Genomic DNA, 285372 nt, shown 5'->3' on the forward strand with positions numbered 1-285372 from the left:
AAGAATATTTCGTTTAAAAGTGGTTAATGCATAATTTTACACACGTATAATCTCCTTTTAGAGAATGACAGATAAAAAATTTAGATTGAGAACAAACTTACAAAGTAGATGAGGGAGTTAAAAGTTAGAGAGAGATTAAAAAATTTTAGAGAAAAAAATTAGAGATGTCGACGATACGAGAATTTGAAAAAAAAAAATTCTCATAATTTAATGGAAAAATAAGGTGAATAAAAAAAACTTTGAAAATTAGAACCATAACTATTTTAAAAAATAATTTTCAATTAATATTTTGGCCAAAAATTATTTAAAGAATCACTCTCAAAGTGATCCGATCTTGAATTTTTTTCAAAATCAGTTTAAAATTACTTTTGAATCCTTATCAAATATTCCATTTTAAAATAGATGTAATTTTTTTTCGAATAAAAATAATCACCCTTAAACATGTCCTATTTTATTGAAAATACAACAATGAAAAGTTTTTTTTAACTTAAAAAATTTAACAATCAAAATAGAAAAATTAAAAAAAGAAAAGAAAAAAGGGAAAGGGGTCAGAGTGAAGCCGGCGGCACAGTAGCTGAAGCTGAAGCTGAGGGCGGACATAATGCGGTCTGATGCTGACACTCCCAGTTTTCAAAACCCTACTGCTGTTCTTCAACTATTTTTAATTTCAATTTTTTCATCAACTATTTTTAATATATACCCACACAAAAAAAAAGAAAGAAAAAAGTATAATAGAAAATTAAAACATTTTAGATAACAGAGATTGTCGGGGAAAAACCTCAACATGCCACGTGGCATCGACCTACGGAGCTCGGGTCTCACACGGGTCTCACAGTTATATTTGGAGAAGGGGGGAATCATGTTGGTTCATCTCAACCGAACTGAGAGTCAGAGTGTCACCCGCACTTATAAGGAGTGATTCGAGGAGTCAATAACTGTCGGGATCATCTTTGGAATTCCAATTTTGATTATTAATATTCTGCTCACATCCCTGTAAATACATCATCGTTCCATTCAGGTATGCAATTTTGTCTGAAACCGACCTAAAAAATCAGAATTATAAGTAACTTGAGCGACATAGCGTTTTTTCTTTGCTTCCAGGTCTCCTTACTTAGCTCATCTCACTCGCTATACTCAACTCGCTCGGATCTCATTTCGTAGGTTTCTTTCATAAACATAGATTATGCTTGCTTGTGCTTACAAATTTGTTATGGAAAAAATTCGTATTTTTCACTTCATCGTCAATTTCAAATTCTAACTTTTGGTTTTATTTCATCTCACCTTAGATTAGATTTAAATTGTAAGGTGAAAGGCTCTTAACTAGTTAAAGATGCGTTTGGTTGATCTAAAAATAAAAGATTAAATAAAAATGTATTCTATATTCTCAGTATTTTCGAATATGTACTTGGTAGCAACCGAAAAAATTGAATTTCAATTTAAAAAATGTTCAAGTGATTTTAATAATATATTTGTGAACTAGTGGTAATTACCAACTAAATATTAAGTTGAATCTAAAATATAACTTTTGTATAATAATTATTTTAATATTACATAATTTATAATATATAATGTTTCACACGTTTTAATTTTAATAAAAAAATAAATGAATTTATAATATGAAATAGTATATTTATCAAATATTTTATTTTATTTATTGAAATTATGCATTTTAAAATTTTAAATTCAAAATCTGAAAAAACTGACAACACAAAAATGTCTTTTTTAAAATTTTCACTCTTCAAATCACATAATCTAAAAACAGTTCAAAATGAATGTGTCAAAAAAAAATTATTGTGGTGAACTATAGGTAATTCTATGAATTTATTTTTCGTGGGCATTGTTTTTTAGTGAAACATGAGAATTAAAGATTAAACCTCCGACTTCTAAAAAAAATAAGAAATGGATAGTCTTTCAATACTGAATAGTGTTAGATTTTGAGCATTTTTACCCACTTGATTTATCTTCACAATCGAATTTAGGTATGGGTACTTTTCTTTTCCTATGCTTTAATTTTGAGTTGAGATTCTATGAGGGGTTAATTCTAACTTTTACAGCTTGTTAAATTTTGAAAGATTAAATTATAAACGGATTCATTAGGCAAAATATGGGGTTGAAATTGAAAATGAGAATTCTCTTAAAAAAAATATAAAAAAATAAAAAAATACATAATGATTTAACTTCTTTTTAACTTTTAATGATAACAATTCAGTTTTTATGTTTTTATATTGACAACAATTTAGTTATTGAAGTTTAATATGTAACTATTTAGTTGTTTAAAATGTGTAACAATTTAGTCTCTGCTACAAAAATTCTCCTCAAAATTAAACGTCAATTTTTGTAATTTATAAATAAATTTGATTTTTCATTAATTTATCGATCTACATATAACTAACTTTACCAGAGATTTATTATAAATATATTTGATCATAATTTGTCGATTTACGTGTATAAGAAATTATTCTTATTCCAACAGTTTTTTAATCGAAGAGAAAAAGGAAAAAGAAAATGGAAAGAAAGAAAATGACATTCCTTTGAGTTGGCGTGTGATTTCTTATTTGGGTTTTAATGTGTCGTTTCCCTTTCCCTTTCTCTCTTTCTCATTCTATCCAACATTTTATCTGCCTCTTCAGCCTTGCCTTGTACCTTTCTCCGTCTTTTTATTTTATTCACAATAATAATTTAAAGTAGATAATTTTATTTTTCTTTTCTTAATTTGTTTCTGGATTCGAGATCATCACGAGGAAAAAATCGTCATTGTCTTTTGGATAACATACGAAAAATATCAACAAAATATCACTAATATGGATATAATATTAATATTAACCATTTTTAACTTATTTATGAAGGGTGAAATGTTTATTTATTAATTTAAATTTTTAAAAAAATCATTTTTATAACATTTTTAAAAATATCCATCAACATCAATATTTATCCATATTTTCATGTACATTTACAAGAAAGTGAGATTTTGATATTTTTTTATTAATATTTAAAAAGTTGAGACATATAGTAGGGAATTTAAAATAATAACTGTTGTAATAAAAAAAATCCAAAATAATAACTAAAAACAACTGAACTAATAGATGGTGGGTTTTTGTCAATTTGATAGGTTTTTAGTTCCATTTTGTATAATTTAAGCATATACAAATTATTTTTTTCATCAATTTTCAATTGGAATCTCAATTAGTATAAAAGATATGTTAGTAAATTAAAATTAAAAAAAAAAAGCACACCAACACTTAAATTTTCGTACAATACATTTATATAAATATATTTTCTGCTTTTAATTTATCTTAATACCAGAACTCATTAGATTAGAAACAATACGTAGAAGTATCTGGTGAATAATAATTTAAATAATATTGGAAATAAAACAAAATTTAATTACATTGAAAATTACATAAAATCTTATAAAATGCTAAGAGATAATGTATTCGCATATGTTGTAAATAAACATGAAAATGACTTCTTCACCCAAATAAACCACTCGTCATTGTGTGACGCGACATTTTTAAAGCATATTATTAAATCTTATTGAAGGTCATTTGCTTATACGATACAATAATTATGTAATTATATCGATTTATTATTTTAGCGAGTCAAACTAAAATTAAGTTGGATTACATAAAAACTAGAGAATTAGAGAGAAGAGGGAAAATTTTGATAGAAGGGCAAGTGAATAAGAGGTGTGTTGAGGAGGTAAAATAAACCACGTCGAGTAGCTAGCAACTTTATTTAAGTGTACAATGACACTTCTTCAACTACTTTGTCCTTGTTGCTTTTTCCCGTTCTTGGCCATGCCCTAGATAAAGAATCTAATATATGCTTCTTCGGTTGGTCATAGACCATGCCTGCATCAATAACACTCATTTTAACGTCTTCTTGTGAGCTCCTTGATAGCAAAACAAAAAGTACACTGCAAAATACGAGAAGTAGACATGGCCAACTCAACTTCTTAATTAATTCTCCATTTTTATACAAGCCACCGCAAATTTCGCATAATTATAATAATCTACTTATAGATTATATTTATGAACATAGTTGTTACAAGTATATAGACTTTGCAAAAAGAATTGCATACATGCATTTGATTGGAAGACCAATACTCCAATTATATTAAAAAATAGTTATTCATGGTAACGAGTAAAAATAATAATATTTTAGAAAAACTATAATTCTCTTCGCTCTCTTCCTTTCCTAGATTGAAGAGTGTAATATTATAATTATCATTACCTTTAAAGATATAGGTTGAAAAATGCATGTTAATTACCCCGGAGCTACGTTCACTTTTAACTATAAAATTACTTCACTTAAAATCACTATCCTCCAGATTCCCCAAACTCACCATTGATGTAAAAAATAAAATTACTTAGGATAAATAATAAGCTTTTTAAATCTCTAATTAAAGTAGTTACTTTAAGGTTTAAATTTAATTGGTAGGCGTTAAATTTTTGAGTTTGTTCTAATTCTATTTCTAACTTTCAAATTGTCAATACTTTTAGTATATAGACTTTTCGAGAACAATATTTTGGTCTATCAATTTTCAAAATATTTATTTTAGTTATTAAATTTTAAAAAATAATCATTTTGATTGTTACCATTATTCTATTATCTAATATTCACCCACACATTAATAATTTACCCTCTAATACGTATTCATGTTAACATATTAAAACACATACTTGAAACCACGTAGTAATTAAGAAAAAATACTTACATGTTGACTAGTTGACACTTATCTTATTGCTAATCAATATTTTAAATATAGACATTGATGGAAATGTCGAAGTCTAAATTTCATATAAATGTTGATGAAAATATCAATAAAATGTTGATGTCCGATAGATATTTATGGAAAAGTTATAAAAATAAAAAATAAATCGTAAAAACTATTTAAATTAAAAAATAAACATTTCAACATTTCTAAATAAATTGAAAATAATTAATATTAATATTATGTCTGAGATTCTGTTCATATTTTGTCGATTTTTTTGTAATATGATAGAAATGTTCATTTATCCCTATACCTTATGCCGATGTCGAACCTTATGACAACGTCGATAGAAATCCAGGCTAATCACCACGAAAAAGTCGACAGATCAAAAGAAAAATATCTCTCTATTTCGGTCTCCTCCCTAGCAAAATTTTAAGTAATATTGATTGTACCTAATACAAATTGAGAGCTCAAAATGGAATATATTAAAAAAGTATTGAGTTAAACAAAAATATAAATTTAAAACCTTGATTTAACAAATTGAAAAGGGAGGTAAAAAGGAGAAATTTTGCATAAAAAAAGGAAGGTCAAAGAAAAGAAAAAGATTTTGATAGAGGAACTGAATTTTGTCTTATCCTTTTGACTCCTAAAAGAGATGGAGAGAGAGAGAAAAGGATGTTTGTATTTGTTTGGAGTCCCAATGAAGAAAAATTAAACAATAAAAGAAAAAGAAAATTGTGTCCCTCTAAAAGAAGCCAAGCAGAAGCCAGAGCAAGGGAATGAGATTTATTACCGAAACTGCCCTGGGGTGGGAGGGCATTTTCGGCATTTCATCCATGCTACAATTTCTTCTGCTTTCTTTTTTTCGAAAAGGTGCCACAAAAATTACAACCCCTACTGACAACTCCTTCCGCTACTTTGTCTAAATTCCTTTATTAAAAAAAAAAAACAATAAAAAGAGGGGGAACCACAACACGTGACATTAACTAATTAATAAAAAACAAAATCTAATTTTTTTCTTGTTGAGTTTATTCCATTTTTTGTAATGATACTTGGTTGGTTTAACTAGTTAAGCTATTGCACCGGTACGTATATAATTAAATATTTGTATAAGATTCAACAAGTGAAATCAATATTAAATAAGAAGAAAATGTCAATACATGGATTCGAACATATGACATCCTACTCTGATATTATGTTAAACATGATTAATGAACTCCAGAGCTTTTAAACTAATGAATTAAGGTAAATTTAACCATTTATAAAGTTGGAGGAGTCAAACCATACTGCCACGTGGAGGACAGAGAGTGGACTGACCACTAGGTCGATCCCAAATACTTGTTCCCCATAGGAACAACCTGTAACACTTAGCCAAATTCTGAAGAGGAAGATGCTGAAAATCAACCTACCCAAATCGTGCACGCCCGACAAGCTAACCTTCGACACAACACGCCCAACTACAAGTTGGATTCCTTGCCAGATATCCAAACTTATAAATAAGGGACCTCACTCTACAGCATCGCATTCTAGCTCGATCTCAACGTTAAGTTTGAACTCTAAACTTACTTAAACATCGGAGTGTTTGTTACCAAATGGTCATCCAGATCGCCCAACTTCTTTAAAGATACAGAATATCTTTAAAAAATAAATAAATAAATCAAAATCAAAATGTGTGTGTTTTTAAATTAAAAAGTGTAAATATATATATACAGGGAGCAGGCTTTATACGAGAAGGAAAAAGGATGCCTAATTAACAAAGTGGTAAATGCTCTGCTACGTACGCTGTGCAGAGTCCTGCGCTGACCCCTCTTTTTTTTAACTCTTAGCTTTTGACTTTTCCATTAATAGCCTTTCAAAAATAGGATGATCCCACCAATATCAATCCCTCCTTTTTTCATCATTTTTTAGACATAAAATATTAATAAAAACAAAAATTTGTGGATGGAATATATTTTAAACTAAATAAGATAATTGTATTCTATATTTTCAATATTTTTTAATTTTTATTTAACAGTAGATTTAAAAATTGAATTTCAATTACAAAATGTATTCAAAGTGTTTAGGTAGCAAATCTTGCAGTGCTTGAATGATTTGTGCGGTGTCAAAAATATTAAAATAAAATAACATCAACTAAAAACGATTAATATAGCTTTTATTAGAACAATCATCATTAATACAAAATACTATTTTTTAAAAGATATTAATACAAAATGCTATTAAATTTTATTGTTTCAAGGTTTTTTATTAACATCAATTCATTATAACTAAGTAAAATTAAATAATTGATAAATTAAATAGAAAATTTAAATTTTTATAATAAAATCACCCCACCTAAAAAAATTAGTACAGTTTTTTATTATAAAAATTATTAATATAAATATGAATTAATTTTAATTGTATAGGTTACCTAATAACAATATTTTATTTTCACACGTTAAATAATTAAAACAATTAATTAAAATTAAATAGTTAAATAATGAAATAGAAATTCATTATTTTATTAAAAAATCACACGTACTAAAAATATTAGTATCAATAAATATATTTTAAATAAAAAAATATTGGTAGTACAAATAAAAGAAGAAAAAGTAAAATTTAAAAATAATAAATAAATACATTATAGATCCCATTAATAGATGAGAGATAATTGAAAAAATTGTAAAATAATGATTGAAAAAATATGGATATGCGGAATAGAAGAATAGAGAAATGAGATAATTCCTTTTTAAAAGAAGTAATTTTAAAGTTTTTGATGTGTATCCACCCATTGATTTAGTTCCTATATTTAGTAAAGGCGGTCCAAAGTTTGTTAAAAAAAAAAAAAAAATAAAAAAGAGTAAACACCGTCAAAAGGGAATTCTCATGTCAAGTAAATAGAAATATAAGAATAAAATAAATATATTTTTGCAAAATTTTTAAAGTAAACTATAAAAGAAAATTGTACCGAGAGATTAACGAACAATTCTAAAGAGGGGCTTTAGAAATACAATTTAATAACTTCCGAATATTGTTATTTCTACGATATTTATAATAGTAATAACTCAACTCTATGGAAGAATTGTGATGGGTAACAAATAATTTTACCATATTTAATTATAGCACGGGAAATAAAATTTTAGGATATGAAAAATTTGTACAGTAGATTTCTATATTAAAATTTATATCATCAATCGATGTCTATTAGTGATAAACGTCTATCATAGATTAATTAGTGATAGACACTGATAGTCTGTTAGTCATATATATGAAAAAAAAAGTCTTGTATTTATAAATTTTTGTTGTTTCTCGCTCCGTGACTAACAACCATAATTCATTTTTAAATCCACATTCTATCTTTTACATTATTGCTTATTTCAAATTATAGCTTGAAGCTAACATTGAAAAAAGTTAGCACGTTTGGTTGAGTCAACTAAAGCCCTAAACTAATAATTTCATTTATTGAAACCATAAATTTTGCAAGTTGAGTCAATTAAAATCTTAAATTTTGTGTCAATTTATACGGTTTGTTAAATTATGTTAGAAGACTATTGGTCAAACTAGATGTGAACTTGTGTAGGTTATTAATTTTAAGGGAAAAATATAACGAGATATACATAATAATAAATATCCTCTGCATCATATAAAATAACATTATTGGCATGCCCTTATAATTGCCGTAATAACAATGCATGACCTCCTTAGAATATGAAATGTCAAAAAAAAAAAAAAAGATAACGTCACAAATCATACGACGTGCTCATCACCTCGAGTAAATTATCCCAACACATACACTATTAGTTAGAATAGTCCCACCATCAATTCCACCCTCATATACATTTTGAATGCCTTCTCGTTAACAAATCATCATTATCATGCCAATGAAGCACAAATTAGAGCTGACAAATTCATTATTATTATTTAGTTTATAATATATTGTTCCATAGAGGAAACAAAATAATAATTACATTAAAATACTACAAAATACGAATGAATAATGTAACCAAAATAAAGATGTCCTTTTTGTTTAAATTAAAAAGAAAAAATCTAAACTCGCCCGAGGGGAAAAAGAAAGTTACTAAACACAATTATTTGATTTCGTTATATGGAACACTTATTTGTCCAACTACATGAAAAAATAAATACGTACTTTTTTTTTATAACATTTTAAAATTTTTATTAACTTTACTACTTTTTATTATACGGTAGTCATTGATTTACCTAAATAGAAATTTTACTAGATGTGTAGTTGTGGCTTTCTCTCCATTTAATTTATGTATATAGGAGAAAAAACTTATAAAGTTAACAATTAAATGCTTTTCAATAAAAAAAGCAATTAAATGGACATTAAAAATAAAAATCTCATAAATATTTTGTCAAAAATCACTTAAAAATTTGCAGAAATTATTTTAGAAATAAACAATAACAATGGAAAAAAGAAAGAAAGAAAAAAAAACATAGTTCGTGACTTGGTTCACAGATGCAACATTTATAGCATAACAAATTAAACATTACTCACATGACATGCTCACGCCTCACTTCCCCTTCCAATTAAATCCGATACACTCATCAATTATTACTTATATTATATAATGCCTCTTTTTCAATTTCCATTATTCATTCCCCCTATAACTTATAACTCTATTTTTTTTTTCTCTTTTTTATAGATTTTTAACGATTGAACTATAGTCATATTGATCAGGATATTTGTATCTTTCTTATAGTTTAAAAGTTCAAATCATATATTGGATTATAAAAAGAATCATTTTCGATGTGCTTACATAAGCATAGTTCAATCGTAAATGTAAAGGATATACATTATTTCTTTTGAGGTCAGAAGATTAAATATTAGGTTGGGTTATATTGAGTCTAAATAAATTAAAATTATATAGGTTGGTTTAGTGATTCACATAATTAAATTTAGTTTGAACCTAACTAACTCAAACATATTACATAATCAATTAACCTTAACGATTTTTTTAAAAGTTGTGGTGGGTGAGTTATCAAAAATTTAGTCGTTTATAGATATTACTACGGTTGTCACTACAATGAACAAAAGTTAAAGTACATAAATCAAAATAATATTTTAATTTAGTTTAATCTTGATTTGTCTATTTTCCTTTTTAACGAGGCATGAGATTCGAACTTACGACCTATTTGTAAAAAACAAATGCCAATGAGCAATGTGAAATTAGAAGATCTAAAATTACGTGGGTTAAATTGAAAGAATAAATATAGAGTTTGTAATCATGCAAGAGGGAATTTTGTAATTTAAGTGAAAAAGTAAAGTTAAAAGAAAAAAAGAGTAGGCATATATTAGTTTAGTGGAGCGCGTGGAGGAATGAAGACACGCGCCATAGGGGTCGCGCGTGGGAAAAGGATCTCTGAGGCACGTAGCTGTATCGAAATATTTACACAATCACTTCGGGAAACGGTAGTACGAATGACGGCCTCGCTCTCTCTCTCCAGTGTCTCTTCACCGCCGTTTATTTCTCTCTCTTTCCTTTTTTTTTTCCAAAAATGAAAAAAGAAAAACAAATCTGTTTCTCTCTCTATCTCCAGCATGGCCTGTCCTCGCTCTGTGGGTTTCACACAAATAACACTCCCTCCATGTAGCTTTCTGTTCTCTCCCTTCATAAATTTCTCGCCCACCCTTCTCCTTCCTCTTCTTCTTCTTCTTCACAGCACCAAAACCCTCTCTCTCTCAGTTTGGCTTCTGGGTTTTTGAAGAAATGAAGGATCTCGCCTTCCTTCAATGGCGGAACCTCCTCCTTCTTTTGTTACTCCTCGTTCTTTCCTCTCTTCGTTGTTCCCCAGCTTCGCTCCCTCCCGATCAAGGTTTTCTTTTCCTTTCCCTTTCCGCATTCGCCATTTTTTGTTTTCTTTCACTGTTCTGGGGTGTCTTGACGTGGGACTTCAAGCCGTTGCAACTATTCCTTCCTTTTGGCTTTTCGCGCTTTTTTAATTTTACTTATCTCGTTGTTGTGTTTCACTTTTTGAGTATTTTATTCGGGTTTTTGGGTTCTCATTTTTTCGACAGCTCGAGCGCTTATGTTGATCAAGGCCTCGTTTAGTAATGTAGCCAACGTGTTGCTGGACTGGGATGATGTTCATGGGGATGATTTCTGCTCATGGCGTGGGGTTTTCTGCGATAATGTTAGCCTTTCTGTTGCTGCTCTGTGAGTTTTCCACTTTGTTCCTCTGTTTCCTCTGTTTTCAGTTGATGGGTTTTTTCTTATCTTCGTGTTCGTTTCTGGGTTTGAAGGAACTTGTCCAACTTGAATCTGGGTGGGGAGATTTCACCGGCCATTGGAGATTTGAGGAACTTACAGTCAATGTACGGCATTACCAGTTTCATGTATCGCTCTCTTCGCTTATTCGATGGCTTAACACGGTTGTTTGGCTTGTTTTTTTGGTTTGTTTTGGCAGAGACTTTCAAGGGAATAAACTAACGGGCCAAATCCCAGATGAGATTGGTAACTGTGGTCTTCTCGTCCATCTGTAAGAGTTTTCTTTTATTTATTGCTTCCATATTTAAATTAAAGTTAGTTGAAAGTGGCCTATCCACAGCATTACTTGACCTCTCGTAATACAGGGACTTGTCTGATAATTTGCTTTTTGGAGACATCCCCTTCACGGTATCGAAGCTGAAGCAGCTTGAGTTTTTGTAAGTTTTAACTCAATGCAGCTTTTCTACTTAGTTTTGTCTTTTTTCCACTCAGTTTTGTTAATTATAGCGTTTTGGATGTTGAACTATTTCTTCTCCTCGTTGCAGAAATCTGAAGAACAATCAGTTGACCGGTCCGATCCCTTCGACCCTTACCCAGATTCCGAATCTGAAAACGCTGTAAGCACTTCTCTTACTCCTTCACTTCACTTTAAAATCTCTTGCGAGTTTTGTTATAGTGTTAACTAGGTTTTTTTCTTCGTTCATATGGGATTTGTTGTTGGAGTGCAGTGCTGGGAATTATTAGTCTAATGCTTCGATTATTCATTCGGTTTCTCTAGTTTTCTTATTTGGTGATATTATCCACTGCAGTGATCTTGCACGGAATCAACTTACTGGGGAGATACCTCGATTAATCTATTGGAATGAAGTACTGCAATATCTGTAAATACCACTTCACTCAAGTTTCTTCGACATTTAAGCTACGATGGCCATTCTGTTAGCAGTTAAACTTTTATTTTGTTTTATTGTTTGGCAGTGGGTTGCGAGGGAACTTTTTGACGGGTTCGCTGTCCTCTGATATGTGCCAATTGACTGGCTTGTGGTACTTGTAAGTGTGATATGATATTCTAATTAATCTGGGGGTTATTTCTTCATATTTTCATAACTGTTGTGCTCTGGTGTTGCTTTTCTTATGTTCAGTGATGTAAGGGGCAATAATCTGACTGGCCCGATACCGGAGAGCATAGGGAACTGTACGAGTTTTGAAATTCTGTATGTTTTTCGACTGATTTTTCTTTGGTGTATGTTTCATTGTTTCTTCACAAAAATCAGTTGTGATATCTTGATTGGCGTTTCTTGTTCATCTCAGGGATATATCCTACAATCAGATCTCAGGGGAGATTCCGTACAACATTGGATTTCTACAAGTGGCTACGTTGTAAGATTTCTTTAAACTTGTGTGTGATTTTAAATACGTCAGAAGAACTCTCTCCTGCTCTCCTGCCTTCTTAATCAGTTGTATATGCTCCTTGTTGTAGATCACTACAGGGAAATAGGCTTACTGGTAAGATTCCCGACGTCATTGGATTGATGCAGGCCCTCGCTGTCCTGTAAGTGAAGTTTGAAATATAATTTATAGTTTCGTGGTTTGGTTGATAAATGTAAGGAATTCTTGGTGCATTCATGTCATTGTATTATTCTTTTCTTCTACCTTGGACCAGGGATTTGAGTGAGAACGAGCTTGAAGGGCCAATACCACCAATACTTGGCAACTTGTCCTACACTGGAAAATTGTGAGTTTTCCTTCAGAATGCAAAGTTCTGAGATTTACGATTGGTGCCTCATGGTCTATTCTATTGGTTAGGTACCTGCACGGGAACAAGTTGACCGGGCCAATTCCTCCAGAGCTGGGCAATATGTCAAAGCTTAGCTACTTGTATGCTCATGTTGCTGCAAATAGAAGTTTTTTTTTTCCTTATACAAACATCAGTAACTAAATGTAACATTTTACAGGCAATTAAATGACAATCAGCTGATTGGCACAATTCCTTCTGAACTTGGAAAGTTGGATCAATTGTTCGAACTGTGAGTTATATTATTTAGTTTTGGATCGTTCATAACAGTGAAGTCTCAACTGTCTATTAATTCCATTACACATTTTCTAACTTCTGATTTCAAAGCTCTTGGTCCCTTACTGTGTTAATTTGTGATGATGATATTGGTATTCATCTACTCAGGAATCTTGCTAATAATTACCTTGAAGGACCCATCCCTCACAACATCAGCTCTTGCACTGCATTGAACCAATTGTAAGATACCTACTGCTTATCATTCACATTCCATAAGTTTCCATATATTATGTGTGTTATTTTGATTCATATTTCTTCCTGAAAGCAATGTGCATGGCAACCGTCTTAACGGGTCCATTCCTTTGGGTTTCCAAGATCTGGAGAGTTTGACCTATTTGTAAGTGTTTCGAAGCATGAGTTCATCTATTGGTATTACATAATTCAATTGGGGAAGAATTAGTCTAATGAACTTGCTTGGTTACAGGAATCTTTCGGCAAACAACTTCAAAGGCAGGATTCCTGTTGAGCTCGGACGCATAGTTAACCTCGATACCTTGTAAGTTTACTTCAAATAATCATCATTTACTGTTTTGTTCATCATAGATGTTTCTATCATAGTGAACGTCATTTTGTTTGTCTTCAAATTTGTTGTATGTCTTGCAGGGATCTATCTCGCAACTACTTTTCGGGTCCTGTTCCTGCATCTATTGGCAATTTGGAACACCTTCTTAGCCTGTAGGACTGTTTCATCTGAACTATTTATTAAATCGTAGTTTAAGTGATGTTTTTAATATGAAATTACTTGCAGCAATTTGAGTGGCAACCGACTTGTTGGGTCATTGCCAGCAGAATTTGGGAATCTCCGAAGCATTCAGACTATGTAAGGATTATGAGTGTTGAGTTTGTTCCAAGTATTATGCTAGTCTTATGAAATCTGTCTGTTAAACTCTGACTTCCTGGTTTCGATAGTGATATGTCATTCAACAACTTCTCCGGTAGCATACCCATTGAGTTGGGTCAACTGCAGAATATTATCTCCCTGTACGTTTCCCAGTACTCTAAGATGCTATTTCCTTTCCTTTCAAATTCCTTTTATCTAATTTTTTTTTTCTTTCACTGCCATTCCTAGAATTTTGAACAACAACAATTTGCAAGGGAGGATACCTGATCAGCTGACAAATTGTTTCGGTCTTGCCAATTTGTAAGTTCTGTTTTATTCTTCATCAAGAATGTACATTAGTGCTTTCTCAACTTCTGATTCATCTTGCTTGTACTTCTTATTTAGGAACTTGTCATACAACAACTTATCCGGAATCTTGCCTCCCATGAAAAATTTCTCTCGATTCGAACCAGATAGGTAACAAGAAGTGCTTGGTTTGATTGGTCAGTTATGTGTTTCTTGAAGTCACTGCTGTTGATATCTTCTTTATTTGACGATTGATAACTTTGCATCAGCTTTATTGGTAATCCGCTGCTATGTGGCAACTGGCTGGGATCGATCTGTGGGCCTTATATTGAAAAATCTCGAGGTACTTTACAAATACAGATGGCATTGGTCTTTTTTATGACTTGACATCATGAGCGGTTCATGCTGATTGAGTTGATGTATTTTGCAGCAATGTTGTCTCGGACAGCAGTTGTTTGTATGACGTTCGGCTTCATTATTTTGCTGTCGATGGTTATAATTGCCGTGTACAAGTCGAATCCATCGAAGCAATTGTTGAAAAGTTCTAGCAAGACTGGGCAAGGCAAGCTTTTGCTTCTGTGTTTCACTTATTTTTCTGAGCTATTCCTTCTGATTGGCGATGATGATCCAGTCATTCTTGTGTTTCAGGTCCCCCAAATCTTGTGGTACTTCACATGGATATGGCTATTCACACCTTCGACGACATTATGAGAACCACGGAGAATCTAAGCGAGAAGTACATTATCGGTTACGGAGCTTCGAGCACTGTGTACAAATGTGTACTGAAGAATTCCCGACCTATTGCAGTTAAGCGACTTTACAACCATTATGCACACAATTTACGGGAGTTTGAGACCGAACTCGAAACCATTGGTAGTATCAGACATAGAAATCTTGTTAGCCTTCATGGTTATTCATTATCTCCCTGTGGGAATCTCCTCTTCTATGACTACATGGAAAATGGTTCTCTCTGGGATCTGCTTCATGGTAAGCATTCGCTCCCTTGACTTGAACCACTCGGTTTTAGCTAAGCTTTAACAGTTTCTGTAATTTGCTTCGCTTAAAATCATCAGGACCAGGAAAGAAGGTTAAACTGGATTGGGAAGCCCGTCTGAAGATTGCGGTTGGAGCTGCGCAAGGGCTTGCATATCTTCACCATGATTGCAACCCACGAATCATTCACCGGGATGTTAAGTCTTCGAATATTCTGTTGGATGAAAACTTTGAGGCCCATCTTTCTGATTTTGGGATCGCTAAAAGTATCCCAACTGCCAAAACCCATGCGTCGACTTATGTGCTTGGAACGATTGGCTACATTGATCCAGAGTATGCTCGGACGTCCCGACTCAATGAGAAGTCTGATGTTTATAGCTTCGGCATTGTTCTTCTGGAACTACTAACTGGGAAGAAAGCTGTGGATAATGAGTCCAATCTGCACCAACTGGTTTGTTCATATCAAATCATTTCTAAACATCCATTCACTTTCATCTCTGTTTCTGAATTTATTTTCCTCTCCATGAACTGCCAGATATTATCCAAGACTGATAACAACACTGTGATGGAGGCTGTCGATCCCGAAGTTTCGGTAACCTGCATGGATTTAGCCCATGTCCGAAAGACGTTCCAGCTTGCTCTCCTCTGCACAAAACACAATCCCTCCGAACGGCCAACCATGCACGAAGTTGCACGAGTGTTGATATCCCTCCAGCCACTGCCACCTACCACAAAACAGACTTTGTTCCCCACGAAAACGTTGGATTATGCACAATTCGTGATCGACAAGGGTCAGAATCAGAACGCGAAAGGGCAGGAGGAGCAGCAGAAAGCAGAAACGGATGTGAATTCTTCGGATGCTCGGTGGTTTGTTCGGTTCGGGGAAGTTATGTCTGAACAACACAGTTTGAACCAATAACACTGTTGTATTAACCATGCCTTTAGAAATGCATACAGAAGAAAAGGGGTGCAAGAAATTGTGTAGTTTTGGAAATTGTGGTTTGCAGTTTAGATATAGTAGGCCTTTCTGATTGCAGCTGTAAAATGTACTCAGTTTAATCAGCAATATGAAATATTTGTATGAACATCAACCAAATTAACTGTGTCATAATCTTCCTGCTTTACACAACTTTTCTTAAGCAAGAATTTCATTTTTTCTTTTACAAGATCTTAAATATCCTCATAAGTTCTAATTTCAAAAGCTTAGTATTAATAATTGAAGAAGGTTGAGATTCAAAGGATGAACACATCTTTTCTTTTAATTATCTCAAACAAATATACACTTTTTAGTTAGTATTATTATTATTTTTTAAAATTGTTAAGCGTGTCCCAATGCATCTAAACTTTTTAGTCTTTAGATGGCAACTAGGGAATAAAAATAAAACTCTGAACAGTTCACCCTACAATGAAGGACTTTGATTTCTGTATAATTTAGAAATCAAACATGGGATCGGGGTTAAATTAAAAAGAAAAAAGTTAACAGTAACATATCTACCTTTGAAGATTCTTAACATGGACAAGTTTAGAGAGATTCTATTTGGAAAAATCTCAAAATTAATTAAATTAGGCTCTTAGACTAAGGATCAGCGTACTAATTTACGTTGCAGGGATGATCAATCATAGTTGAAAAATCGAGCTGATCAATTGAAGCTGACTGAACCGAAGGCAGTTTTTCGATTTTAAAGTAACATGGTCATTGGTCGGTCGATCGGTCCTCCGAGATCAAATGGAAAACCGACCAAACGAACTAATATTAAAAGAACCAAAACTGACCGATCGAACGTCAAGTCGATTTTTTTCCATTGATTATAGAGCTCACGCTTCTTTACTTGAGAAACCCCAACTAACGAACATAATAAGTATTTGACTTGATTATGTTTCCAAAACAGTAGGTTTATTGGGCAAATACTTTGGTTACCTATAATCATATAAATCAACGAACATACTTGCATAGACAAGAGTTTATAACACATTTAGATAAATATTAAATGAGTATATAATCATTATAGTGATGAGTTTGCAATGTAACGATCTTACAAGAAACTACAAGCACATCGCAGTCTAGTTGTATACAAACTTATGGTATATGATACTCTCCCTCACAAGTTTCCACATGAATGATTAGGAACAAACCACATTGTTACTAGGATAAGGCACCAAACCTTATCCATATACGGTAACATTTTTAAGTTACTATTTGAAAATAGTACTTTTGTATGTCAACTACATACGGTTCAAAATTGCATTAGTAATCTTGGATTCATATACATTGTACCAAGGTTTTAAATGTCAATGTCGAGGTCTCAATTTCATAGAAACATGGTAAAATGTCAATAGATATTTTTGTAAAAGTTAAAGAAATTAAAAAATTGTAAAAATAGTTAAATTAACAAATAAATATTTTTCTATTTCTAATTAAGCTAAAAATGGTTAATATTAATATTATATATATATATATATATATTTATTTGTGACATTTTGTTGATATTTTTCATATCGTGTCGATTTTTTTGTAATATAATGGAAATGTCGGTTTACCCCTCATGTCGATGTCGAACCCATAGATATATAAAAATGTCAACGTATCGAAGAATATTTAATACCATGCAACTATTACCCGTGTCAATTCCTAGGATTCGTTTATTATTTTTTTAATACATCAAATGTGGGATGACTTATATGAAATTATGTAAATTTGTAGGATGGACTTTTATCATTAATGATGTATATATTACTAATATACATCTATGACTTATATGTATCACTAATATTTTTATTATTGATAGATCAAAAAATATTTATAAACTGCAAATTGAAATATGTTGATAGCTATTTTTGACTTTTTTTAACACTTACATGTAATCGTCCCAAAATGAAAATTACTTATCTTTAGTTTTGGAATCACCTCGAGGAGAATCTCCCAAAAATTTAAAAGCTTTTGTTTGCGCACATTTTGACAATACACCAAATGCATTTGAGATTTCAGATGAATGGACCCACCTTGTTTACTCGAAGATTTATGTTATTTTGAGTTGTTATTATGTTTTTGTTATGTATGTTGAAAAAAAATTATTATTGATAGATGGAGAAACATACATAAACTGCAAAGTTGAAATATGTTGACAAAGTCTTTCTGACTTTTTCTTTAGAATTATGTGTAATTGTCCCAAATGGACCAAAGGAAACCAAATAAAAAAAAAAATAAAAAAAGAAAACTAGATCAGATCGAAACCAAGTCTAAATAATATGAATTGAAAAAAATTTAAAACTATGGAGTTGGAGTTGAAAACGATCCTAAAAACAATATGGATTAAATTGTAATTTAATATATGGTTTTTTTTTGTTTTTTTTTTTTTAATTTTGAATAGCAGTTGTGTGATTGTGACTGGCCATGTATTTCCGGTGATGGGGCCCACCAATTTAAAACTAGAAAAACTGAGCTCTCGCGCATTTGGCACCTTATGAAGTGCCCGCCACCATTTCGGTTTCTGGTTCCTTCCTTCCTTCCGTGGCTCGCCCTCGCCGCCGAAACCAGACTCGGCCGCCGGCTACTTCCACTCCACATGATTCCCTTCCGGTTGCTCTTTCTCGCCGCCTCATTTTCCGACGAAAATCACACGTCCTGATTTTCAATCGATTGTTTATTTTTCCTGCACGATCACCGCAGTTTAATGTTTGGGCCCAGTTTTGGAGCGAATGTCCGGAGACTTTTCTCGCGGACGCTCCCGAGGACGGCGAAGAGAATGGAAATGATGGAATGTCGTACAAGTATTTGTTGTTTATTGTATTGTTTGGGTTGCGTGTTTCTGTGAAGAGAAATCCTGGTGGTCCATTCGTCGTTTACAGGGAATTTCACGAAACGGGAGCAGCAGCGTCAATGTCCATGGATTTCTTCTGATTTTGTCGCGTTTAACGTTCATACTAAGGCGCTGATCATATCGAGAAAGAGATGGAGACGGATGGAGAAATGGATGAGGTTGCCGAGCCATTTTTTGGCGGCGAAATTGATTTCGATTACGAGTTTGATGCCGCCATGTATTACGATTTCACTCGACCCGAGACAAAGCAGGAGACCAGGGAGGCCGAGGATTGGTTCAAATTTGCTGGAAGCTATCCACCTTCTCGTAAGCACTTACTTTTGGTGTCGTCTTTCTGGCGACAAAATTTCGTTTTCTTATTCTTCGAGCTTTCGATTTTCTTGGATATCTGTTATAAATGTTCGAGTTATGGAATTATTCTGTTCTGGAGAATTGATTACTGACGACAACACTTTCTCTTGGAATATTTATTAATGCGTTATGGTTATCATGGGTATAGAATCAATTTATTTTGCAGATTAGATCAAAATCTAATTGCTCTTTCATGTTAATTCTTATGGTATGAATTTTTTTTCCGTCTTTTAGCATTCGTCGTGAAATTGAATCGGGAAGAAGAGTTCCAAGCAGAGCTCACCTCTATAAAACTAAAAGATATTCAGGAAATCCAGGAAGACTCTGAAACTTCTGAGATAAATGAGAATAACTCAGGTATAGTGTGCATTTCTTCTTCTATTGGTTCAGTTGGATTCAACCTCGTCAATATGTCGTGCTGGAAGTATGGTTAATGATGAATATGCTGGTGAAAAAATATCAAATTATATACCTTATGGTGTGGCTGAAAAATGCCCTCGCCCCAACGTTGAAAAAATTTAAAATCCATATAACTGATAGTTAGTTATTCGTCCTCGATGGTCATGGCATTTCGAATCTTTTTGATTTCTTTTGTTCAAACAAGTTATATGAATGGTGTGATCTCCCTAAAAGGATTCGATTACTATCATGGTGTATAAGGCCCAAGTATTTGTTTCGGTATGGTTCGCAGGGGTGGGGTTTTGCATATTTTCTCATCTAGGTGGCTATTCCAGACCAAAGGTTTGGTTCTTTTTTGTGGGATAGATGTGTGTTGCAGTTTTTCTCCCATTTGAGATTTGAGATGGTATTAACGAAAAAAGTTAGTTGCAGATTATTCTTGCTGTTCCAATTCATTGATTAGAATTATACTACTGTCTGGAAGTTCCCATCCTGCTTATTTACCTCTTCCTTCTTGGAAAATAATTGCTCCAAATATCTTCATACCTCTAACTCCCGTCCTGATCATATCTGGCTCCGGATAATGTAGGAGTTAATATGAAGTTCAGTGTGAAGGCCGATCTACGACGGAGTTCAACTTTAATGAAACCAACTGCAAGTTATTTGGCCAAGCAAAACCAACCTCGAGGGATACACTCCGTTCCGCCTCTGCGAAGGTGATGACCATATCTAAAAATACTTCTTTGATTGACATTAATGATGTTTTCAGTCTCTATAATGTTTACTGTGGAGATATGATGGGGCCATTTCCCAGTCCACCCATGAAGGTGGGTTAAACCAGCATAGTGTGTAATAGTTGTTGCTCATTCAATCTTCGGGAACGTGTTCTGGAGAAAGAAGGGCTCTGTGAGCTCTTTAAATTATCTTCTACGTGATCGTTATTTATTTCTAGTGTTTATTTTATGTTTTCTTCAATTTTATACTCATTTTATTTATTTTTATTTTTTTTAGATTTCAGTTCAGCTTGGGTGATAGTATGGAGATCAGTTCTACGCGTTCTTCATTGAATGTTAGTCATGCTACCAAAAGGCAAAAGTTGGAGGATGGTTATTTTTGCAATGTGTGTGGAAACTTTTATTTCAACATTTATTTATTTTTTAATTGGCATTCTACTGGTCTCCTAGGGATGTTTGTCTTTATGGGGGAAGGGAATGAAACATTAGTTTTTGTACATGAGAAGACATAGTAAACCTCATCTGTTAAAATCAAATATTCTTTCTAATACTGTGATGATCCTTTCTTTGTAAGTTACAGAGGTTTTGAAACCCATTCTTTGAGATGGGTTAATTACCTCTTTAGTCAGAATTATTATTTTCTGTTTCACGTGAGTTATTACATAGTACTGATAACTTTTCTAATGTTATTTGAAGATGCTGTTAAGGATACTAAATGGGATTCTAGAGTGTTGTCCAATCTCCAAAACTGTTGTATTTTCTGATTGCCTAATGCTTCCATCAAATCTGGTTATTGCTTCTTTGTTTCATCTCCCATTTTGTGACATCATATGAAGCTGGTTTGAGTAGTTTGATTACTTTTATCTTGGAATTTGTTTTTGCTATTTTATTGCAATTCAAACATTTCAGAAAGCAATCAATTCAAAGAGGCCAGTAATGAATAGCACCTATTACCAATTTTCTGAGTCATTGCTTTTGCCTAACATATTAAAAAAAGAAAGATAAGAAAGAGAGACAAAACAGGGAGGGAGTGAGCTGGAATTATTTATATTTAAGCTGCTTTTGCAGAACTTGCAGCCATTTGCAAACGCTTCTGTCTATCTAACGTGTAGAGTGAGTCCATTGGTATCCTAAGGTTTAAAGTAATTTATAACTTCTTTGCAGGTCCCACATTTGAGGCGGCAGACAAGTTTGCTACACAAGGTACCTAAAAAGGTAACCGATGTGTACCTGGAAACTGGAATTGTTACTAATAGTTCATCGGAATTAATTTACTATTCATCTTCGTTCAATATATCATATTTATGCTTATACACAAGCTTATGATTTCGGTGGTATAATTTCTGTTTTTAGTTCGTTCATTTACTAGAATTTAACCCTTATTGCTGCAGGTTGTACATTCAGAAGTTAATCCTGCTGTTACCAGAATTAAATCTACCATACCTAAAGAGCCCAACCTTGAGACAGCGAATAGAGCACAAAGATACAGGTACTCAGCTTTATTTGAAAACAAAAAGTGATCTCTTCTCAAACTCATTCAAAATACTATAATTTGTGCTCCGAGCTGATGCATCATGTTGCAAGTTCTGAAATTCAGGTCTAAAATCAACACAGTAGCAAGTGAACATAACCAATCAAATGTCTCTAACTTTAAAGCACGCCCGCTGAACCGAAAAGTTAGTATTTTTGTGACTGACACAATTTCTTTTACTTCAGATGTTATTCATAATAAATGCATTACATAGTTCGTATGATCTTATAACACTGTTTCGGCTTTGCAGATCCTCGAGGCTCCTACTTTGCTCCCACCAAAGAAGAGCATACCACAAATGCCCGAATTTCAAGTAATTTGTTTTAGCATGTATTATTTTTATTTTTTGTGCTGATTTTTGTACCAGCACCATGATGAATTTTTATTGTATTTTAATCAAGGGTAATGGTTAAGTATTCTGCACCATAATTTTACCTACAGCTTTTGTTTGATTGTTTTAGGTGTTTCACCTGAAGACATCAGAGAGGGCCCTACAGCAAACATATAATGTAAGCCATCAAACTATATTTTACAGTTTACTGTTTTACTGACAGTAACCATTTATATGTGTAAATATTTCATCCTACGAGTAAGTTGGTATGTTTAATGTAATAGAACCATCTTGGTTGAGTCGATGTCATCTATTTTGTAAAAAATATGAAATTTGTATGTTTCTCGTCTAAATGTTACAAAATTTCTTGCAGTGCGAGACTCCAATAGACTTATATCTATTTTGTTTATAAGTTTCTATGGGGCATCCAATACCTCTTCCTCATTTCATGTTTGCCAAATATTTTTTTCTTAACTCGAGACCCTTCCAAATTGCAGGTTGTAAATAATCCTTATGTATCTACTTCACGAAATGAAAACAAGTGCACAAGAAGGTAATTGAGGTAGACTTTTGATTCATCATGTAAAAGGCTTTTACTCTGAAGATTTAATTAATGACTATAATTTAGTAACTATGAAGCATATTTGCATTGCTTTGAGACCATACAGTGTTATTTATTGGTGATCCTATTAGTTGTATGCATATTCTATATGTAACAGTTTGTTTTTCATTGTTAACTTTGATCTAGAGATACCCATATTTGAGTATTAAATAAAATTTCCTATTTAAACTCTTCTTCCACAGTCTAAGGATTTTATGTAAGCATTTGACTGTAATTAATTTTAGTTACCTTGGTTTGAATAATTATCATTTGCATTACTTAAAACTGGCGGTGATTTGTATTGGTAAGGTTAGTTATGTTAGTTATTGCTTAATTTGTAAATAGCTCCCACCTGGTAGCCTATAAAATGGCTGAGATGTATTCATTTGAAACAATCAATTAAAAATCCATAATTCCTCTGTGCATCAAGTTGGTGCAAAGCAATGTATTGAATCAAAATGTGATGGTGTCAAGTAGGAATCTTTTAGAATAAACAAGTTGGGGAGAAAAGGGGGAGTCAGGCAAACTTGTCGAGAGAACGGGTGGTTTAACATTCTCTCCATCTCTCTCTCTAGCTTCTTCTTTTCATGCTAGATTTTGCAGATATTAGTTATTTTCTTCCTCCTGTTGTTATCTTTCGATTGGTTTTTAGCAGCTTCAATGGAATGAAGTTGCTTCGTTCAAAATAAGTCTTCTTTATTTCACCTTCTTAGGATTCTGATTAGCTTCTCATTAATATGATTAATATTGAAGAAAAAAGAAAGCTTAGCCCCTTTTATATCCATTTAGAAAAGGTTTCGATTGGTTGCACAGTCTTTATCTTCATCTACTAACATTGGGCTGCAAAACAGATTCGTATTTGAAACTTGTACCTAGATGTGAGGTTTTTTATAAACATCACAGTCATCTGTAGATGGTGTGTTTCTAGAAGATGCAAAACGTAGTTTCATGTTTGAGTTTTGAGTCAAAATATGGAGCTATGACATAGTCTATATGTGAACTAATATGAACATGTTGACTTCAGTATCACAGTTCATCATCATATTGCCCTTCAAATTGTATCTAATCGAGTATTTTATGAGGTAGAACAAAAATATTGAAGTTGATTGTTTTTTATTTTTGAGAAGATACAACCAAATTTGGTGTGCATAGGATATAAGAGTGACCTGGAGAAATATTGATAGACCTCTTGTCCTTAAGGTCTACTTTCATAAGGCTATTGCTTATATTCAATGTCGCTTACCATTTAATGAGCAAACCTTTAAACTAGGCACTTTGATTCTAGAGGTGGAATTTGCATGCATTTTTTTTCTAATTAGTTGCCACTGAATGCTCCTGGACTTGAAAATCTACAAGTATTTTCACTTGTTTTTTTTTTCTTTTTGTTAATTCACTAGTAGTTGTTACTCATGTAGTCATGTTTTTGTCGCGTATTCTTAATATTGTTGCTATGCTCGTGTTCAACAGACCAAATTCTCTCCACAACACGAAACAAGAAAAATGTATAAAAGCTGAAACATGTAAAAATCGGCCACTCGATAAGGTTTGTAAAATTCATAACACGCGAAACCTTTATTTCCTTAACATTTGGCATTTACTGAGTTCTATTGTGCTTCATACAGATACTCTCACATAATGAAGAATGTGATGTCTTTGTGAATTGGAAAGATGGAACAACTGTCTCGAAGGTGAGCGTCATTCACCCCATATACTTTACATATACAAATATAAATATTCATCGTCACCACTTAAATCGTATCTCGATAACACCTTAACTTCATGTTTATTCTATTTTATTTATGGATTATCTTAGGGATTTAGTTGCCAAAAGATCAAATGAGGTCTTCAAACGAGCTACCAACTGAATTACTTTCATGTTTATTGTATTTTATTTATGGATTATTCTAGGAATTTAGTTGTTGTCCAGATCAAAAGAGATCTTCAGACGAGCTACCAACTGAATTACTTAACCAGGTACCAAAAATTGTGCAAACCTCAAGTTCTCTTTCATCTTATATGATTTATGACCATGTGCTATAAAAGAATATCTTGATACTAACTTGTTCTTTCCATGACTGAGAATGTGTTTCTACATAATTTCAGCTCTCCCTTTCATCGGATTGTCATTGGCGTAACGCAAAATCTCACTGCAAAGTGCATTTGCCGAACAATGTTAGCGTCTTTCATCATCTTCACTTGATTATTACTCATAACATGTTATTGATATACTCATAATAGTTGTTCACATTTCTGGTTATGTTAGTGCTCGAAAGAGAATGTCCCAGGCTTCCTTGATCAAGAGCATGAGGTATACTAGAAATATTTTTAGTAGAGTTCAGTGTCCTTTTATTCTCTTCTCATCATCACATTATATTCAAGTTGTAGGTCACTAATATGCTTTTGGCATAATTTGCGGTGTCTTTTCGCCAAGTGAAGACCAAACGATGAGCCCGAGATGAGCGACTTTACTCTACAGGTAACCACATGTTCCGTTCTTGTGTTTTTCAGCGTCTCATGTTTCTTATCAGGGTGGATCTGCATACCTTCTTCTACTTTAACCACTTTTTTATTTCCACCACCACCACAAATATGCTTTTTTTTTCTCTTTGTTTTTGTTTTTATTTTTTATCAAACACGATAGCTTTTTTATACTGACCATTCAAATTAGATGAGTTTGGTATATCTTTTAATTTAAACATTTTTTACACTTTTTTATGAGTAAATTACAAGAATCTCAATCACTTTAAAATAATCTTTTTTGGATAATTATTCTCAAGTTTAAAGTAATCTGATTGTTTTAGAATGTTTTTTATTTCTCGTTTCAAATTTTCCTAATTCACTCACTAATTTTAGCATAAAGTAATATAAAGATCTTCAAAAGTTGCATTTTCTTGGAATTGATAGAATAAAAAAAACCATTTTACTTTTTTTATTTTTATTTTTAATTTCCAAAGTAACTCTAATCAACTAGCATTATTTTGGTGTGAATTTCAATGAATCACATTCACATAAAATGAAGTTTGATCAAAAGATCGACCTTTGAATAACTTTGTTAAGACTTACATGTTTAAAAGTTAGTTCTAATGTTGTTTTTCTCTAAAATTCTATCAATTTCGTATTAGATATGCTCATGAAAATATATTTTTAGTGATATTTCAAATGAAAATTTATTAAAAGGTAAAAAAAATAGCAATATTTTTCAAGTTTAATATAAAAATTGTAACATTTATATAGGTTTAAGGTGGAATTGATAAAATTGAAAGTGTTAAAATGATAAAATTTTGACACACCTAGCCTAATTCATGGTAGATATTGATTTTCTAATATAAATATTATTTATTTTATTCATGTTATGATTATAAATGTAATTTTTAAAATATGAAATTAGGACAGCTAAATTAATGTTACAAATGCCTTTTCAACGAATAATACGAATACTTTTTAAAAATTTCCTTATCTCATCAAAGACACAAATATATAATAATTTTTATTTTTTGAAGGTTATGTAACAAAATTTAAATAAATATATTTTTAGAAATGTTACACGCAAAATACATTTCAACAAATTTTAAAAAAAATTTCAAAGCTGTTCTATTATAATATTTTGTTACCTTGAGATTTAGATAGATACCTAGAAAAAGGAAAAGAACTCTTGAAATTCTTTTTGGCAACATTCTAGTCATATATGTGCTTTAATGAATGCTTGAACACCCAAATTCATTTCTATTATCTTTTATTATTATTATTATCATCATTACTTTTTAACCCAAAAGTTTTAATTTATGTTTGGAAATAATCTTTAGAAATCCATCCACAATCTATGAATAGTTTTATATATAGAAAACAAACATTTTAGATTGAATAAGATTTTAAGTTTTTCCCCTTACAGAAAAAAAAATATTAAAGTTTGCTGTATATAAAATTATAGTTGAGTTAGTCATGCCAAATCATTTGTTTTCATATCTATCTTTCCCTTCAACAAATTATTACTTTTTAGCATGTTAAATGCAATATTGATTGTTTTTTTCGTAAGTATCTTTTTGTACTAAATTTAAATATGTCTAGGGAAATAGAAACTTAAATATGAAAAAGCTTTTAATATAAATGAACTAAATCAATATAAAAAAAATCCTTATAAATTTGTTACAAGAGGTAAACATAACTGTTTTATACTATTTTTTTTAGTACAATATGTTGGAGATCAGATTCGAACTCTTAACCTCTTGGTTGGAGATATATTGCCAGTATATGCCAATTACCGCTAGTTATACTTGCTTTGGCACTTTATGCTATTTTTATAACATTACCACATAGTCGTGGAAAAATACAATTCGTAAATTTTGTTTGTTTGTTTGTTTTTTTTAAAAGTTGGGAACACATGATATTAAATAAAATTGGTTAAATTACTAATTCGGTCATGGTGTGGACAAAGTTTCAATTTGGTACTTTTTTGGTTTTAAAAATTTCAATTTGGTACCTATGGTTTAATCAAATTTCACAAGTCGTCCTGACATTTTTTTTTACAAAAAAGTTCCATTTGGGTAATTGTGTTAGGATTCAGGACCGAGTAAAAAATATAAGAAAGTAGATTAGTTTTTCAAGTAGTTAAAATAAAATTTAAGGATAATTTATGAAACCAAATTACAGGGACGGAATTGAAAATTTTAAAACTAGTAAATCAAATTGAAAGTAGATCTAAACTATGGCAATTAAATGATTGATATTTTTATTGTTATTATTATTATTTTATTAATGGTTTGCTTACAAAATATTACATTCTCGATGCAGTTTCTTCATTCTTCATTAGCTCACAGATGGCTACTTCTGGCGACACATGACATGAGGGTTAGCCTTTTTTTTGTTGAGGTATTTTATGTATCGAGTTTTCTAAATTTATCAAAAGAAAATTAAAATACATAACTTTTCCTTCTCCTAAATATCTATAAATATGTATTTTTTTTTATAAAAGTAATTATAAATAACATTTTCAAAAAGGTATTATAAATACATTTTTCTTTTAAGTTATCAATATATCACTAGCTTTCATAAGGGCAATTATTATGTTTTTTCTTTATGTTTTAGTTTTCATTTATTTAATCAAGTCTTTTACTTTTTGGTTATATGTTTACAATTATAAAAGCTACTATTGTTATCATATTTTATTTTAATGAATCTTAACTTGCAGTTACATTTTGATCAAAAGTTGGCTTGGGTTTTGAAAATATTTGTATGTGGTAGTTTTTAGAAACACGGTTATATTATATTCTTTAAAAAAAAAGGTTAAATTATATTGAAACTCAAATTTTGTGGTTGGAAAAAAAAATTCGGAAGAGTAGAGCATTTACAGAAATGACAGAATAATATAATTGTGTAATTTCAAATAAAATTTTTATTGAAATACCATAATTTATATTACCACTAATTTGAATGTATCTTTTTTTTTTAGGTACAATAAATATATATATATATATATCTATTTTTTTTTTTAGCATAAGTGTGACTTTCATTTTTAGAATAAATATTTATGTAAGCTAATAAAAAATAAAATTGAAGATTGTATTTATAGCGATGGTTATAATTGAACACACAAACAAAGTGATTGACATCCACCGTTAGTTGCAGCACCATATTTGTGGTGTATGTATTACGTGGGTGAATATTGATTTTTTAATAACCATCCAAATTTAATTTAATAATTAGTATGTAATATATGCTTACATAATTTAAAATTAGTAGAGTTGTAAATAAATATATATATATATATATATATATATATATAATAATTAATTGTAAATATAGCAACTATTTCCATAATTTGTAAATATATTAAAAAATAAAGGTCCAATACGAATGTAAAGTTAGTTATACCCTTAAAATGTCTCTCGTTATCAGTTATATCAATGATATATCTAAAAATGAAGTTGATATTCTTGATATATTATAAGAAATCTACTGTTACTTAAACCAAAATCTACAACTTGATAGATCTAATATCGAGTATATTAGTGGCTCATATACTTTTGTTGAAAGATAGATTTTGGCCAATTACAAATTTTCACATAATTATTTTAAATTAATAACAAACTTATATATTATTATGTTTCGGACCAATTACAAATTACCACGTTCTCAAAATTAAATTAATAGACATAAAATTAACAAATCAAATAATGTCATTTCTTTATCGTACGACCATCTGATGAGTTCAATTAGATTGTTAGCCTAAAGTCAACCAAGCTCAAAACCTAAATAAGGTTAAAAAAAAACACTATAGATTGAGAGATCACCTTCATACAAACGGATCCAGAACCATCTAGAATCATTTAGAGCCATCATCAATAGTCATTCAAAAGGAGTCCGAAGATTCAGAATTTAAGAGACCTCGCAAATGATTGAAGACTTTCTAAAGACCGAAAGCTTGAAGATTAGAAGACTTTGAACATTGAAATCTCTTTAAGAGCTAAAGACCTTCATTTAGAGCCATCATCAATAGTCATTCAGAAGGAGTCCGAAGATTCAGAATTTAGGAGACCTCGCAAATGATTGAAGACTTTCTAAAGACCGAAAGCTTGAAGATTAGAAGACTTTGAACATTGAAATCTCTTTAAGAGCTAAAGACCTTCAACAAGCGAAAACTTTAACAAGCAACAATCCGAAGATTCTTCAACAAGTAACAAGTCGAAAACTTCAACAAACTACAAGCCAAAGACTTTCTCCAAGTGATAACTCTAAAAAGAGTTGTTATTTTAAGTTGTTTCAATCCATACTTTATCCATTTGTTGGCCTAGTTTTTAATCTTTGAGAGAGGTTTCCACATCAATTAATCCCCAGAGGAAAAAAAAGGAAGCAATCCCGAGAGAAAGAGAGAAGAATATTATGAACTTGGAAAAAACCCCAGCAAAGAAGAATACAAGATATAGCTTGAAGGAAGATTTTTACCATGTAATATTTCAACGAATCCTAGTGTTTTTCTTTCATTCTTCATCTTCATTATTTATATATATGGGCTTTTAACTCTTTTCGCTCCCTCTTTTTAGTTGAAATGAGTATAAATAACTAAACCCATTTCTGGGGACTGTGAAACCTTTTGCTATGAACATTGATGGAGGATGGTGCTATTTGGTTAAACCCATATTTTCATGCTTGGCCAACATTTAGAACTATAGTACCTCTTGTTTATGGAAGAATTTGGTGAGATACAAAAGAGTCTTAAGGACGTATAATTAACCTTTAGAATTATAGTACGTCTTGTTTTCTCTCTTACTAAATCATCAGTTATTTAGTGGAGAAATGTTTATTTTAAAGGAGCTAATTCTAAAATTATCTCACACAGTGAAAGTCGAGTTAGATCTTAATGAAATAGTTCAAACAAATTATGTTACACTAACTACAGACATCATGATTGAGAAGTTCGTCTAGCCTAATTTGAGATCTTAGAACCTGTAGCTATATAGATTCAATTCCAAGATGAGACATAGCATGTTGATGATAAAGTATAGATTCAATTCCAAGATGAGACATAGCATGTTGATGATAAAGTAAAATATTGGATTATTGTAACTCATTTGAAGAAACAAAAAGCAAAACTTTGTTCTAAATGAGTCTTTTCTCCATTGGAGATTAAATTGTCATTCGAGGGAGATGTTGAACCAATTGTATGATATGACATTATTTCCTTACGGGTCATGTGATTATATGTGCAAGAACTTGGTTGCTTTTTCTCCTGAAATAAATTTAATGAAGGTTTTCTATGCTTTTCTTCATGTTCAGCGTGTCACTTTATAAAGCACTTCTTCAATTGCTTGAACACCTTTTCTATTATTTTTGTTACTTGAATAACGCTTCGTTTGAGTATTTTTTCTGTTTCTTTAGCATTGTGGTACTAGTCACACACATTCTGATGCTTAAATCAGAGTCGGATGTTTTAAGCATAGCAAAAAGTAGGATTTTGCAGCGTACCTTGATTATGAGTGTTTTCCTAACCTAGAGTCAATAGGATATTTTTTATTTTCAATTCCTTTAGATGAGGGGAATTAAAAAGTGCCATTCAAATAAGGGGAATTTGAATTCTTTAAATCTTGAGATTTTCTACCATCACATGTCCCTTCTATAATAAGACTATCGTGATAAGACGAGTTCGAGCAGACTCTACCCAAGGTAGTTGGTTGAGTCGACCAGCCAACCAAGGCTATTAGCCTTGTGGTTTGGCCCGAGCCAACCAATTGGCCAAGGTTGGTCAACCTTATGGTTGGCTCGAGCTTAACAGCCAACCAAAGGTTGGTCGGCTTTGTGGTGGGCTTGGCCAAGGCACCACAGCTCCTTGTCTTTAGCCTTGCTCTTGTCTTTGATTCTTAGGTCGGATCCGTTTCTTAGGTCTAAGCCTCTAAGCTCTCATCGCTTGACATTCGAACTTGGTAGGATTTGATCATTCATCATAGATACATGAAAATATCAATAAATATTTAATACCATGTTTCCGATTGAACTATTTTAATTAAAACTATAATTATAAAACAGTGTTTAAAATTTTAAGCTATAATAAAGTCTGCCCAAAAATGGGCATTCAAGTTGTACACCAAACTGACTTTATGATTATCTTCTAAAAGCCATTGCCCAAAAAATTAAAGCTAAAGTTATTGCACAAAGGCTTTAATTTTCTTATATTTCAGACATAATTTTCCCGACTATATATTAAAACCAATTTTCTATGATTCCAAATATGGACTTGGACCCCTCAATGCACCACACATTATCCCAAGGACCACCACCACCCAATGATGGCTCCTCTGCCTTTTTTTTTCCCCATTCCATCCCCCGTTTTATCAACTTTTATGTCTCCGTTAAATATAGATATAAATTACACCCCAAAATTTATTCTCCTAAAACCCCCTATTAATTATATTATACAACAACAATCCGACCAAAAGAATTTACGATATATCCCTAAAGAAAAGAATAAAATAAAATAAAATTTGCCCTTATTTCTTCTTATTTGCATGTTGCACCCCTGATCTTTCTTCATTTCCATTTGTACCCCCACCCTTCTTGCTCTTTAAACCTCCTCATAACCCCTTCAATGGCGACGTCGAAGGCATCTCTGAGGCCGCCGCCGTTGCCGTACACGAATTTCGGGATGGAATCGATCACTTTCTCTCTCATCTCCCTCACCTCCGCCGCGCTGAACCTCCCCAGCACCTCTTTGATGGAGGCCGTCCCGTTCTTCACGGCGTTCCGGTCTATGTAAACCGAGTAGCTTGCCGGTTCGCCCGGCAGGAACCACTCGTACTGGTAGTAAGCGGTCCGCTTCCAGAAGAACACCGGAATCGCGCCGGCCACCATGCAGTCGAAGATCGACCGCCGCGTGAAGCTGTCGCCTCTCGGCTGCAGGCAGAACTCCGAGCCGAGAAACGTCTCCAGAATCGCCGACGTGCCGTTGGAGCACCGGCTGCCGGCGCAGTCCACCACGCGGCACTTCTCCGCCGCGCTCCGGCACTGGTCCAGCAGCACTCCCCGGAAGTCGTTCCGGAAGGAGGCGCGCTTGGCGCCGGCGAAGCAGAAGAGGTGCGGACGACGATGCGTGCGGACGAAGTCCTGCCAGGCCGACATGTCGGCCTGGCTTCTAGGGTGGAATCCGGTGGGGTAGGGTACACCGACGTCGAAATAGTCCCATGGATTCCGCTCAATAAGAAGGCGAGTGATGTTTCTCATACCGGGTAAATAAATGCATCCGGAGCCCCAATCGTGGTCCCCACTGCGGCGGAAATCCCATGTGATGCGGCCCATCGTAATGAAGTGATCCCAGCCGTTTGATCTCTTGAAATATTCCTGATCTCCCAGCCATTGCAGCATCATGCGGCAGTGGCGATCGCGATCCTCCGCGCTCGAATTCGTCCACAGAAACTTCCCCACCGCGAGTCCAGCGTAAAACGGCACGTAGAACGCCGTAGCGGATTCCGGCTCCGAGACGCGGCACTTATGCTGCAGAATCCGTTTATGGAAAATAATCTCCGTCACGAATTGGTCCGTCCAGTACCACGACGGAACCAGATTCTCCGGTATTATTCCGCCCAGCGACTCGGCTTTCTGGCCGAAGCCGTCGTTGGCCATCGCGCTGCAGCTCGAACTCCACGGATTCAGATTGTCGCAATTGTCGAGTATGTCCTGGTTAAAAGTGGCCGGAAGGTCGTAGACGAAGATCCGACCGTTCTCGCACGCGCCGTCGGGAGCGGCGGAGGGGTAGCGGTGGAGGCGGTTTGTGGTGGCGGCTGGAGTCGGCGGGAGAGGGAGAAGGCGAATGGTGAAGAGGAGAAGGATCTGGAGGCAGAGGATTGCGAGGAGAAGCCATATGCGAGATTGTTGATGGTGAAATTGCTGCAACAACGAGTTGAAGTTCACCGAGTTCTTCCGATCACACAACTCGGAGGCCTTGAATTTCTTCGGGTGATGCTCCGGCGAGGAGTTACCGGAAACAGGAAGCATCAGAATATGAGTAAATTAGGGCTTTTCGGCCGGAGAAAATAATGGCGACTGTCACCGTCACCGTCACCGCCAGGTGAGAGAGAGGAGACTTAGGGGACTGAGTTGCGTGTGGAGGGTGGAACTGGAGGAGTAAATGAAGGGCCGAAATCTTATTAGGTGGAGGAAGAGGACACGTGTCGGATCTTGTTACCGGCAGTGGGAGCAACCGACAGCCTATTAAGTTCTTCGCCACCGGCAACTGGCGGTTTCATTTTCCTTCCCAGAACGTCTATGGTAAAAAAATAGAAAAATGCCTAAACCGGATGAGGATTCCGTGGATATCTCCGTTGATTTTTCTAAGCGGCGTGGGAGAATATTGGTAAAGTAAATCAATTGTGATTTCATTTTATACCTTTAAGGTAAAATAATAATAAATTTTAAAATGACTTTATAAAGTAGCCTAAAAAACAAAGAAGACGGAATAAAGAAATTTTAAGATCCTTTCTCTTTTCATTTGCTTACTATAATTTCATAATTTATAGCTCGGTAACTATTTTCGCTTTTCTTTTTTTGAAAAGAAGAAAATAGTTTTATAAAATTTATTTGTTGGTTTAAATTTGGTTAAAAGTTCTGTTTTTTTCCTACAAAATAGGAGAGAGAGTCATATTGGCTAGAGGGATAAGTCCATCTACCATCTTCGAAAGTAAACATTTATTTAAAAAACATAATTTTTAAAGACAAAAACAGGAATGAAGTAACTATACTTTTAACTCTAGAGTAATAATATTCTTTTTATAGGTTTTTTTTTTCCTTTTGAAATAGAATTTCAGGTTAAAACACACTTTTTGTCTATGCAACGATTTGGCCCCTGTATTTTTAAATAGGTAACAATTTAGTCCAGAAAATTTAGCACGTAACAATTTTATCCTCGAAGTTTAAAGTTTGTAGAGATTTAGTCCTTATTGTAAATTTTTTTTTTTGTTAAATTTCATATATGTAGATCGATGAACCGATGAATTATAAAATTTATTTATAAATTACAAAAATCAAATCATTATATATGATAAAAATTGACACTTAATTTGGATGAAAATTTTTGTGGTAGGGATTAGACTGTTATAGAGACTAAATTGTTATATATTAAAGTTTGAAGACAAAATTATTTCCAATATAAGAGTATAGAGACTAAATCGAGACTAAATTGTTTCTTCAATAAAAATATAGGACCAAATGTATTTTTTAATCGTGAATCTTTGTTGTAGATTGAAAGTTTAAATTTGCATCTGTCACGCTTATAATACTCTATTTTCAAAATATATATCACAACAATTTTTTTTTTCATCAATATATCACAACAAGTAAGACATTATTTTTCAAAAAAAAAAACAATTTTAGCATTAATCAGTAATGTTCTCTCTCCCTGGCTAACCAACCTATATTACACGACTTTATGTTTTGAGATCGACTCGAAGTTTCATGAACTTAAAAAACTTAAGTTTAAATTGCGTGAGAAAATTAGTTATTCGTTGAGATTACCTAGGTTTGTGTTAGAGTGGGTGATTTTAATTTGTAAAATTAACATAGTAGAATGCGTAATAAAATAGTTTATGAAATTTGTGCTTTGATTAAAAAATAAATAAATTGTAGAAATCTAGATTTGTTACTAATATTTTTTAGTTTGTATATATATTAAAAATCAATAGGAAGTCAAAAGGAAAAAAAAAGAATATTCAACCGACACAATGTATATTTTATTTAAACAGAAATTACGAAATTCAACGCGCAAAATTGTAAATTTCGAAAAAAGCAATAAAAGATAACATCATAAATGCACATCATTGCGGGTAAAAGTAAGTATATAAATAAATAAAATTTACCAAAAACAGTACGGCCTCGAAATAAATCGAAGAAAAATAATTACAGACAATAATGAAGTGTATTAGGAAACATAAATAATTAAAAATAATTTTCAATAAATGCAGAGGGAAATACGCATCGCAAGTAATGGAAGGAAACTGTTGCCGCGCGCAGGCGCAGCTGGATGAAATCTAGGGAAAATGTTGAGTCGGGATGACGTAAGAGTGCCACGTGGATGACAGCAAGACGGAAAGAGAAAATAAAATAAAAATTGAAATATTAGGGACGCGGACGTCAAGTGGAGTACTCAATGGAGTGAGGTGGAGAGTTGGCGTCCGGAGGGATAGCTGTATCGATTGCGAAAGGGAAGGTGGGCGGTGATTCTCCTCTTCTTCCCTACCAAACTCGTGTCGTACGATAATCATCAGCTCGTTTCGTAGTTGAAAGAGAATTCTTTTTAACTCTTTGACTAATCACCGACACATTTTTTTAATATTCTTTTTACTTCCAACTTACGTCATTTGTCGCAAGAAAATGTCAAAAATATAATTTTGTAATTTATTTTTTTGTCTGTTTTTGTAGATCAAGGGGTTGGGATTCAATTCAATCCTCCACTTTTTTGTTCAATCCTACTCCAAATTTCATTGCACAAAATATTTTTAGTTTTAGACTCGTTAAAACGGGTACGAAATATTCTAAGTTCAATCATGGCCGAACAAGATACATGAAGTCTTTTGATTTTGGACTCATTAAAATTTGTACGATTTTCTGGTCGAAGATACCTGTTTTGATTAGTTGAGCTACATGCAAGTTTGATCGTAATATTAAATATCTCGAGTAGAAGAATGTCCTTTTTTTTTTCTTTTTGATACCAAGGTTGGAAAAAGTAATAGTTTGTGTAATTGGAGTTCGAATTCGAATGGCACCTATTTAAAGAATTTGAATTGCTATCCTCTATAAGAAATTCATGTGATTTTTTTTCAATAGATTGAATTTATATCTAATTTAGGAACTTTTTTAGTATAACAAATTTTGGGAGGGAGGATTCAATAACCTCTAGCAATTTAATTTTAATTAGTCATTATTTGTTATTTACTTTATACTATATATAAAAAGAACGATAAAGGAGAACATTATTGCCTTTTCTTTGTAATTTTTTTTCGTAATTATTTTAATTTCAATGAATTAAATAAATTGTTAATTTTTTAAACATTTGAAATCGCATTACATAATAGAAAATTTTATGTATACTATAGATGAACACTTGTACTTCTTGCCATAGGTTTAAATCTACAACGTCTATTTGAAACGTGTAGTATTTTTTTATTAATCTAAAAAAGTAACCTTGGTTGTAACTGTTAATTAAATATGTTACGATTGCAATGGTAAAATAATGAATGAAACTGAGAGTATCCAGTTGTAATGGTAAGCAAAAAAGGCAGCATAATAAAGACGTAAAATAATGACATTTCTTTTAACGTAGTTTAATTTTCCAACCTATTATATGAGGTCCTGTATTAGGCAATACAATTATTGAATCAAATGTCAGTATACAATTTGATGGACAGTTTCTCTTCGATTCACTCGTCTGCATACATATCGTCACTGAAAGGATCCACTTTCGGCGATGACACTTTTGGCGACGACTTCTACATATCGTCACCGAAAATTTCTGACGATTTCATGAAAGCTAATTTCGTCGTCGAAAGTTAGGTACTTTCAACGACGAAATCTACTTTCGTCGTCAAAAGCGCCAACTTTGGGAGACGAAAGTTAATTTCATCTCTGAAAGTAGCCTCTTTCAGCGACGAAATCATGTTTGATCATCGAAACAGGCACTTCGGCTACGAAAGTAGATTTCGTCGCCGAAAGTTGGCACTTTCAGAAATGAAATCTATTTTCATCGTCGAAAGCCTATTTCAACAACGAAATGCATTTCGTCGCCAAACATCTCATATTACAAAACAACACTACACAATGAATAATTCGGACCTACTACACTACACAAAGACACAAATAATTAATATTGTCTTATAATAAATAAAAAGGGAGAAAAAACTCACTTACCAAATCAGATATATCTTTACTTTACTCCAAGATCATCCCCGAAAGATACGAGACTATATAAGAGACTATATAAGAAGAAAGGCAAAATTCAATTAACCCAATAAGGACCACAAGAGCCATCATCATATGTACCCTTTTGTACACTTTCTTTTTGTTATTATTTTTTTTAGTACATGTTGACACATGTGGTGGTAAGGATTCAGATTCACGACATTTTGATCTACTTGATCAGAGATAGATGCTTTTAACTAGTTGAATTATACTTTTTGTTATTAATATTAAAATTGTCTACATTACCAATTAAGTGATTAGGACATTATTATAGTCTGTGATTTAAATCACGAGGTTGTGAGTTTGAATCTCCTCCCAACACGTTGTACTAAAAAAAGTAATTTTTAATTTGATGGATTGTTATAAAAAAATGATAAAATTACAAATTTGATCTTTATAATTTAAGTATAGTTTCAATTTAGTTTCGATACTCTTAAAAATTTCAATTCAATCTTGCGATTTCATAATTTCAATTAAGTATTATAATTTAGTTAAACTTCAACCATCCTTTTTAAACTATCTTTCACCTCAGAAATCCACATCTCCTTATTTTAATTTTGGATTTTTGGTTTTCTACGACTAACTTTACTTGGCAACCAATTATTTTTCTGTTTGAATAATTTATAAAACGCTATGAAAATCATAAAGAAAGAGAAAAATAATAAAAGACGTTTTTCAGTTTTTTCGTTTTCCAAAGACCTGTTTGGCTGTTTACACCTCTTTATGTGGCGGTGGAGAAACTTGCGCTCCAATTCTCGGATCCACGTTACACGTAACTTTTTTTTTCCCATATATATATATATATAAATGAATTAAAATATTATTTTAATTAATTTTAGCCCTAATAGTTGTAAAATAATTCTTTTCATACATATACTTTCAATTTTAGTTCATTTTAATTTATATATTTTTAAACGGTTTTGGTTCATGTACTTTAAGAAGTAACAATTTTTTTTAATTTTCAAATTTTTTATACAAATTCTATATCTAATGTAAACGATTTAATATAAGTTAAAGTTACATTTTAATAAATATATTAAGGGTAGTGTCGTGTTTTTTTTTTGTCTTTAAGAAATAGAAAACTAAAAATTAATTATCAAATATGTTTGGTTTTTGTAAAATAAAAAATAATTATCAAACATGTATCTTTTAGTTTTAACAAACTAAAATAAAAAATTAAAATTAAGTAGCTATCAAATGAGGCCATTTGTTATTACTTTTATATGATATACATTAAATGAGGAATATTACTAAACTGCCTATAAAGTTCCAACTCAAATAAGGGAAAAGAACTGCTCTTTACACAATAATAATAAATAGCCACTTTTAACAAAGAATCATCCATCGTCTTGCTACCACGAATTATCAATTATGCACAATCTTAAATAGAAGTTAATCAAAACCATTCTACTAAAGCAATGGAACAACCTAATCCAATACCAAAAAAAAAAAAGGTCTCTATCCTATCTAAACTCAATATCAAATAATAAGAATCGAAATATATAGCGACACAACTATATGATCTTCTCCATTCAAGTTTTCTCCATGTCATCACAATAATCATCTAACTTATTGATACTTGCAAAATCTATAGGGGAAGGGACGTGAGTATATCTGTTGTGCCTCTACCTTGATAGATAAAAGGATGCATGCAAGCGCTTACGAAGTATAAAGAGAAAATAAGTTTTCCAAGTTTGTATCCACATCGACTTCTATTTAAAATGATTGTGAAAAGCTTTTGTTTGGAATCAGTTTCCTTGGTCACAAAAGGATAGGCTGGTGTGGTGTTTTGGTTTTAAAACGAATAGACTATCAATTAAAAAATGTTGGGTAAATGTATGCTGTATATATAAATTGAATAACACTGGCAAATAGATTACAATGTAACTGGCTACAAAGAATATAGATTCCGACAGCTTGATTAACACCAAAACTTGATAAATACAGTCGAGGCACGCTTCAATAGCGTTGGCCTGAAGACAATTATTCATTTTGCACAAGTTGCTAGCAGATTACAACGATTGTCTTAGCATGATACAACGACTAACCCCAGTAGAACAACAACTTTGAACTACTCGACCGGGTAGAACTTTTAGATACTTGCTCTCAACACAAATAAGAACAATACTCCGAGAAAAAGAGAGAATTATTCTTGTGCGAAGAGGAGGAACTCAAATGAGGAAGCTTGATATCTCAAATGAAGAAAACCACAACTATATATAGTTGTTCAAACATGTAATATCTCACACAAAATTAAACACATATATAACTTTAACACATAAATGTAAAAAACTCCTCACTTAAGAAATAACTTAAGTTTCACATATATGTATTTTTAACACATAAAGTTACAAACGTGTAACTTTGCAACTTTAAGATAAAAAAAAAACAAAAGCGACAAATGAATTAAAGAATTTGTTACGTAATTAAATTCACTACAACCAAAGTTCTCCTCTTATCACAGACCAATGTTGGCTGCGAGCTTAGGCTAACTACCACACATATGTCTATGAGAAGTTAGTACCTAAAGAACGCTAACCAACTCTTTATTTTTCGGGTAAGACATCTTATGTTTAGGCTATTGTTTTATGTGTTTATGTCTAATCTATATTCTCACACCTCGAAAGCTACCTAAAACTTAGCATCAATTTAGTTCGCCACACGTTTCAAAACTGTACAAACCTTGTTATTTACCTTTTTATGGTTACTACAATTTGGATAAAACAAGTTCACCACACATTTCAATTTTTCTCAAATCAAGGGAGAGAATTAAAAATTATTATAAGAAAAAAAGACCTTAAAACAATAAACCGATTCACTATATCGAACAAAACACAAGATAAATAAACTATTGAGAGAAGAAAAAAAATGATAGATCAAGACATTAGGAGAATGTAGAGTTGAAGCTGATGCAATGATAATTGATAAGAGCTAGAAAAAAAAAAAGAATAATTTCTACTGCTTCTTTAAGAGCAAAGGACCAACATTATCTCCAGTTGCCTTGTTGTGCTTAACATGACTTCCATCACACAGAGGAAAAGTGGCTGACCTCCAACATCTACACATCAAAAAATTATTACAAATTCAATCTCTAACATAATCAACAAAATATGGATAGCAAAACAAATTTAGCTAGAAAATATTTTAATAAAAAAGATTAAATTACTTTATAATTTTGCTAAAATGGGGGGGAATAAATGATAGAAATCTCAATATTACTTGAATCTAAAAGTGAAATTAAAGGTAAATGGGGAAATGGAACCTGCAATAGGCAGTGAGGGGCTTGGCAAGGTCAGAAAGAAGAACAGAGTCGACGACTTTGTCCTCGCTCTTCCTGATGGCCGGGTTTATGGGTTCAGCGCCGGCTTCTGCTCGGACGACGGCCAGTCGCCTCCGCCCTCCGCCGCGGCTGCTCCGGCTCGAGTACAAGTTCCGGTGAGCAGCGTGTGTTGATGATATTGATGCCACAGAACCAGCAATGGTCACAATAATCGACGCCATACCTGTGCTTCAGATCTCTCTCTGTGCGTGTGTTTGTGTGTGCGAGTGGGTGAGGAACGTGTGGAGGGCACGGTTTTAAAGCGGCCTAATCCAAATTGGTGGATCCCCTGCCCTAATTAATATTACCTTTTTTTTTATTACTTTTTGGAGAACATATCCATTTTTAACTCTTATCATTTTCGACTCCTATCAAATTTCAACCTCAAGTTTCAATTTTAATTTCGATAATACTTGGCTCCCCGACAATGAGGAAGAATCTTGAATATAGTTCAATTATTGTTGACTTATGTTCGATTTGATAAAATAAAATTTAGGATAAAGATAAAATGGTTAGTTTTAAAAGCTTCTAGATTATATATTCTTGGAGGCATCGAATGACTCTTGAGTTTATAAGGTGATTACAAACAAAGTCTTATATTGATTATGGAAGAAAATGATCATGGGTATATGAGAGATGATAATTATCTCCATTGATATGAAGCTAAAAGCAAAGCCGTGTGGGCCATGCCCAAAGCGGACAATATCAACTATATTTATTATACCTAAAACTGATTGTTCCCTCAATCGATTATGGATCTTTTTAAAAAAAAAACTGATCTATATGGAGACGAACTCGATAAATTTCCTTGAACCCTCTTATTTATTAAGATAGAAGCGCAATAATAACATTGTAAACTGTTTAGACGTATAATGTATTATTTAACATTATAAAACATACGGCAATATATATACCTAAAATATACTCCAAATACATCTTAACATATATATTTTTCATACTAATACCCTCATTATAACAGATCAGAATCCAACCGAGCAAGTTCTTTTCCATTCTAAAATCCAACAGAAAATCAAGAAAACCAACTCTATACACCAAATGGGATAACTAGAACAGTAATATCAACTAGCACAGCAGCAGTGGTTTCTAATTTCAAGATACACCACCATACCAAAATTGTTTCTCAAGAGGCAAAATTATAAAGGATCACAACAACACTAGAGAATGTTGTCATCACTCATCACTCACTAACTTTCACTAACTTCGTCAATGTCTGTCTTTCAATCTCTCAGTATGATCTCACCACATCAAGCTCCATTTTCGTCCCCTTCACCGTCACCGTCATCATCTCCATTTTCGTAATTTTTCTTTTTTTTTTTTTTTTTAATAAAATACATCTAAATGGGGCACATAATGGTAATATAAAGGTCAACTTTACCACTAAAATTGAGTTAAACTCAAGATAAATAATGGAAAATACTTGCCTCCTCACTAGTAACAAGCATATTTGTCTTTACCACCATTAAATATTTGACAATTAAGAGAAAGAAATGCAAAAACATAAAGATTTTTTAAAAAATGATGAGTTGTTAAATATTTAATGGTGGTAAGAATAATGTCGCTCCTTACCCACGAGGAATCAAGTGTTTTCCTTTTATAAAAGTCTGAACACGTTTAAAATTGGGATCTTCAAATAGACCAATCATATACTTTATCCATTTATTTTCCCACCCAAAGGACTAGAGACCAATGAAGCTGCAAGTAAGTTAAAAGCCTTTGAACCACAGCCACCAAAGTAGGTAAAATTTATCCTTCATCCAATGAAAACAAAACTTTTTGAATTTGAAGTTATCATTAATCCTTCATTTTCTCAACTATTTTTTTTCTTTTCACTTTTTTGTTCTAAGAAGTCTCGGAGAAGTCTCTGATCTCTCTCTCTCACATTTCTTGCACATGCACAAAAAACTCTCGCTCACTTTTCTTGCCCATGCACAAAAAAAGAAACCCACTTGGGGTATTAAAAAGGGAGGGTGTGGTGGGGCATTTGGGATCACACTTGAATTTGAACTTCAACTTAAACTTAAGGCTTTGGAGTGATGGGAAGGCAGCCATGCTGTGACAAGATTGGTGTGAAGAAAGGCCCATGGACTGCCGAGGAAGACAACAAGTTAGTCACCTTCATCCTCACCTACGGCCACTGCTGCTGGCGCGCCCTCCCCAAGCTCGCTGGCCTCCGCCGCTGCGGCAAGAGCTGCCGCCTCCGCTGGACCAACTACCTCCGTCCCGACTTGAAGCGTGGCCTCCTCGATGATGCCGAAGAACAACTTGTCATCGATCTCCATGCCCGTCTAGGCAACAGGTAATCAGAAATTGTCTTCGAATAACAAATTTTTACCTTCGAAATATAATCTTTCCATTCTAAAATTGAGAGAGATATATTAGTGGAAAAGAACTAAAATTTTATCTGACTCTATATATATTTTTTGAATTTACGATGAACTAAAGGAGGACAATTTTCTTCCTCATTCCTTTTTGGGCTCGACAAATCGATCTTTGGTGTCAGGTGGTCAAAAATTGCAGCGAGATTACCGGGAAGAACGGACAACGAAATCAAGAACTACTGGAACACCCACATCAAGAAGAAGCTGATCAAGATGGGGATGGATCCAGTAACGCACCAGCCTCTGCAGAAGCAACCGAGTTGCAGCGAAGGCAGCTCCAGTACTACTGATTCCTCAGCCGCCATTTCTTCATTATCAGAAGCTAATTTCGCAGGGAAAGATCAGGCATTGACAAGCCACATGTGGGTGGAGACTCTGAGGGATGATCCGTGGCTGAATTTCCCAACGTGGGGCAGTGAAATCAACAGTGATTTTGGATCATATTCGTCGGAGGATAGCTTGAATCGGTTGTTGGATTACTACAAGGAGCTTGGAGATGAGGATTTTGAGTTTGGTTCTTTGGGGGATTTCGACAAACAGTTGGTGGGCATGTGGCCTTCAGACTGATCTTACTCTAATTTCTAGGCTTCTGTTTCGGTCTTGCAGATGAAATGATTGCATGAAGATCGGAAAACTTACAAGAATATGGTCACACATGTAAATGTAATTATGATGATCCATACCTGCAAAATAAATATATATATAAAACAAAAGAAGAAGTTAATGTATAATGGTTACTTTTGGAATGGGGTATAATTGTTTTAACATTCATTAATTTAATTTGAGGATCTTAGTAAAAAAAAAAAAAAGATATCAAATTGAGGACGGAAAGAGGTGTTTTTTTAGAGGTGGATGAGTTAAATAATGCATTAACACAAATAATTGTAGGAGGAAATTTTGATCTGCCGCACTGAAATTGAGACATTGCTCCACATTTTTTACAATATAATAAATAAATACTTGAAATAACATCTTGTAGAGAGGTTCTAAACTTTCTTTTTGAAATTATTTTTCTAAATTGATAAGTTGATTGTATCTCAATTTTAACAAACAAGAAAAAATGACAACCTGAGTCAACATTTCAAAATGGGACCATTTTACAATTTTTTTAAGACTTACAAATATGGGACATTTATATTTACTTTCTTTTAATTAATTTAATTAATAAGATTTTGATGATAATAGATATTACTTTGTGTGTTAGTGTTATTATTGTAAAGCTTAGAACATCAAGCATAATAATTTTAAATTGTTAAGATCAGAATTAAAATAAAAAAAGTTGTCGGCTCTTTAGTAAGGTGAGAGCTTAAGGTATGTGCTCTAATCTTTTGAGCCACATGATCCACTTCGTCCGCACGTTTGCTATCGGGATAATCATATTTTAAATTTGAGATAGGGCGAAGTACCCTTTTATTCTTTCTACAAAAAGTATTCAAATCTATCTTATGTATATTAATATTGTTACACTTTTCTTATTTAACACTTTTCTTAATTTGTGGAAAGTCCTTCGCAAGAGACGAGACTGCAAATTGGATAGCCGACATACATTTTCTGGCGAAATCCTTCACGTCGATCTCGTTTCATCATGTATTTAGGGAGTCAAATACTACTGCTCATTCCTTAGTGAAGGAAAGTATTAGGATGGGGTCGTTTCTGTGGCTATCTAATTTCCCTTTTTTTCTCATTCAGCATGTTGACGCTGATTTGCAAAATTATGTAGCCTTAATCGCAGGGTTTCTTCAATGAAGTTCATTTTCAAAAAAAAAAAAAAGTTGTAATATGATCAACTACGATCAATGGGTGAGATTTCGACACGTGGTGGGATCTAAAATTTCAAGAAAAAGGGTAAAGAAAATAAAAAGCCTGAACGGTCAGATAGGTTTTTATCCTACTCGCTCACGCCTCTAAGATGATAGTATTGTGGCCGTCCGTTTTCTTAAAATCCGAATCTAGCAGCACACACGGCGATTACAATGAAATCGTACTCTCGGGCGCGTGAAAAGAGGACATATATTGCTGACATTTTCTTTCCATGCATTTTTTGCCTCCCATCCTCTTTCTAAAAATGTGTTTATACTACTCTCTTCCTTTATCTATTTACCCTAATTGTCATTTCACTTGTTAACATTTATCCGTATTAAAATTTAAGTCAATCCGAGTATTAGCTCAAGTGAACAAGACATCTTATATAAATCGAGGTACATTAATCATGCGACAAGGACTTTAAGGAAGATAAAATGTTAAGAAACTCTTGAGAATTGGATCCAAAATCCTGTTAACATAGAACTCAATCCTCAAAAACCTCAAAACGATTAAATGGAATCAACCCAAAGAAAGTAAAAATGGATTACTCTGTTGATCAAATATTCCAAGGCAAGAAAACTTTCCTTGTTTGAAATTCGAACCACTCCACAAGCAATAGATTAAGTCTCACTTGAATGATCCTAAGCATGCAAACTATCACAAGGTTGCAAATACATTAACTCTTAGCTAAATTAAATCACAAATGCTCATTTTTCTTATAAGATAGCGTACTGGCAAGTAAACTGAAATTGGTTTTAAACTCCATATTTCGAAGAGTAATTTATGATAAAATTGTGATCGGCCATGAGTATATTCATGCCATGAAGAAGAAGTGCATACGTTCAAATGGTATGGCGGCCCTTAAAGTTGGATAGGAGCAAGACATATGATAGATTGAAATGGATCTTTTTAGAGAGGATGATGTTGAAGATGGGTCTTGATGCACGGTGGGTGGGGATAGTTATGGGATAGTTATGAAATGCATCACTACTCACTCCTTGTTTCTTATGATAAATGGAGAGACTAAAGGCCATATCGCACTCCAAAAGAGGCCTTCGACAAGGGGACCATTTGTCCCCTTACCTTTTTGTTGCAACCATTCAAAGAGCTCATGAGTCCAACTGGATCTCAAGTATTTCAATAACTTCCTCTTGCCCCTCTATCTTTCATTTTTTTCTTGGCAGATGATAGTCTTATTTTATGCCAGGCAACAATTTCTGAGCTTTATGCTATATAGATGATTCTGCTTGATTACGAAAAGACATCGAGTTAGAAAATAAATTTCGAGAATTCAACACTGTAGTTTTCTCCAAACGTTCACGTTGATTTCAAGAACTATATGCAATCGATTTTGGAAATGCAACTAGTACCCAACTTGGAAGATTAAGGGAAGTCTTTGGAGAGTGGTTCAAGGGTGGAAATCCAATCTCTTTTCTTTTTCCGCCATTTGAAAAGGCTTGAGGCTTGCATTGCAAATGGATTGCAGATATTGAAACCGTTTCTATATCGTTCTTGGTGGTCTGTTTCCATCATGTGTACAGGAACTCAAATGAAGTTGCTCACTCTCTGGCTAGAGAGGCTATCACTTTCAGGCATGCATTTTTGTGGATGTTAAATTTCTTCAATACGATTCGTTAGCTTCAACAAGCTGACCGTCTGAACATTATAGTCTTAATGGCATCTTAATTGTTTTTAATGGAAGATATTTACAGTGAAAATACTTATAGCTTGGAATTTAACCCTAAAGTAACTGTGGTCAATTCAAGGATTTACCATAAACAACCATTAATTAATTCTAACCTAATGGAAAATCTTAAAATTGAAAATACATCAAAAGAGACTATAATTCCAAGAATGGGAGTTTCTAATCACCCAACCAAAAGTTTGTAATCCTCCGAGATGCTTGAACTTTGAATTCCATAATTGATGGTTAATAATTGCACTTGAGTAATTAAATGCAACCTCATATTGTTGAGAACTTGGACAAAATGTAGGATAAAATCCCAACATCTTCCTTGAAGTCCTTGTGGTATGACTAAGGTACCTTGGTTTATATCAACATCTACTACCATGTGAATGGTTTGATCTCCCAATTTAAACTAGAAAATCCATTTACATAACTGTGAAACTGGAATGTTATAATTTTAATGTACATCTTACACAAAAAAGCTACATAAATTATATATGTGGGCTTTTACAGTGTAATTTATATAAGGGAAGGGTTAATAAAAGCCTCAGTAGAGCTGCTGCTGCTGCCTATACAATAAAACAAAACAAATTTAAAAGATTATGCCAAAAGCTCATTCATACCACTAGTTATTGGGTTGGAATAGTGTAGAAAGCTTCAAGGAATGGATGGCTTGGTTACATCTGGTGAGTTTTGACTGCTCTTCACAACCAAATCATAATTGATGGAAGCCAGCTGTGATAAGTTCTGTAAAAAATAATGTTGTTGATGCATCATATTTTGATCTTACCTTCAACCCAACACCACCATCAATATTGAATACTCCACAAATTAGTACGTAATTCATTTCTAACTTGCACACACTTGCTTTACATTGGACAATAATGATAGCATTATCTTGATTTTCTATTGAGAAAGAGAATTTGTAGGCCTAGCAAGCCTTACCTTGAAAGAGAAGTTGCTGAACGAGTACTTCACAGAAAGAGCTGGTGCACCGAAATCAGCCAAACTACCACATTCATCCCCCTGATTCAATGACATCCAAGAACTCAAAATGGAGGATATAACAATCTCAAAGTCCTAAATCCTTTATATAGATTTTTTTTTCTATATTAAGAAAAAGAAAGTATGAGCATCCATTTCCAATTTAACCATCGCAATTCCACAGAGATTTAAAGCTATTTGTCAGTACTTGAATGTAATATCGTAGAGCTTAACCTACATGACTCTCCATGGATTTTGACCACACTATCAGACTGAAATCTCCAGTCAAGTCATAAAACAGAGTTGAAATATATCAAGCTAGATTATACATGATGAATATTTTCCACAATCAACATCGGCTTTTGTTTCAGCTGTGTTCACTCACCCAAAAGGACTAACGAAAAGGGGGAGAGCGGAATATGATCAAGAGCATCATACCAACATGTATGATGTGCATCTTTTAATTCTTGACTGTTGTTCCAGGGCTTTCATATGAGTAAGAATAATTAACCTGATGTGCATCTTTTAATTCTTGACTGTTGTTCCAGGGCTTTCATATGAGTAAGAATAATTAACCAAATTGGAAATCCGTGTGTCCATGCAAATTTAGCACAAATCCTTGGTCGCTACCAAACAATGATGGTGATTTCTTTCTTAGATTTGGAGATCTTCCTGGTGATAGATAGCCTAACCATGCTATTATTGCATTCTTGGTTCTTAAGAAGATTTCTTCCAATTAATGAGTACCAGATTAAGGGTAACAAATAACAGAAAGGATTTCATCTGTTAGAGGCAAATGCTCAAGACAGGCAAACAATTATATGCAAGCTTACATCTTCATCTGGTAGGATGCTGAATGAACTACTGCTGCAAGTATCAGTCAAATCATGTTCATCAAAGTCACTTCCACCATTAAAATCCTCATCTTCTGGATTCCATATATAACGGCTCATGAAATAACTTGTATCATGCGGCTCTGCTGACGGTATAAACATTGCCTGTGATAAAAAATAAAAGCTTCTTTAAGGTTCATAAATATATACAGAATTAGTTAAACCAATTCCTTCATGCAACAATGACGAATACCTTCTGCCTTGCAAGTGTTTCCCAGTTAATATTTGCGAAGAAAGGATGCTGCTTCACCTGACAGAAGATACCAGTTCCGATCTATCATTTCATTTCATAAATCACAAATTACTTTGCAAAAACACTGCTTTTCTACAGGTATTACGCAATTACCTCTCTGGCCCCTGTTGCTCCCAGTCTTTGAACTGAATTTTCAGTCAGCAATCTGAAACATAATGCATTAACGTTCATAGATGACATGATGTATGCGCTTTTTATCATTAATGAAATAGACAAACTCAATGTCCTTCACCAATTGAAGAAAATGGTAGGTAGATTGTAGTACTTGTTCAAATGGAAATCTACACTATATGTTAATCGCCTAAATCTCATTAATCAACCCATTCAATTTATTGCAAATTCTGGTTTGAAACTGCCATTAACTGATGATCCAAAACCTCAGACCAAAAATATGGTTCGAAAACTTAACCAAGGATTGACACAACTTCTACTAATTGTCAAATGCCAACAACCTGGATATAGTAAATATGGTCCAAAAACTCAGCTAAGTCATCCTTTGGTGCCTTTGACGGGAATGAAACAATAGAACTTTCAGCAACAAAAGCGTCTCTTTTGTTAGTTTTGTGGAATAAATTTTATAAAGGCTCTTAATTGGTGTAAATACTTTTACTCACAGTTCTCAAATTATAGCTTAAATATCCTCACGATCGACTGGCATGCTTTTTTGTAACTACTGTTCGTCGTAGTCTCTCCCCTCCTTTGTATATTTCATGAATGAATGAAATCTCGTCTCTCATTAAAACGGGGGGGGGGGGGGGGGGGGGGGGGGGGGGGGGGGGGGGGATGACATGTATCTTTTTAGCTAATAGTACAAAAACAATATGATACAGACATACATATACATAAGAGGACCTAATTGGATTGTGCCTGATTCTAACTTGAACTTTAAGTAGGCGGAACCAGTTGAGTTGTCATAACTTGGCTACTATAACTTAGGGTTAAAATACATTTCTAATCATGGTACTTGGGCTTTTTGTGATTTTGGGCCCCATATTTAACAACTAAGTCTATGACATTGAAGGTCAGAAGTAATTTAAGCATATGCTATCAATGCTAATATGTCGACACAAAAATGAAATATAAAGTATAAAAGATTAAAAAATTAATTGAGAACAAGACATCGATGATCAAAATCTGTGCATAAAAAAGAAAGTACAACAACAAAAACAATAACAAGAACCATAGTTAGGAACTAGAAATGTTTTTTAACCTATAATACAATCACAGACACAATATTTACAATTTTCTTTTTACGCTAATCGTAATCTTATTCATGTAATTAGCTTGCTAATTTTTCATATTATTATTCGGTTTGCACCATAAGTCTACCTCTTGTCAGCATGTAAACATGAAATTTTGTGTTACCCTTCTATTACTACTATTGTCATTATAAATCATAATTACCACTACCATTATCATTTTATCATCATCATCATTCTAAACCAGAGAATTACAATAAGAAAATCAAATTAAATAACAGGAAGATAAATCTATCAATGCAAGGACTAAAGGGGTTCACAAATATTACTCTAATTAGTTTTGATAAGGGAAAAAAACAAATTGCATATTTAATATCATGGTCCAAAGTCACAATATCAACAATGGCCTTGGAGGGTCCTAAGATGGATGTGATCTAGTAAACTCTGCCTTGCCTGAATATGTGTCAAATTCAAAATTATCTTGCACTATTGAAGCAGGAGCTTCCATTGTCCTATTGTCAACTCCCTCCTCACCCAACTGATTCCTCTTATTAGATCGGGTGTCTAACACGTTTGAAAGCTTTCTGTGAAATTTCAGCACTTGCCCTTGTATGTATTCATTTTTGCAGAATGAGCACACTACGAAATGTTTGTTTTTGGTCATCAACTCATGCCAACTATTATCACCAGTTGTACCATTCTAGACTTAGGCTCTCCTCCACGGATTTTGGAATTAATCATAGTTAAACCTTCTGTACATCGATGTTCCAATATCTCTCCTCTTTTAACTCTTTAACTTTCTAGGTTTGACAATAACCTCAATTGGGATTGCAAATTTATTCCCCAAATTTTCAACTTCAACAGCATAAAATTATACAAGTGACCTAGAAAGAAAAATATAGATCCTACAAAAATCCTTATGAAAATTGTTGCATCGGCAAAAAACTTCGTTCAATACATAAACAGAAATCAAGTTCTTGCCAGAAGTCTTGTATAATGGTTGAGTCATGAGTGCTTAACTCATTCCAAGCTTCAAATTTGAATCTTTTGATGTTTGTCGTGCCTCAGGTCTATGGTTCAATTTCCCCTAACATTCCAACGTAATTCATATTTGCAGTCTACATATAAGATAACCTTTAGATACACATTTGGAGAAGCTCCAAAAAAGTTGCGGCAGCAGTTTCATTGGCCAGGGATTGGAAATTTTCGGAAGTTGCAGGCAGCAGCAGAATCTGACAATCTAAAATCTAAAATAACTAGCATAAGCTTTTTTTAACAGGCATTGGCATTTTAATTCTAGTACTTATGGAAAGGATTGTCCATCTGATATGGGCTAAGCGACATATTAATTGTTAACAATCATGAACATTTATTTGATGGAAAGAGAACACTCTACAACAAGTACAACCTAGGGACTTGAAACGTTGGATGAAATAGGAAAATGGCAACAGTCATCACCAGTCAAACCATATTTCACCCTCCTGCTCATACTACTTTTGTACTTTCTATCATCACATAATCATCGCCTGGTCATTTTCTAACTACCTCCTACATTCTCTCCAACTAACCCTTCAACAGTTTTTCATTTTTTTCCAGCCCTGCCACTATAATGACAACCTATCATGCTTCTTCTCACGTCTAGCATAAGTACACAAGGCTGAGGTCCTAAAATTCTTCAAATGAAAACTAGCAACTGCAGAAATTTCCAACAACTAACCATCATAATCATAATTTATTTCTTTATTTTCAGGTTCTAATCAAGAGCCTATAATTGATTATTGATAGTCTAGTTATCATTGGATAAAAAGTTCGTTAATGCCTTGGAATCCTTCTTCTAATTGAAATTAAAGTCCAAAATGAACTCTGAAAGGATTTATGGTTGAGTCAGCACTATTTTACCCGCTAAGTAGAGGTCGTGTATGAACGGACGCACGTCATAAGAATCCATCCAGTCATTGGAAAATACCAACGAGTCTTATTTGTTTTTCTTCTAATAAAAATATAATAATGGGCATCAGCATGGAGGAATGTAACGTAAACTCATCCAAGTATTAGATGATAATTTCCTAAACAAGCAACTCAAATTTGTCCTTCCTACTTCCTAGCTATAATCTGATATGTAAAAGGTAAAGATATTAAAATATATGTCAAATGAGTAGCCGTAATAAGTCTTCAAAGCCAAGTAGGTAATAAGCCCTTGAAAATTTTCCAAACGAGATTTATTCTCCAAGACTTAAAACGGCCAAAGATTATAGGTACTAATTCGATCAACATACACCCTGCCCTACCAGAAACAAATATGTGCAGACACATTAAGCACAATACGGCAAAAAGCTGACAGCAAATGAGCAGGCAGTGGTACAATTCAATATGATGTTATATACGACAAGGTTTCAGTGAATCTTACTTGTCGATCAAATCATAGGCTTCACGACTCATCTCTTCAGGTACCTCGGGCCAATGTATGTCTCTATTAATTATATTATCAAAAATTTGCTGTAATGGAATAAGAAATCCTTTGGTCAATTAAAATGGTACGTAGTTATCGAATGTAATATCAATGAACAATTGTATTAAATCTTTAAAACCCAATCACATCAAATGTATATGCTATTAAATAGTGTGCCGAGTGTTTTTATATTATTTATTATTTTTTTGAGGAGCATTGATTTAGATATAGGAAAGGCAGCATCAATTTCACAAATTATATTGAAGATGACAAAGCAACAATCTCTCTCTCCCTCCCTCCTTGTAAGAACAGTCATGAACCAAATAAACTAGACCTTACCTCTTCCTGAACAAAGCCATAATTGCAGTCCAGAAGGAACTTTTTCAGCACAAACAAGAAACAATAGATTTATACATAAATATTAAGGAGCAAGATGCTTCATTGCTAGAAGGTATAGGCTTTATTTACTTAACGAAAATTAGAATGACAGAATCGGTAAAAAAGTCAATAGGAAATGAAATTCTGTGAAATACAATGTCTTCTTCGAAAGAATATGTATAATGCGTATTGCCTTCTGGGCAAATAAAAAAAATCCCATGCAGTCATTCCTCAATGCAACGTATTCAAACCTGAAATATAACAAAAATAAATTCCTTTGATATGCCTTTTAATCCTACAGCTAGGTCATTTATAACTTCTAAAATTCACAAGCTTGTATTCTCACGTTCGGCAAAAATGCTTTTCACTTCTGCATTACTAAAACTTAAGCAAACTTCACAAGTGATTATAAAAGGGAGAAAAAGATAGGAAAATAAGCTCCCAGTTCTCAGAAAAAAGAAAAAATAAGTCCTATACATGCAATAGCTTTTCTTCATAGCTTCTTCATTTTATAGAGCAAAATGTAGCTCAAGGATTAAGCCACCTATTTGAATGACGGCTCCTTCATGACCTTCAATATTTTAGTACCAATTCTAAATAAAATATCACAGACCACTTGTAACCCTATTTTGAGACTGTCTCCACTCTTAAATTGGGTACAACACCCACAACCGACAGTGAATCAGAGATAAATCCTGAACTATCCCCCACTGAGTCGATCCTTTGCCTTACTTAACACATAGTAATTTAAGTAGAACTCAAGTAGATGACTATATATCTAGTATATCCAGAAATACTAAGAATACAAATTATTCATCCAAAAAGATAACCAGCCTTGTCGCTGCCTGTACCATTAGAGAGTTAAGAATATCAGAGGCAAATTCAACCTGTGGACTTTCTGCATTGAATGGCGGTACTCCTACAAGCATCTCAAAAAGAATAACTCCAACCGACCACCAATCAGCAGTTACACCTGCAGGCAACAAGTTGAAAAATAATAAGAATATAATTAGGATTCATTGAGTATAATTCACAATAGTTCCTGTAAGGAGGTTATTACGCCTCTTGGTTACAAACCATGTCCCATGCCCAGAAGTATCTCTGGGGCCAAATAATCCGGAGTACCAACAACTGAGTGCTTTTGTCTGTGTTCTCTCTTTGACAAAGATTGAGATGTTGCCCCATTGTCTCCAAGTGAAGTAGTTCCACTGATTGATGGACCTGAGAAATCATCTGTACTATTGATAAGACCAATCTTGGAGAGCCCAAAATCTGTCAACTGTAACAAAAAGGACGAGAGGTTTCTAAGAAGTGACAAGCAAAAACGATTGCAACATTTCCCAAGAAGTTTGAAACCAGAAGAGAGAATAAACCAATAAAAGAACATTATAGAAATGTTTATATGTGGGGGGGGGGGGGGGGGGGGGGGGGGGGGCACATACGTTCCACGTATGCCTGTAGATGTCATAGCAGTGATGTCCTACCTGTACAATAATGGAATCATTTTTCTGTTCTACTTAATTTTCATCCATAGGAGATTCATGATTTTTCTCATTCCTTTATAATCTACAAAACTAATATGAATAACCACACCAAAAATTGTTATACCCCATTAAGGATCCTAAACTGCAAACACAATACCAACAAAATAATCCCATGTCCATCCGGGGAGGGTCTTGCTATCCCCATGCACAACACACCCCATTATTCTTGTCCTTCACATGCACAAAACAGCCTATAAAAGGTAATTACACACTCTCCCTAACTAACTAGTCAAGCATTCTTATCGGTTTTACCCCTCCTGGTCCTCACAAACTATTGAAGGCCTATCAGAAACAAGCAAAATGTTTACAATAAATCAGCCACTTCAATCATTTCCAAGTTGGACAGCCTTCTTCAAGGATCCCGGCCATGTTATTTGAATCCTAACAATCTTCCATAAAAAGCTCCCAACAAAGTGCCACGAGGATCAATCGAGGAAAATTTTTATAACTTCTGTAAGACATGATAGCAATCCTATCCAACCTTTTCCGTTACCCTTCCAGCTACAATCCTCAAATAACTTCTCAATAGAATATGTGGGAAAACTATTCCTTCCAATGATAAGGAATACTTCCTAAAATCTTTACAACCTTGTACTTAAGTTATGGAGAAGGTAATTTTAAGTCCATCACATAAACAGCATTACTTTGCCTAAAATTTGGTGGTAGCTAGTATCTATGGTGTGGATGGTGGAGGTTGGAGTACAATCCCCAAAAGAAATTATTTCGTCGCAGCCTGGGGATATCACTAAACATTGGCAACAGGTGGACAGGTTTTTCCTATTAAAAGTGGGGAATGGTCGACGTACTTTTTTTGGCATCATCTTTGGTTAGGCGATTCAGCTCTTAAGGTTCGGTTTCCCTCTATTTTTCGAATTTCTTCCTACCCTGCAACTACTGTTTTTGAAGCTTCGGATTGGAATCTGTCAAGTTGGAGATTGGAAACTCGGTGTGCTTTAAAAGGAGAGATTTCTGATTTGTCGAATTTTTTATCCCTTCTCTCATCGGTTTCTCCAAGTGCAACAGAGGCACGGTGTTGGAGTATGGAAAAATCGGGTATATTCTCAATAAGCTCCCTATGTAAACTTAGTTCAATGGTCCTTACCTACCGATTTTTGCTCTTTACTTTGCAGTTCCGGCAGTCCTAAGAGGGTGAATTTCTTGATTTGGATTCTCCTTAATGGTAGGGTAAATTCTGCAGATGTTTTACAGAAGAAATTGGCCTCCCTGGCTTTGCAACCTTCTGTATGTTTGATGTGTTTTAAATCTGGAGAATCACAGTGCCATTTGTTCCTTATGTCCGTATGCTGCTGCTTGTTGGTCACTGTTCTTCCAAATTTTCAACCTTTCTTGTGTTTGGGATCTTCGAGTTCCTAATAACATACAGCAACTTCTTTGTGGATCAAAGTTTCACACTGAGGCCGATCTTCTGGTTTCAAGGCCATCATTTCAGAATTATGGTTTGAGAGAAACCAAGAACATTTGAAGATGCCCGAAGATCTCCCATAGATTGCTTCAATATAGCTAAGTTCAAGGTTTCATTATGATGTTCTCTTTCCAATGCCTTCTCTAATTATTCTTCTAGCATGATTCGTATGAATTTGGAGGTTTTCACGACTCCCCTTAGTTGTGTTCTTTAGTCTTTCTTCTTTATGTTTTTAAGGTTTATTTCTCATTTTCCTTTTCACTCTTTTTGGAGTTTATTTCTTTAACAATTTTGTCCCTTTTGTATCTTGTCAAAAAAACATAAGAATTTAACTGCTCCTAACCTTCTTGGCAAAAAGTAACAGCAGGGGCATAATGAATGTAATTAATAAATTTACTTCACGATGAATATTTCCATTAAAGAAATATCTACAGAATTGCCTTACATTACAACATATTGAGAAAGAATTTAAAACTGAAGGCTGCACACCTTAATGTGACCATCTTGACCAATCAATAAGTTATCTGGCTTTAAGTCTCTGTGAATCACATTCAAGGAATGCAAATACTCCAAAGCAAGAACCTGAAAAGTATAAAGACATGCATAACTAGTTTGTTTTCCGATGATGATAATAATGATAATACAAAAACCAGTTTCTCAAAAGAATGATACAATAGGTTTTTAATGTATAGGAAAAGGAAAGGAAAAATAGAAAAAGTAGTAGCATTTTCTTACAACTTCAGCGATGTATATACGAGCCATATTTTCGTCTAAGCATCGTAAGTTTCTCAGTAAGGAGTAAATATCACCACCATTTAAGTATTCCATGACCAGATAAAGATTTTCCCTACACGTGAAAGAGTAGAAAAAGCGGACCTGTTCATAATCACATTTACAAAAATGAGAAATTGACATTCAAATACAAGGCTTCCTTAGAAGGAAATAAATTGTTGAACCAACTAACCACAAAAGGGTTGCGAACTGAGATAAGGATATTACGCTCAGCCAAAATACTTTCAACTGCATTCTTGCGAATCATATCAGCTTTCTTTAAAACCTGAAGTATCATTCAAGCAGATTATTTACTTCAAAGTACAACAAAGATTAGTCCCTCCATTCAAAATTAGAACACTCAAACAGCACAAGATTAATCTGATATAATTTTAATTCTAATAATACAAATTATTACGAACTTACTTTTGACTGCACACGGACTTGCTCAATATCTATTTCAACATGTGAAAAGAGATAGTTTCACTCTTTTGGGAGTTTGTATTCTTTGAACATTTTATCGTTCCTTTTCATTCCATGAAAAGTTCATTTGTTAAAAAAAAAAAAAAAAACATGTGAAACGAGATAAAAGAAAACAAAAGAACAAAACAGATACGTTATCAAATCAGCCATATGATCCAACGTCCACTGGAAACTACTCTTAAAAGTATAGCATCCTCAAATAACTCGTTTAACATGATGGTAACTAGAAATAATTAGGAGGTACGGAAAAGTAGATAACATGGACAATGTTATCTATATTTTTAAGTTTACAGTTCTTAAATACTTTTTAAAATATAAATTGATCTGAGTGTATTGTATTTTTAAATTCTTACAAATAAAATGGAAGTGAAACCACAAGAGTAAAACAACTGAAAACAGTTTCTAAATTAAAAACCATAAGAAAAGTCAATTTTTACAATGACTGTGTAATACAATTTTCATAAGCACGGCTCAACAACTTCAATTTTACCCATAATAAGCCTAGTTTTGCATAGTATGAAAACCATTAAATAACTAATCTCAGCATGTGTTTATGACATTAGTTATGTTGATTTGATATTTATTACAGAGCATCTAGAGAAAGTTGTGTAAATTCCTTTCTTCATTTGTCATCCATCTAACAGTTATTAAAACACTGACCTTTATTGCAAACAAGTCACCAGTTGCTCTTTTTCTGGCAAGGAAAACACGGCCATACGCCCCTCTGCTAATTGGTTTAATTATTTCAAAATCTTCAATAGATGTTCGATCTCTTGAACATGTGTTAACAGGACTTGCACGCAAACTACGAACAGTATCATCATCCACTGAACTCTCTTCATCAACCATGCCATTTGAAGAGTCTACTTTATCATCATCTATTTGCCCACACAGATGTACATACTTTTCCCTGTAAATGCAAGAATATCAGGATGTAACTAGAGAGATAGATGTGAGTAATATCAATCAGTAGAGAGGAAAAGAAGATGCAGTGTGGGTCATAGTAATGAATGAACAAAATAAATTTGGTAGCCTACTGCAGATTATTGCTTTTCCACAAAATAATGTATTGTATGGAAATTGGTTTGAGACAAGTCAACTCACTGCAAGAGCTTCTCTATGCGCCTTCCAAAAGTCTCTACAACTAGAGCATCCACCTTCCTATCCTGGATTGCATATTTAAGGTCTCCTAACCGATCAATCATATACTCCAATGCACCATAGTCAGAGTTGTTAACATTTGCAATGGAACGAACGATATCCAATAATTTGTATACCTGTCATTCCACATACATGTTATTTGAGACGGTAAACATGAATGAGTTCTAAAAAAATTCTTCTAAAAACTAAGAAAGCTAAAATTAGTTCTTGACATTTTATGCATAATTCCACATCACTAAAGTGAAGCAGTCACGATAAGAAGCAACATTCATTATGTTTACCAATCTTAAAAGGAAATTCACTGAACATAACTTTTAGCACAATCATTGCATAGAGGTTAGAGTTATACCGTACATTTATGGAGGTTGCGCATCAATTAAAAAAGTGATAGATATCCTCCATAATACTACCTTGAAAGCCCAACAGAATCAGAAGACAAATAGGATATTAGTATGATATATGGAAAACACTACCTGCTGATAATTTTCAAGTTCAGATATTGCTCTTCGCCCATGCAATAAAAATTCAATCTGGCTGGATCTCGGTGTTAAAAGAGGTGATCTTGGTGTTAGAGTTCCAGCTGACATTGATTTTGTGCTGTGATCTGGTGTGAAAACAAAATGTCGATTGTATGATGGATCAGGAAAGATATCCTGATTATCCATGAAGGAGGTGTTGCCAGTAACAGGGAGGGAATCAAGCATATCTTCTGAGTTTTGACATGACAAACTGATTCCTTTAGATGACAACTCAAAAATCTCTTCTTGTATGCTTGAAGTAGAAACTTTAACAGTATCAAAATTTCCACAGGAAGTATCACTACTTCTTGGTGAACTTTTTGGCGTCCAAGAGTCTAGTATCTTTTCAAGAGCTGCAGCAACCCGTTCAAGGCGCTCGTTCACAGTTAAACCTTTAAAATCACACCTATCAGCAATTGTACATATTCGAGAATGCTCCTCAACATGAATAGTCGGAATTTCAACCTCACAAATCCGACAAATCATCAAGTTCTCAAAAGTGGCATTTTGCTGATAACCCCATATTCCCCAAGATACTTTTTGTTCTTTAGGTGGTGCTTCCGAATGCTCAAGATGAACAGGTGGCATACCTAAATGGTTGTTACTCTCACTTTTAGCTTCTTGTACATGCAACTGTTCTAGTTTATCCTTGGAAGGTGTACCAATAGAGTCAGAGTCTTTCCGATTCTTCTCAGCTGCTGATGGTAGCTTTTTCCAGGATGACATCCTATATATGCTTGTAGATGAATCAATACTTACGGCAGTGTCCGGATCAGAATTTCCAGCACTACTACTAAAATTTTGATCTAAATCTTGCTTCACTATGAGACTGGCTTGATCCTTCCCAACTAACTTCAGCTGCTTCTCAATCTCTTCCTTCCCAGGCAATGGACCATCAAATTCAAGTTGTTCAAGCTGCCTAATTTTCTCTGGATAAATTCCTAGATCACTAAGTTGGTGAAGACCCAAAACATGATCATCTTCATAACCACTCTCCTTTCTGAACTGTATAAGCCGAGTACATCGTGTCAAGATGAAAAGAAGGCGGGTGTGGGCTTGCTTAAGAATTCCCAATGACAGCTCCTGGCGCCGGTCGTCTAAATTCTGGACAATACCTTCACCCTTCGTCCAGAACTCACTTGGTGACATTGTGGCGCATTTCCGAGCAACCACCAATAAATCCTCCAAACCCTCTTTAAGTTCAGGTTGAGACTCGTCTGTCTTTTCAAGTATATCTACTAGGTCTCCAGCAAATATGCCCAGTTCGTAATTAACATCATCCTTCAATCTGTCAAATTTTGCTCTGATTGCCACCATGATCTCCTGAAAAGTTAAGCAAGCACAAGGTAGGTTCAAATAGCGAGAGAGAGAGAAAACAGCCATTAGCGCAAAGGCGAACTAGAAGGAAGAGCATACTTCCAAATGTCCAAATGCCCGAGGCTTCCAAACTGGAAAAGGCCGAACTCCTTTTGAATTGAGCTCGTGGGAGAAGCTTTTGATGTCTGGGGTTCTCTTCTTTCTTCCACTAGTAACACGCAGTATTGCACGGAATCGTGGAGACTGGATTTCCTTTGCGAATGCAGCATGATTAACCTACACATGCAAACATACATCGCTGAACAAACTACATTACAAATTAGCTACTCCATCAGTCGTACGCAATTTATAACGGCAAAAATCAGATACAGATGTAAACAAAAACCAAACCAAGCAATAAAACACGAATCATTACCTCAAAATCATGATTCAATGCGGAGGGATATCTTAATGATTTCGATTGACTGCACAAAACTTTTTTCCCTATGAAACAAAATAGGAACGAGCCATCAATCAACTAAATAACGATCGTCACACTTACAGAGCCACGCACGAAAACAAAAACGGAGTCGGGAGAAGGAAAAAACATAGATACATACCGTGTTCAGTGAAGGAAGGTTTTGGGTCGGACTCAACCTCGGCGGTGGCATTATTCCTGGAACTATCTCCCAAATTGGAGGGCGTACCAACTGCAGAGGTTCGAAGGGGCAAAGGAGCGGAGCGCGTGCGAATGTGGTTCAACCCGAGGGAGGAGGCCATAAGAATGGAGGAATCGGCAGACTGATCAACGCGATCGTCGGCGTCGTGGTGAGGGTCCTGGTGATGGTGATCGGCGTCGGAGTCTCCTCCGGCATTGGCAATGTGTTTGGAATCTCGGCGAACGGGGATGGGGGGGATCTTGCGGAGCTTGGCGGCGGCGGAAGCGGAGGGGGAGTGGTGGGGCGTGGTGGAGGGATCATGATTGGAGGGCGGCGGGTCGGACATGGAGGGGAGAGCGCCGGCGAGTACCGTTTTATTTTTTTTGTCTTTTTTTTTTTTGGTTCAGATTGAGGATCGAGGCATTGCGGGAGTGGAGTGAGGAGAGAGAGAGGGATTTTCGCGGGAAAGAGAGGGCGTAGGATTGCGACACGTGGAGGAGCTGAATCAGTTCGGTTAAGATTTTGTGTTGCTTTTGCTTTTCAGTTTAAAACGTGCTTCCCGCTAAGTCACGGAAACCCGCGTGTGATTGGGTTGGTTATTTTATTTCACGGAAAAATAATTATTTATAAAAAATTGTTATTGAATTTTTATCGGTTAATTTTTTTTTTTTTTTCCTGAGTTCAACAATATATCAGATTGGCAGTTAAAACGTCATTTTTGTTCAACGTTTAGGAACTTTTTTTAATTAGGTTAAATTATATAAATCCTCTTAAACATACCCCTAAGTTTTCAAAAGTTTCATTTTTGCCCTTTAAGCTTTAGATTTGTTTTAAAATTGCTCTTTCGTCCATTTTTTTTTTTAAACGGAGACAGAAAAGTGGCATGGCGACGCGACTGGTAGAATAGTGATACACGTGGCATAAGTGGTAAGTTTCAATTGTGCCCCTAAACTTAAGTTTCAATTATTCCTTTATCGTTTCAAAAGTTTCATTTTGACCTTTAACCTTTGAAATTATTAAAAAAAAAACCTCATTAGCTTCCCAATTGAAATGAAGACGAAAATATAATATAGCGATTAGTCGAAAAATAAATGTTACACGTGGACATACTTTAGTGGTGAGAATAAAAGAGTTGAAGGATTTTAATCACATTTAGAATTAGGAAGAAGTATATTTAGGGGATAGAGTTGAAATTGAAATGATGAGAGAACCCACGTATTGTGATAAATTTTATGCATTAGTAAAAATCACAACCTCTTTGATTCAAACAGTCGAGAGAGAAAGTTCTATAATTCATGAGAGGAGGATGTTTATGAGAGAAATTTTTGGAGAAGAGTTCAGGTGATTGAAAGCGTAGGACTATGGAAACTAGGAGAGTAACAAAGACAATTTTCATAACAAATTTTTCAAGAAACTATGGTCTTTAGGTGCGACTGTCTTGGATTTCTTTGATTGTCTCTTTCCTCTTCTTCGTTCATACTCTAACATTAATTTTTGTCAATTGATCATGAGAGAGACTCTAAATTTTGTTTGTCCTCCATTGTTTACTTATCCCTGAAAAATTTTTATTCCTCTCCATATCTTTTGATCGTAAGAGGAGGAAACGGTATTTTACTATAATCCCCAAGTTTTTTCTTTTGCCCCCTAATGAAATAATGTCATTTCTAATGTGACTAAGACTCTTTGACTTTTTTCTACACTACACCACGATGTCATATTTCATCTTTATTTTAAGTGGTGAAACTAATGAAATTGTTGTTTTGAAATAATTTTCATGGTTAACGGTTAAAATAAAAGTTTTTAAATAATAAGGATATAGTTGAAATATATCCTACGTTTGGGGCATAAATGAAACCTATATAATCTTTATCATGTGTATCAATATTTTACAAGTCATAGTCACATCACTTTTTCGTTTTCATTTTAATGAAAAAGTTGTCGAAATGGTAGTTTTGAAACAAGTTTAAAGTTTAAGGTAAAAATGAAACTTTTAAAGATTTAAGAGTATTAGTCTAACAAAACTTACCCCAAAATTTAAGTGCATCGTGTATAATTAACCTTTTAATTATTGTTAAAATATATTGATCTTGAAAGATAATTTTTAAATACTACAATATATTTATTTGTGGTAGCGAAATCGTGTGTACGATCCATCTTGAGTTTTTTTGGCTAAATATACCCCAGGATCATTGATCACTAGTTTTTAAGTTTTTTTCTCAATTTTGTCCTAAATTTTATAAAATTCTCAATTGGATCCTTTGAAGAAAAAAATAATAATAATAATGTTAACATAAAAGTTAATGTGTCAATAAATTATTATTTTATTAACATATATATATGCTATTAGAAAGTATTCTAATACGCACCCAATAATTATAAGACACATATTTGATATGAAATTAATAGGATAAAGAAGGATTCTCATATGTATAATAGGCATCTTTGAGTACTTAGAAGCAAGATGAGGTAGATCCCATTATAATCTTCTTAATTATAATACAACCTGCTTGAAGACGAGACGTCTTAAGATTTGGGATTTGGGCAAACCAGTATAATCTCTTGTGGAGTTAAGTTTTCTATCCATATCTCTTCTTCTTTAATTAGATTTAACACGTGGGAAAATCAAATAGGTTCAATTTGTAGAAATTATCGGAGGATTAATTTGTTTATATTTTTTTTTTCCAAGAACTAATATCATAGCATTTGATTTAAAGGGTCATGAGATCTGTCTAGAAGTAAAGTTTTGAAGGATTCGTGAACTTCTAGGACTAATTTTAGATTTTGGAAGATTGCAGATTTTGAATAAAGTTTCAAACGAACGACCAGGATAAAGATTAGGAAGAGATGGACACAGCTGCTATTGTGTGTTTGTCAATGAAATCCATTTTTAAAATCATACCCCTCCAAACAACTCAATTTTTTTAAACATACACCTTAAAAAAATCTCGATTCTTTAAAGCTTATATTCTCGTAAATTCTTTATTTTACATCCTTTAGCTCTCCTACCCTCTGTTTTGTTCGGAAAAAGAAAAGAATTTGAAACTTGAACCGATTTGAAATCACATTCTAGGTCGAAAAAAATTTCATTTCAAATAGGTCAGATTTGGCAAGATTTAAAATAAAAAACTTAACTATATATTTGTTTGGATCACCATTCAAGAGCCTAATAGTAGCCTAATAGTAAAATGTTATACGTTTTTTCATATCTCATGAACATCCAAATAATAAAATGCGAAATCCGTTTAGTTCCATAATGGAATTAGGCAATTGAGTTCATTTCAATCTTCAAAACATTAGAGCAGACAACTTCTTGTTACTTAGTTATTAGGCTTTTACCGTGGCTGTTGCTGCTGGCCTCTTATAAATATAAGCTGTCATATTCATTTAGTTTGATCTCTCAGTGAAATTAATAAAATCTCTCTGATTGAATACATCATATTTGGATGGTGGAAATTTTTCAGGTGAAGATAGATATTTTAACCAGTTAAACTATGTTCCAACTGGCAAATATATTAGAGGAATTTAGTCGTAAAGAACTATTCAGAATCGGGACAAACATTTGAAGTGATTTCTGGGAGAGTTTTTAGTTTCATGGAAGTCATGGAAGCATCGGCTTTTTCAACCCTGATGTCAACCTTAATTTTCAGAAACTCTTTCTCCATCTTATTTAAAATAAGAATAGAAATAACTGCGGTAATTGACATGTATTTATTTCCTCGAAGTCGAAGGTTCAATCTCCCTGTCACCAAATTGTTGTACCCAAAAAACAACAGAAATGGTTTACAAGAAAAAACAACAGAAATGGTTTACAAAGGGGTGGAGGACCACCAAAACGGCGACGTTCTATTAACCTGAGAAAACTGAATAAATAGGAGTACAAACGACGTCGCATTGTGTGCAGAATCCACTAAGAAGAACGGCGTCGTATTGTTGGTGCTGGTGTTGAAAATTCTTTAATGGAACCACGTCCTCTGCTGTGCACATTCTCTAACAGGGGTAAGATTACAAAATAGTACCAGCCTTCGCTTTACTTTCCACTCTCACCATCCATTCACAGAGGATAGAATTCACTTCTTCTGGCAGCTCATCATGTGGGCAATGCCCTGAAATTTTGACAACATAAAGAAACTAAAGTTAGAACAACAACATTTTAAAGGAAACCGAACAGCTAATTTCTCATCTTACCAGCATCCAATTCCTTGATTATAACTCCACCACAGTGCTCTTTAAGCATGCCCAACATAGACTTGGAGTTGTAGATAGGATCTTTCATTCCCTACATAATTGCATTACAAACCTTTTAACCTGAGATTTCCTTCTCCTTTGGGACTAAATAGTATTTCTTTAATCTTTTGGTTATTTTGCAATTTCGTCCCTCATCTTTTACAAGTTTAATCAAGCTCTTACCATCACAAAATGTTAAAACGTCACTGTCAAAATAATGAACATATTATTCGTTGAGCTGAGGATACTCTAAGTTTTGAATAGATGAAATAGACATGCACACCAATAAGATTCAAAAACTTACATGCTTCATATTAACTAGTACATTCTAACATTTAGTGATGGTAAAGAACTTGATTGAATACAATTCGAAACATGAAGGATGAAATTGAAAAGTTTAAAAAGATTAGGAGGGAAATTGAAAAATTGCACAAATATGAGGGACTAAACCATTCTTTTACCTGGATGATAAGAACCCTTTCCTCGAACCCTTCCAACAAATAATTGAGGGGAACTGAAAGATCAAAGCTGAAAATACTTTCTAGAACCACCAGGCCGCCAGGATCTTTGGACTTTTTTTTTAATCATACGTTAAGGTGGCAAAAGTTACACAATATGTAATGAAAAATGAAGCTGATTTGTAGACATAATAACAAAAGCTTGCACAAGAGGATACAGCTCTTAGCATCTCACTGATAAGCCAGTTATCAGATCGCTCTGTTCTCTGAAAAGCAAAAAAATGTCGTAAACTTTTAAGTTCTATATAAATATAAAATACAAGGCAATAGTAAAAAATTGGGACATTAGTTGACGTACAGTAGGATAGCAATTCCTCACTATGTCCTTTGTTTTCAGTCTTAAGTAAAATAAAAGGAGTCTAGCGCCCAACCGTGCAGCAACAGAAACCTGTCTCTCCTGCATTCAAATTACAATATGGGACAGTTGAGATATTATTGATAGATTATTCAAGAAAATAATATATATGAGAAATTGTAATGTGACAAATAGTTTTGGTATATTTGCAAATATACTGCAAAGAATAAGATTTTACAAATATAGCAATTTTGTAGGGCAGAGTGGCTAGGGGTTGAAATATGTTGGAAGTTTTTGAAAATTGTGTCATATTTAAAATATGTTAGACCTTTTCGAAAATTGTGTCATATTTACAAATCTTTTAACTTGCGCTAGATTTGCTATTATTTTAAGCCAAATCAATAAGGTTAAATTTACATTTTGGTCCTTGAACTTTTAGATTGATTTTATTTCCATCTTTGTTAAAAAGGCTTATTTTAGCTCCAAGTTTTAAGAAATAAACAATTTGGTTATTGTCATGGCGTGCTAATATGCTAATAAAGGCACGTATTAAAAGTTGGAGGATGTTGGTTCTATCCCAGAAAAGAAGGGGGAAAATGAGAGATCAGTAGCTGGGGTGATGGCAAGAAATTGGGCCGAGACTTTCTAAAGCATAATTTGTGATATAGTCAGAAGAAAAATAAGCAATAGGGGTCCAATTTATGTCTTAAAATCTATTCCCGTCCAATACCCACTTCAGCCAGCCTATGTAGCCTCGATATATACTCATGTTAGCACGATATTTGAAGTCACATCATTTGTTAAGATAATCATAGCAAAACTGAAAATTAAACAATATTCACAAAACTTACCTTATTGAAGGGCAAAAAAGAATATCCAGGAATTACACTGCCAGCACTATTGATGAGGACAATGGATTTGACTAAGGAAGGCCAAAGACAGGAGACGATAGCGACAATGTAACCTGAAAAGAAAGCAAGCAAGCTTCCTTGAAAGTGTTATACGAAGGAAGTTTTGAGAGTTTATACAAATAAACTCAGGTTTGTACATACCACCAATTGAATTCCCAACAAGATGTACTGGTCTACCCACAACTTCGATGATAAAATCTCTAAGAAATTCGGCCCACAATAGTTCGGTATACACTATGTTTGGCTTTTCTGAACGCCCAAACCCCAAAAGTGTTATAGCCCAAACTTGATTTCCACCTTCAGCAATGCCATGTACGTTGTGACGGAAATGCTCCAAAAAAGCACCAAAACCATGCACAAGAAGAATGGCAGGGCCTTCACATCCAACAACTGTGTACTGGAAAGGGATCTTTATTAAGGTAAAGTAGCATTACGCATCTATGACCAAAATTTTGTATACTAATTGAACAGCATGAAGTCTCAATAATTGAAGAATAACATAGATTCTCGAGCAATGAAAAATAAAAGGTAAAAAAAGACAGCATCTTCATCAGCTTTTATCATTTTTCCCATTTATTGAACCACATAGTTAATATTTGCTAACCTGAACAAGAAAGCCATTCCATCTCCAATTTCGAATAGAATGACTTCCCGTACACCTTCCTTTGCTCTTCAAACCCATAAGCCAATACCACTGTGTTATGAAAATCAAATGAGAACCTAAAGATGCTTTTAATTAAATTTTTAAAAACTTCATGTAGTTAGACCAACTTAACTTCTAAACCCAACCAAACATATGTACATTTCGAAATTTTAAATTAAATGACATACCTCTGAGGAGAGAACAGCATCAACTACTGCAGCAACAGTGCCTGCAGAGTATCCAAAAGGTGACAGAAACCCAGCATTTCTTTCCTTTTCATATTTGATCGCTTCATAATGCACTCTCCTTCTAGATATTATTCCCAGATCAATAGCAGGACCAAAAAGTTTAATAAATGAAGATCCATCTCGGCTTTCAGAATTGCGTACCATTTCATGTAGTCTGTACAAAACATAGACCTCAATGGGCAATCTAATGGATAGTTGAAATTAATATAAATGCTTCAAGCTATTCATTTTCATCATAAAATGCAAATGATAATAGAACAACAATATGAACGCTTTGTGCTTTTATTCTCAGTGATGAATAAGCTTTGCAAATTTACAGATTAATTTGAAAAGCTAAAAAGGGTATGGAAAAATACATCACAAGATCATTAGAATAAAATAGTTAAACAAAAATTAATACAATAAGATGAGAAACTCCATTTTTGTTATAATGGAATGATGAGGCAACAAACAAATATCGTATGAAAAATGAAACGAGTAAGATGTTGCAAATCCTTTAGCACATAAGTAACAATGTGACCATGAATTCTCTCTATCCTTTTTTTTCAACCTTGTTTCCTAGGACTAGGGAATAGGAGGAAGAGAAGAAAAAACACCTACATTTGCCAGTCATCTCGAGCCGTTCCCTCATTGTATCTTATGTATGCAGATAAAGCATTCAACACACCTTCCGCACCTCCCCTCTGGAAATCCATTCCTCGTTGTATGGAAAAAATTGATTTGTACATTCTCTCTGACCTGGTACTTCTCGAACTCAGACTGTTTCCATTACTTCCTTCTTTAAAAAATTTAGCCCGCAAAATAGCTTCGGCTGCTGTATTCTTCATCAAATTCCAATCTTCTCTTGATTTGTACAATTGATTACTATTTATAAATTCCTTCAAGGCATCAAATGCGGGCATAGTACCTAATGATTTCACCCAACTTATCACACAAGCGAAAAATTATTTATCATGGCTGCCACAATATGGATGCCACTCTCCTTCTCCAAAGGAAAATTTTCATGCAAAGAACGTACCCCAGTTCAATTCCAGTTTCGAGCAGGGTAACGTTGGAGAAGAAAGTGGAGGACTTACAGGAAGTTGAAGCTTCCTAAACTCGTCGTACGATGCAGGTAAGGCCTCTAAGCTCTGGAACACAACAGTATACAAAAATGAATAAGTTAAAACAGCAAACAGAAGGAGAGGATTATAATAGTAAGAGACAGACCTTAACATCGTAAAATGGCGTCCTCGAAATTGTGAGATTTGGACTCTCAGTCAGATTTGCCAAGGCCTGAGATACATTATCCATCAACACACATAACTCATGCTCTACCTCTTCCTCAGCAAAGATATGGGTAGCTTTTACCTGTTCAAAACCTTGGAGTTGATTAAAAAAGAATCACGAATGCTTCTTGAAATTCTCCTTAAGGCCTAATTGTAACTATGAAACCTAGAAAAATCGTCACCTCGATTACAAGCTCCCGGAGTACAGATTCCGCATCCCCAAACCTGATCAGCAAATCCAAACCCCGATCCCTCAGCGACCGCCTGAGGGCTTCCAAAGCAAGAAGAAGAAATTCAAGCATTTCATTGGAAAACCCTGCATGTCCATTCAACCTCATTCATCTAATGGCACAAAACAGAGCAAACCAAGCCTACTTGGATTGCGCTCAAGTAGGCAAAATCGAGAACGATTAACAGTTCTTTACACATTGTGATTAAACCCATAGACAAAATAGAGAGAGAGAGAGAGAGAGAGAGAGAGAGAGAGGTAACGCGAAAGTATGCGGGAATCGAAGATGTAAAGAGGGAGGAGAGCGGGAAAGTGAGAGGCGGCATGGAGAGCAGGGTGATCGTCGATTCGGAGGTCATGCTTAAACCAGAGAACCGCGACTCCTCCGATTTCGGAATGTGCAGTGGATCGGTGTCTGGGGAGTGCAGGTCGAGGAGGCGGAGGCGATGAAGAACACCGGCGTGGAGGAGTAGGGAAGGGGATGGGATTTGTGGTGAAGCGAATGGAAGCAGAATGGGGGAAGTTGAAGATAAACATGGAGATGGAGAATCGGCATTGGAGAATGGGGACGAAGGAAGAACATGGGTTTGGGTTACAGAATTCAGAGTGTTTTGTGGTGGTGGGAAGCTGGCGGGATTTTTCAGTTGAAAGTTGTGGCGCTGCTACCCCCACACATCTTCTACAACTGTTTTTTCTTTTTCCCTTTTTTTTAAAGAAACATTTCAGTTTTTTTTTTCTTTTTTTTTTTGGAATGATTGAGAAGATTCAAACTCACCACCTCTTAGTTTGAGTTATAGGTCAATTATCGTCGTTGCAGTGTTTTTTCAATTTGATCTCTATTTTTTTTGTTAAAATAATATTTCGATGCTTGTAGTTTCAGCTCGATTCATTTTAACAACCGTTTTAATGTGGTGACGATGGCACAAATTTTACAATAACATGGGTCAAAAATATACACAAAGAAGATTAACATCAAAATTTTCAGAGATTTTTTTTTTTTTTTAATATAAAGGATTGAACTCACGACCTTTTGAGATATATGTCAATTATCGCGGAACTATACTCATATTGGTAATGTCGAAGAACTGAAACATCTTTGGATTATTAAAACTGTTTTACATAAGAGACTTATATTGGGCTTAGAGACTAAATTGTAGCACCAAATCCAACAAACCTACCACTGCGTCCTGTTTATTATCCGCATTATTTATGAAAATTTATGTAAACTTGAGAACCAGAATATTTTGAAAGATTCAGCAATATTGTCTTTAATACCGGCATATGAACTCAGTTCGATGACTTGAAAGTAACTTGCTCACGATTCTCGAAGTTGCTCTTGTGCAATATTAATGGCAATGTCTTTGATTTTGACGTTAGATGTGTTCTGTTCATCACTGGCAATACTATGGCTTCCGATGCTGTGCACGATCTGAATTCCCTGATTTCCTCCGAGGGGAGAGACTTTCTCATCCGCAACAATGGCGATCAGGTATATTTCTTTTCTTCTCAATTGAAAAATTGGTGGGGAAGGAACGGCCTTCTTTTCTCCTTTTCTCTATTTCCCCTTCAAATGTTGTTTGTGTGTGGAAATGTTTCTTCTCAGCTGTTGTTTTCTTGTCGGATTGCTGAATAATTGACAAACCCTAGAAAAATTTGGGAATCTGTAAGAGGAAGTGAGTGAAATCCCCTTTTGGGGCTTTAATTTGTGCTTCCTACAGGTGAAGATCAGCTCCTTAATTGGAAAGATTGTGGGATTGTATTTCTCGGCATCATGGTGCTCTCCCTGTCGCAGTTTCACTCCAGTTTTTGCAGGGGTTTATGAGGAATTAGCGTCTAAGTGTGATTTTGAAGTTGTCTTTGTTTCTGATGACAACGATGAAGAATCTTTCAAGGATTACTTCTCTAAAATGCCCTGGTTGTCTATTCCATTTAGTCATTTAGAGACCAAAGAATGCTTGAATGAAATTTTCAGAGTGAGTGGAATTCCTCATCTTGTTGTTCTTGACGCCAATGGGAAGGTTTCAACTGATGAAGGAGTGGAACTAGTCCGCGAGCATGGGGTTCATGCCTATCCTTTTACTGCTCAACACATCAAACTTCTGAAGGACAAAGAGGACGAAGCTAAAAGGAACCAAACCATTAGTTCCATTTTGGTTTCGAACACGCGCAGTTATGTGATCTCAAATGATGGAAATCAGGTATAATTTCTTCAATGGTTTATGGGATTATTCGTTTTATAGTCATGGGAATAATGTGATACTAAAAGGATTGTGTTGTAGATTCCTGTCTCTGAGCTTGAAGGGAAACTGATTGGGCTGTACTTCTCAGTGTATGGCCACAAATGGTGTGATGAACTTACGCCTACTTTGGTTGAGGCTTACAAGAAACTAAACGAGAAGGGAGAGAACTTTGAGATTGTGTTGATCTCTCTAGATGATGAAGATGAAGGCTTCAATGAAACATTCAAAACAATGCCATGGTTGGCATTGCCATTGAAGGACGAGAAATGTAAAAAACTCGTTCGTTATTTTGAGCTTAGTGATATTCCTACACTTGTTATAATTGGGCAGGACGGGAAGACTTTGAATGCGAATGCAGCAGAACTCGTCGAAGAGCATGGTATTGATGCCTACCCTTTCACTCTAGAGAAACTTGAGAAGCTTGCCGAGATTCAGAAGGCGAAGCTCGAATCACAGACTCTGGAGTCTCTTTTAGTTTCTGGGGAAACAGATTTTGTTATAGGAAAAAATGGTGCAAAGGTAAAAGTTTATTGTTGCTGCTTCGTATCATAATCTTTGAGTTAAACCACGTGGTGCTTTGTGTATTCATATATGTTTGATTGCCTTTGGTTTGGGCAGGTCCCGGTATCTGAACTTGTTGGCAAGAACATTCTGCTGTATTTTTCTGCACATTGGTGTCCTTCATGCCGTGCATTCTTACCCAAGCTTACGGAGACGTACAACGAAATTAAGCGAAAGGGCAAAGAATTTGAAGTCATCTTCATTTCAAGTGATAGTGACCAAAATTCATTTGAGGAATTCTTTTCAGGAATGCCTTGGTTAGCCCTGCCATTTGAGGATGAGAGGAAGAAGTTCTTAAGTCGTAGATTCAAAATCCAAAGGATTCCCGCCCTCATAGCCCTTAACCAGAGTGGTCGTACCGTCTCAACAGATGCCCTTAAGCTCATAAGAGTTCATGGAGCAGACGCCTTTCCATTCACAAAGGAGCGTGTGAAGCAGTTAGAGGAGCAACTGGAAGAAAAGGCAAAGGGGTGGCCTGAGAAACTGAAGCACAAACTACATGAAGAACACAAACTTGTTCGGACTCGTCGGGCTTATATTTGTGATGCGTGTGACGAGATGGGATATAGTTGGTCATTTTACTGTCAAGAGTGTGACTTTGATTTGCACCCGAAATGTGCTTTTGAAAACGGAGGAGCCGAGGAGGAAAGGGAATGTCAGGTTTGCGACGGAGACGTGTGCCGTAAAGCCTAAGAAAACACGTTCAAAATAGCAGAGGACGTGAAAGATTATTATGGTATGTTCTTTGTTTGTTGCCTTCTATGATGCTAATTGCTATGGTGTGTGCTGTATACTCTACTGCATCTATGTTGTTCCAAATCATCTGCTTTGTAATAAGATTTGTGGTTCCCTGATCGTCCTTGTTTGCAAGGAAGGGATATTCCGACCTAAATTTGGAGGCATCAATGAGTGTTATTCTAACCTTCGTGACATGATTCTATCGTGGCAAATTATTTTCCATGTCCCTCACTTATTTCTTTTCTATATAGCAATAACAGTAATGGTAGTGATAGCGATAGAGAATAAAGATGACAATAATCATTAGCAAAATCAATAATGATAGCTTATATTAACAACCTACTTCCCAATTTAATTTCATCAATTTCAAAATCATTAGCAGTAGCGATAACGATAATGGTCGCAATAGCGTACAATTGGTAACGGTAGCACTAGCAATAATAATGATAATAGTAGCATAATCGATAGCAATAGCTTATAACTTTCCAGATTTTTTCTTCATTCTTATTTTTCTCTTTCAGTTTTTTTTAATTATTATTATTTATTTCTCTATAAGTTTTATCTCTATCTTTACATTTATCTCTACAGCTATCTATATCTATACTTGTATCTCTACATCTACTTATGCCTATATCTTTTTTTTTTCTTTTAACTTTTTTTCCAGCTCGAGATAGGAGATAGAGATACGGGTCAAGGTAAAGGTAGAGATATAAGAAAATAATAATAATAATTAAGAAAACGAAATGTGAGAGAAAAGCGAAAAGTGGGTAGTTTGAATTGGGAAAAAAATAAATTTTGATTTTAAGATCAAAGGAAAAAAAAATTAAAGTGGAGAAATAAAATGAAATAAAATTGACAGCGCAAAAATTATGTTATTACTGATAGAAATTTGGGAGACTCGAGTTAGAAAAATTTGAATTCAATAAGAAAAAAAAGGAAATAGTTAATAAATAAAAATGGAATAAAATTCACCCAGCAAAAATAGCCATATAATTTGAAGAAACGAAAAGGAAAAAAAAAACAATAAAGAAATAGTTCAGATAAAAATTGGCAAAATGTAATTTCACATATGACTACCGAAGCAAAAGGTTAGAATAAAAAGTTTAAAAAATGGGAATATCTCATCAACGAGATCAATATTAGATCATCTAGTGCAATTTTGTCAAAATATTTTTTTTAGAGTATCAAATATATTAATTATGATAAATTCTTTAAATAATATATTTTCTATCACATATATTAAAATTTTATATTATTTGGATCTTATTCAAATAAATATTTTATTAGTATATGTTATATATTAATAAAATACAATTTTCCTTCAAATGATACTTAATTAGAAAATGATATTTAGCCAAACAAAATTTTTTATTATCTTATATATTATTTGAATCTTATTCAAATTAAATATTTTTAATAGTATATCTTATATATTAATAAAATACAATTTTCGTTCAAATGTATCAAATACCTTAATTAGGACATGATATTTAGGTAAATAAAAAATGTTAATATCTCATATATTAAAATTTTATATTATTTGAATCTTATTCAAATAATTATTTTCTTAATATATATTTATATATTAATAAAATATAATTTTTTTTCCATGAGAAAAATCTCATTTGAAATAGTTGATGTGTTGCTTGCTTGTCATTCGTCTTTAACACTTCATTCACTGTTGGCCCAAAGTTAGACATGACACCCTATCACTAAAGCCTCATATTCTTCATTGTTATTAGAGTCTGTTGATAGAGCTAGGCGGGGGGGCGATACCGATACTAGTTATCATGTCAAAAGACACATGAAGAAACCTAATTCATTGAGTTTTCATTGAATAAATCTAGCCCAAACCAAGTTTTAATCTTTTTGCGTTGAACACCTATAGTGCACACTGCACAGAGAGATTCATGGACCAGAAGTTGCTAGCAGAAATGATACCTTCAATTTCTTTTACGAAAGAAAAAAACACACACGACCCATAAATATTTACAAATCCGTTATTTAAAAAAATACAAATCTAATCTTTTTTAAAATCACACTAATTAATATTATTTTCTTACAAATTAGCAACCATTCACATTTTCGTTAAAAAATTGAACCTCCTACCATTGATTTTGTGAAATTGAGTTCAATACATTTAATGAATTTGAGGCTAGAGAAGTAGAACTTACGATTAAGATATCGAGGTGCCTAAATAGAAAGGACACAATTCGATACACAATAGGTATTGTAGAATCCAAAGACCTAATATATTCTCCATGTACAAATATTGAGAGTTATATTAGCCTACATTCAAGTGATGTTCATATCATGGGACAGCCACGACCCAAGTACGTACAAAGGTCAAGAGTCGACATCCATAGATGTTAACAAGAAGTATTAGACTACTGAAGACTGTCAATTGAGCTAGGTTCATGTCGGCTTTATATTTGGACTACCATTCACCAAAACATAAAAGCAGAATGCATGCAGATCAGGGAAATAATATTTTAACTTCTCATCTAAGTAACAATTCCAAAGTAACCAAAGAGATGACAGTAGACAAAAATTTTTCCTCCCCAAATAAGTTCTAAACTTCAAAATTATGACAAAAATGGACAACACATTAACCTTGACAATTTGAAAGTGATACGGGGCAGGCACACAGAGTACATAGAACTCTAAATAACTAAGAGTAAATTAAAGAACTTAAGAAATATGGAACACATATCAATCTGCAATTGTGACTTCAACCTCAACACCTGGTTCAATGGTGATAGATGTAATCTGCTTAACAACATCAGCTGAGCTAAAGAGGTCGATGACCCGCTTGTGGACACGAAGTTCAAATCTGTCCCATGTGTTGGTACCTGCAACAATAGTAAAAGATTTGCAACCAGTTTTCAGGCTGGATCTAAAAGGTAACTTGGCTTCCTTAGATGAATACCACAACTTGTGTTAGACATCGTCAACAAAAGAGACAAAAAAAAGAGCATACATAAAAAACTGCCCAAATAGAAGAGGCCCATTGATAGAAAGGGACTCTAAACCAAAAGGATAACACCTCGCTGGCAATTATTAAAAAAAAAAAAACTTAGAAACCAATCCAAAGGTAAGTATTAAATCTAATAATCTCCAAAATACTCCATGGATCTCTCTACCTCTAATGATTCTATTATTTCGCTCAATTCAAATCCCCGCACAAAATAGAAACACGTCTGCCACAAAAATCTCCCCTTGACCCGAAAGATGGAATAATAAACTTAAAATGGTGTCATATCCAATGTAAGACAAGATTCTTACTTCACATAAGACATAATAATAAACTCAAAAGTTTGTAAAACTCGTCACAGCATAATCCCAAATAACTTACAGATCTCACATTCATAAAAAATTTTGGCTTATTTTCTATAGTTGCAAGGTCAATTAATGATTCTATTTCAATGCAGTGTCTGAATCACCATAACTTGCGCAACCAAAGTTTGAGTACGAAAAACAATAACAGGTCTAACGGCACTGTACACATGGAGCGAGGAGAGAGAGAAGCAGGACTACCACACTATAACACATGGTGTGAAACTCCAGATATCATGACGAATGAATATTTAACTAACATCACCAGCCAATCCCAGAAAATGATAAATGGCAGATGGAACGAGAGATATGGGGGAGAAGTACAGGTGATCCAGAGGTAACAAAGATCGAGAAGATTCCAAATTAAGGATACAAATTTAACTACATACATACAAATGTTTTATAAGTTAGTTGATCAGTTCACGATTATTCTCAAGTTCAGCATTGAATCAAAATTACCTTCGCCACAGGGAGACTTCCTGGTGGTAATGTGCAGGACTTTTGTTGGCATCCTCACAGGCCCTTTAACCCTCAGTCTCTTGTCCTTGGCTCCCCGAACCAAATCGGTACAAACTGACGATTAAAAAATGGAGTGAACCCACTAAAAGTGAGGATTGCGATAACATTCACAAAACTGAACACATCAAGAAATCAAATCTCAATTATTTGTAGAAACATATCCTAAAACCCGAAGAGGCTCAACCCTATCATTGAAGACTCGCCCAGAGCAGCAACATGAAATCGAAGGCCACGATATGAATAACAATTCAATAATTATAATGTTACAAACAAGTGGAATATAAAAGGTGAAAAGCCAACGAATTACCAACAACTACAAGAACAATAGCGCGAATGTGAAGAACCCATATATTTCAGAAACGCATTACAAAAACGTAAAGCCAACAGATAAACGAGCTTCATCAATAACTTCAAACCATGAGATCCGGAGAAGATATATAATCTACTTGCACACTATGGAATAACCAATGCGACTTGGTTCTAAACAGAGATAAGGAGTTACCCTTCTCAAGGTTCTTGACGTTCTTGGACGAAAGAGTGATCCTAATCTTGTGGATCTGCTCCTGTGACTCTTCCAAACCAGGCTTCGTAGTCTTCATCGCAGCATACGCCATGTTTGCTTACTTCCTGAAAACTACGAGAATCAGATAGGAAAAAGGAACAATAAACGAACACCATGTGAAGGGGGGCGGAGAAGCTTACCGGCGCAAGGGGCGGCTAACGCTGCTGCTAGGTTTCAGTTGGAGGATTTAGGGTCGAAGAAGATGGAAGTTTGGAAGCTAGGGTTTTGTATTAATATCCGTGGACTGGAGGCCCGAATTCTAGTATAGATCGGGCCAAATTTGAAGGTTGAAACCTCGACAATTATCTTTATCCGTAGAAACCTAATTTTAAAAATGTCACAAGATTTATGTATTTAAGTCCATGATATTAAATTCTCGTTGCTATGTGACATTTTTATAAATTTGATATCTATATTGCAATAAATATCGATAAAACATGAAAAATATTAATAAAATATTACTAATATAAATATTGTATTAATATTAATATCAATATCAATATTTTTATTGTTATTTTCATCGACATCGGCATTTAAAACTTTGATTATAGTTGATAAAGTTTATAAGTCTCTTGAAAAGTTTAATTCTAAAAGTAGCAGTTGTCGTATTTGGGATTTGGATGATACATTTACGGTTATTTGTGGAATTTAGCCAGTAAATTGTCCTTCACTTGTAATGGTTCAATTCGTCGGGTTGGTAACCATTGTGATTACATTTCTATAGAGATTGATGTTAATTTATTATCTTCAATAATTAAACATCGAGTAGGAAGGCCTAGAAAATAAATGATACCTACGATTGGTGAGATGATAAAGCACACAAGATGCAACCGTTGTCGATGCGTTAGTTAGAATCATAGAAGTTGTAAATTTGCACCTATTAAAACAATGATGTATATCACTTGTATTATCAGTTACTTGAGTTATTATTAAGTATATCAATCACAATGTATATCAAAGACTTCTAATCGAGGATAGAATTGCTACTTTTATTATTGCTAATTTTTCTGAAATATCAGGTATAATAAATTAGTTTATCATGGATATATATTAATAGTTATAATTGATATACCTAGTATATAAGTACATCAAAGTATATCAGTAATGTTATTTGAATATATCAACAATATATTTCATATTAGATATATTAATTAATTGATATATACCTTATTTGCAATACATGAAAGTGCTAGCTGATATACCTAGTATAGATTACATCAAGCTATATCGGTTATGACTAATTTACTTTCAATTATAACAGATATACCTTAGTTGCAATTCATCAAAGTATATCAATTAATTTATATAGCTAGTATGAACGTACAACAAAATATATCATTTATAACTGATTTACATAATATTAACTACGTCAAGGTATATAAGTTGTAACTGATTTACCTGGTATGGAGTATGTTGGTATGGGGTATGTCAAGGTACATTAGTAACTCAATGATATACTTCATACTTGGTAAATCAGTGTTAGCGTTCAATTTTTGTAATCTTACATGAATTTTGTTGGCATTCTATTCAAAACCAATATATATTTTTTTATTTTATTTTATGTACAACAACTCGGCAGCGGTAAAAAAAGTTGCATATTATGGTGAACGAGGGAGACTTGGAATATTTATATATAAACAACGTTATAAGTCAACGATATACATTAAAAGACTAAAAAGACGTAATATAATTTGAACACAATCTTACATACCTAGTATACTTATTATATCAAGATATATTACTTATAAATGATTTATTTTGGTACAGAGTAAATCAAGGTATATCATTAACTCGATGATATACTTCATACTAGATAAATCACTACTAGCATTCAACTTTTATAGTATGTATTATAAGGTATATATCAGTTACCAAATACGAAGTGTATTGCTATATACTTCGAATAAGTTATATCAATGATGTTATATTTAATATGAGTATATCAAAGTATATTAAGTATGAAATACATCAAGATAAATGAAAAAGTAATGAGGTTTACGAACAAGAAGGAAGTGAAAAGAGGTAAGTAAAAAATAAACTAATGTAAACTATGTGGGTTGAGCATTCGTGTTAGGCTAAATGATCTGAGGGTAAATTAGACTTTTTTTTGCTTAAATGTGCTATTTTTCCAAATTTTTAATTAATTTTTGCTAGTTCTCCTATATTAAATAGTCGCTAATCTCTTAGATAATTTTCAATTTAGAATTTCATCTTTTATAATTCTTAAATTCACCGGTAATATATTAAGAATTCTTGATTAGATCATTTATAAAAAATATATTACTACTTCTTTTAAACTTGTGTGCCATTAAATTATTATTTTATTAACATTAGATGAGCTTGTGTACGTGGAAATGCCATTTGGGCATGTCAGTTTAAAAGAAATGAATTTCTTAGTGGGTGGGTTGAATTTTGCCAATGAGCTAACTAAGTTTTATGTGTGAAATAGCGTTTTTGTGTCATATTCACATATCTAATTATTTTAATAAAACAATGATTTAATTATTTATAACTTCTTGTTAACATTTTTTTAAAATAAAAAAGAACCTAATTAATAATTTTTATTACATTAAAAATTAAATTTGAGAATTTTAAAAAATTAATGATTGGATTAGTGGTGGACCCAAAACTTTATATCTAACGATATATGAGCAGTCGGTTAACGAGGAGATTCAATTCTATTGCCTAATAAATGGCATGCGAGCATGTACACCACTAGGCAACTTCATGACCAAATACACAACATATATATATATGCTCGTCCTGTTTTTTTAGTATAACATGTGGTGGTGAATATTCGAATTTGTGACCTTTTGATGAGAGATAGACGTCTTAACTAATTCAGTTATGCGTAAGTTGACGATACACAAAATATATTACTAATTAATAAAAGTTTCAAAGTTGTGGGAGCCTCGTGCCATATGTTGATTCGTCAGTAAATCAAATTGGGAATTTTCTCAAAGACTAAAGACAATTTTGTATGTTCAGTCAAAAATTAAAAATAAGAAATTCTTGTCGAACATATTTGATTCTTTTTTTTTTTTTGGGGTAAGTTATAAGTTTAGGTCTGTTTACTTCAATGGAATATGAAAATACCATTTTCAGATTCTGATCATTTTATAGAATATTGAGAGTGGACGATGATAAAGCCAGCAATTTGGAAACTAATTTGGCGTTTGATTGAAACATGTTGCTTAGAAATAAAAGTGGATTTAATTGGAATAATCAACTCATGAAATTAAAATGAGAAAAAAGTGTATATGATGAGTGTCAAAGTATGAGAAGTAAATAATTTTATATTGTATATTTAATTCAAATAAGTTATCCGTTAACTTTAAAGTTTGTGTCTAATAAATCTATAAATTTTAAAAAGCGTACGATAGATTAATGAATCATGACTTTTAAAAAATGTTGAATAGGTCTGTGAACTTTTAATTTCATGTCTATTTGATATTGAACTATTATACATTTTTTAAAATTCACAAATCTATTAGATATAAATTTTATTTTCTTTTTGAAATTACAAGAACTTTATTAATGAAAAAGACCACTTTAGGTTACATGAATAGGAGGGAAAAAACAAGCTCTTTTAGCTAAAACATTAGCTTACTTATTTCATTTTTTATTAGACTTAATTTTGAAAGTTAATGATTATATTAAACTAAAAATCAATTTTATATTTAATAAAATCTATCAACATCAAAAGAGGTATGATAAGTCAAGAATTTATTATACACAAAAGTTAAAATTTTAGAGATTTATCGTGCACAAGATTAAGAGACACGTCAATTATAAAACTAAAAGTTTAAAAACTTATTGCATATTTTTTAAAACTGAGAGAACCAATAGACGTAAACTTGACTTTTAATTTATTTATTTTTTGTGTTGGTTTGTTTTTACTTTTAATTTTTAAATTAAAAATAGAAAACAAGAAAGAAGAAAAAGAAAAAGAAAAAAAGGCCTAAAAATTCGTAAATTCGTTTTATTACCGCCCGGAGAAGGTAGAAAGAGCATCTGGTCTTCACAATCGCAAACACCCAATTTCAGCAACACACAGAGATCGCGAAGCGAAAGAGATAGAGAGAGGAATTAGGGTTTCTGACAGAATGGCTATGGGACTAAGGACATACCCGGACAGAAGGCGTGATGGATTACCACATTTCGACGTCAACCAAGGCGAGGTTCTCATGCACATCGTGCCTGCCATCGCCCTCGTATTCGATAATCGCCTTCCCGAGTTCCCTGGTACTCTTTACGTCTCCTCTAGGTACATTCTTTCTCTCCGCTTTTTCGCGTTTTCGCATCATTTTCTTCGACAATGTCTGTTCTAGAGGAGGGAAACTGAAAGAAAATTTTGGGAATTAGGATCCCTTTTGCGTGGGGAACATGTCTTTTTCTTTTAAAATTGATTTTCGATGAGCGAGGGGAGGGGTGGAACGTATTGGTTTCTTGAAAATGAAGAGCGTTTCTGAATCTTGGGATGAAACGATCGCTTTTGGGAATTTGATTGCTGATGCGAGTATGAGAAAGAAAATACCACCCTCTAAAGATATAAAGATAAAAGGAAATCAATAAAAAAGTTGAAATTAAAAATAAATGTTGAAGAAAAAAAGAACAGAAATTATACTCAACTTGAACAGTGATGGTTATTTACCTTGCCTGCATATGATGCTCACCATATATTCAAATTCAATCATTATACATGATTGCCTAATGATCTTGTGTATGAAATTCATCAATTTACCAAAGTTAACATTAGACTTGTTGTGCACGAGATGCAGTTTTTGGTCTAACATTAACTTGTTAAATACTTTTCCTTATGAAAAGAAAACATATTGGTTAAGGTTCAGAAAAGGAATCCTTGGATTTTCTTGATACCTTTTTTGGTGTGTTGTGTGGATGGGTAGTGAGTGAAAGCCAACTGCCTTTTATTCACTGTAAGCAATCAGGTGAAAATCCCTGCTTTTTTGGGTTTTAATCATGTCTGGCCAATCTATAGTTTATCTTTGGTTGTATTTTGTTCGAGCAATTTTATGCGCTATTTGGTTAGAAAGGAATCATAGGGTTTTCCATGACCAAAAGCTTCCTTTTGATCCTTGTATTTGAATCTGTAGTCTTTGTAGTTGCGTCTTGGTGCAAATGTTTCCCTCTCTTTCATCACTTTAGTATATCTTTTTTGGCATCCAATTGGAGAGGTTTTTTGTAACTCATTTGGATTGGGATTATCCCCCTTTTGTACTTCTAATTTCATATCATCAATGAAATTGTTTCTTTAAAAAAAAAAAATAATAATGTCTGGCCAATCATTGTCAAAGTTTTATGTTTTCTCTAATTCAATCTTGCATGGGTTATCCTTCCATGGAGAAGACTAAAGTTTTGTGAATCATTCCATCTTTGCTATTATCTTGGGAGTTTGGTTTGAAAGTAGTAGAAAGAAGACTATTCTAAGACTTGATAAACCTTTGGTGTTTATTTTTCTCGAGGCCTCCAATTGGATCTGTCTCTCTTTTGGCTTTGTAATATATCTCTCCATCGTTTTAGCCAATTATAGTGTTCTATGATCTCTTTTGGTCTTGACTTGGGTGATTTTTTATCCATCCTTGCGTGCTTCCATTCTTGATGAGATGTTTTCATTTGCTGTCTCTCTCATATATGTATGTAGAGGCTTAAAGCGAAGATTTTTTGTGGCTTCCCCTCAATGCAACAGTGTCAGTTTTTTCAATGATTGCTCACTGGTTTTCTTTAAATATAAAGTTAAAAGTTTCCAGGTGGCTGCTGTATAGGCTTGCAATTAGGAGATTAGGCTAGAAAGGGTCTTTCCAAAATGTGGCTAGAGGGGAACAAGACGTTTGGGAGTTTGCCATTACAAAGTGTGTTTTTTATTTCTCTGTAATTTTTTTGGTAGTTGTTATATATGTTTCTTAATCGAAGCCCATTAGATGAAGTTTTTGTAACATCATTGGCTGGTTCCTTACCACCCTCTTTTGGAGTCTTTGTTTTTTGTTTTATTCTATTAAAAAAGGATAATGGGAAGATCATTGTAGTATTAGTTAATACCAAATCAATGGCAAGGCTAAGCCAACCACTATTGAACAAAATTTCTTAATTCTTTTTTATTACTTTGGTTTTTGATAGATAAGCTGATTTTTTCTAACATTTGTTCCTGTCGTTTCTTTTCCTGTTGTCTCCTTTTGTAGTTGGCATGCGAGTACTCTTCTTGTATCAAATGAAAAAAATTCCTTGGTTATTATCATATGTTTTTATGTAGAAAACTTATTTGTTAATTGAATATTTTGTTTTAATTGCATACTCTTCAATTGAACATGTTCTATTAAAAAAAAAAATTAATAGATTAACTTGTTGACATGTTGAGAAAATTTAACCTGTTTGTAGGCAACTGGTTTGGTTGAGTGACGCGATTCAGACAAAAGGCTTTGCAATTGATTTCCTATCAATGTCATTACATGCAGTTTCAAAAGACCCCGATGCCTATCCTCATCCTTGTTTATATGTCCAGGTATTTTCTTGTGCAGTTATACATAATTACTCATTAATTTTAGGGAAAATTACCTTTTTAGTCCCTAATTTTGAGGAATAGATCAGTTTGATCCCCGATTTTTCAAAAGCTACATTTTAGCTATTGAGTTTGAAAAATAGGTTTAAAAAAGGTCTTTGGCTTCTCCTTTTCCATTAGCTACAACAATCTGGACATTTTATTAATAATTTTTTAATGTTGACATGGAATTGTTAGATTTTTTATTATTATTTTGTTGACATGGAATTTAAGATTAAAAGAAAATAAATCTCTTCCCTCGTCGTCCCTTTTTCCCCTCCCGTTGTCCCCCTCCCCCTTTCTACCGCCAACCACTCTCCCTCTAGTTTGGTTGCTGTCAACCCTCCCCCAATGCCAGTCCAGCATCATGAAACTTGAGCTTCATCGCCACTGATGAGGATTTACCAAAGAGGTGTTTTGGTCGTTGCCCACCTTCTTATGCACTTGATCTCGAGGCTTCTGTTGCTATAGCAACAACCTAAGCTTCCATTCTCTTTACTTCACATTTGACGCCACTGAAACCTTTTTTTTACATGAATCGCTTCACAACCATTGCTTCCTTCCACTTCTCTTCCAACAGTTTTGGCCATCTTTGACCTTATCTTTCCTCAACCCCCTTCTTCCTAACCCCACTACCACATATTTTTCATCACCATTTCTGTCACTCTCCTTTCCCTTGTTATCATCTTTCTCATTGTAGTATTCTTCTACTTACAGAGAAGAAACCAAATTCTTTGATATTGATAATGAGAATGGACCCTTAAATCTCTAATACAATATAAGGCTTCAAGGACTGGTAATCTCCCATTGTACCCACTTGACATTAACCCCTTCAATGGTGCCTATAAGCATCCTCAAGCACTCCAGCTCCAATATCTTTACCTCGATACTTCAGCGAAATATCGATAGGTTGCCAACTGATGCTCTAGGCTCAGACTACATTTGCAGTGCCAAAGATGCCTCGCTAGAAATCTTTGTCGGCAAGGGTGTAGCCCAAGTTTGATGACAGTGTACCCTCATTGGGGGAGGGTTGACCCTGATAGAAGGGGAGGAGGAGCGGCTGGTGAATGATAAGAGGGGGAGGGGAAGAGAAAAGAGAGGGGTAGGGTGAGAGTTTTTTCTCTTTAATCTTAAAGGCCATGTCAGGTTTTGCGCATTGTATCGAATTAAACCACATGCTCCACCGCTTGTGCAGGCCCCCAATTTCAGCATTAAAAACTTATTAATAAAATGTCCAGTTAGCCACCCTTACTATAGCCAACGGAGAAAGTGATGCCAAGGACTTTTTAAACACCTCTCTCAAAATTTAGGGGCTAAAGTGCAATTTTTGAAAGTTTAGGGACCAAAGTGACCTTGGTTTTGGTTTATAATTTTAGTTTCCTTTTGCACAGAATCCTGGCATCATGTCATGTAAAACCTACCAAAACTATTAGGTGGATTTGTTAAAATGAGACGTTAGATTTTCTATGTGGTATGATTCTTGCTATTGAGGAAATGTTATTCCCATAAATTTTTATATTATGGGAATAATGAAATAAATAAGAGATTAAAATAACATTTTTGTCCCTGCACCTTTAGATTTATTTTATTTTAGTCCCTAACCTTTTAAATGTCCAAATTTAGTCTCAATAAATAGTTCCCTCCGTCAGTTTGAGGTTGATTTCAATCTGACTTAGCCAATATATGTGTATATATATATGATAGGGCACAATGTGAATATGTTTGCCTAGAGGGAAGACCTACAGGAACTATATTTGTTTTGCGAAAATCGACCCAAAATTAACCATGGAGACTGTTATTAAGATTAGTTGCAATTAAATGGACTTAATATGGACATTTGAAAGTACATGGATGAAATAGAGTAATTCTCACAATGGTATTTTAACCTAAATGAAATTTATGATGAATCGAATTGTTTTATTATATCCTCTCTGAAACTTTTGAATCCTAACCTTGACTGGCTTCTCCCGTGCTTTTTTTCTGTTGATCCGTACAAACATAGATACATAATGGTTGATCTTGTACAGACATAAATACATAGTGCATGCACGATGTTAGAAATACCATTAGGGTATATGTTAGAAATATTATCAGGATATTAAGGGCATATCAGTAATTATAAGGTTGCATGTTCGATTCATGTAGGAGGTGGTTATAAATAGCGTGAGTGAAAGAGGGGAAGACAAGCAATGGTTTGTTTTCCCTTTTATTTCTTATATTTTTAAATAAATGAACAACCATGCTTTCTAGAGCAAATGAAAGGAAGGATATGTATGTACAATGGGTGAAAGGATATACAATGGGCAATACAAAAGACCAGCCCACAACAAACAGAGCCAAAATAGAAACAGATAGGCAAGCAATGGTTTAGTTGTTTAGGCTCGAGTTTACTCAAGAAGGTGGTGTCTAAGTTCCTCTAATTACTTGGGGGTATCTTACATTGTTTTCTTATTCTATAAGTTATCAATGCAATTCTTTGGTTTCTATCAAATTGGTATGAGAACATCAATTCTGATCATGGTTGATTGAGACCTAGAGGCTTGAATGGATGTAGTGGGATAAAGTTATATAGTTTACAGAATATTTTGCATCTAGAGGTTGATCGAACTAGGGAGCATATGGGCCAATAGGCCATGGCCAACTCAAAAAGAAAAGTGCGGGTCATGGGTGGAGCAAGGCTGTAACTGTAGGTAAATATGGGGGTTGGGTTACCAGTTTGACCCAGTTAGAAAATGAAAAATTCCACCATTCTCATGTAATACATCTTCCCCTGAATCAACTGAAGTAATGATCAAAGGCTGGTCGTACAGCAATGACAAGTCAAAACAATACCATTACACCTATGACGGATTCTCTAAGTGCTAATTGTGTAAATCTAAGCACAAATTTGAGACTGTATATTCAAATTTTCCAATTTGGTTGTAGGGGAGAATTTGTCTTTCTCCATTTTGTTGTGTTAATGGAAACCTTGGGACTCTTCTTCGTGGAATGCATTTAGATCTCGGGGTTTTTGTTGCCTTATGTTTCATGGTAAAGCAGTATGTTTGGTGTTCTGTGGGATTGAAGTTGGAATTTGGATGGATTTGGAGTTGTTTTTTTATTTTTCTTTTCAAAAGATAGAGAAGGAATTAAAAGATAAATGAAAAGAAAGTTGTTAAAACGAACAGAAAAGTCATTAAGAAAGAAGTTGTAAGAATAGAGGTGGAAAAAAAAAGAAAAGCAGTTGTTGACTTTTCTTTTTTCTTGGTTTTTGCTTTTTTTATAGTTTTTATTTTTCTTTGGAGAACCTATTGATCCTTCACACTTTGAGGACAAGGGGTGTTGTGTTTTGATTTTTAATTGTTTAGACTTGAGTTTACTAAGGAGAGAGGTGTCCAAGTTCCTGAAATCACTTGGGTGGTATCTTTAGGTAAATTCTTTTCTGGGAAGTTATTAATACAACATTTCCATCACGTGCACATACACATTTCGATAGGGAACAAAACCTTTTTAAATTATATGTAAAGTACACAGAAGTTAAAACCAAAACCTACACACACCTGCGACAGGGATCATGAAAATTTTGAATGTGAATGCAGCCATGGATGTAGGCGACTGTCCTTGGATGTTAGTTTTCCGCCGTTAATTGAACTATGCTCATATTTACCTTCCAACTTTGAGAAATTGAAAAGCAACATTTGATAAGAATTAGTTATTTGCCATCTAGCATTGTATTCAAGCATGATGAAAATTCGTTTATCTTATCTAAAAAAGGATGAAAATTCGTTTAAATATCTGCTCCTCAAGCACTGCTCTTTTTTCTGGTCCTTTTTCTAACAAAATTCTTTATTTCCCATGCCGTTTCCTTTGCTGATTGTGTTTGAAGATTGATACTGGAGCTGATGAAGAGTCTGAGAATTCAGATTCAGAATGTCGTATCACTAGTGATACCTTGGACTTAGCTGCGGTTAGAGAGCTGAGGCTTGTACCTTCAAACCCTGACGAATGTATTTTTCTCTCCTTTTTTTCTGCTGCAGTTTAGTTTAATATAGGTTTAGGGTAATATAATTACCACGAATGATATTGCAAAGTAGAATAATACCTTAATTTCCTTTTCAATAGTAGAAACTCTGTTCGAAATATGCTGTCAGTGTGCTGAGCTTAATCCGGAACCAACTGGAGGTTAGTGCAGTTCCATAATGGTCTTTGGTTTCTATTTTCACTAGTTGGCCTTTTGTATTAACTACATGCTTCCTTCAGATGAAGAAGAAGGGTACAACTGGTTTTTAAAACCCGAGCAGTTGAAGCGGCTTAAACTTGAAATGGCAGGTACGGAGTCAAGTAATTGTTAATTTTTTTAATGCTCTTTAGAAATGATGTAAAAGCATATTTTATAATGCAATATGTAGAACTAGAACATTTTGGAGAAGATCCGGAAGAAATTTTCCCCACATATCCAAAAAACTCAATCGGCCAATCAAATGTGGATGATGATCAACTAGCTCGCACGGTGCTTGAGGTATGTTCACGAACACAATATGTCCCTCGGCAAAGCATTTGGTGCTATCTCGGATGGTGATTTATTTGATATATGCCAATTCTACAGTTGTATTAAAATACATTTCTTTTGTTTTCAACCCTCTATTCTGGTTTTCTTATTGCTTTTTATCTGCAGCTTCAAATCAACGATAAGCGTTTTGAGGATGCAGAAGAGGCAGAACCCGGAAACGACAGTAACCGTCGGTGAGCTTGTACCTCGAGAAGTAAAGTGCCCTTATGTGTTACATTTCGTCAATATATAATACCTAAATCCTTGCTGTATATGCAAATTTTTGTGTTTCACATCAGACGGACAGATTGAGCTTTTGACTACCATGTTAAACTCGGCCTTTATTTACCGCTTAATGACAACTTCTATGGCTACAGTTTCAATGTTGAATGCTCATCCTGCTCATTTGGAATGTGCTGTGTGTTTGAATATTTTTATTTTTGATTTTCGAGTAGAGTAGTTTGAATAACTTGTTAAGTTTTTCCTTCTCAAAAAAAAAAAAAGTTTTCAGTTATAAAATTATTTCTCATTTTAATTTCCCTCTTTCTAACAACAGTTGCATCTCTTATATTTTTCTATCAAACTACGTTATCTTCCTAGTATTTTCATCAATATTAATATAACGAAAAAGTTTAAGAACTATACATATATATATGATGGATTTTTATGGTTAAAAATAAATGTTAAATTATAAATTTAGTCTGATTTTATATTTCGATGTTAAACTTTGTTACTCTAATTAACTCATTTAAATTTTGACATGAGCACATGATAGAAGAATAACCTAACTAATTTTTTTAGGTGGCATGTCCTTACTTTATATAACTAAACCTATATAATTTATTTTTATTGTCTTGAGTTATGTGTTAAATTATCACTCCTTAGTTTAAACAACATATTACATCAATCCGACAATAATTGATAGATGCTTTATTTGTGCTAAAAGAAAACCATTATCTTAAAAAAATTTAGCATTCTTTTCTAGAAAAATAGGAGATGGGGTGTTATCAAAATATGCTTTTTAGAACAAAAAAATCACAAGTATTTTTAAACATGTTTAATTAATTTTTTTTCCCTTCTTTGTGCTTCAGAAGTAGAAAACCAGAAATCAAATAAAAGTCTCCTGCACCAAATGTTATATTTAAATGAAAGGTTAAGTAGATAGGTAGCCTATTTTAGAATCTTGATTTCATAAATAAATATTTATTCATGTAGATTTCCCGTATTAAAATATGATTTTTGACCTGAAAATACCCTCTATTAAATTCTCCCTATTACATTTAATACGTCTTTTTTAATTGATTCTATCCTACTAAAGACATATATTTACCTTTATTAATGAATAATTATATGTGAAATATTGATTTAACACATAAAGAAAGTTTTCCTTTGAATTTTCATTATAGGGTTGGATACCAAATTTATCATTGAAAATTTTCTCTTATTTGTTTCAGTTGTCCAGTTTTTTTTTTTTTTTTTTTGTCCCCCCCCAGCGTATCTTCTTCTTCGGCGTATATTGTATATTAACGTCATCATTTTTTCTTTTTCCGGCAATAATTTAGTTGCCGATAGCTCTACCATTTTATTTTAGGTATATGATACATATGTAATGTTAATCATATTTCAATGATATTGTAAGTTATTAAAGAGTTCATTTTGAATATATGCTGTATATACTTTGTAACAAAAATATATATTAGATTATCTAATAGTTTAGTATATACCAATGAAAGGTATGTATTATATAATCTATTAAACAGGTATAATTTACCATAGATCAGATGAAAATGCAAGTAATTATATAAAGGTCGCTGAAAAAGGAAATTAAACCGTCAGAAAAATTAATAGATAAATAGAAAAAGCGGTTAGAATAGTGAAGTAAAGTAGCTGAGACAATTGAGAACATATATCAAAATGTTTGCGTGAAGATTGGGGCAAGAACGAAGAATGAAATGATAGTAAACAGATAGGTTCTAAAACTTTTCAAACAACTATGAAAAATAGATATAACGTATCAATCAAATATCTACAATTTCTTATAAAAAAAAATTACCAACGAAAGTTTTTTTTCTCTTTGTTAAAAAAAAAACATTAATTTATCGTTGTCTTTTAGAGCAGACTATGACTACAAATTTTCTTTTTCTAATGGAATTCCAATAAGTCTATCTACATTTTATTTCCTTCTCTTTTATTTTAAATTGAAGTTACTTTCAATTTCAATCGTGCATTTACCAAAGTTGTTTGTTGTATATCGACAGTGAACTTGCAAACGAGTCCGTCATTTTTCCGTCTAGAGCAATCACCACCAAATTTGAGTCCTATGATGTCAAGTTCCGACCTCAGTCACACCTTCCTTCACCCCGTAATTACAGAACCGTGTGGCCATCTCGGGAAGGGATATTAAAGGCGGTTAAACACAAGCGTCATTCTTATAGTAACAATCCTAGGAGGAGATTAAGCAAACTTAATGACTTTCTCGAAGCGCCTATCACCTAATTCAAATAGTAAAACCAATTTACACTATACGTTAATTTTGACCTGAACTTTAAGAATAATTGATTAAGATTCCTATCGACTTGAGTGTTGGAATACTCACCTCTCGGTCTCTCTTCTTCTAACTTGGGATTTAGGAAGAAGTTTTTATGCGAAGATTATAGGTATTAAAAAAAGAAAGAAAAATCTTCTTCCTTCATTCTCTTCCTCTCGGGCAAAAATCTAGGGTTAGTCGGTCTAAGAAAATTTGAATAAGACTTAAAAGATTTAAATAGAAAACCCTAACAAAAACCTCTTAAAATATAATTTAAAAAAAAGGGAAAAAATACCTTTATCAAAATTTTCTAATTTAAAAACTAAAAATAAATTATCTTCTAAAATTATCATAATAAAATAATTTCTAAAACAAAAAAATAAAAATAAAAATTTATTTCTAAAACAACATATTTGACTAGCAGGCAATTTCCCTATCTTGTTAATAGACATTCACGACTAGCCGGCAATGGCCAATGACAATCCGTAGCTTTCACTCTTGTAAGGATATAATTCAAATTTAAAGAAATAAATCTAGATTTTTAGGATCTAAATAAAATTTTTAAATTATCCTAAATAAATCTCATTCTATTACATTTATAATTTTATTTCTGTATTATTAAAGTTTTCAGACATTCATGTAGTTAGGTGTCTAAAAATATCTAGTTGTATTGTTATCTCTGCAATTTAAAGAAGAAAGTCTGAAAACCGACCCGACCCGACCCCTAGAAATAGCCTTGTGGCCAAAATTTAACTTGGGCCTTGAATTTTCCGATTCGCTAGATCTGCAGATCGGCTCTTGACTCGTGATAATGGGCCTTGGGCCTTGGGCCTTGGGCCTTGCATTGGTTCGTAATTCTCTGTGTGGGCTCGGCACGTGATCTTAATCTCCATTTCGTTTCTTTTTCTTTTCGACGGATGGAATTCCTTTCTTTTCTCTCAGTTTGAAATTCAAACCTTTTTCTGCTCCATCATAATTAATAAAAATAAGAAATAAAATAAAATCAACATATATATTATTTTCTTTCCTCCAACGGTCCTTTTCTTTTAATATCGCTCCCACGAATTCAAAACGCGGAAGAGGACGAACATTCCTCTTCTCCCAGAAAATAAGAAACAGATCTCGGGAAAAATCGCCGTTCCTAATCGCCACGAAATATTATCTGAGAATCGTCCTCATCAGGTTTGTGTTTGAGCTCTCTGATTTTTCTTCTCACTCCTTTGATTGAAGGAAAGAGCAGCCTATACGGTGAGGAATTTTGTTACGACTTGGAGAAATAAAATGTTTGCGTTGCGTGTATGTATTTGGTCGTAGTTGCAATTTTTGTTTTCAAATTTAGTGTTTCTTGCACCGGGAGGATGGTGTGTATTTTCTCCTATTTGAAATTTTGAAATGATGAATCGGTTTTCTTCTTACGTCCATGTTTTAATCAAAATGACGGAAATTATTTTAAATGTCTTGCTATAAGGAACCGAAGTTTGGAATGAGGTTCATTGATGTATAATAATTTGAGCATTTTGTATTCCCATAATTTGATGCTTTGTTTTCGAGGCGGTTGTTGCGTTTCATATTTTGATTGGAGTAATCGTTTGCTTATGAATGTTTGATCAGAGGCGAATTTTCTTAGCTTCTTGTTTTCCCCCCTTGGAATTTGAATGTTGATCGATCATTTGCTTTTTTTGTGGTGCAAATTTTTTTTATACTTTTTGATACACTGATTCAATTATCTTCGGTAGCTGACAGAATTTCGTCAGCATGACTAACGTTCCAAATGATCCACTCTTACAAATGGAAACAACATGTGGAACACTTCTGCATGAACTTCAGGTTTTTGCTTGACTCTCATTTTTGTGAATTTTTCTTTTGTCCGCCGTGATATTTTGTTGCTTTTTCCTCCACCTTTTTGAACAATGCTGTCATTTTTGGTAAGTTCACATGGCTGGAATATTTATATCTTTTTCATTACTTTTCCATATCAGATTATTTGGGATGAAGTAGGCGAAACTGAGGCCTCAAGGGACAAAATGTTGCTTGAGGTTGAACAGGAGTGCTTAGAAGTTTATAGAAGAAAGGTAGATCAAGCAAATCGTTTTAGAGCTCAGCTAAGGCAGGCAATTGCTGATTCCGAAGCAGAATTGGCTGCCATCTGCTCTGCAATGGGAGAGAGACCAGTACATACGAGGCAGGTTGGAGCATGTTTCAGTTAATACTTTACTCGCATTACACCTCGGATTAATTTTGATTCTATTTAAGTAATTTGACCATCATAAAGATAAATGTGAGAAATATGCATGTTGTTATCACGGTTCTTGGAGTCATAAACAGATGTATGGTTTTAAACGCTTTCTAGGCTCTATACAAATCAATAAATGAGACCAAGTTTTAGTGCATCTTCACATGAAGTCTTATGGCTTAGATAATCAGATAATAGTTGGGTTTTCTCTTGCTTACCATAACTCATTTAATATGCAAAGTTTTGTAAAGGAGTTGCTTTTGCAGATACAACTAATATATTGATATTCTTTTTGAATGTTTGATGGTGTGATTATTGATATTTTCTCTATTCTACCCAGGTTGATCAAAAGGCTGGAACCTTGAAAGAAGAGATGGCCTGTGTTCTTCCACAAGTGGATGAAATGCGGAAAAGAAAAGTAGACAGAAGAAACCAGTTTTTAGAAGTCCTTGAACAAATACAAAAGATTTCCTATGAGATTTATGGATCAAAATTTTCACATTCCAGTATAGCTCTAGATGAAAATGATTTATCATTGAGAAAGCTAGAAGAACTAGAAGGACAGTTACACACACTGCAGAATGAGAAGGTCAATTTTGTTGAGTTTTTTAATAAGTTCATGATATATTTTCTAAATTGGTTTGCCTTTTGTTCATGATATATTTTCTAACTTGATCCCCACTTATGCAGAGTGACCGACAGATGGTTATTCAGGAGCACCTTCATACTCTAAACTTGCTTTGTTTAGTGCTTGGGATGGATTTCAAGCAGACAGTGAATGAATTTCATCCCAATTTGGGTAGCCCAGAAGAAGGACCTTTCGATATAACTAGTGAATCAATTGAAATCCTGGCTGCCGCAATAACTAATTTGCGGGAGGTCAAATTACGAAGAATGCAGCGGGTATTACCTCAAACCAATATATCAATGGAAAATAATTCAAATACCAACTGTCTTGTATTGGAGGCTAACACCTTTTTTGCGCAGCTTCAAGATCTGGCTACTACTTTGTTGGAGCTTTGGAATCTAATGGATACACCAATGGAAGAACAACAGCTATTTCAGAGTGTGACATGTAATATAGCTGCTTCAGAAGATGAAATAACCGAACCCAATAGTCTCTCTGTGGGCTCAATTAATTCTGTGAGTTTTTCCAAGTTTGTATCATCTTGATCTTCTGGAATAACATAGCTTGCAGGTCATAAGAATTTAACAGAAATTGATACAGTTCAATGATTAATATTTTGCAGGTTGAAGCAGAAGTGTCCCGGTTAGAAGAGTTGAAATCAAGCAAGATGAAAGAACTTGTTTTGAAGAAGAGGTCAGAGCTAGATGAGATTTGTAGAAAAACACATTTGGTCCTGGAAGAAGATACAGTAGTGGAATATGCAATTGAAACTATAGACTCTGGTATCATCCACTGTGTAATATAAAATGAAAAACTTCTGCTTCTTACCTCTGTTGTTTTATGAACTTGAATACCATTCCATCTAATGCAGGAGATGTTGACCCTGCCAGTATTCTTGAGCAAATTGAGCTTCAGCTCGCCAGGATTAAAGAGGAAGCATTTGTCAGGAAAGAAATTCTTGAAAAAGTTGAGAAATGGTTGACTGCATGTGATGAGGAGTGTTGGCTCGAGGAATATAATAGGGTAAAGTGTTTTTCATGTTCCTTGACATCAACTAGTTTGTCTTTATTGTATAAACTTAGCAGCTGCATACTTAATACTCACACTATCTGTGTGTTGCACAGGATGAAAATCGATATAATGCCGGTAGAGGGGCTCATCTCATTCTCAAACGTGCAGAGAAAGCCCGATCTTTGGTTAATAAGCTTCCAGGTTTGTGTTCAAATCATTTTAGTAGACTTTTTGAAGAGATTGATTACATAATCTCAAAAACACCCTCAATAGCAACTAATTTTGTTTACGTCAACAGACTAAGGAGCCTAATAATGTCATTGGTTATCTTAGTTAGCTTTCTGTATTCTCTCTTCTCGTCTTTGAGTATCATAATCATATGCAGGAATGGTTGATGCATTAACTTCAAAAACAATGGCATGGGAGAAGGACAGAGGCATTGAGTTTACATATGATGGTGTAAGTACTTGGGGTTAGGATATTTTAGTTTTCTATTGTTTGTTTGACTTTAACATTTTTGGTGAATTTATTCAAAATTCTGATGTAATCTGCTACTGTCCAGGTCCGACTGCTTACAATGCTTGAAGAATATTCTATATTAAGGCAAGAGAAAGAGCAGGAGCGTCGCAGGATGCGGGTGGATACTTGTTTATCTTTTCAGTTTCCTACTTTTATTGCTCAAATAACACCATCTACCTAAATTCGGTCTCAAGTCCTAAGTTAACTTCTCCCTGTTTAATTTTATTAGGACCAGAAGAAACTCCAGGGACAGTTAATAGCAGAACAGGAGGTTCTTTACGGAACAAAGCCGAGCCCCTCAAAACCCCAGAGTGTTAAAAAGGCTCCCAGAGTTTCAGCTGTAGGTGCAAATAGTAGTAAAAGGCTTTCTCTTGGAGGGTCTATGCACCAAACGCCCAAGCCTGATCCAATTCACAAGGCAACGCCTCAGTCACGTCCATCTAGGAAAGGTGATCAACTCCACCTGAATGATCAAAACTTCCAATACGATGAAGGATTTGGAGCTCTTCCAGCTGGTAAGTTTCTCTGATTGATTGTGATTGATTCATCTGGAATATGCTTTTGTTGGGGCCATGAATACATGTCTGATGGGATCGAAATCTTGAATGTTATTAATCCCCGCCATAGAACTTCTGTGCATCCATTGTCTGGTCAATACTCAACTTAGCCGTTTGAAGGATTTTGTTTATAAGTTTTCTGTTTAAGCTTATGAAAATTACTTGTACAGAAGTTTTCTTTGTATGTGTTTTACTCTGCAAACGAATTCAATTTTTAAAATCAAAAGCAAGTTTTTGAAAACTCCTTTTAGGGTCTCATTCGATAATAATTTCATTTTTAGATTTGTGTTTTAAGAATTTATGTTGGTTTTCTCATAATTTTTTTATATCCTTTTCATCTCTCTTAGAGCCCGATTTGAATTCTTAGCCAAATTTCAAAAATATTAACAAATTAAAATAGTACTTTTGTTCAATTTTCAAATCTAAAAGTGGATCAAAATCAGGATAATATGTGGAAATACTGCTTATAAGCTTAATTTTCAAATACGGAAAATAAAAAATAAAGTAGTTATCAAGAGGAGCGTCAGTTTTCAAATTTTGACTAAGATCTCAAACTTTTTAAGGAAAAATAGGATTAGAAAACAAAAATGAAGTTTGGTATGTTATCAAGCATCCTTATTTATTTGTGTTCCCGAACCTTTCCTGATAAAAAAACTAATACTTATTGATGAAAGTATCCTTATTCAGTTATTTGTCTTTGTGAACAGCAGCAAAAATCACCTTAAGAAAACTTGCATTTTTGGTTTAGTGTAGTAGAGGAAGCCCATAATGTTTGGAAAGCAGCTGCAGTTTGTTCTTCATTTATATATTAAACTTCTATAGAACATGTCCACAAATTCAGGACTAAATTCTGTTCAACTCTTGGCAGTAGTATGGTGTTCTGTGCCTCTCCTTCTTGTTCAATGTTCAGTATAAAGCATTTTTCTCTCAACTGTAGGTCGAAGAGAACTCGATTTTTCTGGTCACCCTGTGAGCCACAGCAACCCATTAACCAATGCTCGGGAAGCAGAGTCACCATTGATTCGGAAACCTTTCGCACCAATTCCTACCGCAGTGCAACCAAAGACGAACACTACGAATTCAACCAATGATGCAAACACAGAGCGTACAACCAGCGACGTTCCATTTTCCACACCTTTGAAGAAGACTTCAGTTGCTGCAGCTGATGAAGATCAGAACATGATGACTGCAAAGGCAATGCCAATTCCAGTGCCGTCAACCCCTTCAACTCTATCAGTTGCAATGCAGACCGCTGAAACCCCCGCAGCCCCACCGCCTTCTTCTGCTTACAAAGCTGAGGAAATCCCCGAAGACGATGTTGAATATTCGTTCGAGGAACGAAGAGCCGGGTTTGTGCTTCCTAAAACGCATATAAAATCAATACAGGTTTGATTGTTGTTGGCACAAAAAATGGGGGTTGGGTTTGCCTCAGGGTGGTTTAGCAAGTTTATTGTGTTAGTTTTTTGGTAGTTGGGGGAAATTTTGAAGTCAATTTCAATTGGCTTTTTCGGAATGTGTACATATATTTTACTCACGGAGAGATGGATTGGGGATGTGTCTCAAGCTATGTGGAACTTTTCAAATTTCAAACCATTCTTATTTTATCATCCTTGCTTCAAATGCTAATCATGGAAATTAATTGGTTTTACAAAAACTTTTTTTTTCTAGTTTGAATTTGGTATCTCATCTGTGATTGGGTACCAAAATTGGTTGTTATTATTATTATCTTTATTTATTATTATTATTTGTGATTCTAAACAATTGTATGGATTGGGGATCAAACAATTGAACGTACCGTTTTATTTTTGTTATTATTATTATTTTGAATAAGTAGGATTCAACACATCATTATTATGAGTTAAAAATTAATGTGGAACGATGTAGTATAACCAATATAATTTTCAAATGGTTCTAGTTTTTTAGGTTTTTTTTGGTTCAATGATGGTAAGAGAGACTCCTCTTGCATAAGTTTATAGTAATAGATGTGGATTACTCCTCTCGTTGTCTATTGATTTTGAGATGGAATACAATCAAGATGAGCCAAAAGTGTTAGCTCTTTAAGATATCGTCGTTTTTCATATGTATGTGAGGTGGAGATTTAAACCATCAATTGAGTTGAGTTATGTTCACATTTTTCATAAATAGATATTCATAGTGACAAAGAAAAATAAATCTTTATATAAAGTCTCGTGAATGAATGTTGCATTGTCAACCATGTAATTTGTCATGTGTTCAATAACATGTGTCACCACCAACACATAAAAGACAATCCTAATATTTGCTTCACAGGTATCTATTGTTTCATTTTTATTTATTTATTTTACATTTTATATATGTATATAAAGTCAATTCTAATATTCTTTTTCTACTTTCGGTCAAAATGGCTCGGTTTTTTTTTTTTTTGAAAAAACCTTAAATAAAACTAAAACAAAGAAAAGTCACTTGCAACTATATCCTGAATCCAAGAAACTCTCGCTTCCGTTAATTCCACAGCTTCTTCAACAAGCCAAATATTTTCTGTTAAGTCGACGTCCTCCTTCTTCATTAATCGAGTTACTTCGACTGAATTCGATTCAAGGTAAATTGGACTTCTACTTTGCATGTTGATGGATTGGAGTCACGAGACATCCAACCTCAAAGTTAGATATGTCTGTCATTATTAGTTTCTAGTAATAAAGCAAGAGCTTCAATAAATTTATAGCATTAACTTCATCACTCAAATCAATCTTAAAAACCTTATATGATTAGTCAACATATTAATGTCATTCCAAGACTTAGTCAAATCGTTTTCATATTAAAGATTGCGAGCCAAACTTCATTGTTGCAACTTTGCAACGTTTTTAATACGGTAGAAAAAAATGTGGCTTTTAGCTTCTGTCGCACTGTAAGCTATAATTCTTAGGGTGTTTTTTTACTTTTGTCATTGTTAAAATTACTTTTCTTCAAATTATTCATATTTGTCAAATTAGAAAATTGATTTTAGAAAAATGTTAAAATTACTTTTAATTGATTTTTAAGGTATCACTTGGACAGTGATTTTGGAAAATCAATTATACTTAATTTTTTTTTTTCAAAATCACTCATTTTAGTATCACTTTCAAACACACCCTTAAACATAGTCAAACAAACAACTTCAAGTATTTATCCATCGCGTATTCATCCCTATGCTCATCCTTCATATCTACCTCATTTGCCTTTAATGACTAGTCCGTTTCTAACACAATAACTCATTAAAACAACCAAAATTCAACAAAAACTAGAATTAAAGAAAAACATTTCAAATCAATTTTTTTTGTTACTTAAATTGGGATTTAAATTTTCCACCAACTTCAACGGCAGTGCTCATATATGTTTGATAAAAAAATCTGAGTCTATAATGATATGATGTTGTCTGCTTTGATATAAATCTCATGACTTTATTTTTCATTTTATATAATACGATAGTTTGCAACGGTCATGACTCGACTGAGTTGACTTTTGATTTTTTACCATCGACCTTTTTTGTAGGAGATAAAAAGTTGATAGTGAGAATGGTACAAGCAAAGTCAAAGAAAATTACACCTAATTTGGTTCATATGAAACGGATTTTGCTTTCTGCAGTCAAAACTGAAAAGATAAAAAAAAAGATAAAGTCTGGCTGGGCAGCAGGTAGAAGGAGAAGAAGACCGGACCGAATTCAATTTATTTCTCTTTTTTGATTAATTTAATTCATTAATTTCCAATCTTTTTTTTCTCTTTTCAAACTTGAAAATTTCCATTTTCTCTGTTATTTATTTCATGGATTTTAATAATATTTATTTTAGTATCTCAACCAAATAAATTCAAAATCAATTTCGAAGACGGACGTGAACCATTTTATTAACCAAATTTTATACTTCCAATTTTCCCCAAATAAAATATTAATTATCTATTAAACTTTTCACCTTAATTTTTCTTTCCCCTGATCTAATTTAATTTTAATTTTTTTTCTTTCTTTATTTATTTCGTCTCATTTCCCTGCAAAACCCTAATTTTCCACACCTCGGAAAATTTTCTTGTGATCGTCCAGAAATTTTTGTTTGGAAATTTTATTTTTTGTATTTCTGAAGAAATTATTTTTACTGTTTTTAAAATTATTATTATTTTTTTTACGATTTTTGGGGAGGGTGATTTGTTGGATTTTCCCCTACTGGAAGCTCTGAGTGCTGTCTGTAATGGCGGAGATTCAGGTTGCCGAGAAGAAACTAAGTTAAAGTTGCAGTACTCAAGCTCCGGTTGTTGATCTAGAAGCAGTTCTACCGGAGGTTTTCGTTTTTGGACTCGCATAAGTTGTGATATTCAACTCACTCCATTGGCTCTGTTTTCGGGTTCTCTTTCATTGTCTTCTACATTGAGACCTCCTTCGAGGTGTGTTGGGTGTAAAATATCGTCTGGAGTGTGTAGCGGAGGATGGAGGTTTAGGGTTTAAGCCGTTGGTTTGGTTTTCTGTAGTGTTCTGCTTTTGAATCCTTTGTAGTGAAAATGGAGGAGAAAGAGGGCGTGGATTTCGGGTTTGCAGTAAAGGTGAGGGAAGCTCCAGAAAGCCTCGGGATGATGGATTCGAGACCGGAAAATAGTAGCGCAGATGGTGAGCCGGCAGTAGCTGCGGCGGCGGCGGCGGGTACAGATGGAAAGAAGAAGAGAGGGAGGCCAAGAAAGTACGGCCCCGATGGGAAAATGGCGCCAACGTTGTCACCAATGCCGATTTCGTCGTCGATTCCGCTAACAGGAGAATTTTCAGGCTGGAAACGGGGCAGAGGGCGGTCGGTGGAGTCCATTAAGAAGTCGCGCAAGTACGAGTATGAGATTCCTCCAGGTAAACGTGTCGTTTATTTGGAATTATTTGATAATTTGAAATTCCGTTAAGTGGTGGTTCTGTTTTACTGTTACATATGGCGTAGAAAGCGATGGTTTTAAACGTATATTTGGGTTTTTTCTACAGTATAATTATGAGGGGATGTTTGTTGGGTTTTGATGTGATAGTGGCCTGGCATCGTCGGCTTCATTTCAGATCTGCCTGTAAATAGTAATTATGAATCAAAAGTGTCTTTGGAGTCTTCTGGAGATTGGAGGGAATTTTTCTTCCTAGGATAGAGTAGCCTTTGAGAATCTCGGTAGTCAATACCTACTTGGCTCACAGTTTCCAACTTGGCTGCTTGTAATAAATAGAATATGGAAGGAAAATGCAGGGAGCCACATTATAAGTAATTTTTTTTGGAAATTTCAGAAAAGAATAAAACTGTAATTGGAAGAAAAACAATGCTTCGGAGGTATGTGGATGCTCCTATCTATTGGTGGGATTAGTGCATTTCCTTACTGATAAATACGGTAAATTTCTTATATGATCTGGAATCTGCAACTTCTTGATTAAGACATTTTGAGGTGTTGGTTTAACTTGAAAGTGGATGAAGTGAAGGAATCGTAATTCTTGGGGATGTTAATTTATTGAAAGTAGATAATGATTAAACAGCCCTTGGTATTTATTTCCTTTTTTTCCCCTTTCTGTCTCCTTGGTAGAAAACTGAAGTCTAATATCATGAAACAGAGTGTGGAGCAACAGAGGATAAGATGACCTTCCTTAAAGATGGCAAGCCAATCATAGTCTTTCAAGTCAAAGAGTGAAATGAGAATGTTTACAGACATGACTTCCATGTCCAGGGAAAAGTTTAAACTTTAAGTTTTAACCATCAATATTTCAAAGTAGATGAAAAGACGTACTCAGGATTGAGTAGCCCTTCTTTATTAAACCGTGGGGTGGGTTAAAAGAGTTTCCGAGAAGGAATTTTGTCTTTCTTCAAGGGTCGTATCAATTCTGACATGGGGAGTTTGGGGGATTTGATTTATTGCATTTTTTTATTCACAATTTAAAATGACATTTTCAGGTTTCTGGGGTTTGCTTGAAATTTAGGCTGATTTCCTTTGTGGTAAAAACGATCGTTATTTTCATCTCTCATCATTGAAAAAAAACCAATGTGAATAATGTTTTGTGCTGATTATATATTGTTTAATTGTGTTGGTTGTAATTAATGTCTTAAATAAATATTCTAAAGTTAAAAGTATTTAAGACGTGTGGTCATGCAATTTCATCGTTAAATTGATTTCAATTCTATGTGATTCTTACATAATGCTTCTGTTATCCAGGTAACAAGGTTGCTTTCTTTGCTGGTGCAGATTTCACACCTCACGTGATCACTGTTAATATTGGTGAGGTAAAGCCTTGGAATCCCTTGCCAAGGGGCATCTATTCTGCCTATCAGTGAATAGCCTTGGATAAAATAACATGGGTTAGCAGCATGAGTGTTGGGGATAACAGTAGCTATCATGACATAACTGATGAGTTAGCTTTCATGAGTTACTATACTATACTGCATGGGCATGATGATGTTGATCTTTATCACTTCTGGTGAATTTGTTCAATGTGAAATTTTGTATCTGCCTGAATTTTAGTTCGCAATGAAGTTCTTGAAGTTCAAATGACCACTTTTTTCTGACTCGTGGAAACGAACCCGATACCTGCTATTGATATAGTAATATGATTTTATTAGTTGAATTGTGCCAATAATTACCAAGACCTGCAATTCGAGTTTGCTTGTATTTGAAATATGAATTACTGCCAACTGGATTAATAATCCATATCATTCAGATAAACTTGGAAGATTTAAATACAAAAGTTTTCAGTGGTTTTCCATTGCAATGATATTATAACTTCTGTTCATTCTTGATGCGTAGTTGCCACTTGTTCCTGATACCCTTTTCCTTCTGTTTTAGGATGTTAACTTGAAAGTCATGTCATTTTCCCAACAAGGATGTCGTGCTATTTGTATACTCTCTGCTAATGGTATGGTTTCAAATGTTACACTTCGGCAATCAACATCTTCTGGGGGTACTCTAACATATGAGGTAAACCGCCTTCCTTGATATATACACCATCTGAGATCCTCTGTTTTGATGAATTTTGAAGTCTATGGATCCATTACATGCATCTTCTATGTCATGATTGATGAAAGCATGTTACTCTGTTTTCTTCCCAAGACTATTTTTTGTTATCTAATTCAAATATCTGACTGCAGTAAGATCTGATGCTAATTTGGATTAATCTGTTTTCTTTCCCATGTTTCATTTGATGCATCCGAACACCTTAGCATAATATACTCTACTAATGAATTATTGAGAACAACCTAAGAAGTATAAAATAAGGAGTGATGTCCAAAACTCGATGCTCTCCCATGACAAAACCTCACTTGACAATATTCTCGCTCCCCAAACTCTCTTGTCTACCTCAGCATGACCTATAGGTGCTTCCCTTGAATTTTTTCACTCTCTTTTTCCTTGAATACACGAACCTGGTGAATGGCTGATCAATTTGCTGTGCTCTAACGTTTGTATATTCTAGCGTAATTAGAATATCCACACTTATTTGGACGTCTTTTTCTGAAAAGATTTCCTAAGGAGTTGCCTAGAAGAGTAGGTTTCCAAAACCGCAGTTATGTCCCTTCGGGGAGATCTTATAAAATTAGAACAAAAACTGCTTTCACTAATACAATTAAAAAAAAAAAGTTGTTGCTTTCAAAATTTCATGCGTTTAAAATGTACAGTGAATTCAGAAAAATCAGATTTCATAGGCATCAGAACATCCTATCTTAGAGAACACACTTGGTAACAGCTGACTGTTGCTATCTTTCCTGTTGATAGTCTTTCCTCGTTCTATTCTTTAAAATGCATTTTCAAGAAACAGGCCGTCATAGGTGTTCGGATGTTTCATAATTACTTAAGAAATATACTTATAGCTGCTAAGAATGATTTCATTTTTTTATTTCTTTTTTAAAAAAACTAAGCTTGTTTACTCAAAATTTATTTATGTTTGAATTTCACATTTGGTTTCCCATTCCTATCTAAATTTAAAAAATAAAAAAAGGTTTCTGAAAGCTTTTTTTTCCTTCTAATATTTGACCAGAATTTTAATAATGTTTTTAAAAAGTAGGTAACAGAACAATAAAATTGTATGTAAATAAATAAGCTTATTCTCTAAAAACAGACATTAAAAATAGAATAATTATAAAAATTGCCTGAAATGTGATTTTCTGTTTTACAATTTTTTTTTTTTAGAAGAACAACTATCACATATTATTAGACTTTTTAGGGAGCGAAAGAGAGAAAAACTCAAGTAATATGCCCTTAAATTTCTGGTATATATGGGAGCTGCAATTATCATATTTTCATATAGTGTTTTTCTAGTTCAACAACATGTGGGGTTGAGATTTGGTCGATGATACATAGCCGAACCAATTGAGTTGCACTCAAGTTGGCTAGTGTTTTCAATTTCATTATCTCTAGTCAAGCACATGTTTTCTCGAAACAAAATCTATGGTTGACCAAGTTGAATTTTTTTCTTTTATCTTCTGTAACAAGGCCTAAATTTGAAACGATGTGATGCAAGTGGTATTGCGATCCATGATTACACAAATCAATTGTGAACTCTTTGACAGCTGTGGTTGACGTATTTCTTGCTTGCAATTCCCTCCTTCCCATCTCAATGTCACATAGGAGTAAAATGGAAATTTTCATAGTTAGTTTCACATTTTAAGTTAGAATTTCAAATCAAGTTTCGCTTTCTTGACGTCTTTTTTCAGTTAGATAATTTGATATACAGTACCTGAACGTTTATAAATATTCAATACAAGAGAAAATCACTGGCAAAAGTTAATTTTCCTTTATATGAACTTATCTCTGCATCTTACCTTCAACTGTCATGGTAAGCATTATTTATAAAGATACGTCATGAACTGTTCTGATTCTGATTGTTAGGGTCGTTTTGAGATACTTTCATTGTCTGGTTCATACATGCCTTCTGAAAGTGGTGGAACAAAGAGCCGATCTGGAGGGATGAGTGTCTCTTTGGCTGGCCCAGATGGCCGAGTGATGGGTGGAGGACTCGCCGGCATGCTGATAGCAGCTGGTCCAGTGCAGGTATTATTTTCTCCAAACGAGTCGGATTATAAAGGATCAAGTTCAGTGAAATCTTCTTGATCGTATTTACTGTTCAATAGTTTTATGTTAGACAGACCCAATTTCTTATAAATATAATTTTAAACAATGTGAAATATATACACACACGCACACACACGAGTTGTATCAATTTTCACCAACTTTTAATTTAATAAATTTGGGCCCTAAAATTAGCTATCTGCTGCAATTTCTAATAACTAACCTACTGATTCTAATTAAAAAAATATTGTAAAAGACTAAAAAACTCACTAATTTAATGAAAATGAAGTTTTGCACCAAATTAAATTTTATAAATGCACAAAGTTTGACCATTAAATAAGTTTGCTAAACTTACAAATAAAAAAAAAAATCAGCCCTAATGTAATTTTTGTTTGAATCCTATTAATTTCATACCAAATATATGTTTTATATTTTATTGGACCCACGTGAGAATGCTTTTTTCGATGATTCTTCTCACATAAACTTATTAAAAGGTCAAAATTGCAACATTTTTTAAAGCTTAAGATGGAGGTTGCTACACTTATCCTGTTTCGGGTGCAATTTGTGAAATTGAAAGTTTAGTATAAAAATTGATACAGCTTGCTAAGATTAGGGTAAAAATTGATTTTTTAAAATTTTTTTTTACAAAGTGTGAAAATTGATCTTTTTCGATGTATATATTAGCATCCTATAATAAACCATTATGTTTAGATAGCATAGTAGTTTTCTAAGTAGGAAATACAACTTTATATATATATATATATATATATATATATGTATATTGAGTTCAATATTAAAGTATAACTACAAAAATACGAAATAAAACTGAATCATGGTGAAATGAAGTTGGTTATGCTTCTGTTTTGTTCAATAGCTGTATCATGGTAAAATTAAGTAGTATACCTTCCATTGTCGCCAGGTGGTGGTGGGCAGTTTTCTACTACCAGGTCACCAGCAGGAAAATAAACCAAAGAAGAGCAGGACTGAACCTGCAGCTTTATCACCTCCAGCTAATGTCTTTTCTGGCGAAGCGACAAAGGGAGTCTTTGGAGGAGTGAAGCATTCCACTCTAATCGGAGATAAAGCAGCTTCTTTAGACCCAACTCCAGCTTGTAGAACTCCACCGGCCAATGAAAAATTGCCTTACCCAGAAGAATCGAGGGGTGGCTTCAACCAATCAAACCATGAGGTTTCTTGTTGATTATCATCTTCGATTGTGCATTGAATTTTTTCATGCAGATTTGCTGGTGCATTGGCTTTTCCTCAACCTCGAACATCAGCATTTTGAGCTCATTGATTCTTTAAAGGGCTAACTAAGAGATTACAAACAACTGACGTATTTATCGTCATCAGGTAACTTCTCTAGGTAGAAGTCTAAGCCTAATAGATAAGGGCTTGATGATTATTAGGCTTATTCGTTGTCTGTTCTCAGCATTTAGGATCTCGTGTGTTTTATCCCCCTTAACGTTATAGCAGTTTAGATGCAGGAATTGTGTAAATTATTCATGTTTTAGAACTCTCTGTATCTTATTCTGAAATAATAACATTTAAGTTCAAATATCAATGACTATTTTTCAATGTTCTATTCGTGTGCATTTTCATTGATCTGAGGCCTTCGCCTTACTGATTTGATTTTCCATTTATAAGCTGTAGCTCAACATGCATTCAATATAACTTTCTTCAGTGAAATAGTTGGTCATTATTGTAGATTTTAAGGTCATCTTAGGCACTAAGACCTGCAAAAGGATTAGAATCACTGTCCAGACCATTTTTGCTTGGAGCAATGAATTTTATGTTGTTTGGCACCCCAACTAGAAAGTGTGCCGTTTCTCCCAGCCTATTTGAACGCGGTGAAAGTTTCACAAAACAACCATCTTTGTGTAGCAAACTCGACTGGGTGATGATCGACTGTATTCGGGCGACTGTATTTATGTAGCGTAAATATGAAGTGAAATGATGTTTACATTTCACTTCTTTATAACAGAATGAAAGTAGGAGACTTTAGCTTTGATTTGTCTTGTAATGGAATCATAAAGTGCAAAAATATTTCATTTTTATGCATGAATATTTACGTCATTGAATCAAACACTTGGATTTTTATGTCGCTATGTGTATCTTATTCAAAGTTTTGATATTCATACATTGACTAAAAGGCAGAAGTGAAAGAGATTCTTGTTTGGCTAGGGATGTATATGTTAGCGTTACAATATAAAATCAATCAAGCTGATGGAATTATAGAATTCGATCCATTCGGTTTTCTGAAGTTGACATCATTGGTCCCAACTATTCGGGTGATCTCGTCTCGAGGTGCTCTGCCTTTCTTCTTTCCACCCCCTGTTAACCGTTTCAATAAATTCCTCCACTCTTCTCCTAAAATCATCATCTGATTCTGATTCTGATTCATTTTGGGTCACTGGCAGCTCAGCCACATCAATCATGGGATGTTGTTGAAGCATGAGATTTTGACATACAGATTGTTGCATATCTGTGTTGGAGTGAATGACAATAGAAAGGGGCTTAAGGCTAATATCATCATCAAAACTGGAGAAGAAGAGAATGGTGAGAATGATGAAATTGCAGAAGCAGAAGATGAAGAGAGTGCTGGAAGCTGCATCACAAGTAACTTCAAAGATCCAATCACCCATGTCTTTGATGGGAATTGAAGGGTGAAATTTTTTTCTTTTTTTTTCGTGTATTTAAAGGGTTGGGTCTGGCTGTGGTGGAAGTGTAGTGAGGAAGCTTTTTGGGGGAGAAGCAGACAAAGCAAACATTATCACTCACGTGTTTGAGGGTTTTATTTAAATCAAATTCAAACTTAGACCATTTGGATATTATATCCTCTATATGTCTTACCATTATTTAACATCCCAATTTTGCAGATTTCCCTCTTGACTAGGCACCAAAAATCTTAATTTTCTTTTTATTGGTCTAAAAAAAGGCTCTCTCCCTCTTTACCACTACGAGTCTATAAAAAATTTAAGGGAAAAAATACACTTTTGGTGTTTGGTTTGCAGGACATTTTACATTGGGAATTTGGGATTTTTGGTGCTTGGTTTGCAGGACATTTTACATTGGGAATTTGGGATTCTTTATGTTTCAATGGACAAGAATTTCGTTTAACTTTTTATAAATAATTTAGGGTCCCAGAGGGTGGAAGAAGTGATTTTGAAAAAATAGATTTAAGAATAATTAATTTTCTAAAATTACGGTGATACCTTAAATATCAATTTTAAGTGGTTTTATATTTTCTTAAAATCAATTTTTTAATGATAAATGGAAATAGAAGTTATTTTGGCAAGGGCAAAAGTGATTTTGTCATGCCAAAATCACTTCTAAACACACCCTTAATTAAAAAGAGACAAAAATAATAGTTCGAAAAATTGGGGTCGAAAAGGACGGTGTGAATATAGATGATTTGAATGATTGGGTATTTGTAATATTTGTAAAATCGATCGTATACTGGTATTTTTTTCAAAAGAAGAGAAAAGTTCATCGGATAAAATCTTCAACGCATTCATACATGTAAACTATTCAAGTGTACCCTTTGAACAAGATTTTATTTTTGTTACATTACATAATCTAGTTAATGGAGTAAAATCCTATGCTAAATAATTCTTTAACCTATTCAACTATGTTCGGTTGAAATTCAAGTTTCAATCTCTTAAACTAGATTTTCTTGCCTATCCATTCCATTTCCTACCTAGTTTAAAATTGCATCCTACAAACTTTAAGATCATTTAATAATTTGATGAGTAGGTGTAGAGACAAAATGCATGTACTAAAGGACACTAACCCTACACATAAGAATCATGAACTACAAAGTATTCTTTTCTTTTTTTTTTGGATAACTAGGAGTCAAAGTTTGCTCCTAAGGCCCAGATGCAGGAGACATCAAAAAGATTTTTGGTATTAAGCTCATCAAAAAATTTGAACTTAGACCTCTAAACCGGTATGATCAAGAGATCCCAAACTCTTGTCAATCGATATACCCTTTAGAGTATTCACTTATCCTTTGTCCCCATGTAACATCAACTCTATCCTTATTATATAATTCAAAAACCATAATTGCACAATAAAAAATTAACCACCAAAATAAGTCTCTCTTAAGAAAGAAACACGAATTATAAGACTCAACATCTTCTAGGATTACCACAAATGATCACAGCATTACAGAATGAAATTTTTGAAAAGTTAAATTTATAGATCGACCACCATCCCCCACCTGAAAAAAACTGCAGCACTAGTTTACGATCTCTTCCTCTTTTTGTTACTTGACAAGGTTCCTTTGTTGAAGCTCCTAATATCATTTGTTGTCTCGGCTGTGTTCTGCTTTTTCAAACTTTTCCTCCCGCCAAAGCCAAACTTGGAATCTCTGAAGTCTCTCTTCTTCTTTGGATTTTTTCCTTTTCCACCTCCATGTCTTGCCTTCCCTCCGGAGCGGTCACCCGGAGACACCCCCGGCCTCTTCTTACCGGACCTCTCAAATGCTTTTCCATCTTCAAAGGCCAAGTCCATCTCACCACCTTTGTCGCCTCCAGCAAAGCCACTCTTTTGCCTTTGCTTCCTCCATTTCTTGACAGATTCAATCTCTTCTTTCTTCTGCTTAGCCCTCTCCTTTAGCTTCTGGGCTTGAATCTCCTTGGCTAATCTCTTCGCTTCTCTAGCTTTCCTTCTTTCCTCGGCCTCCTCCATCTTTCTCTGCTCGGCCAGCAGCCGACCTTTCACTTTCTCCATGTGAGTATCTGTCTTCACCATCTCTGCATAATAGTCTGAAGGTCTGAGAAATGGGAGTCCTAAAGATTGAAATTTCTCAAAGGCCATCCTTGCCCCCTGCAAAGCCTGTGTATAGAATGCAAGCTCTCTAGCTAGATCATCATTCACATCCACCTCTTTTTCTTGATCAATATCAAGAGAGAGCTTGTGTATCCATCCCGCGTTTTCCGGCCAGCTAATATCTCCAAGCTTATCAAGGAGACCGTCTGCATTATGTATAGCAGTCTTTGATGGTTCAGACAATTTCACATCTTTGTCTTCTTCGGAATCAGATTCAGATTCAAAATCAGAATCCTCGCTATCAAGATCATCATATTCCATTGTATCTTCATTTAAGAAGGGATCATCTTTATCCGATACACCCATTTAAAACCTATCGGAACGATGGCAATTATTAAGGTTACACCTCTAAACTTGCTACATTCTATTCCAAAAATATATTATGTCACCCAGTGAAGAGCAATTATATTAGCAACATTTGCATCATGAATCAGAAGAAATTATTATCATGAACACGAAAGAACCTGACATCGAACTTAAAGGTTATTTTCAGCGTTACTACCACATATTCATCATCTCGAGACTAAAAATTTAGCCATACAAAATGCTCATACAAGCTAACAATGAACAACTGACAAAGTCCTCACCGTATAGTAATACATAAAGATACAAGAAGAATCAGACATCATCGTATAATTAATTAGTAGAAATAAGAGAGAAGAAAGAGCCCGCTTATGCAGAGATAAAACAGAATCTCCACGAATTTACACTAGAAAAAAAGTGGACCAACGAAATAAAAGAACACGCATTCCAGCACAATCGGAGACAGTAAGTGAACTAAAATCGAGACAATTGAACCACCAAAAGCCGAATACGAAACCCAAATCATGATTCTGAAAAACAAAGAAAACCAAAAGAATAACGATGGATAACGAAGAACTAGAAGCTACCGTTTTCGTTCAAAATACTTTCAGAGTCGCTTCCAGCTGACAAACGAAGTGGGGAGTGAATTAAGGCTCCAAACCTTCTGATAAACCCTAAAAACAGGCTGGGGAAAATGCGGTTGTTCGTCGCTGGAGATGGAAATCGCGCCGTCGTGCACCGCCGCTTGCTGAAGGAATTGGGTGCTGCCGGCGGGAAGAGTAAAGACGAGGGGAGGGAGAAGGAGAGAAGAGAAACGCAGAGGACAGAATATTTTCGGCTGAAACGTACAGCGAGGGAGAGAGGGACTAAAAAGAATTTTCGACTTCGTTTTTTCTATTTATTTTCCAGCACCTTTACAATATTTAATTCGATTTAATATTTTATCTTCTCTGTGTCGTTCGGAAAATTATTCTATCCATGTTAAAATTTTGAAAATTCATTATTTTTTTAAAAAAAATAAAATATTTTTATATTTACCCTTAATCACGCTAGGACAAAGTTGCTTCTTATCCGTGGGAGCCAAATATTTTCCTAAATTATTTCTTTTGTTGGAAGACTATGGAAGTGTGATTTGATATTTAAGGAAAAATTACAGAGAGAAGCATAGTAGTTAGAAAGAGACATGAAGTAAAACGATCATGATAACTACAGTGTCAATTGGCAGAGTATAAGATAAATGGAAAAAATGTATGCATATCGGATTGAAAGAGATAGAGAATAATATTGGCGTGGAGTGTAAGTATATATTATCACAAGTAATGAACTCACCATCTATTGTTTGGGAATATATGTCAATTACCGCTGAACTATACTCACTTTGACATCTCAATATACTTTTTTTTTTTTGGGTGAATAGTAACATTTTAATCTAAGTCTCTGTTTTCCTTTTATTAAAACCCTTTTATCAATATAAATAACATCATTGATACTATCAATACTTAACAATTGCATTACCTATCTTTAGTATTGATACAATAATTTCATTATTATTTGTTATTATTGACTTAAGGAATTATTCATTTTCTAGGTATTTGTTGAAGCCCAAATATTTAAAAACCCAGCTGCCATATAGTAGAAGTTTAGGACTTTTGGTTTTAAAGCCCAAACATTTCATTGGTTACTTGCCCAACTCATTTACCACCCATTTGCCTTTATTTTCTAGGGCTCTCTTTCAAAATTCCTGTGTTTTTAAAATTTCTAGCATTAGATCAAATGTATTATAATTAGTAATATAAAAAAAAAAGAGCATTGTTCAATTTTAGCTGGATTAGAAATTCCAACACAGAAAAAAAAAAGATTGTAATGTAGTTTATAAGTCATTTTTTTTATTTCTTTCTTTTAGTACAATATGTGAGAGTGATGATTCGAATTTACGACATTTTAGTCAAAAGTAAGGCACTTATTGAATTATATTCCAATTGACGCTCGGTGCAACTAAAAGTTAAAAAGTGAAACCTGCACACGAATTTGTTTATCATAATTATGAACTTATCTAACAATCTAGCTATATAAACTTACTCAAGGTCATGAAACTCACATTTTATATTATACGCCTTATTTTTTAAATCATGAATTAAAATTTCTGCAACTTTTATTTTCTTTATAATCTAAACACAGACTACCCAAAGTCAAATTTCCAACTCTAAACTTAAAAACCCTTAATTTATTAAATTGTGAATCAAAAAATATCAGTACGGGCTCATCTTTGTATTAATCCCACTCATAAAAATTTGTACATTTATTTTTATCTTCTTTTTTTTTGGCCATGCTCCACCTCTGTTTCCCTTCATAGCTTGACATTTTATAGGTGGGTGAGAGAAGGCCAGAAGATGTAATTAATATTCAATTAATAAAATCAGTAATTATTTCATAATACTAAAATGGTTTTCTTTATAAATAGAAAGAGATATTTATGTGTGTGGCAATAGAAGTAATAATCAAGTGTAATGACCTACCAAATGGACATTTTGGTACAGAGCATTAAGTTGATGTCTTGATTTGAGTTTTTTTTTTTATATTAAAATTCCAACTCCAATTGGCATTCATTGAAGAAAAAGAAAAAACAAAGAAAAAAAGAAAACAGTTTCATCCACAAAACCATATTTTTCTTACCATATCTACTTTTTAATTATAAATAAAATAAATAAAAAAAGGCAAAATTGCATTTTTATTTTTTAGAGTTTTAAAAGTTTTATTATTGTCCCTTATCTTTTAATTAAAATTTTCTAAACATCTCCACCGCCGGTAAGAATAAACAAAAATTCAACATAATATTCTACTAAAAAAAATACAAGGTAATTAATTATTTATGGCTATACTCTAAAAGGAGTTAAAAAAAAAACAATTAGCATTATCGATTACAATGTGACTTTTTTTAGAACATGTAGGAATATGGATCAAATTCATAACCTTTCAATTAGAGATATATGTCAATTATTGCTGAATTATGTTTCCGACAAAGATATATAGTAATAATTGACTTGTTAAACTCCAAGTAAAATGAAGAGTACGGACCCTTCGGTGAAAAAAAAAATTTGACAATATCAGTAATATTTGAAGTTGTATTTTCTTTTTTAACAAGATACAATCAAATACTTGTAATTATTTGTTTAGGATATATTGCACATTACATTTCTTAAATAGTAAGCACTAAAATGTGATAGCAAATATCTCAACTTTGAATTTAACTTCAATCGTCATAAATTTCTACCCCTATCTCGTAGAATACTAACAATGTAGATCAGGCGATTGTTGAAGAATATTGTCGAGATGTATAGTAACATTCTTGATCTTGCTACATTTGGTTACTGAAGAAACTTGTTGGATATTAAATCCATGTATTTAGCAACCATACTTTCCATCTAAGCCATTCAGTGTCTATACATAAATATTACCATTTTAATCTATTCATCAATATCATTACTCCAATAATTTCAACATGTTTTGTCAAAGAAAGAACCAAAATTTCAAATCTGCCCAAACCAAGATAAAATGATTAGACATACAACGGTAAGTTTAGTCCACTACATTTCACATCTAGAATTAAAATGGTATTAGGTTTGATAATTGTTCTTAAAGAAAAATAAAAATAAAAAGATTAATTGGGGTTTTAATAGGTGGTATTTTGAAATCTCAATCTCAATCTCAATCTCCACCTAGCTTTTTTTGGAGTGAAGCATTACTCTCCTATACTCGAGCACCCACGTCCTCCTTGAGGTCCAAACTCAGGAGACATCAATGATTTTTAGTATATGCTCACCGAAAAATTCGAACTTGAGACTTCTAAGTTAATAGGATCAAAAGACCTCAAACTCTTGCCAACCAAATTGTCTCTTAGCCTCCACCAAACTTTTTAAATACACTTCCTTTTATTTTATTTTATTTTTCCCTCTTGGGATGGGGGCCACAGAACCAATTAAATGAAGGTTTGGTGGGAAGGGGTATGATGGGAAAATGCATAGTGACATTCCTTTGTAGCAAAGTTCATAGGGAAAGGGCCAAAAGAGCATACCAAAAAAGTGGATTAGCATGTGAAATAAACAGTAAAATGTCATTCAAACAAAAAGAAAAAGGGATGACATTAATGTATAATGCAAAGTATTTTCTTTTTTTCTTACCTAAAATCATTGAGATAATCTCAAAACTGTTGCCCTTTTAGGTGAGATTTCATTGCACTAATTGAAGCAAATCCCATTTCTTTCCACCAATCACCAATCACCAATCACCAATCACCACCCATATTTCACTGCAACAGATGGCAAAATAGACATGAAAATCACAGATTCAAATTTATATGTAGAATCAACTTGAGTAATCTGACCATACATCAATGATTTTTGGCAGAAAAAGTATCTAAAAAATTTGTTTATTTGGTGGCTAACTGGAGACAGCAGCCTAAGATTGAAGAAAGTTGAGTAAGCAATGAAGGCCCTTATTCAAGAAAGTTTGCTAGCAATTTTTTATTTTTTCAAAGTAATCAGGACAACTCCCTGACATTTATGACATTTATTACATTCGGTTGATAAGAAAATTCTAAGGTTTTTTAAATTATAAGATGATGGCTACCATAGTCTAAACCCATTCATTCCAAACCATTTACTTTTTACTAGCCTCGATGGCCAATAGCCAAACTCTTTTTCAAGAAAGTTTGCTAGCAAGTATCCAAACTTTAACCCCTAGTTTTACAGGCAGAGCTAGAAACAAAGGAGGGGAGACAACCATCCCCTTAATTTGTCTTAGATATACAAAAAAGAAAAATGTAAAATGTAAAATTTTACCCCGCCCTAAGAAAGTTTCCAACCCTGCCCCTTGTCCCTTGTCCTGTTAAGCCATATAACTTTTTTTTCTTCTCTGTGGGGGTGGGGAGTTGGTAAAGTCACTCAACCTGTAAGGTAATTTCCTACCTATTTCTTCTACTCACAACTTTCAAACAACAATTGGTTCGCAAAGCGACTTAGAAGAATCAATGCTAAATTTCTCCTTGAAAATAAAAAAAAAAAAGTTATTTACAAACTATGCGATAGAAGAATAAAGTAAAGAAAAAGTCAGAAAGCAATGAATTCTATTTCCATCCGTTGGTTTCAACATCATCTTCATAGCACGAAAAAATGGATATGGATATGGGTATCAATTTCAAAAGCAATCAAACTTGAAAAAAGAAATTGGAAACACAAACAGTTGAACAATTCAAATGGTGAAGATTCTGTGTCCTATACAAATAATTATATCTACTTTCCCTTTAACAATAACAATGAGTGGAATGACATATTAATAAGCATACTAAAAAGTGAATAAGAAAAAGTATAATGATAATAATAAAAGCTTTTCTTCTCTAGTTGGTGAGAAGTCACCATTGTCTGACATTGCCGACAAAATCCACATACATTCCACCATTATTGAATCCCAAAGCCAAATCAGAGTAAATTTAAGACCTACAGATTCAAAATAATCGAAAGCAACCTAGCATTAAATATCATTTTTCACACCCAATCTGTTCATTGGTAAGTCAATTGATAGTGGCTGTGCAGTGAGGTAAATCCTGAAACCCACAATTAAGAGAAAAGAGAAAGTGAATGTGGGTCAAACAACTTTATTGATATCCCTAGAAATGAGGGCAGCCACGAGTTTTTTTTTGTTTATTCTTTAATGGAATAAGACCTACTGGGACAGTTTTTCTTTCATAGGTAAATCCTCAGGAAAATTTATTACAGTTAAGAGCATTGGCAATCTAATAATATATCATATCCACAAATATGCAAACAAACATCATCAACTATTTTACCTTGCCTCAACTAATTTTTTCTCTCATTACTGCCCCCCCCACAATAAATCTTGAACCATTAGATGGTCCACAGTGGGAGTACAAAAACCTTTGGAATCTTGAAATTTCAGTTAAATACTGAGAGTTTCGTGGTTAATCCAACATAAGATTCAAATTTTTATACAGTTCAAATTTATTTTTAACCTTTTGTTATTAAATTCATAAGCCTAAAAAGACTTGTCAATTTCATGAAGTTCATTCTACAAAAAGTTAGTAAACAATGACTTTCAAAAGAAGTTTTGGTTATATATGAAAATGCTTTTACTATTTTTTTTTAAATCTTCCAATCTTTTTTAATGTACTCAAGCCCGTTTAGTCCCTATACTCTAAAAAATGTAATAATTTGAATTAATTAAAAGTATGATGAGAAAATAAACGATCCATCCATAAAAGATGGAAAAATAAATGAAACCTACGGACCTCAGGTGACTCAATTATTTACCCATTCATATGCTTCAATTACAACAAATTTTTTAATGCCATTAATTGAATGCACCTATTTCAATAAAGGACTCCACTCCACCTAAATGGTTATTTTCTAGCAATGAAGAGATATTAAGAGGATGCTCATTCCCACACACTATTAAGAGAAAGGTAGGTCCAGATAAACAACTAAAAAGTTTAGCTTTTATTCTTACCATCATAAAAGATACTTGGAACATTTAGCATACTGACTAGTGGTTCCTTTGAGATCTAGAAGTAGAACCTCCTCCATTCTCCTAGATCAATTTCAACCTGAAACATAGAAGAATATTGTCAGATAAGAAATACAATGAAGTACTTTACACAAAAGAAATCCAAGAATAAACGGTAAATTCTCCACTGAAAAGCCAGCAGAAGCCTAGGAAAAGTAGAATGATGTGAGAAAATTTGTAGAAAGATGACAATACGATCCATAAATATATCAATAGTATGGCCTTCATCAATAATAAAAGTTTCGTTCCCTTATATATATCAGTAGTAAAGTTTTATAAAAATGTTGACAGGTAAATGGTAATCTGATGTTAGTATCCTAATTTGACTATTATATTCTCTATTATATTATTAAGCCGTACAATTTTAAAAAATAGACCTTCTATAATAAAAATAAGTATTGGGTATTTAAATGGGTATACACAGATAATTATTTTTTCAACTAACATCCTTGTCAAACAATAAAATGATTGATATAACCAAAAAGATATTTAATGAATATTTACTTTCTTGGTAGGAGCCGATAGGTTGAAAAGAATAGTAGAAGAAATAATAAATAAATCATGTCGCCTCAAAAGCACTACCAACCTGCTTTGTGTTGTCAAAGTTGTTTTCTGAACCATACATGCAACATCAATTCAAGTTCGTTGCTACATCCCTTTCGGCCTTGTTATGTGCATACTCATGCCGACAGCCCTCTTTGCTTGCCCTTTGCTCAAGACTTTTTTAGCAATCATGCCAAGGCTAACCAATAACTCTGCAAAACTTCAAAGTTCAACTTTCAGGAGGAAAATTCACACAAGGGCCCATTTTAAGAAGTAAAAATGTCATAAGAACAGGAATATTTCAATGACAAGCTACTAAGAAATGGTGACAGAAGCCAAGAGAACAAATGAATAAAGAAAATTAAATGCATTCTCAAAGGCTCGTGCACGAAGGCTTGTGTGCACCCCTGCCCCCCTCCCCCCACCACCACACGCACAAACATAGAGAGAGAGAGATAGAGAGAGAGAGAGAGAGGATATGTCACCTTGTAAGTGTCTTTTCTTGAGTATGACATCTACAACAGCATTGAGATAGATATCCACTCCTCACAGTGGGGCTCAGAAAGTAACATAAGTAGGCACAACAGGAGATATATCTGGGATTTCAGCGAAGTGCATCTTCAGCTGCAAAGATATGGTACCTAGTCCGAGGTTGACTTCAAGCAACTCAGGTTTGGTTTTGATCAAACACATTCAGCACTGTACTGCATCAAAAAAAAGTTGCAAAAATTTCAAACCAACGTTACTTCTGAGAGTTGTTCAATTAACCATAAAAGCCACACCTCCTAATTAACCATTTGGGCTCCCTAATCGCATAAAAATACCATGCTATGACAGTCAAGATTTAAAATTTTAATCTTCTTCCACTTTGATGCTTTGATAAATAACATGAAAACAGATCTATGGCACAAAAAGATAATTTATTTTCTTGTTTTCCTTTAAGAAAAATAATTGCCCCAGATATTGTAGGGGGCTTGACTTAAAATAATAACAATTTTTTAAGGCGAAATATCATTTGCGCCTATGTATTTTTCCGTTTATTTTTCTTTTTCTGATCTCCAGTGTTTCAAAGCTCAATTTCAGTCCTTTACTTTAGATAAACAGCACCTTTTGTCCCTTGTTAAACAAAACAAAGGTTGAACACCAACTCTGAACAGTATGGACTAAAAATGCAGTTTATTCACTTGCAGGAAGAGGAACTAAAATTGAAAATTTGAGAATATGGGGAACAAAATGTAACGTGACAAAGTATTGATACTATAATAGTGTTTTAACATAATAAGTACATAAGAATGGCTTTTTATGAAGATTCTAACAAAGTAGCAATCCCTAACTATCAGGGTAAGCAGTAAGAAATTTGAAATTATAAATGTTAAATATATAGGAGGTTCATAACCTTAACATGAGGTCGTGTTATGCAAGATATAATCAATGTGATGGTATGATGAAAATCTAGTGATTGGACTCTAGGACTCTGCAACATCACTTAGTTACTACAGGAGGAAGTTTTGTTTGAATACAAAAATATAATAACCTTCATTGCTCTTTACTTCACTATATTGTAATTGTACAATGTGTCACACTTTGTACAGTGGCAGGTCAGTTGGATATTCATTTTAATGCCTTCATCATTGAGAATACCAATATGTTTAGCTAGCTTAGCTATGTCAAAGAGAACTTCAAAATTAGCTACCTCTAATAGAACATAAGTCCCTCATAAGGAAAACTTGATATTTTATCTCAAGCAATCTCTTTAAAGGTATAGTTTTTTTTCCTTTTTTTTTCCCAATAAATTCAAATAACTAAGATTCAACTTTACGGGAACTTAAGTGGTTCAATTTGAATGGAAAAAACAAGATTTTGGGAACCAGGAAAGATTGCATCATGAAGTTCATTCTGGTATCCAGTCAAGGAATAACGCATTCTTGATTCATACACAGACAAGGAAATGTATATCAGAACATCCTTAAAGAGGCTCCAAATTATAAGTCAGTGTCATTGTCTTTTTGACATATTTATTTTTTTTCAGAATGAAAACTGATTCCTTGTGAAAAAAAAAAGTTCGATAAGTTATCAGCCCTTCCAGTCCAATGTTTATCCCGAAAAACATTACAAGAGTGTTCATACACAATTCCTGACTAGTTTTACCTTTGTTATGCCCTCTGTTCTGCAAGTCTAGGAATTCGTAACCATTTTCGAAGCAGGAAAAAGAGGGGGGAAAAACAAAGAAAAAGAAGAAAAGATTGAGGACTCCGTTAGAATCATTGCAGCTGAATAGATTCTACCAGTACACGGCTCAACCAAATTCTACATAGACGACACAAAATTTGTAGTAAAAAGATGAAAAGAAAAAAGAAAAAAAAAGAATTAAAACAACAAAAGAATTTAATATACCCTATTTTCATAATTCTACAGAAGTTCAAAAGAAAACATTACATTGAGGGTGCATCAGAAAAGACCTCATTGAGCATGTCATTTTCACCATCTGTCATTGCAAATAGTTCTGCATCTCTGTCTTCCTCGTTAGAGAAGTCTCTCCTTTCAAGTTTGGCATGAGCTGCAACAAACACCATCTTCTGAGCTCTCTCCAAGCCGACCCTCGAGTGGCGATGTGAGCAAACCAAATTCATGACAGAACATTTACACTTGTAGCCACAAGATGTTGAATGAAGGAAAATAAGCCGGAGTGCCACCTTACCAAGGGTCTTGAACTCGCTTAGGCAAGTTTCCCAGACAAGTCGCCTACTCTGTGGGTTGACAATTTTCATCTTTCCAGTTAAAGGGTCTCGTTGTTTAACCTGAACTGCCTGAGCATAAAGTGGGTCTAGCCCTTCAGATCTCCATTTCGCAAGCTCCACGAATGCGACATGGGCTTCTTCCCTGGACACCAACCGATTAATGAGTGAATCCACATCCTTTTCCTGCTCCTGCGAAAGGCACTTGAAGGGTGGAAGATATTTCCCATTTATGTCCCTCCTCAAGTAAAGCGGGTCCAGTATAAACGCAGCTGACCAGGCTGGGTGATAATTTTTTCTAAACCGCTTTTCTAGAATTTTCTCCACTGGCCCTTCAGCAATGCTGAACTTACCACACCATTCCTTCACTTTTGTTCTCAGCTCCTCCCAGAGAGGCAAGCATTGCCCAATCAGCGGCCTTTCCACTTCAATCTCTTGAGCCATCCCTCGGATCATCTTTACAAGTGAGTGAGCTGCCTCCATTTCATCCCAAAAGCGTTCATTTTGTATCAGACTAGAAATCTCAGAGGCTAGTGGATCCTCCATGCATCCCAGCTTATAGGACTCGTCTAACACAACCATTTGAAGCACATGAGCACAGTTAAGCATATCATCAAGCATAGAATAAACAGGTGAGAAGTTTTTGGATGTATCACAGTTTGGCGAAGGAACATGAAGCAACCAGTGACCCTCTAGCTCCTGCACCTTGTACTTGTTTAAACAATTCCTAATTTGAGATTTGGTATTTACAAAGTTTGCAACCTTCAAGCAATTTTCAGTGACTATCCTGAAAAGTGGAAGCTCTTTGTTAAAATCCTTTATCAAACTAAGAATACCCTGAAGCTGGCAAGAGAGATTTACCATCCAATGATTCTTTATCTCCAAATTCCTCAACGCCTTGGCCTTGTACCTATCTGCAATTATCCCCACACATCTCTGCAGACCACTCCCACAAATTTCATTGACCGTATCCAATATAACTTCCTCCGCATACTTGGATGACATCAATCCCCCTGTAAATAGTGCTTTTTGGAACACGGTAGTACCATTTGGAAGATTGACCATAAATTTAACTATACTCTCTTCGCCACAATAGTAACCACAGCAGTTCTTATTCTTCCACCCATCTGAAGCAATTTGAAAAAACATTGCATCTCTAATCCTGGCGTCTGAATCTGCTTTCGCCTCCTCAAACTTGGTGTCCAGTCGAGCTCCTAAAATGTCAGTCCGTGGTAATGAAGGCAGACCCAACTGATTAAGCATGGCTTTAAACTTGGGATGCTCAAGGCAGGAAAGCGACACTGACCCACATGACTCGATAAACCAATCGGTTAGTAACTCGATTGCAGAATCTATTTGTTCCTTACTCAGCCTTGGTCCAGGTGAGGCATGTGGACTCTTGAGTTTCTTGACACTATTTTCCAGCATTTCTAGTGCACCCAAATCATCTTTCCCTCCCGATAACACCAACTGGTGCTGATTCAAGCCTGCCTTACCCGCCATCCCAAGCGGATTTTGAGCCACTGGCGAGGAAATCAGCGGAGCATAGGATCGCGTCGGCTCGATCATGGCTAGAGAGTGAACTTGATAGGAAGCAGTGAGAACGGGAGCACTCATTTTCATTTGAGAGCTTCGCTTCTTGTGGTTGTGCAATGTGGGAGAAGGGATCGACGATATAGGCAACGGCGAGGGCGAGGCGTTAGACCTAGAAATGGAGCTCAAATTGGGACAAGTGCCTCGTTTCAGATGCTCAGATGCAGTCCGCGAAGGGTTCGAAGCCGAGAAAACGGCATCGCACAGCGAACACTTGAGCTTCACCGCCTTCGGAAGGCTAGTGCTGGGATTTCGTATCAGAACAGGCTCCAAATGAGCCCAATACCAAGCTCCTTTCCCCTTTATGGCCTTTGTTCGAACAGTCACAAGGCACTCATACCGTTTATTCAAAGCCTTCGCCGCCAAATCTTCCGTCAACGCAGAAGGTTCAATGTTAGGCGGTGAATTCGTGGAAGCCATTCCAGCAACAGAACTCAAATTGCTGTCACAACAACGAGTATCTAGAAAGCCCACTTCTGGAAATCCGTTCAGCTAATCGCGCCATGTTACTCGAGTACCATGAAGATAAATCTCGCCGGCGACGGTGCAAATGGAGAAAAATCTCACCGGCGGCGAGAGTGGGGAGTTGCAGAGAGATGAGAATTGTTCGTGTGGTTTTTATGGAAAAAGAGAGAGCGGTGGTTGAAGAGGGTAATGAAAATGATCAGTAACAGTTGACTGACAGAAGCGGAAATGGAGGGATTGAACAAAAAAGCGAAAAGTGATTTGCAGAGAGAGAGAAAGAATGAAGATGAAGAAGACGATGACGATGACGTATAAAAAGATATTTGGGAGATTTATAGAACGAGTGAGTGAGTATAAATAAATTTAAAAAGAAAAAAAAACTATTTTTGTGAAATTACATTTTTGTCCTTTTAATTTCCACCTAGTACCTGTTTAGTTTTTAAAGTTTTTAAATGTTTTAGTTCTGATTTGTTGAGATAATTTTGTAAGGAATGAAAAAATTTTCGTGCCTTGATAATAGTTCAGATGAGATAATGGTCGTGCGTTATCTTTTACTGATTTTTTCATGTTATTCACCAATATTCTTGTTTCGAATTATGTAAACAGAACTATCAACATTTATTCAATGTTATTGGATCGGTGTATTTTCAGTCTTATATGTCTATTAAATTTTAGGATGTATTCTTAATGCTTTATATTTAATCTATCGAACTCCATCATCCATTTTAGATTGACAAATATATTTTCTCTCGTTTATATAGGGATTGATTATACAATTTTAAACACATTTGAATGCTTATTTTATTAGGATTAGTTACTTAGTTAGTTGAAGCTTGTAACTAAACACTTACTTTGGTATTATTGTATTCCGTATGGCCTATGACCTTCTTATTATTGATGAATGTTTTTAGAACAGTTTTTTTGGTTACAAAATCCTTGTTTTGAAAACCATATTCTTTCACTCTAGAGAAAACATTCCATATTTTCAACGCTATGTGATTAATTATTAATTTGTAAGAATGGATTAGATCAAATATATGGTTTTTTTTCCGATCTCAAAGAAGATAATATGTGCTTTTATCCATTAAACTATGCTTGGATTGAAAATAATAGTTTTGAAGTGATTAGGTATTGGTGTCTTTTCACGAGTGATTTATCTCTTTAATTAAAATAATGTAATATTATTAAATATATATATATATATATATATATATATATATATAAATAAAAGCAAGTCATGAGATTCACTTATTTTTTGTATTTTCTTTTTGTGTATATTTATATAAAAATTCTTAATTTGAATTACCATTTTTATGTTATATTTTAAAGAATGTCAACTTTTTATCAGTATTTGCAAAAAGTACATTTTTCAGAATTATGTGATGCGAATTAGTGATTTATTATTTAAAGTCAATCCACATTGTAAGTTAATTATTTGAAATAGTAAAAATACAATTAAAGAATTATAATAATTGTTGATAATAGTTAAATTTAGTTTGTCAATAATTTATCATTCATTATATTCTATGTCGATATAAATGCTTTATTTTTCCCCCTAGTTTTCATTTTCAAGGAATGTTTTCATGAAACAATTATATTAAAATTTAACTCAATTCTATTGTGATTTATCTTTCAATGTGTTTTATTATCATTTATTCTTTCTAATATTTCAATAGTGAATAAAACTAAGCTAAACTCCAAATTATATTGGTTAAAAAATTCTTATTAACCAGTTGAGGTGCCATATTTTTGTTCTTTTGATCATATGTTCACAATCTATCTAAATTAATTTGAACTGATTTAATAATTTAATAATTTTATAATAGTTTTCTTTTTACTGTATTTTTACAGAAAACGCATTCTTAGAAGAATTAAATTATTTTTTCTTCTAAAATCACAAGATTCTAAATTTTTTTATAGTACAAATAAATATGTGGAGATGAGAATTCGAACTTTGATATTTTCGTTGAGAATACGTGGTTAAATAGTGATTCCAATATACATAATGACATTAACGATGACATATTTTGAGGAAAAAAAACACGTGTCTAAGTTTTGATATTATATATATGAGTAATCTTTTGCCTAATTGATGAGGGACATAATGAATGTAACTAATCCTTTTCAAAGGAATAGCTTTTCTACTTTTACTATTATTAATGGTGATAGCTAAATTATGATTTAAGAATTTGATTATTTTATTTCGTTTTTTAAAAAGTAATGATTAAGAATTTGGTGGAGTAGTTATTATTAATATAATTCATAACTATTTTATGATTAATTACCTTAGTTAATTGAGTAAAAGGAAGAACACTATTTTTTTTCAAATGATTGTGAATCTGAAAATGAAATCACTTTTAAAGCTCTGATAGGACCTAAAGATAATGGAGCCTTGGTGAATAATTATTATGCTCTAAGGCTCTGTTAGGCAACTGATTTTTTTTCCATGAATTTGAAATAATCATGTAATTAGGGTTATAGAAATCATAACAGATTGTGGGTTGGAAGTTTAAATTCTTATACTCTCATATTTATTATATTAAAAAAAATAGTTTATAAAAAAAAAAGAATTTGAACTAACATAAATGTAGTGCGTATGGCTCTTAGAATTTGTCAACAAATTGAGAGAATATTAGTTTTAATAATATTTTTGTACTACTTATTTCTCGAATGGTTAGATCAATCAAAACATCGTCAACATGAGCTCAGTTCAGCGATAATTGAACACCTGTTTTTGACTAGGAGGTTACGAGTTTAATCCTCCACCCCGTTCATTTGTACTACATCTAAATAGGATAACTCTAAAATTCTTACATAAATATTATTAATAACTCCTCAAAAGCTATGGTAACAAAATCCACTTTTTCCAGGGAAAAAGGCAATCAATTTCATTCCTAAATCTACAAAAATCTTTTTTTTTTTTAAATCCAATTGATCAAATGATATAAATTTGAAGAAGTTTGAGAGAATGATGATGGAAAAAAAAAAGAAAAAAAAAGGAGAGAATGAGGAGGAAACTATTATAGAGATCCTCAGGAAAAAAAAAGTTATTATAGAGATCCCAAATGGAAATGGAGGATGTGAGAGGAAGAATGATAAAGAAAAGTGAGATATATGAGTGAAGGATTTGAGGCATGCAAATGATGGGAAGAGGAAAATGGACTTTTTTTTTTTTTTGGAATATTTCCTTTTTTTTTCTTGTTTCTTTTTTTTTAATAAATAGAAACATATCATGGTTGTTAATTATTTATTGTTTCTCATTTTATAATGGAAGAAATATAGATATGTGATAATTTCTAAAATTTTAAATTAAAAATGTAAAATTTTTACATGAAAAATTAATATTTTATCTTATATATTTCTTATGCATTTTATAAGTCAATATTTGATAAAATAATGTCTTTATTTATGTTTAAAAAAAAACTAAAAACGAGAACCATAAATAATAAACATGATTTCATTGTTTTCAAAATTTCAACATAATTTTTAAAATATTTCTTAAAAAAATAAAAGACTAGAGATCGAAGTAGTTACGAGGCTTATATACTTAAAAAAAATAATAATAAGAGAAGAGTTTTTTTTCCCTCTTCCTATAATTTTTAAATTTTTAAATAATAGTAATTATGAAAAACATGTGGGGATGGGATGGGATGCGAGGGAGTGTGACAAAAAAGTCAAAAAAGGTGTGTTTGGTTTTGGGTGAAGGTTTTTCAATTTCACCTAAAGCATATCATCTTGTCTCACCTTTAGACTTTAATACATCTTGTAAGGTATTGGGTCTTTCTCACCTCAATAAACAATTTTATTTCTTTTCGTACCCGTCTATCTCAACAAATTAAATTAGCTGTCTCTGACTATAAAATTGTGAATTCGAATCCTTTCAGAAAAAATAAAAGAAAATCTATTTCTTTTTATTCATTTACCACTTTCCTAACTTAATTTCAAATTTCGTTTTTCTTCCAAGAAAATTATATGGGTTAGAGTTATAAATTTGATCTTAGACTTTAATCCTAGTTTCAATTTGGTTGGTGTGTATTGGGGAGTTTTACTAATCATTTTTGTGTTTTAGATTAATGTTTACCAAATTTTATTATCGTCGGTAGGAAGGAACAAAAATTTAACAGGGTCTGTTACGTATGAAGGTGACAAATGAATCATTCATTATCTATTTGTATGTGACATTTTATTTTAATGAGGTGGGGTTTGATGAGTCAAGTTAATTTAAGAAAATTAAGGGGGAAAATCAAATTTTATTCTAAACTTCCCATTTCATTAAATTACATCTTAAAATTAAACGATAATTATTGCAATACTAATTGCCTTAAAAGTTTTAAACTAAAAAAAAGTTTTGTAATTTTTTCTATTTAATAAATTATTTTCATTTCAGAATCATTTAAAAAACTTATCTCTGTGTGATTCAAATGAATTGTGTTAGGAAAGTGATAGGTTTTCACATAAAATAATATTAAAGATTTTTATTAATTAGTGAGTTTTCTTAAAACTATTCAATGACATTGACCGTGCTTAATTTTGTGTCAAACTTGATTTCGTTGAAATCTGTGAATTTTTTTTTATAAGATTTTACATAGTTTAAAATTGATTTTTGGTTACCTAAAAAATCTATTTCTTGATTCGCCTTTATTTTGATTGAAAAATAGAAAAAGAAAATTAAGTTCCATCTTAAAGACTTAAACTGCAGCTAACATTGTGAACTGAAATTTTATCACCATAACTCATTTTAGAGCTTTTGCAACAAATTTTAGACCAATTTTAATTTATTACAGAATTTGACTATTAGTAGAGCATATAATCAAACATGAACTTAGTTTGACGGTAATTGATACATGTCTCTAACCATAAGATCAGGAATTCGAAAAAGAACGAGATAATATATTTTCCAAATTTTTGTAGGGTTGTAGATAAATGTATATCTTTTCAAAGATTTTTCATAATCTTTGATAAAAAGTGAATAATTTTTAAAAACTTTTGTAAATACCTTCACTAAAAAGAGATATATTTTTCAAGAGACAGTAAATATTTGTTAATAAATATATTATATTTAAAAGGTTTTCAATAACCTTTGTTAATAAAAGTGTATCATTCTTCAAACGTTTTTATTACTTTTTGAAAAAAAGACATAATTTTTAAAATGTTTTTAAACATCAATAAAAATACTATATTATATTTTTCAGGTTTGTTGATAAATGTATTGATTTTAAAAAATTTTTAATAAGAGGAAAATAACTCAATTATTGTAGTGTACATGAGGAGAAAGATCTCGAATCTTTGCTAGTCATATATGCCCTGCCTATATATTGTCATCAAATTCCATGGTTGATTCAACATCAAACTCTTACACCAATGGCAAACAAAGAAGAAGAGAGTATGAACAATTTTGTATCAAGGGGAGGAAAATGGTAAGTCAACAAAACAGACCACTTTTCACTTTTGGAATTCACACTAATTGAACAAGCTTTCTCTAACCCTTTCGTTGTCGTAATTTGTTGGGGGAAAAAACCTCGTCACGTATAATGATAGTAGCCACAGAACGTTCAGTCGTGTAATTAGTCCAACGCGTGTCCAAAGGAATGCTTGGATTAGGAGAGTAAGTTCGGTCACATTCAGTTAGGGTCAACTGCAAGACACTCTAATCGTTCTGACTCCTATCGTGCAACTCCGCCAACTAGATCTTCAAGTGCGACTTCAAACAAAAGCCAACTGTTGAGTATCAATTATAAAGGTCAAATACTTGCACCAATAAGAGATATGTGTGAATCTCGAATTTAAAACCACAAAATTATCAACTCAACTACTTACTAACTTGAGTGCTCATGATATTTCTTACACGTTCTTGTATTCAATGGGTTCATTTCGACTAATTTGGATTCTTTCTGAGTGTAAGGAAGATTTTGGATTCAACACCTTCCAACATCAAGGAGATCCCAATTTTCTAAAGATCCCCACTCTCCACCATAACAAAATGTTTCCACTATATCTTAGGAGTCGTCAAAGGAAGTACAGTGGGTCCAAGTAGGAAAAAATTCACTAAGAAGTAGGGCATACAACAATGGATCAATTCATTCAACAAGATTCGTTCGGATCGGACCAGGATGAATTGGATTGGTTTGACCTCTCGCTCGGATGTCAGACTCCTGCCGCCGACAAATGTCCCATGCCACGTTTCGTGAATTGCTATGCCCGAAAATGAATGAATATGTCTCTCATTTTTTTACCATCTTTTTCCCTACCAATCTAAATTCTTATGCTTCTCTCTTAAAACCTTTATCTCTTCCTATCTTCTTTTCTTTTTTTTTTTTTTTTTTTTTTTTTTGAAATTCTATCTCACTCTAGATTTGAAATATTAAAATATAAAAAGTTTTATTATTATCATTAGTAGTGTTTAATGATAGAATATTAAAACGTTGTGAATTTTACAATCTCTTCATTTCTTAAAACTATAAAAGGGCTCATTTCACTCCTTTTCAACACAACGTGAGGTTTATTCCTTTTATCTTCTTTTTTTTTTCTTTTTTCTCTCCCGTAATCTTTTTTTATTTTAAAGGTTTATTAATCTAGACTACGTTCCAATTTTTAGGAGTAATATTGTTGGCAAGAGGTAAATATTATTTATTTTCTTCTTATTCTTCTTCTTTACTTTTCCCTCTCACAATTTATTTTAATGTTTCTTAATTAGTACGGTGAATCACGTTTCAAAATTTCAAAGCAATGTTGTTGACTGTCTTGAAAGATTTTTGTATGTATGTATTATATATATATATATATATATATATATTAAATATGACTTTTATATATATAAGTCACTAGCGAATATCATTCATCATATTTACATATTTAAGAATTTGAATTATTGAAGAAATTTTTTTGACATATTAATCATGATTTTTTAACCATGTAAATAGGGACGAAAGAAAAAGATGATAACATAAATATTTCTAAATTAAATAGTAATATTTATTAAAGATATGTTTATTTTGAGTGATTGAATAATAATAGTTTTAAACATCTTAACATATAATTAAAATACGAAAAGATTGACATGTGAAAAGTTAAAATATAAAAAGTTTTTGTCCTTTTTTCGTTAATTTTTTCCCTAATGATAATTAGTTACAGAATTTCAAAGGTTTTGAAATTCTAATACTTCTATAATTTTATTAAACTTCTACAATTATATATAAAGACTCTCTCTTTCTTACTTTTTTTTTCTACAAAAATTGTCTCTTCTTCCTCAATTTTTATTTTCTTGTTTTTTAAATTTAATCCTTCATCCAAATATTTCTGGAGTTACTTTATTATTGAAAAATATATATTTTATAACTGATTTTGTCATTTTAAAAGTTTGTGTAGGATTAGAATTCTTTAATTTAATACTACTAAAATTTAAATTATTTAGTAAATTTGATAAATTCAGCATTAATTTTAATGTATTAATTGGAAAGTATCATGTGCATAGCACGCATAAGACTAGTCTTTAAATAGCAAAACTCATGACTCAATGTTTCATTCAACCAGGTAAATGACTACAAAAATAGACAATTATTAATACCAACTCAATTATATTTATCAACATTGGGCATTTGGTCTAGTGGTATGATTCTCGCTTAGGGTGCGAGAGGTCCCGAGTTCAATTCTCGGAATGCCCCTACCTTGTATTAGATTTTAACAAATTTAATAATCATATTAAGATTTAAAATATCGGTATCAAGCAATTTAATAAAAATGTCGATTGGAAATATCAATAAATATTGGATATTTATAGAAAATTATAAAAACAAAAAATTGTGTAATACTTAAAAAAAATAAGGATTTTACACTTTTTAAATAAAGTTAAAGGTAATTAATGTTAGTACTTAAAAAAAAGAAAAAAATCAATAATTTCAATTTTTAAGTTTTAATTGCTGTAACATAAAATTTAAGAAGGGCATTTGGTCTAGTGGTATGATTCTCACTTTGGGTGCGAGAGGTCCCGAGTTCGATTCTCGGAATGCCCCACTTTTGAAGTTTTTTAAATCCTTGCCTTCGTAAGGAAGCTAATTAATAAGCTAAGAACCAGCATTAGCATCCCCATTAAGCTGACATTCTTAGGGTGCAAGAGGTCCTGAATTAATTCTCGGAATGCCCAATTTTATTCAAAAGCTCTTTTAATCATTTTTTCACATCCTATCATCAATAAACTTCTCTTATTAAAAATAGGGGAAAAATAGTATTATTATTATATAAGCAAAGTAGTTCAACACCTTTAAACCTTAGTTCCTTTGAGGTAGAAATTCTAACTTAACAAGCATATCGATTAGTACAAGATGAACATTAGCATTATAAATTTTGTCCATTTTGGCTTTCAATCAGACAGATACAAACGAAAAACTCTACCTAAAAATTAGGCTCCTAGTACATTTGTTTGGTTCATTCTTGTCTTAACTCTGTACCAATTGTGACATATGCATTTTATCAGTAACATAAATAATATGAATAAAATATCCAAGTTTCACCTTGCATTAACTTCATGAGATGGAATGGATTTTTGACTAAACATAAAATTATTATTCAATAGTTTTAGAAATCTAGAATGAAACATTGTAAACATTATCGATACAATATAAGTAATTTTGACACTCGTTTCGAACCTTAGTAGAGTTATGGTAAATAGTTTTGCTGAGAAGAAAGTTTTAGAAATATAGAACTTAATAAAGTGAGTTGCATATCTAAATCTTAAAATTCAATATTTGCTTTACTTGTGCTCATGATGTGTGGTTGAAGCAGCTTGCATTTGCGAACAACTTCACTTCTTTAAATAATTTGAGAATAATCAAACTTTGCAGCTGTTTAGATCTAGAGGTATAAAATAATATCTTTATCTATAAATCTCCAGCAAATACAAATTATGGTAATGATGCATTATATAAAAGTTGGAAATAACTCTTAGAAAATGCATTGATCTTATGATAATGATTCTCACTTTGTTACGATAGGTCTCTTAAGGTCGGTTCTTGAAATGCCACATCTAAGTTTTCAAAGTACTATGTTCCCCTCTTGAAATTCTTTTTGCAATTCAATTAATTTCATTTGACGACCCAACAGAAAAAGTAGACAAGATATTGAACATTAAATAGTAAAAATGAAGCCAACGAGCTTACCTCGATGAGGTTCAAACCCTCGTACCAATTGTATATCCATTGGTTTGAAACCTTGAGGGATAAAAACATATTGATTAGCAATTAAAAATGTTAGATTATTAAATAGGGCATTTGGTCTAGTGGCATGATTCTTGCTTCGGGTGTGAGAGGTCTTGAGTTCAATTCTCAAAATGCCCCATTTTTTTCACATAAAAAGTAGAGGTTCGATCCCGATATTTCCGAATTGCTGTACTAAAAAGGTAAAAATAAAATCTATTTTGGATAAATGTATAAGGGCCTAACATTTCATGTTCAATATCTTGTCTAAAAATTTATGGGACCAAAACTTATAATTTAAGCTAATTAATTAAAAAGAGGAAAATTAAAGAGAAGGAAATCCAACAAGAAAATTAGAAGCCAAAAGTTACTTTATTTTTTTTTCTCTTTCTCACTCCTAACATCTTTTTTTTGCTTAAATTTCTATATCTAAAAGAATTCTCTCTCCCTTTAAAAAATTCATCTTTAAAATATTAATTTATTATTTGTCTGTCTTAAAAAAATTTCATCTCTATATATTACTTTTTATTGTAAAATATTATTCTTATTTTTCTCTCTAAAAATTTAATATTTTTCGGAAGGTTTCTCGCTCTTAAATTTGGTCTTCTACTTTTTTGTTTAAACTTTTTTGTCTCAGTATGATTTTCTTTTATTTTTCTTATTTTTATTTTTCTCTTTTTCTCCTAACTTTACTCTAATTTTATATTTTCGTCTTTAAATTTTCTCTCACTAAATATTTTTTCTAATATTTATTTATCTAAATTTTTTTCTTGATGTCTCTAAAATTTACTCTCTCAAAAATTTATTTTTCAAAAGTTTGGTTTCATATTTTTAAACTTTTATTTTCATGTCTCTACATCAAGGATCACAAAAATTCTCATAGAGTCGGGTTCCTGCTCTAAGAATAAGGAGTGCATTTTCCACCATGTCCTAACCTAATCCCGATTCTATTTTTAAATAATTAATATATATTTTATTAACTAATAATTAATTTGAAAAATAATAAATTTTCAGTAAAATAGATATAAATTATATATATTTATTACTTTTTTATTTTATAAATTCTAAAGATAATTTAAATGAATTATTAAACTTGTAATTTTTTCTTCAAAGGTTCGAGCCTCCAAATGAGGATTCTTCAACCTAGACCTCAATTTTCGAAATCAAATAACGGACCGGGTGAAGAAGAAACTAAAAATTTTCGCGAGAAAGAGTAAGGGAGAGGGCAGTATCTCGGACTCTCGCCCCACATTGATATCATCGCTACTTTATCTAGATTTTTCTCTCTCTAACATATATTTTCAACTTTCTAACTCTTTAAAAATAAAATATCTCGTTTACACTTTTCCGTTGGCCAACTTCCTCAATGATTGCGTTTGGACGGCTTATGCTCTCATCAAGTTTGATATCTATGTCTTAGTATGTATTATGTATTTTTTTTCTTTTCTAATTTTCTATGTTTGACGGGTGTGGTATTTGAATCTCCGATTTTGGGAGTTAAATAATGATAAAAGAAAATAGGAAAATTAAACTTTTTTTGGTTTTCTATTTTTTAAAAAACTAAAAATAAATAACAGGGCTTTTGTTTTCTAAAAATAGAAAACTAAAAATAGAAAACAAGCCCTGAATTTCCCCCTTTTGCTTACCATGTTCAAGAAACGTAGTGGGTTAATTATACAAAACTAAAAGAGATATAATTCTGTTTTTGGTATTTTTTAATGAGATTGCTTTACTTTTAGGCAAAAATTTTCCATTTCTAAAAATAAAAATTTAGTGAAAAATATGTTTGGATAAATGGATTTTGAGGGTTTTTTTTTTTTTTTTGAGTAGTTTCAATATTTCGGAAATAGGAGAGCAATAGTGCAATAGGTTTTGAACAACTTGTCAACAATTAATAATTTTTAAAACATGTACAATTGCTTAACAACTCATCAATATCCATAAATAATTTCGGTAGCATGCTGTAAAAAAAAAAAAAAAAAAACTATTTGAAAAAGAGGAACAACCTAGAAATTTATTCCTAAACAACAATTAAGAATTCAACAACCACCATGCAAAACAATGTTTGATACCACACTTCTTAAAAATAATAATAAAAAAAATTTTACAAACTTTATATTTCCTAGGATATAAGGATGGAAGTAAGCCAAGTTCAAGATGAAATTTTGAGCCATATATAGTATAATTTTCGTGGTTTGATTCTTCCTCAACTATGCAACTTACAGGAGGCTAAACAAGCATAGTGGGGAACACAACTCTATATTTTAAGTGGATTATAGGGTTTCTTATAATCTCCTATGACCAACGGGCCGGTATCTGCTCGATGGGTCACACCAATAATTGAAGTTTAATTTTGAGTCCTATAAATAGTGGTGCATATATAATTTGCCATATAAATTTGTTACCCGTGTAAGAAATTAATATAATTAATCCCTGACCAAAGTAGAACCATTAAGTAACAATAATATAATGATCACGGGTCACACCAATAAGTGAAGTTTTTGAACCATTAGAAACAACAACGAAGAACAAAATGAGAAAAAAGGATGAATTTAAAACTCTCATATTTTTAACAAAGAACGAAGACCAAATCAAATCCAATCGGATAAGATAAGATAAAAATAAATTGTTGGGCAAAAAGAAATGAATATTCTTAATTTTGTTACACTAGACAACGCAAGTGATATCTTTGGTGCCAAAAATATCTGGTACATGTAAAAATAGATGGGGAAAAAAAAGGGAAAGAGGAAGAATGTCAACCCCACACTTCAAAGCTCAAATTCTTAATTTGTCTATTGCAACAACTCATTTCCAACAAATTTCAAAAATGCAACCAAACTATATTGGGAAAAAGACAGGCAATATATAAATATCCACATTTGAGGCCATTTTGTCACAACAAGCCATTGATCCCTGGGCAACTTCATCGTACCCACGTTGTTGGTTACCAATAAAATGGTTGTCTCCAAGGGAAGCATGTTCATTCTTATCGGTATTCTCCTCGTTAGCGTCAACCTAATTGAAATTACAAACGCAGTGAGATTGATCAACCAGGGTCATAATAATGTGAGTGTTGTACGTAGCCCAAGAGCTGTCGGGATTTTCAGAGCACGAGGCGGGAACCGACATAAACGAGGTAACCATTTGATCCATCATTGCAGACCTGGAATGCACATACGAGATTGCATGAATTTTCTAAAAAGTGGGGTCACTCTTCGCATCCACAGAATTAGTCAACGAAAAACTACGTACAGGATCGTGTGCAACCCTTCTATTAATACACAATGCAGAAAGGAGATAAAAGTTATTAGACATGGAAATAGATTTGGTAATAATGTTTGTAGAAGAGGAAGAAATGGCAGGATCTGTCTCCAACAGTAATAATCCTATACTAGGAAATGGTCCGACCGTCGTGAATATTTGACAGAGGCAGTGAATCATTCCCTTTTACAACTTTTACTGTGGCAATTATAATAACACCGAGGACAATTTTGGTGAAACCAAAGGTAAAATCAGCTCGTGAGTTTGCGATAAAAAGTTGATGGATCAATCTCAGCAACGGGTTTAATTTTTTATTATCTACATCCGTGGCTACTGTTGTGGTGGTTTTAATTAATATGGTAACATAGATAATTGAGAAATGTTGTTGTTGATGGCTCAAAAAAGGATATTAAAGAAGACACAAAAAATATTCTTCACCATCGCCATCGCCCATATGTTGTTTAAATTTCATGTGACCAAATTTATTATGTATTTTAAACAATATTATTTCAATAAAGCCTATATGTTGTGTTCCTATTCAGACAAATTATAACAAAATCAAAAAATTTTCATTTTATGACGTTCACAAGACATTTAAAAACAAAATGGAATAGCAATTTAGTTTATGAATTTTAGCTTTTAACCATTTAGTCTTTTTGCTTTCTGTACTCAAAATTTTATTACAATCTTTGTAATTTATATTTTGTAACTATTTAGTGTATTAAGTAAAAAATATTGTTAAGATTAATACGGTTTATTACATATGTAAATTTATACACCGATTAGGTCAAATGTGTGTTATAAACTACAAAGATTATCGTTTTCTTAATATTGGAGAGACTTAAAAGTTTTTCTGGCTACTTGGGATCGTTCTAGAGTAGTACTTAAAAATCTTTTTTTTTTAATTTTATTATTAGTGGTCTTTGAGAACTAAAATTAAAATGTTAATTATTTTTGGGAAAAATATCCATTCTTACCTAAATTCTTAGGAAGGTGTATCAATCTTCACCTTAAAACTTCATTAGAATCTTTTACTTTAGACTTATATAAGCGTTTAATTTTTACTTTCTAAAAGATTGTCATTTGAAATTTTGTTGAAAAATATGTTTTTATGTATGTTTAATTTATTATTGAAAATATTGGTTCAAAAAAATTATTAAAAATATATTTGCTTTATTTAGAGAAAAAGCAACATTTTTCCTGTTAAAATTTGTGAGTTTTGTAGATTTGTTCCATGGTTTGTTTTGGGCACTAATAAAACTTAAATTTCATTAAATTGGTGACCTTTTTTTTTTTTTTTTAAGAATTTTACATATTTTCTTAATTAAAATTGAGGGGTGAATTAGTGTTAATTGGATGGAAGGTAAAAATATAGCACTAAAATTGTACTTTTAACCAAATTTTTTGAAAGTATAGTTTGTAAACGAAAAACAATGAAGATGATTGTTTAGTACTATTTTCTTATTAGGATAAAAATTGAAGATTGTATTTACTATACACAAAATCAATACAATTTATATTAACATTAAATATGTTATAAAAGTATTACACTTTGGACAACATTTGTCACATAAAACATGGGACTGAGGATTCATCTACATCTTTTTCCCTTTCTTGGTCAACATATTGTCGTTGCCTTCTATTTATTAATATTCATGGGTTTCATCTCAAAATTTAATGAGAGGAGTAGTCTTTTATCTATTATAAACCTACGTAAGGTCCATTCTTTTATCAATGTGGGATCCTTAACATGTCCTCTCAAAATTGTGGTTCTTTTGGCTCGTCGATCTTGACTAGATGCTCGTTTGAACTTTGATACCATGTTAATATTCATGGGTTCCATCTCAAAACCAATCGACCATGAGTAATCCATATTTATTATAAACTTATGTAATTCTGTGAAAACACGGCGCAAGTGTAGACCAAAAACCTGTTATAGTAATGAAAACAAGGTATCTACCTAGACTCATATTTGAAGCCAACAAATTAATTTAAAAATACTAAACCCACGCTAAGATAAAATTTTCAAATTAAAGAGCAAATACAGAATTTAAAATACGATACACATAAACAAGTCGAAATAATTTAATATAAACAAGCGTAGCCATAAGGTGAAAAAGAAAAATTATAATAATTAGGCAACTCTTTAGAATATTAAGCTGCATAGCAACAAATTATATATCACGTATACGTAAACAACACAAAATTTGGATAAATATGAAATTTTAAACTTAAACTATAAATTAGAACTCAAGCTTTCGAGATTGTGTCTATCTAATAAACCTTAAATGGTCTCTAAATTTTAAAAGTGTCTAATAAGTCGTCGTATTTTCAATTTTATGTCTAAAAGGTCCCAAGTTATTAGACATTTTTATTTTTAAGTTTTCAAACCTATCAAAAACATAAATGAAAGGTAATATCTAATCCTACAAAATTCAATTACACGTCCAACAAAAAAAAATTGAATGAATGAAGCGAAAAAAATTCTTAAATTTCGAATTTGGGAGATTTTTGGACGGGATTTGGAGATATTTTGGGGGGTTATGATTTCAATTTTGGGAAATTTAGGGTTTTGTTTTTAATGTTTTGATGTTTTAATTTGTTTTGGAAAGTATCATTAACCTAAAATTATGAGATCTAAATTATAACCTTCCAATTAATCAATTTTGCATATTAAAATGAATTTAAAATGAATTTGTAAATACAAGAGGCTAATTTATATGATGGTACCCTCTTAAATAGGTTGATACATGACAAATGTTCTATATATTTATAATTAGAATATTTAAATAGCCCATCAATGTAATCATATTAGAGTTAGGACAAATTTTAATATAAAAAAAAAAAGATTGAGACCATCCCAATCTCTCCCTCCATCTTCCCAAATAGAGACACCTCACAACCGTGCATTTCATAGTTTAAAACTGCGTCGTTTTCACTAAACTCAAACAAAATCATCCTCCATTCTTAAGCTTTAGCGCGTGTGTATCACGCGCCAATAACACCCCACCAAAAAAGTGTCACGCGTATCACGCTCTCCTAGAGGCGCGTGGGTATTCCCAAAATAAGATCATTCGCCATTATAATTCGAAATTCATCAATCATCTTCTTTCCCTTTTTTCGTTCTCTCTCTCTCTCGAGCTTGAGAAAAAGATGGACAAATTGCCTTTCTGATCTTCAGCGAAGCGAAGGAGCGGAAGAAAGGCGAAGCTTTCCCACATTGCTTTCTCCAGCCGATCGAAACCCTAAAGGAAAGTAAAAGGAGATAAAGAAGTTTCTGTCGCTCGACCATTTTGCTTCGCGATGGGGTTGTGGGAAGCTTTTCTCAATTGGCTTCGAAGGTATGGCCTCTTTCTTCTTTCTCTCGCTCCGATTGACGATTGAATTTCTAGGGAAACGGAACGAACTTTGCTGAATCGTCGATTCGTTGTTTCTGTCAATATGTTATGCTCTCTGGAGACCGATACGATTGATTGTATTAGTGAATTTCCCCCGTTTTTCCTGATGGTGATTTTGTACGATTGATATTAGTATGGGTTAACGGGAGGACTCGAGTGTACGTTTTACTTTTAGGCGACGAACTTTATTTGCGAGTTTTCCTTGAGAACTAGTTGAGCGAAGGGAAAACTTTCTCCCCCTTGTTTCTAATGAAACGTCTCTGTTATAGGGAAGTTAAGAATCTTAATGGTGGAGGGAGCAACTTATTCTGGTTTAATAGGATAATAGATGCTAATTATCGCCTATTATATTCCGAAACTGATGGTTACATTAATTATACACGCGATGCCATTTACTTCATCGATTCATTAATCGTTTCATCTTTTAGAGACTTTAAATTTTAATATTCAAAATTTAACTTGTACTGTAGTGTTTATTGTCTCGCTGAGATATGTTTTGATTACCATGCTTCCCCAAGAACTTGGTCATGAGGGAGGTGACGATTAGGTATCCGATTTCGAATCAGAAATTTAGGTTGGGTTGGCGGTGTTCCAATTTAACAAGTTTTTGTATTCAGGATTTAAGTGTTCAATGTAGTGGTAGTGACATTCCATTTGTATTATATTTTGATTGGTAGTTAGTAAAGGGCTTAGGGGCCAAGCAACCTTTTTGGTTCTGATTACGAGCTCAAATATTGTAGTTGTATTGGCGGCTGTAGGAAGAAAAATGAAATAACTGGTCAAATGAAGTTTGTGATGGTCATATTCTCATTTTTGTGGATAAGAAGGCAACTTCAGTTAACGAAAAAAAATTGAATTGTTGTCCTTTCTTTGTTGGCAAGAAGGATATAATAATAATAATGAATGATGATGATGAGGAACAAATTCATTGATAAAGATTAATTCTCTTATGACAATAAACTCTATTACATCGTTAAATAGATCCATTTGCAAATAATTTGATGCTTAGAATCTAAGCGGGTTTTACATCTTTCCTTTCATATTTTTGAAATAATTAACAGATGTTATAATGTTACTATGCCCTAACAAGTTTCATCTATAAATGTTGCAAAATGTTTTTGACTTCTCTTGAAAGTCAAATATTTCTTAATAACCGGATTGATGTTTCCTTAACCCTTCATGTTATACACACCTCTGTACGTTAAATCATTTAATCGCATTTCCTATTGCAGTCTCTTTTTCAAGCAAGAAATGGAATTATCTCTGATTGGGCTTCAGAATGCTGGAAAAACATCACTTGTAAATGTTATTGCAGTAAGTAATTTCTAATCATATGATAAACATTTTTTATTGGTTATGTTCCTCATATTGGCTACTAAATACTAACGGTTCATCTTTTCTTCCTGACTGTAATTTGTAGACGGGTGGATACAGTGAAGACATGATCCCAACGGTGTGTAATCTTTCTTATAGGATTTATACTACTTGATATTTAACTCTATGAGTTCTTCTGGATGGGAATCATTGTTTCTTTACCTTATTTTATACCATAGCTTATTTTTGCCGTTCTCCTCAAAGTATCCTTTCATCTGCAGGTAGGATTTAACATGAAGAAGGTGACAAAAGGAAATGTAACAATAAAGCTTTGGGATCTTGGAGGCCAACCTAGGTTCCGTAGTATGTGGGAAAGATATTGTCGTGCGGTTTCTGCGATTGTGTATGTTACATGTACTTGTGTACTATATACACATCTATTGCTAATGTATTTTGTTGTTTCTATCTTACTTTACTGTACTTTAAGTCTTGCAGTTGCAGCCTTTGTTGTGTGATGCTTGTTTCTTTTGTTTACAGGGAAATTTTCTTTGGTTTGCTAGATTTCTGCTTAAACTTTCTTTGTTAACGTAAACATCTTGTTTAACTCTAGCTTGTTGAGGTTTTCTGCATTAATTACGAGGTCCATGTTATTCACTAAACTTTCTTCTGCCCTTCATGTATGGAGTTTCGTTTCCTCTACTCATATAAAATTTGCATAGTGCTTGAAACTTTCGATGGCCAATGCTAAAAGTGTTGTTGAAGATGCCCTTTAAGAAAAGGAAAAAGAAAAAGAAAATATTTTGTTTAAAAATGGTCACTTTCTTCTTACTTCTCATCTTGCAGATATGTTGTGGATGCTGCTGATTACGAGAACTTGTCTGTCTCAAAAAGTGAACTTCACGATTTGTTGAGTAAGTCAACACTGAATGGAATCCCATTGCTGGTATTGGGTAACAAGATTGACAAACAGGGAGCTTTGTCTAAGCAAGATCTCACCGAACGAATGTAAGTCGAATCTTAAGAAACCTTAAACTAATAATAATGAGTTCATTAGTTTCAACGTTGTTTTGTAACTATCAGTTAAGAGTGATCCTCTTGGATTAGAGGTGGAGACCCTTCTTGAGGCGGGTCTCCGGTTGTTGGGCTAGTCATTTTGTATGCCCTTGTATATGTATTTTTTTTTTAATTTTCATTTTGCTCAATGAGAAGTTCGGTTTCTCAGTAGTTCATTATTAGCCCAGATGCATGAAACATGTGAATAGAAACTGCATATAATACAAGTGTGTATACTCAAGTAGTTTGTTTTGTTTACCTTGCAGGGGGCTGAAGTCTATAACTGATAGAGAAGTTTGTTGCTTCATGATTTCCTGCAAGAACTCCACCAATATCGACACTGTTATCGACTGGCTCGTAAAGCATTCAAAGTTGAAAAACTGAGTTTCAGATTCCAACATCTACTCATCGCAAGAGACATATTTTCCCAGTTGGCAAATATGTGTGAGTTACTGATATCCAACTTCCCTGCCCTGTTCTGTTCTGTGTTTGTTTATACCTTTGCACATACATCTATGTACATTGGTTTAGAATTGTATTTGAAGTTGAAGGGTGATGATGATTCTATTTCTCTTGTTGGGGGAGGGAAAACAGAGGTTGGTTTTGGTTCGTTGATGGATTGTCATCTCAAAATTTTTCCCCTTGTATGATTCTATATATTACTTGGGACATGGACTAGTTTGTTCAAAATCTCTCTTTTTCTCTATGATTTTGATTTATCAATGTTGGCTTCTTTATAAGACATCAATTACATTCTTTAAACTTGAAAGTAATTTATTACCTCACTTTTGCTGTACCAAAAGAAAAAGAAAACAGTCCTTATTGTTGAAAAGGTTTCAATTTAGACTCTCTGTGGTATAACAATTTTCAATTATGCTCTCGTAATTGATAAAATATTTAACTGCCTGATGATAAACTTGTGTACCCTAATATTTAGTGAGTTTTAAATTTTTACCTCACTTAAGAATTTGGAAGATAACTTTAGAAAACTTTATTCTAATTCACCTGAAGTTTTAAAATAGATATTATAGATATTTTTACTCTATGAGATTTGAATACTTATTCCAAATAATTAAGAGAGAATTGAACTCGGGACCTCTCGCACCCTAAGCGAGAATCATACCACTAGATCAAATGCCCGATTTCAATAACTAAAAATGAGTTTTAATAATTGATGAAGCTAAATTATCTGTTGTTGTCGTAGTCTTCTACTTGATAATTTGGAATATCAAACTTTGAATGTCAGTTTAATGGAAACGTTGGTTCATGCTCTGATATTTTGTCTGCTTAGATTAAATCATGACTGCCTATTTTAACATCTGGTTATGAACACACTGATTTTTAGAAAAGTAGAATTTGGAAATCCAAGTGAGAGGTTCCTAAATTGACTCTCATATCCAAAGCAATAATCACTACTTGAAAAAATAGTATTCACCCTTGCTATTTGACATCCTTTGTTTTCCTTTCTTTTTCGAGAAAGGTCTTATTTTTATCAATTTTCTATTTCAAAATTGGCTTATTTTCGGATCATGGTTTGGTTTGTCCATTCCATTTAATTTGTCACACACTGAAATTGTTACTCAAATTATTTATGTTTTGTTGAGATTCAGTAACAAAGGAAATTGACATTCATGAATCGAAACCATGTGCAAATATTAACATACCTTTTAAATCGAATTGGTATTTGCATGCTACTATTTTTATTCTACATAAAAGAAGGACATTTTGATAATCGAACTCGAGACCTCTTGCACCCGAAGCGAGAATCATACCACTAGACCAAATAACATGTCATTTTCTGTTGCTAATCAATATGTTTTCTTCCCTCAAAGTTTGAAATTGATTTATATTCTATTTCAACTTCATAGCTTAGCTTACTATTATGGTTCAGTTTCTTCGACACCTTTTATTTACCACATGATAATTCCTAAGCAGCAGCAAGAATATCCCATGTATGAGACTGTAATAGGTAGCTAATAATCAAACTTTGTGGTTGTATAGAGGTGTGTTTGAGACTGATTTTTACACACTTTTGCCATTGTCAAAAATCATTTCCCTTTCCATTGATGCAAATTAAAAATTGATTTTAAGAAAGCTTAAAATTACTTTAAATTGATTTTTAAGATATCATTTGGATAGTGATTTTAGAAAATCAGTTATATCTCCTTTTTAGAAATCACTCATTTTATCATCACTCCCAAACGCACCATAAATCTAAAAGATATAAAGGTATAAAACAATAATACTTGCTCATGGATTTCATCAGTGTCCACTTTCTTTATCTACCAATCTTTAGTAAATTCAAACTATGTGATTTAACAATTTGCAGTGTTTGATAGATCAAACAAAATGAATATAACAATAATTGTAATGATCCATTTTAAAAACTGAAATACCATTTTACAGAAGGGCATTTGGTCTAGTGGTATGATTCTCGCTTTGGGTGCGAGAGGTCCCGAGTTCGATTCTCGGAATGCCCCATATATGTTTTTGAGTACCATATTACTCTCTTCTGGAATATTTTTTGCATTACAATCAATTTCATTGGCGATCCAATAGAAAACGTAGACAAGATATTGAGAGAATTCAAATTTCATTCTTGAATCTTGATTAGGTTTAAATAGTAAAATGGTTTATTTGAATGTTTTCATTTTGTCATGATCTTACAGTTTACAATGATGATTTTTTGTGTTTGGAGCATGAAATATGGGAACTCTCTGTGCTCGAAGCATTAATCCTAATTCGTCATATAGCTTTTATGGAAAAGAAATATGACATTATGAGAATGGAAGAACCTCTCACACCTGAAGAGGATCATATCACTAGACCAAATGTCCTACCTAGAAACCCTATTATTTTTAGTCGCTAGTCAATATGTTTTTTTCCCTCAAGGTTTGAAATTGATTAGTGTTCTATTTCTGCTTCATAACTTATTATTATGGTCCTATTTTTCGACACCTTTTATTTACCATATGATAATTCTTAAGCAGTAGCAAGAGTATCCAATGTATGAGACGACATTAGGTAGTAGTACTATAGATTCTTAGGTGTCTAAATACTTGATCAGGTTTACTTGTCAAGGATATTTGGTCTAGTGGTACGATTCTTGCTTTGGGTACGAGAATCCCTGAGTTCAATTCTCGAAATGCCCTTACTATATTACCCTCTTCAAGATTTTTTTTTTTTCGCACTTCAATCAATTTCATTTGAGGACCCATAAAAAAAAAGTAGACAAGATATTCAACATTAAATAATAAAAATGAAGCCAATATGAGTTTACCTGGATGGTAAATAACATATGTTATTTCCTTTTAAGATTGAGGTTCAAACACTCAATTGTATATCCTCCATTAAATTCCATTTTTACGAGGTTTAAGAAATTCCATTCCACCAAATATAAAAACGAGAACTTGACAAATCATTCTAATCAAGTATTTAGACGCCCGAGAATCTATAGTACTACTAATTCTCAAATTATTTAAACAGAGGTAGCTATGATGGATGAGGAGATGTAAAAAAAGAGGTGGAAGAAATTTCGACTTAGAACGTAAAGAATTCAACATGCAAGTCGAATATCTTTATTTTTAATAGGAATTATAATTAATATTCAGTTGAACTATGTTTGGATTGATAAATATTTGAAAATTCTATGTGTTGATCGGTTTATATATGTTGTTGATGGTATTAGCAAACCAATTATTTGAAATTACAAATGTAGTCTATGAACTCATAAGGTTATGTCCAATAGACTCCTGAAACTTTGAAAAGTGTTTAATGTGTTCCTAAATTTTTAAAGTTGTGTGTAATAGATTAATGAACTCTAAAGGAACTTTCATTTTTATACCAATATGTCATCGATCTATTATACTTTTTTTTTTAATGAGAGATCTATTTTATTAATTGGTCGTTTAATTTTCAATTTTGATTCAGAAACGCACCAAACACTTTTTGAAGTACAACCTTGAAAGTTTGGAGGAGTATTAATGATAGATTTGAAAGTTTAGAGATTATAATTGAACAAACAAATAAAATAACTTATTAAACATAAATTTGACATTTTAACTCTAGGGCATATCCGACCTGTCTAATCTGTAAACCAAACAACGTTATAAATGACTTCATAGAAAATTACAATTTGCAATTATCTTACTTGATTTTGTAAAAACATAGATGGAAATATAGATAAAATATTGATTTTGATGAATATTTTAGAGAAAAAAATTATTTAAAGGAATTTATAACAAATATTTAAATTAATCGATAAATATTTTACCCATTTTAATTAAGTTAAAATTAATATTACGTTCATATTGGTAATATTTTATTAATATTAAAAAAAAATTTCAATATTATGGAAAAGTTCATTCACCTTTCGTATACCTATCGAATTTAGGGACCAATAAAAACATAGGTAAAAGATAGAAATTTCTGATATGTTGGCAAAAATTTAATATCCCAATGGATTTACTCTCTTTTGTCGTACAATAATTTACTCTTGTACTAGTGGTAGTTGGGGAAATTTATGTTGTATTAATATTTTGGTTTTTGATTTAATTTGGGAGGGATTTAAGTAAATAACATAAGTTAAATAGGTTCATAGTTAATTGAAGATTTTGTATCTAGAAGACAAATATGGAGGAATAAGACAAGCAAACTAGTGAAACCTGTTCCGAAGAAAACCTAAAGTTATTCACTTGGTAACGTCTTAGTTTATTATTTTTCGTTTCAAATTTTATAAAAAATTCTAAATCTTTAACAAACTACTCGTGTTTTTTGTTTCTAATTTTTCAAAAAAATCTCAAAATTCTATAAAAATTTAGGAAACAACAAAAATAAGTTTATTGTTTCATGTTTCCGTTTTTTCAAACATAAATAAAGATTTTGTTTTATAGTTATTGAATCCAGGGACGTGTTGGGACCGCATAATCGTATTTTTATTAAAAAAAAAGAAGAAATGGAAAGAAGAAACAAAGAATGTTAACAAACGGGTCATAAATACTTGAATCAATGTAAAATTAGTCAACTAATATAAATAATAGAATTCACCTAATAGATTAATTTAGGTTATGAATTTACTTAGAAGTATTTTAAAAATATAAAGACCAATAAATAAACCCAACTAAAAATAGTAACTTATAATCTATAATCTAAGTATTCTTAGATTAATCACCACCTTTTAATACCAAGAATTTCATCCTCAAATTTCCTAGGGGTATAATTATTTCTGTTTTTTTTTTTTACCAAAAGATTCATTTCTTTAGAATTGGGGCTGTCCTTGCTCCTTGGTTCGTGAGAGAATATTTTCTAATCATTCATTTGGAAACTTTCTTTGGCTTGCATGAGATAGAACTTTTTTTTTTTTTTAATTATTCATTTGGGATAGTTTGCCACAAGATAAATTAAAACAAATTTCTTATCATTTCTGATTTTTTTTCTCCTTTCATCTCAGATAAATAAATAACCATTCAACCTAAAAATTTAAGTTGATTAATTAGGTAAATTTAATTCATATATTGGATATTTAACCCTTCTTTTTTACCGTAATGCTTTTAGTTTTCTTGATTCATAATAAAAAGAAAGAGCTGAAGAGATAGAGAGAAGTTCTGCCGCAGAGTTTCATCACGTGTCACTGTTGGAGTCGCCGTCGTGTGCCTAGGTGGTGGAGGTTATAGGGTCCCCGAGCCTCCCAGGAGGGAGTCTCAATTCGAGATCGAGAGAGATTTCCTCTAATGATTCCTAAATGTACATATTCACGTTCTGAATCTGAATTACGACTTCGTGGGTAGGCGCCACTTGAAACCGACCCGACCCGACCCGGAATATGATCCAGATTTGTTTCTCGGGTTGGGCCTATTCCTTACGCCCCTAATTAATAATTTCCTAAAAGGTAGAAACCTGGAATATTTGGATCAATCAAAATTTAGTAGTCAAAACAAAAACAAAAAGCAGAACAGAATCAAACTTTTGATTTCTTTTTTCTTTCAAAGGTATTTCTAATTTTCTTCCTGGAGCTTAATCTGCCCCATCATCTCAGCAGCACATGGAATCCCGCCACATTTCTTCAACAATTCCCCTTTCAGTTCGTTCGGATTTGAAAGATTATGGATTGAACCTCCATTTTTCTCAGCTTCTTGCCTGAAAATTTCCCAGAAACTTTCTGGGTCTTTCCGAGCAACCAAACAACGAAGATTTTGGTCTCCCACCATCAAATTTTCTGCTCTCTCAGGCTCCAGCTCGTCGCGATCACAACCCCTACATCCCCTTTCAGAAATTCATCTCTCAATTTCTCTCCAGTTTTCTCGGAACAATTCAAATATGAATACCATATTTATTGTTCTTCAGTTTCCCTTTCTCTTGCATCATCTAGCATAATAAGATCCGGTTTCCCTCTCAGTTGCAGGCGGAGAGCGTAGAGGAGGCGGCGGCGCAGTGCTTGGCCAGACGGAAAACTTTTGGGTTAATTTTTAGAGTTTCCTCTCAGTCGTCGTTTTCTTCGGAGGAAGCCAATAATTTCAGGTCTTACAGTTTTCATCTCTGTGAACTTCACAGCTTTCTGCAGCCATGGCTTCGTCATCTCCGGCTTCGTCATCTCCTACTCTCAATCCCATAACCTCGACCCAAAAACTAACAATCCCTGAAATGGTGGAATTGCTGTCAGATCTGCACAATCAGCTCTCCACCGCGGCCGAATCCGCCGGCAGACCCGCCCAAGCCGGCAGCGGCGGCGATCAGATAAACGAGATGGCCGAGTCCTCCGCCACGGCAGAAGCCCCTGGAGAGCAAAACACAGAAATTAATGTAAACATCGAGATGAACCGAAAGCCCCAATTCGAGAAATTGTTGAGTAACATCGAGTATTTGAGGGAGGCATTGGGAAAAACGAAAGATCTCGAAGAGAAGCTGAATGAGCCGATACAGAGTATTCAAAGCAATCTCGTGGAAGTCATAAAAAATATTCGAGAAACTCAGAACATGGAAGGGGCTTTTGTCGACGCGATAATCAAGGATATCAAGACGTTGAAGTTTCAGATTCCTTCGTACCATAAATTGGCCTTGTCCGAAACCAGCGCCAATTTGATTAACAGGGGAAGTCGTACGCCGAAGCAGAGTGAGTTCAAGTTGCCAAACTTGTATGGCCATCAAGTGTTCGACGGAAGTCCCGCTTTCAAAGAGATTCAACAAGTGTTCGATGGCCTTGATAAAGACACCTATAGGAAGTGCTTTTTATATTTCGCTGTGTTTCCTGAAAATGTAGTGTTGAAGAAGCGCTTTCTCACACATTGGTGGATTGGAGAAGGCCTGCTCGATCCTTCAGGCACCGGAGACGCAACGCCCGAAGATGTCGCCGGAATCATTCTTAAGGAATTTTCAGACAAGGGTTTGATCGTGCCGGTGAAGGAAGAACAGAAGATGATCAAAAAGAGATTCAGAGTGCCCCCTCTTGTGCGTTCGGCTGCTATTACGCTTGCCAGAAAAACACAGTTTTTGGATTATGATTCAGGGGACAACCCAACTGGTAAATCTTCAGACTGTGACAGGATTTTCTTGGTGAAGGGGGACAACTATCACGGGCGGCAAGTGCCAACGAAGACGAATATGAAGTTGGAACAAACCATGAAATCCATCTTCAATGTGAGCCAACCTTTCCCTGATGCTGCATTGGAGTGGTTGGCCAAGAAAGGGGAAGTAGACATGACAACTATAAAAGTTGTGGAGTGGTTTCTAAAGCTGAGAAAACTCGAAGTTCTTTACTTGGGAAGGTGGCAAAGTGTGGTTGATGAGCATCAGATTGAGGTTGAAAGCATGGAGTTCCTAAAAGGTTTGAAGAAAATGAAGCAACTGAGGCTTTTGAGTCTTCAAGGGATCTTCTGGATCAATGAGCTTCCAAATTCCATAAAAAGCCTCAAAAACCTCAGGGTTCTAGACTTGAAATCTTGTCACAATCTGGAGAAACTGCCTGAGGGAATGGGATCTCTCAGGAAGCTCACACATTTGGATGTCTCGGGCTGCTATATGCTCGACCGAATGCCGAAGAGCATATCGGCGCTCACTGAACTGAGAGTTCTGAAGGGGTTTGTAACAGGAATGTCAAATCTTAATGATCTAAAAGGCTTAATGAAGCTGAGGAAGCTGAGCATCAACACAAGTAGACAGGATTTTCCTAACGAAACAGATCTACGCGTTCTACAAGATCTAGGGGAGCACGGCGTGCTTAGAAATCTCACGATCGTGTGGGGGGCAGAAGGATTGAAGCCAAAGCAACCACCGCCGGGTGTAGGAAAAGTAAACATTATGCGACAACTTACAAGGCAATTAAGCAAACTAAGCACACCACCTTCTGATGTGATCTTAAGACTGCCAAAGGAGCTACAGAAGCTGGAGATTGAATGCCTACCTAAAGAAGAGTTACCCGACTGGATAAATCCTCTCAACTTGCCAAGCCTAAAGAAACTCTACATTAGAGGAGGGAAACTAAAAGATCTCGGGACCGAACCGTGGTCGGCCGAGGTTGTACGTCTCAAATACATGACGGAGTTGAAGATAGAATGGAGAAATCTTCAGAAATCTTTTCCAAATTTGAAGTACTTGCAGAGAGTAAAATGTCCAAGAGTTACTTTCTGCCCCTGTGATGTTAATGGAGTGTGGATGAAGCACCAACCACAGTAGAGATAGAAACAATAATGGTGGCATTGAGAAGCAACAACCAGCTGCTCTTCATCTTTTCTCTTTGAAGCTATTTTCATCTTGGCATTGTTTCCTATAAGTTTGATCTTGTTGCCTATGGATATATGATAACTTTTTTGCCAATTTGAGAAAATTTCTGCTCTATTTGAATGTTTTTTTGTTGAATTCTTCCTCATGAGTTGGGTTTTGGGCCTTTTTTTTTTTTGACGGGTTCATTTTGGGTTGGATTTAGATGTTTTTTTTTTTTGCTGTATTTTGTTAATGGATTTTGAGTGAATTTATTAGTTGGTATTTAACAAATTTCTATATCAAGTCTACCAGTTATTTAAATGCAAGATTTAAATAATATAGTACTCTACCAGCAAAGCAACAGTTGACTTGTTTTTTTTTTTATTAAATTGTGGTACTAATTTGTTATACCTTCTGCTTCAATTTTCTCTCCTATTTCTTTATTAACTTTAAAAAAGAAAAAAAAATTTAGAATACATTTATATCCAAACATGTTGTCATTAAATTTTTATTTTTAAAAATGGAAAATTCTTACCTAAAGTAAAACCATCTCTTAAAAAAATCTCAAGAACCACATAATTAACGAAAAATAGTTATATATCTCTCTTGATTTTGTAAATAGGGAAAATTCAACTTTTGGTTCCTAATTATTTTTCTTGTTGAATTTCATTGTATTTAATTTTTCCTCTCTTTCAAGTTTCAAATAAGTTTGTGAACTTCAAAAATTGTATCTATATAATATATTAGAAAATTTCTAATATGTCCTTAAAATGTTAAAGTTGTGCCTAATATATATCATCAGTTCATTGAATTCTAAAAAGATATTTAATATATAACTTTCATTTTTGTATCACCAATATCTTGTTCTATAAGACATTTTTGAAAATCTATTATTAGTTCATCTTTTACTTTACTTTTCTTTTTTTTTTAATAAAATTGAAAATTTAGAAACTTATTACACATTTTTTAGAAACTTATTAAACATAACTTTGAAAGTTAAAAAATGTATTAAAAAATCAAACATATAATTTAACTAATAAATAAAAAAATTCTCAAACATAAATTCTGACTTTTTATTTCTAGATTATATTGGAGCCTAACCTGTCTAATTAACCAAACATCACCATAAATTATTTTATTAAAAATTGCAATTTGCAATTATGTTATTAACCCAGATTTTAAACAAGTTAGTTGGCAGTCCTTTCATTTGACAAAAATTGAGGACTTGAGTGTTATATTTTTCTCTATATTATATTAATTAATAAACTGATCCTCTGCATGCCCTACAATAATTGTGCACTCTAGTAATAGGGGTACTTGGGGAATTTACGTTGTATTAATATTTTGGTTTTTGACTTCGAATAAATGAGATAAAATAAATATATTTTTATATAAGTAGAAAATCTAGCATCTTACAAAACTAGCATAATCTAAATCAAAAGTTAAATGTAATGTAAAATTTATTAAATTAACCAAATTTATAATATATTTGAGAACAAATAAAAAATCTTAAAATTTTTAAAAATACATCATGAATATAAGATATGAATATACTAAAAATGTCATACATGAATACGCCTTCGCTTCCAAGCTCAAGATGAATCTTAACAAAAATATAGCATCGGTGTGATGCTCTATTGAATAAAATTTGATGCATAATTTAGAACTTATATGAATGCAAACGAATAGGTAGCACTAAGATATTTCTTTTATATGGAAGGGAGGGAAGAAATAGGATGACAGTCTAGTCTCGCGTATATGAATGTTGACTTTTTTTTTAATTTGATCTCAAATTAATTATTTTTAATTAATTAATATTTTAATGATAATAAGTTAATTTTATTTAGTGATATTTCTAGTGTTTTAAATTTTCACGCAGCTCAATATAATCATTCCAACACTTTTAAATCACCAGATCTCAATTCAAATGAAATATACCTGTAGAAAATGAGGACCCCACCACATGGCGCAACATAAATTTCAAAAGAAAATATTTGAAAAAGAAAAGAAAAGAAAAGAAAAGAAAAAGAAGGCCGCTAGTGATATTTTGAAAAATCAAAAGCAGAACTTGAGGCTACCATTTCACGCGCTCAGCAACGCATACACCCCACGCGCCTAACGTGTTTTTTTCGTACCGCGGGTAATATCCTTCCGACACTCGCCTGAGTGGGCTTCATATTCTAACGGTCGCAAACGTTTCTTTAGCAAATTTTTTTGCGTCATCAACCAGATACGGTTTCCCTCGGAGGTATCAGGCGGAGAGCGTAGAGGAGGCGGCGGCGTTGCCCAGTGTTTGGCCGGCCGGAAAATTTTTGTCCACTCCGAGAGAAAGCTGGATTCTCTTCACTTCACCACAGCGATTCTGGTATCTGTGTCGTCGTCTTCAGTGGAATTTGTCGAATCCTCGGGAGAAATAATTCTGATTTCACTTCTGCGTTTTGGAGAGAAATCGACTCCGACGATTCTCATTTCCCTTAGAGTAGATTCTCGGAAGAAAAAATGGGAAATCCGATTCCCCCAAGCGTGAGGAGAATCTGGGAAAGATGGAACATCAGAGCTCTAATCCTGTTCAGCCTCTCATTACAGGCCTTCCTCATCCTCTTCGCCCCGGCCCGGAAGCGATCTTCGAGAAACCTCCTCATCTTCTTCATCTGGTCCGCCTATCTCCTCGCCGATTGGACGGCGAGCTTCGTCGTCGGCCTCATCTCCAACAACCAGAGCAAATCCGACAACAACGAAGACCTCCTCGCCTTCTGGGCCCCTTTCCTCCTCCTCCACCTCGGCGGCCCCGACACCATCACCGCCTTCGCTCTTGAAGACAACGCTCTCTGGCTCAGGCACCTCATCGGGCTCGTCTTTCAGGTCGTCGCCACTGCCTACGTCTTCGTCCAGACCATCCCCGAGAACAGGCTCGGGATCCCCGGAATCCTGATGTTTCTCGCCGGAATCATCAAGTACGCGGAGCGGACTCGGGCGCTGTATCTGGCGAGTTTGGGGAGTTTCAGAGCCTCGATGCTTAAGGAGCCAGACCCAGGTCCTAATTATGCGAAATTGATGGAGGAGCTGAGTTCCAAGGAAGCGGCTCACCTCCCCGCTCGCATTTCTCTCACGGCCGAGCCTGATAAAGAATCGAGGGCTTTCATGAACGCAGCAAAAGAGGGCCCTCTGAACGAGCTTGAGGTCGTTAAATACGCCTTTATGTACTTCAACAATTTCAAGGGGCTGATCGTTGATCTGATTTTCAGCTTCAAAGAGCGGAATGAGAGCCGGGATTTCTTCCTCAAAAGAACCCCATTTGATGCCCTCAAGGTAATTGAAGTTGAACTCAACTTTATCTATGAGGTTCTCTTCACAAAAGTTGTTGTTCTTCATAACAGATATGGGGTATTTTTTAGAGTTGTTTCTCTGAGTTCTGTGACTGTGGCTTTTGCTCTGTTTTCCCGATTGGACAAAGGGGGTTTCAGGAAACTTGATGTTAGGATTACTTATGCTTTGCTTATTGGGGCCTTGGCTTTGGATCTTGTATCTATTTTTATGACTGTCTTCTCTGATTGGACTATGGCTTCTATTAAAAAGGAAGATTCATGTGTTGCCACCATTTTTAAAGTCCTTCTCAGGCTCAAAGGACAGAGGGTGTCTGTGCATAGGAACTCTCCATTTAAAGGCTATAATAAGCTATACACTCCATTGATATTTCGTCGGTGGCGCGAATCAGTGCCTCAGTTCAACTTGATAACATATTGCCTAAGTGAACGCATCCAAAGGAAGAAGGATTTGAGATATGGCTCATTGAGTTGTGGCGGTTTGATACATCTTGCTTGGAATGAAATCGTTCGTCTTTTTCGTCGAGTAAAGGACTTCATCATCGAATATTTAGGTGCCAAAGAATTCCTCGACAATTGGATATATGTCACGAGGCAGCCAGTTCTGGAGAAGCTTTGGACGTTGATCTTTCAAGAGCTGCATGACAAGTCCAAAGCAGCAGAAAGTGCAGAAGCTACTGAAGTAATATGTTCATCCAGAGGCTCCTATGTGCTGAAATCAATGGAGCTTCAGTCGAAAATCGACATCAGCGAGTTAACTTCCTTCATTGATGAGGTTGCTTTTGACGAGAGTCTTATGCTATGGCACATAGCAACAGAACTTTGCTATCAAACCGAAGACAATATGATCGAAGACACTTTTTGTTATCGAAAATTCAGCAAGCTGTTGTCCGATTACATGCTCTACCTCATAGTGATGCTCCCTGCTATGATGTCGGCCGTGGCAGGAATCGGGGAAATAAGGTTCAGGGACACCTGCGCGGAGGCAAAGAAGTTCTTCGACCGAAGAGGGTTAGGAACTAACTCGGATTTAGTCGCAAAAGCTTGTTCAGACATACTCGAGGTGAACATGAAGGTGAAACCCGTGATGGTGAAGGGCGATAAAAGCAAATCCGTTCTGTTCGATGCTTCAAGACTCGCTAAGAAGCTAAAAGAGTTTGGGGATGAGAAATGGGAGATAATGAGCAAAGTATGGATTGAAATGTTGGGATATGCAGCCAGCCATTGCAGACCAGACCAACATGCCCAACAGGTTAGTAAAGGAGGAGAGCTCATCACTTTTGTTTGGTTACTAATGGCACATTTTGGGCTTGGAGAACAGTTTCAAATCAATGAAGGCCATGCCAGAGCAAAATTGATAGTGGATAAGTGAAAATATGTGATCTTTTGTAATGGGTTTTTTCTTTTGCTTTGAATTTTGAAGTGTTCTCAATCTCTTTCATTGAGATGTGTTGTGCAAAACCAGTAGTTGGTTTATAAGTTCGGAGCTTGTATGAGACAAAGTTTTGTAGTTAAAAGTTCAATTCAATTTGCCAAATGTGAATTCAAGAATGCTAAAATTGTAATTGAAAACGAGATAAAAAATAAAAATGAAGAGACATATATCACCCAAACAAACGTTTCAAATAATTAAAATGAACCAAAATTAAAAATAAATATACGAAAATATCATTATTAGTTTGACATTTTCTATGCTCGAGTCACTTTGGTACATAGGTTTTCTTTATGACTTCACTTGTATTGTCGTATTTTCTTTATCTCTATAATTCTATTGGACAGTTATTCGGATTATTCTGACAAATAATTTCCCTTTATATTCGGATTATTTGCTAAATATACTAAATAGTTATCTCAAATACTATTTTGACATATGAAAACTAAAGCATATGTTGGAAATCTTTGATACACACGTGAACAAAATTTCTTTCTTTCGAGTGACATATTTGAGTGGCAAGTCTACAAGCGTAAAATATTAATAAAATAATAATTTTAATCTCACGTCATTTTTCTATTAACATTTTTTTAGTTAAATTTTTTTTTTATAAATATCTGAATATTAAAAAAAAAGGTAAATTTTAAGATTATAAAAGATTAATAATTACCACAAAAGGAAAAAAACAGGGACCATTTGATATATCCAAGTCATGTGGATAAAATATAATTACAAGTAAAAATTTTTGAATAGAAAGTTACTTCTTTCATTCACACTTTTCTTCTATAAACTATTCTTTACTATTAATAGATCCCACATTATTTTTAAAACGATGCTGAATTGACAAAGGAAATAAATATTCATATTTTTGTAGTACAAAAAATTTTCTCGCAAGAACAACTTAAGCATATTTCAATTAGTTGAGGTACCTATATTTGACTTAAAAGATCGAGTTAGAATCTTCATTCCTATTTTTTTATAAAAAAAATGAAAAAAGAAAGTCCAGAGTGAAACATGAAAACAAGAGTTAATTTGTCTATTTTTTGAAAGACATGTTTATAACTTAAGCATATCTCAAATAGTTGAGGTATCTATATTCGACCAAAAGATCGTGAGTTGGAATCCTCGTTCCTATTTTTTTTCAAAAAAAAAAAAATCTAAGATATAACAATAATTAATTGGTCTATTTTTTAGAGGACATGTTTATAAGTCTCGGATGTATGTCTTTACTGTCATGTTCCCAACATGTGGCTCCACGCAATGTTGGCATCAAACAAAAGAGGAAAAATCAAAGAATTATTTCAGAATATTAAAAAACTATTATTTTTTACGTCTATTTCCATAATCTATATAGAGAAGAAAAAGAAATTATTATTAGTCCCTTACCCCACTAGCATTTTATAATGGTCAACTTCGCGTTTAAAAATCAATGTGAGTATATCTCATGACATGATCTATTCATTTTCTTAAAGTTAGAGGTTCAAACTTTCGTACTCTTAATTTATTGTATTAAAAAAAGTTTAGGTTACAAAAAATTACAAAAACCACCCGAAATTATAATAATTTGATCACTCTGCTAATTTTATAAAATTCGTGCACTCCTTCAAAACAAACATTCTTCCTATCAAACACTCAAACTAAAACTAAAGGATTGTTAAAATCAAACCTCAAATATTTTTTCTTCCACTTTTTGTTTCTTAAATTGAGATGTAAGCTCAATATTTACCAAAAAAAATAAAATTTTAATGGTTAATATTATAATTTTCAAATTTTACTAAATTAAAAAAAAAATTGAGTTAAGTTGTAACAATCTTGTAATTCTAGAGTTTGATTATAATAATTCTCAATGGTTGGAGATAGTTGATGTATGTTGCAATATTTAAGAATTTAATTGCAATAATTTCATTAATTTAACTGGGGTAATTGATCAAGTTGGAAGTTCAAGGAATATGATTATGACAAGCCATAGGCCATGGTGATTTTTACCATTTTCTCTAATTCGCATAACAAATCATAGATTACACCAACTTAAATTTTTAATTTCTGTTTATGTTAATGCTTTTTGGTAAACTATTGATTTCGTATTTGTAAAATATTAGTGAATTATGTAGTATTAAAGTTGACTTTCATATATTTGAGACTGACATAAATTTCTAGGTATATGTGATGGATAGGATTACCAGATTTATAGCTCAATTAAATAAATCAATTCATATATGTTAACATGAACTTAGCTCAACGTTAAGACACTTTTCTCATTTCTTAGAAGTCAGAGGTTCAATCCCTCGTTCCTGTATATTCGATGTAATTAAAAAATAAAAGTCATCAATTCATTCTTCAATACAAAAATTAATTCACTTATTAACTCTATTTATTCAAATCTAGCTCAAAAAAAGTGTAAATTATTATGTAGAAAAGAAACCATTTGCAATTATGTTATTAACCCACTTGGATGACCGGCAAAAATTTAAGGGCACATGGGATTCAGAGCTTGATTTAGATTTATTACTTATTATTATTATTATTATTTTGGCAAAAGATTGACTTGAATTAAAAAGTCTTATTTCTTTCTCTCTCTTCTTTTTTTTTTCCAATTTTTTTAATGCACTTCATTTATTATATATTATATTCATTAATAAAATATAGTGTTCTGCCCTTCAAATATTATCACTACAGTACGAGCAAAGCAACAGTTTGACTTCTTTACCAAAACGAACATAGATCAACGGTAATTGATATATATCTCCAAAATCAGGAGGTTGTGAGTTCAAATCTCCTAAAAAAACTTCCTTAGACTACATTTATCTAAAAATATTTTTCACTAAATTTTTATTTCTAAAAAAGGAAAATTCTGGCCTAAAACTAAACAGGGCCTTAAGAAAATCTCAAGAAATACCCCATTAACGAAGAATAGAATTATACATTTCTTTTAGTTTTGTATAACTCCCACGTATCTAGAAAAGGGGAAATTCAACTTTTGTCCATCCAAATTATATTTTTTATTTTCATATTTATAGAATCAAATGAGTTAAGTGAATATATGTTTCGCAAACTTGTTATCGAAAACTGTTTTCAAATGTTCTCAATTCAAAATTAGAAACTTTAAAATGCATAATTACATTAAAAAAAAGATAAAAGCTTTGATAAATATATTGTATCGGATTATAAACTCATTTCATTTTTTAAACTAAAAAATGTAAAATATAATATATTACAAAATAATAAATATAAAAAATTTATAACAGGTAGGTTGATAAATCAATTAATATTATTTTAGATTTAACTAAATATTTAATTGATAACTATACTAATTTACAAATATAACAATTTTTTAAACTAACATTCTATTTTCAAATCTACTACGTATGATCTTGTTTTTGTTGAATCAAAATTTTTTTTTTCAAATTCACGTTAACTTTTCACTCTTTCTAATTAGCTTTAAGTTTTGGTCTATAAATATTTAGGGTCGTATTTAAAAGATTTTCAAATAAGTCTGCCAACTTTGAAAATTATATCTATATATAAATTAAAAAAATTAATAGGTCTCGAAACTTTCAAATTTGTATATTAAAGTTACACGTAAACTACTATTAGTTTGATCATTAATGCTACTTGCCTCTTTCATTTCTCTCTTTATCTCTCTCTTTCTATGTTGTCGTCTTATCTCTTCATCCCTCTCTTTGTCATGCATCTAATTGTACAATTTTCGATCTTATCGTCTCAACCAAATGAAATAAATTATCCACTCCCATTTCAGTAAATGTAACACAAATCAATATACCCAAAAAGTATCTAATATTATCTTAAACTTTTAAAGTTATGTCGAATAAGTTAACCAACTTTGAAAAGATGTTTAATAGATCATTGAACTTTCACTTTTGGTATCAATATATCGTTAGTCTATTAGACTTTTTTTTTTTTGAGTGAGAGACCTATTTTGTTAATTGGTCTTCTACCTTTCAATTCCGATTCAAAAATTGCAAGATTAAAAACCTACTAAATATTTTTTTTGAAGTATAGAGACTCTACATTTTAGAGACCTACGAAACATAACTCTAAAAAGTTTTGAGATAAACTTATAATTAACCAATAAATAAAATAACTTTTTGAATATAAATTTGACATTTTAACTCTAGATCATATCCCAGCCTAACCTGTCTAATTCAAAATCAAACCAGTTGGTTGGATGTTCTTTTTCACAATGGCTTTTTTTTTTATATAATAAATGATCCTTAAAGTTTTAAATATAGATGTCAGAACTGTCAATTTAAAAAAAACATTAATAGAAATATAGATACAATATGATGAATGTTTTAGAAGAAAATTGTTTAAAAGAATTTATAACAAATATTTAAGTTAACCAATATATATTTTACCTTTTCTAATTAAGTTAAAAATTATTAGTATTAATATTATGCTCATAGTGATATTCTATCAATATATTATTTTTTAATATTTAGTAGTTTTTTTACGATATTATGGAAATGTCGATTATCACTTGTGTCGATATTGAATTCACGGACACATAAAAATTTAGATAGGGATGAAAATATCGACGTGTTGACAAAAATTTAATACCACAACAGCAACAATTGATTTGCTCTCTTTTGTTCGACAATTATTGTGTACTCTTGTAGTAGGGTGGTAGTTGAAAAATTTACGTTTGTATTAATATTTTGGTTGTTGTGTCGAGAGGGATTTACCAAAATAACATAAAATAGAAATTTTAACATTTTATAAACTTCCCTTGTCTAAATCAAAATCAAACTCAAATGCAACGTAAAACATATTTAAAAAAAAAAGAAGTTAAATTTGTGTTATATTCGAGAACATGTGAAAAACTATAAAGTTTTTAAAAATCTAAGAACACATTAAAGTAGAGCAGTTTCATTATAAGTTATAATTGAACTATTTTTGGATTAATCCTCAAATTTCCTAAAATGCAAGAAACCCAGAATATTTGAAAAATCAAAGACATATACAATTATTGCATATGGCAAAAAGAAATATAAAATCAAACTTCTGGTTTCTTATTTTCCTCTTGGAGCTTAATCTGCCCCATCATCTTAGCAGCCAATGGAAGGCCACCACATTTCTTCAACAGCTCCACTTTCAGTTCCTTGAGATTTGAAGGATTATTAATGGAATTACCTCCATTGTTCTCGACTTGTTGCCTGAAAATTTCCCAGAAACTTTCTGGGTCTTTCTGCGCAACCAAACAGCGAAGATTTTGGTCCCCCACCATCAATTTTGCCGCTCTCTCGCTCCTGCTCGTCACGATCACAGCCCCTCCACCCCCTTTCGGAAACCCATCTCTCAATTTCTCTCCAATTTTCTCGGAAGAATGATTCAAATCCGAATACCATTCTTGTTCTTCTTGAGTTTGCTGTTCTTTTGCGTCGTCCAGCACAATCAGATACGATTTCCCTCTGAGTTGGAGGCGGAGAGCGTAGAGGAGGCGGCCCAGTGTTTGGGCGGCGAGAAAATTTTTTTCCACTCCGAGAGAAATGAGGATTCTCTTAACCAGAGCGATTTTGGGATCTGGGTCGTCTCCGGTGGAATTTGTCGACATTGAAACCCAAATCCTCGGGAGGAATTTTGATTTCACTTCTGGGTTTTGTAGAAAGGCTTGACAAATCGTCGATTTCCCGATTCCTCCGACTCCGACGATTCCGATGGCCCTGAAGCCGTCGCCGTCGCCGCCGCCGCCGTGTCTTTTCCCAAGCATTTTCTGCAGAACCATGAGCTCGTTTTCGACGCCGTGCACGGCGGATCCGTCGACGGTTTCTGAAACCCAAGTGGAGATTATGGTTTTGGGTTCCGCGGCGGCGGGTTGGATCTCAGAATTCTGCAGGTCGCCGTTCATGGCGGATGCGGGTGTGGGAGTGGAAATGGGAGAAGTTTTTAGTTTTCAGAAGCAGTGCAGTTGTCACTTGGAGTTGGAACCACTTTTTAAATTTACATTAATTGACGATCTCTAGACCCAAAAATTAACTTTTGTGAATTTTCGTATTTTTTATTATAAAATATTATCAAAGTTCAAAATTTCTTTTTTCGTTTTTAATATTATACAACTTAAAATTCCTTATTATTTTGAAATTCTATTTGATTGGAAAATATTAATTGAGAGGAAGTTTGATTTTTTAGAATTTTGTTATAAGAAAATATAATTTAACTTCTATCAAAAGAATGTTTATACTATTGATTATAAGTTAAACATTTTTACATTAATCAAAATTATAAAATTTATTTTAGCAAAAGTATTATGTTTAAATCAACTACGAAATTTAAGTCGGTCATGTATCTTTAAAATTAATTATGATGATTTATTTCAACATAGGAAATTAAAAATAAATTTGAAACTTACGTGCGTCCATCGACTAATATCACATGACAACCGCTCAATCCTACTACATTTGATTGTCGAATAAATACGTAGGATATTAAATCCTAGCTTGGTATAGGTGGTTCATATATATGGAGTTTGAACTTATTATCTCTAAATTTATTTTAAATTTACGAAAGTGATTATAGCTCAACAGTATATTGACATATATTTCCAATCAATAAATTGTGAGTTTGATCTTCCATCGCACATGTGGTATTAAAAAAATTCATTTTGAATTTCTTTGGTCCTTTTCGACCAATCCGCCAAACCCCAGATGGTTAACTAATATAAAGTATATCATTGCTATTTCTAATCTAAAAATATATCACTAAATACACCCTCTTTGTATTAGTATATCACACCATTGGTAAGATACATGTTACATTTTTGGACTTTGATTTTGCATAACATTTTTTACCATGTATCATTTATATGTTCTTACATTTTATTTACCACGAGAAGATTACAACTAACTAGACTTATTATTACTAAATGTTACCCATGAAATATTTACTTAACGCGAGTAAATTTCCACAAACCAAAAGCATGAGAAATGAATCAAAACTAAAACATCTCAATATGCTATTTAGATTACACATCTCAAAATTAAACAACTATCCAGCAATTTGGAAATGACACGAAAACAAATATATTTAGGTCCCTTCCACCTTTCACATAGCGTTTGTAGAAAGTTGAGGTGATAATTAAACAAACAAATAATCAAAAAGGAAGAGAAAATATGAGGAATAATAGAAGAAGTCAATGGAAGTTGAAATTGGAATTATAGGACAACCCAACTTGCCAATTGGAAGGAATGACATTCCACAGAGTAATGGTCTCTTTAGTTGTGAATGAAGTGATCTTGAAAGAAAGGCATTGGCCACCCAAAGAGGCAAAAGCTTGATACGAAGCTCCCCAGTTATGGCTCATGTTTATCCATCCCGTTTTGCTTCCTTTCACAGCCATTGAATACACATCGCCCCCTCCTCCCACGTTCATCACGTACACCAATAGCCAGTACCCGTTTCCTTGCAGGCTGAACCGAACTCCTCCTTTTCTCACACACGGCACCCTGCAAGAAACGGGAAATAAGAAACGGAAACGTTACCAAACGGGTCTTTAGAATGTTTTTTTCCATGCTGTGATGGTAATGTTTGTGTACCTGCGGTATTGGACGGGGACAATCCCAGCTTTCCACTCGGCGATCTTCATGAAGGCGGGCTTGGCCATGTCGAAGTGAACCCTTGGTGGGTTGCACCAGCCGCCCGCGTTGGAGTCCTGCGACCAGTTCGGCGGGCAGAGGTTGGTGGCTGTCACAGTGGTGAACGCGAAGTTTGCGTAGCACGCCTTCGACTGCACGCATTTGATCTGAAAGCAAGTCCCGCAAGCGTAGCCATTGTTGAAAAGTGTAGAGCTCAACGCGGCTGTGTCTGTTCCGTAGCCATTCACAAACAAATTTCCATATCCACAAGCCCCACCTGCCAAAAACCAAAAGAAAAAGTTTCATCTTTAGCGTGTTGAAGAAGTTGCTTTGAAAATCAATTTTGACCTATTTTCAATCCAAATTCTAAAAAACATTTACGGTCGGAAGTAGTTTCAAATCGGTAACAATTTAGTTGTACTCTAAAGAATCTCGTTAAAATTAAGTATTGAATTTTATTATGTAACTTTGTGATTTATAAGCTCACTCATCATTTTATTGACCTACATGATGACTTACATATATAACAAATTTCATTCAAAATCTTAGCAACATTTTTCATTATAGGAATTAAATCGTTACTAATTTTAAACTAAAAATACTAATTAAATTGTTATATACTAAAGTTTATAAGAGATTAAATTATTACAAGTTTGAGAATATATGGACTAAATTGTCACAAACTAAAGTTAAGGATTATATCGTTACTTCAATAAAAGTACGTGGATTAAAAATGAGTTTTAACCTCTAAAATATCTATTTTAGTTTTGTATTTAAAAAAAGAGAGACCAAACTTTATCATTTAGATTACAAGTAGACATATTACCAAGTTTTATTGGTATCAAACTACTTTTGTTTGCCGATTCGGTACCTATTACTAGATCCACCACTAAATCTTTTAACTTTACCACTAAAATATTATAAATATATATTTTGAAAGTGCACGAATCAAAATAAATAAAAATGGTAAAAATGTCAAAAATCAAAATAAGAATTTAACCCAATCATTCATTCCATACCCATGGTCTCGGAGGCAGTTTCATCGCCATAGAAGGTGGCGTGAGCGAGCTTCCACGGGCTTGGCTGGAACACGGCCACCGCTGATCCGCTAACGACCGCGAAAATGAATGCAACCAGCAAGAAGTTGAAGAGCCATGAGCCTGAGAAAGAAGCCATTATTTGAAAATCTCAGGCCAATTTAGTTGTGTACTGCCGATTCTTCTTCTTCTTCTTCTTGGCCATTGACTTGGAGATCTTAGGGCTTATAAATACTCCAAATAACAACCCAAGGAAACTGCTCCTTCGTGACCCTCACGAACATCGATCGTGTACTTGATAAATTAGCCAAAAAAAAAAAGTATATTTTTATTATTGGTATGTTTGGTACAGAATTTAGAAGAATTTGTGGGTGTTTCTAACTTTATATACTATTATTTATGGTATAAATATAAATAAATTGGAAGATTGAGAGACGTGGAAGATTGGGAGTGGAGAATGAATTGTGAGACAGAGAAATTGAAGTATTTTATTATATTGGTGAATAATAGACTCAAATTTTGGGTTCAAACGTGCTTGCAGGTTTCACCTGTAAAATGTAACCTAGTTTGCAAAGAAAACTTGAATTGTTTATTGAATTAACAAAAGGTTACATATATAGCAATGGGTTGACTATGACCTATAAGGAAACCCCATTGATATAGTCTGGAGTAAATAGAATGTAATCTGTTACAAAAGGGAATGATTATATCAATAAATACAAATTGATTGCATAAATATACAGCTATACAAATCTCCAACAATCACTCTTTATCATGCCCCCGCAAGCGTAAGGGACCTGGAAGGACGCTTAGCTTGGATCGATGAATTGTAAATGGACATTTGGCTAGTGGTTTGGTGAGTGAGTCGGCAAGTTGATCGCTTGTGTGGACATGAGAAATTCGAAGGGTCTTTCGAGCAACTTGATCACGAACAAAGTGAAAATCAATAGCCACGTGTTTCATACGTGAGTGGAACACAGGATTGGAGCAGACATAAGTGGCACTAATGTTGTCGCAGTAGATGGAAGGTATGAATGAGGAAGTTATATGAAGTTCCTGTAAAAGATGAGTGATCCAATTTACTTCGGCCGTGGCTGTGGCAATAGCACGGTATTCCGCTTCTGTAGATGAACGAGCAATGGTTGATTGTTTCCTTGAGCTCCAGCTAATTGGATTTGAGCCAAGAAACACAACGTAAGCAGAGGTTGAGTGACGAGTGTTGGCGTTCCCAGCCCAATCAGCATCAGCAAATGCATGTAGAAGTAAAGGAGATCTAGCAGAGAGAAAGACACCATAATTTGAGGTACCTTTCAGATAGCGAAGCACTCGTTTAACTGCAGACCAATGGTTGGTGGTGGGCTTATGCATAAACTGTGCCAGTTTATTGATGGCAAAGCAAATGTCTGGACGTGTGAGCGTAAGATATTGAAGAGATCCAAGGACTTGACGATATTCGGTGGCATCATGACTAGAGGATCCATCATTGAGTTTAAGGGTCACAGAGGTAGATAAAGGAGTGCTAACTTCTTTAGCTGCTGCCATATTAGTACGCTGAAGGAGATCAGAGATATATTTCTTTTGAGATAAAAACAAACCTGCAGAGGTTCTATGTGTTTCAATCCCTAAGAAGTATGAGAGATTTCCTAGATCCTTGAGAGAGAACCGAGCGGAGAGCTTTGAAGTGAAAGAGCTCATTGTTGTTGAATCATTGCCTGTGAGAATGATATCATCTACATACACAAGAAGATACATGACAGAGTTCCCAGTAGTATATATAAATAAGGAAGTATCACTCCTTGAGTTGAGAAATCCATAATCAATGAGAAAAGACTGAAGTTCGTTGTACCATGCCCTAGGTGCTTGACGAAGTCCATAAATAGCTTTATTGAGCTTGCATACGTAAGAGGAATTTTTTAAATCAATAAATCCTTGAGATTGTTGCATGAATACACAGTCAGATAACGTACCCTGTAAGAAGGCATTGTTGACATCTAGCTGCTTTAGACTCCAACCACGGGCAACAGCAATTGTCAAAATGATGCGAATGGTCGCTGGTTTGACAACCGGGCTAAAGGTCTCATGAAAATCAATGCCAGGTCGCTGATGAAATCCTTTAGCTACAAGACGGGCTTTGTAACGAGCAATAGATCCATCTGGATTCCGTTTAATCCTGTAAACCCATTTACAACCAATAATATTTTGTGTGGGGGAGGGTGGTACAAGGGACCAAGTATTATTTTGTTGAAGGGCAAGAAATTCGGCTTTCATGGCATCACGCCAATGAGAGGATTTATTGGCTTGAGTAAAGGACGTAGGTTCGGTGTCGGTAAAGTCGGTGGGTATGGTGGTATATAAGGAGAAAGGTTTCTTTGGTTTAAAGATATTATTTTGGGCTCGAGTCAACATACGATGTGGTGGGTCTGAAGGGAAAGGTATGGTAGTTGTGGGTAGTGAAGCAGAGGGAGAAGTATCGCAATTAGTGGATTGAGACACAAGAGGGTTGGTTGCTTGAAGACTGGTGTCTTCTATTTGGTGAGTTGATGGTGTTGTAACAATAGTATTTGGATGGGCGTTAGATGATGAGAGAATTGTATCAGAAATAGGTAAGGGGGGTATATTTGGATCGGGTTCATGGTGGTGAGAGGATGGTGATGCGGTGGCAGTGGTTTGGGATGGTGCCATAATGTTGTTAGGGCGAAAAAGAAAAGGGGGAGAAAATGATCTACATACCTGTGTAGAAGAGACTCGAGATGCCGCCTTAGGTGAGACCGGTGTAGATATTTCCGAATGAGTAGTAGATCTCTTGGAAAAAGATGAGAGAAAATTAGGAAAAGTATCGCTTGAAAGTAAAAAATCAGTATGGTGTAAAGTTTTGTAGGGAAAGATCTCTTCAAAGAAAAGCACATGGCGAGAGACAAAAACTCGATTTGACTTAATTGATGGATCTTTATTTCAAATAATTCAAACATGATTTTTGTTAATTGATGGATCAATCTTAATAAGCTTAAACCAAGGATAAAATCCTAACTCATTAATTATATTAGCGAGCATGGTATTAGAAAAAGAAAAAAATCCATAAAGTAAGCCAAAAACGTTATATTTTTTCTTAATATATCGGGACATACGTAAAAAAGAAGTTAGTCACTTTGTGAACTAGAAAGCATGTGTCTATATTTAGTCGCATAACATCCATTCAACAATGAAAATGAAGAAACTTGATTAGTTAGGAAGTTAATTTGAGTATAGTCGGTAGAAAAGATATCTATGAAAGTTGTTGGATCTTCCACCCCTATATTGATCGACTAAAAAAGAAAAAGGAAAAATTGGAGTTAGTTTGAAAATATTCTAGTTTCTCATTTTTTTTATATTTTATTTTCAATTTTTGAGAAATATGTATGATAATGGTTCATTTTTCTTGTTTCTGACTTAAAAAACAACACAATAAAGTTTTTTTTTTTGTTTCTTGTTCTTATTTCTAATTTTTTCGTAGCATAGAAAAATATTATTTTATTAATTTTTGTCTTATAAAATACATGATAAATATATTATAAAAAATTTTAATATTTAATCTGAAAAGTTAATTTTTATATAAATTTTAATTCTTTTAATTTAAAATTTCAGAGAAAAAAGGATAACCAAAATTTTGAATGTTTATCTTTTTAATAAAAAAAGAAAGATTAAAAAACAAAAATCAGTTAATAAACACCCTTCCACTTTTCTTGATTGAAAAGGAGGAAAAGAAAAATAAAAAACAAAAAACGAGAGGCAAAAAAATAAATTATCAAATGGCCTTCAGAAGCGATAGTTACTTGAAACTTTAAAATTTTAACAATGTATAAAATTAATTGAATGTCAGCGAATTTTTTTTTCTTTTTTTGAAATAAAATGTCAGCGAAATTAGAGTAAAATCCAGGCCGAAATAATGAAAGTAAATAGAATCAGTTAAATGGTTCACAAAAAAAGTAAATTATACTTTTAAATTTTTAATTTGGATGGAGGATATCAATTTCGCAATTTCTTAATTCAATAATTACTAAGATCCAAAAGAACTACCGACCTTGAAAATGATAATAGGTATTTTATATATTTAGTTATGTCCAAATTTACTTCTTAAAATTTAGTTTATATCATTAATTTTTCATTCTCTATAATCTATATTATATTAAAAAGGTAGGAGGTAGGAAAAACATTTTTGGACACGTTTGCCCTTTACTAAATATTATTACAAATATTAAATTAATTATTAATTATTAATTATCCATACTATAAATGCATGGAATATAAAAGGTTAGAATGCAAAAAGTTTTCCAACAACATAAAATTAATTTTTTCTTTAATTAAAATTCATACTAGAATTTCAAGAGTTTTAGAATTTGAAAGGCTTTTGTAACTTTTTATCCTCTACTACTATAAAAATAGGCTTTCTTCTACATGTTTTTCACAAGTTTCAATACTTTTTTATTCTTAGTTACTTCAAAGATCTCTGAAAGATGATTCAATCATGAAAACATCCCAAGATATTTGTGACATATTCATCAAGTTGCAAGGGAGGCATATGTTGAATGTACATATCTCGAATACTAGGTTTGTGACATTACCATTCCACAATTTTACAAAGTTGAATAATAGTATATGTCAAACAATCTTTAAGAATGAACATATTTACTCTAAAAGATGAGTGTATAGTAAGTATTTGGATTTTTTTTTTGTTACTATTGTTATTTTTCTAATTAGTGTGTTTTTTATTTGGAATGTTTCTTTTTTTTTAGCAATTTTATTTAGTTTAGGATTTGGATTTTTCTGTTTGTTACTAATGTCTTTTTATTGTTCAATGTACTTTTTTTATTTGGAATGTTTCTTTTTTGAGCAATTTTATTTAGAATATTTGTTTAAAATATAGATAATTACAAGCTCCTGTTCTTATTGTTGAAAAAAAAAACAATTATAGAAGTCAATACATAAAAAAATGTTTATGTATTGCACGTGCATTGCACGTGGTAATACACTAGTAACATAAAGTGGATTGAAGATTATTTTTTAATTAATTTTATAATATGAAATACATTGCATTTTTTCATTGTTTAAATGGAATTTTAAAAAATAAATTTAAAATAAATAATTAATTAAACACGAGAATGCAAAAGGGTGATCAACCATGGGCTTGTAAGGTCCACTGCAAGCACGGGAGTGGGCCGTGTAATTCTCAACTCACGATGCCACTACGGCCCATCTTTCTCCATTTTGCACAAAAAGGAGATTTGGAAAATAAGGCCTTTTCAGTAATATATATAAAAAAATATATATGTACAAATTAAAAATAATTCTGTTAATTCAAATAGGTAGGGTGACAGCACCAATTAAAAGTGCTGAAGAAAAATTTTATTTTAGAAAATTAGAATTTGAATATATCACATAAATATAGTAAGTAAAAAATTATGTAACAAAGAAGACTCCAATACGGGATGCTCGAGGGGGCTTGAACCCAGACAGTTTGACTTCAACTCCAAATTAATTCATTTTAATTTTGAAAATCTTCTTTCAAATATTGTTAATTATTTTACTAATTCTTTATAAGCATTATATACATTATTATTAAAATTATTTCATAATCTAGAGAGAAAAAGAAAATCGGAAAAAAAAATTTACGTCATCGATGGATAATATAAATGGATGAATGTTGAGAATATATTGAAAAAGATGAGATCCGTCTAAGACGGGGATAGATAAAAATTTATATTTTACTTTTAAGTGGGTAAACAAATAAATTTTTATTATTAATAGAACTTTAAATAGCTCAATAAAATCCATTTTATATTTATTAATAACATTGGGTTTGACAACAAACATTTGGAAGAGGGAGTTTTTCGATCTATAGTTTAAAGTGAAGTTAGTTTGTATAAGATAGTTAGTTAGCTTAATTAATTAGTTGGCTTAATACAGTTGTTAGTTTAATGTAAACTGTTTTGTATAGCGATCTATTTATATTGACTTTATCATTGAATAAAGTGTGCAAGTTATTTACTCTCTATTATTAATATGATAGAATTGTTAGTTTTGTATAAATTAGATCTATTTATATTTAAAAAATAATTGACTCCTTACATGTGAACAATCTTGTCCTTTTCAACCTTTAATGAGAATAAGGATAATATTTTGTCCTCAAACCTTTTTATCATTGAATAAAGTGTGTGGGCAAGTTATTTATTGTATAGTGTTAATAGTTTGTATTCAAATAAACTAAAAAAAAAAAAAGGAATAAGTATAAAAGGAACCGAACACTACAAGAATTTTTCTTTCGGTCGACGAAATTTTTTGCATCGAATTAAATTTTGTCACGATAAGGTATGTTTATCCACGAAATATAAGTTTCATCTAATTTTCACTAAAAAAATTTGGTGGTGAACTGCCTGCTCTTCTTTCGAAACTTTTGGATAACCGTTGTAAAATCACTTTTTATTTAATAATAGTTTTGAATGTGTGTTTATGAGGTTTGATTTAAATTTGAATGTATAGGTAACCAGCAGCGATTGTAATAAAAAAAAAATTGCATAACCCTCATGGCATTGCTTTTAGTTTCACTCAAAAGGTTTCATATCAATAAAGATAATATTTCCTCTCTTATATATACCATGGATCAATCCCTTTCTAACCAATGTGGAACTTTGTTTGTACTCACTTTACAAACCCAACAGACGTGATCTGTTGAAGACCATATCAACGGAAGAAAAACGTCGAAAATACCCTTATGGTGATGAAATATTTAGCGAGGATTTTGTATGTCGCGAAAGCTCAAATTTCTTATAATGGAATTTTGACTAGGCATTTGAAAATTTCATTATAGAGTTGCCGCTAAATTCACTGATTCTCGTTCTCAATTTTCTAAATGCCGAGGAAGTCTATCGATGTGCAGTCCTGTCGAAGCATTGGAGACAATGAAAGAAAGTAGAAGAGAATTTAGAATGATGAGACAAATATGGAATTGAACTCTCTTATATATTGTACTTTGGTACTTTGCTTAATTTTTGCGAGGGAACACCTCTGTTTATAGGTGTTTAGAACATATATATTCTTAGATACCTTCTAAAGCATTTTATTTACATATTCATTTACAAACTTCTAGATAAATTTAAAAATAACTATTTTGTATTCATAACTCTTCTAGCGTGTTTGGAAATTATAAATTACTTTCTTTTTTCACAAGAGTATTCTGCCGAGGAAATTTCTTTCTTCTTGGCCATGAGCAGCTCGTCTCAATGGCTTTATTTCCAGTGCCTGTGTTCTTAGCAGCATGATGAAAAAAGAGCTTGATTGATATCTCTAAAAAAATATAGTTCACCAGTGTCTGAAGGAGATAAAATATAGTCTTTTTTTCTCTCTCTATTCATCCACAGTAAATGGGTATAACAACACTATTCAATCAATTCTTCCTTTCAAATTTGAAAAAAATATTTATCTGTTAAATGAATAAAAATATATCACATAAAAAAATAAATAGGAATTCCCAGCTATGTACGTAAATATTGTTACTCTAATAATTTCTTTGTTTGCTTCTAGTTTGATTTTGAGGCAGATGAACTGAGTTGGATGGTTTGAATGAGTATATGCGTTAAAAAGGTAAATTGTCCTTTTTTATCAAAGATATTGAATAAGATCAAGAACAAAATTTAAAAATATCTTTGTCCTCAATATATTATTATTCTTGAATTTGAAGTCACAATCACCACAGCTATTTTATTGTTATTATTTCTTTTCATGTTGGAAGGCCTGTTAATATTTTCTTTACCTAGGAAATTGTCAAAAATGCTTTATATTTTGCTATCTCATTATCAAAATTGTCCCTTTACAATAAAGGGTTTGATATTCACCCTTCTTGACCTGATAAAGAAAAGAGAGTCACTTGCCTCATGTTGCTGATGACGCTATAACTTGATTTTTATCGGATGTTTTCATCGAAATTTTCATAAAATTGAGATTAGGACATTTTCCAACAACAATATTAAAAATCTCGTTTACAAAAATTCTTAGACCATTCCACCTATTTAAAAGATTGACTACCACATAAATTCTTTCTGGCAAAAAATTGGGACAAGCCCGAAAATTATTCAACTTTTTGTCGTTGGTGAAAAACTTTTCAACTTACCCTATTTGTCTTGTCTATAATACAATATTTCCTTTCCCAAGCTGTAATATAATCTTATAACTAAAGGACATTGTTGTTGCAAAAGCTTGCTTCGATCTCTCTATGATTGATGTGTTTCCATCAGCAAAAGCTTTAAACGAATAGGACGAAATATTTTATGAGACTTTGCTTTGGGTTTCTTCCTCCTCTGTTCTTTCCTTTCTCTTCCACATCTTCTCTATTCAAAGAAAAACCATAAATTTTTAGTTATATCAGTTTGTATTAGTCATTAATCAGGTATGTGATTGGTTTATTAGGGTGGAAATCAATCTCCTCCATTGTGGCACCCTAGATGCGAGCCCCTTTCTTAAGACTCTGATCGTATTGTTGATTCACTTAAAATACGACGAGTCCTTTTTTTTCAATTATGTCCATTAGTATGAACTTATTTTTGAGTGAAATCAAAAGCAATGTCACGTCTAAAATTGGATAATATCATTCTATTGTTGAGATACATAAGGATTCGTTGTATTTAATACCCTTTTCCAACAAACTATTTATCTTTTTTTAATGTCTTTTGATATGATGTTAAGTTCTTATTCACTCTCCGTTTAATTTTATATGTAGAGAATTAATTCAAATTGATACATAAAACGTTTGGATTTACCTGAGCTTTATCAACCTAAAACATACTTTTTGTCAAGGACTCTTCTCAAATTCGTAAGAGAGCACGACCCTTATCCATTTAAATTCATTATAAGTTTGGATTTTTCCAAAATTTTATGGAAGCATTAATCCTCAGTATTTTTTTTTTTTTCACATGAAAGTTTGAAGATTTAATTTTTATCATTAAAATTTAACAAGACACAATTGTAACTACCACTATAACTTAAAAGAATGATTTGTATATTTTATTTTTGCCCTATTTAGAAATACATGTTCTTAACCTACCATTTATGTAATGGTCTCGACACTCTCAAACCTAAATTTGCCCGTATCTTTATCCCTGTTGTCTTACAACCACACCACCACCGCTCATATTTTGAGACTAATAATTTAAAAAATGAATGGAATATTCAAAAAGAAATAATAATAAAAATAAAAGAAATACGAATATAATTGAATCTTACAACTGTATTTATTTATTTATTTTTATTTTGAGTTCAAGAATATATGAGACGGGTCAATTCACTAACAATCTTATTACTATTCATGAAACAAGAAATGAAATGAGGTGGCCCACGACCCAGTCTCCGGAGTTTGGTTTGTCGTTATGCCACGTGACTTTTTTTCCTGACAACAGTCCAAGACTTCTGGTCACGTGATTTAAAGACTTTTGTCTTATTCTCTGATCTCCACTGCTACAATGCACAGGCAGTAGGCCATCCTTTCACCGCCTTTTAGAAAATAATCTCTTTCTTTTTTTGGTTTTAAATCTTGTTTTTGTTCCAATTAGTAAATTAGATTTCGTCATTTAAATAATATTGGCCACATCTTCTCTATTTATGAGGACAAGACATAAAGTATGGGGACAGGCGTACTTCTTCAGACAATTTCTTAAAAAACAATTCTAGAAAATTCATTCAATTATTGAGAAGTACATTCAATTAATATTGCCTTTGGACTTTCCGGAATGAATTATTAAATACTTGGCTCCACTTTGTTGAAGAGATCCGATTTAATTTTTAATTAGCATGCATCTCTAATTTAAAAAGTCATTAGTTGAGTCCTCCACTCCTACTTCAAGGTAAAAATAAAAATAAAATAGAAAAATAAAAAACTTTAGCTACCTTACGTCTATAAAAGAAAACGAATATTTTTTTCTCTTGAGTACAAAATTTTTAATGATTCTAAATTACGTCTCCTTTTAATCTATATCTTAAAATAAAATGTAATAAATTTTTAAAGTTGCAATTTTGTATTTAACAAGATTTCTGCTATTTAACAGTTTAGTTGGTTTTGTATTCAAAATTAGGTTCTCAATATAATCACTAATTGATATATATATATATATATATAATTTGCCCAGTTTAGAGTAAAAGTGGATTTTTTTTCCCACAAAATCCATTGATTTTGAACCATAGCTTAGGCTGCACGTGGTTGTGAAATCAAATTTATTTTCTCCTTTTTGATAGAATAAAAAATAATGAATTATCATAAAAGTAAAAAAGAAAACATTGTTGTTGAAGAAAGGAAAAAAGAAAAGACAGGAGAATAAGAAAAAAGAAAAGAAAAAAGGTCTCTATGTAAAAAAAAAAAATGAAAAAAGAAAGAAAGAAGAATAAGAGAATAACATGGTAGAAATAATTGAGAAATTGTAAGAAGGAAAAACTTCTATTAACCTAAAAGAAAAGATTTTACTAAGTATTCATAAGAAAATTAATAATCGACTACTAATCCACTAATAATTAAATCCATACCTTTGATATTTTCTATAATCAATACCAATAAGCTCAAGTTCTCTTTTAGTGCATCCAACTAATGACTTGTGCATTTCGTTATCATTCTCAGTTGGTTCACTCAAATGACTTGATATGTGCTTATCGGAACATCACCCGTATTAACTAGTAAAATCTAGATGCTAATTAGTGGCCTATTAACTGGATCACTCTAGAAAGTGGAAGAACCAGACTTACTTGAAGAAGCTAAGGGCTTGAAATAGTGGCCATAGCTTTAAGAGATAACGGCGAAGTCTAAACTACCACACTACTACTATACCACGATAATTCTAGCTAGGTTTAATGTGAATCAGATCAATTCTCGCATCCTTTTGTCCAAAAAGATGGTCGAGTTTTGTTTGTGTCTTCATTAATTTGGTGGATCTATATGCTCTGGGAGGGGAGGGGAGAGGGTGAGACGAGGTGTAGCAGCTGTAATTTGGTCAGCCCATCTGTTTTGAGAATAGAGAGCCATATGTCCGAATCTTGTCCCCTTGATCATTTGTAGTGTTTTGAAGGGCCAAAGTGCAAAGCATTGTTGCCTATATGTAGTTAGGAAGGCAGATGAACCACGCACACTACTGAAAAAAACTCTCTTTTTTTTTTGGTCTATCGCCATTTACAATTTGGACATCGAGCGAGGAAGAATCAATTTCAAGCTTATTAACATTTCAGGATCAATTTCCTTTCACTCTCTCCCAAAAGAAGTCGAATCCTGATACCTCCGAGAAAGAAAGATGTCCTACTCCTCTTCGGCTCAATAAATTAACCAAAAAATTAACTAAAGAACCTAAATCATAAAACACCAACAATAAATGCTAACACAGGTTTGCACTAAACAGAATCGGCAAAATGTACATAACTAACAAAACAAAAACCCATTAGCACGAAAGAATTATGGAAAGCAATTATTGAATCATTCCGAGATTACACTAGAAAAATAAGAAATCACCAACACACACCGAATCAAAACCAAAACCAAAACCCCTTTCCTCTACAAAATCTAATTTAATCCAATGGAAAGTTCTCCAAGTTGGTCAATTTATGGTGGAGTTCCGACACGTCGACACTTGGGTTGCTATCATCGGCAGCCTCGGATTCGATGGTGTGGAGGAACCTGTCGTTTATCTTGGTGGAAATGCAGCTGGCGATTTGGAGCCCTTCTGCAATTAAAGCTTCTAGAATGCTGGAAACCGGCCGCCTGCGAGTAGTGGCCGTATCTAGAACAACTTGAACTCCACCATGTTTTTTTCTCACTACGATTGTGTCCTTTCTTGTGGTGCTCGGTGTCTCCGTAGTTTCGTGGTCTGAATTTTGTTTGGCATGTTTCTTCAGCTCGTCCCTCTTTTGCGACAGCTCTTGGATTTTCGTCTGCATGTGCTGTATGTACTTCACTGTTTCATGCATGTGATCGCATATCGACCTCTTTCCCTGTCCCAATGCACCAAATTTACCACTGTCATACGTACTGTTAAATTATTGGTGAGAGGTGAAAAACAATGGGAAAACCACAATATAGTGCCTCCTACACGATATCATATGTCTGGTCCCTCAACTTTTTGGGTCCGTGTACACTTTCAAAAAGTGAAAGTAACTTTACATTGTTCCTTAAAAATATTTGGGTATTTTTTTTCTTTCTCCCTCTAAAATTGATGTCGGGATCACACTAGTGGATCTCTACTAAGATTCATTATTTGGGTCGAGTAAGATTCGAACACGAGACCTCATGGTAGGTGTGATACTGCTGAGATTGTATCATCCTCCATAGGACAAAAATGGTGGTCCTTTATCTTACAAAAATGTTTGGCCTTTTCAAAAGATTCTTAAAGTGAATTCGATCCTATCAATATTCATGGTTCCATATCATATACTAATTTACAATGAGAACTTTAATATAAACCATTATTAGGTTTCCTATATTTTCAATATGAGATCGTTAACAATATGTATGTATTCAAGTCACATAGATGAGAGGCAAGTATTGGAATATGCCGGTATTAAATGACAAAGGAAGAATCTTAATTAATGGTTATTTTCTAAAAAGTTCACGAGAGAAAAAGAATATTTTGTTTGTTCATATACTAAAATAATGATTTTTTTTTTTTTAACTTCTTAAATCAAAATATACATTTTGAGAGTTAAACCGGGAAAATTTAAAGGACAAAAATGAAATCTAAAACATTAATAAATGCGATAAGAATAGACCAACAATGCATCACATTAGAAAAAGCAAAGTTCAAAGTTCAAAGGGCAGTTATGGCTGCCTCCTAACAACCGAAAAGTAATTAAATATATGGATGCTTTCACAATCCTTGAATAGGGATTCAAAATACTGTTTCTAAATCTTCTCTCAATCAAAAAGAAAGTAAAAAGTTTACCCTAAGATAGTCAGGAGGAAGAAGGGCGCGAAGAGCTGCATAAAGAGTGGACATTTCTTGCCTTCTTTGCCGCTCCACATCTCTGTGGATAATCTTCTTCTTCTTGTTGTTTTCGTCGCCGGCAAATACGGGCGGCTCTTTTCGCCGGCGGCCGTATTTGGGGCTTTGAGAGAGAATAATGTCACTCAGATTGTGGGCGGCGGGCAACTGAGGAACGGCGATATCAACGCACGAAAGAGAAGGGAGAGGAAGTAGCTCCTCCACCACCTCGAACGACAATGGAGATTGAATATTGAATTCCATACCAACAACCAAAAGAGAAAAACAGAGGGAAAAAAAAAAGAAAAAGAAATGATTATTATTACTTTTTTTTTTGTTTCCTCCCTTTTTGGGCACCTTGAGCAGTTGAGCTTTATAGAATTCAAAAACTGGGTTTCTTTAAAAGCTAAACGATTCCTCTATAAATAAGACAGAAATTTTGTACGAAACTATTTGCCTTTTTTTTTTCCCTGGTTTAAAGGTGAAGAAGAAGAAGGAGAAAAACGCACGTTTATTGTGTTATGTTACCGGATCTGTTCCTTTTTCCTTATCGTTTTACCCTTGTACGAAGTTTTGTCGTATGACATGACTATGGCCTGTTCGGAATCATGGTAATTTTAGAAGTATGTGTACTGGAAACACAAATTAAAACAAATTAAACTTGAAATTTCGACATTTTCGGTTAGACCTTGGTAAGAAAATTTATAAGGACATTCGAAAATATTTGAACAACTATATTTGTTTTTGTTTTTGTAAGATTTGTACATGAGAAGAATATATTTAAATCATATAGGTTTCCAACGACACATTTACCAATCGTCTTATAATTTAGAGTAAATTGTAAAAATCACGCTTGAAGTATAATAGTTGCTATAATTGCCCCCTCTAAATTATAAATTCTAAAAATTAAACCCTAAAAAAAATATACCCTTGAATATTTAAAATCTAAACCCTCAGAGAAAATTGTCCCTTAAAAATTTTTAGCGCTAAAAATTAAACCTTCAAATTCTAGAAAATTAAATCTATTTGAATTGGTCCAGTTCAAAGTGATGGTGAAGTCAGAGCTCTGGGTTTCGACGGAAGTGCAATTGTAGCCAAAGGCGTGTGGCCTCTAAATTTTCGAGCAGTATCGAAATTTTGCGACGAACTTCAACACTGTTTGTTTGAGAATATTGCAAATTTACCTTCAGAGGTTGAAGAACTCTCCAACGACAATGGAGTCGAACCAAGAAGTTTTTAGTCGATAAGTAGAATTTTAAAAAAGATCCAATTATTTTTCATTTAAGTTTGAGCATATAATTTTTACCATTGAAAAGGTAAGGGTGCAATTCTATAAAAAAAAATAATAATAAGGGACTAGTTTTTACTTTGGGTCTAATTTTTTTTCATGTGTGAGATTTGAGAGTTTAATTTTTAAAATTGAAAATTTAGGGTAAAATATTAACAACTATCTGGGTGGCTTTTGCAATTTGTCCTATAATTTATATGTTAAATTTAATATTATTTGAATTTATATAAAAATTTTATTTTTATTAATTTAATATTATATTTTTATGTCAATTTAATTTATGTTTGGGGACTATTGAAAGATTAAAATAAATAAAATTTTGCCCATTAGATTCGAACAACAAATTAATTAAGAGATTATATGACTAAAGTTTATTTTATATCTTAAAATTGTATTTTAGACATTTAACAATGATTAGCGCAGTACTAAAAAAACAATAAAACAATGAATTAGGGCAGTACTAAAAAAACAATAAAACAATGAATTAGTGCATATATTTATTTTCTAAATAAAATAAAATATATGAAAAATAAAAATTATTGATGAAAAAAATATTATATAACAAACATGGTGAGAGATAAAATTATTAAAAGAATATGTCATCAACACGAGAATGTTAAAAACTCATGGAAGATATCTAAAATTGCTCATATGCCTCCAGTATGGCAATAAAATACCTGGGTATCTAACATTCTTACCAAACAAACACGGAACCTAGAAGTCCATCCCATGAGAATCTCAAATTCCCACAAAACGAAATGTCGTAAAAAGAACCATGGGAGCAAAATAGGGTTTTAACCTTTATTTAAAAAATATATATATATATATATATATTTTCTCTCTTCTACTTTTAGTTGTGTTTTTCTTTCTTTTTTTTTTTAAGGTAAATACATTAAAACCACTTTAAATCCAACCATGAGGTAGGATTGACTTCAAATATATTGTATTACAGCTGAGCTATGCTCGTTTTGACTTCAAATATATTGTATTGTGATGTATGAAATTTAATATTTAATTTACTATGTCAAATTCAAAAATTAACTATGTTAGTCTTTGTTATCATTCGATTGTCAATTACTTTAAGAAAAAAATGACTCGACTCAATCTTATATTAACATATTAATGTAATGTAGGCAAATATGAAGTCACATAGATTGGTCAGAGTAAGTTTGAATGATAGTGACCGCTAAATATATACATTCAATTCCCACATCAACATATATTCTATAACTTATCTTAGTTTAAGTATATATATATATATATATAATATATATATATATATATTTATTTATTTATTTATTTATTTAGTATATCTCCATATCAATACATTAACATGCATATTTGAAACTATCTCATTAATAATCATTGATAAACATAATTAAAGCTTAGGGTGTAAATATATATAGTAACAAAAATAAAGTAAGTTTCAAAACATCATGAACCAAATTATTTATACATTTTTCTTTCTAATATCTTTTCATTCCATGTTTAAGAAAATTAATAACATGGAGTGTTGCGAAGTCCACGTAGTATTATAATATATATTAGTTCAGAACTCATGTATTTTCAATGATTGATGATTTCATTTTTTATATTAAAAAAACATAATATGTATCCATAAAAATATTATTAACTTTTAATTTTTTTTAAATGTCACAAAAATCATTTTTGGTTAGTCTTATGTGATTATTTATACTATTTTTGTAAAATTTAAACCTAATGCCATATATATAAATACGTATTCCGTTTTATTTTTATTTTTGTAATTTCTTATAAAGAACAATTTGATCAAGGACAGAAAAACAACCCATGTGCTGAAGATTTATGTAAAGGTGGTTTTTCTAAAGAGAGGGGGACATGGTTGGCAAAAAAAGTTACAATAATAATCTCCAAAACAAGTTTCAATAACAATCTCCAAAAGGAAGTTTCACACATGACTTTGTGGACAACAATTATGTCTTTGAGCTTTTGGACAATAATTTCGTGTGTTGGAGGTTTCAAAATCTTACATATTTGATTATGAGTTGATTTGAACGAAAAGGATGGGAAACTGAAAACTAGATAATATGGTTAAGTTTTCGACTGTCAATGGCAAACAACTCCAATAAATTATCAATAACATAAGTTTAACTCAATGGTAATTTACTTTTGTCTCCGAACATCTCACTTGTTTTACTAAAAAAATACAAACAATCTCCACCATTATTTTGGCGGTACGCTAAGATATATTATGTATTTGACATTGTTTTTTAAGTACTAGTAGAGGAATAAAAGTGTTTTTCAAAAATTTAGTTGTATTGTTTGGTTAAAATTGTAGAAAGTTAAAAACACTTTTTAAAGATTTTCGATAATTGTAGAAAGTTTGAAAAATTTTATAAAAAAGAAGTATTTAATTATTTTTCTTTCCAAAATGTATTTTCAAAATAAATATTTCTACGTTTTAATTAAATTAAAAAATAAGAAGGAAGTATAAGACTTTAGCTCAAAATAGATAATGTAGGCTAATATATATATATGAACATTGAAATTAGAGATTCTATTATCTTAACAAGTTATGTCAAGTCCATTCTCAAAGGGCTTGATCATTGGTAATACTGACTTAAATGTCTCAAGTTTAAATTTTCAAGTGAGCTTAATAAGGAAAATCTTTGATGTCAATTTCGAGTAAAAAAAAAAAAAACATGAGAGGTTGGCCGAAGTGCATATATGTTAAGGAGTTCTCAAGTTTCCACATGGCTTTCTTGTGCGGTCGAAAAGAACTATTCAAACTGTAGCCCAAATGGCAACTTAATATCATATATATCTCTGCTTATCTGAAACCTTGTAAGTAAAAGTTTCGAGGAAAAAATACCTTCAAATAGCTATGAAAACTATAAAGTTTAAGCTAATTAAAAAAAAACTAAGAAAATGGTGAAATAGGGATGCTAAAGCTCCTTAGTTTGTTTTTCGTGTACATGAGAGAGAAAGTAGCTGCATGCAATTCATACGTAATTATCATTTTTTTTATGAAAAATTTAACTCCAGATTTTGAAGAATACATATTTTAACTATTTGAATTATGTTTAAGTTGGCGGAAACAATTAACATACGAGAGTTAAGAGTTAACCGTTGGCTAGAAAATATTATTTGATTGGAAAAAAAACATGAATTGATGTTGATGAATTTCACACGGAATCCGTAAAAAGATTTCAAATCTATACTCAGATGATTATTAAAGGCCATACAAATTGTCAAATCAACCTCATCATTCAAAAATCTTTCTAGTTTTGACACCTTTTATGTGTTTAAAATATATATTATTTAATTGGATGGAGATATGGAATCGTCACACAATGGCTGAAGACAAATTAAAGGGACCCCCTGCGTTTGACAAAGCCATGCATGCCCCTTGGGTTTTAATGACATTTGTCGTATTTTGCCAATAATTTAGATTAAGACGTTTCCTAAAAATGTTGTTTTTAAGAAAAAAAAATAATTTAATGCTAATCAAAATATAACTATTTATTAAATTTTACCCTCACATTCTTTGAGTAAAGACAAATAGTCTATCAATCTTTCTTACATTAATGATTGGCCACTAAAATAATGATGAATTAGAAAGAAAAAAAAATTAAGTCATCTAAAATATCACATTCTCAAAATCAATCTTATCCTGTCTTTATTTGAAAAAAGAAAAAAGAAAAACTATTATTTATTTATTAGACGAAGATTTTAACATTCTTAGATATATGATGTCCACGGAGGAATGGGTTGGATTGTGGTGAACCAACCCGAATTTTCAAGTTGGCCATATGGAAGAACTATCGACTTAGAAATTGATGGTCAATTCAACTCAACCCAACCCAAAAATTTCGGGTTTGGGTCGGTTGGATTGTCGAGTTGTCCATTTTAAAGAAAAAGATCCAGGGAAAAAAACTGCAAAAGAGGAAATATTATTGAATGATCTGCGACAGGACTTCAGGGATGGCGATTTGCAACGGGACTGTAGGGGCAGCAATTTGTGACGGGATTGCATGGGCAGTGAAAGACGGTGATGGGCAGCAAGCGACGACGGCAACGAAATTGCAGGGGCGGCGCACGACGACGGTTGCAGTGGGGAGCTTGAGTGAAAAGACAACAATGGAGGAGACCAATTTTGATCTTGAATCTCAAAATCAAAATGAGGGAGGAAGATGAGAGGAAAACCCTAAAAATTTGAGGGAGGAAGATGAGAAGAAAACCCTAAAAGTTTAATGAATAGCTGAGATTAAAACATAAGGAATGGCTGAAATAGAAGATTAAAAAATATTATGTATTTATTTTTTAAAAAAATATATAAATAATGTAGTATTCGAGTCGGGTCGGGTCAATCTGAATTTTTGAAGGGTCAACCTGAGACCCGACCCGACCCGATCGGATTGGAAATTTTCCAATCCAACCCAAACCGAGGTTTAATTGAATCCAACCCAATTCATGGTTAGGTTGGATTCGTCGGGTTGTCAGATTTTTTGAACACCCCTACTTAGATATCTTATTAGTTAAATAATATTAATTTAGGCAATCATTTATTTATCTAAATGTTATCTTTTTTCTATGGATCAATTATTAGAGACATAAATAACACAAGAGTAAAATATACTTTTGGTATTTGAGTTCAAATTTATAGTTTATTTCGTTCATGAGTTTCTTACTCTTTCATGTTTTTACTTCTAATTTTATTTTAAAAAATCAATCTTGGACTTTTTATTTGAAATATTTTCAAAATTATATAGAAATTTTTTAAAAGAAAAAAACAAATTTCTTGTTTTCTTGTTTTTTATTTTCAAATGGGAACATTGCTTATTTCATAAGAGACATTTTAATCACTAAAATTTGTAAAATAGTAGTAAATCATCCTTAAAGCTATTTCACCGTTAATTGACTAACGAAAAATCACCGTCTTCAACGCATGCTGGTAGCTGCCCCATTCTCTTTCACTTTCTTGTTCAGGTCTGGAAATATCATCGTCCCACAATAATAACCACTCTCTTTCTCTAGTAGATGCAAAAATATTTTTGTTCCCACTCCACTTTCCAACCCAAAAATGCAATTAAAAAAAAAAGAAAAAGAAAAGGAAAACGGATTTGTCTTGTGTTGTGGGTATTTATTATTAGAAACAAACTGTATTGGCATACTAGTGCTGATCTTTTCAGCGTTGGAACTCTGTATTTTGTACATAACAGCTACTCTCCTCTGTGCCACCGTTCCAGATCTGTGCGTAGAGGAGGGAGAGGCTATTATGGTTACAGATCTAGAACGAGGAACGAAATGAGAATGAGAACGACAACGAGAGAATGAGAACGATAACGAGAAAGAGGATGTTAAGGATCTAAAAGAAAATGAACCTTGCAATAGTTTATAATAGAAATAGGACTACTCTCTCATTGTCAATTGATTTTGAGATGAAATCCCACCATTGTTAATATGGTATCAGAGTCCAAAACATTCAAACGAATATTCGGTCAAAAAATGAGATCTAAACAAGATTGATGAGTTAAAAGAGTCATGATCTTGAGAGAGCATATTAAGGATCCTTGAAAAAAGAGAGGTTGACTACTCATTTCATTACTAATTGGTTTTGAGATGGAATCCAAAAGATACGAAAGATAAGAAGTGGAGAAGAAGAAAGAGACACGGGAAAAGAAGAAAAAGAAATGACACATAAAGATTAAAAATTAATAAATATAGCCACATCATTTATAAATTAGGGTTCGAACAAAGACTTTCCTCTCTGATACTATTTTAAAAATGAACAAACCACCACCCAACTCATAAACTTGAGTTAATAGGATTTAATTCATTTATATGGATTCTAACAGTTTGTTATATACACTCTTTAATAAAATGATTTTTCTTTCGAATGAAAAAGTGTTATGCTTCAAACTTAGTAACTAAATAGACAACAATTTCAAAATTAAAAGACCAAAAATATATTTATAAATGGCATAAATATGTTTATGGCATTACGAGATAAATCACATATTTTGAAACCTCGATGTTGAATGATACTATGATATCTAGAGTTTGATTGAAAGAGAGATTAAAGAGAAGAGAACTGAGAATATACCTTTAGAGAGTATGTTGAGCAAATTGGAGGAAGATTAATTGAACGTGGCTGCCGTATACAATTGGATGCAGGTTTTTTCTCTTTCTAAACTTTTTATATTTTGAATATTTATTATTATTTATCTCTTTTTTTTAATTTTTTTAATTTTTTTTACAGACCAATTTCATTTACCTCTCTAAAAATTTAATATTTTTCTTAATTTTTTTCTAAAATTCCGTCTTTTATAAATTTTTTTTCTCTTTATAGTCTATTTTTTCCTTTGAAAATTACATTTTATTTTCTTGTTTAATTTTCTTTCACTATAACTTTTATTGGTTTATTTATTTTCTCTAAAAATTATATTTTGAATATTGTTTTTATGTCTAAATTTGATTTTACTATAATTTTTTTCTTTACCATATTTTTCTTCTCGACTTTACTTTTTTTTCTCAAAAACTTTTCTCTTTTTGTCTTTTAACTTTTCTTTCATTATTTTCTTTCTAAATCTTTTTATTTATCTCTCTAAAATATATCTTCCAAAAGTTTATTTACATTAACTTGTATTTTCATATCTCTACATTAGAGGATAGATAAAAATTTCCGCAGGGTCGGATCTCAAAAATAGGAAAAATGCATGTCCTCATCCCGTCCCCATCCTAGATTCCATTTTTAAATAATTAATATATATTTATTACACTTTTTTATACTTAACTTCTAAAAATAATTAAAAACAATTATAAAACCGATAATTTAACTTCTAAAATAATTAAAAACAATTATAAAACCGATAATTTTTCTAAAAAACATCTCTCGTACCCAAGAACGAGGTGGTGACAAAAACTAAATATCTTCACGAGCACGAGAATGTAGGAGAGCATCCTCACTCGCACTCATACCATTGTCATATTTACTTTACATAAATTTTTTTCTCTCTAATATGTATTTTCAATTTTCTAACTTTTTAAAAACAAAAAACTAAAAATGGTTACCATAGCTGTTTTGATTTTCTATTTTTTAAAAACAAAAAACAAAAAATATTATCAAACATATATATTTTTGTTTTTTAAAAACGAAAAACGAAAAACTAAAAAGAAGAATTTTTTTTTGCTTTTGTTTTTGTTTTGTTTTTGTGTTTGTTTTTGTATTTGTTTTTTTTTTTTTTTTTGTAGGGATTCATTTACAGAACGTGCTTCCTGAACGAATACAACACGTTTGAGTAACCAACAAAATTTGGAGGGACCAATAGCTTAAGAAACAGGTCAATAATATTGCTTTCAATAAGATTTGTCGTCACTAAGCGCTATTTTCGTCGTCCCCCACCCACCTTGCTAGCCCCTTAACCCGGCCCACCACGGCCCACCACGGCCCACCATTGCGGAACCCTTGTTGCGCTCAGAAGGTTATCATCAAGGAAGTATTAGAGGAAGCTGCCGTTTTGATTTATGCCCTAAAATCTCGTAATTTTTTTATTTTTTTACTTATTAATAAAATAATAAAAATTCGGGGTAACTAAAATGTAATCTTGAACAATATGTACTTGGTATACAGGGAGATTATGCTCGAGAAGTAGCCTTTGAGAGAATATAGTAGATGGATATGGTTGGATACCCTATCATGGTCACAATGTTGATTCGCTTACTTTGTAAAAGTTACAAATTATTTTATGATTCTAATAGTTTATATAGAGAAATGGGGTAGGGGATTTCATATACAATGAGTTTGTGTAATACTAGACTGTATAATGTTAAATATTTTTTTATAAATCTATTAAAATAAAAGATAAATATTTTACAAAATGATCATACACTACTCCATCTTAATCTTGAGTGAGATATAAACTTCTATTTGTTATATGGGATAAGAATGACTCTTGTTGCCGATCCAAAAGAACCTATTATTTGGAGGACATGACTTAATAGGAAACTAGGAACATAATCTCACAAAAAATGAAATTTACTTCTTCCCGTCCTCTCATTGGTTCGAAAATAATTTAGTTTATGGTCAGGTCATAAACAAATTGTTTATCAAAGGGTTGGCGATACTTAATGTATATGATGTAATTACTATATATAACTACCACCAACGAAGAATCAACTTAATTGCATGTCGTGATTATACTCATATGGACTTAACTATACAATGCATAAGAGTGCATAACAACTTTGGATTAACTATGTCAGAAAGAGATAAAATATATATTAGAAATATTAATAAAACATTAACATTTAAGAATCTGAGTACATCTTAAATAATTAATATTTTAATATATAAGATACATTGAAAGATAAGATTAGAAATTAGAATTAGAATTAAAATTGTGCGTCCCTGATAATCTTTGTGAATAAGGCCTTCCGGCTAAGCTAATTTGTTGGATTGAGATTTAAAATAATAATAATAAATAAATAAGGAAAAAGAATTTCAAAAACAAGATTGAATGCAGGTAAAAATACTTGATTTGTAAATAAATTTAGAAATAAAAATGTTGGGTTGTGGGGTGAAGTGTTTGTCCCTATAAGCTGGAATGATGTGACTATTATTTTTGGAGCATTTGATGTATGAGGAAAAAAAGAGGGATCCCCCTTCAAATAGACTAAGGTTTATTAGGAGATAGTTGTCACATTTAACAATTTTTCTTTTCCTTACTCCATTTTCTAGCGCCATCGTGTTGGGCCACCCTTCTATTTCTTTCTATTAACACATACGAGGCGCGATTGGCTAGGAAAAATGATGTGGACATTTGAAAGAGAGGGAAAATGAGAGATTTTTCATTGGAAAGAAAATGAATTTTTATTTTAAGAAAATCAAATTATCACATCTCCTTCAAAATATTATAGAAGTGTTTTATTTTTTGCCACACTAGTGTTAAAACTATTTTTAAAATGCGAAATGATTTCATATTTATTTTCCATCAACGACATGTGGAGTGGTGCAAGGTTAATTATGAGTTTTTTTTAAATAAAATACGTGTGATATTGAAGATATATGATTACAACTACTAACCTATGGTTGTTTTGACAAACTAACAATGAATTTAAATGATGTTTTTTTAGTCTATATATTTTTCTCTGAGTTGAATAATTGTCAAGTCACACGTAGATATATTATGTGGTTCGAATTTTTACGTAGGACCCAATGAGAAACAAGTTGTGGCTAAATCAGGAAAAGATAGAACGATGACGTGACTGGAGAGGGGACCAAAAAGGACTCATAATTTTCTAGAAGGCTAGAAATTAAATTTTTTTTTGCAATGCAAAGGGAAAAAAATATGTGAGCAAAAGTAAGAAAAATATCAGTAAAATTTTTTCCCTTAATAAAAATATTGCATCGGATACCCTCGTTAGGAAATGGAAAACATAATACCGACAAAAAAAAAATCAGAACGTCGGTAAAGGTTTCTCTATGCCAATGCTATTTCAAAACGTAAGCCCTATGAGTGTGTTTGTCCTAGGTTTTTCTTCATCACTCGCCTCGGACTGCTTTTCTGCAAGGGATAGGACTTGCATTAAACTCTTGTCACAGATGACGTCAATTGTTAATTTCGATTTGTGAGTATGTGCTACGTAGGCACCGCGTAGGTACTACATATGTCTTTATCTTCAAACGCAGCTAGACCTACATAGAAACCTAATACCGATGTGGTGCTTTGTCGATTTCACTCAGATGCATAAGTTACAATGAGTATGAGACACTAAGATTTATGGCAAGAGAATTTGCATACTAGCCTCCTTCAAAGGCTTCCCGACCTTCACTTTATGGAGAGATGGAGAGGACGAGAGAGACCTGAGTGGGAGATGCATGATCCCCACATTCTGTCCCTATTGTCCTCCTTAACAGAACTAAAGAGAGGGATGAAGATAGAACAATTTCTATATTGAGATGATTTTGAAGTGAATACAAGGAGACCTTTTATAGAGCCTAAGTATAACTAATTTACAAATAATACTGAATAAGTTAGCTAATTTAGAGGAGAATCATAACTAGAGGAGGTTACAACAATCAACCTAATACACCCCCTCAAACTACTCAAGGTTGAACAGAAAAACATGAGTTTGCTACGTAAAGATAAAAAGGCTTGTGTAGACAGCGCCTTGGTAAATAAATCAGCAATTTGGTCTTTGGATGACACAAAGCGAACAGAAATATCCTTGCGCACGAACTTTTCACGAACAAAATGATAATCAATTTCTATGTGTTTGGTGCGAGCATGGAACACCGGGTTGCTGGCAAGAGATATTGCTGAAACATTATCACACCATAATATGGGGGGTCTTTCAAATAGACAAGAAAGCCACATAAAAGTGGTTGTAGCCATTATAAGTCAGCAGTAGTAGTGGCCAAAGACCGATACTCAACTTCAGTAGAAGAAGGAGACATAGTATGTCGCTTTTTGGTCGACCAAGAAATAGGGCTCAAGCCAAGAAATGCAACAAAGCCAGTGGTAGATCGGCGATCAATAGCATCTCCAGCCCAATCAGCATCATAAAAGGCAGAAAGGGTCAAGGCATTATTCTAAAACAAAATACCAAGATCCTTGGTGCCATTTAGATATCGCAAAATACGTTTAATCGCAGAATAATGAACAACTGTGGGATGTTGCATGAACTGACTAACCCGATTGAAAGAGAAAGTAATGTCAGAACGAGTAAACGTCAAATATTGTAATGAACCCACCAATTGACGATAGGGAGATGCATCAGTAAACATGGGTGCAGAAGCATGGAGATCTATAGAAGTGGACATAGGAGTGGAGCATGATTTGGCCAAGCACATTCCAGAACGGACTAATAAATCTTGTAAGTACTTTGCTTGATTCACAAAAATACCAATAGGTAAGAACTTAATTTCTAAACCCAGAAAGTACCTCAGAGCACCAAAATCAGATATTTGGAATTCAGTAGCTAGAGCTTTCTTGAGAACAGCAATGTAGGAAGAATCGAGACCAGTGATTATAATATCATCCACGTATAAGAGGAGAAAAGTCAGAGATCCATCAACAGACCGTACAAATAAAGAAGTATCAGCAAGAGAAACCTCTAACCCAAGTGTGATCAGATAATTGGTGAAGCGTTCAAACCAAGCCCGAAGAGCCTGTTTTAGGCCATACAAACTTTTGTGTAAGCAGCAAACGTAATCAGGGCAAAACGTATCAATAAAACCAACGGGCTGAGACATAAAAACATCTTCCTAAAGATTACCATGCAAAAGGGCATTCTTGACGTCAAGCTGAGTAAGTGACCAATTAAAATGAGCAGCAAGAGACAGTACAACTCGGATAGTAGGCTTTTTAACAACAGGTCTGAAGGTCTCATCAAAATCCAAGCCCTCCATTTAATGATAACCCTTAGCCACCAATCGAGCCTTATAACGGGCGATAGAGCCATCAGGATTGAACTTAGTGCGAAACAACCATTTACAACCAACAACATTCATATCGGGTGTTCGAGGGACAAGTAACCATGTACCTTGCTCCTAGAGAGCTAAAAATTCATCTGACATGGCAGCTCTCCATTCAGAAAACTTGGCAGCCTCAGTGTATGAAAAAGGTTCTATAGGAATAGTTATGGACTCACTGAGAACGGAATAGGCCCGGGGCTTAAAAATACCCGACTTTGCCCGTGTTTGCATCGGATGAACATTAATGGGGCGAACATCAGTGGCTGAACTGCAAGAAGTGGATGAACAAGTAGGATCGCCTGGTGAAACAATAGGGAAAGAGGATAATGTAGGGTTTTCATGAGGAAAGAAGGCCTCAGGGACAACAGGATCAGGCGTAACAACAGTGGATGCATTAGTCAGAGCAGTCGGCAATGGAGTAGAAGAAAAGGACATGTTATGTGCAGGTGGGACAGGGACAACACAAAAATTTAGAGCAGTGGAGGAAGAAGAAACAATGACAAGGTGGTCACAAGGACTGGGCAGCTCGTAATGAGGTAATGGTTGGGCATGGTTCAAGGTTGAGAGGTGCTTGAGAAGAATTGTAGGATCTATGGAGGAGGAGACATGGGAAGTAGGAGTATTAGGTTGGGAAAAAGGGAAGACAGTTTCATGGAACACAATATGACGAGAAACTATAGACTTACGCGTAGTGGGATTAAAACAAATATAGCCTTTGAAGTCAAGTGTATAGCCGAGAAAAACATGTTGAGATGTTTTGGGCTCAAGTTTATGTTTAGTGTATGGTTTTAATAAGGGATAACAGGCACATCCAAAAACGTTTAAATGAAGCAAATCCGAAGTCTTACCAAAAAGTTTTTCAAAAGGCGAAAACGCAACAAGAGGAGTGGGCATTCTATTTATAAGAAAGACGGCGGTAGAAAATGCATAAGGCCAAAATTCAGCAGGTGTTGAAGAATGAAACATCAATGATAGAGCAGTTTCAACAATGTGCCTGTGTTTACATTCAGCAACACCATTTTGCTCAGGAGTATAAGGACAAGATTTTTTATGTAAAATACCTTTAGATTCAAATAAGGAAGAAATGACGAATTAACAAACTCACCACCACCATCAGAACAACAAGTTTTAAGCTTAGATGAGAGAAGATTTTCAACAAATGACACAAATTTATGAAGAATAGCACTCACATCAGATTTATTTGCAATTGTAAAAAGCCAGGTAAACTTGCTAAAATTGTCCATAAAACTAACATAATAGCGACATCCAGTCAGAGAAATAACAGGAGAAGGTCCCCAAACATCACTGTGAACAAGTTCAAGAGGAGCAAAATAAGATGAGTGAGACATAGGAAATGATAGTTTAGACATTTTTGCCTTAAGACAACTAGTGCATTGACAAGTATTAAAGGAATGAGAAATTGACAAACCAAATGTAGACAAAGCATGACGTAATATTTTTGGTGAAGGATGGCCAAGCCGATGATGCCAAAGATAAGACTCCGTTTTTGCAAGAAGAGCACAGTTTTTTGGATGTAACTCATTGCGGGCTGACGACAAAGTAGACGAACTAGGAATGTGGTAGAGTCCATTAGCACTCTTTCGTTTATAGAGAGTAGTGCCAGTAACCTTATCCTGAATGAGGAACCAGTCATAGTCAAATACAAAAATGCAATGATTATCCAGACAAAATTTATGAACTGAAATAAGATTTGTGGCTAAATCAGGAGCATGAAGCACATTGGAAAGGGTAAATGCATGCGAGGATGTAGAAAGTATACCACTGCTTGTGTGTGAAATGTTTAAAGGTTGTACATTGCTGACTGTGACGGATTTCTCTCCATTGTAAGAATCAACTAGATTCAAATTGGCTAAATCATTGGTCACATGTGCATTGCAGCCACTGTCTAACAACCAAAAATTATTGTGAGTATTAGAGGATGAAGAAGGGGTCATTGCATTTACCGCCATGGCCACAAGTTGAGCAGGAGGGTGACGACCCTGAAATGTAAAGTTCATTCGGTTGTAGCAATCGAGTGCCCCATGCCCTGGTTTTAGACAAATTTGACAGTACATGCGACCACCTCGAGAGATATTGGAGGAATTATTGCTGCAACCAAAATTAGAAAGTTGGCTAGTTGAATAAGATCCACGCCCTTGATAGATACCATTGCAGTTGGTACATGATCAGTTGAAGAAGAATGTGCCGCCAATGTTTTCTCCTCGCCTCAAGCAACACAGAAAGTTCCTTTACAGAAATAGTGTCATTTCGTGTTCTAATAGAAGTGCGGAAGGCATTAAAGTTTGAAGTTTGACCATTAAGAATATGAACAAGAATTTCCTCATCATCTATTTGAATAGATGCAGTAGCAAGACGATCAACAATATCTTTAATCCGACGAATATATTGTTCGACAGACTCAGTAGAGGACTTTTTTACCGTATATAGGGCGGAGCGTAATTCGAGGATACTGGAACGTGATTTAGAAGAATGCTTCTTTTCAAGGGACAACCATAATTCTTTCGCCGATTTGGAACTGACAACATGTGCTAAGGCAGAGGGTGAAAGTGTGGCGTTAATTAGTGTGATAAGACCCTGATCACGAGAACTCCATTGAAGAAATGCGGTATTGACTTCGGTGGTTATAGTACCAGTGGCAGATCGAACAAACTATTCCGGAGAAGGAGAAGAACCGTCAACATGGCCAAAAAAGGAATGTGCTCGCAGAATTGAGGACAGTTCAAAATGCCATAGCACATAATTTGTAGAATCAAGTCGAATAGATATGAGATTGCAAATGTTTGAAAGATTAAACAATGGAGAAGAAATGGTAGATGCATTCATGAAGGAAGAAGAAGCAGAGGAAGTATCAGCCACGGTGGATTTGTGGAGAGAAAAAAAAAAGATGACCCTAGTGACGCGTGTCAATGGACTCTGATACTATAACAGAACTAAAGAGAGGGATGAAGATAAAACAATTTCTATATTGAGATGATTTTGAAGTGAATACAACGAGCCCTTTTATAACTAATTTATAAATAATACTGAATAAGTTAACTAATTTAGAGGAGAATCATAACTAGAAGAGGTTACAACAATCAACCTAATACTCCTAGCTCTACAAAGATTGTAGCATTGTCAAAGACAATCCCCTACCTGGATCGCTGGGTGTTACTATAACTTCGATAAAGTTGGTGCGCTCAACCTGAACCTAGTGCACTTGGTACCTGATCATTGTCCCTCGTGTTTCTGAGATCCGAACTCGTGCTTTGAGTCCATGTGTTCATTCAGAGGTCTTACAAGTGGGCTTCTGAATTCACCCTATAAGGCTTTATGGAAAGATTTGCAAACCTATAAACGATCTTTTTGTACCTACTTGAAATTTAAAAAGGTAATATTTAATGAAATTTATTTTTTAAAAATTGAATATGCATCATGGCCGGTGTTTAAAGATTATAGCTTAATCTTTTTTTTTTGTTTTTGCCTTTTTTTAATGAAGCAGCTGTTTGTTTTGAATTATAAATTTTTTTTAAAAAAATTAAGTATGTTAATCATCAATTAATTAATATAAAAAGAACATTCTATTGATCGACTATTTTATGAGATGACAGTATTTGTTAGCGTCTATTCATGAATTAAGACATAAAAAATAAGTTATTCCATTTTACGTATTCAAAAAAAAATTAAATTAAATTTATGAATTTTTAATATAATTAAATTGTTAAGTTAAATTAGAGTTACTGATTAGTTGAAGTTTTTTTCCTTTTTCTTTCTTTTAAATATAAAAACACGTGGAGATGGAGATTCGAATTTATGATTTATTAGTTGGAGATGGGTGTCTTGAAACAGTTAAACTAAATTTAAATTTAAATTTATTATGGGAAGTTATTAAACTCTATTAGTATAAGAAGTAGTGGTTAAGGGCTAAATCCGCCCCCACCCCCTTCAAACAGGGTAAAAGTCAAATTTTCCGAAAAAGATTCCGTCAGGTTTCTGAACTTTTTAACTTTTTAACTGTAGATTTATAAGGTTTGTGAACTCTCAACTTCCCCAGTGTAGATTTGTAAGATTTGTTTACATATAAATTTTTACTTTTGAATTGGGAGTAAGTATAAATACTGTAGTCACCTATTTTTTTATATATAAATATCATATCAATTTTTTAGTTATATTAAATGTATAAATAATTAAATCCTAATTAATTCAAAATGCTTGCTTTCTAAAAATAAAATAATACATTTTAATATAAATATTTAAAATTTACTTCTATTTATAATTTGGTGCGTAAAGTTTTAAAAATTTTAATTTTGTTCTTCAAATTCTATGCATTGAAAATCTTCTTTAAATGTTTTTTTTTTCCTGCCTAACATGTATTGTCTTTTGAATGTTAAAAAATTTGTAGTAATATTTCATTTAATATTTAATTTCTCTCAGTCTCTTATCTAACCAGGACCGCAAACTTCAACCTCGTCTGTTTTCAATTTTATGTGAGCAACATATTTAATACTGCCATTTTCATTTTATGAATTATTAATTTTCTGTGAATATTAATTGATGATAAAAATAAATTATGTTATTTCCTTAATATCTAATGAAATTTGAAAATTTCAAGTCTAAAATAAATTTGAACGATAAAACAAAATTAATTAGGCCACTTTATCACTCGCTTTGGCATAGAATTTTGCGTAGTTAGTTAGTATACAAGTGGGAGAGAAATTAGTCACGGGTTGATAAATATTTTTATTTTTAGTTTTTTATTTGAAAATTTTAGAGTGTGTTTAGTTCGTCATTTGAAACTATAAATTTGAAAATGACCGGATTCAATAAAAATAAAGTTATTTTTTAGTATTTTCAGATATGTATTTAGCAGTAGATTTAGAAATTGAATCTCAATTAAAAAAAAATTGTTCAAAGTGTTTATTAGTATATTTGTAAATTACCCACTAAATATTTAGTTAAATCTAACCTAATATTAATTGATTTATTAACATCTATATTATAAATTTTATATAATTATTTTACAATATTATATATTTTTTAATATATTATATTTTACATTTTTTAATTTTAACAAAAATGAAAAGAGTTATACCATGATATAATATATTTATCAAAATTTTTATCTTTTCTAATGCATTTTAAAGTTTTAAATTCAGAATCTGGAAACAGCAAAAACATTAAAAAAAAAATATGTGATCAGAAAATAATTTTCGAAAATAAAACTGTCAATATTTGACTGAATCCATCTAAAAAGAAACAAAATCTCAATTGCCAACCAAACAGCCCCATAGTTTACAATCACTATTTCACTGCTTCTTTGCTTTGGGGTCTATTTTTAAAATATGTTCAAAATCTATGCTAAATTTTGATTAAAATAATGATAATAATTTTTACAAACTTAAATTTGCTTTTAAAATTAGACTAAAATTTTAAATATATTTATAAAACTGGTGAAAAATATACCAAAAAGATGGAGCAGAAATAAGCATATTTATTTTAAATAAAATTGAAAAGAAAATATTAAAAAAAAATATATAGATATATATATATATATATATATATATATATATATATTCGGAGGTAACGGCTGCATTTAGTAATTTCTTAGTGAGAGAGATGAGAAGGGTGGGCCATGCTGGTTTTCCGAAAGACTGAACAGGAAATCAAATTCCTGTATTTAATAGAGATGGGAAAACACCTTATTTTATAATCCGTTGGGACTTTTTTCTTTCTTTTTTCTCGCTAAATATTTAATTCTTTATTATAAAAATTCTATTTGTATATTTATTTTTTTTTCTCTAAGTTGTCAAATATTTGATAGTGAGCACAAGCATCTTTAAAAATAAAATATTTTGATCTAATAATACACATCACATCAAATTGATATCGTGTCAAGGTGTAGAAAGAGGGCCACCACCATTTTCTTTCCGAAAAATTCAATTCAATTATTTTCATTAAAGACAAAATTGAAAATTAATTAGAGAAATTATCTTCTATATTTAGATTTTCTTAATAAATAAATTAAAAGGATAGATATAATTTTAAAGAAATAAAAATAGAACTTACCGATAACGTCACACTCAAACTCAGTGATATATTGACTATAATTTTGCAATTAAAACGAAAGAAAAAGAAAGAACTCAAAATTTAGTTGATGTGTATTCCAAAAAAAATATATATATATATTGAATATGTATATATATATTTTTTATTTTTAGGTGGGAAGGAAAGTGAAATTTAAAGAAATTTATTCTGTTGTAAATATGTCTATTATTCTAGTGGTTTTGTTTCTTTATTTATTAAATTTGAACTTATTTATTTAATGAAAAGTTGCTTCTTTATTTTGATTAAAGTTACAAAGTTACCCATTTGTAACTTTATATATGTTAAAGTTGCATGTAACATATGTAAAAATGTGTTAGAGATATTTGTGAGAGGTTACTGGACAACTATATGTAGTTTTAGTTTTCTCATTTGAGATATCAAGTTTTCTTGTTTGAAATCATCTTCGTCTCACAAGAATTCCCTATTCTTTTGGGGTGTTGTTCTTGTTTGTGTTGAGAGCTAGTATCTAAAAGTTCCAAGTAGTTCGAGATTGCTGTTCTACCAGAATTGGTCGTTGTATCCTGCTGATACAATTGTTGCAATATGCTAGCAACTTGTGCAGAGCGAACAATTGTCTTCAAGTTAGCGTTATTGAAGCGTGCCTCAATTATATTTATCAAGTTTTGGCGTTCATCAAAATGTCAGTATCTATATTGTTATAATTAACCAATTACGTTGTAATCTATTTGCTAGTGTTTTCAGTTTACATATACAACGTATATGTCCTCAACATTTCTATGGTTAGAAGAATGAGTTTTTGGTAAGTCTAATTAGTTAATGTCACTTAACTCGTGTTTTATTTTATTGATTTGCTAATCTGAATAACAAAACTGGTAACATGAAGACCGAATTAAAAAGAGTGATTTTGATAGGTAGCCAAAAGTTTGAATTTTGAGCAATATAGTGTTAGTAATTGTGATAAATTCTCAGTAAAATAACTTAGGTCTGTAATGGTATTTATAAATACAATTTTATATGTTGTATCAATTTATAGGCCTATATAATGAGTGAGACTACTCAAAATATGTTCAAGATTATAAGACAAAACTATATGGAAGACTAAATCAATGGGCTATGCTAATTGTTTGTAGGCCATTTGGCCCCATACATTTTGTTGGTCTGCTTCAATATCGCCTCTCAAACTTGAGGGTGGGCTTGATAGCCCATATTTGATTAAATTAATACGAGTTTTGATAGCAAACATGATCTTACTTACTTACATTGATCTTTCCATTAATTTCTTCGAAGCGGTAGTATATCTTCTGGTGAACATGATTTCTATACCTCCAACGACTTTCCATAAGTGTTGACATTGGAGATAGGAATCCATACAAGTGGATCATGTTTGTAATTTTGAGCGTTGGGCTTCTCGATTCCTCCAACAACTTAAAGGTCTCCTTCCATCATCTTACACTGATGAATGTTCAAACGAGCAAGCTGTGTCCTAGATGATAAGTTTTATAGTCTCAAACTGTATACGAGTATTAGAAGCTCCACCCAAACAAATTACGCTAGCTTGGTTTTGATACTCACTTATAGAAAAGAAAAGAAAAAACAAAATGAGATAATACAAAGAGAAAAAATGAAACTTTCATCTAAAAAGTAGATACCTCTTTCTAGGCTCTTTTGGATATTATACATTCTATATATATATATTTTAAATCTTAATCTTATCTTAAAGAACTCTCTGGAATTTGTGGTAGTTGAGGAAATAATAGTAAGGTAAGATATTTGTAGATCTTTCCTTTAAATATTAATTTACAAACTTCAAGATAAATCTCAAATACTATGATTGATTAGGTTCTTTGTAATTAGCCTACCTGAAAATGATAGGAAAATATCATATGATTATTTAGGGACCCCTAATGTATTTCAATGCCTTCCCCACATGCATCCTCCCTATGCATTGTCATAGTCAAAGTTTTAAATGTATATGTCAATAGAAATGTGGACGTTTCAATTTAATGGAATTGTCGATGGAAATATCAATAAAATGTCGACATCGATGGATATTTCTAAAAAGAATTATAAAGATAAAAAATTCGAACAAAATATTTAGTTAACAAATAATCGTTTCACCCTTTCTAAATAAGTTAAAAATGATAATATTAATATTATATATATATTAGTGAAATTTTGTTGATATTTTTCGTATATTGTTAATATTTTTTTTTGTAATATTATGGAAATATCGATTTACCCATTGTTCGATGTCGATCCCATGAATACGATGATGAACATGTCGACATGTCGATAGATATCTAATACCGTAGTCATAGTTAATATTAAGGCCACGTTTCCGATCAATAGCAGCATGTTGTTGGAGCTGTATTTTACTTTTCATTTTAAGAATTGACTTCACACACTACAACATTAATGGGATAATTATGCTGATCTACAAACTTTTTTAATTATCAATAGTTCATTTTCCCCACAATTACCAGAGGAGGTACTATTTACAAAATTCTTCAGTGCATCTAACGACTAACTATTTTTTATTTGGGAGCAAGAGTTTGTAGACCACCCTTTCAATTTCTAACTTACTTTTGAAACCATAATTCTCTTTTAAGGAGAAATTGCACGATAAAAAGAAAATAAGAGGAAACAGAAAACAAGGTACAAATATCAATTAAAAATAAAAATTGAACAAAGAGCAAAAGTGAAAAAAAAAATGAAAAAACGAAAAACATGTGGAAAATTTTTAAATAATGATAAAACAAAATCTAAGAAGCTGAATTTATTTGAAATTTGAAACTAAACATGTGCGGAGTTTTTTTTTTTTTAAATATAAAACTATAATATGTGCGTGGAACTCAAGCTCACAACTTTTTTATAGTAACAGGTACCTTAACCAATTTACTAAATTGAAAAAGTTTGAAAAGGTAAATCACATGTATTTACAAAAATTAGAAGAATCTCGCAAAAAAAATCTACTCCTAACATTTGGTTTAGCACTATTTGAGAAATATGTAATTTTTAGTCATTTTCAAGTGCGTAGATAATAGGGGTGTTCAAAAAAACTACGAACCCGACGAATCCGAACAAAATTGTAAGGCTTGGGTTATGTTAGATGAAGCCTTGAGTTGAGTTGGGTTGGGTTGGGTTGAGATTTTTCCGACCCGACTCGTCCCAACCAAATCGAGTCAGGTCGAGTCTTGAATTTAACCTTTAAAAATTCAATTTATGTGCGGGCGCACATATTATATATATATATATATATTTATATATATATATATATTTATTTATTTATTTATTTATTTATAAATATATAATAATATCTTTATTTTCAATACTAATATGAACCTTTTATTTAAAGGTTTTCGTATTATCTTTTTAGGTTTTGATATTATCTTTTTCTATTTTGTATCTCAATCAAAGTCTCTCATCCATTTATCATTTTCTTCTCTCACTCTCACTCTCAATCGTCGTTGTTAGTTCTCTGTTGCCAGCCCGTTGAAGAATTTCCTTGTCACCACCATTACAGCAGCTTCCTGTCGCCACCATTAGCAGATCCAGAAGCCTCGTCGAGCCACTGTGAAGCCTGTCACTGTCGTGAAGTCTATTGCCGACCTGATGCAACAGATCTCGTGACCCATAGCATCTCTACCATGTAGTAGCTCCCTTTCGCCGGCCGTTGCATCGGATCATGTAACCTATAGCCTTTGTCTCTGTTGCTCTTCATCGCCAGCTCGTTGCAGCAGCTTCAACCCGACAACCCAATACGAAAATATTGGGTCATCCAATTTAAGTCCGACAGGATCTATATGGCCAATCCAAAAATTTGGGTTAGTCCTAAAATCTCACCTAACCCAATCCAATCCAACCTGTGAATACCCTTAGCTCGTAAAGAAGCTCACCCCATTTTCCATTACAAAATCAATCGAATCAAATGTTAGGCCTAGCTCCTGTCAAATGTCTATAAAATTCCTAGGCTGAAAATAATTAATTAATTAGAGAATGAAAACAAAAATTTGTGACCAGAGAGATCGTGTAGGACTAAATTACAAATTTGGGAAATTTAAATTCAAGGCATGAAAAGGTAAAATTGACATCTGTGATTATTCCATTCCCATCATTAAATCAGACAAATTTTCTTTTGCCACATTTTTAAAAAGCTACATATAATTGAAAGATCTATGTGTTATTGTTACTACCTTTCTATCACCTCTCTTGAAAGGATTGACGATCGGGATATGCACACGGTAGAGATTTTGAATTTACGAAATTTTAACAATAATGAAACTTGCAATCATTTGCTGCAAGATTGATTCAAATTTCAACAAGATTATCAATTCACATGTTTAGATTGTGATTGTTTTTGATTGATCGAATCTCTACGAGGAATCAATTGAATTGATTCTTTTTTAACCGTAATGTTTCATCTTGAAATCCATTGGTCCATCGATTGTGGTCGGATTTCATTTTGGATCAGATGTTCATTTGAGTTTTTGAACTCTGATACCATATTAATATTTATGGAGATTCATCCCAAAACCAATTGACAAAGAGTAGTTTATGTCCATTATAAACTTTTGTTAGTCTTTAATCTTTTCAAGGTGAGATCTTTAACACGGTATAAACGTTTTTTTCATGGTCTATATCTATTTTCAAATTTGAGTTAGAGCCCATCCAGACATCAAGTTTGCACGGATGAAGGGGTTTTGTCAAGATATAAGCAAATTGATGAATTGCAAACATAACGAGTAATGGAATGATTTAATGACACTTTTTTCTCACGGAGTAGGTAATGAAGTTCAATGTATTTGATTATGGCATGGAAGACAAGGTAAGTGGACGTATTATCTTTAGCCACGTATTAAAACTATGTATAATTGAAAGATGTGTGTGTTATTTGTCAGCGAATCCCTCTCACTTTTTGACCTTTTTATGACCTTTTCACTTGTTCTTTTCTGAGCTAAAAGCCATAGCCAAAATCATAGATTAGGTTACGCTAATTAAAATGATTAATTAAATTCCTACTATAATAAATAAAATAATTATGTTTCAAAAAATAATAATAATAATAATAATAATAAAATAATTATTCTCAGACAATTTGAAAACAGCCAAAAGAAAGAAAAATAAAGACAATCATAAAAGTGGGTGACGGCTATTGCTTGCAGAACAGTGATGCATGCAATTATTGATATTGTACCCTTACCATTCTTTTTAAGGGAAAAAAGAATCAATCTTTTTACCCATGTGTATGTATCATTTCCATGTCAAATTTTAATCGCAGTAAATTAGAGTCTAGACTTAGACTAGATAGGTAATTATGTTGGATTTGTAAAAAGAGTGTATACAAAGTTTCATATTAACTAGGGAAGGAAGTAATCTACCGTATATAAGAAATGATAATTATTTCTATTGTCATGAAGTCTTTTAGATCAAATCAAAAGCAAAGAGGTGAGGATTATGTCCACATCGGATAATATCGTAACTGTTGGTACGGTTGTCCTTTAACAAATTGTTACAATTGTCATTTAAAAAAAAAAGATTTACTAATTTTTGACGAAAAATATGGTAAAAAATCTCTAAAATTTTACTATTTTCAATGAAATAAAGCTTGGAAAAAAAATTAAATTTCATAAGAATAATTTCTCATGAATCTCACAAATGTCAAACAAAAATTATGAGTTTTTCTTTCAAATCCTACCAATTTTGTACTTGACATATATTTGATAATTCATTCAATACATAAAATGATATATTTTTAACTATAATTAAACTTTTAAGGTAAACATTGCTATACATTTGTTAGGTTAGTTAAATATTATAACACAATTTTTTAATTTGAGATATATGTAAATTATCGCTAAACTATATCTACTTTGACAAATGTGGTTAATATTAATAATATTTATACTGCAAAAATTTCCTCACATCATCTCCAAGAGCCCATAAACTTATATATATTTATAAATAAATGAATGAATAAAGATGAATTATATCATTATTTCATAAAATGCAGCCGTATCCAAAATTTATATAAAATAATATTGATGGGCCAGTAGATATCTCCTCCCTACCACTACTATACTATTTATGATATAAAGAAAGGTAGAGAATAGATATTTTTTCCTTTATAAAAAATATTAAACAATTGTCAAACTTTTGGATTATGATGGAATATATCTACTGTCCGTCAGTATTTAAATATATATTATTATATCATTTTTCCCTTTGGGACCACTCCACTACCATTTGGAAAAAACACAAGTTGTTAGAAACATTGAGTGGAGGTGGCAAGTGATAGGTCACTTGGAAAAAGCACAAGTTGTTTAGAAAATTTGAGAATTTTATTCATGGATTGATTACATGGACGACTAATAAAATATGTGTTGCTTATCTTAATTTGTCAATAGGTAATAACACTTAGATATGAGTTAAAATATAAACCAATGATGTGAAAGGATACACCCAAGAGATTGTATTTGGACTGTTCGTGCTTCACCTCAGTTCTCTTGGTGTTGGCGGGATATTCTTTATATTCGGGATGCATTTCGGCCTCTTGCTATTGGAGATGGTCAGCGTTGTTTTGTGTGACATGATACTTGACTTCCAGGAGTTCTGATTTATCCAAGGTTTGGTGACAAGATTATCGTGGATGCTGCCAGCTAGCCCTAGGCGAAAGTTTGCTTATTTTCTGGTTCCCGATGATTCGTTGCGCTGGCCTTGAGGGTCAGATGATCTTTGGTCGCTAGTCTCTGAGATTTCATCTGTGCCGGTTTTTTATTGGGAGGGATGATGTGTCCATCTGGATTCCGACGCCATTGGGTCTCTTCTCTTTGTCGAGTGTGTGGGGTGTGTTGCGACCGGCCCGTATCCTTTCCTTGGTTTTCTTTGGTTTTGTTTAGTGGAACATTTCGAAGCATTCCTTCATTTCTTGGTTGGCAGTGCGTGATTGGCTTGCTACAAGAGATCGTTTGTGTCGTTGGGACTCTTCTCTTCCTACTTCCTGTGTGTTTTGTGCTAGCATGGTGTCCATGGACCATCTTTTTCTTTGAGTGTCCCTTTAGTTGGGAGGTCTGGTATGATATGATTGCTTTGACTGGTTCTTCTCATCGAGTATCATATTGCTCTATTGAGCTTGCTTGGATTTGTCACATTAGTGCTGAAAAGTATGCTCGTTGTCGTGTGTGGCGTTTGATCTCGAACTTCAGCTGTTCGTTTATTTGGAGGGAGCGTAATGCTAGGGTTCATGCGGGTGGGGTGGGTCGGTCACCTTGTGTCCTTTTGCGCGTCTTGAAAACTGAGGTCTATTATCGTTGTACTACCTGACCTGAGAGTTGTTGTTTGAGCCACGATCCTATGATTATCTCGACATAGGATTTGTTTTCTTGATTTTCTTATTTACCTTTTGGATGTTGTGCCTTGATCTCGCACTATGACATCCTCCTTTTTAATATATTTACCTTTTAAAAAAATTAAAAAAAAAAGGTCACTTATTCACGGGAAAGTTTGGATCCATTAGCATACAAAATAATTCAGGCAGGGTCTTTTTTTTCTTTTTTGTTGACAAGGACATAAAGTATCTGAAAATAAGTAAAATATAGGAGTACATTTTTCAGATTTTTTTTTTTGAAAAATAGTTTCTAGAATATACACTCAAATAATATTGCCGCTTGATTTTCAGTAACCATTTTTTAAATACTTAACTCCACAATCATTTTTTAAATACCTAACTCCACAATAATTAATAAGGAAGAGCACCATCTAATCTCTATTTCTTTATATTATATTTAATCAATAAATAAATCTCATTAATACTTTCTTGAGAGAAAATAGGAGGTAAAGTCGGCTTAAACTACTTACGAGCAAGACGAACATATAAGTTCTTCATTTTACGAGCAAGACGAACATATAAGTTCTCCATTTTAGGAATGTCTCATATTTCTTTTATAATATATAATATTGATATCTATTTAATTCAGTTTTTAATTATAAATTAAATGTAAAATATAAAATAATTTACTTATTATTTTTCATATATCTTTTTAAAATATTGAAAATACACACTATTAAAAAAGTCAACAATTAATAGGCTCATAAATTTCTCTCCATTTTGATTACATTATCTTTCAAATTAGTTAACCTTAATCTATTTGTTCATGTTTCTTACAAATTTCGAAAAAAAATTTCAACTCATTCATATAAGCTCCTCATAATTCTCCCAATCCTCCCAAGTTTACTTTGGGAGTGTGGAGACCTTCCATATTTTGACCTCTCTCTGTCAGAACTATCCCCCTCCCCTACTCTCAATCTGTTTGAAAACTCACATTTTCATCTTGATCTTCTATATGGTCTTACAATATTTCTATTGCTATAATAAAAATCAAAGTTTCTTATTTCCTCAACTCAACCTAACGGCTTCAAAATTCCAGGTTTTTCGTTCAAATTCTTTTACATTTTTTTTATAAATTATTTCATATTGTTGATTGTTCAAAACCTAATATCTGAGATTTGTTTAAATTTGCTTACTTAGAATGGAATATCTAAAAATACATGAATCTTGATATGAAAAGCTTAAAAGAAAATAAGAGTAGAAAAACTTATTGAATATCAAAAAAATGCTATCGATAAATTTGTTATTGAAAGTAAAAATAATAAAATGACGAAATAATAGAAGAAATGATAGATATAGACAAATCAAGAGATCAAAAAAAAGTAGATAATGATATGATTGTTGAAAATGAAGCATCTAATCATGGAAAAAAATTAGAGAGGAAGCATAGAGAAAATGGATTCACATGATTTTGGCTAAGGAAATTGCAAATGTTATGGAAATATATTTCGTGAAAAAAGAGCAATTAAAAAAATTGATAAGAATGCTGATATTAAAGAAACATGATCACCGCAAGATTCTTTTAGAATTGATTATTTTTACTATATTATAGATTAAGCAATTTATTACTTCAAAATAGATTTGAACAATTTCACATATATGAAAATATCTTTTAACTTCTTATTTGATAGGAAATTTTTAAAGTGATTAGATGATGATAATCTGAAAAGATATGGTATTAATCTTGAAAATATATTAAAAGATGATACATTTTGTGATATTAGCGGTTTAGATTTATTTTTTGAATTAAAAATATTAAGAAAAGTCTTGCAAAATGAAATTGTCCATCTTATTAAAAAAATATTAAATTATACAAAAAAATAATAAATACTTTTACGTGTATATTGCTTATAGAATATTATTAACAATACCGACAACAATTGTTGAAGCTTTTCAAAATTAAAATTAATTGTATTTAAGGTCAATTATGTCACAAGGAAGATTAAATGGATTGGTAATGATATATCAATAAACTTAGATGATCAAAATTTAATATATAATTCTACCCCTCAAAAACTAAGAAAAATAAATTTTAAATGATATTTTATATATTAAGACCTCTCCATCATAGTTTTTGTCTAAAGTTCTGTACCATCTTGAGCTGTCCTGATGGAAGGTAACCAAGTGTATAGCCAAAGGTGTTTACCCAAGATCTTTTTTTCAAAATAAAATAACATATGTATCACAGAGCCACTGAATTTCAACCACAATAATAATTAAGGATTTGATCTTTGTTGGGAAAGTTTCTTCTTCTTTTTCTTCTTTTTTTAATAAAAATAATCAAAGTTAATTTCATAAATTATGAAGTCTCATATGTATAGTTTGTGTATCTCAGTATATCATGATACATGAGATTCTATCTCAAAATCAATTAAATAAGAGAAAAATAGTTCATGTATATCATAAACATTTATATCAGCGATTTGGATCGCAACATGGATCCTTACCCAATGACTCCCTTTACCAATTGAAAAAATCATTAGTTAATATATTATTTTTGCTTTTGAAATTTTTGCACCGGAGAGTGAGCAAACTGTAAAAGCATGAGATAAAGTTTGAGTTTTGATTGGATTTGATTACATGACAAGACCTTGGGAAAAAGTAGCAGACATAAAAGAATGAATTAATACTTTGCCAAGCTAATTATTTGGCAACCTGCTCCCACAGAGATAAAAGCTACCACGTCATCCGCCATTAATGCCTGATTTGATCCATCATCTTAATTAACTTCATTGCATTCAATAGTACAAAACATAAACAGAAAAAGGAAAAAAAAAAGAAAAACATTAGTACTCAAATTATTCGACAGCCATTATTCATGATTCAAGAAAATCCAACAACACATCTCCCATTATTAAAAAAAAATAATAAAAAAAAAACCCCTAATTAATCCAATGGAAAATATTCCAAGTTGGTCAATTTATGGTGGAGTTCCGACACGTCGATGTTTCGGAGGCTACCGTCGGGCACGGCTTCGATGGTGTGAAGGAACCTGTCGTTTATTTTGGTGGAAATGCAGCCGACGATTTCGAGGCCTACGGCGAGTAAAGCTTCTAGAATGTTGGAAACGGGCAGCCTGTGTTGGGTGCCCGTATCCAAAACGACTTGGACCCCTTCCCCTCTCGGCCTCACCGCCACGGAGTCCCTTTTTGAGGCACTCAGTGTCTCCGCCGTGCCGGCGTCGGAATCCTCGCCGGAAAGTTTCTTCAGCTCCTCTCTCTTGTCGGACAGCTCTTGAACCTGCCTCTGCATATGCCGTATGTACTTCACCGTTTCGTGCATGTGATCGCATATCGACCGTTTTCCCTGTCCAAAAAGAATTGCGGCCAAATTGATCATTATAACCGTTAAAGATCTCACATGAATAAGATAAGGATCTAACATGAATTTATAATAGACATTGTATCAGAGCACAAAACTTGAGCATGCGGTCTAAAAATGGGATCCGAATAAAATTGATGAGTGAAATGGACATCCATGAATATTAATGAACACGGAAAAAATCTACTTTGATTTTGTTTTTTTATTTCTCGAAATTGATGTCCCAACAATGTAGGTTTAAAACAAAAAATTTTTTTGGTAGGTGATACCACGAAACTCCAAATCCTTACTCCTGTGTCATCTCTCGGATGGACGCACTTCATTATTTTAGTTGTCAATTATTTCATAAAGGTCGGTGTAACACCGAAATTGAGTTAAACTACAAGCTACGAAAGTCTACCTTGAGATATTCAAAGGGAAGGAGGGAGCGAAGAGTGGCGTAAAGAGTGGACATTTCTTGCCTTCTTTGGCGCTCCACGTCTCTGTGGATGATCTTTCTCTTTTTGTGCTCATTGGGGTTGCTGTGGTCGGAGGAGACGGGTGGCGGTTTTCGACGGCGGCAGTTTTTGGGCTTTAGGGCGGCGGCGGGGCGAGAGACGACGGAGGGCAGCTGAGGGAGAGGGATATCCATGCAGGAAAGAGGAGGGAGAGGGAATAGGTCATCTACCACATCAAATGAGAATGGGGAATCAATTCTGCAATTCATTATTGGCAAACCCAAAAAGGCCGCCCTTTTGCCAATGCCAAAAAACGAGAGAGAGAGAGTCAATTTATAATTATTTTTTCTCCTCCCTCGAGCTTTCCTACGAAGCAAAAGTGGGATTTCTCAAAGCCAAATCACACAAACCCCTTTAATTTATAATCACTTATTTTCACTACTCTTTTCTTATTATTTTGGTACCCTACTTTTTTGTTTTGATTTATTTTCATATTTCTATTTCTATTTAATTTTGGTACTTTTAAAACCATAGGGACTAGAAAGGATGGAGATGGAATTTAAACTTTTTCAAATAGTATAAAAAATATTTGAAATTTTAAAGTTTTGTCCATATTGTTGGAGTGAAAAAGTACAACATGACACGTGTACCAACCAAGTCAGCTCGGTATCGTCAGATCCGTCCAACTAACTTAACGCAAAAGATCAACTTAGTACTCTTGGGATCGAGCTGAAGACCATAAAACCAATTGGAGAATCAACTAATTTCTCTTCAACCGACCTGGGGATTCCGACCTCAGGTCTAACAATCGACTTGGGGTTCAACAACTCGTAACCGCCGGTTAGAACGGTTCAAACAGCCTTATCCACCCCCCACTGCCTATAAAAGGGGCAATTGGTCACTCAGTCAGGTACACAATTCTGCTATGAGAATAATCTACTCATCTCTTGTCATACCGATCACTTGAGTGTCGAAGTGTTTGTTCCTTTTGCAGGTCCTACCTTGAAACTTAAGGCCACACCTCATCATCTCATCTAAGTTGCCATGTGGCTATTTCGATAGCTTAGCAGAATCCTGCTTGAACGTTACTATTAATTTACTCTAAAAATTATCTAATAAGTTTTTCTTCCAAAACATATCTAATAAGTTTGTTAGTTGAACATTTATCTCTCTATGCAGACATTGTAATGGAGTAGTTAAAGGTCAAATTGAGTGTAGATCAATTGGTGGTTTTTTTTTTTTTTTTTAAGTCGAATGTTTGAAATCTTGCTTTTACGATTTAGAAAATAAAAATATTTGAGACTCCATAGATATAATCTCAAAAGTTGATGAAAAGAATATATTTTAAAAATCCCTTTTTTCATATCTTTGTACATTAAAGCTGCAAACTGCACATGTCGGATGTGGGATCAGATTTTTTATTTCTTTTTACATTTTCTTGGGGTTGTGTAATTTATATTGCTATGAATATGAGTTTGGTATGGTCACAACTATTATTAAAAGTTTGATAGCTCTGGATTTTTTCAAAAGGAGAGAAAATATTTTTCTTTTCAAAATTTTGGCCATAAAGGTTTCCATATCTCAGTTAGAACAAACATGGTAAATAATATCTTATAAGCCAACAACATGTTATTTGTTTACATTTAGTCAAACTTTTGGTGCGCATCCTCAATCATTGCATTTCACTAAATATTTTGTAAATTCAAAAGTTGAGGTGTCCAACTAAAAAAATGTCTACACGTTTTAGATCCTAATTATAAGAAAATATATAAAAACCAACTAAATTATTGGTTAAAATATATATCATCTAATAAAACTCAAAAATAAAAAATTTAAGGTCCGTGTGATAAACATTTTACTTTTTGATTTTCTTGTTTTTAGTTTTTGGTTTTTGGTTTTCTGTTTTTAAAAAACAAAAACCATAAAACATGTTTGGTAACCATTTTTAGTTTTTAGGTTTGAAAAAGTTAGAAAATTGAAAATACATATTATAGAGAGAAAATTTTATGTAGACTACAGATGACAATGGTGTGGGTGCGAGTGAGGATGTTCTCCCTCATTCTCGGGCTCGTGAAAATTTTTAGTTTCCGTCTCCACCTCGTTCTTGGGTCTGAGAGATGTTCTCGAGAAAAATTATGGGTTTTATAATTGTTTTAAATTATTTTATAATTTAAGTTAAAGACAAAACGAGCAAATTTTTGGAGAAAAAAATAAAGATATAAACAGAGAGAAAAATTATAGTGGAAACAAATTTAGAGATAAAAACAAGATTCAAAATATAATTTTCATAGAAAATAAATAAATACAAAGACAAATAAAACTTAAAGAAAATTAAACGAGAAAATAAAATATAATTTTTAGAGAAAAAATAGATTACGAAGAGAAAGAAAAGTTATAAAATATGAAATTTTATAGAGAAAAAAGTTAGGAAAAATATTAAATTTTTAGAGAGAGAAATGAAACTGGTATGTTTAAAAATACATAAAAATTTAGAGAGAAACCAATAGCAATAAATATTCAAAATATGAAAATTTTAGAAAAAGAAAAATAAAGTTTGTAGAGAGAAATTTATAAATAAACAAAATTAAAGTGAAAAATAATTTTTTTAGAGATAAATATGAGAAAAGAAAAAAAAAAGTTGAGTATTAGAAGAAAATTGAGATTTAAAAAAAAAAAAAAACCTATTTTTGAAAACTATTTTTTTTCCTGAAATTTACCTAGAATTTCAAATTCGTTTTTGAAAAACAAAAAACAGGAGATTGAATTAGTTATCAAATTTTGAAAAACTAAAAACCAACCACCAAAACAAAAAACAAAATGATCATCAAAAGAGCCCTTAAATTTCACCTCCATTTGTTGTTTGAACTCGCTATATATATGTATATGTAAGGAGGAGATTCGATCCAACCCATTCCATGTTATAGAAAAATTTTACCCATATGAAATTTGAATTTCATTGAATTAAATCCTAAACTAAAAAATAATGTAATATTTATCTTTATCTAATTTATGTTCATCCAACCACTAATAACAAGCAATATAGAAATCTTAAGAACTCGCAGCATTCAAAGAAATCAAGCTTTGCGAAGAATTAGAATTAAGTTTTATCGAGGTACAAAATTGACCATTAAATAAATTTGTTAAAACTCGTAAATTTTAATAAAAGAATTTAACTCTTCTACCAAACATATGTTTTATAATTCATTAAACACAGATGAGAATACTATTTTTAATGATTATTTAAATAAAAATTTATTATAAGGTAAAAATTACAATATTTATCCAATTTTAAGGTAAAGATTGCAATTTCATTTAAAAACAAGAGAGGGGTAAAATGTAAAGATTGCAAGACATGCCATGTTTAAGGTACAATTTAATGAAATTGAAAGTATTTAGAGTAAAAATTGATATACTTTGTGTTGGGATTATGGAGTCAAACCACGTCGGAACAAGTTGGGAAGATGAAGGAATTGAAGAAAGGATGAAAAACGGATTTAGGCACTGCAGGAACCAAGCTTGCCGAATGGACAGCGTCTTGACGTGGTACATAGCGTCTCGACGCTACAAAAATTAAAGGTAAAAGAATGAGGTGGGCGGATGTTGGTTCTTTGCTACAAAATTCGTAGTGACGGCAATTTTCATTTATAATTGTTCTTTTTAATGAGGTAATTTTGTTTTATGAGTGTTGTTGCACACATTAAGGGACGATCGTGAACAGGAGTTGGTGCATTGTTATGAGGCGTGATAGCCGTGTTTGGCACAACGTTTCATAGGCGAGATCCTAGGCTTGTAGAGTGAAATCGATAATCTATTCTCGTGTGTATTTTATGAGGTTTTTTATTATTCTTGTTTCCCAAAATTCTATTGTCATAGTTGTAGACATCGTATTTAATCTGACATAATTTTAATTTTATTTTAATTTATTTTAGTTTATTATTTTTGTAAGTAAATGTGGGTCCTCAAGTTTCTAAATAAAAGAAATTTTCCTTCGATAGCATCAAGAAATTATTTATTTATTTTTTGGTAAAAAGAAACCAACCTTTTTCCTTCTTTCTTTTCTAAGAAATCTATTAATAAGGTGTTAAATAGGGTTGAGTTTTTTTTTTTTTTTTTTTTTTTTTGGGTAAAACAAAACGAAACCAAACTTTTTCTTTTACTTTTTTAAAAGGAAAAAAAAGGAAATCTATTAATAAGGTTTAAATATGTTTTTGATAAATAGGGTTAGGTCTTAAAAGGAGATAATTTGTTTAAAGTTTTAAAGCCTCTTTTAAAATGCAAAATAAATAAAAAATTTTATTTTAAAATAAATGATTTCTCAAAAGTAAATTTTTTTCTCCCTAAATAAAGATCTTTTAAAGTGAAAGTTTTTTTTTCTTTTATTTCAAAAATAAATGAATTTCAAGTCGGAAAGTAGTAAAACGTTTTAATATTGTTTTTTTAAATAAAATATTTCGTTTAGATAGAGTTTTTCTTTTTTTTTCAAAACAATGTTCGAAAATAAAAATTTAGTTTTTTAAAAAGGAAATTTAGTTTGCACCTAAAGTGTTGGCACGGTGACAAGGGACTTGGGTGTTAACAATATTCCTAATTTAGGTCTGAGTCCTTTGTGCCTCAAATAAAAATTGTTACTATTGTTTTTTTTATCATTTTTTCCTAAATAATTATTTCAAAAACTCGAATGACGGAAATTGGAATCTTCCAATATTCTTCCTAATGGCCTTCGTGCCACTCATAATTAATAATTCATAATATGAAATAATACAATATGAGACATTTAAATAAAAACATAAAAATATTTTCTTTTGCATCAAATAATAGAATAGGATAATTTCTTACAAAATTTGGTAACCGTTTTAGAACGGATGTCGTTAACATCTCCTTACGCTCAATCGACTCCCAAACAAAAAAAAAAGTATTTGTTTTCATAGACTAAAATTTTTAAATAGGTAACCAATTACATCTCGTAGATGATTGGTGGCGACTCCAACCCTTATCTCGAAGGAGATTTTTCAAGGGATGACGTCAGCCTCTCCGCATTGCGGTGATGTTGCAACAGTAGTTCCTAAAAGCTAGGGTGGCTTTTGGTGAAGCCTCTAAATTTGAGAGTATTGTATTAGTCCATTATATTATCTTAAAATCATAGTAAACTCTGTTGTCGCGAAAGATTTAAGACCATGGAAACATGGTTAAAAAAATGCTTAAAAGAATTGATAGTTACTACCTATACTAACAAGGTGTACTTTCCTTTTCGGCAACTCAATCGTAAGAATTTCAAACTTGTAGAAGGGAAATAACAAAAATAAGTTTCTTGATTCTTGTTACCATATCCAATTTAGTCCAAAATATAAATAAAAATTGTGTTCTATCACTCTTAAATTTATGGATATTGAAGCAATGAAATTCTATTTTTCTTTATTAAAAAGACAAGACAGGAACGATAGACCACAGAATTGAAACAAGAAGAAGATTGGAAAATTCGTAGGTCTTGCTTGGCAGCGACGTGAGAGTTAACAATTGGACCTCTTGCAGCCTAGGGATCACTAGGAAGCTCTTTAGTTCACGAACCAATTTTTATACTTTAGGTATCTCAACCAAATTTAAAATTGAATATATCATTTTAATTGTCATTTCCTTTAGCAAATTAGTATCTGGCCTCATGGATTTAGACTCACCATTTATAATTTGAGGATTCGAGTTTGATGGTTGTGAAATGAAGCTTAGTATTTTTATTTCTGAATATTAGAAATGGATAAAAATTGAAAAACAACCATTTAAATGTTTATAATTGGAATATTTTGCAGAAAATATTCTTTGGTTTAGCGGATTTTACTCCTTTTTTGTTTCTAACCACGCATGCAAAAGTTCGAATATATATATCATTAAAATAATAAATAAATGTATATATTGAAAACTTTGCCCGGAAAACAACCAAACTTATAGAAACTCGCCCGTGGACCGATGTTTTCAGGCGAATTTCATAACTCGGGCGAGTTCTACCCGAGTTTTGGCCTCTAATTTGGCCCTTGGATAATTTCTCGGGAAACATTTCCGAGCGAGATCATGGCAGAAGAAATAAGACAGAGGCCTTGCCTGAGTTTAAGCCTCTCATTTTTGCCTCTACTTTATTTCCGAGGCGAATTGATGCTCAAGAAATAAGGCAGATGCCAATTCTCAAGAAAAATTTACGAGTTTTGACTTATATTTTTGTCCACACGTTTGTTATATATAATATATATACAAACAAGATTATTGGTTTGAGATTGTATCAATTTTAGTCGAGATTTATGACCATTTAATTTCAACTAATCAAAATTAAAAAAATAATAATAAAATTGAGGACCAATATTACATAAATCTCAATCGAGATTATGCAATTTCACCGAGATTCAAGCTCGAGATTTATGCCCATTTAATTTCAATGAGCCCCTATTAAAAAATAATAATAAAATTGAGGACCAAGATTACATAAATTTCAATCGAGATTATGCAATTTCACCGAGATTTAAGTATAGTAGAATAGTGGGACGCTTACGAAGCCATCAAGCAATGGGACATCTTTTTTAAGAATAGTGAGATTTATGAAATTTGGACGAGATTTATGCAGTTCCGGGTGAGATTCAAGCTCGATATTACTTCAAGAGAGTCTTTGTGAATTCTCTCAATTCTCAAATTCTGAACCTTTAAAACGAATGAGGTCCCTCTTTTTATAGAGGTTTCCACAGGTTTTGTGGACCTTTGAGTTTGGATAATTTTGAGCACAACCCAATTCTTTAAATGGATTTAAATTTAAATATTAATATCTCGTAAATTGGGTTTTGGGCTAAGTTTGTGAACCAAATTAATTACAAGCCCAGTTCTCTGACCCAATTACATATTTTAATTGTCAATTTATCTTTAATTTAATTTAGGATTAATATATAATTAATCCCTAAATAAAATAGATAATGACGTGGCCGTTTATGGTTGGCAAAAACTTTATGGTTCTACAATAATCCAATAAAAAATGCTATCAATTATATAATTTTCTTTTGAAGCTCACATTAAAATTGAAATTAATATTATATATTTTATAAAAATGTCACATTAATGTAGATGTATTATACAAAATAATAAAATTAATATAAACTTATTTGATAAAAAAAATTAATTAATAAAGACATAAAAGTCAATGTTACGTGAATATTCGTTACAGTTACTGCCTTTTTTTTAACAATATTATAATTCTTAAGACATTTTCAAGTGACATAACCATGTTTAAATATTTTCCTGCATCATCATCAACTTTCTAGAAAAACAAATATAATTATCTAAAGATGTTAGATATTTGAATTTTTTAATACTTAAAATTTCAAAGATGTACGACCCTTGAAAACAAATTGCCTTTAGATGTTAAAAGAGTGAAGATGTATTATTTAATTTTTAAAAATGATTAACTTTTATGAGGTTGTTAATGTGCTAAGTTATATGAAATTAGCACTTCTTTTTTTATTATTTTATGAGTGGTAGGTCTATTTTATCAAATTAAAATGTAAAATATTTTCAACTCAATTAATCTTTTTATGTTATGTTATCAAATTCTCATAGAAGTTGATTGAAAAAAATCAATACACGCGGAATGAGATAGAAACTTTTAAAAATTAGGAATTAAATTGGAAAAAATGGAGTTATATATTTATCATTTTTAGTATTGATATTAAGGTTGGCAAATAAATCTCCTTATTACTTATACATACATATATATATATATATATATATATATATATATCATGGTCTATTATTTTAGTTTACATAGTATCAAATAATTGGCGAATTTGAAAAAAAAATAATAAAGTAAATTACTTTTTTGTTTAAAAAAAGTTTTCATACTTTCTAATTAAATAAATTAAGAATCTATGATAAAGTTTTCGAATTTGCAATCTCAAAAGATAATATTTTATATTTCACTTTTTCATTCTTTTTAATTTCAATGATAAGAAGCTTTATTAAAGTTTTTAATGTTAAATAGTAAAATACTTTTTATTTACTGTTTTCTTTTCTTCGGATAAAATTACACCTTTAATCATTTATTTTTTAGTTCAACAATTGTGAGAAAGATTAAATCTTCAACTTTAGAAAATATGAATGTTTTAACCACTAAACTATACTAAAATCCACGTATTTAGTCTTTATAAATTGAATATAAAACTTACATTTACATAAAAATTAAAGAGCACATGTTTTGACGCATGAAGTATATAAACCATTTTAATTGCATTCATGAACTATTAATTATACTTTTATATTTAATTCCTATAGCTAACACAATTAGAAAGTTTACATGTATGTCCATTTAAATAAAATTTAATTTACTTAAGTTGGACAGATAAATAGATTACATGTCAACATTTTGTTAATAGTGTTGATGATAGAGACCGAGAACAAGTATGATCGAAAAAATAGTTTAATAACCAACAAAAAAAATACTTGACTCTTTACCGGTCAATATTAAACTTTGTTCTCATCATCATTGAAAAAAATTGACAAAGAATTTCTAATTTTGTATTTTCTCTCTCTTAATTATCAAATATTCAATGGTGGCAAGGGTCGGATACTGTCCTTACTGCACACCGATAAGCAACTAAGGATTTCGTGTAACTTAATTTGAAAAGCTTTTTAAAATTAAAAATGTATTAAAGTGAGACCAAATTTTTTTCACTTTTTAATCCTTTTCATTTTTATTCCGAAAAAAGTTTAATTAGATTACGTGTTGCACATTATACCCAATAATTATTATAATATTCGTTGAGAGCTGTGAAGTAACCACATGTATAAATCACGGTGGGTTTGGACTAATCTTTACCAACCCCACTTCATTATATATAAATATGTAATCCTATTCTGTTTAAGTATCTTCGGTTTTAATTTATATTTTGATTCATGTAATGTATACTTTTTTTTTCATTTTAGTTTAACTTTATATTTTTATTGTGTTTTCGAGACGCCAATTTTACTTTTGAAAAGCTATCATTTTGGTCTCTTCGTTTTTAATTTATCTAATTTTTTTCCCTTATAAATTTTAATATAATATTTCAATTGTTAAATTTCTTAAAATATAGTTATAAATTTATATTAAAAAGTTTCTATTATGCCTCAAATTTGTGTTAAAATTTTAGACGGAGAGTTGAAATTGGTAAATTTTTTAAACATGCAGAAATCAAAACATACGTATGTTTTTTAAAGTATGATCAATCATGGATAGATCTACATCAGATCGGTGGGGACACGTGTTCCCTGAATTTACATTATATACAATATAGTGCATTGAGTGGCGTAGTGTTTTTCCCTCCCCCTACCATGTGCCCTAGTACCACGTGTTCAAATCACGGTCAGCGCAGTTCTATTTTTTTTTCTTTTTTTCTTTTTTTTTTATTATTAAACGCTTCCATTTTGTTTTTGTTTATTATTATTATTTTAGTTTTCCTTTTTTCTTATTCTTTTTTGTTGTCCTTTATTATTAACTTTTTTTTCCTTTTTTTATTATTTGTTTTCCTTTTGTATTATTTTTTATTTTTCCGTCTCGATTTCAATCACAGCTAGCGCTCCTCTTTATTTTTCTTTATTATTACTATTATTTTTTGTTTTTTAGAACGTTTTTTTATTTTTTATTGTTTTTGTGCATTTTTATTTTACTTTTTTAGTTAACTTTTTTAATAAATTTAAATTCATAATCCTAAACTTATATAAATGTCATACTTTTCATACCTCTATTAAATTAAAAAAAACCACAAAATTCTCTAATTTAATAAAAATCAAGTTTTTTTTATTTAATTTTTATTAAATCAAGTTTCTCAATTAAGTTTGATTAATAACAAAATCTAGTATTAAATAATCCTCCCAAAACTTATAAATTTAAGCTAAAAAACAAACTCTAATGTTATTTTTTTCCTCTAAATCCTATCCATCATTTTATACATTTTTTTCAATAAAATTTAAAATAAAAATATATCAAAGGGTAAAATTTGCGACACATGTGATGTGATTGTAAGGTGTAAATTAATACACATTGTCAAATTCATGTTTAAAATTGATATTTTCTTGTCGTCTAAGATAAAATCCTGGATCCGTGTTACTGACATCAACTAAAATGAACAAAAATCAAAAAAAAAAAAAGAATCACCAAAATAATAGTTACACTCAAATATGATGGTATTAAAGTTTAGTAAAAAAGAAAAGAAAAATTCAGTCGGTCACACCAAAAAGTTATAAGTTGAAATAACTTTTTGAACAATAATTTTCAACACACTTGAGTTACCTATTGAACAAGAATTTTCATATATATACACTCGAATTATTATGATTTTTTTTTTTCAATTTAAACGTAATTTATTCAACTTGGTGACGTAGTTAAAAAAATTGAAAACAGAAACAACAAGGGACTAATAGCCTCCAGAATCACTTCTGCCACTTATTTACAAATTTTTAAAGAAAAAATTATTATCAGATAAAATATATTTTAATTGATACTTAATGAATTTAATAATATGCTACGGACTAAAGACTCTAAACCATTGTTTAATTTGAGACATTGTTATAATATAGTAATTCAAAGTATATTTTAAATTATATTACAGGAAGTCAAAACGAGCGTGGTTCAAGGGTAATTGACATATACCTTCGATCATGAGGTTGTGAATTCGATCCCCAACCTACATGTCGTACTAAAAAAACCATATTACAAGAACCATCACATCAAATTTATGTTCTTTAATTTATTGAAAAATTCCTAAGTGGGTTTTTAAGGAATAATTATTCATTTGTGTTAAAATTGTTATTTTCATTTAATGTATTATTATTCAGAATGAAATTAACCTTTTGTTTTTGTTTGATAATAATATTGATTCTAGAGAGTTCGAATATTGTAACGTGTGACATAAGTAATAGATCAAATTTAGGAGTAAAATAGCTAAAAAAGACCAAACAGCGATGTTTGAAAATAAGAAGTCGAGAGTGAAAAATAATTGCAAATATAAAATATATTATTTAAACCCTAAAGTTTTGTGAAAAACAAAAGAAAAATTCAATCCGTCACGCAAAAGTTCAAACAACTTTTTGAACAATAATTTTCAGACATACTCGAGTTCCTTTTTGAACAAGAATTTTCATACACACTCCAATTATTTAAATATTCTTTTTTTATTAATTTAAGCATAATTTAATTTGTCCACTTTACCAAAAAACACCAAAAAAAATTAAAACAACTAGACAAGAGACCAATAGCCTCCTTAATCTCGCCATCCACTTGTTTACAAAATTTTAAAGAAAAAAATGTTCTCAGAAAAAATAATTTTTAATTTATACTTTTGAATTTAAGAATACACTGCAGCTAAGAAAAAAAAATTTGAAAACAAAAATATATTTTTAAAAACTATAATTTTTTTTTAGTTTCCAAAATATTTTTTTAAAAAAGAGGAAACAGAAAATTGAATTGATTTGGTTGTGAAATAAATCTGTTTTTCAAAAACCAAAAATAAAAAATAAAATGATTATCAAACGACCTTTAACCTCTAAGTTATATTCATGTTGACTTAAGGTTCCATGGTGGTCCACTGGCAGGAACGAATCCTCGTGAGGACCAGTAAATATGGAACAAAATTTTATATACCTCGGTTGTTTCCGATCCCCTCCATGTGAATCGTTTAACCACAACGAACGTGTTTTTTTTTAAAGCACATCTTTATTTATTTATTATTATTTTTTTTTTTTGCTTTAGGTCGTGTTCTACGTTTGAATCACAGCAGCCTTGTTTTTTTTTTCTCTTTTTACTTTTTCTTTTTCTTTTTAAGTGGATCTTTATTATTCTCTTCTTTTCGGCGCTCTTTTTCATTTTTAGCACATCTTTATTATTTTTTATTTTATAGCACTATTTTTAGTGCATCTTTTTCTCTTTTTAAATACATTTTGATTGTAATGTGATTGAATTTCAAGCCTATTTTATTTTTAAATATTATTTTTTAGAAAAACGTATTATTTTTTTAACATAATAGTTTGTGTAATTAAATTTTTTTAATAAATTTAAATTCATAATTTTAAATATATATAAATGTCATAATATTTATCCTTCAATTCAATAAAAAAAATTCTACATAAACTCACTAATTTAATAAAAATGTTGATTAATACACAAAATCTACTATTAATTAACTTTTAACAAAACTTACAAATTTAATTGCAAAAAGCAACTCTAAATTTTTTTTTTCTAAATCCTATCCATTATTTTATATCAAATTTTTTTTTTTCATTTGACACATGAGAATATTTTTTTCAACCATTTTTCAAATGAAAATCTATTCAAGGGTAAAATTTACGACATAGATGAAAATTACAACACTTTGTAAGGTGCAAGATACATGTTGAGGGAGAAATCCGAGTAGGATATGTGTCGAGCATTAGGGATCATAGCAAGGTGCGGGTCCACAAGCAGTTAAGAACGTACACTACGCGTGTGTACAGGCGCGTCACCACACTAGAGTTGTACGGGTAGAGCGACGAGGACTGTGGCCTAAACACTGTGCGGTTGCAGGGGGACAAATCGATAGTCGGAGGCACCACCCACCGATTGTTGGAGGCACCCACCCTTACCCATCATGACCCCGTACAGCTTGACATGGCCTTGCGTTCATAACTATCATCCTTCCTGGTTGGCCATCCGTGTGGAAGGATCCCATCACTACCAAGTAAGTGAAAAATCTTCCACTATTATACTTAAGGTGTCTACCCCTATCTCTTTACTCCGATTACTGACTTGAGCGTAATTCACTGTAAAAAATACAGATTGCCAAGTTCAAGTTTAAAATTGATATTTTTGCATCATGTTTCTACGCATTTATACCTCCGACGTAAAATCTTGGATCCGCCACTACCCATCGGTATATTTGTTGAACTCACTGAATAAACTATTCCAAATTATAAGTTTCTCTTTTGCTTACGATCAAATTTCTAGATCTCTCTTAGTTTCATTTCATTCTTTTATCCTTTTTTTCTCTTTTTGTGCATATTTATTTATATTGTTTAATTATAATCAATAAATTACATTAGGTAGTCAGGATCAACTTAATTCACCTAGTTAAGATACCTATCTATAATCAAAAAGTCGTAAATTCAAATCTACATATCCACGTATTGTTATATTAAAAAAGAATAAATTAGCTAGTACATTTAAATCAAATTAATAATGAAAACAACCAAATTCAAATTAATTTAGAACAAAATTTAATAATTCATCAATATTTTTATGAGAATAGTTAATCAATTAATTACTTTTCATCTATCAACGATAGTTCAACTACCTTTCAATTCAATAAATGACAACAACGCAATTATTATATATTTGCCCTATTTCCACTGAGTTATAATAAAGAGAGAGAAAAAACCATATTATGGCCGTATCCTTCTACTATAATTTATTACACAAAGATTCCACCTTTCTATTCATTTATTATACCCACAACTTACACAATTATAAATTTTTTTTTTTTATTCACACGCTTCGTCTCATTCACACGCCAAACATGATTCCTGCCATATATATTTTCTTCGAACGCATGAAATGTGTGTTTTTTATTTTAGTTATTGTTTTTATCTTCGTGCGCGCGACGAAAGCGTGTATTTTTATAACTTGTTCATTTCTACAAGAAAAAATTATAAAATTATAAAATAATAAATTATTGTTACAATTTCACTCAATAACTTTTAATCGTAAAAAATTATAAGCCTATAAATTTTGTAGGATGAAAATTAAGTTATATTAAAAGAAAAAAAAAACTTTGCTATCTACTTAAAATTATCTCAATCTTTTCAAAAACTCCTTTTAAAAATTTCAATACCATCCCGATATATCTTTTATAATATTTTTTTTAATAAAAATTTGATTTGACAAAATCTGTAGCAACGTGGTAATAAATAAAGAAGTCTACCAAAATTTAATTTGAAAAAAAAATGTTAAAGAAACTATGTTTTTTAATTGGAACTACGACTAATTAGGTAGACAATGAAGAAGCAAATTCTCTTGACAATAATTGAAGAAGAATTTTATGACAAAATTGAGATATTAATTGTCATGTCATCAAATTCTTCCTCATCAATCTTCCATTCAAAAGACCAACAGACGTTTGTTCCTTTTTGAAACTGATATTAAAAGTAAGTGTAAAACAGATGAATACTTTTTCTTTTTCAGTTTAGCCTGAAATGTTAACCTTCCAACATTTAAAATCTAAAAGTTTGGTCATGTTGGTCTCTCTCATCTCTACTTCCTCTCTCAATCTCTCTATTTTCATGGAAGAACTCTTTAATGCTGTTAATTTCAATTTTCTGAATCTGAACCGCGACAAAGACATATTTGTGCGTATCCTGTCCGGTTTTTTTTTTTTTTTTTTTTTAATGTTCTCTTCAACTTTTTTCCCTTGTTATTTAGTTTATCTACTCTTTGTTTTCCTTTTTGTTTTTTGTTTTCCTTAGGTTTGGCATAGTTTGATGATTATGATTCCGTTTCTATTTTGTTGCATTCGTGAGGAAAAAGAAAAAACCAAACCATACCAAACCGAGTTCAAAGTATAGACAGTAGAGAATGGGAGTGACAAAGTAGAGAGATGAAGAGAGGAAACTATAAGAGAGAAAATAGGGGGAGAGAGAAAAAGGATCCAATGCAAATTCTAAATTAAAATAGAAAGAAGGAGATAAAAATGAGAATAAAATAATTAAGATGGTCACCTTTAAACAATATAAAATTAAAATCGACCTTCTGAAAATATAATGACTAAAATTAACCAAAAAATATACATAAAGTCTAAAAATAATTATTCTAAAAGCACCGAAATAAAAATAAATATTTTTTTAATACAATATGTGAGGAGGTAGATTCAAATTTACAACTTTTTTTAATACATCAATTTATAAATCTTTAATAAAAGATAAGGTGTCATAAATGTTCAAATACAACATTCAAATAAAGAAAAGTTAGGAGCGGTACGTATCAAATAATTGGCCTTTTCCCCTCCGTGATAACTTTATTAAATCGAAAGTTAAAATGTTGAAAACAACTAAGCATTGTAACCATTAAAACGAAAGTACCTCGTTTGCTCGCTGAAATTAGAGGGATTATTGAAGGTCTCTAGGTAGCCCTTTTTCTAAATTTTTCTCATATCCAGGTGGATTCCGACTCACTCATGGCTATTCGTCTAATTCGTAGAGAGCTTCTTTCTTTAGAAGATGAGATGAATTGGGTTATGGAAATGAAAGCCCCAGCTGTTTTTTTCCAATCTATTTTTTCCCCAATTCCCCACCAAATTGTAATAAACTGTCTGATATGCTGGCAAGGATGGGTTCTTCATCTACTGCTACTTGTATTTGGCTCCCTAACTTCCCGCGATGGCCAGTGGAGATGGTTAAGGGAGATCTCCTTCTTCTTTAGCCCAAGAGGCTTAATTTAATGTAATCTATTTTCAAAAAAATAAAAAATGAAAAAAAAAATAATCAAAGTACCTCGATATTCGTTCCACAAAAGAAAAAAAGTTTCTTTCATAAATTTTTCATCCGTCTCCTTTCTATGTAAGCCACTGAGTTTTGTAGTCGGTGATCTTTTATAACTTTTGGCAGATAGTAGAAAGCCAGAAACTAAATCAATGATACCGAAGGAAAAAAGGATTTCTTTTAATAATGTTTTTTTTTTTAAATCTATTCCAGAAATTTATCCTTACACAACCTATTTTCAAGAATAATGTAAAATAGATAATATCTCTTGACGACATGTGAAGCGGCAAAATAGATGGTCGTCTCTTCTGTAGACGTTCCGCTCGATTGACGCCACATTTTCGGACTCAAAGTCCACCACGTCAAACACTTTGTTGGTAATCAACTGCTTCTTTAAATTTTAATAGTTACTTTATTTTCATTTTTAAAACCTACGTGGCGTCCATGCAAGATGACCTACTTGTGCGAGCAGATGATCCTATCTTGAAGAGACGACCATAATTTAAAATTGTTTGGAAAATTAGATGTTTCGTCAGTGGAGTGTCACGTCATTAGGTAGTTATTTTTTTTAGTGATTCGAACTCATGACCTATTTGTCAGCCTTAAACATGCTTTTATTTTGTTATAATTTGTATCTTTCTTTTATCAACCATTTTACTTTCAACCTTTAGGAGAAAGAAAATAACAAATAAATAAAATAATTTGCTTTCCGTGTTGGATAGAAAATCGAACCATCAAATTTAGAGATGTAAACCGATGCTTCTGTCCACTTCAACTTTACCTTAATTGACTTTTAATGATATGTCTTTGGATGGCCCTTCACCCATTGAATGTGGCAGATCACCAACTCCACAATTCCATACATTCCTCCATCACATTTACATCGTATTACAAAATTATCTCAGTCCCATTCATTTATCGACACATCGACATGACCTACCACTAGGGATGCTACTTTTCCCCCACAAGATAGGTCACGCAGGGACCAACCCTACACAAGGGTATGAAATTCCCTCTTTAGGCTTCCCACGGGTTGGATGGAAGATATTTTAGACCCCTTTATTTCTATTTCTTGTTTTTGTTTCCAAATTTTTTAAGAAAAATCTAAACCTTCTAGAACTAACTTTGTTTCTTATTATTTTTTTTTTTTTTTGGAGCATTCTCGCTTTTCTGGTTCTCATTTTCAATTTGTTCCAACACATAAATAAAAAGATTGTTTTATCCTACTTAAATTCTTGGAGGTTGAAATCATGCAATACATTTTTCTTAATTAAAAATAAAGAAATAGGAACGTTACCAAACGAGCCCTTCATTCCTCTATTTTTTTTCTCCCTCTTTTAAGTATATTTATTTATTTATTGTGATTTTGTGAATGATGTTTTGGAGAAAGATTTGAATCATTTGTAATGGCTGAATTATGTTATATTTATTTGGTTTACGAAATTATTGTTGTGTGTTTACACGGTACGTTTGAGGATTTATATATTAATAATTTGAATCTTGAAATTTACATTTTATGATTTGTTGTATTGTGATATTTCTAATGAATCATGAGATGGTTTTTGAAAATTTAACAAAATTCATTTTATCCATTCAAATGAAAATTTATCATAAAAAATTACTTTTAATTTAGAATTTCTTAAAGAAAACAAATAGGAAATAATAATTATTGTGGAGGACCTGATCTCAGTAAATACTTCACGAGAATTCCTATTTCAACCCCACGAAACTTCGAAGGAAACTTCACGGGATGAAAAATTAAATGGAGCATAGGGACGAGAAATATTTAAATGTAAGAATTAAAATTCTACTCCCCTTGTTGGGGTTTTTCCATGTCTTCTGATTCTTCAACTCAATGGCAGCATCCAAGGAAAGTTACCCATTATTGTCCTTATTCTTTTTCTTTACTCCCCAACAATTTTTTTTTCTAACCCGTTAGCTGAAAAGAGGGAACTTCCAACTTTTTCTGCTTCACCAAACTGGGGCGGCTCAGATTCTAACATGTCAGCTAGTTGTATTTGGTGCATTCGATAAAATGTAAAGTTTCGTTTAAATATTATTTCAGTTTTTAATTGCGTACCTATAAAATGTGATCAAAGTCTCGCATTGTCTAGATAAAGAGAGCTTATATTTAAAATGGACAATAACATTCCGTACCATGTAGAGAACGTGTTCTAACAAGAAACTAAGTTGGCTTAGGAAGCTAATCCAATGGGAAATATTCCAAGTTGGTGAGCTTATGGTGGAGCTCGGAGATGTCGATTCTTTGGGCGCTGCCAATGTCTAACTCTATAGTGTGAAGGAGCCTGTCGTTAATTTTGGTGGAATTAAAGCTGACGATTTCAAGCCCTTCCGCAACTACAGCTTCTAACACATTTGAAACGGGCAGCCGGTGTCGGATCGCAGTATGTAACACAACTTGAACTCCTCCGCTTCTCCGCCTCACCACGACCGAGTCCTTTTTCGAGCCGTTCAGCGTCTCCACCGTGGTGGCCGAACCCTTGTCGGAGAGCCTCTTCAGCTCGTCTCTCTTCTCCGACAGCTCCCAAATCCGGCTCTGCATTTGCCGAATGTATTTCACCGTTTCGTGCATGTGATCGCATATCGACCGCTTTCCCTGTTGAGGAAAAAATGCTAACTGTTATGAGTTGGGATTTCTTTTCCTTCTCAATAAATAAATAAATGAGTTGCTACTCTTATTGTCCATCCACGTTAAGATGCAACTCAGTGAATATTCAAATGGGAGAATAAGTGTGAAATGAGGGAGAAACTACAAAACAGTGGGTTTAGAAAAGAGAAATTACAAGCATCTTATAAAAAAGCTGCAGCACTCCCCTGTTCTGCAAGAAAATGAAGCTGTTTTGAACCACTTTTATTGAAAGTTACTGAAAACCTTTGAAAAACAGTACATGTGTACTCAACAAAGTGCATGTATCTTAACATTGAACGAGAGTTCGAATCCCCACCCTCAACGCAGTCGTACTAAAAAAACAAATAAATATGTGAAGTCTTTGAAAAAATTTACCAACTATCATTTAGAAAAATTTTCTTTTTGACAAGTGTCCAGAGAGATAGGCAGGAAAATATATATTTTTTCCTTTTTAAAATAACAAAAAAACCATCAACCATATCTTATTATACTTCAATCAAACGTATCTTAACTGCGTAGACAGGGCTGTTTTGGGTAAAACCACAAGCAAAGTTAAAATTTTTTTGGCATACACGTAAATTGTCTTAACATTTATATCCCAAAGATTTACTCGGGTATAAAGATGGCATAAAACACTAAAAACGAAAACTTTAATCCGAGGTTTGAGAATTAATTACCTTAAGATATTCAGGAGGAAGAAGGGAGCGGAGAACAGTGTAAAGAGTGGACATTTCTTGCCTTCTTTGGCGCTCCACGTCTCTGTGGATAATCTTCTTCTTCTTGAGCTCGTTGGGGTTGCCGTGGGCGACATCGTCGGAGGTGCAGGGCGGCGACTTACGGTGGCGGCCATGTTTGGGCTTCATGGGAGAAGACAGCAGGGGAAACTGGGGAACAGAGACACAATCCAAAGAGGAAAGAGGAGGAAGTGGAAAAAGCTCATCTGCCTTGTCAAAAACCTCGTTGCAATCCATTAATCAACCAAACCACTGAGCTTTGTTTTTCTGGGTGTTATTTTCTATCAACAACCTAATTTAAAACCACAAGAATTTTTTTCCTTTTTTTTTTGGGTTCCAAATTGCCTTATCTCTTGGTTTTATGGTGTGGAAAAAGGACAGATTCCTGAGAAAGCTGAGAAATTTTGTCCGAATCATTTATGAGACGACTGACGGAGACCACTCCGCTCTGTTATTGTACCACAGTAAAAAGAGATCTTACTGTGCGTAAATAGTGGAACAGTACTTGGTGGGTAATTGTATTTATTTTGATTTTGACAAATTAATAACACATGGTTAAGTTTTATGACCTTCTCACACAGAGATCGTGAAGGGGGGTTTGGTGTTGATGCCCTATCCCTAGGTGACAATCTTCTGTCCAAATCCCTAAAATGCCCCACTAGAGATTTCCCCTAGTACAGAAGAAATCAATTTTCACCTTTGATGTTTCAATATGTAAGTGATTCGATGCTCACATAAGAGTTTAATCGACATTTTTTTTCATAATATCGTGAAAATCAACAAAATATTAAAAGAATGTCAAGAGTTAAAAATGTTGTGATGTTGAGCATAGTTCAAGTGGTATTAGGGCATGATCAAAATGTTACGAATTCGAATTTTCATACTCATATGTTGTATTAAAAGAAGTTTATTACGAAGGTCAGGGACCACCAAAAAAGTTATTTTCTCAAAATTTGAACACTATAATAGACATTTTAAAAGTTTAGGGATCGACATGGAATTTAAACCCCTATTTAATTTGCTCTCTTTCTTTCGTTTTTGTTAAACATCCCGGAAAGAATCTTCCATTATCAATGTTGATAGTTGCTTACTTGTGTCCTTTTTGTTTTAATTTTAAATTGCATCAAGAAAATGAGGCAAGAATTCCAATTTATGACTTCTTAAAGAAAGTAGAAGATATACATTAGCCTATCAAAATTTTTTTTTTTTTTTTGAAAGGATACCATTTCATTAAGTATAAGTAGGTATGTGAGGAACATACAAAATGACGATGCTATATAAAAGCATTCCAATTGAGAGAAATGGTAGAAAGAGTATAATTACATAATAGAGGAGATTTGGAAGACCATGAGGAGGCTAAGATCAAAGAATCGTCCCATAGATAAGCGCAAGGTCTAGAGACATCCGAAAATGTGCGGTTGTTTCGCTCCAACCAAACGTTCCAGAGAATCACACCTATTGCATTGCTCCAAATAATTTCCCTCCTATTTTCCTTATTAAAGGTAAGAGCTTCCTTGATGAAGTCTTCAATGTGCCCAAGTAGAGGAAGGGAAATATTGAAAATACCAAAAAGATGGGTCAAAAGGTTCACCGTATAGGGACAATGAAGAAATAGGTGGTCTAGAAATTCAGAATTGCACTTGCACAAAATACACCAATTGGGACTAATGACGACTGATCGGAGACGATTCTAGAGCTTTTTATTTGTGTTGAGACCACGATGAAGGATGCACCAAATAAAGACTTTACGTTTTTTAAATGGAATCTATTTGCACTATTGCAGAGGATGAGAGGATGGATTTACATGATTTAACAGTGAATAAGCCATTGCTTGAATGAATCCATTGGAGGCGATCTAGTCCTCTATCAAGAGAAGGGCCGGGAAGATCATCTTAGTAAGCGACAAATTTCCATCTTTTCGAATCGAAGATTCGAGAGCCATCTTGGCTATTATTGTACTAAATACAATTATTTCTCCCTCAACCAATTAGGCAAATTTCTCATTTCCCCATCCATAAATTTAAGGCAGAATTTTGAGAAAGGCAACAAAAGAGGTCTCCATCTCTAACAAATAGATCTCTCTCTCCAATGTGTGGTGTTACATTAGAGATGTGCTATCTCGCCATCACATTTACATCATTCATTTATATCTTTCGATAGCTAACTCAGACAACTATATATTATCTCAATCAAAAGCCAACAATTATACTAACTAATTTCGAGGGAGATGTTGTTTCAATTTACAACAAAGTAAATAAAGTTAAAACTAAGTTTAAAAAAAGACAATCCAAGGGAAACTTTAAACAACAAGAACGATAAGTTTTTATCAAAATAAAATAAAAGAACAAGAATGATAAAATATATTAAGAAAGAAAATTGACATCAAATTTATACTAATTCACCCGATAAGGGAAAAAATCATAAAGATTACAATCACCCTATAATAATTTCTCTCGTTTCTCTGTCAAAGAAAAACTTTCATGAATTCATTCTTATTTCTTCAAGCTCTTGAAACTTCCTTCTCCTCTCCTCCCCTGTAAGAAAATCTATCTCCATTTATATATAAGTGGCGGCCGAATATTGAATAAGAAGAAAAAAAATATAGGTTTGGACTCAATTCTCTTGGCTCAAGAGCTATGTCTTCGGCTTCATTTATTTTTCTCAACAACAAAAGATTTATTTTTTCCGTAATCAAAATTATATCCATCATCATTTTTACACAAAGTCTGGTGGAGTTTTTATTTGATGTTATATCTCATTTAATTCCTCTTAATGGGTTTTCAATGTTTATGATGTGAAGAGGATTTTATATCATCTTAAATTCATATTCTTATTGAATGGAATGGTTTGCTATTAATTATTTTTATACATTGGACGATATAATCTATAATTGATATTAATAAGAACCAGCGGCCATGTGATGTGTGTTATCGTAGATGTTTTTATTTTCTTTCGGTAGAAAAACAAAACTTAAGAGTATTTTAGAAGTTGTAGGTTCAATTTCTCATATTTACATTTGTTATACTTGAAAAAACCACCTATAAAATAAAATATGGAGTACTAGGAAAATCCAGGTGTTAATATTTTTTTGGAATACATTTAAGGAGTTAGTATAAACAAAAACGATAATGATATTTTTAATGACTACAAAAAATTACTCTCATCAACCCCAAGGAAAAAAAACTATCATTTAACTTTTTTGATAAATTCTCTCCCGAAGATTAAAAAAATAACTCCTTGAATAGAAGGTAAATTTTGACAACTCAAGAAGTACCGGGCGTAATTTGGTTCTTTGTTTCCAAAACGAGAAGTAAGATTTGTTGAGATAAACCAACGTTTGTTTTACAGTTTTATAAATCTAATTTCCTATGATAAATACTATTTTACTCCCAATTTAATACAGTACTTTATCACTATTTCCTAAGTTGTTACAGTATTTTATCAATATTCTTTTGAATTACTACATTTCATATTTAATCTTTTATCTCTCATCTAAAATGCATTAACTTTTTATAAAATATATTAGTTGAATAAGAAAATTAATTAATTATAATTTTAATAATAAATAAGTAAATGAATTTAATTAAAATTGCAAGTAATAAATTATTAATTCATATATAGATGATTCCAAAAAAAAAATTCATATAACGACAAAAATATTTTAATCGCAAACTTTATGAGTGAAAGCTAAAATTGAAAAATGAATAAATTAGCCAAATTGAGTTAATTTGATCGGTTGGAACTATAACGGTAACTTAGTTCAATTATCTTAAATTTATATGTCGACCTTGACAAAAACCAACCTAACTATTTCATTTACGCCCCATTATAAACTTCATGTTTTAGAGAAATTATAATAATAAATTTATCTACAATAATTTTCTTTTCAAACAATATATGCAATAATTTATGTACACACTTAGAAAAATATTTTAAAAAATCAATAACAAAAATAATTAAATATTTAAATCACACAATAGTTATTAAAAAGAATTTAAATTAATAATTTTATTAAAAATAAAATATTTATACTCAAAATATTAGTTACTAAATAAATATTATTATATTTTTAATCACATATATATAAATAATCTAGATTGTTTTATTTTAAATAATTTATTTTTATAAATCCATAATTTTATAAAACTCGTTTTACTAGTGCAATATAAAAGTCAAATGAGCATAATTAATTAAATAAATATATTTTATACCATGAATGAATTTAATATTTTAAATAATTATTATTTAAAATGTGTTACTTTTTAATCATTGACTACGTGAGAAAAAAGTTAAGTTTAATAGAAATTTTGATGGTAATTAATAAATAAATATAGTTAGTATAGCAAGAAAGGAAAAAAAAAACAGATTTTGTGGTAAATTAACGTGGATAAATTTGCATAAAACAATTATTGAAAAAAAATTAAGTAACAAATGTATTGATTTTTTTTAGTGATACTGAAAAGTATACTTCATAATTTCATCGGAAAACAAAAATGTTAATTTATTTTTAATTATTTCAATCAAATAGTTAATATATGAATTATTATATTTTCTGTCCAACTAAACACATGTTTAACAAACTCATACTTAACATACTTATTTTCTACGAACGAAACACAAACTTAACAAATCAAGACTTAACAACTCATACTTAATCAATTCAAGTTTAGCAAATCTACGAATCAGATACTCCTCTTTTAGAATTTTTTATACTATAAAATAGTCTTCAACCACTAACAATATTTTATTCAAATAAAATATGTAGTTGCAAACTTATTTTCATTATTAACATAAATAATGGTATAATTTTGCTTTATGTGATTGATTCAAATAAATTGGTGATTATCTTTATTGGGAGTCAATCTCATACCTCCGATGACAAATCTAGAATTCTATGTCAGGGCAAAAATTCATATATATAACTTTAGATGCATTGATATAAAATATTGAGATTTAGTGATATTAATTACTTTCTCTCGTCTTTACATTAAAAAAAAAGAATCTCATCTTTTTAGCATGATTTAAATAAAATGTTATAAAAACAGCAACTAAAACAAACTAATATTATATTAATTTGGACAAAATATTATATGCTATATGATTTTAATTATGAGTATAATACAGTCAGTAAAATTCTTTAAAATAATAACAATAAATAAATAATGCAGTGAGTTGGGGTCTTAAAGATTCTAAATCACTATCTATTTTGAGCATTATTATATGATACAGATCAATAATTCAAGTTTATTTTAAGTTATATCTTACATCATCGAAACTTGTTTTATTTGATACGTGAATCTTACTCTAATTTTTTTATTCATTAAAAAATTTCGTTTAGATTTCGTATAGATCATTTATTTATCTTAATAGGTCTCTTTTTGCCTTAGGCTAGCCACTCGCGAACTGAATAATAAAAATATCTTTGACATTGTTTACCTGAATTGAATGGGACATGAATTAGAATGAAAATCAATCGTAATTAAATCAATCTGGATGTGAATGTTATTCTTTTTATGTTGTTTATCATAAATATTTTGGAATCGGAATCAAAATTATTGTTTATTAAAACCGTTTGGAATCGAAATATATAACCTATTTTTTCTTTCTAACTAATTACAAATACGAATCTTTTTTTAATTATTATAATAATAAATTTCAATTTATTTTATTACTATATTATTGAAATAAATCTTTTTTATTATATCAAATTATTTAATATTAATAAATAATTAAATTAAAACTACACCCACTAAACTACTTTTTCATTATAAATCATCATCCTTGATATTATTAAATTTTATTATTATAATATTTAAGAGTAATGAATTCTATTATTAAAAATCTATTGATATTAATTAATAATAACAAAGTAAAATTAAAAAATTAAAAAATTAAATATAAATTTATAATATTCTATAATAAAATTACATCAACTAATGATAGTAGTATAAATTTTTATTATAATAAAATTTGTAGTAGCACGAATGAAAAATAAATAACAGAAGTATAAAACAATTAATTAAAATAATTATAGGCCTCAAAGATTGCAATAAAAGTGTGGGGTCACATAATAAATCATGAGAATTGAGATTGATGAACGGGTAGGAAATTAATGAAATTGTCTTACTCAAAATGAAAATTTGTGTGGGTCCCACCATTATTCTTACAATTTTTTTTATTTTGAGAAGAAAAAAAAAATTTGTAGGAATAATGGTAGGACCCCACACAAATTGATTCTCACTTTTTGTTCTCGTTCTCATTCCCATTCGTTGAAGTAAACATGACCTCAGTTATTTTTCAAAAAATAAAAAAGAAAAAGACACAAATATCTTAATGTTTTATATGACAAATTATGAATAAGAGCAGACATACACATTCTAAAATACTATAGTATTTGGGAATAATTTTTCAAAATTGTCCAGCTGGGTAACTATTGGAGGCATTCGTTTTAAATTAAAGCACATGCTTTGCCTTTTCTGAATATGAAATAAAGGGTTGGATTTGAGGAATGATAATTCATGGTGGAAATAAAATTAGACAATTAATTTGGTTTAGTTCGTCGGTGTTGATGGCAGAAAGATATGCTGACATAAATTTTTTTGGATCATTGAGATTTGATGCATCCCAAAAATTCCATTTCCATTAAAACATTGTATCATAATATATTTTTCTTTCTTAAATGAGTTTTCGTTGCTTTGTATTGAAAAAAGATTTCATGCCAAAACGAGCATAGCTTAGCGGTAATTGACATATGCCTCTAACCAATAGGTTGTGAATTCGAATCCCCTCCCCAACATGATATACTAAAAAAAAAAAAAAAGATTTCATACTTCCACGATAAATTGAGAAATTAAAAGAAAATAACAACAATAAAGAAGAAAAATTGTAGTTGGGTAAAAAGATATCTTTTCTGTTTAAAGAAGAATTAAATAATGGTCAGATTTTAATTATTGATCAACCTGAAAATAGATGTAAAGTACAAAGTGTATTAAAATAATGTTTGGGAGCGATTTTGACAAGGACGCAAAATCACTTATATTTGAAAATAAAATGTTTGACAATAATTTATAAGGGATTTTGGAATCTGAGAATGGATGTTGCTAAAGGGTTATTGTTTTAATTTTCTTTTTATCACCTTATTTTCACCTTAAATTTTAAGAAAAAATTTTTTTTTCTAAAATTTTTGCCACACTCCAACTTTATTTATTTTTTACTTTTGTTTATTTTCTCTAAAATTTTTGTAATCCCTTAACATCTATTTTCGACTAAAATATAGGTGACGTGTCCTATTAGAAAAAAAAAGTTAGAATTTGAAAATACTCGTATATTTATTCGAAGTCATTTATTGATAATAGAAGCTAGAAATTTCCCATCATTGTTTTGTTATTGAGAAATTAGGGGTGGTGAGAAATTATTGGTGGTGGACCAGAGCAAGGCCATAAATGAACCAGATCTCCCACTGAACATTTGGTACTATAATTTGTCACGATTTTCAATTAGATCTCACGTTTCACAGTTGCATTATTTTATTCGCACAACTTCCTCACGAACTATCTATAAATATACATGTACATATGCAATTAATGGTTGAACCAACCAATTAATATTCTTGCCTACGGTCGGAACAAAAAGTCAGTTTCTTGCCTTAAAAAACGGACATTTTTAGTTTTTGTTTTTCTTTTCCCTTTTATGCAATTTCTCTGTCCATCAAAAAACAAACTTTCAAACTTGGACTTTAAAATTATGAACATTTCAACTATCAAGTTGTTCTACTTTATTCTCGTCATAATTATAAAATTGACAACTCATTATTTAAAAAAAAAATTATATTTTTACGTTTGTGTCTATTTCTTTTGTTGCTAAACATGATTTGGACCTCTTATTTTTTCTTTCTTTTTTGTGTTAATTCACTCAACCGAGTTGGAGTTGGTGTTTCTATTTTCAGTGTAATAAGCAAAGTAAGCAAAGACGAAAAATGAGGAATGGAATGCTTTATTTATGAATCCCTAATTAATGAGAAGGAAAATATTACAAGTTGGTCAATTTATGTTGGAGTTCCGACACGTCGACATTGGTTAGAGCTGCAGCTTGGGAGTCGATGGTGTGGAGGAAGCTGTCGTTTACTTTGGTGGAAATGCAGCTGAGAATGTCGAATTTTTGTGCTATTAGAGCCTGCAGAATGGTGGAGAGGGGAAGGCCATGGTGGGTGGGAGTGTGAAGAACAACTTGAACTCCTCCCTGTTTTTGGTTCACTGCCACGGAAACAGAGTCCCTTTTCGAGGAGTTTAACGTTTCGATGGTAGCAGTGTCGGAGGCGGCATCGTCGTGGCCGGAGAGCCTCTTCAGCTCATCTCTCTTGTTGGAAAGCTTCTGGATATTGGCCTGCGTATGCTGTATGTATTTCACTGTTTCCTGCATGTGATCGCAAATCGACCTCTTCCCCTGTTCCAACCCCAATTACAAATCATAATGTCAAATACGAATCATCAAATTATGACGCATAGGTATGTCATTTTGGATATTGACACCAACAAATTGTTAGGGTTTGTACGGTGTCTGAGATGTGTAAAAAGATTTCACATTAAAAAAAAAGAACTTACAAAAGTTTATAATATACATGAGTTACTCGTTAATTAGTTTTGAGATTGAATCTAATGAATATTAATATGGTATCAGAGTCCAAAATCTTTAAACGAAGATTCGGTCTAAAAATAAAATCCCACCAAAATCAATGAACCAAGAAAAACCATGATCTTTAGAGGACATGTCAAGGATCCCACGTTGAAAAAAAAAAATGTAAGTCATGAATATTAATGAGGGGAATGCAAACAAAGTTTCGTATGGACTACGGAGAGCATGATCCATGATATATAGACGATGACAATTATTACGAGATTTTTTGGGTGAAATTAAAAGTAAAACCGCAAGAACTATGATCCAAGCGGACAATATTTATCATTGTGGAGATATTTGAAGTACTTAGAGTAACATTATTCTTACCGCAAAGTCCGACCCAAGAAGAGAGTGATTTAGAGGGCGTGAAGCTTATTTTCAAGACCGAAAATATCAGAATTTTAAAAGATTAAGAACTAAACAGAAGTGAGATTTACCTTGAGATATTCCAGAGGGAGGAGGGAGCGAAGATTGGCGTAAAGAGTGGACATTTCTTGCCTTCTTTGGCGCTCCACGTCTCTGTGGATAATCTTCTTCTTTTTGTGTTCATTAGGGTTGTTGTAGCAGCCGGCGTCGTCAGAAGTAGTGTTATTGGGAGACTTTCGCCGGCGGCCATTTTTGGGCTTTTGGGAGACATTATTATCACTACTCTTCTCCATGGAAGAGCTGAAGGGAAGCGTGGGAACAGGAATATCTAAACTGGAAAGAGAAGGAAGAGGGAACAGCTCCTCCACTTGATCAAATGGAAATGGAGATTCAAAGCAGGCCAACTCCATACTTACCCAATCAGGGGAGGCAAGAGAAGATCAGAAGAAAAGAGAAGAGACTAAAATTTTAGGAACTCGAGAGAGTTTTGGGAATGGGGATTCTGTTTTCAAAATCTGAAATAGTCCTTATACTTATACTACCAAATGGCCACATGGGTCTAGATCCATTTAAATTTTCGATTTTATTTTAATCAATTCACCTATTGGAATTTGCCACCAAATCGACATATTGCTATATATAATATGATGCACAATTGGGGTACTTTCTAGTTTCTACTATTTTAGTATTTTTTATGGTTTTTCTAATATCACATTAAATTTTTGCCACCCTTTTCTCCGGACTCCAGGTATATTAATGGGTGTACTCAAGTTTCTCGAGAATGTAATACCAAATCTCTCTCTCTCCTTTCAAAACTAAGATTCGTTTGGTAACGCTCCTGTTTCTTGTTTCTGTTTCTTTATTTTTAATGAAGAAAAATGTATTACATGGTTTTAAGCTTTAAGAATTCAAGTATGATAAAAACCATTTTTTTGTTTCCAAAATTTCTATACAACTGTGAGAATGTTCCAAAAAAGAAGAAACAAAATTAGTTGAAAGATATTTAGATTTCTTAAGAAAATTGGAAATGAAAAACAAGAAAAGAAAATGTTACCAAAAAGTCAAGAGTTCGAATTTTTATATTGCAATTTTTTACATTAAGAAAAAAAAATCTTACCAGCTCAATATAGATATATTATTTTTGTTTATGGAGAAATACCAACTCACAATTAATAACATTATGGAAGGTCAACAGGAAACGCAGCACGAGCTGTGAGATACGGATCTCCATGGTATCCTCATGCTTTAAGCAATCTCATGAGTTTAATTATTACACACAGGTTATTTTTTTTCCTTTTTTTTTTTTTTTGAGGTTCAGAAAATCTCTATGCCTCATGTTTGTTGCAATAATAAAAAATTGAAGAGGCTAATTTATTTCTTTAATCATTTAAAAAAAAAAACAATCCCTTTCCTTGGTCTCATTTCTCACATTTATTTGGTTGGTTTTTGTGTAACTCTCAAATAGTTTGTTTCTCTATATTAGTTTATTAGCTTTAAATATTTTACTTCTACTGTCTAATCTTAGCATAAAAATCTTTTCTAATTTGAATCTCAAAATTTAATAAATTTAACGAGAGCATAAATACATTTAAAATTTCGATATTGTCAATTTTAAGACATGAGAGAAAATAGAAAGAAAACATAAACGATTAGGGCTTCATTGAATCGATTGCCATGTTAACATAGAAACCTAATGATCTATTATACAAATATAATCCTAAACTATAATTCAAATGGTAAATCTAATTCAAATGATATATTCTAAACTAAATGTAATTCAAATGATATTTAATTAAAATAATATAATTGACTATATCTAATTCAAATGATATAAAAAAACTATCATTCAAGCTACTTCGTTCCTTACCCTCGTAAACTCAATAAAGCAGCTTCACTCTTTCCCCTCGTAAACTCAGTAAGTGGCTTTGCTCCTACAAGAGGTCTCAGATTTCTTAAGTTGGCGGGTGGATCCACTTCATCGACTTCTCTACATCTCCTAAAACAAAGAAATCGAACAAACGAACCTAATCTATTCAAATGCTAAATTGTGCGTTTTGTTGAATAAACGTAGATTCCGATGCCGAAGTCGATACCAATGTTGTTAATACCAGTATCACTACCTATACCAATGGCAATATCATCAATGCTAATACCAATGCGAACACTAATGCCAATGTTAAATGTGAATATCAATACCAAAACCAATTCCAAAATTAAAACCAAAACTAAAACGAAAACCAAATCGAAATCATTGCCAAACCAAAACCAACTCCAAAGTCGATACCAAATCCAAAACGAATTCCAACAACAACCAAATGCCAATTCCAACTCAGAACCACCCATGCAAATTTCAAAAACCAATGGAAATGCAAATTCCAATTAACAACCAATGCAAATTCCTGCAGTGAAAGTATGAATCCAACTTGTTCAACTCTCCAGATGCCATGTTCATAGACAAATCATCAAAACTAAGTCGAATAAACTTCTTTACAGACTAAACATCAAAATTGAGTCGAATCATCCTCTCGTAACCTTCCTTCTTATGCTCTTCCATAGTGTCATTCATATGGTTAACCCGATTGCTTTGATACATGTTAATTTTAGGGAAGAAGAGAAAATTAAAAAAAATAAATAAATACATAAACGACCATGTAATTATTAAACGCATGTTAAGATAAAAACCTAATGACCTATTTATACTAATATAATCCCAAATCATAATTCAAATAATATAATCCAAACAATAATATCTAATTCAAATAATATAATATAAACTCTATTTAATAACATATTTAATAATATAATCTAGACTATTACATTTAACTTTAAACACTTGGATTATTTACCATTTCTGTGGCTAATAGTTGGGCCCCACACCCTTACAATTGTTGAACAAAAAATTAAAAGAAAAAAAAATCAAACACTTTTGTTGGACATATAGCTAAGTGATAATTGGATTCTTCTCCTTGAGGTCCGAAATTCAAACTTCCATGTCCTCAATAATTTGTTTTACTAAAAAAAACGTTGTTGCGTAGGTCTATTGATTAAGTAAATGAACCAAAAAAATATGTTTATATATATTTTATATTACAACAATGTGTCTATGTTAAATGTTAGGTTTTCGTTAAATACTTTATTAAAAAATCAATGACACGAATTTATATCAAGTACTGAAACTAAAATGCAATATAATTTAGAGACTAACATAAAACGAAGTGAAACTTTGAAGAATAAAGTAGGATTTAAAAAATGGTTTTAAGGCATTCATTTGTCTTCCTTTCAATTTTGGAAAGATATATTAAAAACATGAATAATTAATCATGGATGAATTTAATAAATAATAATTAGTGTGTTTTTATTTTAATTGATGCGATACTCTATGATGATAAACTAGTTGGTGATTAATTTAATCATAACAATTACTAATTAACTTACCTATTAATTAACGTTAATTATTGATTTTTTAATGCAAATGTTAATTATTAATTTACATATAATCTTATATACTCACTAACCCCACTTTTATTTTTATTTTTTTTCTTTTTGGGAGTAGGACTGAATAACAACTGGGCAAAGAATAATTGAAAAGTTAGGCTCTTCTATGGGAATTTTATTTTTAATAATGCTCCATTTTAAACTTATTCCAAATAAAAAATAATGTTTGGAAAATTATAGGTTGCGACCATTCTACTTCACAATTTTTGGGTTGCATGGCGGATTACTGGCGCCATGTTTTTTATTTTTTTATTTTTATAATTTTGCCAAGACACAACATATACTTTAATGGTACAAAATTACTACTATGATACAGTGGTGGTATACCTAATTTTTAATCTAGAGGGCATGGGTTCAAATCTCTAGTGTATAATTTTGTGTCAAAATTTTAAACATAGGGACCAAAATAACGACTTTTTATAAGTACTGAAACTAAAACAGACCTTTTAATTTAAAGGTACGTAGATTAAAATGAATCAAAGCCAGAAATACATAGATCAAAGTAGTATTTAAATATTTAAGAAATAATCATTTTGATCCTCTGTCACTAGTTTCCATCAATTATTTAGACAAATGAATAACACATCAATTATTTAGACAAATGAATAACATAACTTCGTAACGTCATTAACTATTGATATGTGCATGTGCTACGTCCATATTAAATTTACAAAGATAATATTCACAGATATTAGTACAAAAAAGTAGTAGTAATAACAAGAGTAGTTATTTTTTAGTGACATTTATATAAATAGTATAAAATAGACATGTATTTATAAATATAGTAGAGGAGTTTAAAATTTTACAAACATAACATTGTCCGAATCAAACTTATATTCAAATGTAATATATAACACAATAAATGCTATATTTGAAAACAATGGAAAATTGTGACACACCCACCCTTAAAATACATATTAAATTTATCCTATATAATATACTTTCTCTATTTCTTAAAATAATTAATTCATTACATCAAAATATTTATTTTTTAAAGCTCACCAACCATAAAAAAATAAGTATAATACTTGGATATCGATTGGAAAATTTGTATCTCCTACTCATCACCGTTTGAGAATGAGAGGAATGCATATAAAGAAAGAGAGAAAATAGAGAATTTTTTTTTTAAGATTAGATAGTTGTCAACTTTCTAATAGTTGTTACGATCAAAATATCTACTAATTGATTATTTCATATAATTAAATGTTGCTAAAAAGAAAATATAATTAAATGGGAACTCGAGTCCAATCTTAATATGAGAGGGGGATAGAAACAGATTTTTGACTTGAGAAAAAAAGAGAGAGAGTATTTTATTTAAACATTTTTTAGAAAAAGATCTAACTTCAGTAAAATTGAAAATGGGTGGAATCCAATAATTCATTCCAAAATTATTCAGAAAATAATTGAAATTAAGTCCAATTGAAAACCATGTTTTACTAAAGCTGTACTCCAAATACAAATTTCACAAAGTTCACTTCAGACAGCCCAACGCCTCTGGGAGTTCTCAAATTCCTAACCACTTTTAATTTTTTAAATGACCCTCTTTTCAAGGTATCCCAAGTTGTTTATTTTAAATTACTTTTTAATTTTCAATTAATTATATATATATATATATAAAAGAAACGTGAATATTTAATTACCTTTTAAACGACCCCGACCTGCTTTTTATGTTTTTTTTTTTTGAAAAGTTTCATGTTTTTGCTTTCCTTTTTTTAAACCCACTTTTCATGTAGCCAAACTTGTTAAACAGTTTGAATTGTATATAAATTTGTGTTAAAATTTTAAAAACAAGAACTAGAATAATCATTTTTTAAGAGTATAAAAATTAAATCAGATGTTCTAAAAGAAAGTTAAAATTACAATGACTTAAAATGAACCAAAACTGAAAATATATAAATCAAAATAAATTTTAAATATTTTAATAACAATCAATTTGGTCCTCATCGTTAGTTGCCCATCAACGATTTAAAAAGAGGGATAACATGACTCGTATACGTCACTAATGTATTGATATATGCATTTATTTTGACCACATTAAATTGGCAAAGATACTGAGTGACAGATATTAATGTGTAAAATAGTAGCAATAATCAACAGGGTAGATCCACGTTAGGACGGAGGACAATTTTATTAAACATAATATTGTATACATAAAATTACACAAAATTGGGTTTGATTCATTGATATTTGTCTTGATCTACCTCTATGCACTAATGTTCTAGGCTTGTGATCGAATCAAGCCTGCGGCATTTTGTGTTTGTTTAAGTAAGTATATTTTTACTGTTTTTGTTTTTTACATTTATTTTTTACTCATTTAATTTTCTAAATATATTTATTAAGGGCCTGCCACATGTTTTTTGTTTTGTTTGTGTTCTATTAAATATATTTTTATTGTTTTTGTTTTTTAGGCATATTTTAATTAGTTTTATTTTCTAAATATATTTATATTTTTATCCACGCCTCTCACATGTCTTTGTCTGTGTACTTTTAAATATACTAGTTAGATTCACCTACTTGTACATGAATTAAATTTTTTAATATAATTTTTCTATAGTAAATTTTAAATTTGAATGAATGTACTCGATGCTTAAATATTAAATATTTGACATGAATTTAAAAAAATAATGAAAGAGAAACAAATGATATGATGAAGATAGATAAATGATAAATAACATAATAGATTATTAAAATTTAAGTATATATAATTGTTAATTAAAAACAAAATGGGTATGTAAAAATTCTCCACTATCCCTATTTATATATTATAGATTTTTATTGTTTTTATTTAAGTATATCTTTATTGTTTTGGTTTTTATAAATATTTATATTGCTTTTGTTTCTGAAATATATTTTTATCCTTTCTGTTTTTTAAATATATTTTTACGTGTTTTTATTTTTTTAAATATATTTCTATTCATTTTTTTCTAAATATATTTTAGATTGAGTCTCAACTCCAACCTATTTTAATTTATTTAATATATTTTAATTATTCTGTGGAGCCTATTTTTGTTTTTTAAATATGTTTTTTTTAATTTATTTTTTCAATTAAAATAAATAATTTTAAATTTTATGTCTAATCAATTTACTTTTTACAAAATATGTCTAATTAAGTTGATATGATGGAAGATATCTGTTTTAATGAATTTAAATTTATAACTATATTATAACTCAGCATAATTTTTATCACTTTATTAAAAAAAATCTACAAAACTCACTAATTTATTAAAAATCAAATTTCTCATATGAAGTTTTATTAATACACAAAATCTATCGTTAAATAACTTTGCCAAAATTTACAAATTTAAGTTAAAAAAACTCTAATATTATTTTTGTCTAGACCTATCAACTATTTCATAAAAAAAAAAAATCGAACTCATTTGTCACACAAGAATATTTTTTAAACAAAGTTTTAAATGAAAATCTATCGAAAGGCAAAATTTGAAACACATGTGAAATTACAACGCTTATTGATTGCAAATTGATACACGATCAAATTCAAGTTTAAAATTGATATTTTTTTGTTATGTATATATGTATTTGTTCCCTTGGCCTAAAATCCTTGATTTGCAAGAATAGTTGTATTTTCTAGAAGCATTTAAATAATTAGCATGAAATAAATATATATTTATAAATATATCAAAAAGTTTAAAATTTTACTAGTATATCATTATCCAAATCGAATTCGAATGTAACATAAAAGACACTAAGAAAAATCACATTTATGCCAAATTGAAAGGCTTATTTTTTTAAAGTTAAAAAACTATAATAAAATAAGAATAATACTTAGTTACTGTTTAGTTAATCCGTATAGTCCATCCTACATATTACTATTATGGTTTTTTATAACCGTAAGAAAAGGGGAGGAATGCATACAAGAAAATAGAGAGATGAAAGGTTACTTATTTATTTTTCTTCTTCTTCAAAGATTAGATTGTTACTGATATATCTATTTATTGGACATTTTGGTACAATTAATTGAAAAGTGAGTCTAATCGTGGATAAAACATATTTTTTACTTTAAAGATTTTGAAAAAAAGAAGAGAAGAGTATTTTATTTAATACATATTTTTAAAAAGTATTCTAACTTAAAGTAAAATTGAAAATGGGTGAATCAAATAATTCATTTCCAAAAAATTTTAAAAAATAATGACACCTTAAACTCATGTTTGTTTATTTTCCATTTTGGACGTGGAAAATTCGAACTCATAATCTATTCATCACAGATATAAACATTGGTCTGGCTAAATTCATATTTATTAAAACTCTATTCAAAATACAAGTTTCAAAAAGTTAGACAGCCACTTTTAATTTTTAAACCACCCGCTTTTCATGATAGCCTAAGTTGTTTGTTTTAAATTACTTTTTAATTTTCAATTAATTATACTATATTATTTATAAAAAAAAAATCAAATCTATAACTCATGAGAAACATGAATATTTAATTACCTCTTAAACGATCTGCTTTTCATGTTTTTTTTTTCTTTCTTTTTTTTATTTTTTTGAAAAACACGCTTTGCAGGGTAGTCCACGATAGATTATCATTTATTCCCACGTTGTCTATTTTAAATTAATTATACTACGTTAGTATAAAAAAATTCAAACCTATTACTCATGAGATGAGATGTTTGGTATACCATTCGAGTTAAATTTTTTATTTTAAAATTCAATGAATCAAATGAAAATTTTGTTTTTGAAAAATATGTTTCAAATTCTATGATCTAAGTAGTGGAAATTTCGAAAATAATATTTGCATGTTTACAGTGATTTTTGGTTTTGAACTTTTCTTAGTACAATAACGATAGGGATAAAAAATTGAACTTTGGATTTTTAAGGAAAGAGCAAGATGCTTTAAGAACTCTGTTATGTTCATGTTAACTCAGATTTTGAACTTGAAACTTTAAAATGTAGAATTTTAGAAATTTAGATAAATATACTATTTCATATTATAAATTCATTTCATTTTTGTTAAGTTACAAAGATAAAATATAATATATTATAAATTACATAATATTGTATAATAATAATATCAAAATTTATAACATATATATGTTAATAAATTAATTAATATTTTATTAGATTAAACTAAAGATTGGTAGGTAATTATCATTAGGTTACAAATATATTACTAAACAACTTGAACAATTTTTTAATTTGAGATTCAAATTTTAGATCAGCTCCCAAACACGTATCCGAAAACATTGAAATTATAGAATACAACTATGATTTTCATGGATTCCTTTGTTTTTAAATTTTCGTTTTCACATTATCAACCAAATTCACCCTTAATTAGTTGAACTAATTAATCATGGTCTGGAGAGATCAGCAAAAAGTACTATCAATCAAATTTTTGTACAAAAGATCTATACAAGTCTAATTTGAACCTAATTTAAGTAAGAACAATATTTAGTGGCTAATGACCTCTTAACAAAAAATTTGACAGCTACAAAAAAAATAAAAATATATATACTTTTTGCATTTTTCTCTCTATTTGTACTAAATTTAATAGTAATTAGCAAAAGATGTGTACTGGTGGACCGACCAACACCAAAATAAGTGTTCTTTTTAACTAATTAAGGTTTGGTGTTGGAATTCCTAACGTTTTTTTAGACCGCAAAAATAAAATAAACAAAACTTCAGCCAGCTCGTGAGTTCTAGAACGTAATCCAACGGTTTCTCAAATTTCTAAGCTCGTTTAATTTTAAATTAATCATTTTCTATGGTCGCCCATAATAGTTGTTATTTTATTTAAATTTCAGAAAGTCTAAATATTTGTTGTGTGTGGTCCCTGCGAATTAATGGATTTTTTTAAAAAAGAATATTGCTATATTGCAAATTTAAATAAATGTTAACTATTTAAATTCATAATATCATATTTTTCCTTTTTTTCGTTTTTATCTAATAAAATAATATATTGCAATATTTTTTCTTTTTAAACAAATTTAAATAAATGTTACCTATTAAAAATATTTCTACTAATTCTAGAAAAAAATAAAATAAAATATTTACTACTAAAAATCTTTCACAATATATTGCATTACGAAAGATCGTCTTTATCTTTCTTTCCTTCTTTCCTTTTTTTTTTATTTTTTTTATTTTTTATAATTACAATAGGTGGAAGTAGATAGATTCGAACTATCAATTACCGCTAAACTAAGTTCATGTTGATTATTCAAAATAAATTTAAATATTAACAATATTAAAAAAATCCTAAAATTAATGGGTGAAATGGCCCAGCCCCAACCTATATATTAAAAGCTATTTGTGCGGTAATTAATTTTTTTAGTACAACATGTGAGAACTTTTTTAGTATAACATGTGAGGATGGAAGATTGAAGTTACAATTTCTTAATTGGAGATTTATGCGAATGATTGTTGAATTATCTAATTAATTGAATGACTTTTATTATTTTCTAGCCAAATATTTTTGGGAAGTAATAATTACATATTATTTTACCTAAAATTATTCTAAAGTGCTTTTAGTTTTAATTTTTTAAAATTACTTTAGAGTACGTTCAAAATTGCTACCTAAAAATATTTCTTTCATCATTCCAGTGAAATTCAATGAAAATTTTACTTCAGTTTAACATGCCATTAACTTAACGTAATTCTAATTAAAAAAATTAACACACTTCAAAATAATCGTTTCATCCTTTTTAAATAAGTTTAAAATTCTTGTTATTAATATTATGTCCATGTGATACTTTATTAAATTTTATTAATATTTTTTCGATTGTATATCTTGATTCACCTTTATCTAATCCATAGACATTATGAAAATATCAACGTGGATTGATATTTCTAAAAAGTCATAATTATAAAAAGAAATTATAAGATTATTTAAATACACAAATAATTAATTTACCATTTCTAAATAAGTTCAAAATTCTTATTATTAATATAACGTGTTCAGGTTAGAGATCTTTTTATTGTTTTCTTTATAATTTTTTTGTTGACTGTTTTGCTCGTTTCACCCATTAGGCAATCCGACATAGATGGAAATGTAGATGAAATTGTTGGAATGTTAACAAGAGTGGATTAAACTTGGTTCCTTTACCAGCTATTTATTCTTTTTTAATCTCTCTTTTTTACTGACGATAATAAGTGAGGTATATATTACTCTTTGACACTCATTTATTAAAAGAAAATACTTGCCTCTTTACAACCTATATGGTCGTGATCATCTTGAATGTTTAACAACTAAAAGAAAGAAATGCAAAAATAAAAAATCTATTTTAAAAATAATGAACTATCAATTTTTCGATAGTGGTCAGGACCATATAGATCCTTACGGACAAGGAGCAAAGTATTTTACTTTATTAAACATAACAAGAATAGAATAGAGTAATAAGAATCCGACACATCACACACAATTGATATAGTGTTGGGTCAATGTTTGAAACCAAAGCTCACACAAACTTAATCGAGATGGGACTCCTAACAATGTGTTTAGAAGACATGCATTTGAGATAGGCTTGGGCGGAGCCACTAGAGGGTGGTGTAATTGAACCAATGCGCTTGAAAGTAACTGAATATGCCACTTTCTGGTTCACTGCGGAGAAGAATATCTTTCTTGGTCGGACTGTCACAGAAACGCCCGATGGCGGCGCTTCAATCATGACGGTGTAAACTTCATAACCACCGCCGACGTTCGTCACTGTCCTTGTGAACGTCTGCGGTGGTCCTAGCGCGACGCTAAATGATGGATAGTTGAGCTCTCCTTCTGGAATGCTTGGCTTTGCTGAACAATCAACTGGTTGATGAGCAATAATTGAAACTTCATTATCTTTGTATCCTAAACCACATAGATAAGGAATGTAATCGTCTGGTTGAATGTCATAAACCAATCCTGGGTCCGTTGCCTTTGATGGGTTTACGTGGCCTGCGCCGGTTGCAAACAAGTCTGCCGGTTGGAAATTCTGATCGAGGATTGGCCTGCCTTTGTGGTTTGTTATATCCGCAGTGGTCATTATGGCTGATTTAATGGCGGCTGGTGACCAGTCAGGATGAGAGCTCTTGATCAGAGCTGCAATGCCACTGAGATGAGGACACGACATTGATGTTCCTGATATTACATTGAATGTTGGTTTGGTGTTTTTTGTGTTGTTGTCTAATGGGAATGGCCATGCAGCTAAAATGCTGATGCCGGGACCGGTTATGTCGGGTTTCAAAATACCAGGACTTGCAAGGCTGGGGCCTCGGGATGAGAAGGAAGCGATGGCCGGAGAGAAGTCGTCGTCGCCGATGACGGTTCCTCTGAATGCAATTGCGGCTATGGGGTTATGTGTTGAGTTTATATAGTCTTTGATCTTCAGCGCCGCCACGTGGTTGACATGGGTGGCTGGAAGAACGTGAGCGTCCGCCTCGGTGGTGAATCCATCTGTTTGTTGGTTTAGGAGGATCATGGCGGCGCCGCCCGCGTTCTTGACTTCCATTCCTTTTGCAATTCTTGCAATTCCTCCTCCCCTCTCGCACACCACAGCTTTTCCTTTTACATCAATGTCTTTTAGCGAACCTTCTCCGCATAATGCAGCCGTTTCGTTTTTCTCACCGGCGTAAACGAGAGGCAAGAATAATGTTGGTGGGAAATCACTCGGCTGGAATAGAGATTCGCCATCGAATTCTTCTCCATTTCCAAGCTTGGCTGTGGCTATGATTCTTCGATCAATGGTGCTGGCTGCAACCGTTAGAATCCACGGGGCTTCGTTGGACAATGTGGCATTGAGAGGCCCCGAATTAGAAGCCGAGCAACTGACGAAAATTCCCTTTTGAGTGGCTGCAAATGCGCCTATGGCAATATCATCTCTGAAAAATGGAGCCGAATCACTCCCAAGAGAGAGCGAGAGCACGTCAACGCCATCTTCAACAGCTGCATCGAGTGCTGCAAGAATATCGCTATCTGGGCAATCCTCCCCGAAGCAGACTTTGTAGATGGCAAGGTGAGCTAAAGGCGCCATGCCAACGGCTGTGCCTTTGGCATTTCCCAATGCCTCTGCTTCGTCTACGAAAGCACCAGCTGCGGTGCTCGCTGTGTGAGTCCCGTGCCCATCTTCGTCAATAGGAGAGTCTGTAGCTGTTGGTTGTTCGCCCTTCAAGGCCTTTGTTGCGAGATTGAAAGACCTCGCACCTATAAGCTTGTTGTTACATGCTGAGAAATTAAACTCGCATCTTCCTTTCCATTTCACCGGTGGTGGTGGCATTCCTGCATCGTCGAACGAAGGATGGTTCGGTGTAATTCCACCGTCCAACACTCCTATGATCTCTCCCTTTCCAAAATTCGAGTCTTTCCAGAACCCGAATTGCCGGTTTAGTCCAAGAAAGTTTGGGGTGTGAGTGGTGTGCAACTTCAATATTCTTTCGCGCCTCGCCGAAATGAAACCATCCTTCTCTTCCATTGCTTTCACATGTTCTTCGGTGAGTCTTGCGGCAAAACCACTCATCACATTTCGAAACGAATACAACAACTTTGGATGATCCTCCGAACTCGATGGTAAGAACGACCTATGCCAGTTCTCTAGATCCTCTACTTGCCCATAAGTTGATAGCTTCTCTGGTTTCTTCACATGGACAATGTAAGTTTGAAGGTTGCTCGATGTGGGGCGAGCCCCACCACCATGAAAGTGAAACAAGACGAGAAGGAAAAGAGAAGGCAAAACAACCATGTTTTAAGGAAGTTAAAAGCAAAAAGGCTAAAGCTTGATGATGCCCTCTGTAAATTCACCAGATAACACCTTTTATATTGGAGAGAGATGCCCAGTTCTGGCCGGCGCTGCTGTATGAAACTTTCAAAGCCAATAACGGAATGCAATTGGAGGGTTGTGGTGAATGGTTCCTACTGATAGCAACGTGAATGATGTATTAACTTTATGAATTATTTGTTTATGGGCTTTAAGATTGTCATTATCCGACTTGGCCTGTTGCAATTATTGGCAATCTTGATGTAGATAACAATACTAGGCCGTTTGTTTCTCAAATTTAGCTCTTGTTTTGAGAACAAAGGAACTAATTTTTGTGTTGTAGTGAAATTATGGTTATTAAACTCTACTATTATATCCAAATTTTCATGAATAAGACTAATCAAATTCAAACTTTGAAGTTTCATGATGCCTCCAAACTTGAAGACAACAAATTGATGTGGCCAAATAGGCTTTGAAGTGCATTCCTTGTAATAATCATCAAGCTTTATGTAGGACTATTTCACTCGAAACTGAATTTTTGACTTCAGAGTTGGTTGAATAGAATTCGAGATTTTCTCTTAGAGAAAATTCCTTTTAATCTATGAGATTTAATAAACAATGGTATGATATTGTCCACTTTGAGCATAAGCACTCATGCTTCTACCTTTAGTTTCAACTAAAAAGACCTCATATCAATGAAGATGTTGTCCCTCACTTATAATATACTTGTCAATGTCTTTATTTTGAGATGGCGGTGGTTCTAGAGGTCGATGATTGAAGCAAAGAAAGTGGTGTCTGAGAGAACTTTTGCTAAGGATATAAATACTAATCCAAAGAGCCGCCCTCTATGTGCATGTAGATGGACTTTGACTTTGAGTTGGGAACCATAGGGAGGGGGGTTGCCCAACGATGAGGAAGAGAAGAAGGAGATTAGAGGAAGGCAATTAGAGAATGAGACCAGAGCAACATAATAGTGGAAAGAAAGACAGAAAGTAGGGCAACTAACTACTATCTATTTTAAACCTAACCTAAAAGATCAAGAAGACCGTAGGGTGTAACAATGGTAAAAGAAGAGATTGAATCGTAAACATTTGAGATGATGGCTATCTTATCCACTGATTTATGCTCGAAACAGTAATTTGTCTCTTTTTCTATATAAGCTATTTGGAAATGTTATAAACAACATATATTAGAAAGATAGTGATAGCTACTGTTCGTAGCCAAGTTGAGAAGGCTTCATTGAGATAATTTAGCTATCCAGCTCACTCAAGTATAGAAATTCTATATGTTATTTATATTAAATAGTCCATATCTAAATCTATGCAACATAATTATCACAAGTGCACATCTAACTTGTGACACCTAAGAGAAGAGAGATATATGAATGAACCCACATCGGGGCATCCTGAAATCATGCAAACATGGTAAATGAATATTAAAAAAAAAGAACTGATAATAATTACATATACCAATAAAGTACACCTCTCTTTTTGATAACTCAACCATAAAACTCTAAAGTTATGCATACTTCATTTGAAGCAATCTTAGGTTTTGTGACCTACTAGGAGATTTTCCTAGAAAACATGCAAAGACAAGACATGTTGAAGGATATGTAGGGACAATCTTCACTCTTCCAAGCAACTCAAGTCAAGTCGATGACATAACCAGTATGGATGGCAACAGGGTGGCGCAGGATCGGGGAGACCATCCCCATCCTCACCCTCAATTTTGGAGGAAGGTATGGGGTAGGGATTCCCTGACCTGATAAGTATTTTTATTTTTTTTTATTATTATTTTTTTATTTGCATGAGTGTTAAAACTAAAGAAAATGTGACTAAATGGGCATTGGTCATATATATATAAAAACTTAAAAGTATTTATCAATATTAATATATATTAATATTATTATATAAAAATATAAAAAACAATGAAATATTAAACGGGGCGGGGAGACCTCCCCCAGTCCCCCTAGGGACCTCAATTAGAATCCCCGGTTTGACCCCGTCCCCAGTCAAACCGGAGATTCCCCAACTCGATTGGGTCCCGTAAGTTTTTTTGCCATCCCTAATAACCGGGTTGCAAGGATGTAGGGAAATGCATCACACGAGATGCAGAGAAATGGTAGGCCACCCAGTGCCAAATATGGATTCCAAATCTTGGGTGCTACACAACTTTGTGGAAACTAGTTATTCTTCTTAAAGCATGTGTTAAGAAACTTTGTTACCCTTTTACACAAACCAGCATAAAACTCAATTGGGTTAAAACGATAAACTCCATTGGCTTCAAGGTGCGAGATCAGATACAGGGTGAAGAGAAGGCAAAAGCCCTTCCCTCTGAGCCATTTCATAGAGTGCAATGGCCATTAGGGCCTTTGCATCTGCTGTTACCCTCCAGAGTTTTCCATAAGGAACCACATGAACCTTAATCAGCTCACCATGTTCCCTGAGGCCAGTTTCCCTTCCTTGCAGCTCTGAAATAGTCTCTTTACTTGCGGAACCTCGGTAAAAGAAGAGACCGATTCCCTCATCACATCCTCCCTAACCACGAACATGTAAAATAACAATCAGTCCTGCCTTGCTGATATACAAAAAACAAGGGCAAGTGGGAAATTTATGAAACGATGATGTGGCAAACAAAAAAACTAAGATGTTCGGGGTGTTTTTTGTGTAGTAGTTTCTTTGGAACTGTGATAAGCCTCCAATTTCGAGGGACTGAAAAATGGGAAAGTGTGGTGATTTAGAAGAGACAGGAGACTTTTTGGGTAGTCTCGGTGGGTAGAGTGAGGCACTCTCGAATGTAGTGGGCTGGTGTGGGAACTAGGTAGTTGGAACCAGCATTGCCAGTCTTTTTCTCATTACAATTCTGTTTGGCTGGAAACTTAAACTGTTGGACTGAGTTATAAGATTAAGATGGATCCTCTACCTTATATTACAAAAACAGTAGCTCTTACTAAAACATCAGAGATTGATATTTGTTAAATGCGAACTTACTGGAGAAGGGAAGACTCTGCATCCAGTCGAGGGGTCAAGGAAGCTAGTAAGGTCGACCATGTCCTCAAGCTTTAACTTAATGCCGATTTCCTCTTCGACCTGCCATGATTGCCACACCAAATAACACATCAAGCCATGGAAAACTTTCACTCTTCCTTAAATGAAGACCTGCAAAACTTGGATTATCTAGTAAAAAATTGGGTAATATTTCTATCGTGCATTAGATTTCTCTTTTGCACAACTCTTCAAGTATAAGTCACTAACGTTTTGCTTCTACATCGACATGTACCTCTTTGCATCAAACCACAACTTGATAATTAACACAAAAAATATATCTAAAGGAGATGAGAAAAACAGAGATTTCACGAAGAAAAGAAGAATGAAATTACCATAGATCAGTATATCAACATAAACTCAAGGATTTTCATTTTTCGATTTATACAAACAGAAATTCACATCATATTGAGAGAGAGAGAGAGAGAGAGAGAGAGAGAGAGAGAGAGAGATCAGACCTCACGAACGGCTGTGCCAACAAAATCCCCCTTGTCATCATCCAACATACCAGCAGGCAATTCCAACATGAGTTTCCCAACAGGAACTCTGACCTTAACACATGAAATTTCAACTCAGTGTGATCAGAATTCAAATTTCAAATAGTGTTTCACAGTAAACAACCCAATAATTGCAACCCCTGATAGTTATTTAGTATAGCATCGACTTACATGCTAAGGATTTATATCTCAATAAAACTGGCGAACTTCAAAATGTAATAACAAACAAAACAACAACCTGCTCGGTCAGAACAGCATAAGTTTCTCCTCCACAGTCCAAAAGGATAAGCACCGCGACAGCAGGTCCTCTAGCAAATACAATACCTGGAACCTAAGCAAGTTTTAGTTCGTGGAAAAGAAAGAAACAGCACCAATCATCGATTCCCCAAAGTTTGTTTACATCTTATTATATTAGTGACTAATTGATTTCCTTAGCAGCTAGCATAATACTGATTGAACAGAGCCTCGTTCTGATGAAAGTAAGAAAAACAGATAGACTAATCTAAATAAAGTTAAAACAGATAGACTAATCTAAATAAAGTTAAGTTGATTTTGGGATGTGTTTGACCAGCCTCTTAAAGTAGTTATGGACACCTAAGAGTGTTTTGTAAAAATTGGCAGTGTTTGGTTAAAAACTGAAAACAGATAAAAGCACTTAGGAAGTGTTTTGCAAAGTTTTCTCCTAAAAGTGCTAACAGAAAAAGAGTTTCACTTAGAAACACTGTTCTCAAAAGGCATTCCAAACTCACTATTAGTCTCAATTAACAGATTTCAACAAATTCGGCAGCAGAAAGAATAAATGGTAATCGCCAGATACCTTCTTCCCCGATTCCTTATCATAGATATCGGCTTTGAATTTGAGAAACCCAATTTTACTTCCGAACATATCAACTCCCTGAAACAAAAACCCCTCAATCAATCATAACCAAAAAGTGAAACAATAAAAAATTCGACGCTAAAAATGGATAGTTCTTTTCTCCACAACCTGAATAAGTACTCGTTTCAGAGACATGGTTCCCTTCGCTAAAATCCCACTCTCACCTTGCAAGTTCATCAGCCACTGCTTGAACAATGATGAATCAATAGCATTCCTGCAATATAGGGCACCGAAAAAAAAAGAACCCAAAAAATATAATCAATGAAATTAGAAAGTAATCTTCGTTGCACATTCGTGACATTAAGAAGAAGATTAGAAAGGGTATTGAACTAGCCGGAAATCGGAATCGGAGACGCCGGGTGCGGCGACAATCTGCACGGGCTGCTGGATTTGACAAGGCAGGGTGATGGATTGACTTGGAGCTGGAGAATCGGCCGACATTTTGGAGGAGAAGGGTCGAAATCGGATGGAATTAGAGGGACTGGGAGGGAAAGAGAGAGATGAGGAAAATTGAAAACCTTGGCGCAACGATCGCAGAGACACAGAGGGTTGAAGAAGCTGCGTCATTTTTTAATCAGAATATGCTGACTTTTTATCTTTCTTTTCCTATCTATTTCCGATACCATCAACCGGCCGAGTTAAGCTCAGCAGTACTGGCACCTGTTTGTAGCTACGAGGTCTCAGGCCAGCTATACTAAAAAAAATACAGTTAACCAAAAAATAAAGTAAGAAGAAAATTGAATTACAAATATATGTTTAGTACAAAATTGATGAAATCTTAACAGAAAAAGACATTAGAGTTGAAATTTTGTTGAAATCTCTAAAGTTACTCCATGTTCTATCTTGTATATTGGTAGAGCTTAATTTCTACTTGAAATTAATGAACTTTTAGAAATTTTTATGAAAGGCAAAAATATAACATTTGTCTAAATTTTTATTAAAAATATTTGCTAAGTTTAAGGGTTGAAATTAATTTTTCCGCTTGGAAAGAAAGGATCTCTAGAACAAATGTATAATATCTTAACTAATTGACTAGTCTATTAATTTGGAACGGAGAGTGCTCTTTTGACATAATTGAATAGAGAGTCTAGAGATTGCTCTAGACTTTTGGGAGGTATCTTTCTTTGGCCATGAATTTGTTTTAATTGTATTGGTACTAGTGTTGCACAGTAGAAAGGACTCTTTCTTAATTGTATTTGATACTTGATAGTAGATTTGTAGAGAATCTTTCTTCCCTTTTGTTATAGGGTAAAATCCAATGTCACACGTGCCTCTCTTGTTTAGGTATGCGTGTCTAAGCCTCAGCTCGGATGCCTCAAAGATGAGGAGGAAGAGTATGTGACAAAACAAGCAGAGGTTAACTCGAATTTAGGTAATGATTCTATCGACAAAAAATCTCAACATTCAGCAAGATTCTGCCATTAGAATATCTTCCAATTGGTGGTGAAACCCCACAAAGCTACAAGTATAGCAGACGAGGTAACAACAGAATCTGAATGCTCCATACTCCCTCCCCATAAAAAGTGGCTCCCACCTTTTCAAAGATATGCAATCTTTTGCAATTTAAGCTCACACCACCTTCTACTTAATGCTAACTTAAATATCGGAGTGCACGTAGCTAACATCATGTCAATGCAAGTTTCTACCTGCGGGTGCTAGTAGAGTTGATGTAAAAGCCACGTAAGACTAGAGCTGACATCTAACTTTGTTTAGAAACATGCATCAACACCTCTTGTCCAAGAGTTGGCTTTGATACAGATAAGTTGGATTGATCAAAAAATATAAAGAGAAGAAATGTTTGCAACTTGAGGAAACAATAAACCTGTATAAAGAGAGATTGATACCGGAAGGAGAAAAAAAAAAGCAAAGATAGGAACAGGCAATAAAAATGCAAAGTTTTAGTTGTAAATTAGACAAGGACAGGCAAGGCTCTCAAGGGAAAAGCCATCTCCACAGTGAGGCCAAACTTCTCGTCCATGTTCACATCTTCATCTTCAAGCTTCCAATCAAAGAAGTGAACCAGCGAACCCAACATCAAATGCATCATTCTCATCGCCAATGGCAAACCAGGACAAATCCTACGCCCACCACCGAACGGAATCAGCTCAAAATCTCTGCCTCTAACTTCCATTTCCGACTCCAAAAACCTCTCTGGCTCGAACGACTCTGGATTTTCCCAATTTCTGCCAACAGCCCATGCATTCACCAGCACCTGTGCGTCCTTTGGGACTTTGAAACCTCCAATCTCTACGTCTTGTAGCGCTTTACGGGGCAGTTGAAAAGGAGCTGGTGCGTGCAATCTGAAAGTTTCCTTCACGATTGCTTGTAGATAAGGCAGCCTTGAAATGTCTGATTCTTCAATTGGGTTCCCTCTTCCAATCACCCGCCTGCTTTCTTCTTGAGCTTTGGATAACTTTTCTGGGTTTCTTAGGAGCTCTGCCATTGCCCATTGCAGTGTTGCAGAACTTGTATCAGTCCCAGCAACGAACAGCACCTAATTTCAATTACATCAACATGGAAACCCATCAACACAATTTAAGATTAATCCAGCATTGAGTCCCAAAGAAAAAGAATTAAAGCAGAGTAAATTTAAATATTAAAGAGAAGTTATTTAAAAGGGTGAAGTGGGTAGTTACCAATATTAAGTGTTGGACTTCAATTTTGCTGATTTCCATGTCGCTATTTTGGTGGGTGAGATTGAGAAGATTATGCAACAAGTCGTTGTTGGGCGCAGAAGTGGGGGTTTGCTGCTGCAGCTGTAGCCGCTGGTCCATCATCTGCTCCAACACATTAAAAACCTTATCGAAATTAACAGTTTGTCTCCTCTTTATGCCTTGAAGATCTAGCTTCTTCAGTAGAGGAAAATAATCCCCCAAATTTGGCCTTGCAGCTTCTTCCATAATCCCTCTTACTGCTTGCTTGAACTCTTTCCCAATTTCAGAATTTGGGTCCACAAAATCTGCCGAGAAGATCGTGTTCGAAAGCAGATTCAACGACGTCAAGAATGCTACCTTCCCAAAATCCACCATCTCACCTGTTCATATTATTTACTTTTATTGCAAGGAAAATTGTAATGGATAGGAAATAGTTCTACCATATTATAGTAAATATAGCACACGGAATATAAAACTTTGTAGATACAACAATTTTGTAAGGTGATATGGCCGTGCTATCAACATCTATTTCACATTCTACAAACTACTTTTTTGATTGGATGTTGATGAAAACTTTCAGCAGTCACAAACATTTATGTCTCATACCCAACCCAAAAGAGGTAGAGGACCATCGATATTGCTGGGTGGACTGAAGACATTTTTGTTGCGACGCTATCTCTAGAACTATTAATTACACCATCTTCGGTCAGCTTTATCATTAGGTCAGCCTAGCCTGAAGAAACGGAAGGAGGTTGGCCTAGACCCAAGTCCTACATGTCTCAAGTATTGGTTGGGCTTAGTTTGGGCCCGCCCAACCACTTAAATTTAGGTTTATTGTCCAATCCAGCCTATTAAATAGATTGATGTGTCGTTGTTTTTTTAAAATAAATAAATAATATATTAATATATTATATAATATTAATATTAATAAATTATTGAATCATGCCTTAATACAAGGCGAATTTTAAAAAAATGAAGATTCATATATATTCAATCCAATTGATAGAAGGACTAATTGAACCAGACCGGTCAAACGTTAGACATTTGGTTGGGCTTAGGCTGGTGTTTGAATTTCAAGCCTGATAATGAAGCTGAGTTGATAAATATAAGTTAAAGGATGGACTATTCTTCAATCTCAGATTTCATTCAAAGAACTAACACCAACATAATATCAATGTCTTATCTCTAACAGGGTCTATCACAAGTCTAATCTAGAAGTGATATAGACACTAATAAATATATTTATATATGTTTTTAGTCTTGTTCTAGAATTGTTAGTGGTTTTACGATTCAATTAGATTAATAATAAAAATCAAATCGAATATGTGCTCCAATTTCGATTTAGAATTGCAAACTGAAGAGTAAATCCAGACCCGACCACATTCTATATATTCTATATATATTTATATTTAATATAATTAATAATTAAATATTTATATTTACGTTTACGGCAGCGCAGTATTAGAGTGTGATAGAGGCACGTGATATTTTTCTCATTTCTTCTTTTAAATCCAACCTCTTCTCTTTTTAAATTTAATTCTACTTTTTAGTTTTACTTTTAAAAAATTTAAAGATTGAATTCAAATTTAGCCAATTTTTCTATTTTATTTAAAATAGATTTATTTTTCTATGTTTAATGGTTTAAACTTTAAGTAGGTTTTATTTTCAAAATCTTGGGCTTTTACTTCTCTTCCTCTTCCTACTTTTTCTCGTCTCATCTTTTTCTATATTTTTTTCGTTCTTAGTTTCTTTCCTCCCCACTTTCATGGTTGAATTTTTTTAATAAAAGGTTAATATATCATTAAATTATTATTTTAATAAAAATATTTGGATATGTGAATGTGCAACTTAATGCTACTTTTGACACATGAATGAAATCTATGTTTTTTTAGAGCAACAAATTGGGAGTGTAGAGTTTGAACCTCCCACCTCAAAAAAGGATTAAATGCAATTAATAGTCATATTGGCATGAATGAAATCTATGTTGTATTAGAAATCTATCTAACACAAACTTTCTCTCATGCACAGTTTATATGGTTGTGCCTCTTCGAAAGGCCAAGCAGAGTGTGGCTCACACGATAACATCGTCCCTTCTCAACGTCAAGGGAGTGGGCCCGGCCATGCATCTCTTATCCGCGTCAAGCAAATGCAGCCCATGCAGTCGCGTTTGCTTGATGCGGATAAGAGATGTGCGGTTGGGTTTGCTCCTTTGGCGTTGAGAAGTCGTGCCGCCCCTTATCCACGGCAAGGAGCACGGCTTCCGCAACCGCGCTATCCTTTCCCACGCTAAGCGAATGCAACTCTCATACTACCTTGTGCCCACCGCGGTCACCCTGTACGACAGCCCATCACCCTACTCACATTCCCCGTGGTGTATAAAGTCTGGGAAACTTGCCTTCGATGCCACCCATTCTTTACTTACGCGGAGAAGAAGTTCCAGCACTTGTATAATACAAGGGGTCCAAGTCTTCCCAAGGAGATAAAAGGAGATTGAAAAATGATATGATAAAATTCTATACAACTAAATATACTCTCCTCTCTTCTCTCCCTATGCTCCCTGACTAACTTTAGCACCCGTTGTGCCGCCACGCCACGCAGGCTTTAGCTCACCTTCCTTTTTACTGGTCATCTTTGATCCAGTCATTCAAGTTAAGGATCCAACTTTCCCTTATTCACAATTCGTCAAGGTCCAATTTGGACCACTCTGGTTTGATTGGCCTCTCCAAATCACGTTCTAACAGTTTTTTTAATATAAACTAAAGAGAATTTTAAAATATTAAGGGGGGAAACCTAAAAGATGGATGGGATGTATTTAAAAATTAAAACCACACAAAAATCAAAATATACCATAATCTATCTATCCATTTAGGTTAAAATCACCTTTGGAAGCACTTCTGGAAACTTGTGAAACGAGGTCGGCCACCTTGGCTCGCCGGAGATTCTGGTTAGCGTCCAAAATCCTTCCGGCGAACAGCTGGGTATTGCAAATTCGTCGGAGTTTTCGCCAGAGGGGCGAAACCGGAAGCCATGGGAGACCCAGAACTTCGTGGTTGTAAGTGGTAATGGAGTCGGGAACTGTTCTGCAGGACAGAAACTGGTCGTGGGTTTGGAGAACTTCCTTGGCCATGGCGGCGGAGGAGACTACGACGGTGGTGACTCGGCCGAGTTTCAAGGTCATAATAGGGCCATGAGATTTGGCCAGATTGGCCAGAGACCTGTGGGGCTTGTCGCCGAGATCCAGAAGGTTTCCGATCACCGGCAAAGGTCTGGGTCCGGGAGGTAGCTTGGAAATGGCGGCGCCGGCACCGGTTCTTGTTTTGGAATTAAGGGTTAAGATTGAAGACGAAAACTATGCTAAGCAAAGTAGAAGGACGAAGATCCACAACAAATCCATTTCGACGATGTTTTGTTCCATTGTTATGGCTTTATAATTGTCGCACACCGCTCACCATAGCTGTAAATTACTTATGACAAAAAGGACGAACGGAAACCAACAAAACAAAAAAGTCGGTGGTCGTATAATTCGGCTTTTTTCCTTTTTGGAAAAAGATAATTTTTTTTTAATCTTTTTTCTCGTCTAGATTTTTCATTCATCAAATTAGAACTTAAATTGATAATGCAATTTCTTTTTTTTTTTTTTATAGACTTTTGTTGAAGGAATTGTAATATATGTATATAAATATATGCGCTAAATTTGTGTTTACTATGGTATAAAATATGTGTGTTGTACAAAATTATTGATGAGACCTAAAAAATTAAACTAGAATTTGTGAGTTTTGAGAGACTAGTTTAATGGTGAATTTATGCATTTTTCGACTTTTATGTCGTAAATTGTAGTTCTTTAAAACTTCCAACTTCAATAGGAGAAGTTTAATATATTGACGGATATGTTTTTATTTTTGCTCTATAATTTTTTTTTCTTTCCCTAACTAATACTTTTTTATATATCTCTCTTTTACTTCTCTTCTAAATCTTTTTTTCTGTCTTGATAAATTTACTCTTAATTTTTTTTTCTCAAAAAATTTTCTCTCCATCTCTCCAAACGTTTTTCTTTTATTTTTTTTATTTACATATTTTTCTATTTGATAAATCTCTAAAAAATATGTATATATAAAGTAAAAAATAGTTTTTTTCAGTACAAAAGTAAAAAAGAACTATCAGATATAGGTTTATTAAAAAAAACGACAATCACCTGGTTTTTACTTTTGAGAGGAAGAAAAAATCAAAATGACTATGCACCTAACATTTCCTATGTATGTACAACCGGAACAATAGTTCTTATCACATTTATAACCTGTTGGGATAATGGAGCCAAAACAAATGACTCGTGTCCTACGAGGAAAAGGATTTTCAACACCACTAACAATTCCTATAAAGAGTAGGATATTATTGTCTTATAAGGATTACAATATTATTTTCCTATAAGGATTGAGATATTTGACTTCTAAGGTTTCATTTGTAGAGAATCCAATTAAGGGAGACTTAAGTGGTTGTGGGTAGTGTGTGAAAAAAGAGTTTGTATCTCGTTGGTTTAGTGAGGGTATTTTCAATTGTGTAATCCTAGGTAAGCAAGATAGTAATATCTTGAGTGTGATCTCCAATGTAATATTCTCAACTATAGTTGAACCTACTTTTTCGCAGAAGACTAGACGTAATCAAAAGATAGGGGCGAACCAGTATAATCCTCGTGGTGTTAAGCTTGTCTATCCCTATCTCTTATCCTTTGTTATTGTTACTTACTTATCTGCTTTTGACCTGTGGAAGGGGAAAATCAAATAGTTCCTGTTTGAAGAACTTACAGGATGATCGATTTATCTATTCTTTTTTTCCCAACAATTGGTATCAGAGCGTTTGATTCAGAGGGTCATGGGATCAGTAGAGAAGTCAAGTTTTGAAGGAATCATGAAATTCGATGGGGCCAATTTCGAATATTGGAAGATGCAGATTAAGGATTACTTGACCTGCAAGAAGTTGAATAAAGCTTTAAAAGAACGACCAGGAGGGATGAAATATGAAGATTGGGTAGAGACGAATGAACAGGTAGTTGCTTTTATCAGATTGTGTTTATCGATGAATATGGCAAGTCTCGTAGCAAACGAAATGACAGCAATAGATCTGATGAAAGCACTGGAGAATAGGTACGAGAAACCCTCAGCTAATAATAAGGTATATCTCGTAAGGAGATTCTTTAACATTCAAATGGAAGAGAATACTTCTGTCAATTCCCACATAAATGAGGTCACAAAATTAATCAATCAATTAGCATCAGTTAAGATTCATTTTAATGACGAAGTGAATGATATTTAGTTGCTAACATCTTTAGCTGAAAGTTGGGAAACGATGAAGACAGCAGTGTTCAATTTGTCAGGAGACAAATCTTTGAAATTTTCAAAAATATGTGATGCGGCAATTGCTGAAGAAATTCGTAGAAATGGGAGTGGAAAAGAATCTTCTTCCACACAAGACTCAGTATTGGCTGTCGAAAAAGGTAAAGAGAAGGTTGCATTTGATGATAGGTAGCAGAAGACTGTAGAATATTAAAAGAGGATCTGAAAGGTATATGGCAGAGTCAAATGCAGTTGTAGACGATGCCCTCGTCTGTGTTGAAAGCAACACAGAAATAGGAAACCAGCCATCGGAGTGGGTAATAGACAGCGCAGCTTCAGTACACATATCTTCAAGTAGAAAATTATTCACATCTTTCATAAGAGGTAATCGCGGCCACGTGAGGATGGGGAATGGAAGACTTTTCAAGATTGAAGAAATTTAAAATATACGATTGAAGACCAATAGTGGGTCTGAGTTATTATTGCGAGATGTTAGGTATGTACCCGGTATCAGAATGAACTTTATCTCTACAGGTAAGTTGGACGATGATGGTTATCAAAGTGAGTTTGGTGAGAACCAGTGGAAGCTCACCAAAGGATCCAAGTTGGTGGCAGTTGGTCATAAAAGATCTACAGTTTACATGTCGCAGTTGAGTGTTGCCAGAGGATCATTGAAACAGTGGATGCAAGTTGCAAATGGTGTCCAAAGAGATAGGACGGAGCCAGCAACAAAGACAACCAGAACAGATCAAAAGGATCTGCCATCAATTCAGGAACAACAATTGGGAAGAACGATAACAGGTTCTTTAGGTTGTCAGTGATTATCCCTAGTTGTCAGACGGATTGATGAATTGATGAAGTCGCGTCAATGAACAGTTGCATCAAAGAAGACGAACCCAGTCGGTGCTGAGGTAAAGAATGGAGTTTCAATTATGGCAACAGGCTTGAATAGAGTTGTCAAGTCATCAGTAGGAAGTTCTTTCTTCAAGAATCAGTGTTTGAAAACGAAGAAGGAAGCTTCAGATATCGCCACTTAGTTTGAGTGGGAGCATGTGGATGTGTGTCTTGCATCTGGGAGACAAGACCACGTAGATTGCCCGACCTCAGGACAAAGACAGATGAGACCAATGATTTATGATATTTTGTTTTACAAGTTTTTAAACTTGCTGGAGAAGCCTTGAAGATTTTTTCAAGAAGATCAAAAGTTGTTGTAGAAGAAGCTTTGAAGTTTTCTAAGATTATCAGAGACTGTTGTTGCAGTGGGAGGCAAGATTAATGTTTTGTCTTCAAGTGGGAAATTGTTGGGATAATGGAACCAAAACAGATGACCGTCTCCTACGAGGAAAATGATTTTCAACACTACTACCAATTCCTATAAGGAGTAGGATATTATTGTCTTATAAGGATTACAATATAATTTTTCTATAAGGATTGAGATATTTGACCTCTTATAAATAGAACCTTTTTGTTAATGTTTCATTTGTACAGAATCCAAATAAGGGAGACTTGAGTGGTTGTGGGCAATGTGTAAAAAAGGAGTTTATATCTCGTGGGTTTATTGAGGGTATTTTCAATTGTGTAATCCTAGGTGACCATTGTAATGGTACTTAGAAGCAAGATAGTAATATCTTGAGTGTGATCTTCATTGTAATATTCCCAACTATAGTTGAACCTGGCTTTTCGCAGAAGACCGAAGCTTTTCTATCTCTATGTCTTATTCCTTTATTATTGTTACTTTATCTACTTTTAACCTATGGAAGGGGAAAATCAAATAGTTCCTGTTTGAAGAAAGATGATCGATTTATCTATTCTTTTTTTCCCCAATAATCTTGATATCAAAGGACTTTTTATGTATTAAAAAAGATAATTTTAGTGCTGTTGTCCATTGCATTATTCTTTAGGAAATTAAAAAATAGCACAAAAAATATTTATTTGTATATCTAATATCAAGTTTAAATTTTTACAATAAAATGATATAAAGGACAAATCTAAATCACATGAGACAAGCAAAAATTTTGTGACATTTTTGAAATAAATAATAACTCATTTGCTTCATATTATTAGCACTGGGATTTTTCTAATACAACAAATATTTAGTATAGAAATTTGAATCTTTAGTCTGAAAGAAAGATAAATATTATTGTAACTAATTTTTCCTTTCTATTTTTGGACTTGGATAGTGTCAATTTTTTTTCTTTTATCAAGCTTCTATTAAATTTATGATTTACCTAACTAATTTCATCAAAAAAAAAAAAAGAACACAAAAAATCTCACCTACTGATTCTTACAAGAATTAAAGATTTAACAAAAATCAATGTAGTCAATCTTGAACACCAAATAAATCTTTCAATTTTTATCAATTTTATTGTTATCTTTACGGTTTTCATGGAACCAAACCTCTAGTTCCCACTACGAGCTCAACTCACGATAATTGACACCTGTTTCTGACTAACAGATCATAAATTCGAATTCCAAAAAGGAAGAAGAAAACAAGCCTCTAGTTGTAATATTTTTAATACACATGACAATATTTCCTTTCTTTAACAATTGTTTAAATAAAAGTTTAAAAAAATGCAAAATATTTTTCCAAATATAAGATTATTTGTTTGCCAAATTTGAAAATCGACAATAAAAATTGATTCATCTTGTTAAATCTTTAAAGTGTAAAAATTGAAAATTTTTCCCACACAAAAAAGAAAAAATCACTTCACAAGAGCAAATTAAATCCACTTTCAATCCAACATTATCTTTATTTTGTACTATGTCACTAGTGCCGATGCTTGAGAGACATCGAATTCAGAAGCTCTTGATTAAATGCAAGAATAATATCGCTAGTATATTTTTTATTGAAAATATATGTCAATTGCTATTGAGTAGGAATGCCAAAAAAATCGCGAGGATCGATCCTCGATTTGACCCTGTCCCCGGTCAAACCGGAGATCCTAATCGGGATCCCCAGTGGGGACGGGGCGGAGACGGGAAGATCTCCCCGCCCCGTCCCTGACTCAACCCCCCCCCCTCCCCCCCAATATTTTTATAGAAGCCCCACCTCGTCTTCGCCTCCAAAATTTCGAAGACGGAGATTGGGATGAGTTGTCCCTTCCTGTTGTCATTGCCATGCTCGCTTTAACATGTTTGCGTATTCAACTTGGATTAAACATTCTTTTGAAAAATTGAAAAATTGATAAGTATTTTCATATTTTGATTTTACATTAAAAGAGAAAGAAAAAAACTTACTATTTGTTGTTATAATTTCATTATGTTAGAATTAAAACATGACAAATATAACATATTATTAATCAAATAATATTATAAAATTTTACAAAGTCTACTACGCATATATTAATAAATAAATTAATAATATTTTAAAGTCAACTAAACATTTAGTTGATAACATTACTAAACATCTCAACAATTCTTTAAATTGAAATTCAACTTCTAAATTTATTATTCTACAATTGAACAATTCTTTAAATTGAAATTCAATTTCTAAATTTATTATTCTAAAAAATACCGAAAATATAGAATGCAACTCTACTTTTAATTGAATTCATTATTTTCAGAATTATATTTTCAACTCATTAATCAAATGCATCATTGATATCTATTTTTAGATCACCAAAGTATTTATTTGATGGGTTCGAAGAGTAGTCCATATCTATTATAAACGGTCTATTTTCTTTTCGATGTGAGATTTTTAACATGTCGTACAATCCATTTTCTTTTACTCGCAAAAGTTTTCATTCTTGCATTGTGGGTTGACTTTTTATACATATTGTTTCTATATGTTATCACAAATTCACAATGCAGGCCGACTAATAATATAATGGAATTCAGAGTTGTAGTTTTGAGAATGGAGGAAAAAGCCAAAAAAAAAAATAGAAAAAAAAAAGAGAGAGAGAGAATTGTTGCTAAAGAGCTTGTTCGGCCCAAAACCAGAAGATGTTGGAGCATTTGGGTTGCTCACAGCACAATTACATTCAGTTATCTAAGTCAATCACATAAAAATAAAGAAATTACACAAAAATTTATTGTTGTTCATCAGGATGGATACAAACATTCAAATATTTTTTACCCAGATATCCACCCTCCATGTCTCCAACAAAAATCCCCTAACTTCTAAGTATCTAAACTCTGCTGCAAACGCCCTTAAGCTGTCGCCTCAAATGCCACCAGAAACTCTCTGAATTGCTGCTATGAAATCAATCCCATGGCTGGACAAATTAATTCCATCGGTTGACCTAAATGAAATTAAGCACCTCCTTTTATAAAAGAACTGAAGCCTCACCCACAAATTTGCCCGACATTTGTTCCTAGCGTTGAGATTCTTCCTACAGCATCTCAACATTATCTCGTCGGCCTAAATGGCTCCTGCAGCCACTTCAACATTTCATTCCTCAATTCCTCCGATTTTCTTTCGCGTTGGTTTGGCTCCACCAGTCCAACTTCAACATCTTTAGCCTACATATTTTACATATACACACTACACAGTGAGCTTTTTGTGAGTTTTACAGAGTGTGTTCCTTCGAGATTGAGAGTTTTCCGTAGAGCTGTGTGAGTGATTTTTTTGTGTCAAAAATTTCTAATCTCTGTTAAAGAGTTGTAAAAAGTTCATAGGGTGATCTGTGAGTACTTTTCTTTGAAATAAAATTGAGAAAAATTAACTGTAGAGCGTTCGTAAGTTCTTGAAGATTTTCCATAGCGTTTAGTAAAACCTGAAATGATACTTAGCAGAGAACTTGACGAAACCGACTACAATGAGTGAATCATCACTATAAATTGGGTGCTAATTTATCTTCTCTATGTGGGGAACAAATTAAAGAGCAATTATATTTGGGGTATTTAATGGGCATACAACTAATCTTAATTATGGCCCATGACTTCCCATTTAGTGGTGTGGCTTGCTGAGTAGAAACCAGCTCATTAATCCTAGGGTTTCAGAAACCCTAGGATTAACCTATAAATATATGGTTATGGTCCCCATACACTATGCTTGAGCCTTCTGTACCCCATCAGAAAATATTGTCTATATTTGGCCTGGGTTGCATAGTTGAGGAAGACCACAAACCACAACCTCTTGCAGATCATGGTCAATCTATCTAATGGTTTCAGGTAATTATAATCCCTTTATAAATTTTGGTTTTCTTCCATGCTTAGATCTTTGGTTTTGATTGTTCTGGAATTTTATGGTTTTTATTTTAGAATAATCGTGAACTAGGGTTTATTTAATTTTTCCAACATATATTTCTATCGATTTTTTTGCTTTGGATTTATCTCCTTTTTATTGTTGAGATAATATTAGTTAACTTGTTTTTTCGTAAAAAGTATGTGACGTCAGGAGGGGTACGTGAATGAGCAGATACCACATCCAAACGAGAGGGATCATGAGATTATGGAATAACGATAGCTTGTGACTATATCCAATTCCTTTAGAAATATGTTGTTTATGTTACCTTTAAAAAGTATCCATATATACTAACATTTGGGACTATTATAATAAGCACTACGACCTGTTATTTATATTTATATATATATATATATATATATATATATATATTATTTATTGGTTCTCTATGACCTGATTTTTACTTTTTAGGATCAACGGCTTGCTAACACCTACAATATTATAATCAAACACATTCTCAAACAGGTCAACACGATTATTATATGGTCAAAATGAACATAGCTGAGCGGTAATTAGCATATACCTGTTGAGAGTTCGAATCCTCTCTCCAATATATTGTACTAAAAAGAACATGGTTATTATATGAGATATAAATTAATTATCATTATTACTTTCTTTTTAATCAAGGATATCTTTAATTATTTCTATATTAATTAACTTTATTTCTTAAAATATTTGAGCATGTGACAAACACTAATTATTATTATTATTTTGTTTTTGGGAAAAAACAAGCACCAGTTATTTACAATTTTACACAAATGTTACGCAAAAAAATGAACTTCATGGCATCTTCCATTAACTAAACATCCCTCGTGGAATAGGAAATAAAATTTGAAAATTAAATATTCCTCCATGTTGTTTTTTAAAACTATTCCAACGATAGTAAATTCTTAAGATAGGTGACCATTATGAAATTTGAACCCATTCCTTGATTGACTTAGATAACTTCATAGAACTATGGAGGGGAAAATTATTTAGAGCGTCTAATTTCCCAACACCATTAGTAATTTTCAAGCCACTTTAAGGTACATTCTGGTTTAATAATTTTAAAATCAATGAGAGGAATCCATGTATCATATAAATCTTGTTAGGTCCTTGATCTTCTCGATGTGACTTAATATGCCTCTTCAAGATACGACTCTTTTAAACTTATCAATCTCGAAGCCAAACGAACATAGCTTAATGATAATTGACACATATCTTCAACCAATAGGTCATGAGTTCAAATAATCATCTCCACATGTTGTACTAATAAAAAAAAAACTTATCTATCTTGACCCGAATCTCATTTTTAGAACGAATGCATGTTTGAGCTTCATCTTAAAAATGATTAACCTATCAATACTGAACTCAAATGCTTAAAGCTTAAATTGATAGATATGTAAATTTAGTTAATATATAAATATCTTTAACAAATATAATAAAATTTCCAGCTTGAGAGACTAGAAATTTCTGGAGATATTAATTTTTTATAATAAAGTTTTAGATTTAGAATTTCTAGAAAAGATGAATTTTAGACAGATATGTCGAAGTTTATAGATTTGGTTTTCTATATTTGAAGAAGAAAAACAACGTTCGGAGTATTCTTGGGGGAGACCGATGAAGGTAGGGTGAGAGGATATGTGCTTGATGAGAGCATAGTATTTAATTTCACCTTTAACATCGATAATATCGATATTTTTATATAAAGGTAGATTAGAAGTCACATTTTCACAATATCTTAGAATAATAGATAAAAATATATCATATTTGGATACTTAGTTTTAAATATACTTTGAATGTCTTAAAAGTTAAAACTATTAGTCAAATCTAAAAAATTATAGAAATCGATTTAACAAACACAAATAATTAATAAAGTAGTTTTCAGTTTTGTACTTTTAATTTAATGAATTTTTATATGACGACATCATTAAAAATAATGCATAAATGAATTCGTAGAAACATTTTTTTAAGTTTTGTCCACTTCGAGAAAATCAAAATGAATTTGTATGTTCTGGACGCCTTGAGAAACATTTGGCTAATCATTTCAAGAAGTTTCAGCCAACCAATTATGAACCATCCAATCATCAACCACTAGGTACACCACGGGTTGTTGATACCCAAGTGTCGTGGGCAACGAGAGCTCCACTTTAGCAAGCTATTATGGGGACTCTTTGACGAGCTAACACATGAGGGAGCCGGAGAGAAAAGACATGCGAGAACTACGACGTTCAAGTTAAGTTTTAGGTACGAGTAAATTAACTTTTGCATATTTAATTAAGTAGAGTGAAGGTATATTTACGGAGATGGAATGGGTAGGTGGGTAAGTACTCATCCCATGATCTATTCTACTATGCTGCGGGTTGGTGACCGGCTTTACTGTTGGCCCGTACCAATGATCAAATTTTCCATATAACCGCTTAGCCTCAATTCTCAGATGGGATGTTAAGGCTTCTTTTCCAACCTAGCTATGAGCTTGGTCTGTACTATTCCCTTGGCGAGGGATCTTGGCCCACGTGACTAGCGTTCTTGCCCTCAACATCGTACGGGTCATTTCGTAACATTTCAGTTTTTCTTGTTTCTCAAGTAGGAAAAATAAAGTTATATTTAATAACTAAAAATATTTTGAGTAACAAAATTTTGTTTCTCGTTCTTTTAAATATTAAATTGTTATCATCTAATTATAGCAATAATCTAAATGTTGATGTCAATTTGTACCTAGTTGAATAGTTAAAGCTAAGTATCCATACACCATGAAAAATAAATGATACCTTCAACTATTGATCTTAGAAAAGATAAAAGGAGAAAAAGGAAAGGGGAAGAGAAGAAAATAGGTAAAAGAACAACCCATCAAAATGATTTAGACGATGAGAGGGATAGCTCGGAGGGGATGGGCCATGACCACAGTCAGACCAACCTTCTCATCCATGTTGATGGTTTCTGGCGTAATCCCATCTTCAAGTTTCCAATCAAATGAGTGAATCAACGAACCCAAAATCCAATGTACCATCCTTGTTGCCAATGGCAATCCCGGACAAATTCTTCGACCAGCACCAAATGGAATTAGTTCGAAATTTCTACCCTTAAAATCGATCTCGGATCCTAAGAACCTCTCCGGTTTGAACGAACTGGCATCTTCCCAAATGCTTTTGTCCCTTCCAATCTCCCATGCATTGACAATAACTTGAGCATCTTTTGGTATTAGGAAGCCTTCAATTTTGGTGTCTTCTCTTGCTTTTCGTGGAAGTAGTAGAGGAGCTGGCGGATGCAGCCGCAAAGTTTCTTTCACAATTGCTCGAAGAAAAGGTAGTCTTGAGAAGTCAGATTCCTTAAGTGGGTCTTTTCCGATCACTTCTCTGAGTTCAGTTTGAGCTTTTAATAGAATTTTTCGATTTCTTAATAGCTCTGCCATTGCCCACTGTACTGTGGATGTAGTTGTGTCAGTCCCAGCCGGAAATAGAACCTTTCACACAGCAAAACAAGTTAGGGAGAAGAAAAATGCCATCTAAAATAATGCGAAATAATTCACTAGGGCCCATTTTGCGGCCCCATTCACTAATTTCACCATGGTGAGGTCCTTATCTTACTTTTTTATGTGAACAATAATTGGCTACACACCCTTGTGTTTGGTATCTATACACACCACTATTAAAATTGTTTAATATATTAAATTTACCCTAATTCACCTTAGTTTTTTAGTTCATTGGTGGTTTAATCATGACATTTAATATAGTATTAGAGTAGAAAGTCCTTATCCAAACCCTCTATATTATCATTTCTTATCCGTTTAATATTGAGTTCCACTCACTAAATCTTGTACAAATTTTCAAGTCCACAGATAACAAGAAACCCGTCAACTAGCTTAAGCATAGTTATTCTGAAAAAACTGAAGCATAGTTGTCAAAATGCATTGTTCATCTAAAACTCAAGGAATAAGGTGGTCAAGATAGGGTGCTTTCTGATCATTTTTATGGTAAATTGTGAAAAAGGTAGGAAAAAAACAAAATTAACAATAAAAAACTTGTGCTTACCATCTTTAAATATTTAACAACTAAAAGAGAAAAATACAAGAATAAAATCCTTTTGTAAACTTAATGAATTGTCAACTTTTCAAGAAGTAAGATAAAGATTTGGTCATGGTAGGTAGATATTTTCCTTTCCATAAAACATAAATCCAAATTTGTATATAACAATTAACAACTATGGGAAACAAGAGAGATTTACCAATATCAAGTGCTTGATCAAATAGACGTCAAAGTTGGGATAAGTATTTTCTTTGGGAAGGTTGAGAAGGTTATGAAACATATCACGATGCCCTCCATCGAATCCGCCGGCAAATTCCTGGCGCCGGAACCGCTCCTCAATCATCTCAACGATCATATCCAAGAACTTCTTGATGTAAACCATCATCCGGCGCCGGCTGCCGCGGAGGTCCATCCACTTGAGCACCGGAAAATAATCTCCAACGTCGAACTTCCCAGACTCCTCCAAAATCCCCCACACCGTTTCCTTAAACTCCTTGGCCCACTCGGAATTGGGGTCCGCCAAATCCACGGAGAAGATGGTGTTGGAGAGCATGTTGAAAGCAGCTCCAAACACGGCTCTTTCAATATCCACCGACTCTCCGTTGTGGGCGCTGCGCCGGATGTCGGCCAGAAGGCGGCCGACGTTGTTGCGGCGAATGGGTTCGTGGGAGTCGAGGGCGTTGTGGGAGAACATGTGGTTGTTGCATACTTTTCGGAGGGTTCTCCAGAGGTCGGAAACTGGGAGCCATGGGAAGCCCAGCTTGTCGTGGTCGTAGACCGTTGATGAGTGCGGGACTGTTCGGTCGGATAGGGCTTGGTCGTGGGTTTGGAGGACTTGCTTGGCCATGGCGGCTGAGGAAATTACGATGGTCGTCATTTGGCCTAGCTTCAGCCTCATGATGGGGCCGTGGGATGCGGCCAGAATGGCCAGAGATTGGTGGGGTTTGTCACCCATCTCCAGTAAGTTTCCGATGAGTGGGTAACCTTTTGGCCCTGGAGGGCGCTTATTCTTCCATTGCCTCGATGATGATCTTTTGCTATTGAAGAGTAGAAGAAGGGAGAGGCTTAAGAAGAGAAAGAGCATGCAGCTTATCAACTCCATATCTCTCTCTCTTTCTTCTTTGATTTCTTTACTCACTATAATTCGCTTCTTATAAGAGTTATAACGCTCATGCGGGATACAATTCATGTGATTTCGTGTCAAAACTAATTGATAATAAGAAAAGTATTCCATATATATTTTAAGCTTTTGTTAGGTAGGTTAGGTATGTGATTTATTTTCAAGGTGGGATCCTTAACAACTGACAATCGATTAATTATAAGTTTTATTACTTTGAAAACATATTATAATATGTTTAAGATATCTAACAAAAGATTAAATTTAATACCGTAACTTATCTGCCTAAACTTTTTGGTTAGTCTTCAAGGGATAGTTTGGGTAGCTTGGGATTTTAAGAAATATTCCTGAGGTATTTGATTCAAGTTACATGGAACGCAACCCACAAAACAATAACCCTTACATATGTATGGGTATGGATACAATGCACATATCCCAAGTATAGGGTCAAAAAGGTCAAATGACCGCATACTCTTGGGTAATAAAAAAGAAGTTTAAACTTTTTGGTTGATTAGTTATTTAACATAATATCAAATAGTTTTTAAATTCTTGAACTTTTGTGTCAAATTAGGTCTTTGACATTATATTAGAATTTTCCTTTTTAAAATTCACATCCCAATAGATTAGAGCAAAATTGAATTTTGTGTTTTTATAGAAAATCCTAACCTTTTTTATTTTGTGTGGTTCATGAATTATATAATGTCTTATACATGACCCCTGAAAGAATGTTAGAAACATGTTCAAATTATAAAAATATCCAATGTTGCCTCCAAATCTGAAAAAGAGAATGGGTGGTTGCACTTGTACCCTCTACATCTGGTGCCCTCTCAGCACGTGCATGAAAAAAGGGGTACTTCTGTAATTTAACATTGTATTTAATAGGCGGAATTTAAAAGTGTAAAGATGTCAGATATTTTAATTTTAAAAAATCTATTAAACACAAGTTTATTAAGAATTCTAAAACTCATTAGACATAATCTTGAAGTTCATTTATGGATCACATTTGTAATTTTATTTTATTATCTTAATTTATTAAAAATTTATCTCAAAAGTATCGAAAGAAAACTTTTAATTTAACCTATATTATTTTAAATTAGAAAAAGAAAACTTGCCAGTAATGGCTAATATGGTTCTCGTTATTGGTTTTCTTCACCAATAATTTTCTTAAGTTCAATAATATGTTTGGAGTTTCGAACATTTAAGCTATTATTATTATTATTTGCTTCGCAAAAGGTAAAAAACAAATAATTTCATAAAGGAATGTTGGTAGCTCTAGCTTCGTAAGGAAGTGCTCCGCGATATTCGCGAGGGGTCTACTTTTTTTCACTAGAAAAATAACGAATAATTTTTCCGGATTGGCACACATTTGTAAGTCCCTTTATTTACTGCATAGATGCAATTTGCAACTTGACTTGTCAACTTTGTTGTTTTTTCTGATCGCGGCCAAGGCCATGGTTCTAAATATCCGTCGACATATCGATCCATAAATTCAATGAGAGGTAAATCGACATTTTCATCATAGTACAAGAAAATCGACAAAATATGAAAAATATCTACAAAAGGTTACTAATATATACATAATACTAATATTAATTATTTTTAAATAATTTTGAAATAGGAAAATGTTTATTTGTCAATTTAAATATTTTTTAATATTAATATACATAATCGATATTTCCATGAAATTGAAACATCGACACCGACTAAAACCTTAGTTAGGGGTCAACCAAAAAAAAAGGAGAATAAAAATAAAAAACTTTGAAAATTTGACCCGACTAACTAAATTCAATCAAATCGACATTGATTGTTGATATGATGAGTAGTTTAGTCATCGTCAATTTTAAAAAAATGTATCCGTGATTTATCTAATATAAAGAATATTATTGATATATTTGTTATGATTGATATATTTTTTATCTTAAGTATATCAATTGTCTAACTCATATATTTAAGTATTTCTCATTTGTAATGTTGATATCTATTTCCAGACGAGGTCACACGTCAACTACTATCTTAGGTGAGGTTTGACAATAGGCTCTATTGGCTTGCACCGATGTAGCGTGTGACCACGTACTCTCTAAAGCATAAGTTAGTGGTAAGTTTGAACTGATGTCAAGTCGATAAATTATGTATATTTTGAAATGTGGGACTCCGCCTTTTATATGAGGGGAGCATTGGGAGTCGAGACTCTGCTATCTCAACTGCTATATCTATATCACTTCAGAGACCTTTTATCCTTACCCTTGGGGAGTTTGAGTTGAGGCTCGGAGACGTGTTCAGGCAAGGGTAAGTGTTGTGGATTTTACTCCCATAACAACTATACACCTAATATCAAATATATTTGTGAATATACTTCATATTAGGTCTATCGATTTCTGAAACTAACAAGGAAAAAATAAGGTTAATAAAAAAACGAAAAAATTCGATTTAAAATATTTTACTATATTTGCAAAACCAAAAAGCTCCCGTAATATTTACACATATGACAAATATATTTGCTACAAATTGAAAACACCATTTTTATAGTATTGAGAGGCTTTTGCGGTAATAACAAATTTAACCTAGATAATTTTGAATGTGTCACCTGAAAAATATTTAACCTAAATAATAATAAATGTGTCACGTGAAAAATATTTTCTTTATATTACTCTCTTGGCTAAAAAATACTTTTCGTCATTGTACTTTTGTTGAAGTAACGATTCAGTCCCTAAACTTTAATTGGAATGATTTAGTTCGTCTATCTCCAAAATTGTAACAATTTAGTCTATGAATTTTAGTATGTAACCCTGTATTTCCTATAGTTTAAAGTTTTATAAAAATCGATATTTAATTTTGTTGAGATTTTTCACAATTAGGAACTAAATTGTTACAAATTCTAAAGTATAAGAATTAAATTGTTACCTACGTTGAAAACTAAATTGTTATCCATTTAAAATATGGGGTAATGGGAAGAACCCAATGTAGTTAAAATGGTGGTCTCTCTCCTAAGAGAAATGATTTCTTACCAATAATTCGGGAACTTGTCATTTTATTTGTCCTGTCTTTTCTCTTTTTCCTTTTTCCTTTTAAACGTTGCCGCTGGCGGGTCCCTTTTTATGGATTGAATTACTTTTCGTGCCAAAAAATTAATAGTTAACTTTAAGTACGGAGATGGGTTGCCATAGATGAATCAGCAGCAGTGGGAATGGAAATCGGACCGATGATCGGGTCGAGCGCATGATTGATTGTAATGACAGAGGAATAGATTTCAATTATAATTGATTTTTCAAAATTATCATCCAAGTGACATATTAAAAATCACTTTAATGAAATATTATTCATGGAGAGGGAAGTAATTTTGACAATGACAAAAGTTATTTTGATCATGTTAAAATTACTCTCAAACGATTGAAGTCGTAAAATTTTTAAGAGAGCAAGAGTGTTTACCGAGCAAGAAGATGACGAAGAAGAAGAAAAGGGGAATTTAGAAAAGTAAGAACCACGAGCAAAAAGGAAAGGGGAAGATTGAATTAACCTAAAAAGCAAAAAGAAAAGTAAAAGATTTCTTTTAGATTTTAAAACATTTAAGAAGAAAAACATAAATGTCCCCACAACATTGAAATTTAAAATGCAAATGAAATTCCCCTTTTTTTTTTTCGAAAATACGATTTTGTTTTCGGCGCCCCGTCGGAAATCTCATTATTTTCATATCTAAATTTAATTTACTCAACCTGATTCTCTTCCTCTCACTTAAATACGTCATTTAAAAATATAGCAAAAATAACTAGCCTAATTAATTTAAAAACAAAATTTTTGTTGATAGACCCCTTTCCTCTATTCAATAATTCTCTAAAATAGGGCATGACTTGTTGTGCATTGTTAAAAATATTGTTCTTTGAATCTTCTAACTCAATAATTCCAAAGGAGAGAGATTGTAACTTCGATCCCCTAATCCCACGTTATACTTAAAAAAAACTCCATTGGAAATAACTTTTGAAATTTTAAAACACTCAGACCACCTAGACTTGGTAACTTTCCTAGAAGCAACTAAAGTCGAGAATTAAACGATAAAAATAATTCTCCTTCCTTAAAACACTGCACTTAGGTCGAATACGTCCATCATGTCGTTGTTTAGGTCAGGTCTTACTCGTATGTTGAAGCCAAATCGAAATGGGTTTGGGTTAATAGCTGATATAAAAGTATGCGCTATAAATGTAGTTTTACCAAACAGAAAATAAAGCCACATAGAAATATAAATAGAGAAATCAGTGAAACCATGTATCATCCTAAATTAATTATCCTTTGTAAAATTTCCTTTAACAACCAAGCGTTGCTGCCAATACATATACATAGTGGATGTACTTTGTTCAAGAAAATATCAATGGCTATTGCACATTATTAAATCGATATATAAATTTAATGGTTAGAGAGGAGAATCAATATTAACACAAGCTATAATATGCAAAAACTAATCAACTATATAAGTTTCATAATTTTTCGTATCGTATAATATATATCTTATAATATCTATTTATTTTAATTTTCAATTTATGTAATTTAAAATATAAAACTATATTTTTCATAATTTTTTATAATATTAAAAATACAAATTAATAATATGTGTAATTTGCTTGGAAAAAACGACCCTCAAATCAGGTGAAAAATTTTAGAAAATGCTGAGACTTGTATTAGAAAGTGATAAGCCTGGTAAATTTTTCTCAATTTTAATTAGATGCCTTCAAATTTGTTCATTTTCATTAACTCCTCCCACTAAAAACTTGTATTTTATTTTATTTTTTAAAGCTCAACTATTGATTTATCACTGGTAAACTATTTCAAATTTGGGTTGGAGACCTTCCATATTGTGTTTCTTTTTTTTTTTCACAAGTAAAATTTTTTAAATTTTCTTAAAAAGGACTCTCGTATTCAGGTTAGAATAATTTTAACTTTTTTAACTATTTCTCTCCCTCTCTTTAACTTTTTAACGTCGAAGGTGTTTTAGAACATTCTTGTAGGATTTCCTTATAATGCCTTTCAAAGGAACTTATTAACAAATATTTAGCATTATAGTTTATTATTTAAAGTTGATGTCCTTCTTAGTAAATTACGTTTACAAAATTAATTTCATAAAACATTCATTATATTTTACAAATAAAGAAAAAACAGACAAAACAAATCCAACATCTACTAAATATTTGGAGTCCCATTCTCTTCTTTTTATATTTTAGAATTCAATCATACTTTCTGCTTCAAAAACTAATATCAAGCATAATGATTTATTTTAATAAATCCAACTTGTCCTTGTTGATAATAATTTGATCACCATTTACGACTCTACAACGAATCCCTTTAGAAGGAAGTTGCTTCCCCTAATACTCTTCCAAACAAAAGAATCTTGACGCCTTGTCGAAGCTTCTAAAAAGGAACACCGATCAATAGCAAGAAGGGAATTCGACTTTGACACTACCCGCCCCAAAACACTCTACTAATTCTAGAACAAGTCGCGCCAACCACAAACTCCAACTACCTGTAGAGTTTGAAGTCAATCTAACATGAACTGGTCTATCATTTGAGAATTTAATTGTGGCTAACCAATTTTGACTTAAAGCAAATCATAAAAAAAAAATAGACAGAATTTATTTTGAAAATTGGATAAAATACACCTGAAAAGAAAATATTTACACTTCAAATATTTTATCAGCAACTACAATAAAATGTGTCTCAGTGTATACTAGTACAGAAACTATTCATGCACCTAAATACCTAGAAAATTTGAAAGCAATGTATGTTGTAAGAATAATATTAGCCATGCTAGTTACAAATACAAACACATTATGACATTTACATGCAAAGTGTTATGCAATCTATACGAGATTGGTGGATGATCTCTATCTCAGTAGGATTGTTGGAGACTCAATTGCTACCTAGAAAAAGAATAAGGACAAAAAGGTGAGCTAAAGCTCAGTAAGTGGAAGCGATTTATAGGGAAATAATGCTGATGAAACTCTTAACATATGATGAATAATAGACTATAATTGATGAGACTGTCATGAATACATTGAGAAATAAATAACTTGATATACTAAATAACTTGATATAATCCATGGTAATAGATCTTTTCAAACATCACCTTTAAAACATCATCATGGCTAGGAAAACTCGTCACTAAATTTATAGCAGAGCATACAGATTATATATGCATAGGCTTTAATACTCCTACACATGGCAGATAAACAGGTCATACTATGCATCAAGATGCATGACAGAGCAAAACTGGTCATAATATACATCGAACAACCTCAAGATGTATAGTAGGGTAAAATTGGTCATACTATACATCACGCAACCTCAAGATGTATAGTAGAGCAAAACTGGTTGATGTATCGAGCAAGCTCAATACATGTAGCAGTGGAATATTGGTCATACCTATGTATCGAGTAACATCAAGGATATATAGCAGAAAAAACTGGTCCTACTATATATCGAGTAAACTTTAGATACATGATAAAGCAAAGCTGGTCAACTATACGCGTATGTGTATTTAACAATCATCATGGATAAAAGATGTACTAGTTTGAAATAGTTTCTAGAATAGCTTTAATATTTTTCAAACCACAACAAATCATAATTATTTAAATCAAAGTATTTTAATCTTTAAATATTAATGATTCAATATTCTACTATATTAGTTAGCATCCCAATTACCATACTTTGAATGAAACAAAGGTTGAGACTCATCTTTTAGCAAAAATCATAATTTGATGATCCTAAGACATTTTTAAATTACCAAGTCATATTAACTTAGCAATCTCATATCATAGCCACCAATCGTTACAAATGATTTTAAATCTCAATTCAACAAAAATTAAACCTTAACAACCACCAATCACTTCAATTTCGCAAAACTTAAATTTATCGTAGGCAAGACTTTTACCAAATAAGCTATATCAAGATTCTAAAATAAATTTAACTTTTCATAAACACAAATAATAATGTAGCATGTCACTGTAATAAAAATTCATACATAAATATATATTGCTTAACATTTCTCAACGTAAGATCGAAATCAATTTAATAATCACAAATCACTTACGATATAAGCATAAATTTCTTTGAATATCCCATGATTCTCAATAACTAAATCATTAATATGATTTCTTTGAATATCCCATGATTCTCAATAACTAAATCATTAATATGAATCAACTCAAAATTCCAATATGGAAGTTCAACGATTACTGCAACTATAAACGTACTTTATAAAATGACCCTGCACAGGATTGTTGACACGAAAATTTTAATTGATAATTAGCTCGGTCCACTTGACCAAGTTTGGTATCTGTCTATAAGCCTCCTTGAATCTTCTTCGGCATTGCCCATAGCTTTTCCAATGACTTTTCGACTTTATTGCCCCTCTCTGTTCTCATCTCTCTCATTTTCTCTTCTTCTTCTTATTTTCTTTCTTCCTTCTCGTTTTTTTTTCCTTCTTTTTTCTTCCTCTACCTTACCCATGTTATTTTATTTATTTATTCTTATTTTTTTATTGTCTCCAAAACTACTTTTTAAAAGTGTATATATATAATATTTCAAGTGATTACCAGTTGTTAACCACACTTTCAATTTTTTGTTATTATTATTATTTTATTTGATCTTTTAAGCAAAGGATATGGATTTGACCATTGTTTCTAAAGTTCATAATGTTGGTTCAAAAAGTATTTTTAAAATGTTTATAAATATGTTTTCAAAAGTTTGAAACTTTTGAAAGGATCGATGCAATTTTTGAACCAGTGACAAAGTTCAGAAGTATTTTGTTTATACCCTAAATAAAATTGAATTCTATCTGGAAAGGGCCGTTGAGAATATATGCCTTTCAACCATAATGGTCCTTTAAATGAAATATTTTCACATCATCAAAAAAACAAAAATAACAATAAAAATTATTTTCACTTGATCGAGCATTATTTTATTTTATTTTCAATTTATACTTAAAAGGTCAACACATCAAGACACATATTCTTAATAATTTCTTTTATTTGATAAATATAATTGATGACAAAACAATAATAAACATCACAATCATTACAATATTTTAAAAGTTTGGAGACTAAAATAGAATAAATAGGAAAGGTGTCATCTGTATTACGTAAGAAGAGGTACAGCTAGTAAAGAATGAGCCTTCTTCACAGTAATACCAAATTTGTCATCCATGTTCAAATTTTGTGGTGTGGTTCCATCTTCAAGCTTCCAATCAAACCAATGAACCAGCGAACCCACCATCAAATGCATCACCCTCACCGCCAATGGTTGACCAGGGCAAATTCTCCGACCACCGCCGAACGGAATAAACTCAAAATTCCGACCTTTAGCGTGAGCTGAACCCGAACCCAAGAACCTCTCCGGCCTAAATGAATTTGGATTTTCCCAAACATTTGGGTCTCTGCCTAAAGCCCAAGTATTGACCATTATTTGAGTGCCCTTTGGAATTGTGAAGCCTCCAATGGTTAATTCTTCTTCGGCTCGACGAGGAAGTAGAAGTGAAGATTGCAATCGCATGGTTTCTTTGACGATTGCTTGTAGATATGGAAGTTTGTCGATGTCTGACTCTTCCATCGGATTTCCTTTCCCAATCACTCGTTGGAGCTCTTCTTTGGCTTTTGACATACTTTTTGGATCTTTTAAAAGATATGTCATTGTCCATTGAACCATTGCCGTAGTTGTATCAATTCCCGCTATAAATAAAACCTAAAATCATCACCAACTAAAATCCGTCAATGCAAATCACCCAATCTTGTTCTGACCCTCATTGAAAAGTTGTTTCTTTTCCTTCATTTTTTTTTTCTATTTGACATATCTCTCAAACAAATTTTTTTTCCTTTCTCTCTAAATTTTTGTCTCTAATAAATTTCTCTCAAATGATCTCTCACTTTTATTTCTCCTTTTCTTAACATGCCTATGCGGAGGAATTAAAACTTCTATATTCTTAAAAATGGTTTGTAAATTGTAACATAAATAACTTTATTTGTTTTCCTTTTTCAAAATTGAGCTAAGAAGTCAACGTAGTTATAAGAAGATCAAAACCTATATAATTCTTAAAAACAGAGAATTTGAAACAAAATCATTATCAATGAGTGCCCTAGCCCCTAAGTCGTATTATTGTTTCCATTTTTAGACTGAAAAATAGTTTATTTTCAGTTTCAACAAACAAAAAAGGGAAAAGGGAAAATGACTGACCAATATTGAATGTTTGATTTGACTTCTATCAAGAGAAATCTCCCCGTTGTGCTCCCCCATGTTGAGAAGATGATGTAGCACATCATTTTTTGGTGCGAAATCAGGCGATTCCCGCATGATTCCCAGCCGTCGATCAATCATCTTGTCGATCAAATCTAACATCTTTCTCAAATGAACGGCGTTGCGCCTCCTTACACCTTCGATATCCATCATCTTCAGCACAGGGAAAAAGTCGCTGATATTGGGTTTCCCAGATTCTTCCAACACTCCCCTCAAAGTCTCCTTAAATTCTTTCGCCATTTCAGAATTCGGGTCCGCCAAATCCACCGACCAAATGGAGTTCGACATCATATTAAGCGTCGTCGCAAACACAGCTCCTCCTATGTCCACCGCCGCGCCGCTCACGGCGCTTTGCCGGATATTTGCCAGAAGGTCCTCCAGCTTGGCGCGGCGCAGGATCTCATTGGCGTCGAGAATGTTGGGGGCAAAAAGGCGGGTGTTGTAAATTCTTCGAATGTTTCTCCAAATGGGCGAGACCGGAATCCAGGGCAGAGCGAGTTGGTGGTGGTCGAAAACCGCGGCGGCGTCCGGAACGGCTCTTGAAGACGTGATGTGGTCGTGGGTTTGAAGGACGTGCCGGATCATCTCCGGCGAGGACACGACGACGGCGGTAACTTGGCCGAGTTTCAAGGACATGATTGGGCCGTGGGCGTTGGCGAGGCGGGCCAGGGACTTGTGGGGCTTGTCTCCGAGATCCAACAAGTTTCCGATGATCGGAAGCCGCCTTGGGCCCGGTGGAAGCTTTGGGTTTCTTCTTCTTCTTGTTGAAATAAGTATGACACTGAAGATTAGGCAAAGCATGCAACTGGGGATCATCCAAATCTCCATCTCTCTCGGTTACAATCGGATGAATTCAACAAATTTGGGATTTTGGATGTAATTGGGATTGGGAAGTTGGAGGGGTGGATATGTATTCAATTTATGGAAGTTTAGCTAAGATTTGAGGTTGGTAACTATCTTGACGAGGAATTGGAATAAATTAATTATAAATGGCAGTAATATTCTTAGTTCCATCTCGAAATTAATTGGATAATGAGAGGAGTAGTCCATATCTATTATAAACTTTTGTTCGGCTCTTTTGACTCATCGATCTTGGTTGGATCTCATTTTTGTATCGGATGTTCGTTTGGGTGTTTTGGACTCTATTACTATATGATTCATGAGATTCCATTTTAAGAAAAAGATGGATAATCTATGTTTATTATAAATTTTTATTAGATTTTTTATCTTTTTACGGGATCCTTAATAAATGGAAACCATTGAACTAATGGAAGGCGACAAGAGCACAGTAGTCATATTTTTTTTTCCCGAGCTGAAATAAGTGGTAGATCTTGATGTTGATTTGGGGTAATTTCAAGATTTTGTTTTTGTCGTTTTTCTACTATCCTTTTAACGAGTCAATAGTGTGAGAGTAGTTGGAGAGTTTGTAATAGTCTTAGAGCAGTTGGAGAGTTGTTAACAAGTGTTTAGAATTAGAGAGAGGGCTCTGTATAAAAAAAACACCACTTATACAATCATTACAGTTCTTAATTTTTTATGTAATAAATCAAAAGAGTTCTACTCTATTCTTGAATATTTTGTTTGGAGCATATGAGTAATTAGGAATTCATTGCACAACTTACTACTCGCAATCTCTGGAAGGATTTATGTACCTCACGTAGAGTGGAGTGATAAATAAGTTAGAGTGTGTTTGGAAATTGTTTGGAGAAGGGAATACCCTGGACACGTGGAGGACCCCTATTGGTGCTCCAAGATGGCTCATGAGTCATGCCCAGTTCGGATAGCCGAGGTGGCCGCCACTAACGTCGACAAATGCTAAGTATGAGGGCCGAGGAGAACCTGGCCCAGGTCTGACCTACCGGGGAGCTCGGTAGGGGACGATGTGAGCAACTGTCTGCGGCGTGATTATCGGGCGTAGCTGTCGGTCCCGAGATTACCGGGTGTAACCGACGGTCCCGGGGTTACCGAATGTAACCGTCGCGAGATTAGCGGGACTATCACCCATAAGTAGAGGACCTCACTCCCCCCTCAGGTACGATGATTTCAGGCCTCGAACTAAACTGGGAATCCGATCTATACTGACCTGATCGTCGGAGTGCTCACCTTTTTGTGCAGGTCCGCCCAAGCGTTCAGGTCGGTCCAGAGGCCGAGTTCGAGCTGCAATCTGGAACACACTGTTGTGCACATCTTTGCATAAACATTTGGCGCCGTCTGTGGGAACCGACAATCTAAGTCATCCCAATTCTTTTAAACCAACACGCGAGCGAACATGGTTCAACCAGCGAACTCGACCAACACGACAGATCGAAGGACTCTAGCTGCCAGCGATGCCCACCAGAGGGAGGTCGGAGCAGCAGCGGTAGAGGGGCAAGGTCACGACGGCCTAGTAGCGGAACCCCTACGCAGGTCGGCACGGATCACCGCGCCCGCTCTACCGCCTGCGCACCCGAGGACGACCAAAGCCACCCGTGGCCGAGGTGGGACCTCTAAGAGGGGCGCCCGGGGTCCAGCCCCGGCTCCAACAAACGAGAACTTTGATGCGCTCAAGAGAGAGATGGAGGCAATGCGCACACAAATGCGCTCCATGGAGGAAATGTATAACGAAATGATGCTAGCTGCGGGCGCAGGGTCCCGATCTGAAAATCGAGTGACGCACGTGGACGTACGCGAGCAAAGGGGTTCCCACCTCGGCCCAGCCGAGGAGGAACATCCCGAAGACAACGAGAGCGAGGGGTACACTCGCCAGAGGGGAGACCTCCGTGAGCATCTCAACAGAAAGAGAGGCTCGTCTCTCCAAAGAGGGCAGTCACCATCCCGCTCACACAGGAGCTCCAACCAGCAGGCTGAATCCTCTCACAATCCCGTAGGGATGATCACAAGGGAGGAGTTCGACCAGCTGAGGGGGGAGCTCGATGCTCAGGTGGAGGCCTTAAAGGCCAAATGTGAGCAGAAAGACGATTCACTGAACGATGGCGACTTGGGAGAATCGCCTTTCACCTCGGACGTTTTGGAAGCACCAATCCCTCCGAAGTTCAAAGCTCCTACCGTGAAGCCTTATGATGGGACGAAGGACCCCAAGGACTATGTTGAGGTCTTTGAAGGCCTCATGGACTTCCAAGCGGCATCAGACGCAATCAAATGCCGCGCCTTTCAGATCGCGCTTACTGGCAGCGCGCGATTGTGGTATCGGAGGCTGCCAGCCAGGTCGATCTCGACCTACTCTCAGCTGAGAAGGGAGTTCCTCGCCCAGTTCTCTTCTCGGCACTATGACAAAAAGACAGCGACCCATCTCGCCACCATCAGGCAGAAGGAGGGTGAGACGCTGCGGGAGTATGTCACCAGATTCCAAGAGGAGCAGTTGAAGGTTGCACACTGCTCCGATGACTCGGCCATGTGCTATTTCCTCACCGGTCTAGCCGACGAAGCCCTCACGGTGAAACTTGGAGAGGAGGCCCCGGCCACCTTCGCCGAGGTGCTTCAGAAGGCGAAGAAAGTCATCGATGGACAGGAGCTCCTCCGAACCAAAACCGGCCGACCGGAGCGAAAGATCGGCCGGGGCAGAAGTGGAAAAGATGTAGAAAGGGCAGATCCCAAGTCTAAGGACAAGGGATCCTTTTCCAGCGGCCGAGCTGAGTATCGAAGGGCGGAGAACGGACCTACCAGCGGCCGACCTTACGAGCGCTTCACCCCGACCACGATTCCAATTTCCAAGATCCTAACGAACATCGAGGAGTCTGGAATGGAAAAACTACTCAAGCGTACTGAGAAACTTCGGGGAGCCCCGGAGAGGCGCAACAAGGACAAGTATTGCCGCTTCCATCGGGAGCACGGCCACAACACGTCGAACTGCTGGGAGTTGAAGCGCCAAATTGAGGATCTAATTCAAGACGGCTACTTCAAGAAGTTTGTGGGAAATCCCAGGACCAGCTCAGCAGAGAAAAAGGAAGAGCGAAAGCGTTCAAGGACGCCACCCCGACGCACCGACCGACCTGCGGTCATCAATACCATTTTTGGAGGGCCAAGCGGGGGTCAGTCCGAACATAAAAGAAAGAAGTTAGCCCGTGCAGCCAGGCGCGAGGTGTGCATCATCAGGGAGCAGGGGCCGACCTGCCCAATCACCTTCGACGATGCAGACTTGGAGGAGGTCCACCTGCCCCACAATGATGCACTTGTGATTGCTCCCTTGATTGATCATGTGGTGGTCAGGAGAGTGCTGGTAGACGGGGGCGCATCTGCTAACATCCTGTCCTTACCGACCTACCTCGCCTTGGGATGGACGAGGTCGCAATTGAAGAGAAGTCCGACACCGCTGGTTGGGTTCTCTAGGGAATCGGTCATCCCAGAGGGTTGCATCGACTTGCCGGTCACGCTGGGGCAGGACCGAACTCAGGTCACTCAAATGGCCGAGTTCGTGGTAATCGACGGTAGATCGGCCTATAACGCCATCCTTGGGAGACCCATCATCCACTCATTTCGGGCCATTCCCTCAACACTTCATCAAGCTTTGAAGTATCACACCCCCAATGGCGTGGGCACGGTCCGAGGAGAACAGACCGCTTCGAGGGAGTGTTATGCCTTCGCACTCAAAGGCTCATCGGTCTGCGCCCTCGAAACTCTCGCCGGTAGGGATGGGACGCTCGGGTTTGAGGTCGACCTGCCGAGGAAGGAGTTTGCCGCACCCACTGAGGAGCTCGAGTTTGTTCCTCTGCTTAGTTCCGAGAAGCAGGTAAGCATAGGAACCAAGCTGGAGGCCACCGACAGAGAGGAGCTAATCCACTTCCTCAGATCCAACTCAGACGTCTTTTCGTGGTCCCATGAGGACATGCCTGGCATTGACCCGCGAATTATGACGCATCGCCTCAGCATAGATCCATCATTCCGACCTGTGAAACAAAAGAGAAGACCTATAAACAAGGAGAGGAGTGATGTAATTGTTGAGGAAGTTAACAAACTTTTGAAAGCTGAATACATAAGAGAAATTTCGTATCCCGAGTGGCTCTCCAATGTTGTATTAGTTAAAAAATCTAACGGCAAGTGGAGAATGTGCGTAGATTTTACGAACTTAAATAAGGCATGCCCGAAAGATTGCTTCCCACTGTCGAGGATTGATCAGCTCGTGGACGCCACAGCCGGACACGAACTGCTCACCTTCATGGACGCCTACTCTGGGTACAACCAAATCAAGATGCATGTCCCAGATGAAGGTCATACCGCTTTCATAACAGACCAAGGTCTGTACTACTACAAGGTCATGCCCTTCGGGTTAAAGAACGCATGAGCGACCTACCAGAGAATGGTGAACAAAATGTTCGCCAAGCAGATCGGCCGGAATATGGAAGTGTATGTGGACGACATGCTTGTCAAGAGCAAGCAGTCTAAGTCGCATCTCTTCGACCTGGCCGAAGCCTTCGAGGTTCTGAGGGCATATCAAATGAAGCTCAACCCTGCTAAGTGTGCCTTTGGAGTCTCCTCGGGAAAATTCCTCGGCTTCATGGTGAATAACCGGGGAATCGAGGCCAACCCCGAAAAGATTAAAGCCGTGACCGAGATGGAGGCACCGAAGACGCTGAAGCAGCTTCAGTGTCTCAATGGCAGGGTTGCGGCCCTGAGTCGGTTTGTTTCAAGAGCGACCGACAAGTGCCTTCCTTTCTTCAAAATCCTACGAAAGAAAGGGTCGTTTGAATGGACAGCGGAGTGCGAGCAAGCGTTTCAGCAATTGAAGAGCTACCTCTGTTCGGCACCTTTGCTCGTCAAGCCCATGCCGGGGGACAAGCTCCAATTGTACTTAGCAGTGTCTGACAGTGCCGTCAGCTCGGTCCTAATCAGGCAAGAGGAAGCGCGGCAAAACCCGGTCTACTACACAAGCAACGCTGTGACCGAAGCAGAGACTAGATACCCTCAGATGGAGAAGTTGGCTCTCGCTTTGGTCACCTCGGCCCGACGGCTCAGACCATACTTCCAAGCCCATACGGTGGTGGTGCTCACTAACTTGCCCCTAAAAAGCATCTTTCATAAGCCGGAAGCTTCTGGACACCTAATGAAGTGGGCAATAGAGCTAAGTGAGTACGACATCCAGTTCGAACCCAGAACTGCGTTGAAAGGACAAGCAGCGGCAGATTTCATAGTCGAGCTCACACCGCCTTCCGAGCTGAGCGAGTCCGACCTACCGTGGACAGTCTATGTCGACGGATCCTCCAATGAGAAGGGGTGTGGAGCCGGGGTCCTCTTGCTCGGACCAGGAGGCGAGCGATTTGAGTATGCCTTGCGGTTCGGCTTCCGGACTTCTAACAACGAGGCTGAGTATGAAGCATTTATCGCTCGAGCATTGGGGGCCTCTTGTGTTAAGGTCTTCAGTGACTCCCAGTTGGTTGTGAGCCAGATCAAGGACGAGTACCAAGCCAAAGATACCCGAATGGAGAAGTATTTGGGCAAGGTCAGATCGCACCTCGCCCAGTTTCGAACCTACGAAGTAAGCCGGATTCCGCGAGCAGAAAATTCTAATGCTGACGCCTTGGCCAAGTTAGCATCGGCGTACGGGACCGACCTGGCCAGGTCGGTCCCCGTCGAGATCCTCGATAATCCCTCGATCTTAGAGCCAGATCTGATGGAGATCGGCGCTCCAGAATCCTCATGGATGGACCCGATCGCGGACTTCATTAGGGGCAACTCACCACAAGACCCTAAGGAGCGCAGAAAGTTGGCAAGGCGGGCAGCTCGGTTCGTGGTCCGAGATGGGGCATTATACCGACGTGGCTTTTCCCTGCCTCTATTGAGATGCCTAACCCCTGAAGAGGGTCTGTACGTCCTCAGAGAGATCCACGAAGGAGTGTGCGGCAATCACTCAGGCGCCCGGTCGCTGTCAGCCAAAGTGATCTGACAAGGATACTATTGGCCGACCCTCAGCCAGGACGCCAAGAAGTTCGTTAGAACTTGCGACAATTGCCAACGCTACGGAACAATAATCCACCAACCTCCCGAGCTGCTCACCCCCATCTCGGCCCCGTGGCCATTCGCGCAGTGGGGGGTAGATATCATTGGTCCTTTCCCTTTGGGCAAGGGCCAGACCAAGTTCGCTGTGGTTGCTGTGGATTACTTCACCAAGTGGGCCGAGGCCGAAGCGCTCTCCCACATAACGGAATCCAGGGTCACGTCCTTCGTATGGACGAATATCATATGTCGCTTTGGTATACCGCAGGCCATAGTGACAGACAATGGGAAGCAGTTTGACAACGCCAAGTTCAAAGACTTTTGCAGCAAACTTGGCATAAGTCATCTTAGCTCGTCCCCCGCACATCCGCAAGCAAATGGGCAGGTGGAGGCGGTCAACAAGATCATCAAGCGAGGCATCAAACTTAGACTGGACTCCAAGAAAGGCAGGTGGGCCGAGGAGCTACCAGAGGTTCTATGGTCGTACCGGACCACCCAACGAGAGTCGACGGGTGAGACTCCGTTCTCCCTGGCCTTCGGCTCCGAAGCTGTAGTCCCGGTTGAGATCGGCATGCCATCTGACAGAGTAGAGCATTACGAGCCTACGACAAATGAGGAAGAGCTGCTCCTCAACCTCGACTTGTTGGAAGAAAGAAGAGCAATGGCCCAACTACGCCTGGCAGAATATCAGGGCAGAATGGCCAGACATTATAATGCCCGCGTTCGACCTCGGG

At 33.1% G+C, this 285372-nt stretch overlaps 29 protein-coding genes, 1 long non-coding RNA gene and 3 other non-coding genes across 42 annotated transcripts; 14 read left to right on the forward strand and 19 right to left on the reverse strand.

Moving 5' to 3' along the window:
- Positions 1–10219: 10219 nt before the first annotated feature.
- Positions 10220–16203, forward strand: ERL1 (ERECTA-like 1). Its single transcript, XM_022304141.2, has 27 exons — positions 10220–10528; positions 10731–10869; positions 10956–11027; positions 11120–11191; positions 11286–11357; positions 11466–11537; positions 11730–11801; positions 11896–11967; positions 12060–12131; positions 12229–12297; positions 12398–12469; positions 12581–12652; positions 12724–12795; positions 12873–12944; positions 13097–13168; positions 13254–13325; positions 13413–13484; positions 13592–13663; positions 13737–13808; positions 13898–13969; positions 14058–14129; positions 14214–14285; positions 14384–14457; positions 14545–14676; positions 14763–15101; positions 15188–15558; positions 15643–16203. The coding sequence occupies exons 1-27, from the start codon at positions 10423–10425 to the stop codon at positions 16024–16026; spliced, it is 2982 nt and encodes a 993-aa protein (XP_022159833.1). The 5' UTR covers positions 10220–10422; the 3' UTR covers positions 16027–16203.
- A 2314-nt stretch (positions 16204–18517) lies between these two features.
- On the forward strand, positions 18518–28543 carry LOC111025952 (protein TPX2). 5 transcript variants are annotated; one of them, XM_022303884.2, is made up of 17 exons: positions 18518–19231; positions 19511–19633; positions 20265–20391; positions 20687–20744; positions 21574–21624; positions 21801–21898; positions 22007–22085; positions 22191–22253; positions 22402–22449; positions 22769–22824; positions 24340–24415; positions 24495–24560; positions 24800–24846; positions 24976–25044; positions 25136–25180; positions 25252–25348; positions 27661–28543. In XM_022303884.2, the coding sequence occupies exons 1-16, from the start codon at positions 19057–19059 to the stop codon at positions 25304–25306; spliced, it is 1236 nt and encodes a 411-aa protein (XP_022159576.1). In that variant the 5' UTR covers positions 18518–19056; the 3' UTR covers positions 25307–25348; positions 27661–28543. The 5 variants fall into 5 exon arrangements, with proteins under 5 accessions (XP_022159576.1, XP_022159572.1, XP_022159573.1 ...); XM_022303880.2 differs by having other exon boundaries at positions 18522–19231; positions 20687–20795; XM_022303881.2 differs by having other exon boundaries at positions 18522–19231; positions 20687–20795; positions 25258–25348.
- A 2848-nt stretch (positions 28544–31391) lies between these two features.
- GT18 (glycosyltransferase 18) lies at positions 31392–33455 on the reverse strand. Its single transcript, XM_022303889.2, has one exon. The coding sequence runs from the start codon at positions 33349–33351 to the stop codon at positions 31891–31893; it is 1461 nt and encodes a 486-aa protein (XP_022159581.2). The 5' UTR covers positions 33352–33455; the 3' UTR covers positions 31392–31890.
- Positions 33456–40102: 6647 nt separating this feature from the next.
- Positions 40103–40869, reverse strand: NEET (2 iron, 2 sulfur cluster binding protein). Its single transcript, XM_022303879.2, has 2 exons — positions 40568–40869; positions 40103–40363 (listed from the first exon to the last, which is right to left on the reverse strand). Exons 1-2 carry the CDS (start codon positions 40804–40806, stop codon positions 40261–40263), a joined length of 342 nt encoding a protein of 113 aa, XP_022159571.1. The 5' UTR covers positions 40807–40869; the 3' UTR covers positions 40103–40260.
- A 1593-nt stretch (positions 40870–42462) lies between these two features.
- Positions 42463–43958, forward strand: LOC111026029 (MYB-like transcription factor ODO1). The gene is made up of 2 exons (XM_022303993.2): positions 42463–42941; positions 43146–43958. The coding sequence occupies exons 1-2, from the start codon at positions 42679–42681 to the stop codon at positions 43588–43590; spliced, it is 708 nt and encodes a 235-aa protein (XP_022159685.1). The 5' UTR covers positions 42463–42678; the 3' UTR covers positions 43591–43958.
- A 2929-nt stretch (positions 43959–46887) lies between these two features.
- Positions 46888–60932, reverse strand: IRE (AGC (cAMP-dependent, cGMP-dependent and protein kinase C) kinase family protein). 2 transcript variants are annotated; one of them, XM_088125344.1, is made up of 17 exons: positions 60486–60932; positions 60302–60369; positions 59986–60162; positions 58525–59892; positions 57995–58167; positions 57551–57800; positions 56601–56693; positions 56372–56512; positions 56126–56218; positions 53747–53948; positions 53557–53642; positions 52250–52338; positions 48737–48788; positions 48584–48640; positions 48331–48495; positions 47459–47539; positions 46888–47260 (listed from the first exon to the last, which is right to left on the reverse strand). In XM_088125344.1, the coding sequence occupies exons 1-17, from the start codon at positions 60868–60870 to the stop codon at positions 47171–47173; spliced, it is 3570 nt and encodes a 1189-aa protein (XP_087981470.1). In that variant the 5' UTR covers positions 60871–60932; the 3' UTR covers positions 46888–47170. The 2 variants fall into 2 exon arrangements, 1 of the variants encoding a protein (XP_087981470.1); XR_015791550.1 differs by lacking the exons at positions 46888–47260; positions 47459–47539; positions 48331–48495; positions 48584–48640; positions 48737–48788 and having other exon boundaries at positions 52284–52338; positions 53747–53890.
- LOC148211075 (uncharacterized) lies at positions 54124–56037 on the forward strand. Its single transcript, XR_015791551.1, has 2 exons — positions 54124–55266; positions 55344–56037. It is a non-coding gene; the product is annotated as an uncharacterized LOC148211075 (long non-coding RNA).
- A 3277-nt stretch (positions 60933–64209) lies between the features above and the next one.
- On the reverse strand, positions 64210–69501 carry LOC111026138 (DNA photolyase). 2 transcript variants are annotated; one of them, XM_022304144.2, is made up of 14 exons: positions 69124–69500; positions 68814–68947; positions 68573–68713; positions 68382–68493; positions 67964–68270; positions 67304–67517; positions 67077–67166; positions 66614–66869; positions 66413–66525; positions 65565–65663; positions 65425–65472; positions 65210–65320; positions 64710–64800; positions 64210–64627 (listed from the first exon to the last, which is right to left on the reverse strand). In XM_022304144.2, the coding sequence occupies exons 1-14, from the start codon at positions 69395–69397 to the stop codon at positions 64527–64529; spliced, it is 2091 nt and encodes a 696-aa protein (XP_022159836.1). In that variant the 5' UTR covers positions 69398–69500; the 3' UTR covers positions 64210–64526. The 2 variants fall into 2 exon arrangements, with proteins under 2 accessions (XP_022159836.1, XP_087982127.1); XM_088126001.1 differs by lacking the exon at positions 67077–67166 and having other exon boundaries at positions 69124–69501.
- Positions 69502–70024: 523 nt separating this feature from the next.
- LOC111026085 (putative nucleoredoxin 1) lies at positions 70025–72593 on the forward strand. The gene is made up of 4 exons (XM_022304064.2): positions 70025–70349; positions 70579–71058; positions 71140–71619; positions 71719–72593. The coding sequence occupies exons 1-4, from the start codon at positions 70266–70268 to the stop codon at positions 72352–72354; spliced, it is 1680 nt and encodes a 559-aa protein (XP_022159756.1). The 5' UTR covers positions 70025–70265; the 3' UTR covers positions 72355–72593.
- A 2282-nt stretch (positions 72594–74875) lies between these two features.
- LOC111026092 (small ribosomal subunit protein uS10y) lies at positions 74876–77115 on the reverse strand. 2 transcript variants are annotated; one of them, XM_022304073.2, is made up of 4 exons: positions 76957–77115; positions 76757–76881; positions 76195–76308; positions 74876–75251 (listed from the first exon to the last, which is right to left on the reverse strand). In XM_022304073.2, exons 2-4 carry the CDS (start codon positions 76866–76868, stop codon positions 75112–75114), a joined length of 366 nt encoding a protein of 121 aa, XP_022159765.1. In that variant the 5' UTR covers positions 76869–76881; positions 76957–77115; the 3' UTR covers positions 74876–75111. The 2 variants fall into 2 exon arrangements, with proteins under 2 accessions (XP_022159765.1, XP_022159766.1); XM_022304074.2 differs by having other exon boundaries at positions 76757–76888; positions 76957–77088.
- Positions 77116–80815: 3700 nt separating this feature from the next.
- On the forward strand, positions 80816–88280 carry LOC111026002 (nucleotide-sensitive chloride conductance regulator (ICln) family protein). The gene is made up of 7 exons (XM_022303966.2): positions 80816–81083; positions 83210–83333; positions 87235–87355; positions 87471–87530; positions 87609–87677; positions 87758–87867; positions 88024–88280. The coding sequence occupies exons 1-7, from the start codon at positions 80923–80925 to the stop codon at positions 88093–88095; spliced, it is 717 nt and encodes a 238-aa protein (XP_022159658.1). The 5' UTR covers positions 80816–80922; the 3' UTR covers positions 88096–88280.
- A 3170-nt stretch (positions 88281–91450) lies between these two features.
- On the forward strand, positions 91451–97026 carry LOC111026128 (65-kDa microtubule-associated protein 3). Of its 2 annotated transcripts, none has more exons than XM_022304130.2 (13): positions 91451–91606; positions 92161–92251; positions 92404–92610; positions 92998–93246; positions 93348–93560; positions 93645–93800; positions 93908–94067; positions 94157–94308; positions 94410–94497; positions 94682–94755; positions 94859–94933; positions 95045–95330; positions 96310–97026. In XM_022304130.2, exons 2-13 carry the CDS (start codon positions 92180–92182, stop codon positions 96762–96764), a joined length of 2187 nt encoding a protein of 728 aa, XP_022159822.1. In that variant the 5' UTR covers positions 91451–91606; positions 92161–92179; the 3' UTR covers positions 96765–97026. The 2 variants fall into 2 exon arrangements, with proteins under 2 accessions (XP_022159822.1, XP_022159823.1); XM_022304131.2 differs by having other exon boundaries at positions 91468–91606; positions 92168–92251.
- A 2305-nt stretch (positions 97027–99331) lies between these two features.
- Positions 99332–105958, forward strand: LOC111026089 (AT-hook motif nuclear-localized protein 3). Its single transcript, XM_022304067.2, has 5 exons — positions 99332–100206; positions 101532–101599; positions 102159–102290; positions 104196–104357; positions 105295–105958. The coding sequence occupies exons 1-5, from the start codon at positions 99873–99875 to the stop codon at positions 105574–105576; spliced, it is 978 nt and encodes a 325-aa protein (XP_022159759.1). The 5' UTR covers positions 99332–99872; the 3' UTR covers positions 105577–105958.
- Positions 105959–106645: 687 nt separating this feature from the next.
- On the reverse strand, positions 106646–107522 carry LOC148211076 (uncharacterized). Its single transcript, XM_088125280.1, has one exon. The coding sequence runs from the start codon at positions 107018–107020 to the stop codon at positions 106646–106648; it is 375 nt and encodes a 124-aa protein (XP_087981406.1). The 5' UTR covers positions 107021–107522.
- A 933-nt stretch (positions 107523–108455) lies between these two features.
- Positions 108456–110399, reverse strand: LOC111022583 (putative rRNA-processing protein EBP2 homolog). Of its 2 annotated transcripts, none has more exons than XM_088124819.1 (2): positions 110173–110399; positions 108456–109521 (listed from the first exon to the last, which is right to left on the reverse strand). In XM_088124819.1, the coding sequence occupies exon 2, from the start codon at positions 109512–109514 to the stop codon at positions 108621–108623; it is 894 nt and encodes a 297-aa protein (XP_087980945.1). In that variant the 5' UTR covers positions 109515–109521; positions 110173–110399; the 3' UTR covers positions 108456–108620. The 2 variants fall into 2 exon arrangements, with proteins under 2 accessions (XP_087980945.1, XP_022155439.1); XM_022299747.2 differs by having other exon boundaries at positions 110099–110398.
- A 3159-nt stretch (positions 110400–113558) lies between these two features.
- On the reverse strand, positions 113559–121844 carry LOC111024962 (uncharacterized). The gene is given in 6 exon segments (XM_022302792.2): positions 113559–113817; positions 116031–116127; positions 116674–116842; positions 117116–117308; positions 117310–117334; positions 119067–121844. Coding segments are annotated over 3 exon segments (2457 nt in total). The 5' UTR covers positions 121379–121844; the 3' UTR covers positions 113559–113817; positions 116031–116127; positions 116674–116842; positions 117116–117188.
- A 7168-nt stretch (positions 121845–129012) lies between these two features.
- Positions 129013–129084, forward strand: TRNAP-AGG (transfer RNA proline (anticodon AGG)). Its single transcript has one exon. It is a non-coding gene; the product is annotated as a tRNA-Pro (tRNA).
- A 276-nt stretch (positions 129085–129360) lies between these two features.
- Positions 129361–129432, forward strand: TRNAP-UGG (transfer RNA proline (anticodon UGG)). The gene has a single exon. It is a non-coding gene; the product is annotated as a tRNA-Pro (tRNA).
- Positions 129433–136975: 7543 nt separating this feature from the next.
- Positions 136976–140343, forward strand: LOC111004503 (ADP-ribosylation factor-like protein 8a). Its single transcript, XM_022275549.2, has 6 exons — positions 136976–137213; positions 138503–138584; positions 138691–138723; positions 138866–138987; positions 139428–139589; positions 139904–140343. Exons 1-6 carry the CDS (start codon positions 137176–137178, stop codon positions 140019–140021), a joined length of 555 nt encoding a protein of 184 aa, XP_022131241.1. The 5' UTR covers positions 136976–137175; the 3' UTR covers positions 140022–140343.
- A 1702-nt stretch (positions 140344–142045) lies between these two features.
- Positions 142046–142117, forward strand: TRNAP-UGG (transfer RNA proline (anticodon UGG)). Its single transcript has one exon. It is a non-coding gene; the product is annotated as a tRNA-Pro (tRNA).
- A 3443-nt stretch (positions 142118–145560) lies between these two features.
- Positions 145561–148487, forward strand: LOC111025646 (disease resistance RPP13-like protein 4). Its single transcript, XM_022303538.2, has one exon. The coding sequence runs from the start codon at positions 146199–146201 to the stop codon at positions 148302–148304; it is 2106 nt and encodes a 701-aa protein (XP_022159230.2). The 5' UTR covers positions 145561–146198; the 3' UTR covers positions 148305–148487.
- A 1811-nt stretch (positions 148488–150298) lies between these two features.
- Positions 150299–153205, forward strand: LOC111025640 (uncharacterized). The gene has a single exon (XM_022303532.2). The coding sequence runs from the start codon at positions 150831–150833 to the stop codon at positions 153024–153026; it is 2196 nt and encodes a 731-aa protein (XP_022159224.1). The 5' UTR covers positions 150299–150830; the 3' UTR covers positions 153027–153205.
- A 4895-nt stretch (positions 153206–158100) lies between these two features.
- Positions 158101–158952, reverse strand: LOC111025084 (putative disease resistance protein At4g19060). The gene has a single exon (XM_022302944.1). It carries the CDS (start codon positions 158950–158952, stop codon positions 158101–158103), a length of 852 nt encoding a protein of 283 aa, XP_022158636.1.
- A 1050-nt stretch (positions 158953–160002) lies between these two features.
- LOC111026009 (expansin-A7-like) lies at positions 160003–161904 on the reverse strand. The gene is made up of 3 exons (XM_022303972.2): positions 161695–161904; positions 160637–160952; positions 160003–160546 (listed from the first exon to the last, which is right to left on the reverse strand). Exons 1-3 carry the CDS (start codon positions 161849–161851, stop codon positions 160234–160236), a joined length of 786 nt encoding a protein of 261 aa, XP_022159664.1. The 5' UTR covers positions 161852–161904; the 3' UTR covers positions 160003–160233.
- An 11177-nt stretch (positions 161905–173081) lies between these two features.
- Positions 173082–175092, reverse strand: LOC111023684 (transcription factor bHLH36). The gene is made up of 2 exons (XM_022301158.2): positions 174648–175092; positions 173082–173700 (listed from the first exon to the last, which is right to left on the reverse strand). Exons 1-2 carry the CDS (start codon positions 174948–174950, stop codon positions 173278–173280), a joined length of 726 nt encoding a protein of 241 aa, XP_022156850.1. The 5' UTR covers positions 174951–175092; the 3' UTR covers positions 173082–173277.
- Positions 175093–203569: 28477 nt separating this feature from the next.
- Positions 203570–205032, reverse strand: LOC111023734 (transcription factor bHLH118). Its single transcript, XM_022301212.2, has 2 exons — positions 204604–205032; positions 203570–204188 (listed from the first exon to the last, which is right to left on the reverse strand). The coding sequence occupies exons 1-2, from the start codon at positions 204907–204909 to the stop codon at positions 203769–203771; spliced, it is 726 nt and encodes a 241-aa protein (XP_022156904.1). The 5' UTR covers positions 204910–205032; the 3' UTR covers positions 203570–203768.
- Positions 205033–222175: 17143 nt separating this feature from the next.
- LOC111023744 (transcription factor bHLH118) lies at positions 222176–223876 on the reverse strand. The gene is made up of 2 exons (XM_022301224.2): positions 223472–223876; positions 222176–222761 (listed from the first exon to the last, which is right to left on the reverse strand). The coding sequence occupies exons 1-2, from the start codon at positions 223763–223765 to the stop codon at positions 222348–222350; spliced, it is 708 nt and encodes a 235-aa protein (XP_022156916.1). The 5' UTR covers positions 223766–223876; the 3' UTR covers positions 222176–222347.
- A 7628-nt stretch (positions 223877–231504) lies between these two features.
- On the reverse strand, positions 231505–233060 carry LOC111025986 (transcription factor bHLH118). Its single transcript, XM_022303943.2, has 2 exons — positions 232639–233060; positions 231505–231970 (listed from the first exon to the last, which is right to left on the reverse strand). Exons 1-2 carry the CDS (start codon positions 232975–232977, stop codon positions 231557–231559), a joined length of 753 nt encoding a protein of 250 aa, XP_022159635.1. The 5' UTR covers positions 232978–233060; the 3' UTR covers positions 231505–231556.
- A 10324-nt stretch (positions 233061–243384) lies between these two features.
- LOC111025997 (subtilisin-like protease 4) lies at positions 243385–247697 on the reverse strand. Its single transcript, XM_022303960.2, has one exon. It carries the CDS (start codon positions 245719–245721, stop codon positions 243469–243471), a length of 2253 nt encoding a protein of 750 aa, XP_022159652.2. The 5' UTR covers positions 245722–247697; the 3' UTR covers positions 243385–243468.
- A 211-nt stretch (positions 247698–247908) lies between these two features.
- On the reverse strand, positions 247909–250831 carry NUDX14 (nudix hydrolase homolog 14). The gene is made up of 7 exons (XM_022275563.2): positions 250489–250831; positions 250263–250368; positions 250095–250172; positions 249516–249608; positions 249239–249331; positions 248727–248825; positions 247909–248273 (listed from the first exon to the last, which is right to left on the reverse strand). The coding sequence occupies exons 1-7, from the start codon at positions 250719–250721 to the stop codon at positions 248019–248021; spliced, it is 957 nt and encodes a 318-aa protein (XP_022131255.1). The 5' UTR covers positions 250722–250831; the 3' UTR covers positions 247909–248018.
- A 1128-nt stretch (positions 250832–251959) lies between these two features.
- Positions 251960–256218, reverse strand: LOC111023807 (geraniol 8-hydroxylase). The gene is made up of 3 exons (XM_022301289.2): positions 255689–256218; positions 252791–253188; positions 251960–252648 (listed from the first exon to the last, which is right to left on the reverse strand). Exons 1-3 carry the CDS (start codon positions 255984–255986, stop codon positions 252064–252066), a joined length of 1281 nt encoding a protein of 426 aa, XP_022156981.1. The 5' UTR covers positions 255987–256218; the 3' UTR covers positions 251960–252063.
- A 9835-nt stretch (positions 256219–266053) lies between these two features.
- LOC111025978 (geraniol 8-hydroxylase) lies at positions 266054–268496 on the reverse strand. Its single transcript, XM_022303926.2, has 2 exons — positions 267524–268496; positions 266054–266762 (listed from the first exon to the last, which is right to left on the reverse strand). The coding sequence occupies exons 1-2, from the start codon at positions 268424–268426 to the stop codon at positions 266160–266162; spliced, it is 1506 nt and encodes a 501-aa protein (XP_022159618.1). The 5' UTR covers positions 268427–268496; the 3' UTR covers positions 266054–266159.
- A 7963-nt stretch (positions 268497–276459) lies between these two features.
- On the reverse strand, positions 276460–278633 carry LOC111025984 (geraniol 8-hydroxylase). Its single transcript, XM_022303941.2, has 2 exons — positions 277652–278633; positions 276460–277162 (listed from the first exon to the last, which is right to left on the reverse strand). Exons 1-2 carry the CDS (start codon positions 278537–278539, stop codon positions 276560–276562), a joined length of 1491 nt encoding a protein of 496 aa, XP_022159633.1. The 5' UTR covers positions 278540–278633; the 3' UTR covers positions 276460–276559.
- Positions 278634–285372: the final 6739 nt, after the last annotated feature.

This window comes from Momordica charantia (assembly GCF_013281855.1).
Source record: "Momordica charantia cultivar OHB3-1 chromosome 6 unlocalized genomic scaffold, Mcharantia_2.0 BLBB01000006.1, whole genome shotgun sequence".
Taxonomy (NCBI): domain Eukaryota; kingdom Viridiplantae; phylum Streptophyta; class Magnoliopsida; order Cucurbitales; family Cucurbitaceae; genus Momordica; species Momordica charantia.

Excerpts from the sequence above, each read along its gene's own strand:
- ERL1 (XM_022304141.2), top strand. The coding sequence starts at position 10,423 with ATGAAGGATCTCGCCTTCCTTCAATGGCGGAACCTCCTCCTTCTTTTG. Across the intron at positions 12,132-12,228 it reads TGTACGAGTTTTGAAATTCT|GGATATATCCTACAATCAGA; the intron begins GTATGTTTTTCG and ends TGTTCATCTCAG. Across the intron at positions 14,677-14,762 it reads TTCTAGCAAGACTGGGCAAG|GTCCCCCAAATCTTGTGGTA; the intron begins GCAAGCTTTTGC and ends CTTGTGTTTCAG.
- LOC111025952 (XM_022303880.2), top strand. The coding sequence starts at position 19,057 with ATGGAGACGGATGGAGAAATGGATGAGGTTGCCGAGCCATTTTTTGGC. Across the intron at positions 21,625-21,800 it reads TACACAAGGTACCTAAAAAG|GTTGTACATTCAGAAGTTAA; the intron begins GTAACCGATGTG and ends TTATTGCTGCAG. Across the intron at positions 22,450-22,768 it reads CCCTACAGCAAACATATAAT|GTTGTAAATAATCCTTATGT; the intron begins GTAAGCCATCAA and ends TCCAAATTGCAG.
- GT18 (XM_022303889.2), bottom strand. The coding sequence starts at position 33,351 with ATGCTTCCTGTTTCCGGTAACTCCTCGCCGGAGCATCACCCGAAGAAA.
- NEET (XM_022303879.2), bottom strand. The coding sequence starts at position 40,806 with ATGGCGTCGATTATTGTGACCATTGCTGGTTCTGTGGCATCAATATCA. Across the intron at positions 40,364-40,567 it reads CCCCTCACTGCCTATTGCAG|ATGTTGGAGGTCAGCCACTT; the intron begins GTTCCATTTCCC and ends TTTGATGTGTAG.
- LOC111026029 (XM_022303993.2), top strand. The coding sequence starts at position 42,679 with ATGGGAAGGCAGCCATGCTGTGACAAGATTGGTGTGAAGAAAGGCCCA. Across the intron at positions 42,942-43,145 it reads CATGCCCGTCTAGGCAACAG|GTGGTCAAAAATTGCAGCGA; the intron begins GTAATCAGAAAT and ends CTTTGGTGTCAG.
- IRE (XM_088125344.1), bottom strand. The coding sequence starts at position 60,870 with ATGTCCGACCCGCCGCCCTCCAATCATGATCCCTCCACCACGCCCCAC. Across the intron at positions 58,168-58,524 it reads AACTTGAAAATTATCAGCAG|GTATACAAATTATTGGATAT; the intron begins GTAGTGTTTTCC and ends GTGGAATGACAG. Across the intron at positions 56,513-56,600 it reads CAGTTCGCAACCCTTTTGTG|GTCCGCTTTTTCTACTCTTT; the intron begins GTTAGTTGGTTC and ends GATTATGAACAG.
- LOC111026138 (XM_022304144.2), bottom strand. The coding sequence starts at position 69,397 with ATGTTTATCTTCAACTTCCCCCATTCTGCTTCCATTCGCTTCACCACA. Across the intron at positions 67,167-67,303 it reads ATGCTGTTCTCTCCTCAGAG|TGGTATTGGCTTATGGGTTT; the intron begins GTATGTCATTTA and ends TTCATAACACAG. Across the intron at positions 64,801-65,209 it reads AAAGGGTTCTTATCATCCAG|GGAATGAAAGATCCTATCTA; the intron begins GTAAAAGAATGG and ends GCAATTATGTAG.
- LOC111026085 (XM_022304064.2), top strand. The coding sequence starts at position 70,266 with ATGGCTTCCGATGCTGTGCACGATCTGAATTCCCTGATTTCCTCCGAG. Across the intron at positions 70,350-70,578 it reads TCCGCAACAATGGCGATCAG|GTGAAGATCAGCTCCTTAAT; the intron begins GTATATTTCTTT and ends TGCTTCCTACAG. Across the intron at positions 71,059-71,139 it reads TCTCAAATGATGGAAATCAG|ATTCCTGTCTCTGAGCTTGA; the intron begins GTATAATTTCTT and ends ATTGTGTTGTAG.
- LOC111026092 (XM_022304073.2), bottom strand. The coding sequence starts at position 76,868 with ATGGCGTATGCTGCGATGAAGACTACGAAGCCTGGTTTGGAAGAGTCA. Across the intron at positions 76,309-76,756 it reads CGTCAAGAACCTTGAGAAGG|TTTGTACCGATTTGGTTCGG; the intron begins GTAACTCCTTAT and ends TTTAATCGTCAG. Across the intron at positions 75,252-76,194 it reads GAAGTCTCCCTGTGGCGAAG|GTACCAACACATGGGACAGA; the intron begins GTAATTTTGATT and ends CTATTGTTGCAG.
- LOC111026002 (XM_022303966.2), top strand. The coding sequence starts at position 80,923 with ATGGCTATGGGACTAAGGACATACCCGGACAGAAGGCGTGATGGATTA. Across the intron at positions 87,356-87,470 it reads ACCTTCAAACCCTGACGAAT|TAGAAACTCTGTTCGAAATA; the intron begins GTATTTTTCTCT and ends CCTTTTCAATAG. Across the intron at positions 87,531-87,608 it reads TAATCCGGAACCAACTGGAG|ATGAAGAAGAAGGGTACAAC; the intron begins GTTAGTGCAGTT and ends TGCTTCCTTCAG.
- LOC111026128 (XM_022304130.2), top strand. The coding sequence starts at position 92,180 with ATGACTAACGTTCCAAATGATCCACTCTTACAAATGGAAACAACATGT. Across the intron at positions 93,801-93,907 it reads CTGTGGGCTCAATTAATTCT|GTTGAAGCAGAAGTGTCCCG; the intron begins GTGAGTTTTTCC and ends AATATTTTGCAG. Across the intron at positions 94,068-94,156 it reads AATTGAAACTATAGACTCTG|GAGATGTTGACCCTGCCAGT; the intron begins GTATCATCCACT and ends CATCTAATGCAG.
- LOC111026089 (XM_022304067.2), top strand. The coding sequence starts at position 99,873 with ATGGAGGAGAAAGAGGGCGTGGATTTCGGGTTTGCAGTAAAGGTGAGG. Across the intron at positions 101,600-102,158 it reads TCACTGTTAATATTGGTGAG|GATGTTAACTTGAAAGTCAT; the intron begins GTAAAGCCTTGG and ends CTTCTGTTTTAG. Across the intron at positions 104,358-105,294 it reads TAGCAGCTGGTCCAGTGCAG|GTGGTGGTGGGCAGTTTTCT; the intron begins GTATTATTTTCT and ends CATTGTCGCCAG.
- LOC148211076 (XM_088125280.1), bottom strand. The coding sequence starts at position 107,020 with ATGGGTGATTGGATCTTTGAAGTTACTTGTGATGCAGCTTCCAGCACT.
- LOC111022583 (XM_088124819.1), bottom strand. The coding sequence starts at position 109,514 with ATGGGTGTATCGGATAAAGATGATCCCTTCTTAAATGAAGATACAATG.
- LOC111004503 (XM_022275549.2), top strand. The coding sequence starts at position 137,176 with ATGGGGTTGTGGGAAGCTTTTCTCAATTGGCTTCGAAG. Across the intron at positions 138,585-138,690 it reads CACTTGTAAATGTTATTGCA|ACGGGTGGATACAGTGAAGA; the intron begins GTAAGTAATTTC and ends TGTAATTTGTAG. Across the intron at positions 139,590-139,903 it reads CAAGATCTCACCGAACGAAT|GGGGCTGAAGTCTATAACTG; the intron begins GTAAGTCGAATC and ends TTTACCTTGCAG.
- LOC111025646 (XM_022303538.2), top strand. The coding sequence starts at position 146,199 with ATGGCTTCGTCATCTCCGGCTTCGTCATCTCCTACTCTCAATCCCATA.
- LOC111025640 (XM_022303532.2), top strand. The coding sequence starts at position 150,831 with ATGGGAAATCCGATTCCCCCAAGCGTGAGGAGAATCTGGGAAAGATGG.
- LOC111025084 (XM_022302944.1), bottom strand. The coding sequence starts at position 158,952 with ATGAACGGCGACCTGCAGAATTCTGAGATCCAACCCGCCGCCGCGGAA.
- LOC111026009 (XM_022303972.2), bottom strand. The coding sequence starts at position 161,851 with ATGGCTTCTTTCTCAGGCTCATGGCTCTTCAACTTCTTGCTGGTTGCA. Across the intron at positions 160,953-161,694 it reads AACTGCCTCCGAGACCATGG|GTGGGGCTTGTGGATATGGA; the intron begins GTATGGAATGAA and ends GGTTTTTGGCAG. Across the intron at positions 160,547-160,636 it reads GTCCCCGTCCAATACCGCAG|GGTGCCGTGTGTGAGAAAAG; the intron begins GTACACAAACAT and ends CGTTTCTTGCAG.
- LOC111023684 (XM_022301158.2), bottom strand. The coding sequence starts at position 174,950 with ATGGAATTCAATATTCAATCTCCATTGTCGTTCGAGGTGGTGGAGGAG. Across the intron at positions 173,701-174,647 it reads TTCCTCCTGACTATCTTAGG|GGAAAGAGGTCGATATGCGA; the intron begins GTAAACTTTTTA and ends GCATTGGGACAG.
- LOC111023734 (XM_022301212.2), bottom strand. The coding sequence starts at position 204,909 with ATGAATTGCAGAATTGATTCCCCATTCTCATTTGATGTGGTAGATGAC. Across the intron at positions 204,189-204,603 it reads TTCCCTTTGAATATCTCAAG|GGAAAACGGTCGATATGCGA; the intron begins GTAGACTTTCGT and ends CTTTTTGGACAG.
- LOC111023744 (XM_022301224.2), bottom strand. The coding sequence starts at position 223,765 with ATGGATTGCAACGAGGTTTTTGACAAGGCAGATGAGCTTTTTCCACTT. Across the intron at positions 222,762-223,471 it reads TTCCTCCTGAATATCTTAAG|GGAAAGCGGTCGATATGCGA; the intron begins GTAATTAATTCT and ends TTTCCTCAACAG.
- LOC111025986 (XM_022303943.2), bottom strand. The coding sequence starts at position 232,977 with ATGGAGTTGGCCTGCTTTGAATCTCCATTTCCATTTGATCAAGTGGAG. Across the intron at positions 231,971-232,638 it reads TCCCTCTGGAATATCTCAAG|GGGAAGAGGTCGATTTGCGA; the intron begins GTAAATCTCACT and ends GGGTTGGAACAG.
- LOC111025997 (XM_022303960.2), bottom strand. The coding sequence starts at position 245,721 with ATGGTTGTTTTGCCTTCTCTTTTCCTTCTCGTCTTGTTTCACTTTCAT.
- NUDX14 (XM_022275563.2), bottom strand. The coding sequence starts at position 250,721 with ATGACGCAGCTTCTTCAACCCTCTGTGTCTCTGCGATCGTTGCGCCAA. Across the intron at positions 250,369-250,488 it reads GTCTCCGATTCCGATTTCCG|GAATGCTATTGATTCATCAT; the intron begins GCTAGTTCAATA and ends CCTATATTGCAG. Across the intron at positions 249,332-249,515 it reads ATGCTGTTCTGACCGAGCAG|GTCAGAGTTCCTGTTGGGAA; the intron begins GTTGTTGTTTTG and ends TCATGTGTTAAG.
- LOC111023807 (XM_022301289.2), bottom strand. The coding sequence starts at position 255,986 with ATGACCTTGAAACTCGGCCGAGTCACCACCGTCGTAGTCTCCTCCGCC. Across the intron at positions 253,189-255,688 it reads TTCCAGAAGTGCTTCCAAAG|GTGAGATGGTGGATTTTGGG; the intron begins GTGATTTTAACC and ends TAATATGAACAG. Across the intron at positions 252,649-252,790 it reads AAGTCCAACACTTAATATTG|GTGCTGTTCGTTGCTGGGAC; the intron begins GTAACTACCCAC and ends AATTGAAATTAG.
- LOC111025978 (XM_022303926.2), bottom strand. The coding sequence starts at position 268,426 with ATGGAGTTGATAAGCTGCATGCTCTTTCTCTTCTTAAGCCTCTCCCTT. Across the intron at positions 266,763-267,523 it reads TGATCAAGCACTTGATATTG|GTTCTATTTCCGGCTGGGAC; the intron begins GTAAATCTCTCT and ends GCTGTGTGAAAG.
- LOC111025984 (XM_022303941.2), bottom strand. The coding sequence starts at position 278,539 with ATGGAGATTTGGATGATCCCCAGTTGCATGCTTTGCCTAATCTTCAGT. Across the intron at positions 277,163-277,651 it reads AAATCAAACATTCAATATTG|GTTTTATTTATAGCGGGAAT; the intron begins GTCAGTCATTTT and ends TGATGATTTTAG.